The sequence below is a fragment of the Pipra filicauda genome, unplaced genomic scaffold, assembly GCF_003945595.2.
Source record: "Pipra filicauda isolate LSUMZ 115617 unplaced genomic scaffold, ASM394559v2 scaffold43_size3849885_pilon, whole genome shotgun sequence".
Lineage (NCBI taxonomy): Eukaryota > Metazoa > Chordata > Aves > Passeriformes > Pipridae > Pipra > Pipra filicauda.
The window spans coordinates 2,971,365-3,259,722 of record NW_024104576.1 but is presented as its reverse complement, the minus strand read 5'-3'; the positions used below and the strand labels follow the sequence as shown (position 1 = coordinate 3,259,722).

General features: G+C 40.2%; 7 protein-coding genes and 1 long non-coding RNA gene across 11 annotated transcripts in view; 3 read left to right on the top strand and 5 right to left on the bottom strand.

Annotated features, from left to right (window-relative positions):
* SCAMP1 (secretory carrier membrane protein 1) overlaps positions 1-28,694 on the bottom strand; it is a 39,671-nt gene extending 10,977 nt beyond the window's left edge. Inside the window, exons 1-5 of the mRNA XM_027709970.2 lie at positions 28,422-28,694; positions 15,830-15,907; positions 6,906-7,004; positions 6,524-6,635; positions 448-576 (exon numbers count right to left, since the gene is read on the bottom strand). Of these exons, the coding sequence (XP_027565771.1) occupies positions 448-576; positions 6,524-6,635; positions 6,906-7,004; positions 15,830-15,907; positions 28,422-28,478 (475 nt within the window). The 5' untranslated portion in view covers positions 28,479-28,694. The remainder of the gene's footprint in view (positions 1-447; positions 577-6,523; positions 6,636-6,905; positions 7,005-15,829; positions 15,908-28,421) is intronic.
* An 11,102-nt stretch (positions 28,695-39,796) lies between these two features.
* On the top strand, positions 39,797-45,495 carry LOC113982084 (zinc finger protein 541-like). The gene is made up of 9 exons (XM_027709977.2): positions 39,797-39,967; positions 41,191-41,240; positions 41,393-41,532; positions 41,962-42,065; positions 42,638-42,713; positions 43,053-43,141; positions 43,670-43,753; positions 44,599-44,762; positions 45,205-45,495. Exons 2-9 carry the CDS (start codon positions 41,209-41,211, stop codon positions 45,326-45,328), a joined length of 813 nt encoding a protein of 270 aa, XP_027565778.1. The 5' UTR covers positions 39,797-39,967; positions 41,191-41,208; the 3' UTR covers positions 45,329-45,495.
* An 18,240-nt stretch (positions 45,496-63,735) lies between these two features.
* LOC120324155 (AP-3 complex subunit beta-1-like) lies at positions 63,736-90,548 on the top strand. The gene is made up of 5 exons (XM_039385839.1): positions 63,736-63,998; positions 75,874-75,949; positions 83,267-83,341; positions 88,003-88,098; positions 90,384-90,548. Exons 1-5 carry the CDS (start codon positions 63,868-63,870, stop codon positions 90,546-90,548), a joined length of 543 nt encoding a protein of 180 aa, XP_039241773.1. The 5' UTR covers positions 63,736-63,867.
* Positions 90,549-116,981: 26,433 nt separating this feature from the next.
* On the bottom strand, positions 116,982-119,846 carry LOC120324154. The gene is made up of 3 exons (XR_005565209.1): positions 118,512-119,846; positions 118,240-118,421; positions 116,982-117,071 (listed from the first exon to the last, which is right to left on the bottom strand). It is a non-coding gene; the product is annotated as an uncharacterized LOC120324154 (long non-coding RNA).
* Positions 119,847-120,406: 560 nt separating this feature from the next.
* On the top strand, positions 120,407-126,139 carry GRPEL1 (GrpE like 1, mitochondrial). Its single transcript, XM_027736235.2, has 4 exons — positions 120,407-120,514; positions 121,309-121,477; positions 122,393-122,474; positions 124,782-126,139. The coding sequence occupies exons 1-4, from the start codon at positions 120,435-120,437 to the stop codon at positions 125,126-125,128; spliced, it is 678 nt and encodes a 225-aa protein (XP_027592036.1). The 5' UTR covers positions 120,407-120,434; the 3' UTR covers positions 125,129-126,139.
* Positions 126,140-127,467: 1,328 nt separating this feature from the next.
* On the bottom strand, positions 127,468-133,689 carry TADA2B (transcriptional adaptor 2B). The gene is made up of 2 exons (XM_027736234.2): positions 133,388-133,689; positions 127,468-132,097 (listed from the first exon to the last, which is right to left on the bottom strand). The coding sequence occupies exons 1-2, from the start codon at positions 133,655-133,657 to the stop codon at positions 131,105-131,107; spliced, it is 1,263 nt and encodes a 420-aa protein (XP_027592035.1). The 5' UTR covers positions 133,658-133,689; the 3' UTR covers positions 127,468-131,104.
* A 2,428-nt stretch (positions 133,690-136,117) lies between these two features.
* Positions 136,118-205,638, bottom strand: TBC1D14 (TBC1 domain family member 14). Of its 3 annotated transcripts, none has more exons than XM_027736217.2 (14): positions 205,341-205,638; positions 199,262-199,997; positions 183,262-183,382; positions 165,714-165,832; positions 162,999-163,081; positions 160,872-160,989; positions 159,248-159,354; positions 158,262-158,342; positions 156,753-156,847; positions 155,641-155,712; positions 154,174-154,302; positions 151,146-151,255; positions 140,867-141,125; positions 136,118-139,402 (listed from the first exon to the last, which is right to left on the bottom strand). In XM_027736217.2, exons 1-14 carry the CDS (start codon positions 205,381-205,383, stop codon positions 139,337-139,339), a joined length of 2,139 nt encoding a protein of 712 aa, XP_027592018.1. In that variant the 5' UTR covers positions 205,384-205,638; the 3' UTR covers positions 136,118-139,336. The 3 variants fall into 3 exon arrangements, with proteins under 3 accessions (XP_027592018.1, XP_027592021.1, XP_039241763.1); XM_039385829.1 differs by lacking the exon at positions 136,118-139,402 and adding an exon at positions 143,644-143,693 and having other exon boundaries at positions 141,060-141,125; positions 205,341-205,627; XM_027736220.2 differs by lacking the exons at positions 183,262-183,382; positions 199,262-199,997; positions 205,341-205,638 and adding an exon at positions 170,083-170,201.
* Positions 205,639-212,297: 6,659 nt separating this feature from the next.
* On the bottom strand, positions 212,298-280,732 carry KIAA0232 (KIAA0232 ortholog). Of its 2 annotated transcripts, XM_027736275.2 has the most exons (9): positions 280,589-280,729; positions 262,247-262,750; positions 248,491-248,628; positions 234,036-234,102; positions 232,604-232,685; positions 228,028-231,325; positions 217,936-218,017; positions 215,923-216,020; positions 212,298-214,947 (listed from the first exon to the last, which is right to left on the bottom strand). In XM_027736275.2, the coding sequence occupies exons 2-9, from the start codon at positions 262,475-262,477 to the stop codon at positions 214,768-214,770; spliced, it is 4,176 nt and encodes a 1,391-aa protein (XP_027592076.1). In that variant the 5' UTR covers positions 262,478-262,750; positions 280,589-280,729; the 3' UTR covers positions 212,298-214,767. The 2 variants fall into 2 exon arrangements, with proteins under 2 accessions (XP_027592076.1, XP_039241774.1); XM_039385840.1 differs by having other exon boundaries at positions 214,862-216,020; positions 280,589-280,732.
* Between the last annotated feature and the right edge of the window lie 7,626 nt (positions 280,733-288,358).

Below are 288,358 nucleotides of genomic sequence, written 5' to 3'. Positions count from 1 at the left end.
ACTAAGTCTCTGCTATAGATTAAAAACTGTATTAAACTATATAAAACTATGTGTATTAGATTGAATGGATATTACACTTCTTAAACTCAAAAGTCTATTACACTAACTGTGAGTTATAGTTCTTAATATATAAGCTGATTTTAAAAACAGTGAAATTATTTCTAAGTTAATAAATGGTCAAAGCTCAATTTACAACAACAGAGAAACTCAAACTAGAAAATTGCAATAAACTAGAAAAAAATTGCCTTAGGATAATCCTCCTTTTTTTCTGTGGAAGTTTTTAAAAGTTCAATACTTTTAAACCGTAGCAAACCATAAGATTTTGTTTCAACATTTGGCTTCTAGATTTAAAGTAATTTTTCATTACAGATGTTAAAAAAGCCAAAGTAGTATGTATCACCAAGTGTGAACAGGCATTTAGTTTTTTCTTTAAAAGAAAATACTTACACATCCACAAATAGTACATAATCTTTACTGTCTTCTGGAATTCTACAGGAATGTCTACTGAAAAATCCTGGTAAAAACAAGGACCTACTGGAAAATTCTCAGGAAGAGGTGGCCAGTTATTTTTTCTACCTGCAAAACAGAAAATAAAGAAAAAAAATGGTGTTTTTAATATAGTTATACTAGAAAGAGATATACATTTGAACTTGTTCAAACTGTTTTATGCATGAGTTTTTTAAGTGGATGGATAACTTGAGCTACCAAAACCCCTGAGTTTTAAAAGCGATCCTTACATAATACTGAAATTAAGACTACAGAAATAAAATACAATTAAGTATAGACAGGTCAAGGAAAGTTTATCTACATAAACGACTGAGCAAGCATCTGAGAATTCCTATAAAGTAGTAAGAAAAGAGAATTCTTCACAAAAAAACCCAGATATGAGCACAAAAACAAGTTCTCAGAGTTCCTTGACTTTTATATTAATATTTTCCTTAAGTCCCATCATACTCACATACTTTGTTGAATACAAAGACAGGGGACTGAAAAGCATTCTTCATTTTCAGAATTGTGGTATTTTTAACACCAGACTATCTCTAATAATTTGATCTAGTTTCCAATATAGTTTACAGTCAAAACTTACCTAAAAGGCAGAAAATCTCAAGAAAGACAGTTACTGAAATGGTCTGTAATTACCTTTTTCTTACAAGAATATCCCCTACAGCATCAATGTATTTTGGTACAGTTGTGTGGGTATCAGACACATGGATTTCCTGTACTATTATCTAATCACAGCCTCTGTTGAATACAAGTCATACCAAGCACAGACTCAGAGATTCAACTGAGACAATTGCTGCAGCAAACCTTTACCATAGCATTTCAACCTCTGGATTCAAGAGATACATGCCCAAATGAACTAGCTGAAATAGGAAGCAGCACATGCTCAAATGTAATGCTGCTCAGGACCTGAGCAGAGAAGACTGAAGGCATTGAGCTGAGGTGGCCTACCAGCTTGAAGATCTTTCACTGTAGTCAATATGACAACACATGACAACAGTGTCCTAGATACGCAGCCAGCATCTTAAGGCAATTGAATGCAAACAGCTAGAGGTTTACAAAAGACCCTGTCCTCCTATCAAGACAACTCTACAGTATGTTCAAAGGAGTTCAAATGAGTGTGCAGATCAGATGATCACTGTCAGTTAGTGGGGCAGCAGCAGAGGCGATCAAGGTGAGTTCAGGGCTGAGTGTTAGATCGAGCTGTAGAGGGGGGTTCCCAAGCTCATGGACACCTGAGCAGCAGGACAGCATCAGGAACTGTTAGTTCTCACAAGCCAATCAGGTACAGAGGGGGCGCATTGCCAGGAGAACCGTGGGAGATTTAAATGGCTCTAGTGGAGCATGAGTGAATTGGAACAGAGTGAACCGAATGTGGTGCAGCAGTTTGCATAAGCAGGGTAAGCGGGGAGGGTGCTTCGATCTGCAGGTAGGTTCACACCTCAAGTAAGTGCTAAGTGCTGTAGGTCTCTGCCATAATGGTGGGCACTTGTCCACAAAATGAGTGTGTCTACTGAGACAGCCCCTGAGAAGTCTGATGCACCCACCCAGACAGAACTGGTAAGGAAGGAGACATCAGTACAGGTGGTAGCTTGCAATGAATGCCCAGATACTTCTCCTGGAGGAAAGGCTGGTACCTGAACAAGTGTGCAAAGGTTGATGGTCTGTTGCAGCAGGCAGACAAACTGCAATATGCTACACAGTATTAGAGGGGCTGAAACAGAGATAGATGGTCCAGAACCATACATCTACAATGGATACCACTGAGTGTGACACACGTTAGATCCTGGTGACACACAAAAGTAGGGCTCCAATTCAACCTCCACCATCCAACATTCAGATTAAAAATAGGCATAATGCTTTAAAGGCCAAAACGGAGAACCTGCACATGGTGGTTACCATACAAAGAAATGTCGAGTTATTGTAGTGGGCAACTCTCTGTTAAGGGGCATCAAGGCACCCATCTGCCAGCCTGCCATACAGTTGCAGGAGCTGTGCTGCCCACGGGGGGCTACAATCTGTGATGGTGCTGAGAGAGTACCGAAGCTTGTCAAGAGCACAGACTATTGCCCACTGGTACTTTTTCACGCGGGTACAAATGACACCAAAAAATGGGCAGGATCAAGGGAGACTATAAAGCCCTGGCAAGGCAGGTGAAAAACATCAGTGCCATAGTCACCTTCTCATCTATCCCACCAGTTAGAGAAATGGGGACAGCCAGAAACACAAGCTAGTGCAGATCAACGTTTGGCTTTGAGGTTGGTGCCATCCAGAAAATTTTGGCTTTTATGACAACGGATTGTGCTTTAATCATTGATTACCTCCCCAAAATGCCTGTACGCAAATGCGCAGCATGGGGAATAAACAAGACCTGTAAATCTACGTGCGGTCATAGGGCCATGATCTCTTTGCAAATATGGAGACATGGTGGAATAGCTCACATGACTGGAATGTTGTCACGGATGGCTGTGTACTTTTTAGAAAGGACAGGTCAGAGAGGCAAGGTGGTGGAGTTGCTCTTTGTGTCAGAGAGCAACTGGAATGTATTGAGCTCTATCCAGGGACAGACAAACAAGTTGGGCGTTTATGGGTGATAATTAAGGGACAGGCTAATACGGTTGACACTGTTGGGGGTGTTTACTATAAGCCACCTGATCAGGAGGAGGTTAATGAGGCTTTCTATGGGCAGCTGGAAAGAGCCTTGCAGTCACAAGCCCTGGTTCTACAGGGGAACTTCAATCACCCTGGTATTTGTTGGAGGGACAACACGGCTTGGCACACTCAGTTCAGAAAGCTTCAGCAAGTCATTGATAACAATTTTTTGATGCAACTGGTGGAAGAGCCAACAAGGGAAGGTGTGTTGCTGGACCTCGTACTAACAAATCAGGAGGGACTGGCTGAAGATGTGAATGTTGGGAGCAGCCTTGGCTGCAATGACCACGAGATGGTGGAACTCAGGATCCTGTATGGTGGAAGCAAAGCAGTAAGCAGGACTAGAACCCTAAACTTCCAGAGAGCTGCCTTCTGTATCTTCCTACTTAAAGGAATCCCACAGGATAGGGCTCTAGAAGAGGAGTCCAAGAGACTGGTCAATATTCAAGCATCACTTCCTCCAAGTGCAAGACTAGTGTATTCTCATGACAAGAAATCAGGCAAAGAGGGCAGCAGACCTGCATAGATGAGCAGGGAGCTCCTCATAAATCTCAAACACAAGAAAGAAATTCATGGGATGTGAAAAAAGGAACAGGTCATGTGAGAGCACTATAGGAACATCATTAGGGTATGCAGGGATGCAACAAGGAAGGCCACGGCCCACTTGGAATTGAGTCTGTCAAACAATATCAAGGACAACAAGAAGTGCTTCTACAAGTACATCAGCAGCAAAAGGAAAATCAGGAAAAATGTGGAGTCACTGCTGAATCAGATGGGTGTCCTGATGACAGAAGACACAGAGATAAGGTGAACTTACTGAATGCCTTCTTTGCCTCAGTCCTTAGTGCTGAGGTCGGCCCTCAGGAGTCGATACCTCAGAAGTAAGGGAAGGACAGAGAAAGGAACCCTTAACCCCCCAGATCTTGACCCCAAGATCTCCAGTTGGTCACAGAGGGTGGGGTTAGAGATTGGCTACACAAGACTTTGCACCCTCCACATGTCCTGATGGGATGCACCCATGGGTGCTGAGGGAGCTGGCAGATGCTGTAGCTAAGCCACTCTCCATCATCTTTGAACAATCATGGAGAACAGGAGAGGTCCCTGATGACTGGAGGAAAGCCAATGAAGATGGGAATAAGGAGGACCCAGGAAACTACCGGTCAGTCAGCCTCACCTCCATCCCTGGGAAGGTGATGGAACAGATCATTCTGGAGGTTATCACCAAGCATGCAGAAAAAAAGGTCATAAGGAGTAGTCAGCATGGATTCACCAAAGGGAAATCATGCTTGACCAATCTGATAGCCCTCTGTGATGGCATGGCGGGACGGGTTGATGAGGGGAGAGCAGTGCAATAATGTGTACCTCGACTTCAGCAAGGCTGTTGACATTGTCTCCCACAACATCCTCATAGGTAACCTCAAGAAGTGCGCATTAGATGAATGGACAGTGAGGTGGATCACGAACTGGCTGAATGGCAGAGCTCAGAGGGTCACAATCAGCCAAGTGGAATCCAACTGGGGGCCTGCAGTCAATGGTGTTCCCCAGGGATCAAGACTGGGTCTTATTCAACTTTGTATCAATGACCTGGACAAAGGGATCAAGTGCACCCTCAGCAACTTCACTGATAATACAAAATTGGGGGGAGTGGCTGATACACCAGAAGGCTGTGCTGCCATTCAGAGGGACCTTGGAAGCCTGGAGAGCTGGGTGCAGAGAAACCCAATGAAGTTAAACAAGGGCAAATGCAGGATCTTGCACCTGGGGAGAAATAACCCCATATACCAGGTCAGGTTGGGGGCTGACCTATTAGAGAGCAGCTCTGCAGAGAAGGACCTGGGAGTCTTGGTGGATGACAAGTTGACCGTGAACCAGCAGTGAGCCCTTGTGGCCAGGAGGGCCAATGGTATCCTGGGGTGCACTGGAAGAGTGTGGCCAGCAGGTGGAGGGAGGTGATTTGACCCCTCTACTTGGCCCTATGAGGGCACACCTGTAGTGCTGTGTCCAGTTCTGGGGTCCTCAGTACAAGAAAGACAAGGAGCTATTGCAGCGTGCAGCTACAAGGATGGTACAGTGAAGGGCCACAAAGATGATAAGGGGTCTGGAGCATCTCTCTTATAAAAAGAAACTGTGGGAGCTAGGCCTGTTTATCCAGAGAAGACTGAGGGGGGATCTCATCAGTGCATATAAATATCTCAAGGGCGGGTGCCAAGAGGATGGTGCCAGACCCTTTTCAGTGGTGCCCCATGACAGGACAAGGAGCAATGGCCATAAACTAAAACACGAGAAGTTTCATCTCAACACAAGAGAGAAATTCTTTACATTGAGGGTGGTAGAGCACTGGAACAGGCTGCCCAGGGAGGTCATGGAGTCTCCCTCACTGGAAACATTCAAAACCCATCACAATGCGTTCCCATGTAACCTGCTCTACGGGCCCCTGCCTTGGCAGGGAGATTGGATGAAATGATCTCCAGAGGTCCCTTCCAACCCCACACAGTTCTGATTCTGCGATTCATTGTAGGTACCTTCCAACTGAAAATATTCTATAAAATTCCCCAGCAACTTAAATTACTAAGAAATTATGCAAATCAGAATTGTAAAAAAAGACCAGCACATATGAAAATAAAACAGAATTGCAGATACAACTGAAAAGACCAAGTGAAGTCAACCTTGCAGACAGTGTTTTACTTTGTTGGGTTTTGGGGTTTTTTGAACTCCAGTCTGAAGTTCTTCCTTTTGAAAAGGAATATTCCCATAGATCTACTTGTAGCAAATTATCTCCAGTTAAGAGGATGTAAATCTTCTCACTTGTGAAATTGCTATACAAAAACTGATGGTTTTGCACGGCGCAGTTTTGTGGCAAAATGAGATACTGATTTTGACTATGGACTCCAAAGTGTCATAAAAATTAATAAAAGATTAATAATGGAATAGATCTTTCTGCTATTTGTATAGCGTATTATGTTTGTAATACAGAAAAAAAAAAATGTTTCAAAACAGAAAAGTTCTCCTATAGCTATAAATGACAGATGAAAAGTTAAAGAGATGTTACTTAGGAAGTTACTTTCACTTCATCTCAAAATGCTCCATTTCTATTCAATAACATTACTCAGATACTAATCTAGAACAAAAATAGCTGATAGCAAATAATAACATGTAACAGAGACCACATTTAAAAGTTTTTCAGGGAAAATCTGCAAAGGATAAACTAGTTTTTATTCACTACATGGAGTGTCTCAAGGGAGATAAACTTTCTTTTCCTGAAGACATTACAAAAATCCCTCTTTGATTTGCTTCACAACGTCACTGTCAAATTAATACAGTTTCTAAGAAGTGAAATTTCTGATACTTAAAGTATATTTTTCATGCATACCCCCTTGCTGACTGAGACTCTGCATTTCCCTTTCTCTGCGATCTAGTTCCGCTGCTTTTCTTTCCAGTTCTTCCTGACGCTTTAGCAGTTCTGCCTGGGCCAAGGCATGCTCCTGAACAAAACAAGCATCATTAGATACTGTTAAAAAGTATGAACACAGCATAAATATTCCAAGTCTGTTTGCTACAATTAAGCATCTCCAGTTATGGCTGAAGACTGACCCAATATTGCACAAATTCACATAGTAACCAATTACTTAAAAGCAGTATTAACTTTAATTAGGAAAGCAGTGCTTATTTATAAAAGACATAATTCCAGAAGTGTATTTAAATAATTATAACTAAAAAGAACCTAAAAAAGTGCCTACAAGTTGCAGACAAACCTTAGCAATTTGCGTGTAGGCAGGTGGTTCTTCTGTTGGTTTCATTATTGCTGGCTGGGTACTGGGTACATTAGGCATTTTCACATTTCCTGGAGGAGGCTAAGGAAACAAAAGACAATTATTGGAAAACAGTCCCCTTTTCTAATAAATTTCTCTTCATTAAACCTGTAAGAAACAATCAAGTTTTTTTAAAGGAAGTATTACTGATAAACTGAAAATCTGATATGCTGCCTGCAATATTTAAAACCTTCAGGAATAAGATGTTAACTGTACTCTGTGGTGCAGTGTTCTGCTTACTTGGTTTCACATTGCACTACTTCTGATAAATACTCATGGAATTTTATAAATCAGTCAAAAGTAAAGAGAATTTTAATTTTGTTCAGATATGAATATGAATATGGAGTTTCTGTTTCAGAGAATTGCAGCATTTAACAGTGACCTATTCAAATTCTGAAAAACAATGCCATTTATTAATAATGTCTTCCAGAGCCTTCTACTTAACAAAGGCTTGTATCACCTGGCTAACTAGAGAAGCAATGTAGCACATTAAATTTTCAGTTCAAAATCCATAATCTATTGTTTGACTATTTCACCAGCATGTACCGTAGTACCTGGCTGGCAATTCACTCACTTGGTTACCATCTATAAGAAAACAGCTTATAAGGAGTTTTCAGTGGCTCAGGTTTTGATTTTTTGTTTTAATTTCTCCCCTCCTTATTGCCATTTGCCATTTTCTCTGATTTTCTCCACATTTTTTTATCACACACAATATTAACCTGCAGCTATCAAACAAACGAAAAAGACTGAAGTTGCCTAGACTGACGTTATCAACTGAACGTGACCAAAGCAGATCAGTATAGCATTACTACGATGTACTTTATTCTTAAATAGGCTTAGGGGTAAACTACAATTCTTTGTGCAGAGCTTGCAACTTGAAAGACTTCCCTGTTCTGTCATCTTGTGAGACAGAGAACCACTTGTTCCTAATAAGACTGAAATCAAGAACAAAGATACAGTGAGAACTGTCAAGTTTTCAACACAAAAGCACCTTAAAAGACAGCAGGAATCAAATAATATCATTAACTTGGCAAGCTATGACTTGAATCACATTATTGCATCTTTTCTTACCTTCTTTTAAAATATACAGATGCAATACACTGAGGAGAAAATATGATACCTGAGTGAACTTCACCTCTGTGTGTGATACTGCAGCACATTGCAGCAACAGCATTTGATTCCAGCATTTCAAAATTATCTTTTCATCTTATACGTCAGAATATTGAGATATCAGAGCAGTCTCATTTCTCAGAAATAGACAGGATAATGGTCTTCCTTCAGCCCTCAGCCCCTAAAAAACCATAGAACTGTATCTATGTAATAACAGGAAGGAGAATACTGCATTTCAAGCACTGCAGTGCAAGCAAACAGCTGCCCTGAGTCTCATGTTGTTAGATCTGTGTGCTACAGTCCATTATTTAACACAGGAATGAAACAGCAGTCAAGACAACTTTCATGTCTGCTTGAAGATTAAAGCCTCTGTCTGTGTATGGGTCTGCTAAAAAAACCCCAACAAAATAAATCCTGAACAAACAAAAACTCCAACCAACCAACAAAATAACATTTATTATTAGTAGACTTTACTCCCCTGCTCCTAACTGCCCAGCAAAGAACTTGTACCTCCTGACTTCTTAATTTCTTGAATATTTTTAAAACCTTGTTTCTATAGTATAGAAACAAGCTGCCCCTGTTTCTTCCTCTGGTATAAAGTCCATTGACATAAATTCCAGTTCACGCTTTAGCCATTTTCCATCTTAGTTTTTCTTAACAGTCAGCTCACTACGTATTTCCACCAAGCTGTCACTTCTCAAAAGTCTGTTCTATTGAGAAATCAAGTTTAAGACACTTACCCTGCAAAGAAACAATTAATTTAGCTTTTTCTTAGATCATTATTTTCTATTAGTATTCTTAAAATCTTAAAGGATGGCATAAGCCTCCTGATTCCAGGAAAGAAAGTTTTCCAAGTTGTCCAAATTTTAACTCAGAGCTTTGAGCTTGTGTTATGGTTTCACACTTTGGTGAAGTTTAAACTCCTAAGCTTTCTTTGAAAACAGCTTCCACATTTCCAAAGGCTGTCCTTCCCCAGTAGCACACTTGACAAAGCAGCAAAAAGCCAGCATGATAAGTCTCTTTTTATGGTACATCTAAAGAAGCTATTTCTGAGCTACTGTAAGTATGTCCACACTATTCATGAATGTGTAGTATCACTCATGATTTATTTCATATCACTTGATGGAATTCATGCACAAAGTACACAAAGAGCTTATAAGTGAATCAGAAGTAGTACAGAAAGGCAAGAAAAAAATCAGGCATCTGCATCAACATCCACTGTTAATTTTTGCTGGTATCACTCCGGAATTTCTGCTAGGTTGATACATGTATTAAGAATATAATCCCAGCAAAAGTTGCATTCTAGCCATTGTATTCACACGATACAGCCTGTTGCTGAAATACAGTAGTATTTCTTCCATTAAGTACAGAAACAGTCATCCATGTTTTCGTTTACAACGTATTTTTGCACTTACTTAGCTTCATAATGTGTGCACAAGGAAACAAAGTTATCAGTGCTCAAAAATTACCTCCAAATGGTGGAAGTTCAATATTGCTTTAATATGTTTTCCCAGGTTATTATTCAAAGATCAGAACTGAATGCACAACAGGTACATAACACGTATCACAAATAATCTTACAGATAAAGAATCTAGTGAAGAAAGCATTGTGATCATAGAATATCTCAAGCTGAAACAGACCCATAAGGATCATGGAGTCCAACTCCCTGCTTAAATTGGCTAAGTAGGACTTTCCCCTCATGGCCCCATACCAGCTATGACCAGTGACTGCACTGTCTCTCAAGTGTTTTTCATTAGCTCCCAGAATAACCTTCTCCATAATTTTGCCAGGCACTGCAGTGAGACTGATAGGCCTATAATTAATTCAGAGCTGTCCTGAAAACAGGGACAACATTTGCCAGCTTCCAGTACCTTTCCAGACTCCTAAGACCCCTAAAAAATAATGAAGAGAGGACTTATAATAACACTGGCTAGCACTTTCAGTATGCTGGGATGAATTCCATCAGGCCCCATTGACTTAAGTGCATCCAGCTGGAGCAGCTAGTCTTGAACAACTTCAGAGTTGGCTGGGAGTTTAAAATGCCCCCAAGTCACAGGATTGCAGGGGTCCTTTGTTTGTTCTATCTACATCCCTATTTGTGAGGTGATCGACCTACTCAAGTAACGGGCCAATGTTATCTTAAACATCCTTTTGCTATTAAGCTTTTAAATAGCCCTTTTTGTTGTCCATCCACTGCTGGCCAGCTTGAATGCTCATCAAGCTTTGACCCCACAAATCTCCTCCCTGCAGTGGCAAACTCTCTGCAGCCTTTCTGTGTCACCTGTCCTTGCTTCCAAGGTCCATAGACTTTCCTTTTTTACTTACATCCTAGAAAAAAATCCCTGCTCAGCCAAGCTCACCTTCTGCCCCACCTCCTTGAATTCTGATACTTTGAAACTGCCTGCTCTTGAGCTCTTTAAGAAATAACCATCATGATTTTTAAATTTTGGTTGCTCTAAGTCTTCCTGTCAAACTAAAGTACTTCTTTTTATAACCCTAATCAAAGCTGAGAAGCAAAAGAAATGCCACAGCTACTTAAGATGAAACAAACAGAAGTATCTGGCTGCCTTGGAAGTATTCAGCTACTAAAAAATGCCCAACAAAAACCCCTGCAAAACACAGCTATACAGTTTGGGATTTTCCTAGAAGCAAGAAGTAATGAAGTTGTATTAGTACACCTTTAAGCTCTAGCATTGTGCTGAAGTTTTGGAGATCTGTATGGACTTAAATAAAGTTCAGCCAAAATACAAGATTATCTATTATTGGAACGATGTAGTTAGAGTACGGAGTGCAGAAAAAAAGAAGGGAAAAAAATTTATTTGTGAGAACATTTTGTCAGAAGCCACTTAACATGTTCTTTTGTCCTATATAAATATACAGTATACAGCAATCACTGGAAAAACAGACATTCAGTGAAAATGTACACAAGTAAAAACAACCTCAAGAACCAGGGAGAACAGAGGTTATGCACCCCAAGCCTTAATGCAAACAAGATACTCAAAAAAAATTGCTGCTTCACACATGCAATTAAAACCTACTCAATAACAGTCAAATAAATAATAATTTACTAGCTTAGAAGACAAAGCAGTAAGGCAGAGAGTTCTTTATAGAGTTATTAAAAAGGCCATACAAAGCACAGTTCTAGAGGCGAATGTCTTCACCAATTTCCAACAGAGGGTAGGCACAAGTTTGATCTAACTGCCATCTCTGATGCCAGCTCAACTCAGAATTAAGCTAACTTCAAAATGAAAAGCCATAAAACAGTTACAGTAAAAACACTACTGGAAAATTAGCCTGCATAGAGTAGGTTCCTTACATTCTGAAATGGGAGATGTATTTTCAAGCTGTTCTATTGAAAAAGTCTGAAATGGCCCAAGTGCTATTGTGCAAGATGCATGAAGGCTAAAACTGGAGGCATTCTGAAAAACAGTAGCTTAAATTTACGTTTTCAAAACTTGGTAAGTAACACACACAATACAGAGAAAACCTGTACATAGTCAATGTAAATCATACTGAGGAAATACTATTATCAAGCTGTCAGATTATAGGTAGTTATAGGACTAACTGATTTGCTATTTAGACTCAAAGCAAACACCCATTTTCTAAGGGCACCTCAAACGTTTTATCAGCACAAAACACGCAAGTGCAAGAGACACACTTGGTCAATAACCATCAAAATCCTGAAGATGTCAAAGTAGGTGGCTGCAGGAACTAGTTTTGAGAATTAACGGACATTTTATAAAGACACTGAGCTCCATAACTATTAAGTAAGCAGAATAGGAATTCTTATCTGTTTATCTACTTTTGTTTATGTTATTTTTTATTTTTACTGACAGAGGATTTCTAAGAATAAAAATTACTGAGGCATCTTTGAAGGAAACCAGTGAACCTGGCACTTGCCAGGTAACTCCTTGACAAATGTGGTTCAGAGCAAGCATCTCAAAACCTACTGTGCCTTCTTTTGACTCATAAGTAAGATCAGTAGACACAGGCTAAGATTCTTAAGTGGCTTCAGGGCAGCAGAAATCAAGCCTCTTCCTTCCCCTCTCAAACACTGGAGTGAGGGGATGACATCCAGAGGGACCTGGATAGGCTTAAGAGCTGGGCCCATACAAAACTCATGAAGCTGAACACAGCTAAATGCCATGTCCTGCACCTAGGCAGGGGCAATCTCAAGCACAAGTACAGGTTGGGTGGAGGATGGATTGAGAACAGCTCTGACAAGAAGTACTTGGAGGTGGTGTTGGTGGATGAGAAGCTTGACAACGTGCACTTGACAGATCAGAAAGCCAATTGTATCCTGGGCTGCATCAAAAGAAGCTTGACTAGAAGCAGCCCAGGTCAAGGAAAGCAATTCTGCCCCTCCTCTCTGCTCTCAAGAGATCCCAACTGGATTACTGCATCCAGCTCCAGGCCCCCAACATAAGATATAACATGAGAAGAATGAGTCCAGAGGAGGGCCAGGGAGATGACCAGAGGAATGGAGCACTTATCCTGCAAGGACAGGCTGAGAGTTGGGGTTGTTCAGCCTGGAAAACAAAAGGCTCCAGAGTGACCTAACTGCAGCCTTCCAGTACCAGAAGGGAGCCTACAAGTAAGATGGAGAGGAACTTTCTACAAGGGCATGCATGTAGTGACAGGACAAGGGGTAATGGCTTCAAACTACAAGAGGGTAGATTTAGATGAGATCTTAGGAAGAAATTTATCATGAAAGTGGTGAGGACTGCACTAACCTCCATCCATCAGTAAGTAGATAATATATTATGCTATCTCACCCACATTTGGACAGGAAAACTAAGTCAACTGTTTTTACAGGGACTTTCTTCATAGGGGTACATGACCCCTCACTGACACATTATGATAACTTGAATATATCATATCTTGAAATTGAACCAAGCCCACTCTACAACCACCCTATTTGTTCCTACCGCAAAGGTACTTCTGAGATTGATTATTCTATTTCATGCCTTGCTCTCAAAGCAGCACTGAGGGAAGAAGCAAATCATTACAACCACTCTTAAAAAGTCATGTTAAAGAGTCCATATTCGATTCCAGGCAAAAAAAATGTAATAACTGAATGGTATCACAATAGCAAGAGCTTGAGCTGGATGCCTCCAAGAGAGACCTAGAACAAAGAAATCCCTGGGCTTTTATACCCTTAAACCCGATGAATCCATTCTTCACATGCTCTTTATGCACCCCGCACACGCCTTTTGGTCCCATGGTGATTTTTGGTCTGGGGTCTTCTGGTTCTTTTTCCGTAGGTGTTTTTATCTGGACAGGCTGCAGCTTCTGTGACAGTTGCAGCTTCTTAATCCTTCAGTTTGCACTGGTCTCAGAGCCCTCCTTCACAAAACTAAGTAACAGTTCAAGATTAGTTCAGCTTTTCAAGGTGAAAGTTTGCAGTTCTCGGTCTAAGGCTGCAGTAATACTCAAACAAGACAATTAGGTTAAAAAATCCACCTAACTAAACTTGTCCACAACAGTTGACTGGAGACAAATGCTCAAAAGAAGTTCTCTCTTGAACTGATTTCCTCATACGAGTGAAGTAGCTTATTTACTGGGGACACGGGGAAGACTTCCAGAAGAAACCAGGTGTGGATGGTCAATTCGGTTTCCTACAGACTCTTCACTCTGTTTAGATGCAAGACAGAAGGTGGGGAGCTACCCAGGAATTAACTGGGAAAAAATTCCACTGAAATATATCTCCTGGGGAGGAAAAAAAAATCCACTAATGACTTTTTCCAATTTTTTAATGCAGCAATTTGAAATTGATTGCTATATGCATTATTGTGTATAGGTATATATGGCATACCTATATACACAGAGTGCTCAAAGGAGTTAAAAACTTAGAAGCAGCAAAACTTTAACAGAGTTTCATTAAATGATGAAGCAGAAATACTAATTGTCTAATCTCATCTGTTCCTTGTTGATTTCAGATACATGACAAAAGACAGAATGTAATTTCCATGGTGACTGTTAGAGGTGGAGACAAAACCACTGAAAAAGCACTTCTGTTCCCCTTTTTCCAGAGAGCTGCACATTAAAATAAGTGCATAAGTAATAAAAAAAGTCAGAGTAACTCAAGATTATATTTTTTTAAACAACATCTACAGTCTTTATAATAAACGGTCATTACAAAGCAATTTTGAAACTCCTCAAGCTTCCGAAAACTAAATCCAGCATAATTCCTGATATTGTGAGCTAGGAGGAAAAAAATTTGGAGACTTACTTAATATTGTTGCTAGTTGTAAATATTCTGCTTTAAACAGCTGATCCTAGGCATATCCAAAATGAAGCTTCTCCCAGCATAGCATTTTAACACTGTATGAAATCTTACTGTTTCACTGCTGTGATGGCGTGCTCTCCCTGCCCCCACCATTTCCCATAACTCTGCTCAAGGGGTTATAGCCAGCGACAGTTGTAATGGATCCATCTGGCCATGAAGTTTGGAATAAACTAACTCCTGTAATGGGTATGCAAATATGACTACAAGTCAATCATCTTACTCCATAAATAGTGGACAGCCCAGGGCCCCTTGAGCTCTCCCTCACAGCAGTGGGCTGCACACCAGGATCTCCCCTTGGGTAGGGACACCTCTCAAGGTTACTCCTCGGAGCTGAGAGATTCCTTGCAACAACATATTCTCAGTAAGTGATGCTAAACTTTGACATCTTAGCTAAGTGATAGAAGGATTTACTGTGCACATATAATCCTTCAGACATAAACCATTGACTAAGTCTGGATTTATACACACCTAAGCTCCCCTCAGGAAGGAGTTCAGGATGTAATGAGGTCCCTTCTGAAACTCATGACCCTCAATGAGAGGGCCTTTCTGACAGTTTTGTATCCTCTAGGCAGTAATCAAATGTACCTTGGCATCGAATCTTGTTAAACCACTGTTGCATTTATTTTTTTTTTTTATATTTTTAAAAATTATTTTAATTTTTGTTAAATTGCTGGTTTATATCAATTAATATATAGCTGCTTCTCTCTCAAGAGTGAATTCTGTCTCTCTATCCATGACATTGCAAATACTCAAATATGAACATTCCTCAACAGCACTACCAAATTTGCCACAAGAAATAAGACTATATTTTAAACATACAGTATTTGACTGTTTATAAATTATATCGACAGACAGTAAACAGCCCTAAATTTTGCTAATATTGCAAAATATCTTCACTGTCAACAACAGCCACTCAAAAATGCTGTTATCTCATTCCTTGTATTTCTCCCTGCAATGGATAAAAGCAGTGCAAGGTATATTGGAACTATATAAATTAGAGGCAAAAAACTACAGAGTATCTTTAATGTAAACTTTTCCTTTTACTGCTGTACCACAGTTTGTGGACTGTTACTTAAATACAATGTTTTTCTGATTCCAAGCAGCACCTGCATTAAGTAAAATAGAAATCAAAATAAAGACATTAGGGAAGTGTGCCACACTCACAAGCTTTAAAGCCAGTGAAATGCAGAAAAACATAAGGACAGACTATCAGAAATCTTACTAAAGAGGGAAAAAACTCAATTCTATTTTGATCCCTTCTCAGGGAGCCACTCTTCCTTAACAGGTCAAAGCTCACTTAAATCAACCTTGCCACTGAATCCCCCAAATACTTAATGGGACTATTTATTCTTAACACATCTTCCACTACCTGTAGCTAGCCCACTACACATATTACAACGTCAGTCCCAACTGTGAAAACAATACGTCAGAAATCTAAGCATTATTAAGAAATTAATGTACTACTTACTGTTCTTGAATCAGAGAATGGATTATACTCATCTAGCCCTGGAGGAACATTTCTTGTCACTTGTGTAACAGAAGGATCCTAGGAGAGAAAACAGTTGTGTAAATGTATGCACATGTATATAACCAAAAAGTAAACATTTATATATTATAAAAACCTCAGATTTTATTTCAATGTAAATAAAGAGTTTTTTCACTTAAAAAGTCCACCTCTTTGTCTCCAAAATAACATCATTTCGTTATGAGCTTCTTATAAACCTTGATTAACACAGTAAAAAAAAAAAGTTCATTTGTTGTCATTTGTTGATTTAAATGGAGAAGAGCTCTCATGAGAGAACACAAGAAAACTCTATCCTGCTATGTTGATCACTGGACTCCATATCATGGCTAGGCTTCACGAACGAAGATTTAGGACTCCATAACTACACATTCAAAAAGCACACCAGAAGAAAAGACCTTTCTGTAATTCTTGGATGTCCCTACCCAGAAGCACACCTTCAGGAAGAGAAAAACCATTTAATAAAAATGAAGCTGAGGGAACAGGGTCCCATAATGCTAAAAGCACTTCTGGTTCAGCTTCTACCTGAACTATCAAAATTTAGAAAAGAAGTACATTTTTTTTTCCTCAATTAACTATACAGTAAGAAAGACTACTTGAGATATATCTTGAGAAAATTATTTCATTTCTCAGTGCTAGAGATAGTTAGGTTTTTTTGACTCAGTCTTTAATGTCAACCTCTCTTCCCACACCCTTGAGTGGGAGAACAAAGTCCCTCCCACTGTTAATAGAAGATCATGACCACCTAAGGAACCAGAAGGTATGTAAGTCTACAGGACCCAATGAGATGCATCCCTGAGGGAATTGGCTGATGTAGTTGCCAAGCCACTCTCCATGATATTTGAAATGTCATGGCAGTCAGGGGAAGTCCCAGGTGACTGGTAAAACATCATACCCATCTTTAAAAAGGGTAGAAAGGAGGACCCTGGAAACTACCACCCTGTCAGCCTCACCTCTGTGCCTGGGAAGATCATGCAACAGATCCTCCTGGAAGCTGTGCTAGGGCACATGAAGGACAGGGAGGTGATATGAGACAGCCAGCACAGCTTCACCAAGGGCAAGTCCTGCCTGACCAACTTGGTGGCCTTCTAGGTCTTCTAGGATGGAGTGACGACATCAGGAGACAAGGGAAGATGTCATTTGTCTGGACTTCTGTAAAGCCTTTGACACAGTCCCCCACAACATCCTTCTCTCTAAATTGGAGAGATGGATTTGATGAGTGGACTGTTAGATGGATAAGGAAGTGGTTGGTCACATCCAGGGGGTAGTGGCCAATGGCTCAGAGTCCCAACGGGCATCAGTGACAAGTGGTGTCCCTCAGGGGTCCGTACGGGGACCAGTGTTATTTAATATCCTCATGAACGACATAGAGGGATCAAATGCACCCTCAGCAAATTTGAGGATGCACCAAGCTGAGTGGTGCAGCTGACACACCTGAAGGACAGGATGCCATCCACTGGCACCTGGACAAGCTCTGGGAGAGGGATCATGGGAATTTTAGGAGGTTTAGTAAGACCAAGTGCAAGGAGCTGCACCTGGGTCAGAGCAGTCTTGGTATCAATCCAAGCTGGAGGATGAACAGGTGGAGAGCAGCCCCGCCGAGAAGGACTCGGGGGTGCTGGTGGATGAGAGGCTGGACATGACCCAGCAATGTGCACTCACAGCCCAGAAAGCCAATTGTATCCTGGGCTGCATCAAAAGCAGTGTGGGCAGCAGGTCAAGGGAGGGGATTCTGCCCCTCTGCTCTGCTCTGCTGAGACCCCACCTGGAGCACTGCATCCAGCTCTGGGGTCCCCAGAATAGGAAGAACATGAGCCTGCTGGATCAAGTCCAGAAGAACGACACCAATTTGATTAGAGGGACAGAGTACCTCATAGGAAAGGTTGAGAGAATTGGGGTTGTTCAGCCTGGAAAAGAGAAGGCTTAGGGGTGACCTAATTGTGGCCTTCCAGTATTTGAAGGGAGACTATGAGATAGAAAGAGACTTTTTACAAGAGCATGTCACATAACAAGAAAGGGAGGATGGATTCAAACTAAAAGAGAGTAGGTTTGGATTAGATATCAGGAAGAGATTCCTCACTGTGAGGGTGATGAGACACTGGCATAGGCTGTCCAGAGAGGTGGTGAATGCCCCATTCCTGGACATGTTCAAAGCCAGGCTGTTTGGAGCCATGGGCAGTGTGGTGCAGGGGAAGGTGTCCCTACCCATGGTGGAGTGGTTGGAACTAGATGACCTTTAAGATCCCTTCCAACCCAAAACATTCATAATTCTATAGAATATATGTCTAATTTTTTTTAAAAAATACAGTAAGTGACTTAATCTGCAGTTAATATAGAAATTATTAAGCTAAATAAAATAAAAATAAATTTAAAAGTAAAATCTAGTTTCTTAGAATTAGCATCTATTAAGGTATTAGCTTAGTCTTGTCAGCAGTAACTTTATCTTCAGATGCAGGAACAGTATTTTCTTCATGGTTGCTGTCAAGTACAATATCAGTCTCATGAGACATCTACTCAACAGCAGCCATTTTCCAAAAAGCAGGAAAAAGCGGTCAAGTCAAATTCAGAAGAGAAATCTGTATTCAGAAATACAATATGCACACAATAATAAATATCTGACGAAAGAAAGCCTTTTTTACTCCACGTGTTTTAGAGAAAACCAGGGGCAAACAGCTTCTCAGATCTCTTCATACAGCTATTGTGACATTCTAAAACTGACAAATGAGAGGAAACGTGCTGAAACAAACAAGCTGACAGCAGAACTCTTAGTACTCAGAAATAAGTTGTACATTTAAATACACACAGGAAGTAGAGAAGGAAGCCCTCCATCAGAAGTCCATTGCCATTTTGAATTAACAATTGCTATAATTCTATCAAATATTGCTATTGTTTGCTACAGATGAGCAGCTCTGAAAAAACTGAATGACTCAGAGGACATCCAATAACAGCTCTATTCAAGAAAAGTTTCATTACCTAGTAAAAAAAAAAATTACAGTTGTATTGAAATACACACATTGAACCTCACCATGGCAAGTAGCATTCAAATTCCATTCTCAGAAAACTTAAATTAAACATTTTGGACTTCAACACAAGTTTGTGACCTGATTCTTCCACAAGCAGAAAGACTTAAGGAAAGGTAAACCAGAGTTCACAGGAAAAGAGTAATTGCATAGTTGCAGGACGTAAGTACCAACCTGGAGATTCATCCCTCTTCTATACTCCCTCATTGCTATCTTGTTTAATGCTAGAGCTATCCTCAGCTCTTCCCAGACTGGGTGCCCAGGTATAGGTTCCTAGACTAATTGTCTGAGCACCTACACTGCATTAAATGACTGATGACAACAGGAGCTGCACTTCATATTTCAAAACACTGCTTACAATATTTCCAAAGAAATTAGACCTGACATCCCAAGGAACATAAGGAATTGTTTTGAATCATTTGCCCTACACTCATTGCATCTCATTTTAAAAATGGAGCAAATGCCAACTCATGTAAATACAGTGATGAAAACTGTGAATCACTCATACTCACTGCTGCAGAAAAAAAAAACACATTGAATTTAGAAATTGTTCAGGGTTTCAGTAATGAATGTGAATAATAAATGTGCAGGACCACATACTCAGAGAAAAAGTGGCATTTAAATTAATGCCATCAAATTTCTATGTTGCATGACACACATATTCTAGCGGTTAAAAACAGTGAAAACTAATATTCCACAGGAACAAGTGAATCTATGCTGGCACAACTTATTTTCCATATTTTATATTCCACCCAGCCTTATCTGACCCAAACTCCTGCCAGTTCAGCCCCTGAGTTTCTGATCTTTTTATTTAACTATTAATCATTCAACTACAGAACAGATTTAAGAACAGACCATTTTTCATACCTGGCTACTGTAGCTATTGGTGCACTTAAGTCACAGTCATTTCAGATGGCATTTTTAAGACATGAATAAGTTTAGGAGACTGAAGTTTTAAGAAACTAGCATAACTTAATTTAACTGTTTTCCATCTAATCTTTCATTTTACCTGCTTCTTGCAGTCTCTCTCCTATAATGTCAATCTCAAAAGCAAAGATTAGCATCACACATTTTTTTATCTCAATGAGTCGGGTACAAGCAGCAACCTATTCTTTAATATCAAGAATGGAAAAGTCAGGAAAAAAACCCAGAGAACACAAACAAAACAAACCCCAAAAGCGCAACTCATTTGTATCTCACATTGGCAAGAATACCTACAAAACTATTAAAAATATCTCCTGTGTTAACATCTTAAGTTAACAAATTATTATTACATCATTCAGATACAGATAAAATTAACTGAATACCCAGTTATCACAGAGAGCATACAAACACAATTACCTACAAATGAGAATGTTTAAAATGGAGCAGAATAATCCATTCTACATGATTTTTACAGCTTTTTTAAAAACAAATTGAAGGCAATAGACCTCTGTTGTCTAGGAGACCAAAACTAGTCATTAGCTACCAGCTTCACTACTACAGAAGAGACTAGCAAATTAAAAACTGAAGTAGTAAGATACATCTATAACAATTCTTTGCATTACTGTTCACTGGAAATGGGTCCAGAATTGTTCCATTCTCAGTAAAAGGCTTTGATAGCACACATAATCCAGTAATATTCTGAAAAACACTATCAGTTAAGTTTACATTGGTAGTTGTGATTTGGATTTAAGTGAATAGAGTGAACTAGGAAACATCCCCTCCAAACTGTCATTTGGGTTGTCAAAAAAATTTTTCACTGAGTGATACCCATTTTTCTACCAAAAAGACAAAAGCATTTATCATATGCACAAAAAAACTAACATGAGGAAAAAAAACAGGCTTGCGTTGCATTCCTTTTTCTTCCTGAGTGGAATTAAATTAATGACATCAGTGCTTTGCACAGAACATTTAACTGGCCAGTATTTTTCAGTTTGCTCCCAAGGACTAGCAGGGAAGTAAAAGCAGTATCTTATTGCAAAGGTCAAGAAACAGGATTTATAAACACTGATTTGGATAGAGATTATAATGATTTTACAACACATCAGCAACTGAAAACAATTTCAGGTAAAAATCTCTTAAGAAAAAAAAATAGCTGAAAATAGGAACAGGGAAAAATGCATAGGATACGTTTACAAGGAAGAGAACAGGAGGAACAAAGGTAACTACTAAGAAAATGGAATAATTAGGTAAATTTTTAAACCTCATTGACAAAGGCAAGAAGGCAAGACAATTAAGTATCTTCCAAATCCTCGATAAGAGGAGTATTATACATCAAAAGAATACAATAATCACCTTGTTTAGGAAAAAGGCATAAAACTGAAATTATGCAAGATTAAATTATGCTTAAAAGTAACAGAATTCTTCTCTTTTGTTTCTTTTTTCTTTTTTTAAATTTACATGGAATTCATAGGACAGTGCCAAACATCTGAGTAAGCTGACAGAAGTATCCCTGGTTAGTCCTAGGAAAAAAAAGACTAAGGAGAAACAATATACTATGAACATAAAAATGTATTTTAAAAGAAGTAGATTAATTATTTTTAGTGAATGAAATAAAAAGAAGAAAACATGGAAAACACGTTATCAGTTATACATCTCCTTTAGTACAGCCAAAGGAAGAACGAGCTACTGAAGAAGACTGCAGAAATCTTCATTTTTTTAGTTTTAGATTAACAATGATCTCTTAATGACTGGAGTAGTTGCAATCCAAGCCAAGAAAACAGTTCTCCTCATCACAAAAGCTCTTTAAAGAGAGCTTTGTATAATTCACTGTATCAACCCTATCACCTCCCTCATCAGTCACTGGCCACCCTTCAGCTCTGCCACCCTACAATTTTTCTCTTTTACTTCAAGATTCCCACATATATAACCCACATATAAGGTTATCCAATCTAACTGCTTTACCAGTCACTGACAGTGTGACATCACCATCACTTTGCAGCTTCTTTGGCATTTACTGTTCCACAACCCTACCTTCACCTAGCTATGCATTTTCACTGTTGCTTTCTGTGCTTGGAAGGAAGTTCCAAGAAAGCAAGAGGCACAACCCAATCTTATCTTCCCAACTACTCAACACGCTGGAATGAAACCAGACTGGTGAATCCACCCTGTGGAAATCATGAGATCAGTTCCAGAAATCCAGCAAAATCAATCCTGACCAATTAGGATTTCTTATCACTCCTACTGAAGGGCTTTGTTTTGCTACATGAAAAGGATACTCTCTTTCCATTTCAAATTAAATTCTCCATGGATTATGACAACTTATTCCCTATTCCCACTTCATATTAGCCTTTTTTAAAAATGCAAGCAACAGTAACAACACACTTTTCAGTAAGAGTTTAACCTGAGGTTCTGTGGATTTTGATTTGGGGAGGGGCAGAGGGGGAAGGGTGTTACAGTAACAGTTGTACTTCCTGCTCTCTGTGGAGTATTTCCTAAAATGACACCACTGGTTCAGAAAATTAAGTAAAAATGCAACACAAAAATGCCTGAAACTATGTTTGTTGGTCTGAGCTTTTTTACTCCTTGACCAAAGAAAAAACTATCCATCCTAGCTTTCATAAATGAGTTCTGGGGAGCAATCATAGTTGTTGCTGTTTCAGTTGAAACTCTCCATGTGATACACTTTGCTTTCAGTATGCCCTCGAGAGCATTTTTGGGAAGAGTTTTCTGACAAAGCTTGCTTTTGAGAAAAAAAATTATTTGGCCAGTGCTGGATATCAAAGCTTTATTCCTCCTGTGTTAACTGCTGTGTTTCAAGTTTTAAATTAGGACCCAACACTTCAAACAGATGATAAGCCTGCACATGAAGAATGTGTTTCTCAGTCCTGTAACACTCTGCATTCAGCCGGAGTGCATTAAGCCTCTGAAATTGCAATTTTCATATGTTCAATAAACACTTGGTATAAAGCAAAAAGCTGAACTCTCCAGAAACTTCCTCCTTGTTCATGCCAGAACAAGTTGCACATGGAAAAGTTAAGTTTCAAGAAGCTACTAATGTTTTGATGCAGTGTCAAACACTGCTGGTTCTTCATACTTTATTTCTTCCTTCATCATCTCAGGCCCAAGAACAAGTAAAGGTACAGAAGCATCACAAACAACTACTGAATTGAGATTTCATGCTTCACTACCCTAATAGTACATCAGCAGTATAAACAGTTTACATTTAACAGTATAAAGGAAGCTTTAATGCATGGCACCTCAACAATATATTTTAACCTATGATTAAAAACCTCTTAGTACAAGTTGTCCTAAAAGGTTACATATGTAACACCTGGAGGAACTAATGAATTAAGAGGCAAAATAAAGACTATTTCTGTACTTAGAATAATAAAAAATATCTGAGTAGCCACACAACAGTTCTTCCACAATTGCAAGTTTAACATCTCATTCACTGATCATCCATTTTCCATCCCCCTTAAAAAATGACGTTCAATAGATTTTTACTCCCACACTGCCAGAACACTATTATTAAATAGGGTAATGCAAAAGTAGCCAACTCGGGTCTCTTAAACTTGGCTTTCAAGCAGTGCCTGTTATATGCCACATTCATCCTATGGAAGTAGAGCTGTAAAGGGTTCTGAGCTACTGAGCAAGGCAAGTTCCCAACCCCTGAAACATAAAAGAACTTCAGAGGCTGACAAGGTCAAATTTGTCCTAAAGCTTGTACCAGCCTCATCTTGCAATGGAGTACTGGATACCTAACAAAGCATCACCTCCATCTCACAGCTGTTCTCAAATCGTTCTCCAATATGCATGTTATGTTCCCCTTCGAAATGTTAACTCTTAATATGTAGTGGAATAATAATACTAATGCAATATGTGCTATTTACTAAAAATCTGGGGGAAAACTGCAGCTATAAAAGATATTGAATATCTACTAAAAACACTTTTTAAAAACAGTTTTAATAGACTGTAATGCTGTTACAGCACTGATGATGCACACTCTTGAAAGCCAACTATCATGTAGGGCAGCTAAAGGACACTTCCACTATCATGATGCTCAGCATTAAATTATGCAAGACTTAGGGGAATTTATAATTTTTGAAGACATTAAGGGGACCCAGGAAGTAAAACTCAGAAAAAAAAAATCTGTATTTTATGTCCTTTACTAATTTAAAGACAGACAACTTAAATCAGTATATTTTATAGTCCGACAAAAGAATTAAAACTCAGTTATGCATACAGGCACACAACAAAACTTTTTCATTCTAAAGCTGAAATGCTGCAGAAACACTTTAGATATTAAGGGTCCCAATCCTTCAAAAATAATCAAGACTTCTTTCTTCCTGTAAGTTTCTATAACTTTAGCTTCACTTCAGCAATCAAAGTGTAAATTTTATAGATTCTGCTGCCACAGAAGGTAGCAGTCACTTGCACAATTACCTCCAGCATCAAACCTTCAGCTTGTACTCCCTGCCAAACCAGACAGGAGATTAATTTGTGCTCATGTGAGTCAAGATGAAGTGTAATATCCAATTTATAACTGGAATTACTTCTGTAAATTTAAACTCTAACATTAGCTCTAGCAACTCAAATAATCCTGTGACCTCAGTGGGAGTAATTAAGGTGCCTAATACCATTTTTAGACCATTTCAGCCACCCATACAAGAAAGTCAGTCATGACAGAACTACTTGTGTCTTTCTGGAGCAACAACTCAAACCTAACCACAGTTTGGACACCTAATCCCACCCAAAGAAACTACTCCCATACTTTACATACATTTGAGGTTTTCTCTGATTCTGTCATTCCACACTAAAACTGAACAAGATAAAAAAAATCTACATATCACATATTAGTTCGGCCTTTCCTTGAAGGTCATCATTCACATTTGAATAGAAATGTATCTTAGTTTTCAGTCATATCATAATTTCTATAGTGTCAAATACACACATCTGCTCAGAGCTAAACACATCAGATGAACTGACCAGAACTGAACAGAATTCATTACACTACTTGGTCTTTAAAGTTCTGATTCTACAGCCACCCATAAATAACTGTTTCATATTTTTGGGTAATTAACAGTCAGCTCTCAAACCTTTTGCAGTCTGTCAACCAGGACACAAATGCCCGCGACATTCATAGCCCTACTTAAAAAAACTATAGATAATTCAGTTCTAAAAGGAAAAAAAAAATTTGAACCAAGAACATAGAACAAACACATTTTTAGATGAATTGCTGTTTCAGAGTAAACAAAACTTATACTGAACTTTGAGACTGCTATTTCAGAACCTTATTGTATCACCTCCCAAGACAGAAGAGTACAACTATCACCTAGGCTATGATACCAAAAAAAAAAAGGAGACAGCTACATTAGATATGTGCCTTTGTTTTTTCATACAAAATTTATTTCATGATGGTTTAGTCTATTCAAGATAAACTGTCAGATCCTTGAAGATTCCCAAATGCCTCCTAGGTGGTCAGACCCCCCCCTTCATCACTAACAACTTACCTGGTCATCACAGGATTGTTGGCTGACCCTGTTTACTTCCACTGCCTGTGATTCTGATCTTGACTTGGCTTTTTAACTTGGGCTCAGATCTGTCTCCTCTCTATAGAGTTGCCCAGCACTGAATGCAGTTACAATCACCACACCTGCTCTGCTCACCCTGTTTGGGTGCTGTGGGACTGCACTGTTTGTTGGAGAGAACTTCACGAAGTGTGAATTCACACTCACAAGCCACGACAAGTGCCTCTTAGTAAAAGAAATTAAACAAATTTCATTACCAGACTGCTTTCATTTATGATACCTAAGGTTACATCAACTGTGTTATTCTTCACACTGCTGCTATACCAGATTATAGCAGAATTATCACATCTTCATTTGTATGGTACATGAATGCATTTTCTTCTGCATAACTTTAATGAGATCAGAAGTTTTTTAATATTAGAATGTTACTTATCTGTTTGTTTCATTATCTTTTATCTTCCAAACCAAAACATATCTAGGTATAGCACTGCTGGTACAGCATTAAGAGGACAATTATTTACAGATGAATGCTAGGACTTCAAAAGTGTATTTGCCTTTGAGTTCAGTTCAAGTTTGTTGGTTCTTTTAAGAGTAAAAAAATAAAATGCAGAGGATAGGTAGCCAAAATCTCAAAGTCTCAAAATCTACAGTGTTTTATGATCAATCCACGTAAGCTAATACTTGAAAAAAGAAATTCCATTTTACAAACTAAATTTCAGTTTTTCCAGCAGGTAAGGTAATTTTAGACTTCTGAAAGTATCAACTATCCAAAATACTGAGCAAACTAGATGTTTCTGCTTTACCTTTATCTCTCCAGGGAACATTTTTATTTGAATCGACATCAGGCAAGAAGCTCTGCTCTAATCGTTTTATAAAAAGACATAAGAACAGTCACAGGAAACCTCATAAGGAGATCACAGATAATTAGTAAAACCAAAATATTTAAGAAAAAGAATGATCTAACTTTAGACCTTGGCAACAACTCTTCCACGTGATGCCTTCTCCCCTCTTCTCTGCCATACTACTTTGTGATTACATTAGCACAGGAAGCATCTTCCAAAGCAAGGAAAACAACTAATCACATCATACATAAAATTATCAAGTAAAGACAAAAATATGAGTACGTCTGAATACAGCGTTTGAACTATATGACTTAAGATTGTCAGGGTCCATCTGGAAATACCGGTTCTATGTGTAAAGTATTTTAAAACACATAGTCGGGCAAACCTTAAATGCAGACATGTGTGAATACTTACCAATTTTGAAGGTGTTTTGCCAACAACATGGCAATCAAGCTTTGGCTTATGTAAGAGACCTTTTGCCCCTTGAAGTTAAATGCATGGATAAGTAAAGGTATGCACGATTACCTTCTATGAGCAGTAGAAGGTAGCAAAGACTTAAAGAAGTGAAAAAAGCCTCTGAAAAAGGAAAAGTGCCCAGCTTTCCTGAACCACCTTCTGCAAACAGAAGAAATCCAGAAGTGTGTCTAACAGTGAGCTTCAAGTTACAGCAAAGTTGTTATAAAGTCCTTTTATCATGATGCATTGCAGATGAGCAGCAGAGTATGGATTCTGCCCAGCAGCTGCAACAGAAGTGTTTCCTCAAGGAGAAACTGGAATAACTGAAAACTGGAATAAGCTACTGCACTTTAAGGAATGTCTTTAAACTGGAAGTATGGTTCAGGTAGGTCTCAGAATCACTACACAGGACCAGTTAGTCCTGCAATGCAGGGGCAACTATCCTGCTTGCAATACCCCTAACTGCTCTGGGTATCCATACACAATAAATTTTGCTAGATCTTGTTTTATTAACTATTACAAAAAATAAGGAAGGAGGGGGAAAGACACCACATAATTCTGTTGCTGAAGACACATTCTAGAACAAAGATGCCTTTTGGCTTGGTGCCAAAAGATATTTAAAAGAACAGTGCTTACTGATAATGGTACCAGTCCAAACTATTGTTGGGAGCAAACCCAACATCAGGACTCCTGTTCATCTGGAAGGTCACTAATAAGTGAAAACACAGGTTGTAGCCTAAGGAATTCTAGCTTAATGAATACTATCGCCTACGTTTTATGACTATAAGAACTAAACTAATGATTCAGACAGACTCTAATGAACAGATGTCAGGAATGCTATGCTTCCAGCATTTACATGCACAGAAGTATTCTTGAAATGTGACAGATCAATTTTTTAAAAGTTTGATTATTCCAGCGGACATCCTAAACTCACTGCCATATACTATGTGTGTGCTTTAAAGTGTCGGCAAAATTTCAGTGACATTACCGAAGTGAGTAGCTCAATATGCTAGCAGAACTGGATTTAAATAATAAAGGAAGATCAGGAGGGGAAGCATCGAGGGAGGTCAGCTCATTTTCACAGCTGAAGCCAGAACAGTGAGTGAAGAAAGAAGTCGCAACTGTATGACAAGTCAGTAGTGCAAAACCTAAAATCTTTATAATTCATTACAACACACCATTTTGAGATGCAGGTTAGAAATCACGTCCAGCCATCGGTACCCTGATTGCTCCAGAAACAAGGTAAGGCAATAAGTAAGCTTGATAGGGGTGGGAGGAGACTAGAGAGAAAAAAGACGGCAAACTCACTAAGCTTAACTATCTGGGTCAATCAGACGAAAAAAAAAAAAAGACTGTAGTAGCGTTATACACACAAAAAGCTACCGTCAAAATAAAAAAAAGAAACAACCAAGAAAACCCTCCCAGAAAACAAAACAAAACAAAAAAAAAAAAACCACCAAAAAAAACCAAACCAAAACAAACCCAAAACCCCCAAAAAACCAAGCCTTTTTTTTTTCCCTTCAACATATTCTACCTGAAACGCGACTTGTTATTTTAGCTACAGAAGGAGACACGGAAGCCATAACTTGAGAAAACGCTGCTTATCCTCGGCGCCCCGAGCGAGCCGCCCCCTTAGGGCCCGTTCAGGGCAGCGACCCCTGTCCGCACCCCCCACGGGGCCCTCACTCCCCCCTCCAGCGGGGTGCCCGCGGCTCGGCGCAACCCCTCATCGAGGAACCCTCACGGCCGCCCGCCGCCCCGGCCTCACCTTGAAGGGGTTGTTGAGGTCCGGGTCCGCGAAGGGGTTGCTGTCGAAGTCCGACATGGCGCGGGCAGCCGGGCGCTGCGGTCCCCGGGCGGCGGCTCTGACCCTGCGGCGGCGCCCCGACACTGCCCGGCGCGGGTGTCCGCCCCACCGCTGTCGCTCCTGCTGTCCCCGCCGCTGTCACAGCCCTGCGGCCCGGGCCGAGCCCGCCCCGCCGCCGCACCGACCTGCCACGGACCGCCCAAAATGGCCGCCCCGGAAGTGAAGTTACGGGCAGGACGGCCCTGGGAGGGGAGAAGAGAGGGAAGGACGGAGGAGGAGGAAGAGCAGGAGGAGGAGGAGGAGGAAGAGGAAGAGGAAGAAGAGGAGGAGGAGGAGGAGGAGGAGGAGCAGCAGCAGCAGGAGCAGCAGCAGCAGCAGCAGCAGCAGGAGGAGGAGGAGGAGGAGCAACAGCAGCAGCAGGAGGAGGAGGAGGAGGAGCAACAGCAGCAGGAGGAGGAGGAGCAGCAGCAGCAGCAGCAATAGCAATAGCAATAGCAATAGCAATAGCGATAGCAATAACAATAACAGTTCCTGGGGCGGGCAGGAGGCAAAGCAGGAGCAGGGGTTGGTAGAGGCTGTTCTTGGGGCGGGGATGGAGGAGGGCGGGAAGCGCCATTCTCGGGCTGAGGACTCACTATGGTGTGGAGGAGCTGTAGTCGGGCGGCCGTCCAGCCTCGCCGCTCCGGCTGGGGAGGGATGGGGGGCCCTGTCCCGCGCCCTCGTTTGTCAGCGCCAGCCAGGAGCTCCCCGGCTGGCAGCTGGGATGGGCTTGCCAGTGGGAGCGGGACGGGGCTCGGCCGGGGCGTCCCGTTGGGTGCCCCGGGGCCGCTCGGTACCTGCGGACGGTGCCCAGGGCAGGGGGAGCTCGGCCTCCCTAACCCTCCGTCCTGCACCGTCTCAGTGGGCCGGGACAGCCGCTCTGCTCTGCAAAGTGAGGTGGATGTGCGAAAGCCTGCGAGTTTGAGGTTTACTCATGAAACATGAATTTGCTGTCATCCTCTCCTGCTATTGGCATGGTAAATTAGCTTGCCGTGCATGTGGCTGCTCGGGTGTCTTGCACAAAGGTTCAGCAGGGGCTGTAGGTGACCTATGACTTTGAACCACGTGGAAACATCGAAAAGGCCTCTTGGAATTACTCAACCACTTTCAACAGTTCAGAAGACTTTTTAAATACTTCCTCAGTAATAGAGACAGTGCAGTTTGAAGAACCTAGTCCAAATGACACAAATAAATGGGAGGAGCTCCTTTGGTTCAGAGCCGTGGTTGAAATCTGAAATCCAGTATCCTTGATAGCAAGCAGTCTACACTGATGCAACATTTTCAAAACCTGAATTTCTTTATGTACTTTTTAAAGAAGTGATTTGCAATTTCATTTAAATGAAAAAAAAAAGTTTGAGGCAGGTCAGACAAAAAGAAATTGCTATAAAACTGTCCTTTTTTGGTATGTGGGGTTTTCCCCAATGTAATAATCCAGACTCACTGTGGGGCACCCTATTCAGAGTTTTTTGAATGCTGACTATGTTAACACTTTTATGATTTTTAATAGCTCTGTGTATATAATTAATATGATCATGACACTGGCAGTCATTACAATGGTGGTGTCCTGTCAGTAAGTCAGAATAAATCCTACATGTACACAAGAATTGATTTTTTCATGGATCAGTAAGGAAAGCAATAATTACTTCAAGGCTGCTCTGATTTATGCAAAAGTTTCTCATTATATGAAGGATATCTGATTATGTCAGATATATGATTGGGTGGAAATGGGACAAATCATAAAAGCATAGCTTCTAAATAAGACACTTTCAACTTTTTTGTTGCTATGAAGTGTAAAATACTTCAAAAAATACAAATGCAGCTGTTGTACAATCAATGAAAGTACATTACAGTATTAGTCACAATCATTCGTATACCTCAGTTATGATGACAGCAAACTAAATCACGTTTTCCAATATTCACTCATGACTCAGTGACTGGTGAGTCCAGAAGCTGTGTGCACTGGCAACTGCATATATGCTTCTCTATGAGCTGAACATGAATGAATGAATACATGCATGAATGAATGAAGGTTTGGCTGGAAAGAATATATTTTCCTGTATGGTTGCTGGTGCTACTGTACTCCATCTGTTCTGGGACTCTACAAAGAGTAAATCATCGGCAAATCATCCTTCCCTCCATTTTGTTTCCCTGCAGACCAATTGCTTGTCTTCATCCAAGGAGTAGAGCCCTTCTTCCATTATATGGAATGCCTGTATTTTAGAAATGTGCAGGCCCATCATTAGTATCACTAGCAAGGCGTCTTCATTTTTCTCCCAGACTGAACTTGTCTGCCTGTTTCCTATCTCATCAACGGCAAAGGTAGGAATAAGCACACTTACAGAATCCAGCAATCACTGGCCAAGAGAGCAAGATAACATATAAGAAGACTTACTCCTGCTGGAAGAAGACCTATTTATCCATCTAGCTGGGGACGGAACAGTAGCAATTTCCCCCCTCTTGCCTTAAGAGTCGCAACAGCTGTGGCTGAAGCCACACACTGCCTTAAATGCTACCTTTAGGAGAATGGCTAATCTTTCATGGAAATCTGTGCGTGGGAGCAGTGAGTAGTAAGCTACAGTTATGAGGGAAGATGTGGCAAAGCAAACACGTTATTTGGGAGTGGGTAGAACATTCCAAGCACTGTAGAGTGAAGCCAAGCAGCACTAGCAGTCTGCGCGACTTGTAATGTTCCCTACACCAACTTGTGAGTGGGAGGAAGAGCAGAAGCTAAGGCAAGTGATAAAAGAACTGTTTCAGTCAATGAGCAGACCTCAGTCTCACCTGTTTCCCTCTACCACTGTATTATCTCTTGATATATTATACTGCAGATGCTTGTTTTCTGTAGCCCTCTTCTTACACTTCCCCAACCTCTCCTCATACACGTACTCCTCAATAAGAAGTACACATGTAGACTTCAGTGGGAATTGTCTAGACAGTGACAGAATTTGTGCTATGATCCCTTCCAGGCAAATGATCCTGGCAAATAACTTTTCAACGTGTCTCTCATCCTTTCCAATTTAAAATTGTACTTAAATAGTTGAACATAAATAGCTGTCTCTGTTTTGGCTATTTATGTTTTGCAGCGCTTTTTAGTCACTTGTATTTTCCTCATTATGTAATTATTAAGTTGTAATTATTAAGTTATTAAATACCAATTAGCAATTGAATTGCAATTCTGGGATCTGGAAAACAATTCAAAAATGTGGTGTTCAAATGTCTGGAATTCTGAAAAAAAAAGATAAAAGATGGAGAACAAAAGGAATTATGGTGTTTTGCTTTCAATTCAACTATACACAGTTTTGCAAAACGAAGATGGGACTTTGCATAAAATAGCTCAAAGCACATTCTTCACACTTTGATTCTCCTGATTCTGGTGCACAGGTGCAAGTAGATTCTTCACACAAAGCACAACAACTGAGAATTTTTAGATTGGGGTAGCCCACTGTCATTCCATCTCTACATGTGCGTATTCTCCAGTATGTGACCATTAGTGGACAAGAAGCCTCATGCCTGGCGCAGAGGGCCTTAATACAGCTATGTCAGGACATGTACAGCTGTCATCAGGCAAGAATCCATGCCTCTGCTGCTGCAGTCACTACCCCACTAAAAGCAAAATTAATGTATTGCTTTTGCAGTGCTGAATGGTGTCCTGGCAGTGAAGCAGTGCTTTAAGGACAGGGTTTTTTCTGGCCAGTAATGAGAAGTCTGATATTATACACGGGAGGCCAGCTCTTCCAAATAGAACAGTCCGCAGGGAGACCCACAGGGAAAGATGAACAAGTGAACGGTCGCACACAAAGCAGCAGAGTATCAGGCTTCTCACCATCCAAAAACCTTCATCAATAGCTCTTGCTACGTGAACAACAGTGTTGGAAGAGCGCCCTTATGTCTGAACTTACTCAAACTTGTACTCCAAGGCAATATGACAATGCACAACCACGCTCATGCCACCACAGCTTTAGACAACAAGGGAAATTTTAGGCAGTCACCTGTAGTTTGAAGCTAAGTCTTTGCTATTAAAAACATAATTATTAAATCTAAGTATCTACTGGTGAAATTTGCCTTGCAGATTACCATGCTGCTGGAAAGATATGGTGTGGTGCAGTTATTATGAAGGCTCCAATAGCAGACATGAAGTGAAGCTGATAGAAGGATTCATAAATAAACAATTTAAACATTAAATAGGAACGTTGCAGTGTTGAAGGAAAATTAAGCAGATGTTGGTTTAATAAAAGGAGTGATTCCCAGAAATGAGAGCAATTGGAAGGAGTAGAGATGACAGTAAACCATGAGCCAGGTAACCAGATAACCATAAGTTAGGTAGCCACATATCCCAGTTTGGGTAGGACAATTTTTTTTTTAACAGCATACAGTGTTCTTCTTGTTTTTCTCTGCTCAAACATTTTCCTTAGAATTTATTTAGGGCAATGACAGATGTGGTCTATCACATGTAATAGGCACATGACCTAAAGCAGAAGGTATGTATTCTATTACATGGCAACTCTTTATAAAATAAACCATAGGAACTACAGCTTTCAAAAATCCCTACAGTCTTTTTTTTTTGTGAACAAAACAAGCTAACGGCATGTATATAATATGGAGTTTGTGTTCTCCTTTTCAATGGTTTATGTTCTCATGGGAGTTTTCTGTATGGTTTCGTAAAGTACATTCATTTAACAGTTGACTTTTGAAAGATCAATTGTATCTTACTTGCATGCTTAAAAGGTGTGCAGGCACTGAGCAAGCACGGGGACGGACACAGAAAATAGCTCTGGAAGTTTCTGATAGCTACTCATGCCCACAGCTGTAGAGACAGCATAGTTTGAAATGACGGAGATTTATTTCACAAGGGTTCATATAAAAATACCTTTTTTTTTTTTTAATAAATAATTTTTGAATTTGCCCTTTGACATTCATAACAGGTAATTAATCATACCCTTAAAATAAAAAGTCTTGGCAGAACTAAAAAAACCACACATTCATTAATTTCAGAGGCTTCTTTTCAGAAGGGGCAAATTATGGATATGAAAAATGACAGATTTTAGCATGCAGATTAGGCTTTCTCTGAAGTAGAAGAAAAAACATAAACAAAATTTTTATTAAACTTTTGCCTGTTCAGATGTAAAGTCAAATAGAGAAGTAATATATTTAACAGTAAAAATGTAGTAATTGCTTTCTCTTTTCAGTAACAGTAGCTTAGTGCACACTTTTAAGACAAAACGTATTGTTTCCTCAAAGCACTGCAGATCTCTGGAGGAAAGTATTTCAACATTGATTCCATTTTGTGCTGATTCCTTATTGGGACAGATTTGTTTTAAAAAGTGGGGAGTGGGAGAAAGCAAAGGACGCAGGCATATCACTAAATCTAATTGCTGGAAAGAAACAGAACACAGGAACCAGATCAGTCATTTTATTGTGACCCTGGTCTCTTGTTTACAAAAGTCTTGGAATTAAAATCTTTAACATGTTAAGTTACCAAAAGTTAGTTCATTCAGTGGTTGAAACAAACCTCACTGGAAATATACCAAAACTGAGGAAAAATCCTATATATCTTTCTGCCTTTGAAAAAAAAATCTGGCGCTCTGAAGCATTGCATAAAAGGGAAGCAAACCTGCATTATTAGCTCAAAAGCCTAAAGTTATTCAGGTTACATAATAAGAAAACATGCAATTCATGAGGAAGAATTTTCTTAGTAGAGCCACATCCCTTTATCCCCCATTTAAAACAGATAAGTGCTTTTTCTATAGTTTCAAAAGTATGCAAAGTCAGAACAATACTCCCTATGAAATACCCGAGTATAAATGTGCAGCAAGCTCTATGCCACACTTGAAAATTCAAAGCTCAGAATAACTTAGAAGTTGTAAATGTCAAATCGTCATTTTACTAAACAGAGATCTGAAGTGTTAGGGAGAAAACATGCAGGTCCTTGTTGAAATACACTGGTCACTGAGAAACTGAATGTTTTCCCAAGGATATTCTTGTTTCAGTCCTTCCATAAGGATGAAACAGATAATACTGTTAGCATTTATGTGGATAAAGAGTGGTAGACAGAGTTCATACTTAGTGCAGATCTATTAAACTGGGTTGCCAAACAATTTCAAATATCGGATGGTACTATTATTTCCATGTGGTAGAACTGCAGCGCATGCAGAGTGCTCTGCTCCAGCTTCTGTTGTCTTAGAAAGAAAAACATTTAGAAGTATGTGTGTACCACTAAAATACTGTGAATCCATGCAAATCAAGTTTTCCCCTCCTTTAATAAAGACTTATGGATTAAAGATTTATGAACCTAAAATAGAAGCCTGAAATAACTGTAAACTTCTTGAACTACTGAAAGTAGTGCTGGAGTGTAGCTCATAACCAGGTATTACAAAGTGCTAAATATTATCCTTTGATAAGTCTCATGGCATTTTTAGCAGAAATTAAGATTTAATTTTTCATCTGCTAGTGCACTATCAATATCCTAGACTATCAATATCTAGAGACTAGCAGCATAGTTTAAATACTTGAAAGTGGTCACCAAAAGATGGGATAGTAAACTATTATTTTTGTTCACAAAGCACATTTGCCTTGAAAACCCTAAACTCTTTTCCAATGCTTTTATGTCAGCCTTTGGTAGGTGTGACATCTCATTTCACAGATGAGATGTCACTTTCATTAAGCTCAGTAAAACAAAAGTCACCAGAAGCTATGTGATCCAATTGGTGTAAAGAAACTAATTTTGAAACATAGTACCAGGTTGTTAAACATCTTTTAGAAAATGTACAGAGAAGTATATTCTCAGACTCAAATCTTGGTGTTCATATTTTTTGATAAAAGCTCTGCCTGTAACTCCAAATTTCTTATTTTTTTTCATGCTGTATGACTCAAAAGAAAATCCATGTTTACAGTCAGTGAAAATATGAATAATATAGAACCCAAATGTGATACAGAACATAAAGTGCAAAATTTTGAATCAAGCAGACTGATTTTGCAGAATTTCTATTCAAAAGGGTAATTGCATTGTAAAACATTTCTTCTTTGATTTGCAATATACACAGTAACAGGTTAAAGAAGTTGTATGCTTTCTACTTCATGCCCACACCTATGCTGTGAGATGCACTTAACATTTGAGTAATATTTAAAAACCAAACAATACTGTTCCTATTTTTGGAAAAGGATATCTATTGGAGTGTTGCAGAAATACTGAGAAAACACACTCAGCAAAATAATATATTTGGTTTTTAATTCAGATGAAGATTTACGTGAAAAATACAAGAGAGTCAGTATTACATGCACTGAGTAAAAAAAGCACTGCAGTTTCACATAGATGTCCCATCCAAAAGATAAGCTTGTTCAATGATTCTGTCAAGTATTTGCAATGGAACATAAAGTGAAGCAAAAAGTTAGTAATACACAGTCATAGTTGCTCCCTTTCTTATCCACCCTAACAGCTAAAAACCTCAGCAAGGCTTTCATCATCTAGTATCTCATTTATTGTAATAACCGTTCCCTGAATAATCCATTTGTCACTGCTCATATCTTTCCAGAATGCTGTTGCAAAATTCATTTCCATGTCAGTTTTACATGAACTCTCCCTTCTCCAATACATCCTGTATAAAGTAGGGCCTGTGTAATTTTACATTTCACATTGATATCTGGGACAACAGTACTAGCAAACTGTATAAAGATTAAAATGTTCCATGAAACGAGTAGTACTGAACTTGTGCTGTCCGGTTAATTTTGATTGCGATCTGCATTAGCTCCTTCTAATCTTTTGCTGTTGGTTCATGCTTGCAATCCATACTTCATAAATTTAGAGACTTTGAATTTTGTCTTTTAAAAGCATAGCATTGAAATAACACAATGCAAAACAATTTCCATTTCCTTTCCACGTTGCAGATTTCTGTATGAAATTTTATAAGGTAATTAGCTTCATCAGCTTGCTTTCTAAGGGATTTTTAATAAATGACTGCTTTTAAAAATTCCTATCACAGACAGTTATCCTTAAATATAACTATTAAAAATATAATGTTATCTAAGGTTGTATGCCATGAATAAATCCTTACTCTTGTTTCAAGACTTGTGCAATGTTTAATTTGAGCCTGAGTGAAAATATCTTTTTCTTCTATCTCTTTATATGTAAATGTGTGCAAGTATCTATGTATTATATTTATATTGGTTAACTGCATATTGCCCAAAGTGCCCTGTAGTGTGCTTTTAAATTCTACATGTTGTTTTATGCTTGCAAGAGTTGGCAAGTGAATATACTGAATGTTTTGGCCTGAGCTACATTACAGGATTGAGGTCAGTAAGTTCTGTTCTATTAGTGTTTCTGAAGAAACATTTCCTCTAGGAATTCTGTGACACCACTGTCCTGATTTGTCCTGCCACAGCATTCTTTCAGTTCTATTTTGTGTATTAACTTACAATTTAACTTTAAGGAATTGTTTAATTATTCTTCAAGATTCTGTGGATTAAGAGAGATTCATGAAAAAGAGATGCTAAAATCCAACTATACATTTAAAGTTCAGGAATTCACTAGGTCATTTCACTGGTAATAATATTTTCACATTTCCAGAGAGTAAGCAGTTGCTATTCCATATTTCATTAAGATAGGTCCTCCTTCTTTGGAAATTTAATGCCAAAATATCTAAGCTTATTATCTCTACACTTTTGAAGTCATCTGTCATCCTTTACTGTTTAAGCCAAAATGCTATATCTGTGATTTAGAGTATTTTAATTCATACCTTCATTGCTGAAAAAAATCTCAACTTTCCTGTAATCCATCCCAACTGTATTATGTATATCATATGAAGAATGTACCATCCTAAGAATATGACATCCAGTTTCTGCTCCCAGTAGCCAAATCCCTCCACCTTATTCTGTGTCCTCACTCAACTACACAAAATGGCTTTCTAATTAAAAAAAGTGGTAAGTATTAGAAATGTCCATGTCTTTTTCTTCCATATAATGTTATTGTTTCTGGATTTTTTTACTAGTTTTTTGCTGTGAAATATAGGAATGAAAAATATCACTTCTACCTAATAGCAAGTTCAGTTTTGTAAAAACAAAAACAAGGAATTGGTACACTAAGGATTCCTGCCCCGGGCTCTCTCTAAATTACATTATGCTCAGAGAAATTTGGTGTAGTAGCTCATATTATCATTACTATTTTATATAATGAAGAAAAAAATTGCAAGGCCTAAGAATGATTTGCAAAGGACCCGAAGTCCTTGGATGGCTGATCCCCCTTTTTTGTGTTATGGTGCATGACACCAGAAACGTTAACACTCAGCAGCTGTTGCTGGAGGCAGTGGGAGATGGAAAATGCCCCCCCAAACACTGAGTGCCTTTCAAGGATGAAACCATGGCTCCACTAGAGATCTCTATCTCTGTGCTGGTGTCAGTTGCACCCTGGCATGCAGGCAACAAGGTGGGTGGCAATGAAGTTCCTCTGGTATTTTAAAGTACAAAGAGTCTGTGAGTTTCGCTTAGCCCACATCTTAACATTATTACTCTTTTACACCCCAAATAAACTCAGATATGCCAAATATACTTACATAACATGACAGTGATGGACTTGATCCTGCAATAATGGGCCTGGTGAAGGTTCCATGGTCCATAACAAAGTATGGACTGGAATAATAAATGATAAATAATAAAATACATAATTTAGTATTGCAATTATTTATTGGTATAATAATTATATGTAACCTGTAAATTCCATAAAGAAAAGTGACATCAGAAGTACCAACAGCTACAACACCAAGGAAATTATTTTGGATTTTACTCAGTAATTTAGGAGATTACAGGACAATGTCTTAATTTATTATTTTAATTATTTCAGTGCTTTCTGATTAAAAACCCTGCAGTTTTCTTTGGTGGCTCTTGCTCTCACAAACACAGCTCATGGCTTCCCTAGAGCAAAGATGACAGCTGATGGTCTTTTGATTGCACTCCACATGGGGAACTACCCAGCTGGCTTCTCTGAGAGGCTGCCAGAAGTTTCCCCGTGCCTGATGGAGCCAGTGCCACCTGGAGCCGAGATGAACCTGCTGCTGGGCGAGGCTGAACTGCAAATGAAGCTGGAAGTACCTCTGGGATAACATATTTAAGAAGGAGGGGGAAAAATGGTGCAACTGCAGCAAGAGAGAGAGATATTCAGATTTGGTTTTATTTCTCCTTATACTACTCTGGTTTGATTAGCAATAAATTAAAATAATTTCCCCAGGTTTCTTATCAGGTAGAAAATACCAGAGTTTCACGACTAAGTTTTGGGGATATCTCTTGTCCGGAAAAGATAGAAGAGGAAAAAGCCCCTTCATCACTTGGAGGTTCTTCGCCCTTTCTGGAGCTCTGGGCTTGAAGGGATGTTGCTTTTCCAGCCATTGATTTCTGCAAGAAAAAGATGGGACTTGTAGAGTCTACAAAGTATCTGTTTTGCAGTGGGCCTTTTTTAAGAACTCTACCCACTTAGTTTGCTGGTGTGTGTGCAACACGCTCACTGGGAAGATTTGCTTTTGTCTAATATTAGGCAGGAAAGCAGTAAAATGTGCTGGGTTTGGGAATAATTGGAACCTCAGTATTAAAAACAAATTTTAAGGCTATTAATCTAAAAAAATAATTCTCTTAACATTAATCTCTTAGATGAATCCCATAGTGTTTTTAGAGGAACATTAAGCTTCTTCAAAGGAGCTGGCAGAAATAGGAATTCCATATTAAATGTTTCCTATGGAATTACTGGTATTGTATCCATATGTGTGTATGTTTGTGTCCCCATCAATTCCCCTTAAAAATATCCTGTTTCTCCAAGTTTCAAGGAATGAGTGCTGAGGTGAGAGAACAATTTAGTGACCCAAAGTAGGGATAACTTGCAACATTGTTAGGCACCAGAGAACTTAGAAAGGGAGCAGGATGAATGCCTCCACTTAGAGAGAAAGCTTCAGAATTGATTCTCCACTGAATGACTTGCACCATCTCAGAGCCAGAGGAGACCCAGCTGCAAGAGTTCTTCTAGTTCTCCAGTTCAGGTAATGTGGTATCGTCTCTTTGATGGAGTCAGGATCCTGTGCATGCTCAGCTGGAGGCACTTTACAGAGAAGCACAGAGAACACAGATAGCCTTCCCTGCACTGCTTTCCCCTGTCCAGAGGACTCCCAAGGCATGCCCTGATGGGAAGGTCCTCAAAGCAAACTTGCCATAGAAGAAGTAAATGAAGCAAAGGTAGCACAACCGTTATTTATGCCCGTTGGGTTCCCTGGGGTTCTGTATGGAATGCTGGGCTTGTGCCCCAGCAACCGTTGTTGTCCCCTGCTCCTGCAGCAGTTGGTGGAACACAGGTGGATCACTGGTGGAGCAGTAGCTGCAGGATCTGGTCCTGGGCTTTCTCTAAACAGCCAGCTCCTAGCCTCAGCCCCGGATCTGGCTTCTGGGTCAACATTCTCATCTCCTCCTGTGCTCCCAGAATTGCTTCAGGGCTGCCAAAGGTAAGAAAATCCTTGTTTGCCCTTAAACTGGTATCAGAAGTGCAGGAGAGTCCAGCTGGCTGTCCCACCAACCACAACAAACATGGTCTATGGTCGCTTTCCCCAGAAAAGGTTATAAATTAAAGTGGGGTCCACCTTCTCTAGGAATAATTATGCCTCCAGTGGAAATGTGGACATTTCAATAGACGAGATAGGGAGATGTCATGGTGCAGTTTCAGATCCTTGTCCACTGATGATCTGATTATCAGTTCTTGGTACCTCTTTAAGTAGTAAAACTACATTGTGGTTACCCCAGAACAATCCTATCATTACAGAGGAGTTCAGGAGTTGTGTCAGCAAATACCATTAAGCCCTGACTCTGCCCACAGCTTCCCCAAAGCTTTAGAAAACAGAATTATGTGACTTCTCCTCTGCAATTCCTGTTGTGCATGGGATGCAACCATTTTACTGGGCTTGTCCTCCAATACTGGCTTTGACCCCCCCCAAAATGTTCTGGTTTTAATTATTATTATATTTGTATATTTATATAAAATTTAAATTTGTATTTATATTTGTATAAAAATTATAGATACGTTCTATTTTAATATATGTATATAGACTTTTTATTTTTTACATATATCAAATATCTTTTCTAGATAGATATTTGTATAAATTTCTCCATGTTTTTCAATCCCTGTGGGGCTGGTTCTGCCCCATGGTTAGAGGCAGCTGCAAAATCCCATCCTGAATAGTCCCTCTCAGGAACAGAATCACAGAATCTTCTGAGTTGGAAGGGACCCACAAGGATCATTGAGTCACCCCCCAAAATCACGCCAAGTGCCTGAGAGTATTGTCCAAATGCTTCTTGAGCAGGTGAAGTCAGGCTTGCTGATGTGACCACTTCCCTGAGGAGCCTGTTCCAGTGCCCAACCACCCTCTGGTGAAGAACCTTTTTCTAATATCCAGCCTATAGCTCCCCTGACTCAGCTTCCTTCAGGCCTGTTACTGGTCACTAGAGAGAAGAGATCAGTGCCTGCCCCTCCGATTCCCCTCATGGGGAAGCTGCAGACTGCTATAAGGTCTCTCCTCAGAAGTTCCAAGTGAAAAACTCAGCAATTACACCAAACTGAGGGGAATTCAATGAGAATAGATAGTGGTTTGCAACAATGAGGATGAGAAGGAAGTCTACAGGGCAGCGTGGGCAGAATGATTTTTATCTGGAGCATTGTTTTGACCTCTTTCAGGTGGAAAGGAGAGGGAAAATGAAGAGGAAAGCAAGAGTCCGCATTAAGCCGTGAGTTCTGGCATAGTGATTAAAGGACAGCAAATCTGGGGAATGGCAAGGAGGGAACTGCTATTTCACAGTCAAAGTGGGATTGGTTCAAGCCCATGGGTCCATGGGATGTTCTCTTCACCACCTGCCTTTCTCACCTCCACTTCCTTTAGACACATCAATGTTGGCAGCGACTTTCAGGCTGAGCTCCCTGAGCTGCAGGCCAGACCCCCAACTGAGGATGAAGAACATGCATCCCTGGTCTGGAAGCCGTGGGAGGACACTGATTCTGACATGGAAACACATGACAGAGGTATCTGCATGCTTTTTTCCCACCCCTGAGATACTTGGGTTTGAAAACCCCTCATTTTTTGGTAAAAAAGAAGCTTCCTTCATGCTTCGCTGCTCTTCTTGTCTCTCCCATCTTCCCACATTGTAGTATTAGAGGGAAGGAGATTGCTCACTTTTAGTAGACCAGTAAAAAGAACAACTTTTATGCTCAAGGGCATTTGTCACTGGCCAACAACTCTGAAAGAGGGGAGATTTATCCCTACTTACCATTACCAAAGCTGCTTTTAAGAGAGAGACAGCACTTCCTTGGGACATCTCAGCCTTTCTTCCTGGCCCTTTCATGTTCGTCAGCCTATCTTCAGCTCTTCTGCTTTCCTTCTCCCTTGTAATGCAACTTTTCCCCTTTCTTTGCCCAAACCTGACTTTCTGTGCATTTTTAATGTGCTTATAGTGAGAGATCTGCTTGACATGGCCATCTCCAGTGGCATTCCTGGGGCAGCAGCTAACCTGGAGCTTGCCCTACACTGCCTGCATGAGGCGCAGGGCAATGTTCCGGTAAGAAGCAGATATTTGGATGGAATGAATAGGGGAATTAATGGACAGAGAATTAATAAGGACTGGGGACTGGGACAGCCTTTGCTGCCTGCTCTTTGAAGAAGGGATTTAACAAGGAGCACTCGCCATGTGCTGTGTCTCCACGAAGAGGCTCTGCCAGCCCAGGTGCTGCAGCAGGGAAAAGCCCAAAATGGTTCAAGCAGGGGGAAAGCCTCTCCTGGAGGCACTGGTCCCTCAGCTTGCTCCCTTAAAATCTCCTGGGGATCTGTATTCTCTAAGACATTTTGGTGTGGATTGAGGAAAAATTTCCAAAAGCCTCTGTGGGCTGAGGATGCAAGATGAGCAAAATTATTGGGTTGGTGAGCAAAATTATGATATTGGAGAGTAGAACTGAAGGGCTGAGGAGCAAAATGAGGGACTGAGGAGCAAAATCACAAGGTTTTACCAATATAATCAAAATCTTCCTCCAGCAGACTGAATCACTGAAGTGGCAAATTAGCTGAAAGAAAGCATTTACCTTTTTGATTCCTTGTGGTTGGGATGCTAAAGTCTTTTTCTCCTCAATCCTGCAGGAGGCTCTGGAGATGTTCCAGTCAGGGCAGCCTCAGACACCTCAAGGCCATCCCTTGGCTGATTATCATTATGCAGGTAACTGAAGTAGAGCTTGTTCCTTTGCTGACAGATACTGCCATCCACTCAATTGCCATGTCAAGCATTTATTGTTAAAAAAGTAACATGAGAACAAGATCTCGTGTTCCTTGGGGGCAGGGAAAGCAGCAGCATCTACCCTTCAGTTTAAATGGTTTTCTGTGCTTTTTTCCCTGGGGAATGCCTGTTCTTGTCTTCATTGCTTTCCAAAGGAGAGATGTCGATAATTGAATAATGAATGACGCTGATTCCTCTTCGGCTGGAAGTGATCTGTTTTACCAGAGGGATCTGTTTCAAATTGGTAGAGTGATCAATTTACCTGTTGCTTTTTATTGCCAGGCTCTGATACATGGACACCTCATGAGAAGGAGTCATTTCAAATGGCTTTTCACACCTATGGGAAGGATTTTCATCTCATCCAGAAGGAGGTAAAGCCACTGGACATTATTTGCCCTAATGGACAATTACAATGGAATGTTGATTATTTCTGGTACCAAATACCAGAATTCAGTATCTCTCTTCTCGAATACTAGAAGTATTAAAATAATAACAAAATGGTACACTGACTGCCTGTGTGAAAGGTGTGATTCTGCCCTTCCAGTCCTTTTTTCCAAGCTTTTTTGGAACAGGAAGGTTTATTTTCTGTCAGACAGACCTCTCCTGTATGTGTGCTGGCACTTCCATGGCACATTGCAGTGGGATAACCGGAGAGAATGGGGAAAACAAATATCATGCTGGATGGATTTGCTGTTGATCTGGGCCTTAAATGTTTTGCTATATGACATAACACGTTTAACTACATTGCATAATACCTACTTTATTCCCTATGTATTTAATTTTACTTCCTATTCCTCTTGCTTCACTTTTTTACTTGCTATTTTACTCTCTACTCTAATTTTCCTCCAATGCACAGTACAAGATTGCCATTTTAGATTCCTTCTGTTGTCTCACAACAGATTCAAAGTAAGACTGTGGCACAGTGTGTGGAGTACTACTACTCCTGGAAAAAAGAAAGTAGGATTGCTCCCCCTCCTGCTCAGGTGAGTGGGAAAAAAATCAAGAAATGCAAGGAGGGTCAAAAGGTTGGGAAAAGGCGAAAAAACCTGCTGGGAGGGCTTGCGGGATGCTGCTCTGCCAGGAACACATCGCCCCGTGCACTGGGAAAGGCACAGCAGATGCTGCCCAGGGCTTTATTGCATTGCTGCTTTGAAATACTGACTTCTGTTGAATAAGTTTGACCCAACAAAGCCACGCCATCACCAAAATGGGCTTTGACTCCTTACAGACTTCTTTCAAGAAGTGCTGGCACCCTCGCTGATTTCAATCAGATCCTTAATTCCCCACTACTTCCTAACATGAGTAATCCTGGTTGTGTTAAACTAGAGGCTGCAGATTTTCAGGGATCTTTCCTAGCATCCCAGCACGCTCCCTAAAAGGAGCTGCTGGTGCTGTGGCTCTGGTGAAACTTTTCTTGCCAGCAAACAGGAATTTGGTTCACAGAAACAGAGAATATTTTGGGTGGTAGAAACTGGGTAACTCTGTATCTTCAGTAATTCGACTGAATTTTTAACCTGTTCCCTAGACATTTGTGGAGGAAAAAAATACATAAATAGATAATAAACTGAGAGATATAAATGAGAAATGTAGAAGTAGCTATATAGATAATTACATATTTATCCCACCACTTTGGGCAGTAGAAATGAGATGGTTTTTCTTCCAAGCACTGTGTGTGCTCCCCATCCTTGCAGCCCAATCCAGGCATTTTCTCAGCTCTTTAGCGTTTGGAGGAGTTTGCTTGGGCCGATACATTTTTGTACTGGACACTCTAATTTCCAGCTTTCTGAAAAGAAGGAAAAATTCATAAAGACTCTTTGATTTTTTTCAGACTGTGGGTGGATCAAAGAGGAGCATAAACCCTCCCAAGGAGGAGAACGGGGAGATGGAGAAGAGAGTCCGAAGAAGGCCCCGCAGCACTGTATGTCCATGCTGCAAATCGCCACAGCCACCCCGCTCAGCAGGAGGCCTGTTTCCGTGTAGGACATGCAAACGGTGTGAAACTTATTCTTCCTTCTGCTAAAAACCTGCTGCTTTAGACTAAAACAGACTGAACTTTTCTAAGGCAGTTGGAGGATCACCTCTCACAGCTGTGTTCAACATTACAACTCACTTTAACCCCAACCAGCTTATTTAAACCTCAGCATTCAGAACTCTTGCTGTGTCCCAACAAGACAGAGTTCATAGAAGTAGGAACAACAAAACTTGGTTTAATGGAGTTAATCAGATTAAAAATATGATGTCCTGAAAAGAAAGAGAAATTTGAAAGAGTTGAAATAACAAAGCTCAGTTTCATGGTGCTTATCAAATTAAGAATATGTCAAATCCCCAAAAGATGGAAATTCTTAAAAATGGAAATCTTGAAGCTTGGTTTAATGATGTTTACTGAATTAAAAATAAAGGAATTCAAAATGCTGCTTTGTTTCCTAACTTGCAGGGTGTTTGAAACAATGAAGGAAAGGAACAGACATGAGAGAAGGCATTACCCACAGAAGGAAGATGAGCCTCACCCCAAGAAGAAAAGAGCAAATGAGGGGTTGTCTGGGGCTAGCAAGAGTTAGATGTAAATAAGAGTTGATGTAAATTAGATTGGTTTTTAAGGTTTTAGGGTTGAGGTTTTTTCCTGTTTAGTTTATTAGAAAGAGATTTTGGTTAGTTACTGTAAGAGGCTTGGTGTTATGTTCTATATTTTATCTTTTTGCATTTATTAAGTCATTAAAGCAAAGTTAATTCCATTTTGTCTCTTTGTCTTTATGAAAACATTATCCAAAGTTTGTTATGCTTCCTTGGTGTTGTGAACAGAGCATTTGCCACAAAAAAAGAACCTGGGCATGCACATTCTTCTGCAGGCCCAGCCTCTCGCTCAGCAGGCGGGGTACTGCAAAGGGGGGTCCTCATTACTGCCACTGAAACAATGGTGGGATTTTATCCTTTGATTCGTAGAAATATCAAGTGGGAGTGAAAAGGAAGGCTTTGATTAATTCAATGAATTGGATCTAAATTAGTGATCTCATCTCATTGTACTTGGAGGGATAAAATGCTTTTTTTTTGGTCGTTTTTGTTGCCAAGCCACAAGATTTTCATGGCTTTATTTTATTTCAGTAAATGGATGGACTTGACCACCTTCAAGGTCTTTTCCAACCTGTCTGATTCTATAAAATTAATATCCACATTCAGTACAAAGAAATCAGTAGTTCATTTTCATTTTCTCTTTGATAAAAAGACCAGCCTCCAGCTCTGGGCCTCAATAAACCTTACCTAATGCAGAGGGGTGCGAACACCATCCTCTAGCTTCTCATAGCTTGTATTTGCAACAAAAAAAGCATCAAAGTCACTTTTTTATCTAGCACAGTGCATGGGGGGTGCATGGCAAAGTTTTGGTAGCGGAGAGTGGGGGAATGGAGTGCAGGATGAGGGAGGGGGAACTACTAGTCTGGCTCTGACAGGCTTCCAGGAGCTTCCTGGTGTCTGATGGAGCCAAGGCAGGTGGGCATTGCAGAGTCTATAAAGTACTTGCTTTGCAGTGGGCATTTTTTAGGAACTGTACCCACTTAGTTTGCTGTTGTGTGTGCAACAAGCAGGCAGGGAAGGAAGTGGGACTTGCTTTTGTCTAATATTAGGCAAGAAAGCACTAAAACCTGCTGGAGTTTGGCATATTTGGAACCTAAGTATTAAAACAAATTTTAAGGCTATTATTGTGAAAAGGTAATTCTTGTAATGTTAGTCTCTTAGATGAATTCCACAGTGTTTTTAGAGGAACATCTAGCTTCTTCAAGGGAGGTGCCAGAAACACATAGGAATTCTGCATTAGATGTTTAAAGGTACATGATTGCTTTAGAGCAATTGACTTTCCCATAAATTTCTATTCTCCATGTTTTTAAGGGTTTGGGTGGATTAGGTATTGTTTTGATACAATTTTTGTTATCAAGATTGGTATTACTGTGATCTGCTCTTTATATTAATGTGTAACTTCTCTCTGCTCCAAACAAAAGCTTGCCCTAAAACCCAGCTAGATTTAAATAATAGCAAGAGAAGAGTTTTAATATCTTTTCTTATATATTCTTTATATCCTTCAGGTAGCAATTTTATTACATTTTAAAGCTTTTCTGTTGCAACCATGAGAGACAATATTTAAGATAGGTATTTTCATGGGCCTATTTTCATCTGACAGTTGAGATTAATTTAATTCCTATTAAACCCTGATTTCTGTTGCTTCATAACTCTTCCTGTTTTCATATCACTTCTTCAACTAAATAATTGTTTAAATAAAAAAATTCTATATTAGTTATTTACTTAGAACAACAAAAATACAAATCAGATGGCTCCACACACAAAGTGACAAATGAAGCAATGAAAGCCATAGCATCCAACAGTAATTATAATAAGTGGCTTAGCTAAAAATTTGTAAAATGAGTATCTCATCACTCATTTTGACTTGCCTGTCTTATTTAGATGGAGATGTCTCACAGCTTTGCTGTAATTTAGCTTTAATAACATCCCTGTTAAGTAGATGCCTGTTGAACAGACAAGCATTACTTAAATAATGACACTTCAGAAGTGAATTAACTTTCTCCTTTGCAATTAAGTAGCTGTTCATCACCATTCATCAGCTTACTAAATCATCTTTCAGTATCTTCATTATTAAGTATTAGCCACCCACAGTGTAGGCCATACAGTAACTCCTTTCCAGGACTAGGTTTGAGTCCTTTACATACTGATGGTACTGGAAAGGAGAGGATAACTACTCAAAAATCTCAGGATAGATGACTTTTAAGGTTATGAAGAACAAAGGCATTTACTTGGCTGACACAGTAATAAAATGCTAGGTTATTATAATAGTGACTTGTATATAGAACTGCTTTACTCAAATTGCATACACATCTACAAGCTCCATATTCTGCCCCAGATTTGTTAGATTCAGATCACGAGAGAATAGGACAAAAAGTGTATGAGGCTTTCTTCATATCTTCTATGAAGATATTACACTAACAGTAAATGTCTGTTTTCTAAAACATAAAAATCACAGAATCACAGTTGTCAAAGGTCAGCTAATGACTTCAGTGACTTAGATTTCCCATGGGCCATAAATCTTTATCTGGTTAATCCAGTTTTGAGCCAAACAAGTGGAATTTAAACCAAGCAACTGGAGTCTGTTGAAGAAAATAAGCACATAGTCCTCATCTGTAAATATGTTGGCTTTTTTTTTTTTTTTTTTTTTGTTCCAGTAACTAGCCACTTTAATTTTATGGATAGGCAGCTTATTCTGTATTTTATGGCTTTAATTTCAATTCATCACTATTGTGCATACCTTAGGTGACTTCATTCTTTATTAAGTTTTATTTTCCCCCGATGAGATACAGGCACATCCTAAAAAAAGGCACCTTTCATCTCTCTTTTGGTTATCCCAGTAAAATTGAACTGATAAAGTTCTAAGTTTCTGTAACGCTTTCTCTTTTTTTCAAGTTGCGAAAAAGTTGTTTTCAGTCTCTTACGTATCTTTTCTTGTTCACAGAATTACATAGGATAGTAAAGGTTGGATGAGGCCACTGGTAGTTATCTAGTCCGATCTCCTTGCTCAAGCAGGGTCTCCTAGAACAACCGTACTAAGGAATGTGCAGACAGCTTTTGAATATCTCTGGAGAAGGTGTCTCCACAACCTCTCTGGGCAATCTGTTGTAATGCACGGTCACCCAGACAGTAAAGAAATTCTTCCTCAACTTCCTGTGTTCCAGTTTCTGCCCGTTGCCTCTTGTCCCAGTCAGGGACTCAGCATCACTGAGAACAGCCTGGCTATACAAAAAATGTCCTCTTGACAGACTCCTATCAGATACTTGTATACATTGAGGAGTCTCCTCTCAGTCATTTCCTCTTGAGGCTGAACAGGCCCAGTTCCCTCAGCCTTTCCTCATAAAAGAGATGCTCCAGTCCCCTCATCACCTTCACAGCCCTCTATTGGACCCACTCCAGTAGCTCCATGTCTCTCTTGTTCTGAGGAGCCCAGAACTGGATACAGCATGCCAGGTGAAGCCTCACCTGTGATGCCAGCCCAGCTGATGCTAAAGAAAAAACCTCAGGAGCAGCGAGGGTGAGATAAGGAAAGGGTTTGATTTGTGCCAAGGCATAGATGTTACAGGACACGCACACCGGCTGTGCCTGAGATGTTACATTTTATAATACTATCTGTCCAATCCCAAGTGGTTCCACCCCATTACTTTTGCTCTGGTCCGCCCTGGGCCCACCCCCTGGGAATTGGGTCTGGGGACCTTTTGGGACCACCTCTTCATCACCATCACCATCTTCAGAGCACAAAGGGTACACAGTCACCCAGTTCTTGACTGTGTTCTGTTTTCAGGCCAAGATATGAGTGTTCTCCAAACAGCCTAGGCCTTGCCTTGACAAAAGACTAAACATTTCTACGGAATTCAGGGGTAGGATTGATGTGGGGTGCATGGAATGGGGTAAGAGTGTTGAGGAATGTGTAAAGTACTTGTGCTACAGGGTGAGCGATAAGGACTGCTGCTTCTAAAATCTACTTTTACCACTTATAAAACTTATAAAGCTTACAAAATCAGAAAAATAAGAAATTAAAAGGGTCTTAAAGGCATCACCCGGGCTGAGTAGAGGGACAGGATCAGCTCTCTCGACGTGCTAGCAATTCTAAGCTATTACTAATGCTTAAAATAATTAATTAAATAAAAAATACAATAGTTTTATACTGATAGCAGAACTGAAAATGATAGTCCTGTACTACTTCTTTTAACTACTTTCTTGAAATGCAGCCTGACTCCATAGAAATTACAAATTTCAAACTAGTTATGTAACGAATTATTTGACTTCTTTTTTTTTTCCCCTTGGTCATGGGACTAGAACACTTTCCAGTATATTTGCCTGCCTTTCTTCCTCTTGTTTTCAAGGCTTATGAAAGGTACAGTGACTGCATATCCATGACAGATGGTCAAGTAATACATATTGTGAGCGGAAAGTTGACTTACATCTCCAAAACCTTGCCTGGTTTTTGATTTCTTCTTGGACGGGATTCATTTGACTAAATGAACCTGTCTTACCAGTATTTTACAACGTATTTCTCAACATCTGATCTATTTATCAAATACACCATCTACACTTAACAGTAAGCAATAGAAATAGAATTAGACACAGAAATAATAGAAATAGTGTGTGATACAACCGACCAAGCATAGATATCTATTTTAGAACAAAATTCTTTGGTGTCCAGTAATAAATCCTATTCCTTGTGTAGATTCCTGTTCCATCTTGAGTGTCATTGATACCTTTGTTTTCTCTGCCATTTTAACAAGAAGTATTGGGTGATGACTGATAGGCTTCTTCTAGAACAGTTTATGAATCTTCCAGGATAGCAAAGGAAATCTGCAAATATACCTTAATTTTAAAAATTATACCTCTCTTCAATTTTTATGTCTTTTTGCTGGTGGTAAGCTCTGTTTCACATCAATAGAACCAAAATTGCAGCTGTCTCAGGAACAGCTTTTCTTTTTAATATTTGTTATTTGGTAGCTGTCTGTTTTGATGCAAAACTGTTTCCAAAATCATGGTCATTTGGCACACACTTCTGTGCCTTGAGCACCTTTCTGGATTTCAAATCAGTTAGTATATTTCTAAAAGTTTAGCCAGGCTGTGGAAAGAATATCTGTTTGTTAGTTCCTTGCTATTCAAATACAAATATGAAAATTATGTTCATATAATCTAATCAATGAAAATATTTTTTTTTCTGAATCATACAGTGCCTATTGTTTTTCAGGATTTGCGATAGGGAGATACTCAGTTAAGGTGGTAGGAGTAGCAATAGTCTTCTTATTAAATAGAGATATATTTTTCGAAAGCTAGCTTTTGTTCATAAAGAGATTAGTTATTATACGCATTTATATGAAGCAAATTACTACATATCTCTGATAATTTTAAGATAAATGAAAGCAAGAAACAAGGAAACAATTTACTAGGCAATCTGCAAAATAGAATTGTTAACAATTAAGTAAGAAGAGCAAAATATCCTCTATTTCTGATTTTAGGCAACATGTTAAATGGGATCCTGCCACTTACCGAACTGTGCACAATTAGCTATAAAAGCTTGGACAATAGGATTGAAATTCCATCTTTTTGCAAGTAGGACAATGTAATGCTTAAGCATAATTTAGAAGCAGTGCATTGCAGTAGGGCAGTCCTGGAAGAGTAGCAATGAGCTTCATCCTCCAAAAAACACATCTGAAAATTCTAGATTAGTGCAAGTCAAATGGATGGATGGAAGAGACAGGCAGATTTAAATATGTGGCAAAATGGGGCCATTTAAGTTCTTGCAAAACATAACCAGCTCCTCAAATTTTGTGCCTTCTGACAGCAAAGAGAGCAATGTTCATTTCAATCACAGATTTAGAGTTTGTGTAGTAAAATTAATAACCAAAACTTCTGGGTGATTTTTACTGTCCCAGATAAAGTGGCTAAAATAGTTTAGCTAACCGATTCCACCCTTTTGTAATCATGTTTCTAGGATAATCTAAATTTGTGCTATTAACTGTAAGAAGAGGGTTTTTTTACGGCAGGCTCATTAGCTCTAACCTCAATTTAGTTACCATTTTAATACCAAAAAGGGATGTCCAGTAAACATTAAGAAATTTCTAGAAACTTAGCTCTGAACTAAATAACCATCAATATTAGCAGTTGGGCTGTTGCCAAAAATCTTAACAAACCTCATTTTGATAATAGTTTCATTCTCCCTGTGCAAAATGGCCTAAATTATTCTTTTGGTAATTTTCCCATATCCAGGTATCCATCACCTCTCCTCAAATGAAAGCTGCAATTTGAGTACTCCTCTCCAGTTACATATAAAAAGCCTATAGCACTTCCAAGCTGGACCTGGTAAGCACAAACTAGGAGGTTTTCAGGCCCTCAACTAAGTTCAGCTATATTCAGCTTTTTTCCATACATTGTTATTCTAAAACATGAAAAGGTGTAAACTGCATAGCATTAAATTTCACACACCTAGTTTTAAGGTACCAGATGCTGAGTTTGAAATAGCTATCACAGTTTATCATCCCATTATTTTCCACTGTTTCTACAAGCTCCATTTACCTAATCTTGTCTGGTAAATTTTGGGTACTCAAACAGGAAACCCCATTCAGCTCAAACTTACCTGGTTTTGTAACTTCACTGTGCTTCAGTTTCTTGCTGCAACTCATTATTTTTTGTATTTATCATGTAAGTATATTGCAAACTATTTGCTTCACAAACAACAATCGCATATCATAGGCATGCCCATACATTCAAAAGCTAGTTTTTGTGTTCATAAGATGTAGTTTATTTGTTGTTCATATGATGTAGTTTACATTTATTTTATATACCACCATATTATGGTATATATGACTCAGCCTTCCAGTAGGCTGCTCTTGCTTTATGTACTAAAGAACCAGGATGCCAGGTGTGCTCCAGACCTTGTTACTAAGAATGTGTCAAGTGGGTCAGTCAGGATGCAAAGCCAAAAAAAGGGAACCACTGCAAAACTCTTCTGTGGTATCTGATCTGTCTGAAATACACATTGCAGCAGAACTGCAGGCCAGCTGCTTTTGGCTTCTTACTGCCTGGGGCACAGGACAGAGAATCTCTGTGGTTTCCCTGCATGAAACAGCCTGGCTGACATGAGAAGCAGTTCATTCAAAGTCACACTGAGTTCCTGCAGGCAGGACTGGTTTTCCTTAGAATGGACTCTTACCTACCAAATCTGTAATCAGTCTATGCTGAAGGAGGTTTCTGGAAACACCCTGAAGCAAGCAGTGATAGCCCTCTACTTTTTAAGCCCGTCTTGTTCTGGTTTTTTTCCTGCTTAAATTCCAGAAATATTAACACTGCATTAACAGAACCTATTTGGATTGTTCATCCTAAGGGTTTCTTAAGAATGAAGTTAATTTGGAAGTACAAAACTGCATTAGATGGGGTTTTCTTCAGTTATTTTTCCACAACTGGTTTTCTTTGACATGGAAAATGCTATATGTGTATGAAGAAAGTAATTAAATTAACATAACCTAGTGTTATAATGTTCATGCTCTCACTGATGTGAAACAGTAGGATAAAATTTCAGGGATTTCTGAAGTATTGCCAAATACACTGCTTCAAATCAATTATTTTTCACTTTCAACTTTAACAACCTGTTAGAATACAGTGAATGACTGTCAACCAATGAATGTTACAAGGCCCAATAAAAAGCTAATTTTTTTTTTTTGGTTGGTTGGTATTTTGCAGTGCGTGAGATGGCAATTATAAATCATCTGCTGTAGCAGGGATTATGTACTTACAGTATCAAACCTATGAGCAAAAATGAACTGATACAATTTAGCACAAAAACATCTGAAGAAAGTGGGTGTACTGGATAGAAGAATCTGCATTGGTCAGTTTTCACAATGAACACATTATCACAAAATAATTGCATAAGCTCATGATCTAAACACTGGAAAGCTCCACCACAGAAAAGTTAGGATTGTCACAGAAAACAGAACAAACAAACTTCTGCATAGGATAAGAACTAGGGGTAAGTCCACAGGATTTCAGAAAATTAATGGCAAGTAATTACTTAAAATTTCAGTTTTAGTTTTTACATTGGATACTGTGAGTCTGTGTAAGACACAGGCCTGTGAAAAAGTACACTGCTGCCTTTTAGAGAAACAAATATCATATTTAGGTGACTATGAGAAGATTAAAGTACAGGTAATATTTTGAAAATAATGGTTGACTTAGGTCAATATGTAAAGCAATGCTCATGTTTGCATTAATACAAAAATCTTTTAAAATCTAATAATCCTTCTTCTCTGTAGCAGTTAACCAGTGTGTGTGGAACCCTATGGAAAATAAATAAAGGCAGTGCGCTGCTCTTTCTCTATGATATTTAGGAACAGAAAAGTTCTCACAACGTTAAAAATGTAAATATTTTATTGGACTCAAGTAGTTCCTCCCTATGACTTCTTATTAAAAAAAACCCAAACAAACCATATAATGTAAACATAATACTATTTAAAACTTAATAGTGTTGACGATGCAGATACTCTTGGCTTTTAGTCAGGTTGGCTTTTTAATCTGGGCTTTTTAAGGTGCTTAGGTTGCAGTGAGTATGAAATAACTAATGAAACAGTCCCAACCTATGCAGAAAGTTACTAGAGTCAGCACAGGTCAGGTGAATGCCAGTGACACGCACTCTCAGTCTGCCACAAAATCAGCTTCACTGTGTGTAATCTGGTCTCATAATTGCATGTAAGTGCATATAACAATATTTTTGTCCAGAGAGTAAAATATAAACAAGACACTGCATCCCCTCTGAAACCCTAAGATCCCCTGGCAAAAGAAATAACCGTGGTAATCCATTATATTTAAATGCACGGCTACTTCCATTCTCCCCATTACATCTTTGCAATTAATCTCATTTTTTGCAAATGTATTCCTACATAAAAGATAGAAGAGGAAATTAACAGCTCCTGACTATCCTTTATCCTGAAGTATAACAGCTGATTAATAATGTTGAGTCTCTGATGAAAGTTTCATGTGAAAACGTCTACCTCTTGTGCCCAAAGTTGGAACTGCGACAGACAAGACGATTTTCATTAACCATTACAGAACAAAACTTAATATATTCTTATTATCTCCTGTTGGTACTGATTCATAGTATAATATAGTTCTTCATACTGTAAGGATAATGTGGATCTTTGGACAGTCTTTTTCTGTCTTACAAATCAGGGCTCAGTGAGGGGCAGGGTCTCGCAGGGGAGACGGCCAGGCCAGGAAATCAGCTCATGTAAAAAACATTTCAAAAGCACTGATTTCTAATGCTAATAAGTTAAATTAAATGCCAAAGGTAAGTTTACTTCAAAAATCTCAAATTAACTTCATGTGCAAAAATGCCTGATGAATATGAATTTTTATTTTGCTGCTAGGAGGCTTAGAAAATAATTTATATGGGTATGAAAGATGTAAATGACACAAAAATCTTTAGAGAATCAGATTTGGTGTCTTTAGCCTATGTGTTATGGAGATAATGGAAAGGTTTGCTATTGGGTATTCCTCCAACCCTTCTTGTAAAACAGTATTTAGTAGGTAATTTATTTCTGATTTACCATTTTCTGTTCAATGCAGTTTTCATACTATTTTTCCCCTTAATGATTTAGAAAAGATTTTCCTGTACTGCTTCCATGTCATAGTCTCAACTAAAAGAACATCAGAAAGACCAGAGTTGGTCAGAACAAGAGGTCATCTCTTAGTCTCCTGTCTCCAAAGAGGAGACTTTTGAGACTTCCGGAGACTTACTCTGTGTTTGGTATCAAATCTTCTCTGCACTTCTGACATATGGGAAGTTGAGTGCCACTCAGAGAAACTAAAAAAGGGCAAACAATGTACAGAAAGAAATGAAGAGCAGTATTGATAAAAGTTCAAAGTATTGGAGAAGGGATGCACTTAGGCAGCCAAACTATTGAGTTCCTATGTAGCTTAAAACTTAAATCCGTTGCTGTTTCAGAAAGCCTGAAAGTCCATCTCCATTTAGAAGTCTTTTGCTGGTGTACTGTCTTCTGGTGTTTGTAACTGTCTACACCTTAAAATGAGAGTGCCTGAATTTAGACACTTTAATTCATTGGCAAGAACTTGGGTAAAAGTAGCCTGCTTTCATAATTACTAACTCTGCTTAAATTCATTTTTGCTGAAAAATATGTAAGTCCTCATCTTTTTTGAAAATCAAGCACTTATAGAATGATAGAATCATTAAGGCTGGAAAAGACCTCCAAGATCATCAAGTCCAACCTTTAATCAAACACTACCATGCCAAGTAAACCACAGCACTAAGTGCCACATCCAGTCATTTCATGAACACCTCCAGGGATGGTGACTCCACTACATCCCTGGGCAGCCCATTCCAATGCTTAACTACTCTTTCAGTGAAGAAATTCTTCCTAATGTCCAATCTGAACCTCCCTGGTGCAGCTTGAGGCCATTTCCTCTCATCCTGTCACTTGTTGACTGGGAAAAGAGGCCGACACACACTTAGCGTCAACCTCCTTTCACGTAGTTGTAGAGAGTGATAAGGTCTCTCTTGAGCCTTCTTTCCTCCAGGCTAAATAACCCCAGCTCCCTCAGTCATACCTCGTAGGACTTACTCTCTAGACCTTTCACCAGCTCTGTCACCTGTCCCTGGACTTGCTCCAACACCTCCAGCCTTTCTTGAATTGAGAGGCCCGGAACTGAACACAGGATTCGAGGTGTGGCCTCACCAGTGCTGAGCACAGAGGGACAACCACTTCCCTGGTCCTGCTTGCCATGCTATTTCTGATACAGTCCACAGTGCCCTTGGCCTGCTTGGCCACCTGGGCACACTGCTGGCTCTTGTTCAGCCACTGTCAAACAGCACTCCCAGGTCCTTTTTTCCTGAGCAACTTTCCGGCCACTCCTCTCCCTGCCTGTAGCACTGCCTGGGCTTGTTGTGACCCAAGGGCAGGACCCGGCAATTTACCTTGTTGAACCTCATACCATTGGCCTCAGCCCATGGATCCAGCCTGTCCAGATCCCTCTGCAGGGCCTCCGTACCCTACTGCAGATCAGTACTCCCACCCAGCCTGGTGTCACCTGCAAACTGACTGCAGGTACACTCCATCCCCTCATCCAGATCATCAATGAAGATACTAAACAGGACTGGCCCCTATACTGAGCCCTGGGAAACACCACTGGTGACCAGCTTCCAGCTGGATGTAACTCCATTCACCACCACTCTCTGGGCACGACCATCCAGGCAGGTTTCTACTCAGAAAAGAGTGCACCTGCCCAAGCCATGTGCTGCCAGCTTCTGCGTGAGAATACTGGGAGACAGTACCAAAAGCTTTACTGAAGTCCAGGTAGCTACACCCACTGTTTTTCCCTCATGGATGAAGCAGATCTCCTGGTCATAGGCCCCAAACCTGCCAGAGTTCAAGACGTGTTTGGACAATGGTCTCAGGCACATAGTGGAATTTTGGGGTTGTCCTGTGCGGGGACAGGAATTGGACTCAACGATCCTTCTGGGTCCCTTCCGACTCAGAATAAAAGGAGATCAGGTCAAACAGGACCTGCCTTTCGTAAACCCATGGTAAAATGCAGAAAAAAGCCAGAAAGCTTCAAGCCATCAGAATAAGCAAGTGTGAATGGGAATATAGAAAGAGACTGACTGAATATAGAAAGAGAACTTCCAGGGCTGAAAGAGTGGTTTGGAAACTGTGCAGAAGGAAACTGTAATTTGCCGGTCATTGTCTCTCTGTTTTCAGGGAACTGGACTTTGTATACTAAGCTGCATTGAAGAAACGCTTTTCTCAAAATAGAGAATGTCCTGGTACAGTTGCTCCTTTTGTACAACACTGATCATTACTTTGACTTTGCTTATCCAATCCATTTCTTCTTCTAATAGAATAAGCATGACAAGTCTTGACTGCTGTGCAGCAACTCAGACCAGTAACAAGCAACTGTCTTTCTCTGATGACCAACCAGTAAAAGAGGGTAATGGAAATGCAGCTGTCTTCTTTCACTAGCATTTCATGACTCAGTCACTAACAATAAAAAGAAGGAAGAAATGCAGACATTAAAAGCCACAGAAGCAGAATTTTGTGATGAGAATGGTGTCAGGTTTGCATGACATCCTGGCAAATCTTCAAATGCTTTATTAAGGTTTGAAAGGAAGTAGGTCTAGGACCTCTGTTATTCATAGATGTTAATTGCTTGTGTGATGTTTGAATAATATTCCTATCTTCAAAGACACTATTTCATTTTCAATGAACTTTTGTAGAAAAGCTTTTCTCACATGATTTCAGTTATGGAACAAACAGGCATAGAAGGCAAAATGGAATTTTGCCTCTTCAGTGTCATTTTACTTCATATTTCTTCAATAGGAAAATGAATGGCTGAGGTAGCTTGAAGCATACTTGGATTGTAGTTCATTGCTTAAAAAACACGAATTTTTGTGTAAGTTGTATTTGCTGTTTTGACTCAAGTGATTAGAGGGAGTGAACTGCTTTGTGGAGCACTGGGTCTAATAAGCAGGACCAAAGCATTACAATTGAAGGAGTAGACAACTAGCAATCTGGGACTTGGTGTCTCTGAGAGCAAAATAGATGGGTCCTCCTAGCTATATCAGCTCAAGTGCATTTTAAGGATAGCCATAATAGCCCTATAAATATCTAGCATTTTTTAAAGACTCATGACAATGGTTTGGAAGGAGTGAACACAAATTTTCTTTCACAACTTCAAAGGCAGAAATGTCAAGCAAGACCTGGGGGGATAAATAAGATTGAAAAAAAAGGATAGTTTTGTTTTTCTCTCAAATAAAAGAGGAAGCCTCACTAAAGTTTCAACTTTTGTGATCAGAAGAGGATGTGCAGCCGGACTTACCTCATATGTGTCATTCTTCAAATACAGATGGGGTAGGCTGATATGTTCCCTTCTCTTGGAAAACAGAAATAGAAAGGTATCATGACTTTAGTTCCCACTCTAACAGACTAGAAGTCTTTTGCAGAAGTTGAACCATGCCATTAGATAATATATGTGCTAATTTTTTTCATGCTCCACATAGTTTTCCATTTTTCAGCTCCTGAACTCTGTTATAAGATAAGGGGAATATCTACACATTTCTCTAGCTGCAATAGAAATAGTGAACTGAAAGATATCAGATTAATTGTACCTCCAAAGGTCTATCTAGCCCCACGTACTTGTAAGTATTACCAGTATCAGAACAAGGAGCGTACATAATGGTATTTCTCTGTAATGAACTTGTGGTTTAGAAACTTCCCGAGCCAGAGATGTTATTATTGTATTTAATAATATTTTCTTTCATGAATTTGTCTTCTTGTTCTTTGAACTCATGGAAACTTTTGCATCTACAATATTTCATGCAAACCCCCCCATATTCAGTTGTGCTGTAGGAAAAATATCCCTTTATTTCGGACCTACAATCTACCAGTTTCATTTGATGGTGCCTAGCAGATGAGATAATGAGTCATGTTCTCTGTGCAATTCATGACTTTATAGATATAGATCATAAACCAGACCGATCTCTATCAAATGTCTATTTTCTAGGCAACAGAGCTCAAGTCTATTCAGGTCTTTCCTTCTCATATATAAGTAATTCTTTATCTTGACCTTTCTGTAATATTTAAATACATCATGAGATGTGCTGAACAAGGCCAATTATAAATGTTCTATATTTAAATGAAGCCTATGTTATAAAAAAGGGTTGTGAATTCACATTCAAAATAGCTTTAACAACAAGAGTTTATAAATGTGTATTATATTTCCTTTATTTTAGTCCTTAAAATAAGAAGTGAAAAAATTCTACTTTTCTCACATACTTTTAAGGAAGTTCCTTCTTAGAAGTATGAAAAAAATGCATTTTACAGTGACTCAGTGGAACTAAAAAGAATAAATATCAGACATACAGTCTGATATTTTAATAAAAAAGGTTCATGTAAAATTATTTTTTCTTAATTAAGATAGTAATGATTTAAAATGTATTGTAACCATATGAACATAACTATAAATAACATTAATTTTAATATTAAAGATAATTAAAACAAATATAATTATCAATTTAATAATAATTTAGAATCAGAAAGTTTATAAAAATAATTTTAAAATGAGAATTTTCATATAAATTAATATAAATTCTCTTTCCTTTGAATTTCCTACATTTCTTTTGAGAAATAGGACCTCTTATCTGAGAGATACCAGTTAATCTTAGGAAAATCCCTTCAGATTATTTACCTAAATAAGTGAGTTAACATTAGAATCGCACTTGTAGGGTGTTGAGAAACCCTTATCTTATTCCAAGACAAGGCAGAGATATTGTTCAACAAGAACATACATTTCCACGGCCTTCGGAGTTCCAGATTAGGAGAGGTCAATATTCAGATCTGACTGGAAGGGGACTCTCTGGCAAAAAAAGGCTGAGTTGGTTTTTTTTTTTCCCTTGTCTGAAATTATTTTCTGTGTATCCAGTACTATTTCCAAGATCTTATTTCAACTTGCTCATTCTTGGTCTGCCAGGAAAATAATTTATGGACCTTTTCACCCCTTTCATATACAAGTGCACTTGAGTGTAGCAATTGCTTACAGACCATATCCTCAGTCAGTTCATTATGTTCTTTCCAGAAACTATTTATAAATTATCATATATTAAAAAAAATCTGTTAGGATAAGTAATGCAAGTGTTTCACCCTTAGGAGAATGTGAAGAATAATAATTTCTAGGCATTGTGCGTTTAATTTCTCCCTTTGTTTCTCCTCCAGTTAGAGAGTCTCCTACGTTTCTCCCCCAGATCCTATTACATTCTGATTAAGACTTTTATCTTCTGTGATCAATGAAAGAGCCATCATGGTTTTCCGAGACTTCATTTCCCTTTTTTGCTCATTCCGATTTCTAAAAAGAACTTTCTCCTTTTCTTATTTAATTCCACGCTCTATTCATATTTTATTTTCAAATGCATCAATAACAAAATGAATATTAGGAAAAATGTGAGCCTGCTACTGAATGGAACAGGGAACCTGGTGACAGAGGTTGAAGAGAAGGCAGATTTACTGCCTGCCTCCTTTGTTTCAGTCTTCACTTCCAAGGCCATCCCTCAGGAACTCCTGACCCAGCAGACCAGGGAGAAGGTGTGGAGAAAGAAAGACTTTCCTTTGGAGGAGGACTGGGTTAGAGACCATTTAATCAAATTTGACACCCTCAAGTCCATGGGCCCTGACAGGATGTATCCATCCATGAGTGCTGAGAGAGTTGATGAACACCATAGCGAGGCCGCTCACAATTATCTTTGAATGGCTGTAGAGATAGGAGAGGAGCCTGACGACTGGAAGACAGCAAATGTCACTCCAGTCTTCAAAAGAGCAAGAAGAACAACCCAGGGAACCATCATGTCGTCCACCTGGTCATCCATCACTGGTCGTACTAGTCAGCTTCACCTCAGTTGCTGAAAAGTGATGTAACAGCTCATACTGGAGGCCATCTCTAAGCACGTGGAAGACAAGGTGGTGATCAGGAGTAGTCAGCATGGATTCACCAAAGGGAAGTCATGCTTGATCAACCTGATTGCGTTCTACAATGAGACAACTACCTGGACAGACGAGGGGAAAGTAGTGGATATTGTCTATCTGGACTTAAGCAAGGTTTTTGCTTTTGACACTGTGTCCAATGATAGGCATGTGCAGGGTCCTGCATCTGTGGAGGAATTACCCCCTGCACCAGGATGGGGACCAACCTGCTGGAAAGCAGCTCTGTGGAGAAGGACATGGGAGTCCTGGTAGACAACAAGCTGTTCACGAGCCAGCAGTGAGGTCCTGTGGCCAGGAAGGCCAGTGGTGTCCTGGGGTGCATTAGGAAGAGCATTGCCAGCAGGTTGAGGGAGCTGATCCTGCCCCTCTACTCAGCTCTGGTGAGGCTTCACCTGGAGTGCTGTGTCCAGTTCTGGGCTCCTCAGCACAAGAGAGACACGAAGCTGCTGAAGTGAGTGTAGCAAGGGCTAAAAAGATGATGAGGAGACTGGAGCACCTCTCTTATTAGGAAAGGTAGAGGCAGCTGGTTTAGGCTAGCCTGGAGAAGAGGAGACCGAGAGGGGACATCATCAATGTATGTAAGTATCTGAAGGGATGATGCCAGAAGGATGGAGCCAGGCTTTTCTCAGTGGTACTGAGCAATAAATAGGACAAGAGGCAACAGGTGGAAACTGGAATGCAGGAAGTTCCACCTGAACATGAGGAAGAACTTCTTCACTGTGTGGGTGACTGAGCACTGGAAACAGGTTGCCCAGAGACGCTGTGGAGTCTCCTTCTCCAGGGGTATTCAAAAGCTGCCTGCACATATGCCTGAGTACTGCTGGTCTAGAGGACCCTGCCTGAGCAAGGAGATTGGACTAGATGACCTATAGTGGCCTCATCCAACCTTAACCATTCCATGATTCTGTGTGATTCTGTGATCTCCTTGGAGAGGGACTTTGTTGTACATTGGTTTTTTTGCACCATGGGACATGATACATGCTGCATAAGTAAGAAGGTGTATTTTTGAAGGGTGTTGTGCTTCAGATACAGAGAAAAGTAGGATGCTATATTCATTTGAAAGCAGTAAAACCTGTTCCAATATCACTGTGAGCAGCTCCTGTGGATAATACGGTAGCCAGTTCTGCCAAGAAGGAATGGAGAACCAGTACTTCTGAAAAAGCACTCATTTGCTTTCATTACAGTCCCAAATCTTGATTCTCTTGGAGAGAGGCAGATCAAAGTTTTTTTCAGACTCATTAGTTTTCTCATTTGTGTAAGAGTTTCTCGAACTATTCAGGAATAGTAGAAGCTGAGTTCATGCCACGGACTGAAAACTCATTCCAGGTTAGGGAATGAGTTCTTGATGCTTAATTTTAAAGTAACTTATTATACATCAGATTTCTAAATCATTACTGAATGAAAAATTGTATTACTAGAAGTTTGTACTGTATCATTACTTATCCTTTATCAATGACATTTACAAGTCAAAAGTGTTACACATTTGTGCAGGATCTGCAACACCAGCACATTTTGGGTATATCAGAAACTATTAGCGATATAGAAAATATGAGCACAGCTTTTAATAGCTTGACATTTCTGTTATATAGAGCTCAAATTCCATTAAAAAATAATTTCCTTACCAACGCATCTCCTTTTTCATGTCAAATAGCATACTAATAATCGGAGCCAGAAGAGGGCACCCAATAAACATTTGGCAGCACAGCTCAGCTTAAAAAAATCCACACAAAGTGTATATAACTTGGTAAAAAATGCTGCAAAGTATCTTCTGTAATTGTTTTCATAAAGTCTAAGAAAATTAATGTTTGTTGGAATTAAAAAAATTACAGCTTGTTGAGTAACATGAGGTGTCTGCCCCGAGTCACATCACTGGATGAGCATCAACAGTTACTGTGACCGTTTATGGTAGTAACAATGAGATATTTACCTCTACAGGGAAAGAAAACTATGATGGCTGCTACTGTAAACAATGCAAAAGGCAGGACAAAAATGGAAGTCTGAATAACCAACAGGTAAAATGCAGATGGCCAAGAACATTCACACTGAGACTTTTGCACCCTAAATCATGACTTTCAAGAGACAGTGCTACACAGAGAAAAGCCGTGAGAGATCATAAAAGAAAATCAAAATGTTGATATCCATAGAAGGCAACTATTGAGGACAACTACCTTTATAGCAGTCCCACACTCTTAATAAATTCTGTATTGGTAACTCTTTTTGTAAAATTTATTTGCTTGGTAATGACTCAGTTTCAATCAGAAAAGTACAAGCAAGCTGAAAGACAAGCAAGTCAAAAAGCTGCTTCAGAAATATACTATGACAATCCATTTCCTCCCTCCCCCCTTTTTTTTTCGTCTGCAAGATAAAAAGTATTGATTGTGAAGAGATAACCTTTTGGAAATGAGTTTACTTCTAAGGATGAAAAGGTTGCACTCCACTAATATATGTCAGGAGATGGATAGAAGGGCGTTTTAATGAACACAGATCATTCCTCAGAGACTACGGGGAAAGATGAACATAGGAAAACAAGATTGTAAATAGAAATTAGGAGAAACTTTCCTCAGAAGACTTCTAATTATCCTTCTACATTTTTGGCCTCCCATACGTAAACAGCTGCTGTCAGTCAGGGCCGCCCCACTCCTACCGTGAGTGTGGGGATCAGCGTGAGGCGCCGCCATGTGAGCGGACACGAGTATCTGAGAAGCACGGATCACTGCCACAGATCGTACTTCGTACTGTAAAGGGCTGCGCCAAAGGCACAGTGGAGGGAGGGCTGGGAAGCACAACCCGGCAGACGGTACTTGCGCAACCCCCTCACCCGGCCCCAGCGCCGCCGCGCCCGGGCCCGGCCGCTCCCGCCCCGCCCTCCCGGCTGTGCCCGCCCCCCGCCGCGTGACCGGGGAGCTTCCGGGGGGAGCGCCGGAGCTGTCAGCGGTGTGGCTGACTGCGGGGCGCGTTCGTGAGTGAGAGCTGCGCCCGCAACTTTGGCGGGGCGAGGGGCGATAGCGGCGACACCATCACCATCCACCATCACCATGTCCGGCAACGGGCTCGCTTACAGCGAGCAGGGGGGAGAGGCGGCGCCCGAGCTGGCGCAGGAAGCGGCGCCCACCGTGACCCCTTCGGCTCCCGCGGCCTTCGGGCTCTTTAGCAGCGACACCAAGAAGTAAGGGAGGGAGAGGGCTCGGTGCAGGCGCTGGGTGGACGATCCCGTGGGCGCTCGGGCGGTGCTGGGCTGGCCGGCCATCCCACGGGCATGGGCAGCTCCAGGGGCCTCCCACTTCCCCCCCCTCGTGACTCCGCGGAAAAGTTCACTTGCTTACGTTTAAGGTGTGCATAGGGAGTGGGTTAGCTGTAAAGTTTTTCAGTTGGTTTGTTTGAAATACTGTTTATCGTTTTTCCTCTGTTTCGACAGCTAACCACGCTGGAATTATCTTAATTTTGCCTTCAAATGTATTTATATATATTTATATATATAAAAGTGCTTGTAAAAAAAGTATTTGTGGAGGCTGTAGTTGGAAATGTAGTTGTTCAGGGCGAGGTGGCCAGCTCGAAGTGGGTGTTAAGAGTGCTAACAGTATCTTGGTCAGAAGTCAAAATGAGGAAATGGAGAAGGGGAAAAAAAGGCCCCGGCCAAGTGCACTGGCACAGGGAGCTTTCATCTTCTTCAAGAAAAAGTGGATTGGAGAGGAAGAGTGTCCAAATGAAGGGATCAAAAGGTTTGCTAAGCTACAACTGGACAATTGCAACAAATTGGAAATCTATTCCGAGAGCAACCAATAAAAAGCACCATAAACTAAGGTCTCATGTACATTAGAAAATCAATTGCTACTTCTTCAGTTTGATTGTTTTGCACAAAGAGAACATTCATGCTCTAGAAACCTTGACTGATGTATTTATTTGTGTGCCACACCAAAGTAAATCACAACAACGTGAAGCTGCTGTCACTCTGATGCTTAGCTTGTGAATCAGCAGCTGATGGGCCTTCTCGGTTTGCTAGATGAATCGCATTTCTTCTACCCCTTCTATTCCACTAAATTCTTTGCTTTTTCATTCTGTTCCAATTGATATTTTTCAATGCTCTAGCGTAGATGTCCCTCTGTGAATCAGCTGTAGCTTATATATGTTGTTTGCACCTTCCTTTTCTTGTCCCCTTCCACAGAAACAACTTTGCACTTTATTTCTTAATCATCATTTTGCGATGTTCTTTTTTCCACAGAGGGGGGTACGCCAATCATTGGTCATGGCCATAATTCTCTACATAACTCATAAACTTCAGACTGTTTTGCAGATTGTTTTGCAAGTGAAGTATAGCTCCCTGTTTTATTAGATGCGGAAGCTGAAGTGACTAATTCTACCCAAGGCTCCCCAGTGATCATGGGGAAATACAGCTCTGGGGTCCTGAGATATTTTGTACGTGGGTATGATTGTCCTTCAGTATGGAAGAAACAGAATAGCTTGTGATATGTGTGAATGTCTTATTAATTAATTGCTCCCCCAGACTTTCTCTGAAACTTACAGGAACAGGGAGAATGTCTGTCCTCTAAAGGAATTACTTGAGAGGACAGCAGGCATTGATCTCAGTGGTCTTTTGTAGCTGACAAAAAAAATTCTTGCTGAAATAGGAAGTTATCCATGACTCAGACTTGTGTTGTTAAGCTCTGAGTATGGATTGGGTAGCTGAGGAACAGACACTGTGCAGAGAAGATGATGAAATTTGTGTAATGTGAAAAAGCCACTGGACTGCAATTGAGGGTTACTATTAGAAAAGCAGACGATGTTGCACTCTGGAAAATGCAGTAATAATTCATCAAGCATATAGGTTATATTTGTAATAGTTCACTCTAGTAATAGCCCAAAACTTGATGAAAACACAATACAAGCAAGTACAGAGAAGTCCTAGATGTGTCCCTGCCTCTTGCACATGAAAGTGTGGGGATAGTGGAATATTCCAGTGGTGAAAAGAAATTACTGTTAGGGCTTTTCAGAGGTTGTTTGCTGATCTCTCTTGATTGTCATTCATCACTGCTGATATGCTTAAATCTGATGTCATTGTGGTGTTTCAGTGCTTTTTTTGTTGCTGTGGAAGCGGGAATTCTTCCTTAGACCTACTGATGATACAAGTACTCCTTCTCAGCAAAGGGGCACATCTGTAATATATGACCCTGAACATTACTGCAGTGACAGTTGGATCAGACGCTTGCACTTGGCTGTTGGAGTTAATTGTAACAGTATCATGCAGTTAATGTATAAGTATCAAGACACTACTATAAACCCTTTCTTTAAAAAAATTCCAAACTCTTCTGTTTGTGTGTCTGTCTTCTACTGTTTGCCATGAAGAGGAAGTAAGCCACAGTGCTTCTGAAATAAACAAATTGTATATTAGGATAAGTTGCTTTTGATCTTGCAGCAGGGCCTATGACAAGTTGCACAGAGGCACAAATAAGTATTAGTAGACTTAAAGATGAAATCTGAAGTTGACCTAATATACATCATTTGTCCTGTTTTGTTTTTCACATTTCAGTAGAAATACTCAGCTGAAATCCTTATCATATCCCATATGTTTGAAAAAAGGAGAAAAAGGGTCAGATTTTGGCGACCAGAATAATGGAAACAGTCTGCAGACAAGTGCAGACTGTTTTTGCCCATAACAGGAGTTTTCAGCAGAAAATTTGTAAGAGCCAATGGGTAATGTAAATCTTATGGATAAGCTGAATCCAGCTTGTGGGCCTCGAGCTATTTCTCCATGTTCTTGATAGATGGAATCCATGCAATAAGCACTGGAAGACTCTCAAAATAATCTGTATAGTGTAGAGAGGTACCATGTGATGCACATCACCTGAGATAAAAGAATATTGTTATAGTTACAGTATTCATTTTACATTATTATTGCTCTATATGGAGGAGTAAAAACTCTAACTACCTTCCAACTTCTAAGAGTAACTGGAGAGCTAATTAGTACACAGAATCCCTGTTAATTGCTTATATTAGGGTGCAGCTATTCCTACTTACAGTTAATTGCAGGTGGACAGAGGATTTTCATCTATATTAATTGCATTTTAAACAAAATTTACCTGCATATAAAACTGAAGTATAATAATGTTTGGTTCTTGGAAATAGTACAGTTTCAGCAATAAAACTAGCTATTGCTTTTTCCGAATAAAATGTTAAAGCTTAGAGGTGAACCACAGGAGTAACATCATTAGATATCAATTGATAAGTACAGTATTGAAGCAGATGGCAAAATTTATAACACACATTTTCAACTTTACTGATTTGCATCTTTAAACTGTATTCCCGCCAAGCAAAATACATTTGTAATTTATTAGACTTTTTTTTTTGTTGCAAATCTGGCTTATGTGTTTTGTTGAGCCATTCATCAGAAAACTCATCAGAGCTGCAAAGCCTTTTTTTTTTTTTTTTTTTTGCAGAGATTTTGTAAGCATGTTTTGCAGAGAGCTGAAGGTGGTAATTTCATTAAGATACTCATTGCCCAATTCTCTGTGCTGAAGACTTTTCCAGACTCATTGGAGCTAAAAGCTTGTTTTCAACTTTCAGAACTTTTCAACTTTCAACCTGCCAGAGGTGTTCTTGGAGTCTTAAATTGATCTAGTTTTGTCTTGGCATATTCTGTTCAACCAGTCATGGAGAGATTGTACATGGATTGCCATTTGTGAAATTCTTGGAGGACACTCCAGCTCTAATATTCAAACTCGATGCATCCACTATCTCATTGGCACAACTACTTTCTTTTCCCATCTGTTAAAATGGCCCTATGCCCACTGATGTGGCGATATGCCAGTTTCGGTAGGATGTACAACCCAGCAAAGCTGAATGGTTTGGATGAACTCATGAGTCTACAAGATAAAATCTGAACCTTCTAGTCAGTACCAGGATAGGAACTGAGTGCGGTGTACAAACGTGGGCAATACTATTGCAGAACACTTCTCCAGCTGAAATCTGTCAGATCTGATGGGAAGTGACACAGAGTGAATATATGCTTATTGCCATGCACTTGGCACATATGAGGATGCAAGCAATGAACTGTTGATTTGCTATGGTAGTCTGTAATGTAGTCATTACATTTTTGAGGCTTTTTTATTTTCTCAGGCAAGTTTTATAGTTTAAGGTCTTCACTGTGGTTTCTGCATATTTATTGCATTGTCATATATTTGCTTTAGATGCTTGCTTTGATCTGCATCTTGAGTGGTATTAAATACACATTTTTATAACTGTTATAAGGCTGATGCTTGCAAGAAATTCCACTTTTTCTTAGTTCTGCTTTTTGAAGGCTATCCTTGTCTGTGCCACCCTTTGGTAGTTTTGTTTCTGGAAGGAAACCAGAATTCTTTTGGCATCCTGCCAGAAGATGAACAGCATTGTAATGCTCTTTAACAGGGTTTCTGAAATGTCGTGTACTTCTATGTAAATATACTAACACTGGTTCTGTCAGTGACAACACCAGCTTTGTGGTGATATCTTTAAAAGAAACCTTTTCCCACCATTTTTGGGAAAGCTGGAAACACTGAGAGTTGGACTCGATGATCTTGTGGGTCCCTTCCAACTCAGAATATTCTGTGATACTGCTTCTCACTTCCCTGTAATCCCTTTACAACTACCCAATGCTGCAAAGTGATCTACAAATGTCTACAAACACTGATCACTTGCCTCAAGACAGGCTGTAAGTTGACACAACCACTTAAGTGGCAGCACCACCTCAGATTCTCAGCCTTCAGGAAACTGATATCTTCCACCAAGGAAGATTTCTCCCTAGCAGAATTTTCCTTGCAGTGTCGATGGTGTGAGCACTATCAGAAGAGGTCGTAGGCAGTGGAATTACAAGATTGATACTTTTCATCCTTTCAGACAGCCTTTCTTGTTTCTGGGTGAAGTAGTGTCTGTTACTACTCTACTGACAATAGATAATCTTAGATTAAATTGCAGTCAGATCCAGAAAGGATTTCAAACTGCTTTGTCATACTAGCTGCCATTTGGTTAAAGCATTTGAAATGTAGGTAGTTTACATCTCTGCATCGACGGTGGTGATAGCAGCAACTTACAGGTGTTCATGCACTGAGCTGCTGAAGCACTGTTCGAGTACTACAGGATCACAACAGAGAACTGGGAAGATGCTTTACTCAGGTTTTAACTTTACACTTTTCTATCTGTTTCCTCTCTCAGAAAGATGAGACTATACTTAAACCATCCGTATTGCAAGTACTTTGAGCAACTAGTGGCAAAGCAATAATTAAATGAATTAAATTTTGTTGCTGCTCATACCATAATTGGTCTTGTTCTCTGTGACTCTCAGCCTTAGAGGATACTATAGTTATCCTGGTTTTCCTCACATCTCTGCAGGCTATCCTTTAAACTATCAAGTTTGCTTTTTGGGTAGTGTGTTTCTTTTTCAGATTGAAAAATTAGGAGTGGCTGAAAGCAAATAAATTACTTCTTATCTCAATATCTCTTTAAACCATAGAACAGCTACACTCGTAGCTATATGACTTGGGTCTTCCTTGAAGTAATAGTTGAATACTGTGTTGTGAACTAGCAGTAAATACAGTGCTATAATGGAAGAGGATGGCAGTACTTAACAGCACCACAAGATGTCATTCAAACAGTTTGTGGTGTAGACTGAAACTCAGCGAAACTCGGGTTTCTTAATTTCCTGCTAGAAGAAAATTCCCAATGAACAGCAAAAGTAAACTCATATGGTAGCATGTATTTCCTGCCAGTTTAGTTTCCAAGTTTTATGGCTCTGAAATCAATTTGTAGTTCCTCTTTAAATGTTAAATTTAAACTCATTTAGAGTTTACGCAATAGCATGTCCTAAAATAAGCCAATTTATTTTGAGGATTTTGCAGTGGCAGTAAAATGTAAGTAAAAAATATATTTTTTTAAAATTTTGTGGGGAAACATGGGACTTCATTAGTACTACACAGGACTTCATTACTACTCAGGTGCCGGGGCAAAAGGTTAAGCTGCTCTCTCAGTGTGGATTTTCTGCTTCAAACCTGGTAACATTCACAGTATTTTATTTTGAACTTTTCGTTGGAACGTTTTGCTGTGCTGAAGGCAAAAAATCTTAATATGCTTTGGTTAAAAGCATGTCCTCTCAACTGAAGTCTCCTAAAGTCTTTGAACACAAGAACAGTGCAATTGTTACTGTGTAACTTAAAGTATGCAGCGGATGGAAAATGTAAAACAAGAAATGCATTGTTAAAGTTCAACTGAGTGGCACTTCTGTAACTTCTGTTCTATAACAGCTTATGCCATAATACCAAGAAGCTCGCTTCCTCCCCTGTGGTGGATTTGTTTGCCATTTCCTGTATCTTTTCTTCCAGTGCTGTCCTTATATATGAAAACCCTTTGTCTCACCATGGGTTTATTTGTTTAAAATTCATTCTTCTTTCGTAGAGTTGATTAAAACTGTTCCCAAGGTTTCTGTTGCATTACTGGCTGGGCTTCAGTTTCAGTTTTGATACTCATGAACCTTCTACTTATTTACGAAGAAAGCTTTATGATTAGTGGGTGACTTCTTTAAGTGACTGGGTACGTTGGAACTGTAGCAAAACCTTTTATGGGTTTCATCTTACAATGTTCCTAAATGTTCCTAAAAAAGAATAGAAAATAAAACAAATGTATATTTTTCCAGAGTGGAGCAAGTGTTGTCTTAACAAGAATTGTTCAGAATACGTAGATGCAGTGGCAAATGACATGCCACAGGTTATGGATTAATATTTTAGTATGATTAAAAGTTTGTCATAGTTCCTAGGAGAAGACAAAGTAATTGAGGGGCTCAGATTTATTGCTGCCAAATGTGTGTAAACCTCAGTGATGTGTAGTTATGCCTACCCTTTTTTTTTTTGTTGTTGTTGTTGTTTTTCTGTGAAAGTGGGTAATGTTGCTCAATGGAATCTGTAATCCTTGTCTTAACCTGAGCAAGACAGCAGTTTTAATGACCAAGTGTGTGCTGACAATAGTATGGCATATTCAGAGTTCATCTCTAGTTCTGTTTGCCATAATCAACATAGAGAGTTACGTGGTCAAGGTGCTTTCTGGCATAACAGGCTGTTAAAGCTGTTTGGCAGTATAATCTTATGAATTTCAAGATCCAGGGTGGTTTTTTGTTTTTATTTTCTTTTGTTCTGTGCACTCCACACACTTATCACACCACATCTCCACCCCCTGCACCCCCTCTTATTTTGGTGCATTGGAATAAGGCAGTCCTATCATATCCATACCTCTCTTGTATCTACAAGTGGTACAAAGGTATTAAGAAAGCAGCATTTTGAGATAGAAGGAAAAAAGTATTATGTGTCTTAAATGCCGCAATCATAAAATATGAAAACATAGAGGAAAATTAGAAATCATCTTGCTCATGATTCACTGAATTAACATTCAACCAGTGTTTTGAGGAGAACATATTATTCTGGATGTGTTTTGTGATGCCCATCGTGTTGTGTCATTGCAGATCTGCCGTATGGGATGCTCGTTATGAGAGAAAGTTAGGTGATGAATTTGCATTTCTAATTTACACTCCTTTAGCTTTCAAATTCTAGTATTGAGGAATACAAGCCCGTGGTGGTAAAGATTACAAACGCAGCTGGAACTGATTTCTAAATATATTAATAATTTACTCATTACCTTTTGTAGTAGATGCTATACCAATAGTAAAAGATCATATTTCATAGCACTGTTGTATATGAGTATAATATTTCTAATTATAGTCCATAGCAGTGCTTTGAACTTCCAACATTTCAGATGGTGGGGCTGCATGATGTTAAGCACTAGATTATGAGCTGGGAACTCAGGGAAATCTCATTGCATTCTTAGATGTGTCATTGGGCAGACAAGTGAGAGTCTTCTTGTTTATCCCTTTTTTGCTCTTGGAAAGTCATTTTCTTTCTTCTTATTGTTAGGGAAAATGGCTCAGAGACTATTTTTACTATAACAGAGGTGGGGTTTTTTTTGATGTCTTCTGTCTGGAGCCATTAGTTTCCCGCTTTGTATAGCTCTGCATCATTTGTCAACTATCAGATTAGGCTTCTTTAAACCAGGTGATACTCCTGAAGTAATAAAGCTTATACTTCAATCATCTGTAATATGTACCTAATTCTGTAAGGCTAGAATTACCCTCCAAGTTTTAGCAGGGAGGGGCAAAGGTGTTGATGCAGCTGGAGAGTTGCTTGCATTTTCCTGAACTCCTGGCAAGTGGACATAAGTGATAAAGAAATTATTTGTCTAACATTCTGTACTGAAGAATTGTCAGTTCCGAATAATTAATGATATATAAACATGAACCGAAGTGTGGTGCTTACGTTTATGCTTTCGGTTTTGAGGGATCTAACTTAAGGATTGAAGTTCCCTTAAATCTTCTTAATGCTGAAAAGATGGAAATATTTTTATACTGTACGATAAACTGTATTATGAAAGTCTGAAATGCATTTGCTTTTCCCATTGTTCATTGAGGCTGCTGATAAGAGTTGCTTTTGGAGGGAAATGACCTTTGAAATCTGCAAAGGATATTTCTTTCTAGAAGTTGAAACAGCAAGGGAGTGGGTATCCTGTTACATAATAAGATTTTCTTTTTTTTTTTTGAGTAGACTTCACTCTTGGAAGGCAAGCTTGATTGAGCACACTGATTTTTGTGTGTGGTTTTTTTTTTTTGTTTTAATACTGCACTTAAAAGAATGGAACAAAATTCCACAATGTTGGGTAAAATAGTTGAGGTGTCTTGCACTATTAAATCTGCTCTTAAGGGGCGAAACTTTGAGGTTACACTGAAACCGTATCTAACTGTAGAAGAAAAAAGGCTTGCTGCTGCTGCTGATCCATGTGGATGTATGGAGCAATATTTTACTCTGTAAGTACCTAATGTTTGGTAATCCTGGATTATAATTTGTCAGAAAATATTTGAAACAACCCTCACAACCCATCAAATTAAGTAACAATTAATTTCCAAATGGATTCATCAAGAACTTGTAATTTAATTTCTCTTTTTTTTTTTTCTTTTCCCTACCTGCTGCTTTTCTCTTATGGAAGCAAGGCTGGCTGAAAACAGGTCTTCCTATCTTAGTTTCTCTGGTTTATGTCTTTCCAGTTAACATTTCAAAATGTTGTAATTTGAAATGTATGATATTTTCTATAAGCAGTTAGAAGTACATTTTATCATTAAATAGTCCTTTCTTCTGTCTTCACATCTTAAATTCACCTTTTCCGTTTTTCTTCATGTTGTTACATTCTGGGAGAAAATCTTCAGCAGCTACTTGGATCTTGTTTTGTATAACTTCCTCTGTTTTTGCTACTTGATCCTGAAGTTCAAATTATTTTTTCACATTTTCTGCTTTGTTGATGTATTCTTATTTTTTCGTGTTAATTAATATTCTGTCTTCTGTTGGTTAACGATTCTCTTGCTTCTCATGTTAATTACTCCACTTGCTCAGCCTTTCTTTTCCATTGGGTTGGTGGATTTTTTGAGTTGGTGGGCCAAAGTCATAATCTCCCACTGCAGAATTACCTTTTACCGAGTTGGAGCTGATTCAGCACTGTTGCTGAGTTGTCTTTATTAGTTTCTTCTTTATCTTGGGGGTTCTGCCAAATGTCCTTGTGAACCATAAATTCTACATTCTTTGTGTCCACTGTCAGTGGTACATCCTTCTTCCCAAGCTTTGTTAACCTCCTGCTAGGTCTGAGATAATTGAAACATGTCGAGCCCTTAACAAGGCAATTCTACTGACAAGTAATTTGTCTTTTTAACACCTAGATGTAACATAAAGCTGGCTTATTAGTTGCTATCTGTTTCATGGATTAAATCTCCTTTCTTGTTTATTAATCTTGAAAGTATACAGAGATCAAACATCAAAGAACATCCTTTCTTAAGAAAATTTTTATGTATTCCATTGTTTGCAACAGCAGTAGGAAGCTGGAGCATAGGATAAGAAACAACTTTGTAAATCAAGTCCAGACTTTTGCTACATAACTTTGATAACTGTGTCATAGAGATTCTTGCACAGGTAAGGATTAAGACTTAAGCAGAAAGAATTAGGGGTCTCCGAATTTCTGTATCCAGCTACAGCAAAGTCTCAGGCAAGGTACTTCAAGCTAACCTAAAAGAACTGAGACTTACTTGGTATCCTATACCAAGGTGGATAGGATAGCAAAATAAGCTATTTCTGTGGCCAAGAATAAAGAGAGCTTGGTAGGAAATAATGTTGATTGGGGGGGTTTTTCCATCTGGTTGTGGTTCTTAATTTTGTGGATGTATACTGAAACATATGGGCAATGTGGATTTCTCATGGAGGGCACAAAATAGATGCAGTATTGGCTTTGAAAAGATGAGGAGATCTCCACTGGAGTCTGGAGTCACTCTGTTCCTTACAAGTAGGAAAAATGTTCTATAAGGACTTATGAAGGAATGGATGACAACATTTGGTCTCATTGTAACAAACTATGGCTTTGACTTAAACCTCTTTTCTTCGCTGTCTGAAATTCTAAGGGCAGTGATAAATCCGAATATATTTAGGTTTTGCATTCACTTTTGAAATCTTGTCTGGATATATTGGGTTTGGCTGAGTGGAGTTACTTTACCCCATAGCAGCCTTCATGATGCTGTGCTTTCTTTTGGTAGTTGATGACACACCAGTGTTTTGGCTACTGCTGAGCATTGCTCACACAGTAGTCAAGATGTCTCTCCAATATCCCTCTTCACTGGTAGCCTGGAGGTGGGCAAGATCTTGGAAGGATGCATAGCCAGGACTGCTGACCCTGACTGACAAAAGGAATAATCCATACTGTATGGTGAATGTTCATCAATAAAAGCTAAGGAGAAGGGGGTGGGCATTCATTATTATGATTGTCTCCTGAAGCACCTGCTATGTATATTAAAGCCCCACTTCCTGAGAGGTGGCTGGACATTGCTTGTGGATCTGAAAGAGAGAATAAATCTCTTTTTTCCTTTGCTTCTACATGCAGCCTTTTCTTTTGCTTTATTAAACTGTCATTATCTTGACACATGAGTTTTTTTCCATCTTGTTTTCTCACCCTCATCTTGCTTGAGGAGGGTAGTGATGGAGTGGCTTGGTGGACCCCTGGTGTCCAGCCAAGGTCTACCTGACGTGCCAGGCCCTTCAATGTGTGAAAGCTCACAGGGTTTGGAAAGCTTTTGGAGTTCTTTGGAGTATTGCAGGTGTCTCTTCTTGAGCCATTGTTTGCTTCATATTTTTTTAGTACTTAATCCAGACACTACAAAAGGCTGTTTGTTCAAAGAATTCTTTTTGTAAACTTTCGCTGTCTATAAATGCGGTTAGGCTGTGATCTGTTTGCATCTAAAATGCCAAGCAGGGTGAGGTTTCTTAGTAGTGGCAGCTAATGAGGAGATGTATCTACAAGAGAGCATCCTTATTGACTTGATATTTTTCTGTGAGAATTTTATTTCACCTGTAAAACGTGCTTGGACAATATATGTCTGATCATCAGGCTATCTTAATCATATAGCTTGTAGCATAGACGTACTGCAGATCTGAGGCTTTTAATCCTGATGACAGGGAATGGCATTTTACAACCCAGAAAAGTAGATGAAAGGTTATATGTGTGATTTTTAGTGAAATTCAAAGCATACTGAAGTCTGCTATTGGGCTTTACAGTGATTTATGTTAGCTGATACTACATTTTAACACAAACGTGTCAACCTTCAGGTATTGCATCTTGCCCTCACTGGGGAAAGAGGGAGAAGGGAATGAGTTGAGTTGAGTTGGTTTAAACTAAGCTCTTCTGTCTCAAGACCTCAACCGGATTCCAGTCAAGGTTGAGCATACAGCTGATTGAAGTTGTGTGATGTTACATTATTGTTAGAATCTGATAGATTCTTTTGCTAAACACTTCATTGTACTAGGCCAGCATGTTAGTAAATACAATTTAAAAGTGGACAAGAAGGGGCAGTGGTTCAACTTAAGTTGCTGAATTGATGCAAGAATATAAAAATGGTATTCTGGTTTTATTCTTTATTTTTTCTAATTGATGCTTTACTCTTTCTACCGTAGAAATGAAGACCTAAAACAAATGTTGGAAAGCAGTAAAGATTCTGCAAAGCTGGATGCTATGAAGAGGATTGTTGGGGTATGTGATTTTTTTATTATTATTTTTATTTCTTGGATGGGAATAATGTTTTCACTTTACAGATCCTGTACAACATTAGCATTTGAATCTCTAAGTGATGTTTAAAAGTTGTGGTAATGAAATGGTGAAATCCTTAATTTGGAATTTTGTGTAGAAATTCCTATATCAGGATGTATACTGTCATGTACTTTTAAAATAGTCATGTAACAGTGCCAATATGCCTATAAATAATTACTTTCAGTGAGACCTTGAATAGGAAATGGTTCCTTGAGAGAAACTTCAAAATCAACAGGCTGGAATCAGCAGAAATTTGCAGGAAAAATGACAAATTGCATTTACTATTTTTATTTAATTAGATTAAATAAAGATTTTCTTTTTTTAATTGAGCACGATGCTTATATAGTTGACTAAGTATTTCAGGCAAACTGTGCACCTATAGAGGTGATTAAATGACAAGGTAACCCACCTAGCTAATCAAGGGAAGCCACTTGGTGTACTGTTTTTGGATTTCAGTAAAGATTTTGATACTGTCTCTCACAGGATCCTTCTGGACAAAATGTCCAGCTCACAGCTGGATAAACACATCATGTGGTGGGTGAGCAATTGGCTCATGGCTGGAGCACAGAGAGTAATAGTGAATGGGGTGACATCAGACTGCTGACCTGTCACTAGTGGGGTTCCACAGGGCTCCATCTTGGGCCCTGTGCTCTTCAACATCTTCATAAATGACTTGGACACAGGACTGGAAAGGACACTAAGCATGTTTGCAGATGACACAAAACTGGGAGGAGCTGTTGACTCCCTCAAGGGCAGGGAGGCCCTGCAGAGGGGACCTCAATAAATCAAAGAACTGGGCAATCACCATATGAAGTTCAACAAGGGAAAGTGCCACATTCTGCACGTGGGATGGGGCAACCCTGGATGAACATACAGATTGGGGAATGAGATGCTGGAAATCAGTGCCACAGAAAGGGACCTGGGAGTCCTGGTCGATGGCAAGTTGAATATGAGTCAGCAGTGCCCTGGCAGCCAGGAGGGCCAACCGTATCCTGGGGGGCATCAGGCAAAGCATTGCCAACCAGCTGAGGGAGGGGATTGTCTCATTATGCTCTGCACTGGGGCGGCTTCACCTTGAATATTGTGTGCAGTTTTGGGCACCACAATATAAGAAGGATATAAAACTGTTAGAGAGTTATCCAGAGGAGGGCAATGAAGAGTGTGAAAGGCCTTGAGGGGAAGCTGTGTGAGGAGCAGCTGAGGTCACTTGTTCTGTTCAACCTGGAGAAGAGAGACTGAGAGGAGACCTCATCGCAGTCTACAACTTCCTTGTGAGAGGAAGAGGAGGGACAGGCACTGATCTCTTCTCTGTGGTGACCAGTGCCGGGAGTGGCCTGAAGTTGTGTCAGGGAGGTTTAGGTTGGTTATTAGAAAGAGGTTCTTCACCCAGGGGATGACTGGGCACTGAAATGGGCTCCCTCGGGCAGTGGGGGTCACAGCACCAAGCCTGAGTTCAGGAAGCATTTGGACAATACTCTCAGGCACATGGTGCGACTCTTGGGGATGGTCCTGTACAGGGCCAGGAGGGCCCTGTATGATAATTCTTGTAGGTCCCTTCCAACTCAGCATATCCTGTGATTCTGTGAAATAATGTTTAACACCATTGTGTATTTAAACCCTAAAAACTGAACATGAAGTTGATAGTTCCCTTTATTTCTTCTTAAAAGTATTGGACGAATGTGCTATGGAAAACTGTTCAGTGTCCATTTGACTTCGTTTCAGTCTCCTTTGGGCGTGCTTTTTTGTTTTCCTTGGTTTTTACATCCTTAATCTTATCTGAGTACATACCAAAGTGAATAGGTACAGTTTGTATCATGCGATTGTGTTCTTTCCACAGACTCTAGAGCTGGCAGTTTCTCCCTTCGTTACCCTTTAGTGATGAAAGTTTTACTTAAGATGTTTGTCTTTTTTGCCATTGATCCAAGTCCTGCCAGAGACGTTATTACCCATGAGATCTGGGTAACTATCAACTGCTATTTCATGATGTCATTCTTTTTTTGGTGAAAGGTTTGTTAATTCATCTTCTCTGATATGATGTGGGATTACTCAGGTTTTGATCAGTGAGAGTCTGGCATATAGAAGTGCTGTTGCAAAAAAACATTTAGAAGTGTCATGGTTTCAAACTATGGTAACTTACATTCTTTGTGCTTTCCTCAGAAAAGCTATTATTCTGGCTATTACTGTGGGCAGGAGGGTTGGGGAAAGTTGCCTGCTGCTCCCTTGGTTTTCTTTTTCAAAAAGTTGCCAGATCTTTATCTGTTTTTAGAAGCAGTTGCAACTGAATGTATGTATGTATGTATGTATGTGGGGGGAATTAGAAACCATTAAATTGAATCAGATTTAAATTATAAACCAAGGTTTTACTAGATTGATTTTTTTTTTCTGCTACAAACAATCCTATCACTGTAAATAAGTGTGCAATGAGCAAATGCAGTCATTATAAATACCTGCTGCTGCTGCATATTCAAAAGAGTTCTTAACTGTTTATTTAATTTTATGGAAGTGTATGATGCCATGACCTGGAGACATGTGGTTAGCACTGATAGCTGTGGTCCTTGATGGTCTTAGGCTGAAGTGACCAGGCTCAAGAAGTCTTCAGCAAGGGAAGGCAGAACTAATTGGACACATTCTTTCTTCTGCTCCCCTGTTTTCCGATTCTGACAATTCTCCCCAGTTTCCAGTTCTAGATTTTTGTCCTGTTTTAAGTTTGTGATCCTTGGTTTTTATGCCTGTTCTAAGCACTGTGCAATGGAGGAAGAGCACTACTTTCCCAAATGACAGCAGGCACCTTCTGTTTCTTGGATATTTTTCCTCTTCTCAACTGCTGCTTCTTAAAGCAGTAACAGCCTTTTGGCTTGTAAGCTAAACTTGACAGCAAGTGAGTTGTTTGAATTACTGCATTCTTTCTTTTCAGTTCCTTCTGTATCTTCAAAGTGTTTGCTGTTTTCCTGTGCTGTGTTTAAACTATGTTTCATACCACACATCTGGTACCAACCTCTGGTTGACATAACAAACTCAAACAATGAGCTTCACAGGCCAGGACTGGGACGTTGCACAATTACCATGAGGTCTTGTAACAGTGGTGATAATGTTCTTGCAGAGCACAAAGGTGCTTATATGCTTGCATATAGAGAGGGGCTTATATCTCTCAGGAATGAGATGTGTTTTCCAGAAATGCTTCCTCAATTTTTATTATTAGAGGAAAAAAGGAACTTCGTTGTCAGAGTATTGTTTAAAGTGTCTCACTGAAATGCTCTTTTCACTAGTTTTAGATAGGGGAAAAAGCTATGCATACAGCATCCACAACTTCTCTGGGCAACCTGTTCCAGTGCCTCAGCACCCTCACAGTAAAGAATTTTTTCCTAACATCTAATCTAAAGCTACCCTCTGTCAGCTTAAAGGTATTACCCCTTGTCCTATCACTACATGCCCTTGTAGAAGTCCCTCTCCAGCCCTCTCATAGGACCCTTTAGGTACTGGAAGGTGCTATAGGGTTTCCTCAGAACCTTCTCTTCTCCAGGCTGAACAACCCCAACTCTCTCAGCCTGTCCTCATAGGAGGAATGCTTGATAAGCCATCCCTGTCCATGGAAGAGAGGTTAGTCTCTAAGGTCTCTTCCACCTTAAACCGTTCTATGACTCTATAATTCTATGATACCAATAGTTTTCGTAGTCTTTTAGTAGATTTCAAGAGGCTGAACCTTCATATAGGTGTGATAGAGGAGTACAAGGAGAACACTACTTATGGCATCCTTTGCTGCTTCTTCCTACTGTCGGGTGGTTTGTGAACTTTCTCCTAGGATGAAGGAGATTTTTTACAAATAAACTGAAATCTGTCTTCCAGAGTGTGGCTTTTAACAATGTAAATTCAAACATAGGAGTAGTCCATATTTTTCCACTCCCCTCTTATACACGAATGTATCTAAGCCTAGTTCAGGTAAGATACGTATGTGTGACTTTCATGATCAATGATTTTATTTTTTTATATTTACTTTTAGTCAGTATGTAATTTTTTGTTTCTTCCTTAAATGCTTGCTATAAAATAAATACAGTCTTTGAATGAGTACGAGCAATACTGCTGGGTTAGAAATAAATTTGAAGAGTATACATTTTATACTCTATGCATGAAAACACAATAGCTGATATTTGTTTTAAAACATACACTGATATTACAACAACGAAGATGTTCTCAGTACCATATCTTGAAGCCTATCTGAATTTCTCATCTGGGAAAATACTCTGTGGAATTTCACTCCAGAAGATTTCAGAGCATTAATTTAGAAAACAGTCACATGCCTGATTTTCCTCAAAGAGTGTCATCCATATATGTGTGTCTCTCACATAGGAAAAAAAAAAGTTTAATACACTCTGGCATTACATAGCACATTCTAGAATAAAAGTTTTTGTGCAGAAACTCCAGTTATATAAGACAACACAACTGGAGAGTCTCTAGGCATAGCAACCAAAATGACATGATAGACCTTAGTCTTGGAAAGAGCCATTATGTTCTTTCAGGTTAATGATCCATGAGCTAAGGAGGATTTATGCTACTTGTTATACAATAACGAGTCAAAATACACTCTTTTAGAAGACCCTAAATACATATTTACGGGGTATGCTGGAGCTATTATGGTTGATCAGTTAAATAATCCAAGTAATGCATAGAGTCATACTGTTAGAGCCTGTCAGGGAAGTCTAAGGATCATCTCAGTTTTTGAGTAACATAACTTCCGTTGCATCAAGATAAGATGATAGTATTTTATTCTGTCGTACTTCTCTGCAGTGCATCTTGGTGCTGAGTTCTGTGTGGTCATTTTGAATTTGACATTTATTATGAAGACCCCTCAGTCCTAACAGCAGTGGTTTATTTTAGATTCTTAGATAAAAACCCCTTGAAACTCATATAATATTCTTGCTTTTTAGTTTGTCACTTTTTGTGACTTTTAATACAGCTGCAAGAAATAGTTCAAGATGTTAAATTTAAACGTCATGCTGGATAGCTGCTCTTAAACCCTTTTGAAAGACTGACTAATAGCCTGAACTACAGCTGCCTTTTTTCTTCTTCCGTCATCTTTCTTCTAAGCTTCTGTGAATATACAGTTTCTCAGGTATTGCCTGGTTTTGTGTGTTATTGCTTTTGTTGCATGAGATCCTAATTCTTTATGCTTTTGATGTGTTTTATCAACAAAGTACGCAAACAGACCCGAGAGTTAAAAATATGAAGTTTAATCAGCTATATAATGTTGAATAATGATCAAAGTGTGAGATGGTTATGTACAGGAGTAACTGCAGTTGCAGAACTCACGTTTCTTTGTTGGATCCCTGTATATTTGTTGTTGCTTATTTGTGTTGGACCCTAGTGGACATCAGTGACAAGTGTTATCCCTTAGGGGTCCGTACTGGGACCAGTACTGTTTAATGTCTTTATTAGTGATGTAGACAGTGGGATTGAGTGCACCCTCACCGGATTTGCAGACGACACCAGGCTGAGTGGTGTGGTTTACATACCTGAGGGATGGGATGCCATCCAGAGGGACCTGGACAAGCTGGACCCACGGGAAACTTATGTGGACCTCATGGGGTTCAGCAACACCAAGTACAAGGCCCTGCCCTAGGGTTGTGGCAGACCCCAGTATCAATACAGGTTGGAGGATGAAGGGATTGAGAGCAGCTCTACCAAGAAGGGCTTGGGAGTTCTGGTGAGTGAAATGCTGGTTGTGAGCTGACGGTGTTCACTTACAATAGCCCAGAAAACGTGGCCAGTGAGTCAAGGGAGGGGATTCTGCCCTTCTACTCTGCTCTGGTACCAGAGACCTCACCTGAAGAACTGCATCCAACTCTGGGGTTGTTGACACAGGAAAAATGTGTACATGTTGGAGCAGGTCTGGAGGAGGCCACAAGAATGATCTGAGGGTTGGAGTATGTCTCCTGTGAGGACAGGCCAAGAGAGTTGGGGTTGTCAGCCTGGAGAAGAGAAGGCTCCAAGGAGACCTTATAGCACCTTTCAGTACTTAAAAAAGGGCCTATGAGAAAGCTGGAGAGGAACTTTGTAGTAGGACATGTGACTGGACAAGGGGTGATGGTTTAAACTAAAAGGTTGATTTAGATTAGATATAAGGAAAAAGTATTTTACAGCGAGGGTAGTGAAACACTGTAACAGGTTGCCTGGAGAGATGGTGGATGCCCCGTCTCTGGAAACATTCAATATCAGTTTGGACAGGGCTCTGAGCACCCTGATCTAGTTGAAGATGTCCCCGTTCACTGCAGGGAAGTTGGACTAGGTGACTTGAAAGGTCTCTGTTCTATGATTCTGTATTTGCTTAGTGAGCTTTCTGATTTACTTGATGTTTGACTGGCTGAATCTCATCCTTGGGCGAGACACACAGATTCTCAGAGTTATGTTACATCAAGTTACAGTGCTGTTGAATAAATTCCTGAAATCACAGGGTATGCAGTTTGGACTTAAAAGTACTGCCAGACAGCCTACTGCAGTTAGATCTAAGAAGTAAGAACGTTGTGCAACTGCAGTGTTCGTACAAGAACTGAAGCTAAACTGGGGTTTTGTTGTTTATGGTCTTTATTGTGACAATTTTATTGTTTATGACATGTCTGGTTTCAGATTTCTCCAAGATCAAACATGAAAACTTCCTTTCAAAAAAAAAAAGAAAAATAGAAGAAAATTAGTGCATTGATCTTACTTTCACCGTGTGGTTTCTGTTTATCCTTTTTTGTTCTCTATAAACACTTTACAGCCTTTTGTGTTTAACTTGCTATGGAAAACAACCTTGCCTTGTTTTTAAAGTGTGATGTCTATTTTTATTTTTATTCTTGGTGCTGTTGCAAACCAAGATTGTTTCAGGGAAAAGGAGCAGGACTGAAACTTGTATAGCTTCTGATGGGTTTTGTTGTGCTTTTTTTTTTTTTTCCCAGCTCCTAAAAGGTAATTCTGCAAGGCTTTTCAGATTAGCAAGATCCCTGTTTCTAGTTATTTTTAAGGCATTAAAAGTTATGTGTCATCCTATGTGTTAAAGTCCAGTTCATTGATTCCATCGTCCAAACTTGTAACTAGCCAGCACTCAGAGTTTTTGCTGTATGGATTGTATCACGTATATTCTAATAACCAAAAAATGGGTTTTATCCTCAATTTCATAGAATTCATATTTGAAATACAGATCTGAAATGAATCAACAAAACACAAACCATACTCTAATAAATTTTATTATTACATTACTAAGATTTGTCTCTTCCTTCTTTTTTTCAGATGATTGCAAAGGGAAAAAATGCTTCTGAGCTGTTTCCTGCTGTTGTGAAGAATGTTGCCAGTAAAAATATTGAGGTATTCCTATAACTCATTAAACATGCTGTTATGGAAGATCTGATTATGAAAATTTTATCTAATTGTACCAGACTTCAATACAAACCATAAAATCTCTAGCATTTTTAATAGAACTTCTAGGGGTTTATTTCATTATGGTAGAAATTTTATGTGTAAATAAAGGAAACCTATTGGGTGATTTGGAGGGAGGTATAATAACTATTTACATTTTAAAAAAAATTCTTGATTTCAGAAAGTTTGTGAAATATGTTTGTAATTGAGAAGCTGAGAGGTACGGGTTGGGCAAAATAAGTGTGTGTTCTTGCGCCTTCATCAGGTGTTAGGCACACAAAGTAGCTTGCTTCAGTAACTACTCCAGTGAAGAGGTGTCAGAGTTATAGTTGACTTGACAAATGAGATTTGGATAAAAATAGCATCTGTAAATTTGTAGTTTCAGACCTTGTAGTGACTAACAAGCATCGGTTTGATGAAAGCAGACTGAACATGCAACATTGAAAAATGTGGTAAACAGTTGTTTGAGGCACTGGGTTTTAAGTCAACTGAATGCATGCATCATTGTTCCACCCTCTTCTGGAAATGGGAGCTGTAAGTGTGCAAAGATGCTAATTCAGAGTCTTTCAGGAACTTACTGTATTAAAACTATTTTAGAAATGGTAATTGTACTTTTAGTAATAGGCAGTAAAAGGAAGTGAGACAAGGAATCAGACTAGTTAAATATTCTTTTCCTCTTTAATTTGCATTTGTAAGTTATGAGTACTCCAAGTCCAATTTTAAACAGAGAGACCTTACACCAAAGAGGAATACCTTGAACAGTATTATTCATCTTATGTGCTTTTAACTTTAGTGCTGGAACCACTAGGCCAACAGAGGCAAGATTGCCCAAGCTCCAGGCTTTCAGCCCAACAGTAGTGAGCCTGAGAGTGTATTCCTGGTAGGTGTGCACATACATATAAATCTTGTATATATGTATATATACAAAACAAAAATGTATATACAGAAGCAGCCCCATAAATTGTCACAGGGTATCCTGGTGAACATAAACAGCACCAGCAGTTTGCCAGTTCAAGATGAATGTCTGCTATGTGTGGATCCATCCACACTGAGTCTGCAAAGTGGCTGGCCCATGGATCTCAGTCACTCCTGTTGCTGGCACATGGATGTATAAGCCTCTGATGCTGCAGCCCTGTTTCATGCCTGTAAACCAGGACTACCCTGGTTTCTCAGTAGCTGCTCCCTCATGGACCCTCCCTTAGACACACAGCTGTGTGCATGAATGGAGCACAGCTGGACCTGGCCAGAACTTCCCTACTCCTCTGCTGTCCAAACCCCCGTGGTTATGTCCTTAGAGAGGTACACAGAAAAAGCCTAGATCTTGCCCACAGGCCATCTGTTTTCTTGGTAGCTGGTTGGGACTTCAGTGGTCTGTGCCAGTTCCTCCTGTTGTCTCACCCTTAGATGCCCATACCCAGGCTTACCTCCTTCACAGGCCACTTCACCTACCTGCCAGCCACTGCAGCTTGATCCATGTGCACACTTGCATCCGTTCCAGCCACTGGCACCACAGGGACATGGGCTTGTGCTTGGTTTCACAGACTCTGGTCTCTTCAGTTGCTGGCATTTATGGTCATGCGCCCTCTGGCCTGTGGTCCCAGCCGAGGTGTAGGCAACCAGACCCCTCCCTTGTTCCAGGTGCTGGCCACCATGGATTTAGAGGTCCCTATTGTGGGGTGAAGTCACAGCCCCACAACTGAAGTTTGAGGAGTTTGGAATGTTACAAGGTGTTGGGCCGTTTTCCATGGGAGCAGTGAAGCTAACTAGATAGTTCCCATGGACACAGCCTTGAGCTGTGTGGCTGAAGTGCAGGTGCACATTCCTCAGTGTTTTTGTGGAAACATGTTTGTGTTGTGTGTGTGGGAAAGTAGAAGTAAGAGAACCTAATAAAAGGCTGCCTGCTGCGCTAAGCAGACAGACATCTCTTTGTCTCACTCCCTTGTGTGTGTTGTGTGTCTTCCTGCCCCCTTGGACTGAGGCCCTTCGGCAGATACCCAGCAACACCCTATGGCTTGGCATCACATTCCGGTTACTGGGGTCACACTTAAGTCCCCTCACTCTGGTCTCTCCAGCTGCTGGTGCCTATGTACATGTCAGCCCTCTAGCTTGTGGCCTGACTATAGTTGCTGGCACATACATGCACCTTCATGCTGAATAAAGAGTACTTCACCAAGGAAAATAGATAAAAATGTAATTTAACGAGTAAATGTAATGGACTGTACTAATCACGTAGAAGGGTAGATGTACCAACCAGCAAACTGTTCAGATGTGTCCAGCCATCTTATATCTCTGTTTTCCCCAACTTGTTCTTCTCCAGATCAGGTAGATTTCCTCTGCTTCTCTTTTACTTTGGTTCTTCCTCAAAACATCCCATGCTAAGTCTTGTCTAAGATGCTCTTCATCTGTGTCCCATACACCCAGTACGCATATAAGACTTTCAAGTCTGAAAGGTGCTGTGGTGTTTATTGATACTTGGTGGTTTTAACATCTGGGCATGGGAGCTGAGGCTTCCCTGAAGTGGTTCTGGGAGGAGTGTGACAAGGTGTCCTTTCTCCGAGTCCTAAATTTAGTTTCCCTGCTACTGCTGTGTCTCTCTGCACTTCTGAGCTGATGGTTCCTGTCATTGGCTTGGGAGAAACCAGAGCAGGGTGTTGCATGCAAACATCCCTCCTTTGTGGTGTGAAAACAAGGTCTTATCACATAACCTAACACTAATTAGCAGAAGCCTTTCACTGTTGCTATTTTATGGACCTGTTTTCTTATTTTAAAACAAATAGGCAGTTGTATGAAATCACGTATCTTCTTTATACAAGAAGTGACTGTTAAACTGCAAAGAGATCAGGACATTCATTGAAGCCATTTGACTAATTTCTTTATCAAGTTGAGTTAGATGACAAGTTTAGATCATAATGTAGCGCTATTTAGAGCTGTCTTGTGTCTCAGGAACCTTTATCATGATCCATTTTTTAGGATGCTCTTGAAATTATGAGAAATTACTGGGTTAAGTCAGATTCTTAGTACATTGATCATGATACTGTTTTCTGAAACTGTTTTGCCAAATTTCCTAAGAATTCTTACACAAATCTGTACAAATTACTAGGATGTAGTAGCAGACAATACATTGGTTTATCTGAGTGATTTTGTATCCAAGTGACTTTCCTGCCCAGAAATGGCTTCTGTTTTTATTTTAAAATCAGGGCTGAATGCTCTGATGCAGGAAAATGGAGATGAAGGAGTAGTATAACATGTTAATTTGTTTTAAGAGAAGCAAAGGGCATCTTATTGTTTACAGAAGTGCCCTATTTTTTTTTTTTTTTGATAAGTACACGCCAACCTCAGCTTGATTAAGTGCATCATGTCGTGCATGGTAAGGATACAAAAAGTGACCTAATAAACAATTGGTGGTATAGAACAAAAATAAGTCTTCATCAATAATTCATGGAGTTTGATGTGCTTATATTGATAAATTAATTAAACAAATCTGCCTGTGTTCCTCAAGCCTAATGTGCTCCTGTTATGATTAGTTTTATAGAACAGAGCATTTTAACATTGAATGAAGGTAAATGGTAAAAGAATAGTGTAGTCACGAAGCTCTGAGTGCTTTCATTTCTAGTCACAAAGTGGTTTCAAGGAAAGGAGGCTTTCTTTGCACACCTGCAGTCATTCAGTGCACAGGCCTCTTGTGGTCAATGTTGATTGCTACTTCTCTATAGTTGAACAACAAATAATTTAGTATGATGTAACCGTCTGTGATTTAATATTATGTTTTTTTGCCAGAATTGGCACAAAGGTACATCTTCTGATAGTGACAGTAATTATTAGCACAGCTGTAGTTGAGGGTCTTTCAGAATTTTCCATTATAAACCCCAATAGTCAGTTTACAACTCAAATGTAAAAAAAATGTTTTCACTGCTTCCTGGGCATACAGTGGCCATGAGGGGGTAAAGTGAATTAAATTGAACACCCTCCTCCCCAAAATCATACTGAGATTTTCTTAATCATTGAACATTGCATCCTTTGTAATATGCTTATGTTGGCGGCATCTTTTGGATGCTTGTAGTCATGCAAAGGTGAATCTAATATCCTTTGTTTTTTTCCAAAACATAGTCAGAAGTGCTCTTTTAATCACATGTAAATAGTGTAAATTACCACACTTCAGCAGGAAGTTATATTCACTTTCAAATGTGTTAAAGTAATTGATATTGAGTTTCAGAGTAAAATAAAATGAACTTGTTGAAATTCTTGGCTATTTCAGTTCAATCTATTTTCTATAAGAAAAAACCCATAAGAAATGCTCAAGTGATCAGTTGACACATTCAACATCTTAGATTATTCTTTATTTACTAGTTGATAATATAAGGCAGTACTTTGTGTTATTAGCCTTCATCTGACTGTGTCATTAATTAAGCAACATTGCAGCACCTCAGGAGTTTCTATTAAAAGAATTGAAGTAAATTGCAAGACATTGGAGAAGCGTGTGAGTACTTCAGTGATATATTAGCTCTTTCTTCAAAGAATAAAATTTTGTTGAAACTATGCAATCTAGGGCTTAGTTTTACAGAATTCTAAAACTTTCTGACTGTGATGTTCATTGTACTTTTTCTTTTCAGATAAAAAAGCTTGTATATGTTTATCTGATGCGCTACGCAGAGGAGCAGCAAGATTTAGCATTATTGTCCATCAGTACTTTTCAACGTGCTTTAAAAGTGAGTGACTACTGAAAAGTGACTACTAACTAACATTTCATAGGGAATTCTGAGCTAGTGGTGCAAAAATAGAAGTATTTGTGTAAGTGTAGTGTGGTAAACTAAAGCATGTAAATATCTGCATCTGATAAAGTAGTTTCAAGTTATGTGATTGACAAAGTTTCTTGTACTACCTCAAACCTTGTCAAGCAGCTAAGCCTGCAAGATGTAAAATTACTTCACTGAAGAAAGGCAGCAGAACGGTGCTCTCAAATCCACAGTGTAACATTTAATTTCTGGATTGCCTTTTCTCCTTCCATCGTAACTTACGTATATAGCAAAAAGACCCTGTTATTGCCATGAACTACCTGTCTTCCTTTTAGTTTATGTAAAAGAACTTTATTTACAACAGAGGATTGGAAAAAAGATAAGGAAGATAGTAGTACCTAAATTAAAATATTCAGTGTGTTGCACATAGTGCTTTTTCATTAAAAGCACTGAAAAAAAGCATTTTGTAATCTTCTGTTTCAAATCAGATCACAATGAGAAATGGGATTAGAGAGCAAAGATTAGGGTTGCTTTTGAAGTGTGACTGTGGAGAAAAGAAAGATTTATTAAGTCTATGTTCTTAAATTTGGCCAGTTTTTATAATAAGAGAAGATCGCTTTTTTTCTTTTTTCTTTTACCTTTCTTGTAAGGCTGCTCTAGGTTCATAATTAATTTCTGTCATGTCACTTAACCCAGACCTTGCATCTTGTTGGGATATATTGCAATCAGAGCACCACTTGTGCAGCTCTTGGAGCATCCCACACCAACTACAGAATTTTCTGCCCTTTTCCTTTCAACTTTTATCTCAATATCAAACGTACTACCTTTACTATCTGTGACTGCCATGAAAAGCTAAAATTCAAATTACTTTGTGTCCTGTGTTTCTAGTGATATATGTATGCAATGATCACTTCTCATGGCATAACTCTTTTAAAAGCTCTCATAGGTAATGAGAACAGTAGGAAGGGGATAGGTCAAATGTTGTGGCTGAGTAGCAAAAAAAGGAGTGGCGGTGTGGCAAGGAGGTAGACACCAAGCTAGTGAGATTGTCAGCAACTGAGGAAATCTGCTGTAAAAAATAGGCAAACATAATTAATTCTCTCTGTTCATTTTTTGTAATGTTTTGTTTCTCTTTTTGCAATGATTATAATTTGGCTTTATGTGTGGAGATTTTTTTCTCCCTCTGTAGAAAGAACGTTTTAGGGTATTTTCAACTTCTGTGACTGCAGATGAGATTTGCAAACTCTGGTAAGAACAAGTTGTTTTCCCAGAACTGTCAAATGAAGTGCTTTCACCATCCAGATTCTTACTACTCAGAAGCTGCTAAAATGTAAGAATTTTGAGAGCTTAGATGAGCTAATCATTAAGTAATACCAGTCTGAAAATCTGTGTTGCCAGTTTTCAGTCCTTCGGAGAAATGTTCTTTAGGAAGTTCCCTTCTGGCAGGACAGTACACTGAATTAACAATGCTCAATTTCAGTTTGCTGGATTTTGGAGGATTTAGTACCTTATTAAGCAACATTTTTCCCTTGTATCCCAAGCCCATGATTAAAGGACAAAGTTTATCTAACTGTTCTTCCAAATACAGGTGTGTTGGATCTCCAAGCTAACCCTAGTATTGTAAAAGAAGACCAAGAACTGGGACAAAAGAAGGGAGGAAAAGAAATAGAAAAAAGTCTCAAAACATTTAGCGTAGTATTTTGACATGTTGTTTAAAAATTCATTTTGTTACTGGCTTCAGTTTGTATCTCGACATAAAGCATAGAGTGGATTCGTTCTCAAGAACTTGAGTGTGAGTGTCACAACTGAAAACAACATTTTCATTTGACCTTTCTTAAATATAAGTAATAAAGCTGAGCTAGTGTGTCTTTGAGAATATCTGAATTCCACTTGGATTGCAACAAATGTATCAGATAATTAAATAAAATATTAGTCTTTTTTACCCATCATTCCCATATTTTGTTTGTGAAAGTGCATTATGTTAATGTTTCCTTTGTAAAATTTTCATATTTTCATAATGTTTTAATGTTCTCATTCTTGATTTGTTTTACTTTTTTTTTGGTTGTTGAAAATTTCTTTGTGTGAAGTGTGGCACATTTTCTTAGTAGTGTGGCCTTCACTTACAGGCCTGACTTACAGTCAGATAGATTTACATGTTTTAATGTGTTGTTACTAATTAAGTGTAAAGACTGCAGCAAATTTATTATTTGTTTCTGCGTTATCTTATTTTCTTTCTCCCCTTCCCTCCTGTTCTTTAGGATCCTAATCAATTAATCCGTGCAAGTGCTTTAAGAGTTTTATCCAGTATCCGGGTCCCAATTATTGTTCCTATTATGATGCTTGCTATTAAGGAAGCCTCTTCTGATTTATCTCCTTATGTGAGAAAGAATGCAGCCCATGCAATCCAAAAACTGTATAGGTAAGTGATTCTGGCAAATACTGAAAAGCAGTTTTAAGATAGTTGTGGGCTACATTTATAAAAACTACTGGGGGTTTGGCATGTCTCAGATATGAGATCAGTTTCTTAAAACTATAACGTGTGTGTGGACATTCCATCAGTCAAGTGGTTGGTTGGAATTCAAGCAATTCTCTTGCTTGCTAGACTAAAAGAATATAACTGTAAAGAGATACAAAGAGTGACTGATACACTATCTTTTAGTTTTTAATGTAGCAGTTATTTTCATCTGTGTAACAACTGTCCTGGTGGGTATTCTCCAAATCTTAAGATTTCTCTGTTTAAAGTCTGTATCTTTCATCCTGAAGGCATTTGCTGTAGTTTGTAATGCATATGACAAAGGAATGCTAACTTGTAGAAATTTTATCTGTGCAAGTCCAAATCTTCCAGATCTTCCTCTTTTGTCAGAAATTCATGTTGGGGAAGAGTTCTTATCAAGATATTGATACTATTTTGCAGAGGTGGGAGCAGCAGAGCTTGTACCTCTGCAAAACATCATCAGGCATTTATTCTACTATATACTTCACTTTTATTTCATCTATGCTGAAAAGTGGAGTTTGAGAGATGTTAGAGGTTCTGAATCAGGTAACCTCAGGCAGCTGCAGTTCCATGCCCTCTCAAACCACCCAGATGCAAGGCTGAGCATGTGTTCCTGATAGGTACATGCAAGATGCATGTACAACACACATACCCACAAGCATCTGCACAGATCAGCAGAGACAGAAATCAGCAGTCATGCAGACAGTACCAGCACCAACAACATTATCCTGTTGCACTTTCTGGCTGATAAGTGTACAGGTCCATTAGTATGCCTAGATGTGTACAATATGGATCCCCCAGTGATAATCCTAGATGTTCCATGTTTCCAGGAACTAGCTTTGCATCCCGTCTCCCAGTTTCTGCCACACACAAGCACACAGTGCTTGCAAACCCACCACACTTCCTACTACAGACCCCCTCAGTCAGATGCACACACGCCCTACCCTTTCACTCAGACACTGTGAATCCCAGTATCTCGGTTTAGAGACTCAGATTATGCTGTAAGTTGCCCATATACCTCCTCATCTCTGCTTGTCTTGTGGGAGGTGGAGAGGAGGTGAGAGAGATTGAGACATGGTTATCTCAGTCAACCTCCAGACCTTACAGTCTCTCCAATACTTCGCCTGGATACACTGGTCCTACTGGTAGATAAGATCTTCAGTTGTAGCACTCAGAGGCACACACAGGTGTCCAGCTTAGATCAGTGGCCCCACTTCAATACTTGGCTTCCCAAGCCACCCAGTCTGGTTTGATATTCTCAGGCAGTCACACACTGACATACTTGCTCTGGTTGCTGGTGCTACTGTTATACAGGTCCGTATAACCCATGGTTTAACTCCAGCTGCTGGAGCTTAGATCTCCATATCACATATGCACACGGAATAGAGACTGCCTCTGTAGTCAGCAGATGCACAGCATGGGTAGACGAGTGTGCTGAGCAGCAAAGCATTTAGATACACTTGACTCCTTTTGTGCACCTCTCCCTTTATTTTCCTACTCTTGTTCCTCCCAAAGTAATTTAGATCCTTCCATTTCTCCCATAAACATCCCATCTTGTATGATTGCAGGATGCTCTGTCTGGCATTGCGTATTAAGTCTTATAGCCCTATAACTAGAGCTCTTTAGCCTGTTCTTTTATTTCCACTCCAAAAATGCTCCCTTCCTTGTCTAAAACATCAGGAAGGAGGAGAGGGAGGAATGTAAATTCAGTTATTGGAGCCCCTACTGATGATTTGCTTGATCACATAAGAAAAACTTTTGGCTTTTTCTCTGAAGGTTTTAGTCCTTGGCAGAAGATCCAGTAAAACTTCCTTGACCAAAATAGAAGTGGGAATGAAAGGTGATCATAAAAGTACTTATGCAACAACGTACTGTTGCTTTGCTTATGATGATAGTGGCTTCTAACAAAGTTTTGTTATCCATTTTGCATGTTCTAGTATTGCTAGGTCTTAAAGTCTTAGTGAAGTAGTACATAGCTAGATACTCACTTTGTGAATCTGTGACTAGAAGGGATATACTGTACATTAGGGAAGTTCATCACTCAGCATTAAAACTGAAGTGTATCATGGCTAGGCTTCGCGAACGAAGATTTGGGAAGGCTCTATCCACATTTGCTGCAGGCATGCTGGTGGCTTATGAGGCCAATACGTGACAGACAAATCCGATTGCAAAAGGCACAGCAGAAAGACTCCTTAGATGGTGTATTCTGCAATACACGGTTCTTTCTGCGTTGCCTTTTTTCCTCGAGGGTGATCCTGCGTGTGTTCTCAAAGGAAGCAGCTGCGTTATAGATGGTGTGTCTCCAGGCCTCCCGATTTGAGGCCAGAGTGGACCAGTTATGGTGATCGATATGGCCAAGGCTGAGATGTTGTTTCAGGGAGTCCTTGTATCTTTTCTTCGGGGCTCCTCTCATGCGGCAGCCAGTGGCAAGTTCACCGTAAAGCAAGATCTTGGGAAGGCGGTGGTCCTTCATCCTGGAGACGTGCCCTGCCCAACGCAGCTGTGTTCTCATCAGCATAGCCTCGATACTTGTGATAGCTGCTTGCTCTAGAACAGATGTGTTGGTCACATAGTCTGACCAGTGGATGTTAAGGATTGTACGGAGGCAGCGTTGATGGAAGCGTTCTAAGAGACGCAGGTGGTGGCGGTAGATGACCCATGATTCAGATCCATATAAGAGAGTAGACAACACAATGGCTCTGTAAACACTGATCTTGGTGCTTTTCTTCAAGTGTTTATTACGCCATACTCTTTTATGGAGTTTTCCAAAAGCACTATATGCCTTTGATAATCTGTTGTCTATCTCTCCGTCAATCTTACCATCTGAGGAGATGAGGCTACCGAGGTAATTAAACTGTTGGACTGATTTGAGCTCTGATTGACCAATGGTGATGTGGGGATGATGGGGGACATCCTGAGGTGCAGGCTGATGGAGGACCTCTGTCTTCTTTAAGCTGACCTCCAGACCAAAGAGCTCAGCAGCATCTGCAAAGCAGGATGTTAAACGCTGCAGAGCTGCTTCTGTGTGGGCAACAAGGGCGGCGTCATCAGCATAAAGCAGCTCCCGGACAAGATGGTTTAAGGTCTTGGTGTGGGCCTTCAGTCGCCTTAGATTGAATAGACTTCCATCAGTACGGTATCGAATGTAGATACCGTCCTGATCATTGAGGTCTGCTGTGGCCCTTTGGAGCATCATGCTAAAGAAGACGGTGAATAGGGTAGGAGCGAGAACGCAGCCTTGTTTCACACCATTCTTAATTAAAAAGGGCTCAGAAAGTGCATTGCCATATCTGACTTGGCCATGCTGATCCTCATGGAGTGAGATAATCATTTTGAGGAATTTAGGGGGACAACCTAAACGTTCCAAAATCTGCCACAGACCTTTTCTGCTCACAGTGTCAAAAGCCTTGGTGAGGTCGACAAAGGTTACATAGAGACCTTTGTTCTGTTCCCTACACTTCTCTTGCAGTTGTCTGAGGACAAATACCATGTCTGTGGTGCTCCTGTTGGCTCTGAAACCACACTGACTTTCAGGAAGGATACCTTCTGCTATAGTGGGTATTAGTCTGTTCAAGAGTATTCTTGCCAGGATTTTGCCAGCAATGGAGAGCAGAGTAATACCACGATAGTTTGAGCAGTCAGATTTAATTCCTTTCTTCTTATACAAGGTGATGATGACTGCATCACGAAGGTCAGATGGTAGTTCGCCGAGTTCCCAACAGCGCACCACGAACTCATGGAATTTGGTGTGGAGTGCAGGGCCCCCATGTTTCCAGATTTCAGGTGGAATTCCATCAATCCCAGCTGCCTTGCCGATTTTCACCTGCTGTATGGCCTTGAGGGTTTCTCCTAAAGTGGGGGCAGTGTCCAATTCATACTTTACTGGTTGTTGTGTGATGGACTGAATTGCTGAGTCTTGGACTGTGCGGTTGGTACTGAAGAGAGTCTGAAAGTGTTCAGACCATCGATTCAGAATGGAGGTTTTATCTGTCAGAAGTGTTTGACCATCAGCGCTGAGTAGAGGGCTTTGTACCTGGTATGTAGGCCCGTATGCTGTTTTCAAGGCCTCATAGAAACCTCTGTGATCACCTGTGTCTGCACATAATTGAGTTTTTTCAGCTAGATCAATCCACCATTTGTTCTGGATGTCACGGAGTTTCTGTTGGAGTTTGCTGCACGCAAGACGAAAGGCTGTTTTTCTTGCGTGACAGGATGGCAGTGCAAGGTGTGCTTGGTGGGCGGTTCTCTTCTTCCTCAACAAGTCTTGGATTTCTTGGTTGTTTTCGTCAAACCAATCCTTGTTCTTCTTGAGGGAGAACCCTAAGGATTCTTCGGAGGATTGCAGGATGCTGTTTTTAATATGATGCCAGATTGTTTCAGGAGAGGAATCTGCAGAAACTGTGGGAATGTTATCGAGCTTAGTTTGAAGGTTTGCCTGGAAACTGTCTCTTACTGTGGCTGATTGGAGATTGTTAACTTGGAGTTTTCTCCTTGGGATGCTGCCCCTTTTTGGTTTGATTTTGATCTTGAAATTGAGTTTACAGCGCACCAGCCGATGGTCTGTTTGGCATTCTGCGCTGGGCATCACGGCGGGTATGGTGGACATCGCGGACATCTCTCCGTCGCACCAGGACATAATCGATGAGGTGCCAATGCTTAGAACGGGGGTGCATCCAGGTTGTCTTCAGACTATCTTTCTGCTGAAAGATAGTATTAGTGATGGTGAGTTGTTGCTCTGCACAGAATTCTAGCAGAAGTCGACCATTATCATTGCAGTTTCCAACACCATGCTTGCCTAATACACCTTTCCAAACTTCAAAATTCTTGCCTACTCTGGCGTTGAAATCACCAAGGATAATGATCTTATCGTCTGCAGGGACCTTTTGGGTAAGGAGGCGCAGGTCAGTGTAAAATTTATCTTTTTCAGCAGGGTCAGCTTGGAGAGTTGGGGCATATATACTAAAGATGACAACATGTTGTTTGTTGTTTAGTGGAAGGCGTAGGGAGATAATGCGGTCAGAGTGACCTGTTGGCAGATTTTCGAGTTTAGGAACAATAGAGTTTTTGATCATGAAGCCGACTCCTGAGAGGTGTTTTTCGGTTCTGGGCTTGCCTGACCAAAAGAGTGTGTAACCGGCACCATGTTCTCTGAGGCTGCCTTCTTCATGAAGGCGAACTTCACTGAGAGCGGCAATGTCGATGTTGAGACGAGCCAGCTCATGGGCAATTAGGGCAGACCGACGCTCAGGACGTCCGCTATCTGCAGAATCGAGCATGGTTCTGATGTTCCAACATGCTAGAGTTAATTTAGGTACACCTTTGGAGGCAGGTGCGTGCCTTTGACTTTTCTTTGTGCGACCGCATTGGAGGAAGATGCCCGTTGGCCTGCGGTTAACCAACCGGGTGAAAGTGGAGATGAGCTTTGTTTAGGCCACCTTTTCTAGGCCCCTCTCCGAGAGGAGCAAGCAGTGCTGTCCTTGGAAAGGCTGCTTGGTCGTTCAGGGTGCTGCCTCAAGAGACTGTCATCTCCGGTCAGTCTCAAATGACCAATATCCTGAACCGCCTGCATGCAGGGTTGAGTCTGCGGCTCCCAGTGCATCTTTCACCTGCCGTTTCGACCCTCGCCCGTCGCTACAGGACTTTTTGCATGTGGGTAAAGCCTTCAAGCCTGCGCAATGGATTTTTTAGGTGAGATGCAGTATGCGCGGAACTGAACCCACCCTTTAATCCCGAGGTTCATCTGCCAGGGCCGAGCGAGCTTGGACGGTGGCAGTGAGGTCCTCAGGACGTAGGTTTGATTAGAGTGACCTTCTCTTAGATGGATGGCCTTACAGGGCTAAGCGAGCTCCATCTGCCCGGGTTTGGAATTAGAGTTGACCTTCTCCTAGGATGACTGCCAGAAGGCTAATGAGCTCATCCTGCCCACAGATTTATTGTATCCGACCCTGTAGTTTTGACCTGTCTGGCATGGGTGACCCTACTGAAGGCATGTACCATCGCCAGCGTAGCTCGCAACCACATAGGGGTATACAGGTTGCATTCTTACTATTAAAAATGATTAGGCCAAGTCTTACACTACCTAGGTTTCTGCCATCTGTCTATATTCAATCCCAGGGAAGCACCCAGGAACAGCCCTTTGTCCTGACCAACCTTACAGGATGTAACAGATAAATCCAGGACATACCAAACCTGGGCAGTAGCCACGGGTGAACCAAAAACAAACAAACGAGCGAAACTGTTCTGGCCACCGTACCCATCTAGGGCTCGAGGCCCTCTCTAGGCCCCAGTCCGACCAAGAACTCCAAGCCCCAGAGGAAACTATTAACCACTCTGATCTTGTCCTCCCCCCACCGTGTTTCCTCATATCTTCCCACGCACTACTTACCTGACCACCCTCCAGTCCGAGGACCCCCACAGCCTGCCTGGTACCCCACCCCCCTCCCCAAACCAGACCGGCAAACCTCTGTGTATTCCGAGGCTTCAATTCTCCTCTCTCTCCTTTCTCACGAGGGCACAAGGTCACGCCGGCGAAGCTCCCTCTATCCTTTCCCGCTGGGGGGGGAGGGGACCGGGGGCGGCCCCGCGCGGGACGCCGGGGCGGCCCCGCGCGGGACCCCAGGGCAGCCCCGCGCGGGACCCCGGGGCGGCCCCGAGGCCGCGCGAGAACCGCGGGAGCGACCCCCGAGGCCGCGCGAGAACCGCGAGAACCATATGGTAGATGGGGGAATACACAGGAGCAATAAGCCAATATTGATCTGCACAACAAGCAGCATTGCTGCAGGATGGAAAACAAAGACACAAAATATGGGCTACACCTATAATAAGGTTCCATTTACAAGTATTTTATAAAGGTTAAATAACCATAACATGTTACAAAGATGGTATCGATTTCTCTATATAAGATTTACATATTACAGCTGACAAGATCATTAGATTTAATAGTTAGTTAAAGGCAATGATCATAAACAACCTACTGGATTGTAATTGCTGATTTGCCTTTTACTCAACTATCTCTGAAGTCTTTTATTAACCCTCTGTATGATCCTCACTATAAGTCAGGATCACAGCATGGATTTTTGAGGTTTGTTGCATCCTATCCACTTGACAATTTCCATAGGCTAAAAAAACTATTTTAGACAGTGCTTGTAAGTAGGTGTCATCAGTACACTATGTTATGCTATTGGAAAAAACCCCAAAGTTTATTGCAGTTCTTCTCAATAATTTTAAACTCTCTGCCACTGGGGAGGACAACACTGCTTACAGAAGGCATGTTTCAAAGCAGTTTAAAATTAGTTCCTTCTTTCTGCTATTATCGTTAACTGGCACTCTTTCCTTTCTCTTTTCCTTTCTCTATGTTCCCTTGGGATAGATGGAGTGAGTAACAGTGAATAAAATGATACAATTAAATTAAATGCAGCAAGCTTCGGCAAGCACAGTTCCTGATCCTGCAAGATGCCAAGTACTCTCAAGTCAAGATAAGGTACTTAGAGCTCTACTCTGAATGAAACAAGCATAAAAGACTAAGTACAGAACTCATGAATATGGAACAGGCACCAAAGAAGAGCATCTCTTGCCTTACCTACAGGACTTCTACTGAATCACTGAAATGGTCCATTACCCAGGTCATCACTGCAATATCAATTTCCATTTTTGACTCCCACAGCCCTGTGAAAATCAATGACTACACCATTGGTGCATATTGGCTTTCATGCACTTTGATGCTCCCGTTTCCCAAAACTGCTGAAGCCAGTAATTGATATTACAGTATGTTCTTTACAGGTTGCTTAATAACAAAATATGTCTTTAATGAGCCCAGTCATACCCCATTGTTTTATTTATTTTTTCATAAAGCTACTTAATGGTAAGGAAGTGACAGAGGATAACTCCATGGGCCACATTCAAAGCAATACCTGTTGTTTTCCCTATTAGTTAATCAGTCAGTGGAAGACAGAGGAATTGCAAGCCAACACATGGAGTGGTTGGTTAGCAACAGCAGCTGGTTAGCAGCACACCACTACGCTATTGTGTGTCAAAGCTTAGAACAGTACTCATGTCTAACTGCATAGGGAAATTAAATGTATTGGGCTCCTTTAGAATCAATTTAAAAGTCCTAAACCCATCAAAAATCTTGAGTCTTCTGACAAGTTTCACTGAAACTAGTTACACTACTTGTAAAAACACAGGAGTAAGGAGTTATCCTTGTAGAGTGGGCATATGTCAAGGGCACTAAGGTTAGTGTCTGTTCTCAAATCCCATTTTTATCAATACAAATTTCAATCAACTGAAGGACAGGCATGTTGTCCTGGGTTTAGCTAGGGTAGAGTTAATTACTTCTCAATAGTTGTTACAGTGCTGTGTTTTGGATTTGGAATGAGATTGGGGTTGAAAACACACTGATGTTTTTGGTTTTTTGCTAAGTCATGCTTATCCTCAGTCAAGGACTTTTTCCTTGTCTCATGCTCTGCCAGTGAGAAGGTACATAAAAGAAACTGGGAGGGAGCATAGCTGGGACAGGTGACCCGAACTGACCAAAGGGATATTCCACACCTTAGAATGTCATGCCTGGTATATAAACTGGGGGCACTTACCCAGAAGCATGGCTGATCTGGGTTTGGGAAGGGAGATCTGACATTGGTCAGTGGGTGGTGGGCAATTCTGTTGTGCATCTCGTTTTTCCCTTTTTATTCTAATTATTATCGTTATCATTTGCCATTATTACTGTATTTTACTTTATTTTCAATTATTAAACTGCTTTTATCTGAACCTACAAGTTTTACTTTGATTCCCCTCCCCGTTCCACTGGAGTGGAGGGCAGAGAGAGGGGCTGAGTGAGTGGCTGTGTGATGCTTAATTTCCAGATGGGCTTAAACTATGACACATGTAAAGGTACCAGAATCATAAGCTTAAGGAAAAAAATTTACTCAGCCTTTTCTATGCTGCAAGTCAATCCATTAGCCCCACATAACTTTAAGAAAACTACACAATCCTTAAAAATACAGAAACTTGAAAGGCTTATTTGAAAATCATCAGACCAAAAAAAATTTATTCAGGAATCAGAATTATCCATACTGCAGTTAAATGGACTCATGACTCCAGAATACAGTTTGAGATCAGTATAGTTCAACTGATCTTTCTGACTCTCTTACCACCTTATTTGCCTCTCTTCATCACATAAAAATTACTACTAACAAAAGTTCAACTGAAATTTACACAATTATATGCATAGATATTTCTTTTTCAGCCAACATAACAACAAACTACGTTATCACAAATGTATTTCAACAAACGAGGAAAGATGATAGATTATGCTTTAGAATAGTCTCTCTTTACATAGCTATTTGTCAGGTGTCACCACGCACAGCAGTTATCATAGTCTACAACAGAATGAAACAACCAAAAAAAAGCCTTAATCAATAGGGCTGTTCTATTTGATAAAGACATCAGGCTACTGCTGGCCATCAATTAATCTATGTTGTGTGCAGAATTATCCTGTAGATCAGCTTTCCCAGGATTATCACAGGTCAAGAATTTCTTGTCATAAAATTTGCTAGTGAAAGAGACCTTTTCTCAACTATGTATTTAGTCAAGATATTCAAATTATACCCTATTAATTTCAGAAGGATTTAAATTCCTCTTCTGAAGCTACACTGTAATACTGACAATCATACAAGCAGTGTTACTACAGACAGCACATAAAGGCAGAAGCTGCATCGTGCCATGTGTCTTCATAGACTTTAGGCATTGTTGGCTTTCCTCCCTTGCACACATTCTAATCCAGTTTGCAAACAACAGAGCTGAGAATGGCATGGTTTGCACAGAAACATGCTATACCTGGGTGAGGTCTAATTTTTGGGTTGAGATTTACAAAATAGTATCATGAACTTTCACACAACAGTCCATTAAAAGTTCATCACATCTGTATAAATACCAAGTCTCTGTTGTACCTGCCAGGGCTTCTGAGCGCACTGGAGTACACAGGTATGGTGAGACACCAAAATCCAGTGAGTTGCTGGAGGCAACAAAGATAATGAAGAAGAAAAAACCTAAACTCCTGTCATCAAGTCTCATCATTTATCTGCAAGACCAGCATTACCTTTCTCGTTGCATATAATTACAGATGACTTATAGATCACATCCTGGAACTTCACAAGGAACAATGAGTTAAGGAGAGGCAGTAAGAAGGTAAAATTCAAACCTTTTTTCTTTTTTTTTTTTTTATGAAAAGGGTGAATTCTGAGAAATAATTGCTGCGAACAAATATTTTTAAAAGCTTCAGCCCCATCCTGAGCTGTCTCAGATACAGGCTCTCTTTTGGGAAGGGTAAGGAAATCAGCAAACAAGGTTCAGAAATTAGGTTCAGAAATAAGGTTCCCTTATCCAATGGTCAGAAATTAGCTTGGCAGACGTTGTGGGAGCAAAGGGAGCTACTCAGGCATCTCACACTGCTGAAGCACCACATCATGTCCTGGTGGTACCCACAGTTGCACAGACCAGGAGAAAGTAGTAACACAGCACTCTTCCATGAGGGAGTTGATCTGCCCCTGGCCATGGAGTGGTTGTGTGTGTGGTTGTTCTGCTGTTACCTCATGGGTGGTAACACAATCAGAACTGTTCACTGGTTTCTGAACTCTTCATTTCAACACTTGTTCCAGCTGCCTTTGTAAGAAGCTGCAGGGACACGGCATCATCAGACATTTCCTTCCATTCTGGAAACGGAAAGAAAGGAAGCTACAGTACTGCCAAAAACAATTCTAGTGGCAGCAAATTTGGCTACAAGAGAATCTCAACAGACTATGGCAGCAGTCCACATCAGTTATTTTTCTTAATTATGGCTCATAAATCCTGTGAGCACTTGACACCAACATTAATTGGAAGTCAAGGATTCACAGTCCCCTCCAGGAATTAACTACAGAATCCACAGAAAGTCTTCCACCAACTCACATAAGGATTTCAGACCCTGTAGTTTTATTTTTATTTTGGGAGGAGGGAAGAGAAGGGAGCCAAGGTACAAGTAGAGTCTTATGAGCAAATACAGATTCTTGTCTTCTCCCCTGCCTTGCCCCATTAGCTGTAACAAGGCTCTTCAGCCTTTCTCCTCCAGATTACTCTAATTCAATCCCAGTTTCCAGTCACCATTGCTAACGCTTCCATCTACAATATGAGTTTATTTAAGTCTCTCTCTGGGAGCAGTACAGCACTGAGGACTTTTATTTTCTCTCAGTATTACACAGCAAATGTAATCTGACAGAAATTCCAGCTATAACATTTTGCATTTTTACAGTACTGTTCACTTTCAGGAGGTTTTACAAAAAACAGCACTTAAAGGCTTACCCAATATGAGGTCCTGGTGTGCTGTATGCTAAACAGCTAGTTAAAATTCACTTCCTGAGCCAAAAGGTTTGCAGTCTAAATAGGGAAAGAATGGGAGAGGAAAACAAACCAGTGGCTTACACATTATCAAGGCAGCAGCATGGTCAAGTCCAGAAGCCAGCTCAATCTTGCACACTGCACCATGCTGCTATTCTGGCATTACCTGAGATCTGTGACGCTTCTAAGGATCAACACACCCATGAAAATGAAGAGGAAAGTTGACTCAAGGACTAACCTAGGATCTAAAACATCTTCTAGGAAAGTACACGGAATAAATTCCAAACCTCACACTTCTTTCCCATCTCCATGCCACATCTCTCCTACATTTCAGATGGATGTCATCTCCGGAGGTGAAGACTTATTATAGAATGGGATACTTACAGAACAGTTAGATTGGAAAAAACCTCTGAAGATCAACAAGCCAATGTCCTCCTCAAAACATGGTTAGTTTCAAAATAAAACTGGGTTGCTCAAGGACTTAACAAATTACAATATCTGCAAGAATGGAGACTCCACAACCTCTCTGGGCAATCTATATTAGTATTTATTACCCTCCCCTCCCTGTGAAATAAAACTACTTCATATCTAAGAAATTTTTCTTTGAATTCCTTTGAATTTCTATGGAGCAACTTGAGCCCATTGCATCTGGCCCTTTTGCTGTGCATTTCTTGTTCCATCCTCTCTCTCTCTCCTAGAGGCAGTGGAAGACTGCAGTTAGATCCTCCCTTAGCCTTAATTTGTCCAGCATAAATGAGCACAGCTCTCTCAACTTTTCCTTGCACTGCCTTAGTTTTTCTTAATTTTCTGATGCTGCAGTTCCCTAATCATCTTACTCACTCCTTGCTGGACTTGCTCCAGTTTATGTCTCTGGAACAGGAGGTCAAAACTGAACACAGTTCTCTACATGAGGTCTTGCTAGCAATGAATAGAGGAGACTCACCACTTGACCTGCTGGCTACAGCCTTGTCAAGGTTGCCCAGGATGCAACTGGCTTTCCTTGCTCTGAGCATGTTCCTGCTGGCTCACGATCACCTCACTGCCCACTAGGACCCCCCAGGCCTTTCTGCAGAGCTGCTTTCTATCCAGTTGGCCCCCAGCCCACACTGCTGTGTCTTGGCAGAACACTGCATTTGTATTGTGAATGTTATGAGGGCTCTACCAACCTGTTCCTCCCATTTGCTGAGGTCCCTCTGTATGGCAGCTCTGCTCCAACCTATCATATCAACTGCTCTCCTCCCACACAGACAACTTTGCATTATTCATCAACTTGCTGACCATGTTGCCCCTTCCTGCTGATGCATTGGACCAGGCTGCCCAGGGAAGTGGTTAACTCACCATCCCTGGAGATACTTAGAAGACATGTAGAAGTGATGCTTAGGGGCATGGTTTAGCGGTGGACTTGGCAGTGCTGGGGTAGCTGTGGGACATGATGATCTTACAGATCTTCTTCAACCCAAATGATTCTATAATTCTATGATTCTGTGGAGATGCTGAACAGTCTTAGCCCCTATACTGAGGAAGATCACTTACCTGCCATTTCTATTTTAAACCATAGAGGAGTCTCCTTGAGCAAACAGTCCAATTTTTCAACTACTACCCAATTCACGTCTCACCAGTTTAGCTACAAAGGTGGTATGGGAGATCATGTCAGAAGCCTTGCCAAGGTAAACAACATTCACAGCTATTCCTTCAACCACAGAGCATTCATTTAGTTTCATTCTAGAAGGTAATGAATTGGTCATTTGTCCTGGTAAACCAGAGCTGTTCTCAATTATCTTCTCGCTCTTCAAATGTCTGGGAAGTAGATTCCAACATGACTTGCTCCATAATCTCTTCAGGGACTGAGATGCTACCAGAGCTGCAGTTCACATAGTTCTCCTTCTTGCATATTTGTAGAATCTCATTCATTTAATAAACTTGTGGAAGGATTGATAAGAGGCAAAATAGGAGCAATTAGAATGAAAACCAGCACAGTAGAACATGAAACTACAAAATCCTTACAATGTTTCCTCTGTCTTATTTGGCAGCAGAGGGAGTAAGAATTCTGAGTATCCTGAGCTGACACCTGCTGTGCCAATTGTCCGCATGGAATGGTATTTGAAGCCAAAGAACACAATTATTGAAACAGAATTATTAACTGCCAGATTTTTTCCACAGTGTCATACAGGAGAACACTGTAATCAAGCATGTATCTGGTTAGAACAGAAACAAGACAAAAAATACTTCTGTTTCTTCAACTCCTCCTGTAGACTTAAAGATGCTTCTCTAAAATCTCACTCGTTCATAAAAGATATCAGGAAATATATTTAAAATTGTAGAAAGGAAACTGGATGCCAGATTCTTATCTCAGAGGATGCTTTTTTTTTTTTACTTTGAGAATTCCAACTCCTATTAAACAGTAGAATACCTCCTACTGCTTTCAGTATGTATTAGACTGAGCCATTGGTTGCACTGAGCACAAGACTAATACGAAGGAAGAGACCAGCATATTTCAATATGATGCTGTTTGTTCTGACAGAACCAGAAAAAAAACCCCAACCTTGCCTCTAGAAAACGACCTGGAATTCAAAGTTAACAACTATTTGACAATCAAAACCATCTGTATTACTTTGAGGACACTTAAGCACGGGTTAGAGACAGGAAAAACTGGAAAACACTATAGTATTCAGCTCAATGTGAAGTGCATATGAAACCCTCTTTCAGATTCAAACTACACTTCAAGCTGCAAACGTGTCCGCCTCTCTATGCAACATTCCTGTCTCAGAATTCATACAGCATTTGCCATCTTTGATTTCTTTGCCAAAGATCTGTACTATGCATTTGAGTCACGTTTAGTTTATGAGCTGTTTTTTCTCTTAGACCCCTCGCAGGGGTATCATTTAAAGAATCAAAAAATCAGAAATGGATGGCCAGGGAGTGACTGCTCCTTTCACAGGTATTAGTCTAATCTAGATCATTCCCCAAAAAGATTCAGTAATGTACAAAATGAGTCACAATTTAGTACAGTGCATGACATTTAAAACAACATGGGTTACCCAGGAGCCAAGTATTATTGACTTTTCATGACATTTGTTCTTTCCAATGCCCAAGTTGATTTAGAGAGTGGGCCTTAGTAGTTTTTGTAATGTAGTACCCTTTCTTCCCATAAATCTCTTTGTGACTTGGATGAGTCAAATTAATTACATTTTGAAGATTATGCTTGATTATTATTACATTCTTGCACTACATCTAATCCAGTTAACACCTGTGCAGTTTGAGCTTAAGAGAGTTTGTATTTTTATGGTACAAAACTAACAAATATAAACTAGATTTTCAGCAGCTGACTGGAAGAGTTACTGCCCTAACACTGCCTTAGGCCATGTCACTGCCCTAGAGCCACATGTTGCCATGGCTTGGCTGGAAGTTACTCCCATTGCACAAGAGCCAAGATGACAGAGCATGTGAGTCCTCCTCATTTCTTCAGGACAAGGTCAAAGCTTACCTTAAACCATGTCAGCCTTGGCTGGGGCTACAGTGGCTGACTTTGCATCACACTGCACATTTACCAATGAGGTGCTCTGCGTGAGGAGTGCCAGCCTCCAGCTGAAGAGTGTGTCTGTCCCTTCACCCACCTGCTGGACACACTTCAGCAACGCCTACACAGACTCCAGCACAGATTCAAACAGTAGCTCAATAGTGCCCTTACAAGTCAAATCAAAACTGACAAAGCACGTAGAGCAGTTCTCGTGCAGAAGTTAATATTTCAAAAAGCAGAATGATAATTACTTGTAAAATGCTGCCTTGAAAACAAACAAAATTATGCCTGCTACAGAAAACCAGGCTGTGTACATACCATATAACCATTAAGATTTTTACATGTTAGTTATCACACAGTTAGCACAAGTCCCTTTCTCTAATGTGGAAAGATCCTAAAGCCCCCTAGTCCATAGCTCTGCATAATTTTCAGCAATTTAAAGTAAGGCAGAAGTGTTCAGTGTCATTAACTCACAATAAAAGTGTTTTGCATTCCCATTACACTGTTTTAGGCAACCTGAATCACAGCCCTTACTGAAAAGCTGCAGAAAAAATCAGCATATTTGTAATGCTACAAGTTGTTCTTCTATTTCAAAATAAGCCTGAAGTATCATTGAACAAGTGAAATGGAAATTCAGGTAACGGTTCACATCCATGTTTGCAAGCAGCACGTATCAGATATCAATAATTTACAGTGGCTTGTTCCTATCCCTTGCCACAGGGGGGTGCCCCCAAACCTCTCCTAGTAGAAGAAACAGGCAAATGTTTTTCCTTTCCTTCCATGCAAAGCTGGCTGCCTGAGCTGACTTTGCCGGGAGACAGTTCGGGATCACCTGCACAAGGCACAGCACAGGACACAGTGCTGCCATTTCCAGGGCCTGTGGGGATGACTAATTGATGCAGCTTCACCCAAATGACCACACCCAGCCAGCCACAGCACCACATTCTTCTTTACAGGCTGTATCCGACCTGAGAATAAACACAGCATTTTGCCTACAAGGTTGCCAACTTTTTAAATGCAAATTTTGCTAAGGAAAGATTCCTAAATTAAATATGGTAACTAACGCTTCTGTGAAGGAAAGCCCACAAAATATTTAAAATGGTAACAAAGCTTCGAAAGCAATTTCACATTAGAACTCAAGTTAAGTGAAAGAAATAATGAGCTGACTAAGCTTTACCCTTCTCTGTAATGCCTGAATTGCTTTCAAGTGAACTCTTCATGACAGCATTTGACATAATTAGGAAGTTCTGCATTTTAATTCAACATTCAGGACTTGAAAAAATATCAAAAGGTGTCTATCTATTTATTTTATATAATTGCTGAAATTTAAATTAAAGTGGTAGAATGCCAATTTAGGTCCCAGCTTGGTTGCTGCAAAAGTGCTGAGAGACTTTGTTGCCATTGAACACTCAAGAAGTAATTCCATAGGGAGACACTGACAGTGAGCACAATGTTGCTTCTGGATTACATAATGCACTAAGAGAGACCTCAATTTTTATTAAGCAGGTAGGGAATTCTGCTCACTGAAATTTTTCTATTCCATTTCCAAAATGGGACCTATACTGTCTCATTTATATATAAAAATAAGCATTGTCACTAGACAATTCCTAACTTTTATGCTGCTTTATAATTTCTTTATTTAGAAATAGGATGGGGAGAGGAACCTCAATTTTTGCCTATAATTAATGTTTTTAGAATTTAGTTTTTTTAAGTGTCTTTCATGGACTACAAAGCACACAACTCTACTGGGTCCCATATAACATTCTTTCATTGTAAGGAACCATTAACGAAGTCAATTAACACAAAGCCAGATCAGAACCTTGTGAAAACTATGTGGGTCTGTTAGAAGTCAAATCACTCAGGACATAATTTTTATGTACTGATAAAAGAAAAATGCGGAATATTGTTGCTTCTTATAAAATATATTCCACAGAAATAAAAGAAATGTAGTAGGTTTGTGAACATTTTGAGACAATCAGCATCACACAGGCAAAATGAACTTCAATTCTAGATACACCGTAAGTCAGAACACATAAAAGGTGAAACTGCAAAACTGACCATCACAGCTGAGAAGGCAGAGAACCAACAGAAAGACCTGGACTTCTGGGAGCCACCTTAAAAGCACAGGACACTAATAGTAAAGGTTACATTCTGACAGATTACAATATGGCAAAATCTAAGTGGCTTTTCATGAGACCAGCAGCAGGGAAGCATCCTCACCTTCCAAATCACCACTGAAATGTATCAAGGACAGAAGGATACAGTACAGTGAACAGAGTAAGGAGGAGAGAGGCACCAGAACCACTCCCATCCTTGTGAAGGGGTTATCAGATTTCTATCTACAAAAATTCTGAGAGGACTGTGCTTTTTAACATCACAGCTGAAAGAGACATTGAACTATCTGAACTGTTTATCAGTATTAAAAAAAAAAATCCCCAACATGATTCTAACTAACTTAGATTAACAATCTGAAAGTCAAATCTAATGCTGCAGTCACCAAAGTGTGCTGTATGGAAACATCTGTGACACTCTGGGAGTCTTCAGACTCCAAGGTGAAACAGAGTTGAGAGTGCTTTATATTTACAAAAGAATGTAGTGACTAAGTTACGTTTCCTTTTAATATAATGTATTTCAGTCCTTTAAACAGAAGGGATCAGAAAGTCTTCCTTGCCTTACTAGTCTCTTGTCATTCTGCTAGCGGCACTGTTCTAGCAAAGGGTGAACAGAGCTGTTAAATCAGTGTACGTATACATGTGACCTTCAGTATGGAGTGTTTTTTCCAGTAACCACGAAGTGTCTAAAATGGTGACAAGTTATTTTCTGAGTAATCTTGTGTGTATATATATCACAAGATGATATAAGATTTCATGTAGTAATCTTACTCTGCTCAGTGACTCTGAGTTAGGGTGACATATGCTGCTTTGTGATATAGAACAGAGTAAAATTGAGTTTTATAATATAAGTCCTGACAAAAATAGCAAGTGAAGTACCAGTAGTGCCAATGAAGATGGGGCAAATAGAGCCACTATTATGGGCTTTGTAATATCTCAGACACAGTCCTTGATTTTTAGAATTAATTTCACTGGGAAATGGAATGTCTGACAAGACACAGAGGTGATTTTTAAGAGGGCTATTGACAGAAGCGACCTCAATTTAACATATCAGCTGAAAGATAGTACCTCTCACCACGTAGCTTCTTCTAAAATCACTCTTCAGTGACAGCATCAAAAACGAGTCAAAGTCCCAGGGCAATACAACAACCACCTCATAACTTTCTGCTCCAAAAGTGAATCCACAGCAAAAAAATAAACACTGTGTCATAACACCAGGGACTACCTGGATGAATAAATATTCGTCAGGAATCACAGGTTATGCAAAAAAAACCCACCAAACTACTTTCTATCCAAAAATACTTCTCTTTCCTTATCTCCCAAGAAAGAAAGCGGCATCGGACTCATTTCACAACGGCTGAAGGACCTGAGTTTTAAGAGATACAGAAACATGAATTTTCAAGAATGTCCTAGCAAGTAGCTCCCATTGAGCTCAGTGAAATTTGTGTAACTGGAGTGTTCAAAAATCTGCCTAAAATTACTTGTCTAGAGCTGCAAGTTAGACACAAAGTCATAAAGGCACCCCTCCCTGCCTTGAAGCTGACCGTGTCTCTTCACACTCTCTTTTCTATATTGGATTCAGTTGGTCACACTCTGATGCAAAGAACTGACTGCAAATGGTCCAGAAATGTAAAGAAGGAGTTTAAAATTTGAGCCTTGGTTCCATTTCATCAGTTTATGTCTGACCTCCTATTGTCTCTGCTTCACAGTCTAAATATCCTACATTTCTGTGCACTTAGGCTGCTGTATTATCACTACAGGACCTCCCTCCCAAGACATGTTGCTGTTCACATTTTTAACTCCATATATAATTTCTATCACATCAGAAGCAGGAAAACCTCCAAAGCAGTGTTAACATCTCACTTCCCAGCTACTCATGTTTTAAATTAATATTTACAATGTTAATAAAAAATTCATGTTTACCATAGCAACCTGCATCATACATATGCTACTGATGAGAGTGAGAGAATCCATTAAAAATAAATAAAAATAAGCACGCATGGAAATGAACCATATACATTTCTGGAAACATGATACTTCCAAGGAAGGAGAAAAAAATGAATCAGCTCTATTAAAAACCAAGATTTTCATATGAATACAAGGGAGACTGGAATAGGAAATGTTGGGAGTGAATTATGAATCTTCATTTTACAGGGAATTTTCTCAACTTGGGTCTCTACAGTTTAATAGGGAAAAAATAAATAATTTCAAAATAGAAACTGGATGTAAAAATCTCAGTTTGATCCTACTTCTGTCTAAACTTTGAACTCCTTTATTCCTTTCTGACACATTTCTTTTATTAAAATAGAAGCCTTTGAAAAGCTCCCATCAGCCTATTTTTTTTTTGTCCCACCTGTTGGTTTGGTTTTGTTGTTTGGTTGGGTTTTTTTAATAACCACAAAATATTCTGATACAACACTAGAAGCTTATTTTAAAAACCAAAGCTTTACCCTGCCTTGATTTCTGGAAACTCTATAGAAAATACCAAGCCTGGACACCTCATGAGTACTAAACCCAAGTTATTTCTAAAGAAGGTTTCTGCCTATCAGATCTGTGCAAAAGCATTTTAGACGAAATATGTGCCAAGGAACAGCATCCCTCCCCCGAAACAACAAAAGTTCATCTAATCCACCTGAAAGGCACAGATCCAAGTTCCTGTGCTCTCCTGTCTGTGCTGGCTACAACTATACAAGCAAATGCAGAGGTAACACCATTTACCTGTACATGTGTATTCAACCAAAAGGAAAAAACTGCTCGAGTGTAGCCCCCCCTGCCCAGAACAGCAACACAATCAGAGCAGGTCACTCTCGTGCCTGGCAGAAATAACTCTGCTGATTTCAGAAAAATTACGCCAAGGATAAATTTAGCTCTGCACAATAAAAATAAAAACTTTACTGCAGCTGAACAACTGTCTGTACTCTGTCTTTCCTGAGCAGACATAAAACATCAGAGGACGAATACTCAGTATGGTTTATTATTTTTTGTTGTTGTTCTTGATGCCAGTTACCGTCAAAAAAAGAAATATTTTCAGAGCAGTAAAAAAAAAAAAAATCATTCCTATACTTCCTACTCTTCTTTAACTATGGGAAAAATATATTAAAACATCATGAATTACTATTTTTAATATAGGATTTTTATGTGCAATGACTTGTTTCCAACCATTAATAAATCAGGTGGAAAGGCTTGGTCTCCTTGCAAAACACAGAATACATTAGGTATAATTTGTTTTTACTGATTTTCAGGGGCATTTACAGAACACAAAGTACAGTATAAGAAGAATATATTACTTAAATATTTTCACAGGCACATTCTTTTCACTTCAGAACTTTAGAAAAATAATAGAAGACCTTTCCAATCTGGTGTATGCTGGCTGCCACTTCTGTGTGGTACATGGGGCAGCATTTCCTGTGAAATGCAATTGGGTTTATTTTCAATATGGTCCAAGCATCAAACATTTGATTTCCCTTCCTTATTCACTTAGAAGGAACTAGTTATCCAAAGCCACAGAAGGAGGTTTTTAAGGAGCATCCCAAGCCTTAGGCCAATGGTTTGGTTTAAAAGCCTGTGTCCTGATGTTATCTTAAGGTTCAAAGCAAGCAGGACATGCAGGTAAAAACTTAGGAATTCAACATGAGACATAGGGATGCACTCAGGTGACTCAAATCCAGGTTATGGTGACCCTCACATTTCTGGTCAGCTCACAAGACAGAGCACAAAATGGAAGAGTCAAAATGCAGAATATCTCCTGAAGCAACTGAGTAAACCACTGACAAGAGTCAGAGTCACAAGAAATACTGTGAAGCAGATGAGAGCAGAGCCAGGGAAAACAGACTGAAGACCAGAAGCCTGAGCCAGACAAAGGCCTCAGGATGATTCTGCAAGGCAGACTGGAAAGGGCATAAACAACTTTGCCAAAAGCCAAGGAGACACACTAACACAGGGGATGCACAGGCAGACCCAAATGAAGTAAAGCTGCATACCGACTGCAAGACTGAGAGCAACTTTCTGGGTCTTAAATATCTTTGAGCTGCTCTTCTTTTGACATGCACGGAGGAGCTTGTACACCAGCTGCAGTGATATGGCTGATATAGTACATGTACAACTGTGGCTTACAGGATTTGTGTAGACTTCTTTGCTAGAACTGTTGTTTGAAGTGACTCAGGTGCCTAAAAATAGATATCGAAAACCATTAGTATGGGGCTGGTGGAAATAAAAGAAGACTTATTAAGGCTTGTGCACTTCTGGAACAGCTGCTGGAGGCCAGGTGGGATATGTGAGGTGTCTACAACAGGACTGCACAGATTTAGCACCTGGATCGCTTTGTAACTTACATAGTGGAAAAGACAGAAAACTGTTGTCAGCCCAAATGACAGACACAGAAGTTCCACAGTGGTCTCACTGGCCAAAAAAAAAATGAACCCTGATGCTCAACTTATCCTTTGACCCTTTGTAGGTCAAAACACGGCTTGGTTTTAATAATGTATTACTGTTTCCAGCATAACACCACCTTCATCTCATATCACATGTCATCTCAGCTCCTCTGCTCCAAGTGATCTTCCACTCCAGAAATAAATGTAACAAATTTCACATAAAAACCTGAGTTCATGTAAAGTAGGAGTACTTACGGGGCAAATGGAGGAATGCTAGAAACGTCAGTATGCTAGAAATGTCAGTCCAGAAAGTCCCTAAACAGAGTGAGATTTCACCACAGGGTGGCACAGGCTTTTCTGGAAGAAAACTTATTCCTGTAGAACAAGTTTCTCTAAACCAGAGGTTTATATTTATCTGAATTTACAGATTTATCCAAACTAGAATTTCACTTAAATATACCAGGAAAATATGTAATGAAAAGCAAACAAAAATTCATGAATACACAATCCCTGTAAAATGAAGCCAATTACAAATTTTCTGGAACTACAAGTGAAGAACACGTCTGAAGACCAAAATATTTATGTGCACAAGTAGAGCTCAGATACACAACTTGAGCCATTCCACTTGAAAATTTTGCTTATAGCTTTCATAAAATTTATCAGTAGTTTAAGATACTGGTTTTTTCTCTGTCTCAACTGGATACATGTCACTAACATGAACTACAGAAAATAAGAGAAGAGACAACTACAGTAGGGTCATATTTAGAGTTAGCAGAGTGTTGATCTCATTGGAGGGTCAGACCTATCTATTACATTATGCACTGGCTGTGGCTGGGATGGACTTAATTTTCTTCACAGCAACCTGTAAGATGCTGTGTCTTCAATTTAGGATTTAAAAAGTGTTGATAACACACTGATTTTTAGCTAACACTGAGCAGTGCTTACAGTGTGCCAAGGCCACTTCTGGTTCCCCCCTTGCCCCCCTCAGCAAACAGGTTGGGGGCAGACAGGAGGCTGGGAGGAGACATGGCTGGGACAGCTGACCCAAATTGTCCAAAGAGTTATTCCATGCCATATGCCATGCTCAGCAGTAAAATTAGGGAGGAAGTCTTTCCAAGGCAGTCATTGCTCAGACGCTCTCTGTCTGTAGGTGAGCAGTAAACTGTCTTTATCTCGATCCACAAGATTTTCTTGCTTTTGCCCTTCCAATTCTCTCCCCCATTCCTGCTGTGGGAGGACTGATGTGCTGGTGGGTGCTTTGCTGCTGTCAACCCATCCCATTGTGTCACCCGAGGAAGACAAATGTATCCCGTCTCTCCCATTCACTGGCTCTGCCTGAGAAGCTGAGACTGCCTTAAGTCATCACCTGACCGGATCAGCAGTTAGCATGCACTTAGTGATCTGCAGAGCCCTTACAAAGGCAGGCAATAGCTGAAAAGTAAAAATATGGGTAAATTTATTTGCTGCCTCAAATTGCCCCCAAATGGGAAATTATTCCTTACAAACCATGAGCTGTAACAAGGAAATTGTCATTAATGCAGAAATGTTTCCTGTGCTATGCTCTTGCCTGACCTTGCTTGTAGCTGTGCTGGCCAAATGCTAACACAGCCTATATAGTTTAGCTGGACTTTATGGAAAACTTGGCTCTGAAAAACATTTGCAATGCAGAGAACCACGAGAACAGACCTTCTGAGTCTGTCATGCTGTCTCCTGGCAGAGGAGTACAGCATCTACAGTTCTCAGAGTTATCTCTGAATCCTCCACTTCTTGTTTAAACACCTTTTATTCACTTGGGTTTGTACCAAGGTATTAAAAATTGTTATTGAAAAACAACAACCAGCAGTCCAAAATAGCTCCTTCTGTTCCAAATAACAGAAAAACTGTCAAATCAATGTGTGGATAGTCACTAATTTATCTGCAGAGCATTACAGAGCTGCCTGAGAAAGAAGGTGCCTCAGATACTTGTAGCTTTCCAAAAACACAACCAGCTCGGAGTTAATTAGCATGACAATGTACAAGGACACTTAAGCAGGTTTTCCAGCACATACAGAATTCTTTGGTACTTCCTGACTACTGTCAGCTTTCAACTTTTACAAAGTTAGCCTGGATGGATCTATCCTACGGAGCAAACAGCACTGTAATAATAGCACTGATGCACCATTCAGTATATGTGCATAATGCAAAATTAGGAAGACCAATGCTTCAACAGTTCATACCTGCAAAATAATATTACAAATATTTTTCCTTTGTATTCCTATTTTACTTTAAATAACTTCAAGATACCTACATTCTATGATTCTATAATTCTCATTTTCCTCAGCTTCTACAAACTTATATGTGCCATTCCAAGGAGGGAGTGTATTTTTATAGCTATAAAATGACAGTAATTTTATTCATTAAGACTTTGCCAGCCAAAGCACTTGGGGAGTAGTAGAAAAGTAATAAACACATTTCAAAAGACATGATAGAAATATCTTTTTAAAAACAGAGTTAGAATACAAATGAAGCAAGCAAGGAAAGGTGGTCTAATAAAGTACAGACAGCATTAGTCATAAAAAAAGCTGGAAGTTCTCTGAAATGGAAGAGTCTGCTTTGTTCGGTAATAATGATGACCTAAAAGAGAAGCCACGGTGGGGCAGGGATTCTCCACCTCAGTGCTTTACCACAGCACAGGCATAATTCTCAACCAACACTGATATCATGGACCAGAGCAGGAGGTGCCAGTCACACCATCTCTAGCAGTGAACGCAGTGCTGTTGAAGCAGTGCTCAGGATCAAAAAGGAGAAGGTGCTCTTATCACAATGAGGTCTTAGGCAAGGACAGCTTGGCAAAACCTAGGAATGAGTAAGCAGAGATGGAAGCACTGTGTTAAAGAGGCTCTCCCACTCTGAACACAACAGACATGGCAATGGCTTGTAAAGGTGATGAGAAACAGCTTGTCTGGTCAGACTGGAGAACAGTGCAGAGACTAGGAGCTGGTAATGGAGTCAGAGACAAAGACTGTGTGGTTTCAGCTACAGCAGCAGAATTCCTAAACTAATTTAACACATCTCATGGAAGTACAGATTCCCTTCCTGGTATTTCATTTTATAAGCATCTAGAATAAGAGAATTCACAGTGCTGAACCAATAATTTTCAGCCAGTTTCTGATTGATTAATAACACATTAACCTGAGGTGATTCATAAATCTGAGGCAACCTTTAGAACAGCAGTGACAGCACTGTGGGTGACAACTATTAGAAAACTTAAAACAGCCACGTTCTTGCTTTCTGAATAAGGTGAAAGCACTGTGTATGTAAAGCAAGTGCTTTCTTTCAGTTCTGTCTGTACCTGCCTGGCACAGGCTTTCTATTCAAATTTTATATCCAAAAAACAGAGATACACCATAGTAACAGAACCCAACTGACCTGGAAGACACATATTCCCCTTAGATTTCATTGTCTAGCTTTATGGATGATATAAGCTCCTAGAACAGGGTTGAAGTTGTGCCCTCAGAGATGCTTGTGGAAAGCAAAGTGTGAAGCCATCATTTAAGGGACAGGTTTAAGTCCAGGTTCAGAGACTGTGACCTTCACACAAAGCACCAAAAACATGTTAGCGTCATTTATATGGCAATCAGACTTTTGGAAGCATTTTATTCCCTCCCACTCCAGCTATTTTTAGCTGAACTCTATGTCCCCATTCTGGTCAGACTCATCTAGCCAGATTAGGACTAAATGGAGCACAGCAGTGGTCCCACAGGAGTGTTCACCCACTCCTTTATTATGCATAGAAACACAATTAAAAGCTCTTGCTGCTCTCTAGAGTTGAATAAAAGCAGAAGATAACCTTCTTAAGTTTTGCTTCATGCTTCTTTCATTCGTAGCTTTTCAAAATCTTGGCACAACATCAGCGGAAGGAGCACTCCTTCTTTGTCATCCAGCTGGGAGCATGGAGAGCAGCCTTCCGATAGGACTGCACTGTCAATGAAAGCCCTCAAACATCCCACTGTAACAGAGCTCTGTGCACTGGCCCAACCAACCTGCCATTCAACATCCTGCCAGTCATCACAAAAAATGTGTCAAATCAAGGGAGAAACATTAGCACAAGTCAGACTTGAGCAATGAACAGCCACCTCAGGCTTTTAGGGTGCTCCTGGCAGCCTGTTTGCCAGCATCTGGCCTGGCAGTCCTTCACTGTACAAGGTTCCCTTTGACTAATACAAATCACTTGTACACAGTGGCAGGAGAAATAGGTCCACAGCAACTAATTTATCAAATCTTAAAGAAATATTAATAAAGAAAAATGTAGATCTGAATGAATGTCAAAGTACCATTGCAGTAACAGCACTTCCATTGTTAGCCTGTGTGCAGAAACAGATACCAACAACTGCTGCCTTCTTGGCAAATGTGAACGTGACCACAAAGCTGATCTCCTCTTCTGTCCAATTCTTCTGGTAAATCAAGGGGCAACAACTGATTTTTACAAAAAATATTAATAAAATCCATGACACCACACTAAGAGAATCACAATGATTTGACAATTCTTCTCCAAATGCTCAGTAAATTTGTCTCAAGGTGGAAAGCCACATCAGTGTGACAGCAGGTTGTTTCTGTGCATTTGAACAGCTTGGTTCTGACTGGTAACTAGACTAAAGATAGACAATGTTTGATTGAGAGAGTTTTTCCATTTTTATATCTCCAGGAATGTTACAAGGCATACACAAGTACCCCTGATAACATGAGAGCTAAGAGAACAAACTGTAATAGATACCCAGGTTTGCACATCCTTGGGATACCAGATGACTTATGTGAGAATATTACAATAAATTGCCTCTGAAATTGTGGCATGCTGCTCTGGGGAAGGATCTCTTCAGTGTCCTCCCAGGAACAAAACTTTTGTTATTCTAAATTGCTCTAATTAGCTCTCTTCAGAGCCCTGTGGCTATAGCTATTAGATTTCCAACACAGCGACAACACTCTCCAGGCAACAAGATGGTTACAAAACGTACCTTTCAAACTAGTCAGCACAAAGCTATGGGAACTCAAAAATGCTCCTTATAATCACAGCAAGACGTATGATTCTGTATTTTCAGCCTAAGGAGAAACTAGGCAGAAAGTGGGTATTAGACATTCACTCTTGGGAGTTTTCTTAAAATGTCTGCATTAAAAATTATCAATTCTGAATGTACAGATCAACCATTTAAGTACTGCTCTAACTAAATAAGGTTATCTCCCTACCCCAACCTGCATTACAGGACGTAAAGCTTCTAGATTCAAGTAACTATTTAATCTTTATTGTCCTCTGTCTAAAATGGACCTAGGGTGTAGCTGATAATAATAACTCTTGCCTCAATAACCCTTGTAGAAGAAAAATTGTTATTATTTTATACAAAAGGATCAGTCCCTTAATTTTCCCCTACACATCTTCCCACAGTGGACTATGGAATACTATGGCCATGCGGTCTGATCTGAAACCTTTTCTAAAGGGCACAGATATGAATGTTTGTCTTCACTGCTATATAGTTCAGTAACAGTCTTACAGCTAAATTAACATTTTTAAAATTTGGTTTAAGTATTTCCTGGTAACTGGCCTGCTAGGTCACTGCTAGAATATTTACAAAGATATTTTTGGTATTTTTTTTCCCCACACAGTTGCACCCACCACAGCTCAATATTTGGTTCTGCTTGGGAGGACATATAACATGTCTGATCAGAGACGATATGATACCCTTTTCCTTTACCCTCAAAACATTAATAATAAAGTTCATATTTGAAACACAAATGTAATGGCATTCTGTCGGCTGGTTGAATATCAATAGATTACATCTAGGAGACAGAACTAGGTTTGGGGTTTTTTTTAGAGAAACAAAAATGCCTTAATTTTTTATTTAAGCACAAATCTTACAGTTGTGGCATTTTTCATCTTGAAGGATTACAAGTCTCTTTACTACAAGTGCAATATTAATAATAAAAAAGAGACATTCATTTGGAGCTTTGAATTTTCAAAATATCACAGGAATTCCCTCATGCTCACTAAACAACCTTCTTGTAAGGTACTGAAAGTTTACTGACCTTAATTGTAGTCGTGGAAATGTGGAAATGAGGTTAAGTAACAAGACTACAAAGTTAATCACTGGAGAAACAGGGAATGATATCCAGACTACTTGATTCTATCACTAGCCCACAGAAATTAGCAGTTAGAGTTACTTTTAAGCACAAGTTGAAAAGCAGCAGCTGGCTGACGGTTTAGAATTGAGGATAAGCATTACTTACCACCAAATCATATTCAAACCTGGTATTTATGTGAGCAGCCAAAGCTTGCTTGATATGGAGAGAAGTGTTGGAAAACAAAACTGTTCTGTGTTACTGAACACCTGTGACTGCCAACCAGGTCCAGCAACAGATGCTCAATGCTCCGTGTTTCAGTTTAAAAACACCCAACCCACGAGGTGGCACTGCAATGAAACCAGAACAGCCTTCAACAGTTTGAATCAGAACAAGGCATGAAAAAGTCGGGGTTTTTTTTGGTCAAAGTGGGACGGTACCTAGAGCCAACACCAGCCATGATGCAAACAAGCTCCAATAAACTTGCATGCTTTTCTTCTGTGCTGCACATGTTGTTTGGTCTTGACTCACCAGCACCTGTGCTAGCTGCAGATTTTTCTTGAGAGCTGTTCCACTTGCACAGATCACAACAAAATGGATTTTCACTGCGGGGTGTCTGGAAAGTTTGCATGCAGAAGGCCTATGAACTGTCATTTGGGGTAAATGTGTTCTAATACAAGAAGGATACATTGAGTCCAATATATTTCTTTAGTTATTAATGGAGACATGCTGGCAATGGGCTCTTCTCAACCTTTGGTTATCAGTTCTGTGATTTTGTGATCAATCATTAATCAAGCACAACTTCCAAAAATGGTAGGCAGTGCAGAATGATGAAAAGCTGGAACAGGTAGGTACATGCTAAGAGTGTCAGGGAAAAACAACCGACAATAAAGATGAGACAGACAGACTTGCTTGTCTAGGTTTTGTATGGAACCAATAATCTTTTCAGGAAACATTTTAAAAACATCAGACCTAAAGATCCAATTGTTTTCTCCATCTCATTTCATCGTGGCCTTCTGTGAATACTGTCCTTTATGGCTATTGGTTTTCTCCTTGTATTCTCTGATCCTTCCTCAGCATTATCAGCATCTGAAGAGATTTCCTCAACTACTTCTAGTGTTTCTGAGGATGAAGCTTGGAATTTGTGGCTCATCTACTTTTTGGAAAGTGAATACTGACAGCACTACAGCCTCTCGGTGTACAGACAGCACATCCACACACCCTTTCTCTTGCTGTACAGGCTATGGAACTGGACTAGTGTCACATCACAGAGCAGCCACTGCCAAAATAAGACTCCTTGGGATCAAACACTTGTCATTGTATGAGGCCACTGGCTTCATAAACCATTTATCCTGCTTTCTGCAGAGGCAATGGCACAGCTCACCCCAAACAAACAAATCTGCCCAACAAAGGCTGGTTCACTCTGCTGAAGTTTGACCAAAACAAGCAAGGTCCTGCAGGGTTCTCATGCGGCAAGCCAGAAATGTCTTCTACAGCTCCTCTTTTAGCAAATCCTTGAAGACATTCCCTCGACTAGTACATTTACTGAATCCGCAGTGTGGAATTTATCCCTCAGACTGTCTGGAGAGGGCACAAACACATGAGGAATCAGGTGAACAGCTGGTGTTCAGACATCTGTGTATCATCTAACAACCACTTCGGGGCTGTATGATAAATACATGACCTTGATTTTTTTTCTCCCTTTTAACAGGATAATGACAAACCAATTGACAACACTGCCAAAGTTCAGCCATCCCAGCACAACCGAGCAGGGCTCCTGCAGCCTCCGGTCACACGGGACACTTGCGCCAACAGCTGGCACAAGCAGGTGGCCAAATCTGGAAGTAGTGGATTAGCAATGTTATCCTATTTAATGGAAGCTCAAGACTTCATTAAATCGAATTATTATCCAGCAAGAGCACACATGGCAGATACACGATGAAAATCTTTGCACGAAGGTTTGCAAACTGCTGACCAGTGCTACTGGTAACAGGGTTATCCAGCACTTAAAAAGAGCGGAAATCTCCCAATTTTCGCAGGTACAGCTCGCACAGGACGCGGATCAGCGAGAAACACCGAAACCACAACAAACCCCTCCCGGAGCCTCGCGCCCCTTCGCCCGACAAAATGGCGTCGTCGCGCGCACCCCGCCCGCGGCTCCACCCCCCGCGCGTGACGGCGGGGGCCGAGCAGCGCGCGCCCCGGAAGGGCCGAGGGCTCCGCCCCCCGCCCCGCCTGTTCGGCGCGAGGCCGCGCGCCCGCCCCGTCGATTGGCTCCTGGGCGCGTCACTCCCGGCTCGCCCGCCCGCTGATTGGCGGCGGCGCGGGGGGGCGGGCGCAGGCCCGGCGGGCAGGAGGGCGCCATGGCGGCCGTGGCCCAGTGCGTGCGGGGCGCGCTGCGCCCGCGGCTCCCGCTGCACCCGCTGCTCAGCGCCGCCATCAGGTGAGGGGCGATCGCGCCGCAGCGCCCGCCCGGCACCGGGCACCTGGGACGGGGACTGGGCCGCGCTCAGCGCCGGGCCGCGAGGAAAGCGAGGCCCGGCCTTGCCGCGCGGCCGCTGGGGCCGCCCCACATTCCCCGCCGCTTTCGCTGCCTTCTTAAGCTCTCCACCGGGAGGGCGGCCCGGCCCTGCCCTGCGGGGAGTATGAGGGGCTGCAGGCCCGGGGTCGCGGGGCGGGTATCCGAGCCCGTGTGTCAGTGCAGGCTGATCCGGGGCCGCTTTGCTCGGGCGGCTGAGCTCGCAAAGCCTGAGAAACGTCACGAGGGGATAAACAGTCATTATTTATGCGGCCAGGCCCGGGATGTTTGCGGCAGGGCAGGCACCGCTCCGCTGCTCCGCAGCGATCCGCGGCCCAGCCCTGCTCTTCTCTCCGTTTGTTTTCTGGGAAGCTGTTGCAGGCGATTGCATCACGGAACTTCTTCCTGATAGAGCACTGCGCTGAAAACGAGATCATATTCCCCTTAAAAGTGTTGTGACTCTATAAACTGAATGTAATGGACATTTACAAGCTTGCAGCAGTTATTTTTTCCTATAGTTTAAATGGCCAGAGGTCTGTTGCTTTTTATGGAGGATTCTGCACAGTTTTCACAGGCCTAGGGTTGTCGTGTTAATTTGTGCTCTGGTGTGAGAATTTTGTAGACACTGATGTGTCAGATGAAACGGGCAGTGTGTCTAGAAAATGCTAATATATTACAAAATAAGCAGCTGATTAACGTTGTCCATGTTTTTGCCTTAGAACTTCTCCACGACTCCTTTGTGCAGCAACACAACAGAAAAATACTGGCCAGAACTTGGAGGAGGACCAGAGTCAGAACCAAAATGAGCAGAAGGCTGAAACCAGCTCTGCTGAAAAACTGTTAGCTGAAGAAAAGGCTAAACTGGAAGAACAACTAAAGGAAGTCACTGTAAGTGTCTCTGGGTTATCAGTTGCACACCTTACAAATTGTGTGCCCAGATGCCTTCACTGTGGGTTCTCAGTGCACAGTCTGGATACAGTTGTGTGACTCCTGTTTAGTTGTTGAATAAAACCTACAATTTCACCATTTCTTTATACCTAAGAGTAGACGTACTGCAAGACTTGAGGTGCATCCCTGGTCCAAAATTAAAGTTTTGGATGGTTTCTTTCCAGTTTCTAAATGGAATTGGACCCTCTCCAGCCTTGAAATTTATTACTGAGTTTCGCATAGGTTTTGCTCAGTGGAGAAGTAGTTTTTAGAGGTCATGAAAGGGTTTGAGTGTGTCTCTGGTATGTGCATTTGTGTGTGCTAAGAGATGGTTTTCTGGAAACAGCTGCTGGCTTTTCAAAGGTCAGAATTAATGATGCTTATACAATATTTTTATACAGTAGTGTACTTATGCCATACTTAGGAAGTTTTAAACCCATCTGTTGGAGACAGACATGAGGCTGAAGGGTCACATCCCTTGTCTGGCCTCATTTGCTGTAGTGTCAAAGTACCTGATGACTCAGGAAGGCTTTCTGTGAGCACACAGCAGAAATCTTGGGTTTATAAAACTTGATAGATGCATAGAGTGAAAAATGTCTTCCAACTACTCTGTTGTCAAATACTGAAAGTCTGGAAAACCATCTTATTTCCTTTCCCTCGTTTCTTTCTGCTCTAAAGTGAAGCAAACATCTGTCCTGGTCGGAAGGATGCTGTGATAATTGGCATGTGTTGTCTTCAGATTACTCTAGATGGTGGGTTTAGGCTATGAAACTGTTTAAAATGCTGCTTTATTCTGAATATGCTGGGTTGAGTTATTGTCACCTACCCAATTAGCAGGAATAAAATCTCTTCTGTCACTGTTTTTTATTTCTGTAGGACAAGTACAAGCGTGCCTTGGCAGATGCGGAAAACGTGAGGCAAAGAAGCCAGAAACTAGTAGAAGAGGCAAAGTTATACGGTCAGTGGAGGCTTCTGTTGTGTTTTCTCAATAAGACCTGGGAAATGCAAAGCCTGGAAAAATTAATCTGAGTGGTCTGCAGTACTGACAGGTTGTACTTCCCAGTGATTCTGAGTACTTGGTTAAAAGTTGCATTTGAGGGAGAGAGGTTTGAACAGTTCCTCACTTTGCATCAGAATTGTGACCATCTCCCCGGCCAGAGGCAAGATTTAAACTGCTGGAGTCCACAGCTTTTGGGTACATTTGCTTTAAATTTGGTATCTGCTTTCCTACAGTGTGTACTGCACTAGTAGATTTTTTTTTAGTAAGGTTTGCAGCTTGAAGTTTGCTGTTTTCACTCACTTTGGTTTCAGATCTGAACAGGAGCATGGAATACTGCCTTTTCTTCTGGTTTGGGTTTTTTTTCATTCTTGGTGTTTATTTTGGATTTGTTTTTTTTTTTTAGCCTTTTTTATTTGAATAACTGTTGTGTTGAAGGCCATAGCTTTCAAATAGAAGTAATATATTTAGATGGGTGGATTCATTCCTGTAGTAGGGATGCACAGTCAGACTATGGAGTGCTAGAAGCACGTCTTCTTTTAAGAGCCAGGCTACTAATATCTGGTTTAGCTTTTTGACATTTCAAACACAAATCTGTAAAACAGAAATTGTATGCAAATGCTGCAGCAGAATAATGCTGTTTCATCCTGGTGTTTGACTGCCACTCTGACTTGAAAATGAGTTGGTCTTTTTCGCCACACACTGTACCACAGCTGTGTAGTTTAATTCTGAATACAAAAGTTCCAATTTCTGAATAACAGGGTCTTCAGTTAGTGTGTACTGTAACAAAGAGTATGTATTATTTTTGTACCCTTTTCATGGATGTTTGAATGCTTTGTCCTGAAGCTGATTTGCAATAAGTATAGTTTCACTAATGTACTACTTAGTGCAGAAGGACTTTGAGTCAGGTCTGAGCTCCAAGATGCTACAATATAAATAAATATTGAAATAAAATTTATCTTGAAAACTAAATTACATATCATCTGTAAATTTTACTGTTTGTACATGAGTGATTCTTCTGTTGAAGTAAGAGAAACTCATTTCTGAGACTTGCATAAATTCAGAGTTGCAGTGACAGGTATTTGCAAATACAACTTAGGCAATAAAAAACCCCAGCCAAACCACCCTCTGAAGAGTTTGGTTATTTGGTTTGATCCAGACCACTAGGCAGCTGGTTTATCTGTGTTTGGGGTACTTCAGCCCTAACCACAGCTTTAGTTTTTAGTTTAAAACTGTGGTTGTTTTCTCCATATTTTTGGAACTGCTTGGACACTTAGTTACTGTTCTTTCGAGAGCTCGAGTCTCTATGGAGTTGTGCAGTTATTAAAGTGACCCTTTCCTGAGAACTAGCAGATCTCTATAGAACTTGCAAGGTACTTCCACAGTTCTGGGGTTTTTTTGTTTAAATCAAAGACTTGTCCTTTGGTAATGCTCATATCACTTCTTGGCAAGGAAAAAAACCATCCAAAATGTGAACTAGAATTAAAAAGACTGTATGGGTTAAAAAAGGGTAACTAAAAACCAAACCACAATCCAGTTCCGTTTGTTCTTTGTTTAACTCTATGTAGAAATGTGTTATTGAATTGTGTTGATTGTTCTTGATTACTAGATACACTTTGTCTTAAGTGAAATCAGTCCACATTCTCTTAGTGTGAGCCAGAGAACATTTTCAGAACAGGGACTGTTATTAGCTTTGGAATTGCTCAGTCTTTGCAAAGCACAGCTGCTGACTCTGTAAAATTGGTTTATAGTGGGAGGGAGAGGTGGGAGTTCTTTTCATTCAAGGAGGAATCCCTGTTCATCTCTTGAACTCCTCATCAGTCTGACCACATGCTTTGTCTTCTGCAAATATTTTTGTCACATCAGGTTAAAGGGTAGGAATAAGGCAACATAATGCTTTAAACTTCAGGTGAATCCCAAGATGAGAAAGACTTGAGGAAATTACATGAAGCCATCCTTTGGTAACTTTGGTTGGAGTTTTAACTGTTCATGTTAGGTCATTAGCATAGCTTTAGCTCTTTTGGAATAACTTTTTTTTCCCATAGACGTAGAGGAGATGATGTGGATATCAAAGTATCTGTAACAGTTGTATATAGACATCCAAAATTGGAAAGGATGTTTTACCCCAAATAGTTACAGTATCACATATCATCTTAAAAATCTAAAGGAGTACAGATTATTGCTGTAGGTTTTGGGGTTGTGGGGTTTTTTAACTCTTCTTTCTGTCAGTGGACTAATCCCATTCCCTTCTCTTTTACATATTTTTAGGGATCCAGAGCTTCTGTAAGGACTTACTAGAAGTTGCAGACATATTGGAGAAAGCAACAGAAAGTGTTCCAAAGGAAGAAATTAAGGATGATAATCCTCACTTGAAGAGCTTATATGAAGGTCTTGTTATGACAGAAGTACAGATTCAGAAAGTCTTTAAAAAACATGGCCTGCTCAGACTGGATCCTGTCGGAGCCAAGTTCGATCCCTATGAACACGAAGCGTTGTTCCATACTCCCATGGAAGGGAAGGAGCCTGGCACTATTGCATTAGTATCCAAGATTGGCTATAAGCTGCACGGGCGTACTCTGCGGCCTGCCTTGGTGGGTGTTGTGAAAGACCCTTAGCTGCTCAATCTGAGAATTTAAAATGCCATACAACTATTAAACAACTGGATGGTTTTTGTCTCACACCATGCTTTCCTTGTTCCTCTGCTCCCAGAGAGGTTTAAATGAGTTGGTTGAGGTCTCCCAGTGAAAATGAAACAACTGATGGAATTCTGCTTAGTGGCCTTCAACATCACTGTTCCATAAGCTCTTCTTTGGTGTAAAAGAGCCATTAAGCCCTCTAATGCTTTAGATTAGCTTTTTACAACCATTGCTCCTGAAGGTGCATTAAATTGAAAAGAATGAAACACGAGAATTTTGCAGTCTCACATTTATCACTGTGTGTAGATTGAAAATCCAGATAGTGGTTCAGACATTTCCTTTGGTTTTGTACAATCTCTCATTGCAGAAGTGGGTGAAGTAGTACCAATAACCTGCTTTCTGCAAGCACCCATCAGCTACACACTGATGTGATAAATGCCATGTTTTCCCTATTCAGAAATAATCTCTCTCAACAACTGAAATTGAAACCTTTGTGAATTCTGACCTGTAAATAAATGACAATGGAGATTAGTTACCTTTTGTAATTGTTCAACCCTTTTGTCCTCTACTAACATTGACTCAAGAAAACCATCTAATACTTGTATGGCATTGAAGAACCAATAGAATTTATCCTATCTCTGGATTTTTAATTTAATATTGTATAAATTGGTTTAAACAATTTTGATAGTCTTGTAACTTCTAGCTTTGCAGTCAGTTTGTTATGCAAACTGTAGTTACAACCCTGCTGAGAGCCAGAACACTCAAAGGAGCTGAGATGGGTATATGATTTCTTTCACACATAAATTGCATGTGAGTGGCTCAAACAAAAATGTGAACTCAGTTTCATTTTCGTTATTTCCTGCATTTACTCAGCTTGGATCTTAGGTTGCACCAGAACTTTTCCCATATGCAGTTCTTGCCACGTCTAACTCCACCTGCTGCTCCCAGTCCTGCAGAATCAGGCTAAAATACAATACGTGATTAACTGAATGTTTTGTTCTACATCTGTCTGGTCACCTGGATAGGAGTGGGTAGAACTTGGCAAATTACACAACTGACAAAGCAGAGCCCATATGTTTCACACACAAGACAGACACTTCAAACTTAGGGAAGTTATTAGGACCTGGTAAACAGTAAGTACTTCTGAATTTTTTACCATGTTTCTGGTTATCTTGGATATAAGGAGCTTCTTACCTTAAGGTCAAGTATTGATTACTTTTTTTTGGTTCAGATGCAGAGTTGCCAACAGCTTTTTGAACTCTAGACCTGCTCACAGTGAGAAGTGATTACTTGTTCCTTAAGACTTTTTTTTGCAGTATTGGTTTGCTTCATGGGAATCAGACAATTAACTAGGAACAACCCAAGTGCATACAACTGTTTGGAAGGTGGTAGTCGTGTTTAAGGATTCATTCTTTCTTTCTCAGCTCTAAGAAAGAAAATCCATGCTTTGACTGGGCAGAGGAGGGAGAGTAATACTTTGGGATGTGTGCAGACAACTACAATGTTAATTTCTTAGAACTAATCAAGTACAGGGATAAAAATGCAAAAATTGAATGTAAAAATTCAGGGGAAAAAAGGGGATTCCAGACACTTAAGTTGAATTTGGAAGGAACTTCCCTCCTTCTGGGTTTTAAGAGTGCACTGTAGCTGTGTGAAGTAGGATTGTGTACTTTGATCAGGACCCATTCTAAACTGATGCCATAAAGGGACCAGGATCAATTTTATATACCTTTTAAGAACTGTCATGTGTTGTTTTGTCCCCTCCCAACCCCTCTGGATCTAAACTAAATGTAATAATAACTTCCTTAGTATAGAACTTTTTCAATAGGGCATTAAAACAAAGGGACAGCTCCTTCCCTAGTGAAGATTTTTTTTTTTTAATGAGCTTCCCAGTGCATCAACAAACTCATTTTTGGACTACATTACTTCATTCAAGGTGTTCTTAAGCACGAATTCCTGTTAAATGTTCAGCCCAAGATTCATCTTTGAAGCTGATAACTGAGTATCTTATTTAAGTGATATCTTCCCTGGCCTGCCCTCAGGCTTCAGCACAGAGCGTGTCAGTCTGTACAGAGAGCTCCAACCACCTGTGCACTCTGCCATACCACAGGAAGGAGCACTGAAGAAATCAAAGAACAGAGGGAAGTGTTCTGAAATTTCAGCAGCCAACAAAGCTACCACCAGTACTAGCTATTTCATAAATACCACTTTTCCACCCATCCCTGTTTAGCTACACTGCATCTCCATTTGTCACTGCAAAGACTTAAGCCATTTTCCTCACTGCAAAAGCTGCGTTACTGTTAAATCAGTCATGGGAAGAAATTTTAATACAAGTTTATTTAGCAATACACAATGCAAAAATGTAGTAAAATGCTGTGTGCACAACATCAGTTGGGCTTGACGTGATTTCAGCACAGGCATTTGTGTCTGTCACAGCTACACCAGCACACAGTTCCAGTGAGTGCAACATTCCCTTTAAGGAAGAAAGAAGCTGATGAGCTGAACATGCTCACTGGGTGCCTTCCTTCACAGTATTTAATGTGTCATCACATGAGCCACTGGGGCACATGCAAAAACATTCTGTGAGAAGAGAGTAAACAGAAAGGCTCCTCAAGAAGTCTGTTTCAGTTAGAGAAATGGGATGCAGTGGCTGCACAAGAGAATAATGGCAGAGTGCTTAGTCTGTGTGATTTACAAAGCAGTTTGTGGTCAAAGACTCGTGCAAACCCACTGACGCTTGTTAAGCTTGCTGGGCCTGCCATGGAACACGGGGCAGGAGTGGCTGCAGCCAGAACGGGGCAGCAAGGCAAGCACTGTGCTGGGCAGTGCACCCAGGATGGAGTCAGGGCTCCTCCAACACATCCCTGGGACTGCACAGACTTATTGTGGCCTCTGACTAGAGCAGAAGGTCAGTATTTTGAACAGCTTAGAGAGTGTTGCTTTTTCACAGGTTTACATCAATGCTGTTAAGACAGATACTATTCATTAGTAATAACTTTAATTAGAAAAGTCAAGAGCATTAAGCATATAAAACACCTTGTCATTAGCAACATGAAGGCTGGGTTATTTGTACAGTACAGGAAGCACTTCCAGATCAACACAAGATAGAAGAGCTCTAACATATTTTTCCTCAGCCCCTTCACCATAGAAGAGAAGCAGCATAGCTCTAGTAAATTGCTGGATTAACATTAACTGCATCTCAACTTAAAAACAATCAAACAGAAAACCAGCAGCTCATAACAAAGGAATGCTTAGACTAAATCAGTTCCATGTGAAATATGGAACAGCAGCATCCTCTAGTGCAAGTCACCTTTAAAACTAAAAGCATAGCTGACAATGAGACACTGCTTCTATGGAAGCCCTTTCCAAGGGACTAGTATTTGCTAAAGCAAACATTTACCACCTTGAATTTGCTTGCAAGTACAAAATAAATATTGATATCCATATTTCATACATTAAAAATACTTTATTTTACATTCATTTTGATGTTCAATAAGTTATATCTAGCACCAAAGAAACATTTTGAAGGGGTTGAGGAATTAAGCTACCAAGTGTAAATGCAGAATTCATTTCAACATTTAAATGACTCATTGGTGCCTAGATTTTTTTCCTAAGTTATTGTTCAGGTGGGCTTGACGCTATTGCTTCAGTTAGATGTGCCAAAACAGTGTAGAAATATGAAAATCACAGATCTGAAGAAAAAAAATCCCAGAAGAACCAACAACAAAACAATTCTTCTAAATTCCCAGCTACATGCAGAGTTGAGGCTTCAAAACACCATGTTATGGCAGTTAGGTAACAAGTTGAGGAAGAACCAAATTGCATAACTAGAATAATGGAAAGAAAGACTGAGCTTCCTTCCCACAGGAGTAGGGCAGACAAAATAACCAGGGGTTTACACCTCATGAACTTGTGTGCTGCTTGTATGAGCATTTAGGGTGGAAGTGGTTCCTAAAGCTGCTCAGCACCCTGTAGTTAGCTCCACTGCTGCCAAGGAGAGACAGTTTGGTCTCAAGGAGGCCACAACAAACCACTTACGGAGAAGCCAAACGAAGTATTACGTCCAAGAGGACATAGCCCTTAACTTTTTTTGAAGGGACATAATATCATAAGCTCAAAAGAAAAGGCACTAGAGTTTTGGTTTTTTTCTTCCTTAGAAATGCTGGCTTTGTAATTGTACCCCTTTTATTCTAAACTCACTGGTAACACTATTTTGGTAATGCTGGATGTATTAACTGAAATCCAGTTCCGATCAGAATACCTCTGCCAAACTGCAGAATTAATACTGTTTCAAGATTTTGTGATATCCTCACTGACTACAGCCCAAAGCATCAAAGCAAGATGACCTTTCCAGTGCTTGCACTCATTTTGAAGCCAGTCAGATTCCAAGTTTTGGCACACCTACACTCCAGAAGATCAGCCCAGCTGGTCTCCAGTCACAGCTTCCAGCTCCAGACACGACCAGCAGAGAGGCTCAGGCACAAGTAACACTGTGCCATCTTCCACATGTGGCAACCACCAGTTTTTATTCATTTGGTTAAATACCAGCACAGGAATTTAAGGATGAAATGAGCACAAAAATCCTCTCATAGTCCTCCTTCAACATCTTTCCCTTAATCAGTAGATCTTACTAGAACAGTATTGTGGATCTGGCATTTCTGTCACCTGCTGTGTTACACCCCAGCTGGTGCCCAGCTCCAGCAGGGCTCCAGGCTGTAGCTGTCAGAGCTGGGATGAGTTCCCTCTCGAGGTGCACTGTCCTGCCTGTCAGTAATTTCAGTTTCAACGTGTGTAGGCCTGTACGTTTCAAGGTACGTGCAACTAGAACCCTGTACTAGCTGGATTGACCACTCCATACTTTAAGAACACAGCTGTGCATTTTGACATGATCTGCATCACTTCTTTCTTTTGTTTTTAAAGACCAACCTCAGTGATCATGCCCCATTTGAGAATCTCTCTCCCTTTCCCTGACCTTCCCAGCTAAAGTCAGGAGGCAACTACACCTCCTCAGCCCATATCAGCTCAGCAGTTACAGGTCCCAAAGGAGAAGCAGGCTCCCCCAACAAGAGAAAACAGTGCTTTTGCTGCCTGAGGCTCCCAACTGCTGCAGGACAACTGGCTGCTTATTGGCCTCAGCCCCATTTCTGGCCCAAATCAGGGACCCCCACCATAGCACTGACTCCTCCTCTGGAACACAGCCCCACAGCTCCTGGGTATTCCTGAAACTACAGTATCAATCAGGTCACATCAAAGCTTCAGAGGGGTCTATTTCAGGAAAAACTCAAGCCAAAACGATGCCCAGATTAGCTGGGTGTGAAGGGAGCTCCTCAAGAACCTCCTCCACAAGTCTCTGAAGCCTCTCACCTGCCACATTTCCTTCCACTCCCTGCTGTACTCTCGACAGGAACTCTCACCCTGCTGCCCCTGTGCCTTGGCTATAGTTGCCAAGGAGAATGTTCCAAAAGCTTAGCAATGGTCACAAAAGTCCCTTCTCACCCTGCTCCCGAGCTCAGGACTTTTGCAAGCTTCACTTTGCTGCCAGCACTATGCCAAAAAAACAAAACAAAGGATGAAGGAAGTTCCCAGCAAATGAAACTATCTCCTACCTTCAAAGAAAAGCAAGGATTACACTGATACTCATTTATCCAACAGTATGGACTAAAGCAACTACTCTGGGACTACTGGACTTGAGTAAGTTCACATGAAAAAATCTGTTCTAAGAATGTACCAAAAGCAGTGAAATCCAATGTAGAAGTTTCACAACTGAGTGTTTTCCATGATCCAAAGAAAAGTCTATTTGAACCACCATGGATCGTGATGAGTGGGGGGTTTATGTATTTGCTTTTTCTGGTTTTAAGTGACATGTTTCCTGTATCTTTGAGGAGGGAAGGAAAAAATAACGGAGTCCTTGAGGCTGTAATGGGCCTCTGCTGTGTTTTCTCAGATAGCTGAGTTTCATGAAGCATCCCTGGATATCCAACCACTTTCTGTGAGAAAGTTTAAAATCCTTTTCTTCAGTACCTTATCTAAGTAACTGGGAAGGCGACTCTTTGAAGGAATTCCTTGTCTTTTTTGGAGATGGTCTTTAATGATAATAGTTTTTACAGTCAGATAACGTGCAGGACTCAAGTTCAGAGAGCTGCAGAGCACCTTTTCCCTGTCCGATAAGAGTTCAAAGCCAGGCAGGTTTTCAATGGCAGCAAATTCACCTTCTTTACCCTCCTCCTTCCCTCTCTTGGAACTAGCTATGTTTTTGTTCTCCTTCCTCTTTTCCCGTTTGTGCCTGGCTGCCTCGTACTCTGCCGACTCTTCCATTTTGGTGATCCCATTCCGCCGATACCGCTGCAGCTCCCGAATCTTGGCTCGGAGTATCCTCTCCTTGTGCATGTTCTCAAAGAAGTCTTCAAACTCCTTACAAGACATGAACTGGTACAACGGCCTCAGTTTCAGCCTCAACTCCTTCTCTTCCTTTGTGATCTTCCGTTTGGGAGTTTTCTCCTTGTCCTTTTTGTCCTTCCCCAGGAAGGCCGGCACCAAGTTATAGTCCCGCGCGATGTTCTTCCGCCGCTGCCTCTCCTTGAGTTTCCTGACGTACATGTCCACGTGAGCCCTTTTTAGCTCTATCTCCACATCGTCGTCGTCGTAGTTCACCGAGAGGCCGCTGATCAGAGTCTCGGCGTCCTGGTCGTACTCGATCTCGTAGTCGTCCCGGAGCGGCATGTACCCCAACTGCTGCTGCTCCGCCACCGAGATGTCCAGCGGCGGCAGCGGCGTGGTCAGGCTGGGGGACAGCGGGCCGCCACTGGGACACGTGTGGTCCGTCACTCTGTTTGGAATGGTGTCAGGGATGCAGGCTTTCCCCAGGTTGCCGTGGATATACATGCTCACATAGTGTTCCATCACCTCCTGAGGCGTCCGGGATGCTCCCACGTGAGCAGCCATGTCCTCCTAAACGGAAAGAAAGGAGGAGTGATAAAACGATTCCCATCACATCTCCAGCATAATGAGCACTCAGGTAGGAACACAACTTTCTCCCTGCTCCTCCAAAGACAAGTGCCAGTGCCTAAACTTCTCTAGTGACACTCTGACACTGGCCGTGTTTCCATCGGATCCGCGTTTTCAGGTCCAGGTGAGCATTTGCAAGTGCCTGGGGGCGGATAAGCCATAAAAACAGCACCAGGAACACAAGACACTGGATCCACACAGTGACTCCTGAGCATCCACCACACTCTCAGAAAGCAGCTTACCGTCAGCAGGAAGCTTCCCAAGTCCCAAGGAGCACCAACAGCACTACACGGCTTGGGGTTTGTTCATTTATATCACAGTGCTGAGGTGCTTTTAGAGCAATGTGGAAATAAAGACAGACAATGTTTACAAGTGAGAACGACAGTATTTACTCTTTTCTAGTTATTTAGGAAATAACTAGCTGCAATGATCGTACACTTTAAGGTTTTAAAAAAGTCTTTATATTTCATGAAGCAAAACATAATCAAGTAACAATTAATGAATCAAACAGTCAGTGGAGGACAATGAGAGTGACTGGGGCACTGGAGCATCTCTCTTTGGAGGAAAGGCTGAGGGAGCTGGGCCTGTTAAGCCTCAAGAAGACACGACTGAGAGGGGATCTCATCAATGTCTACAAATATCTGAAGGGAGGGTGTCAAGAGGATGGTCCAGGCTCTGCTCAGTGGTGCCGAGCAATAGGACAAGAGGCAACGGACAGAAACTGATGCACAGGAAGTTCCACCTGAGCACGAGGAAGAACTTCCTCACTGTGCAGTGACTGGAACAGATTGCCCAGAGAGGGTGTGAAGTCTCCCTCGCTGGAGGTATTCAGGAACTGTCTGGATGGAATCCTGTGCTATGTCCTCTGGGATGAGGTTGGACCAGATGGCCCTCTGTGGTCCCTTCCAGGCTCACCCATTCTGTTACTCTGAAATGATGATGCTTCCTCACTGCTGGTGTTTGCAGCCCGGGCTGAGCGCAGGTGACAGGGCAGGTGCGCAGCCCGTCCGCAGCCGGGACACCCTGACGGCACAAGCCGAGCAGCGACCAGAGGCGGCTCCAAGGTCTGTGACACGGGCGGGCCGGGGGAGGCAAACGGACCTTGGGGCAGCGGCAGGTCCGAGCCGGGTGCGCCTCGGGGACCGCCCGGAGCCACCGACAGAGGGGCTGCCCGGGGTCCTGTCAGTGCCGCCCGCCCGCAGGGGCCCTCGCCCCGCACCCTTCGCCCCTTACCCAGTTCCCGAAGCCGAACTGCTCGATGGCGTCCAGCAGCAGCTGCTCCTCGCGGCTGCTCCAGCCGCCCTCGGCCTCGGCGCCCCAGAGGGTGAAGCGGCCGCCGTCCACCAGCTGGTATCCGTGCCATCGGCGGTGCGGGCCGATCTCGGCGCCCGCCGAGAAGCAGTCGGGGCAGAGCTCGATGTCGGCGCACTCGGTGCAGCGGAAGCGCAGCGGGCTCACCTCGGCCAGGCAGTACACGCAGTACTTCTTCCCCAGCTCCGCCATCTTACCCCGCCCGCGCGCGCGCGCAGCCCCGCCCCCCGCGGCACGACGGCCAATGGCAGCGCACCCGGAAGGAGGTGCCACGCTGAACTTCGGCCAATGGGGACAGAGGGCCCCGGCGCGGGGCGTGTCAGAGCGAGTGAGGGGCCGCGATTGGCCGATCGGGGCCGGTGCGCCTTCCCTGCGGCCAATGGGAGAGGCGACCCCGAGCGAACCCGCCGCGGATTGGTCGCCCGGGGAGAGGGGGCGGCGTTGCCCGGCAACAGGGGAAGCGGCGGGGGCGGGGCCGCTCCGGTTCCCTCGGAGAAAGCGGAGACCTTTAGTCCCGTTTGCGTGCCCGGGGCTGGGATCAAAGGCACAGATTTACGGGTTCAACGGCTGCGGAACTCACAGGAGAGAAGCCACAGCCCAGGGGTAAAGAAGGATTGGAGTCCTTTCATTTTCCAGCACAGGCTGGAATTGCACCCATGTGGGACCAGGACTGCTGAGCTGTGTTTGAGCTGCTGGTTCCGCCTTCAAAATGAGGTGTGTGCATTTAAACCAAGCACACAAATCTCCGACTGCACATATATAGGGATAAAGGGCAGATAAACTGACATAAAGACAGGTGGGAATGGCTCACACCTTCCTCTCTTAAATCGCCTCTGAATTAGGTCTTCTGAATTGCCTGAAAATTTGAGTGACAAAACAAAGTTGTTATTACCCTCTTGAACGTTTAAAACTTGTTCTTTTCTCATAGTGAAAGAGAGACTATATCAGTAATTTCATACTCCTCCTGTAGTAGTGCCTGATGTTCTCCTGAGGTCGTGCAGCTCTGCAGAACTATTGCACAAGCACAGAGGAGCAGTGCAGGCTCTTGTTCTGCAGATAACTGAGATAGTTTATATCTTTGGCAGCTCAAACACTCAGCTCATGAAAGGACATGACACAACTAATATTCAAAAACTTTTCACAAAGGACCAGTAGATCTGTCTCTGTGGTGGTTGCTGGACAGTAAAAGGAGAGAAGTGTAACTCAAACCACCTCTCTTTGAAAAAAAAACAACAAACAATAACATGAAAATCTGTACCTTTTATCATAAGTCCTGTTAAAGTGAGCTCCTCTGCTGACAGACTGTTGCACAAGCTGAGAAGCCCTCCTGGTGCTCCATGATGTTTTCATAAATCACTATAGATGATCAGTGGCCATCTCTCCTTTTTTACAGATTCCTGCCAGGAAAATTCTTACACTTCTTGTTGCTTTTGGGTTAAGACACACAAACCTTCCTTTACCTTGGTAAATACTATTAAGCAATAAAGGTAAATAGATAAAGGGAGGGGAAGCAGGGGAAATGAATCTCAGGTGCTTTTCACTGCTGCATGTTTGACATTTGGAGAAGGCAAGAAGGGTGCAGGCAAGGTTGATGGTGTAATTCTCTGAACTGAGTGTTTCTACTGAAACAAATACTCCCAAGACATTGTTTAACTTCACACAGTGCCTCCAGGACTTTTTTTCTCAGCCCTGAGCTGCAATAACCCTCTGCTACCCTAGCCTTCCAAAGCACCCTGAGGATGAAGATCAAAGATTCCTTCATTTTCCTCCTGTAAATACAGGAAGACATTCCATTAGAATGCAGTAGAGACATGTCTTTTTAGTTCCTAATCTCATGTGCTGGCATGGAGGAAAATACTTCCCTTCAAACAGACTGGAATTTCTATTGGGAAAACAGGTAAGGAAAAGTAAATCTAGTTTTGAACAGATTTGTGCAACTCCTGTAAAAGATACAATGTAAACCTCTATTGGTATTGGCTTATGGAGAGCAATTCTGATTTTACATCCTAATTCAGTAAATCAAACAGGAAGATACTTCAGCAAAAGGAAGTGGGACATGTGCTCACTGGAGAAACCAGAACCACGGCAGTCAAGGCCTACTTGTTGCCCAGGTACTGCCTTCTCTCCACTCTTTAATCCATCTTTTATTTGGTGCTTCAGCCTCTTTTCAGTTAAGCAACAGGAAGCCTCTCCACTTCAGGCTCTGAAGTTATGCCTATGTAAGAAGTAAAACAATACCACCTTAGGCACAGAAACGCTTTGTGATTATAAAACCTGCAATAAACCAAGATTTCTTCTTTTCAAAAAAAAAGACAGGATAATGTATTCAGGCATTTCTGAGTTTTGCACATCACAGAAATATATTTACAACTATTTTTCATAATATATTTATCAACTCTCAGACCTAGTCCAGAGAAAGGTGTATGAAATGGGACTAAAGCATGGGCACCATAAAGTATTAAATCTTCTAACTGTCTCATATAATTTAACAGGTATTTTAACTTGGAAAGCATCAGCAAAAAGTCCTCCACCTGCAATACATAAATGGTCTGAAGTCCTCTTTTTGGACAGACAAAAACTGCTGGAGAAGCTTGTGAAGAAACAGAGAGGTACTGGGATTTTGGGTTCTGAATTACACTGACAACAGGTGACTAAGATAAGTTTACATGACTTTATTTAACAAAACCATATATTTACAGTTGAAAAAAGTTTCAGTTTGATACACATATCTAAACAAAACAAACGTGGTAACTACAGAAACCCAATTTAAACATGATGTACGGGGATGTATGAATAGTTCTCTATATGTCATTCTACTTTTTAAAACATTCAAAAATAACCTGTTACAAGGTACCATTTTTTCCGATTGAAATTGTTTACTAAGTGAAATAATGTTAATGATTGACTGCAGATCAAAGTTGCAAAACTGCTTTATTATAAAGTGCAGATTGTACAGAATCTCAAAGCCGGTTGAAGTTTTCTGGTTTCTCTGATCTGCTGCATGTACAGTGGTACTTCTGTGCATTGCAGCAGTTTTACTTTTCCTTAAACCCATGAAGAAAAGAAAGTTTGCTTGATGGGGACATTTGCTCAATGAAAGAAAATCTCATGCATCTTGTTACAGATACTCTCAAGCACCTGAACAATAAAATTGTCAAATTCTTTAATCCAATTCCCTGAATTCCTTAAGGACGGTTTCTGTAATAGCTAATTAAGAGATTTGGTATGCTGCAAGACACTTAAAAAGCTCACTGGCAAGTAATTCTATGCCCTTACTACTCATCTCTAGTTTTTATCAAAATTCAAGCATTACCTTCAAATCAAGTTACTGAGAAGTTGAAACAATTGCATGTTTAGGCAGGTGATTATTTTTTTCACATGTATTTTGTCTGAAAACAAACTGTGCAAAGCTCCTTATTGCATTGCTGTTTCTTCATTAAAGAACATACCTTATATACACAAAGAAATCATTTAGAAAATATATACAACTTCTAAGAACAGAAAGATCAAATCACAAAAGCAAAATAATTACATTTGCAAGTAACAAACAGTGCACAAGTGTTGCAGCAGGCCTTTTTCCCCACAGCTGTGCCCACTGTCACTGTTACATTCAACATCTTATTGAGAAGAGAAAAAGAACAGGCTGTCGATGGCTGCCAACATACCTAAGTAGCTAAAAAATGCATTTTTAACCAGACAAATGAGCCACACTTGTAGACTTGTTTCAAAAGGAAATACAAATGTGGTTGCAATGAAAACTTAAATCGCAAAGCCAGTTACAGTACTACCTAAAAATGTATACTGAGGAAGAAGTTCTCTCCGTGTTCAATAAACCATTTAAAAGCATAGTGCAAATGTTTTGGATGGTAGGCCTCTCGTATCCTTCATGGAAAGGCATATTTATTGTCGCAATAGAAAAAGTAACATTAAAAAACACTTACTGACCTTCCTGCTTTCTACTGCACTTCAAAGCAACATAGCATACAAGTACCAGTCACTGGAGGACCTAAGCTGCACAAATTCTGGGAGAATTAACACATTTCCTATCAACGTCTTAATGTCTATTTTCAGTAAGTGATGACCTAAAAGAAGTCTTGTGGAGCAATTAAGATGACCAACAAAAAATCCACATCCATTACACCAGGTACACGAAGTGAACAGGAAAAGAGGTCAATGAGGTATCAGACTTGCAGGCTGTATTTGCATTACACATCTTTCAAAGTGATTACGAGTCCTCACTTACCAGCAAATCTTGTTCTCACTCTTCTTAACATTACAATCAAATTATCCCTCACAGTAACGCTGTCTGTACCAGAAGACAGTATTTTGATTATGTCCCACAGTATATTAAATATTGAGTTGAGCAGTGTACAACTATTCTTCTCATTGTTTCATTCAGACTATGCCAAAATAATCAGCATAAACCAGACTGAAGAGCATTGGGAAACTGCTGACCACACAGCTGGAGGATTTAGCAACCCCTGTTTACAGTTAACACAAATATTGCTTTAGTTACATTTCCCTTTTCAATGATCATGATTATAAAATAGATTTTATACTACACACTACAAGATAAACATTCTTGTAAAGCAGAGGCACTCGTGATTTGCCCTTCAACATTCTTCTGGAGGCAGAGGGGATCTGAGATGTGTAAGGGGTTTATGTAACTGCGGTTTGCTGCCGCTGTAATTTGCTCTCATGTATTAGAGGCCAGATAAAACACTCGGAATGACAGCTTGTACTTATCCTGATGGTGTTTGTCTGGTACATTTCCAATAAACTTCTTTCACTTGTCACTGTATGATTAGCTCCACATAACGCTTTTCCCCTGGAGCAGCAGCAGCAGATCCAGGAGATCCCACAGAACCTTTTCTTTCCAGCAGCAGCATTGTGGAACCTGACTGCTCCCCTCACCCTTCCTCCTCACCTTTGCCAAGGAGCAGAGCTGGATTTAAAGTAACTAGCAAAATTGCTTTTAACCACTTCTCAGTTTATCTGCTCAGCCCACAGTTTTATCAGTGTGACTGGAGACACAGAAACACGCCTCTAGTAGTATGTGACCCTGGCTTTAACCAGAGGAAAGAGAGTACAATTGGGAAATGATGCCAGCTTAATACTAGAACCCTCCGGGTGAGTTTAGAATCTAGTCTGATTAATGGAATTTCCTCCATATGCATCCAGATTTCCAAGGCATCTTGAAGAATAATTGGTTTTGCACTGCTAGTGTGACTTCTCTTCCAAGGTTACTTTCTACTTAACTTTTTCTTATTAAAGAAAGGAATGTAATTCTACGTCTACATGATTTCTTTGGTAAATGGGACCCACAGCCTATAAAATAGAAGCATTTCTAAAGAAATGGTCCTCACATCATTTAACTATAAATTCCAGCACCAGTTATTTAAAATCCAGATCCAGTGACTTTTATAGGCATTGGAAATATATCCTGCCTAAGAATGAAACAGGGGAATAGCTTTTACAGCAACCAACATTGCTGAACGTCCAGTCTTTTAAAACATCACAGGAAAGAAATTTAGAAAAATCTAAACCCTTGATATTATTTTGTTTCACTGCTCTCATCAGAAGTACAGAATGTGTAATGCTCTCCACAGCATATGCTCATACCACTAAAAGTTTAAGGCTAAGCCTAGGTTTAATTTATAAGGGGTTTATCCCCTGATTTCCTTCCTTTTTATTTTTATTTATTTCCTCTTCCTCCTCCTTATTTTTCTTCTCTCCCCTTTAAGGCTATCCTACTACTAAACAAAACTCTGAAATAACACTTTGATTTGCAGGCTCATACATGTCAAACAGTACTCAACAGTTTTGCCACTTTAGCTCTTTTCCTTTGAGTCACAGGAGGCAAACCCAACGTTAACGTTTGAGTGAAGGGCTTCCTTTTTCCATTTCCCGATTATCTTTCTGCAGAGCAGCCAGTATCTAGACATTTCAAGGAATGAGAGAGAAGAAAAAGATTTTAAAAATGACTCAATAATTCATTGTCTGAAGAGTTTCCAATTTAATTGTTATTTAATTATGTATTAATACTATTTTAACTACTAAATATAATCAAATTTACAGAACCTCTCCACTGACAGAGACCTCTGCCATACATAAGCCCTTGTGGCGTGGTAGATAGAAATGAATTTAACAAAGGTTTAAAGTCCACTTTTGAAGCCTGTTATTTGGGGTACTTGGCAGAACAGGACCCCTATCTCTCCTTCCCTGCAAGGGAAGCAGCAGTAGGCTGAGAATTTATTTGGAATGCAATCCTCACGCACACATGACACATTTAAAGAAGGTGAGTGAGGTCAACTGAATGAGGAATGAGACTGGGAGGATACTTGCAGAGACTGGCTGAAAAATGTTCTTGAGGAAAGAAACAAAGCTGGATCTGTGCTTATGACTTAGGACCAAGGCCAGAGGTCAAATGCCAACTACTCTGTGAGGAAGGTGGTGTCAGGGAGGACACGCTGTCCCTGTGCTGCTCTGGGGTGGGCAGTGCAGGTCGTGCTCCCTCTCACACACCACATAAGGCTCAGGGGGCTAAAAGCTACTCCTGCTGTGAAGGTGAGAAATCCTCACCTCAAAGAGCAAGCTGGCAATCCCCAGCACCTACAGGCAGATTTCTACCCTAGGAAAGGACCATAAACACCCAGTTGCAGCCAAATTGCCCCAACCACTACATTTAACATCATCTTTCTGCTTCACTGCAAAAAGATAACTGGGTAGGATGGGCAGAGCTCTGTTACAGAACGACTAGTGAAGTGGGCTGTATTACTGCTTTGAACAAAGAAAAAACAAAAATAAAAAAGGGGGTTCCACTCTCCAGCATGAATGGCTCTTACAGCCACTTAACCATTTCCACATTCAGATGACATATCCTTTTTCTTTAAACTGGAATTTAGCTGAAATTACAGTGATGAGACTGTTTCTGAAATCACATGACAAATCTCAGTAAAGAAGTCAGAGATGCAATCACTTTTGTACAGCCCTAAATCAGGCAGAAGAGATCCTCAAGAAAATTAAGATGACAACTGTATGATAATGTGTCCTGATAAATTGTCATCTCCCAAAGAGTGAATTTCTGCTTACAAATATCAACTTGTAATGTTGCCAGCAGCCTTTGTAACTGATAAATTTTAAAAGCTGCATGACACTTCATCAATTGCACTCAACATTTCAATTTTGAATGTTGGCTGAGCTCTCCCTTTCCAGAGGAGAGTAAGCTCAGGGAATCCACTCACCTCAACCTATGCTAAAAGCATGGAGTGAGCTACACAGTCCCACCTACCTCTAAAATGAAACACTAGCTCTGCTAAAACATTCTTCCAGATGTTGCCAAACCCCATTTTCATGAGTACAGTACAATCATCAGTTATCAAATATTGGCATCCTCTTTACCTGAGCCCATTTTTTGTTTCTACTTTGCATCTGAATGGCAGCAATTGATGTGAAGAACTCTTCTGAAGGCAAGTCCTCAGGTAGCTTTGTTAAAAACTGGGCTATATGAATGAAGTCCATTTTAGTCAAAATATCTTCAAAAAGTTTTAATATTCCCAGCGCTGTACGGAATAAGAACTCTTCTCCATCACGGCAGAACACATCCCAGACACGACATGCCAAGTCTAGTGGCAAAGATTTGCTGTACAATGTGAATATCCTGAAAAATGGAACAAAATTTTCAGAGTTACTGGACAAGAAAAATGTCTTGGGTAGTCGCAGAAGGACACAGACCGACCACCAGTAAGTTTGAGGCTTCTCAAATATTTATAACTGAATATGCCTTCCTGGTTTTCAGAAGTACTTCTCTTACTTGCAGCATACCAACCCACAAAACAATATCAAATTGTACAACCAGTAAGGCATCTTGCTATCAGCCTGGGTCTCCAAGTTTGATTTTCTTGGATCACACCAAGGACACAACATATACGGTTTTACGATGAGCATGCACTGATCACAGGTATAATCAAAGGCCTATTTAATCATCAATTCAGAGCTGAGGATTGATGAAGTTTCAGCTGTGAAAATACAAAAAGATGAACCTTAAGACAAACTGCAAAGGGAATTTTGTGGATCAGATAAGAGAGATGTGTAAAATAAACTCTTGTGGTCTAGGCTTGATTGACTGGCAAAATAATAACAGCATAACTTTTGGAGGAAAGATCAGCTTAACCTCTCACAAGCTGAGAGAAACAGCAGGATGTCCAGAGAGAAGGTTCAGAGATAGCTGTGATAAGATGGTGGCTCAGTGTGGCTGAAGGGGTGTGATCCCCAAAGAAAAAGGGTAATGGCAGAAGCAAGAATCTCCTCCCGGTTGCTAAAACTGTATTTTCATTAACTAGCAAGAGCGCATTTCTTCCTTCACCAAAATGCTGACAGCCTTGCAGGCAGGAACACGAAACTGCTCCCCCCTCTCTCTCTATCCAACACTGGCTACACAGCAGAGCACAAGCTCTCATTGCCCCCAACAATGACCCAACAGCAAGTGATGAGAATTGAGTTTCCTGGAATCACTTTACAGTATATAAGGGAAAAGAATTACAGGGTTTTTTCCTTCAGTATTCAGAGAGAACCTTTCTCCCCAAATGCACTGCACAAAAATCTCTGTCAAACTGCAAAGAATTCTCTCCCCGGCAGAGGTCAGCAAAGGCTCAAATTTAAATCAAACCTTTCCATGGCTTTTCACAAAAAAGTCCCTTTTGAGTATGTTGAATCCAACAGCAGCTATCCTGTGTTTAAGACTATCCTCTATCCCCTCCAAGTTTTTCATTTAAGAACCTCGGATTTACATTAAAAAATAAAATTGAACAGATACATACACACACATATATAGGTATGGAACATGAATTAATGTATTTTCACAGCAAATCCTAATAATCAAAGGTTTTCTGCAGTATCTGCTTTTTACCATATAAGATTATTTGAATGATGCATCATCAAGTATCCGGCTTCTGTATAAATCAGCACATGACAGAAAAAAGGGAAAATATATTCATTTTAGAAACATCAAGACAAAACTAACATTTGCACAAGCTCAGGTGACAAGTGGATTGCAGGTTTATGATCCTTAGGATTTTACTTTTTAAAATTTTTTTCATCTCATTGCAATCTTTTTATAACAAGCGGAAATGATTTAAATTCTGTTCTCCAAAGAGCTAAATTAGAACTATAAAAATAAACAAACAAGAGTCTGGGATGAAAAAAACCCCACAAAACTGCTCATGTATGTATTTTACACACATACACAAATGCAAAAGAACAGCACAATACAAGCTCTTTCTTTGGGTTACTGGCTGATGGTGCACTGCAGACTTTATAATCTTTCAATATTTTTGTACAGCCACATGCCATGTAAAACTGTCTTGCTACAGAATATCTACACAGCACAGTTAAAACTTGTGTCTATACACACACATGCACAGGAAACAGCTTTTCAATTTAAAAGGAACGGTGTAATAGGAAGCAATTCAACTGAGTCCTTTCCTGGTCACCAAGCAGCAGACAAACACCCAGCCAGAAATGAGTCCTGGTTAAAGATAAATAACAATGCCAATTTTTTGGAACTGTTTTTATTCTCAAAAGGTATTATTCTGTCATGATTCAGACCTAACCTGAATAACCCATGTGTATTAAATCTCCAACTATGTGGGAAATTAACTGTCAGAAGAAAGAACTATTTATTAGAACACTACTTTTGTATGAGAAGATTTGCTCACATCAAAAAAGCTGTCACATCAAATAAGGTATTTGCCATTGAGCTCTTCATAATTTGGAAGGAAGGGCCATTTGCAGGAACTTCACAAGGCAATTAACTTTCATTAATCCTTGGATGGAATTGAGGCATCAAGCCCTAAGAACAGAGACTGGGCCCCCTAGAACAAGCAATGAAACATCAGTAGGAATCACTGCTAAGAATGGATACAGCATTTGCTCCCTTCAAAGATTTCCCATTAAAAGACGTTTTTTATTAGACATCTGAGCTACTGGTCCGAAACCCAGCTGAAATTATCACAGCAATAAAGCAGCTGCCTGACTGAACCAGTTAGAGCAGTGGCTCTCAGCAGCACTGGCACACTCCCTGCACATGATCTGCTCCCTCTGTACTGTGGATGATTTTCTGTCTGCAGGTCTCTTCCAACCACTGTAAGTCCCAGGTGCAGACAGCACAGCCAACTCACACAGAGGTGTCAGGGTCACAGGAACACAGGTGCAGTCTACTGGCCTCTCTCTGTTTGGAAGAGGGAAAAAAGTATCAGAAGCTCCTGTTCCTCCCCAGATCTGCTTACGATGAGAGTGTTCTTTGAGGTAGATGCATGAAGTCCTGGTTGGTTTGCTGCTCACGGGAAAAGCAACAGCATAATGTTATCAAGAAAGCAAAGCACAGCTACCATGATAATCACAGGCTCTGTGCTTTCATTCCTTTGTTCTTTCTTCCATCCTACCCTTTTTTCTCTTTCTTTTCTGCTTAAAAACTCTTCATAAGATATTGTTACCAAGAGCAATGCAGACAGGTATCCCATATTTCAGATTGGCAAGTCACGCACAACACTGATGCAAATCAGATCTTGTGTATTTCTTGCACTACACATTCTTTTCTCAGGTCTGTAAATTTTAAAATCATTACAGTTTAAAATAAAAAGTGGAAGTATTTACTTTGTTCCTTACAAGGAAAAAAAAAAAAGAAGTAAATATTGTGTAATATAAAATACTGACTGCAACAGAGCAACTTCTTAGCACTCAGCAAAGCAGATTGCGTTGTAAAATGTATCAATCTAATATAAATACTGTGCATGTTTCTAAGCAATTTCCAACCAGTCAAAAGTAACCAAAAAGCCTTGCTCGTTCACCTTGCAATATTTCTCTTGATTCCACTCCAATCTGTAGTGACATAAGGATAAGCACACTGTAAACTGGGCTGAAGACTGGGATCTTTTGGAGTCTGGTAACAATTCCAATTCAAAAAATCAGGATGTCCCCAAAAAACTTTAGACAGAATTACAGTCCATTTTTTCTTTGATGAGGAGGCATGCACTTAAAATATCATCCTAAGTGGATTTTTTGGCAGCAGTGTGGACTGTGCTTTTCTTAAAGTAACACAGAGCAAGCTTATAAATATTTTAGTGGAAGCACCCATTGAAAATGGCCACACAAAGTGACTTGGACCTTTATCATAACAAGCACATGGTGTCAATAGAAAGTTCGTGTTCACAGAGCACAATCACAGTCCATGTAATACCACAGAATCACTGATCAATCCATCAGTACAAACACAGCCTTTGGCTATAATTATTGCCAAAATCATTTTTCTGAGTAGGGATAAAGAGGTGTTTGTATAGCAGCAGCAGGCCATAAATAGACAGCATGTGTCCTTGGCAGATCCACATTATGCTCTGCTCACAAGAGCCTGCAGAACATCATCTGACAGAGCGAGAGGCCAAAACTGGGCTATTCAGACACACTATTTCCCTCTGTTCTCTGTGAACCTGACTGCACATTGCTCTTTACAGTTCTTTCACACCTGATCCCCTTTATATTCTCAAAAAAAAGTCGAAACCTGTATAGCCTTTGAATTCTTTCTGTGAGATTTATCAGAGTTTGGGTTTGAAGCACATGGGTCCTTTTGTAAAAAAGATAGCTTACTTGTGGCAGGTATCCTCTGATAATCATGCCACTGTATCTTTTAATAAAGCTACTCAGTCCTTGGAGTTTTCCCATCATGGAAGGCAGTGGGGGAACTAAACTGGCAGGGGGGCTCCCCTTCCTAAATCCTCTACCCAAGAAAGCCCAGAGCAGCAGTTCATCACCTGCACAGCTGGGCCCACGCACAGCATTTCTTTTCCTTGGATCACATCCCTTCAAAAATTATTTAAGCACACCAATTTTACTGCCATTCCCTGCAGCACTGGTTACAGGAAGAAGCACAAAGGAGACTAGTTGATTCCACTGTAATTGTGGCAGGAACAGGAGGGTTTCCCAGCAACTGATCTGTGCAGTACTGGCTCCTAGAGCCCTCCCCGAGCTGGCACCAGCTGAGCTTTGCTGCACACATGCCTGCACAGTAACCACACCAGTCACAGGAATAGCAGCAGGCATCCCTCTGGGGCTCAGAACAAATGTTCATTTAAATAAAAGTAATGCTGTTAGAGCAAGGCTGTTTCACAAAGATTCCTACCTACAAGCAAAAGGTCTACCTACTCAATGTGACACTGTACCTTATTCTTCCCTGACTTTAAACTCCAGCCACACTCAGTGGTGATTTAAAAAAAAAAAATCTAAATCTGCTTCCTACAGGATCAAAGTATTTTGAAGTATAAAGTATGCATGTGTATGCACACACACATATACATCACTTACACACATATACACGTATACATTTAAATGAAATATGCAAGTTTTACATAGATAAATACAACCTGCTCTGCCTAACAAAATTAAGGACAGAGTGGTACAAGCTGTCTAGCTCAAGACAAGTGTAAAAAAAGTTTAATACAAGATTGGGCAGGTCCATCTGGAACAGCCTACATCCCTGTGCAAGATCACAGTGTTGTGACTCTCTAGGGACAGGAGTAACACAGTAAATTGTCCTTGGAATTAAAATAAACAGCTTGAATATGGATGCAGGTAATCAGCAAGAAATGCTAAGGGTTGTCAGTCCACTGATACAAAGACTTTGAGAAGTGCCATCCACAGTCACTCCTGACTGAAGTTTCTTTCAAGTGCTCTTAACAACACCCACAGAGGGAACAAAAAGGGGACCTGATGTGCTTCAACACGTCAACAACACTTCAACACAGACTTCATCACTTCAGTTCTTTGCTCACAAGTCTGTAATTTTTTCTTCTTTTGGTGGTTTTTGTTTTGGTTTTGTGTTTGGTTTTTTTTACCCTATATATGTGCTAAGAGAGAACAGCTGATCACATAAAGGTTTGCTCAAGAAAAGACAATAGTCTATCTACTGAAACTGCTGAAAGGAACATAAACCTTCAACCTTTTGTCAAAAGAGTCTGTTTTTCTACATCTCTGATTTCTGCTGTTGTTCCTTATATATGTTTCTCCTCATATGGCTTCCCCTCAAGGCCCTTCACCATCTTTGTTGCCCTCCTTTGGACACTCTCTAAAAGCTTCATATCTTTCTTATTTTGTGGTGCCCAAAGCTGCCGTAATATTCAAGGTGAGGCCACCCCAGTGCAGAGCAGAGTGGGACAATCCCCTCCCTCGACCAGCTGGCAAAGCTTTGCCTGATGCCCCCAGCACACAATTGGCCCTCCTGACTGCCAGGGCACTGCTGACTCATATTCAATTTGTGATTGACCAGGACATCCAGGTCCCTTTCCTGGCACTGCTTTCCAGCATCTCATTCCCCATGCCTGTACTGGGTTGGCCCATCCCAAGTGCAGAATCCAGCACTTTCTCTTGTTGAACTTCCTATGGTTGGTGATTGCCCAGTCCTCTCATTTGTTGAGGTCTCTCTGTGGGGCCTCCCTGCCTTCCAGGAAGTCAGCAGATTTTTCCACTTTAGTGTCATCTGTGAACTTGCTTCATATCCCTTCTAATCCTGCATCCAAGTCATTCATGACAATGTTGAAAAGCACAGGGTCCAAGATGGAGCCCTGTGGAACCCCATTGTGATGTTACCCCATTCACTATTACTCTCTGTGCTTGACCTGTGAGCCAATTGCTCACCCAGCCCATGATGTGTTTATTCATTTTGTTCAGAAGGATCCTGTAAGAGAGGGTATCGAAAGCTTTACTGAAATCTAAAAACATTACATCATCTAGGAGGGTACCTGGGTCATAACAGGAAATTAAGTTGGTGAAGCAGGACTTATGCTTTGTGAACCTGTGCTGGCTGTGACCAATTACTGCATTGTCCTTCAGATGTTTTTCAGTATCTCCCAGAATAATCCTCTCCATAATTTGACCAGTTGCTGTAGTGAGAATGACAGGCTGGTAGTTTCCCCTTGTGCCTGTCTTGAAAACTGGGACAGCGGTTAGCCAGCTTCCAGGCAACTGGGACCTCTCCAGATTCCCAAGATCATTCAAAAATCATTGAGAGAGGCCTCACAGTGACATCAGCCAGTTCTTTTGAGTACTCTTGGATGAATCCCATCAGGCCCCACAGACCATCCAGCTGGAGCAGCAAGTCCCACAGAAGCTCAGGGTCAAATGGGAGTTTATCATTCTCACGGCCATGGTCTTCCAGCTCAGGGCTCCCCAAAACCTATTACTGGTGCTGAAGCCCAAAGCAAAGGCATTAAACACCTCTGCCTTGTCTATGTTCTGTTTGTGAAATGTCCACCCCCATCAAGTAACAGGCCAATGTTATTTCTGGACTGCCTTTTGCTATTGACATTATTACCCATTAAAAATACAATAACCTGGTGATTTCAATGTTGTTTATCCAGTTACTCTCCCACATGTTTTACAGTCATCTTATTCTGATATCCCTTTTATTCAATTGCTTCCTCCACACACTGGCTTTTCACAACATTGTCTGAGGCAATACAATTTCAACACCTTTCCTCTTATCACTGAACACACCAGCCTCTGCTCTCTTTCTTCCCTTCTATCTTATCCTAGTATTTTTTCCATACTCTGGGCATAGATCTAAGTTCAGTTTAATATTCTCAGCCTTCAGTCAAAAAATCCTTCTAGTGGTATTTCTCCCATTAAATGTTGGGAGAAATGAGCCTGTACATTACACACCCTCTCATTGCCCTACTCATAGTGCATTAATATTTAATCCCAGTGTAAAAGCCAAGTCACACAAAACCCATAGTACACCACCCTCTGTACAAAAGGCACATGCAAATCAAGGAACTCAGGCAAAGGCAGCAGGAAGCCTGTAGGGATAAACAAGGACCTCCTGACAAAACTCAGATATAAAGAGGAAGCATAAAAGAGGCTGAATGAAGAGCAGGTGACCCTGGAGAAATACAGACATTGCCTGAGTATACAGAGAAGGGGCTAGGAAATAAAAAGTCCATTTGTAGTTGAATCCATCAATGGATGTTAACAACAAGAAGGATTTTCCTGCACCAGCAGGTAAAAAGATCAAGGAAAACACAAGCCCACTGCTGAACAGGGCAAGGAACCTGGTGACAAAGGTCATTCAGAAGGCTGTTGTACTCACTGCCTTCACTGAGACTTGTCTTCAGGAAGCCCACGTCCAGACCAGCGGGAAAGCCAAGTGCAAGGAAACCTACCCTAGCTGGAGGAGGATCACATTAGGGAATATTTAAACGAATGGGGGATATACAAGTATGTGGGGAAACTGTCTGGTGTCATTGTGAGGCCACTCTCTATCTTTGAAAGACCCCAGTTATCAGGACAGGTTCCTCAGGACTTGAAGGAAACAAAGGTCACTCCTATATTCAAGAGGCAGGATCCAGCAAACTACAGGCTGGTTGGTTTCACTCCCATCCCTGAGAAAGTAACGGAAGAAAAGGTCCTGGAGATCATTTCAAAAATATGATGGTCAAAAAGGTGATTGGGAGATGCCAATATGGATTTATCAAGGCAAAATCATGCCTGATCAAACTTCATTGTGTTATTCAATGATATGACTGGCTTGGTGGAAGAGGGGAAAGCAATGGAGGTTGTGTATCTGGACGTTAGCAAGGTTTTCAATGCTGTATCCCATAAAATCCTTGTTGATAAACTGATGAAGTATGGATTAGATAAATGGACAGTGAGGTGGACTGAAAACCAGGTGGCACTGCCAAGCTCAGAATGTTGTCATTAGTGGTATGAAGTATAGCTTCAAGTCAATTCACTGGCAGTGTACACCAGGGTTTGATATTCATCCAACACTTTTAAATGTCTTCATTAAGGACCCAGATGATGGGTCAGACCGTACCCTCAGCACATCTGCAGGTGATAAAAACTGGGAGGGGTGGCTGATACACCACTCCACTGCAACCATCATGAATTCCATGACATCCTGCAAAGGGAAATGCCAAGTCCTGCACCTGGGTAGGAAATAAGCCCAGGTACCAGTACATTTGGGAAACCAAGTTGCTGTAAAGCAGCTTTTCAGAAAAGGACATGGAGGTCCTGGTGGACACCACACTGAATTTAAGCCAGCAACTGCAGCAAAGACCACCACAAATCCTGGGCTGCAGCAGGAGCAGCACTGCCAGCATGCCACGGCAGCTCACCCACCTACTCAGCACTGGGCTTCTCAGTACAAGAGAGACATGGATATACTGGAGCAAGTCCAGCTCACCATGAATGTGACTAAAGGCTTGGGGCACCTGATACACAGGGAGAGGCTGAGCAGGCTGGTACTCTTCAGCTGGGAGAAGAGATGGCTCAGACCTAAATGTCTAAAAACACTTGGCAGGAGGATGTAAAGAAGACAGAGCCAGACTCTTCCCAGTTGTATCCAGTGAAAGGACAAGAGCCAATGAGCACAAAATGAAATACAGGAAATTCCATTTAAACCTAAGAAAATAAAAAGCTTGTTGACTGTAAGGGTGGCTGAACACTGGAACAGACTGAAGAGACTGTGGAATCTCCTTCCTTGGAGATATTCAAGACCCAGCTGGACAAGGTCCCAAGCAGCCTGCTCCTAGCTTTGAGCAGGGGTTTAGACTGGATGATCTCCAGAGGACTGTTCCAATGCCCCAGCAATTCTATGATTCTATGAAAAGTCATGTATTCAAACTTTGAGCTGTTGGATTGGACTGATTTACTTTAAATCTATTTCTGTCTAACAGATGAGCAACGTGTTCAGTGCTACCGACTAGATCCTTAAGATCAGGATACTGCCAGTGTGGTTCAGCTAGAACTGCATTAACAGCACAAATGTTTTCCAAAATAATAACTTATTAATCTCAGAGGAAAAAAAAAAAGCTGTTACCACTGGGCTCTTAATTCTTTTACTGAAGGTATTCGTCAGATACCCAAGAACAGAAAAATTTGTCAACAATTTAAGGGCAAACCAATTTTTCACAAAAAAGCTTTCATGTAATCCCAATATTAACAACAAAGTCTTGCTGAAAAGAGACATTTTAACTGCCCCAAACCAAAGTTTGGTAGGCACAAATGCAAACACTCAGTTTGGAGTGCCTAATACCACAGTGAAATTTGGCAGAAGTGCAATTAAGATCCTTGTCTTTTTTCCTCTCTAAGGAAAAAGGTTCTGAGTATACTAGAACTAAAAGGGAAAGCAGTTTCAACTTATAAAAAGACTGTAATTGCTTGTCTGCTAAGCGGAATAGCTTTTCTGTGGTTTTATGTCATATGGACAAATGTTTTAACTACGCTTTTCCTGTTATGTGCAGGACAAACTGTACATTTCAAATGCAAGACTAGCAATACTTTCTGAATACACAACCCTGGTACACACCAGCACATGCAATAGAAAGACTAACAGATTTTCTCACAAGATATTCCAAATAGGCACTAAATATGGATAAACACTGCTATACAGCAGTATTTCCAGATAAGCTTCCAACTCAACGCAAGTACAATAATAAAGGTTAGACAGATGTTAAACATCATAGAAGTATGTGGGAATGATTTGGATTGACAACTCAAGAACTTAACAAAAAAATTATGCCTTTATCTTGAAAGAACATTAAGCCAGGTAAGAACATCCCAATTTCTGTCATGAATACTGACACGGAGCTATATGTTAGTATGCACATTAGTAATTACACTTTCAATGCCTTACCAATCAATTAGATAGATGTCTGGAGTTAAGTTATTTTTTTTGAAATGAGCAAATAACTTTGGCAGATTTTCTTCAAAGAATACCTCAAATGCGGCAAAGTAAGTCAACATCTGGGAAAATACAATGGGGAGAAAAAAAGCAGTTAGCTGTGTTATTAACAGGCTTAAATGCATTATTTACTGTAAAGAGCTAAACATTTACATAAAAGACAGCATCTATAAGCACGAAAAGTTTAAGATCCACTCTGTATACCATTCTCATACTAAACAATATAATGATTGGTTTGGGTCTTGACCAGCTTCCTTTGGAAAGAAAAATACCAGCAGGAGACAAGTTTTTTGCAGATTTCTTAAAATAAATATAACAGAGTGGTTTTTTTATGCTTGTGGCAGTAATTTAATATTATACTGAACAAAATCCGAGACCCAATGGAACATAATGAAATACAAAACTAAAATAATGTTGATACTCCACAGCAACAGGGAAGAGTCCAGTAGATTCCAATCATAAATCATATTCTAACATCAAAGCTATTTTAATATTCTAATCATATTCTAATACCAACGTAACACCATACATTTTAAAATTAGATAATAATTTATATTCCAAAGAGGAAGAGATGAAGTTCACACAGAAAACTCAAAGACTGCGACAAAACACCTGTGCAAGAGAAACAGATTGTAACTCTGTCTGACATCATAACCCCCAGAACTGCACTGCTTTTAACACAAAGACTTTTATGCTATTTTAAAATTCGAGTATTTAGTAAAATTCCATAACAGATGGCATAGAAAAAACAAATCTTCCAATTCAACTAGGGTTAAAAACAAAAGGTTATTTAGCCACCCTCCTTAATACTATAGAGAGAAAAGTTAGGCAAAGTCCTTGAATGATGCAGTAACTACAGTATCCCAATAAAAGCAATAAGAAAAGGCTGTGATATCCTCAAAGTATGAGTTGCAGCAGCATACTTCTCCCCAGAACAACATGGCAGTAAAGGGAAAAGAGAATCCTTTTGGAGACTCTTGTCTGAAATCCTGACAGATTTATGTCCTGGGGTTTTTTTCCCAGTTTTTTTAATTGTCCTCATAGAAATTTTTCCCATTTCCTCTAAATGAAGCAACAGATGGTGGACTACCTTCATTAACATGGCAAATAAAAAACTGAGCCTGGTAGTCAGTATAAGGCTTTAAGCCAATCAGAGATGGGTGTATGCTACAGAAATAACTGAAGTTACATAAAATCTCTGAACCATCAGTTACTGAGAAACAGCTTCATGTCAAACATGACAGCAGAAATCCAGGAACCCACTTAGAGAACTGTGCACCTGAAACAGCTTCCCAGCGGGGATTTTTAAACGCATGAAATCCAAACACCCATGAGATCTGTGAGTATAAACAAGGAAGCAGGTAATGCATCAGAAAGTTCTGCTTTCACAGTGACTTGCTAACATGCTGGCACCACTGTGAGACAGTTCCACTGGAGCTCTTCCTTTCAGAAGCATTTTAGAGATGGGACCTTACACATAAGTGCCACAATCACATCTGCTGATAGTAATGTGGGCAGTAGTACAGGTATCTGTATGATCAAATCAACAGTCAACATGACATTTATTCAGTGATAATTGAAAAATAATGTCGTTTAATGAAACTAACCAAAAAAAGAAGTCAAGTTAAATTGGTATAAATTACTACAATTTACACAACTAACTTACACTGGTTTCATTTTTTCATTTATTATACAACAAATCAGCGTTTGTTTATTAAGCTGTAAAACTGACACAAAAAGATGAGTGTTGACAGCAGGTCACTATACTAACAGGAAGCCAAAACTGTCTCACTTTAGTGTCACTACTCCCTTTCAAATGTTAGGTACAACATTTTCCTTGGGATGTTAAATCATGGCTTTTGCTTTCATGATATATTAATAATATTTCATCTATCACCATCTCTGCCCTTCTGTAAGCACACATTTATCATGTAGTCTCTGTTTGGACAGGCTAATAGAACTAAACAGCACTATCCAAGAGCACACCAAACCCCAATTCTCTCAGCTAAAAAAAAATATTTCTTATTCTATTCAATTCAAGTCCAAAATCAACTTCCCAAGAACCACATTTACACAGTGAATGCATGAGCATGTCCTCTTCTTACACATGCTATAATGGAGACAGCTGATACTGCCACTAGTGCTGTCTGCACTGTGGTGCATCTCCCCATGGCATTTACAACTCATGAGAATCAGGGACTGCAACAGGAATTACACACTGCTTTTCCAGCAGGAGATACTGATAGGATCTCTAGTGTCCTACTGTTTAAGCAATGAAAGTTACTACTGTTGATGTTATGCATTCCCTTGCTTTATTTCTCCCACTTGAACTCTTGAGAAGCAGATCCTATTTCATAGCATTAAAAGGTGAGAAAGAAATAAAGAATGCCATAAAAACACCTTTAAAGTAAAATAGAGATGTGTCTTATTTTGCTATAACAGACCAGTAGCTCAGTGTACATGCCAACATAGAATTTTAGATGCTCCAGAAACAGGCAATCAGCTCCCACTGAACACTGGAAGGGCCTATTCCTCTGAAAAGAAGCCAGATGGACTCAAACACAGCTGCTACAGTAAGATATGGGAAACCTGGTTCTCCTTGCAACAGTCTGTTTTTAGCAACCCACTAGACTATAATAAAAAGCACCTTCAAGACACTTCCGACACTAAGGTGTTTTCAGCTTCCAATTGCTGGAATAATATTCTCATAAATATTCTCTGAGCATCATAAAATAGCTGCTCAAAAATTTCATTCACCTGCCCATTCAAAAAGGTAAATGGGGTGATCTTTGGTTTAGTCTGACTTTTTTGAGGGAGTCTGCATGTGTGTGTTGGGGTTTCTTAGTTTATCAAGCATGTTGCTTTAAAATAAGTTCTGACTTATTTTCCAAGCTACTGATCCAATCATTTTTTATTTCTTTTTAAACTTTCCCTACACATTATCCACAACACATCAATTACAGTTTTCTTGCATACTCACAAGGCCATGGTCCACACGGAAAAACGCCATCTGACAGGGTTTATTTAAAAGGTTAGAAAAAGCAATGAAGGCATCTGCAGTATCCAAGTTCAAGATCAATACTGCTGCTATGAATGACATGCCCTGTACCTGAAGAAAGGAGAAGTGTTACCATTCAGCAATGACTGTATTCTTCCAAGACTTCTTCATTTTGTCCTCCTGATCACTAGTGTTTAATGCACTCACTGAGCTGCTGAATTCTGAGAAACATTCATAAAAGCAGGATTTTTTTAACCCATGTGACCTTTGGTATCACACATTCAGAGCATGGGAGCTAACAATCCCCATGATGCCTTCTTTCAAAGTATCCAAGTAAAATTCGTAAGACAGGTTAGGATGACAGCACTTTCAGAGACAAAGAATAAAGATTTTTTTTTTAAGAATAAGGTGTTTCTAAGTAATCCCTCTTCTCCTAGGGATGGGTCACATATAGCCTTATTTGTGGAAAGCTGGACTTGGACCCTAGAGACAAAGCCTGTACTTTCCTTTTTCCATCAATTACCAGCAGTTACAGACAACTGCAGTGACTCATTTGACAAACAATACTGTTTTAAGATTTAAACTCTTGTTTCATTTACCATAAGCTCATGACATTGTTCTCTTTTTCTACAAAGCCTGTTATGGAATCCAGGTAAAGCTCTCTCACTCTGAGGGTGCAGTGCTGCCATTGCAGAGTCACATGGACTAAGGTGTGACAGCCATTCCTGCAAACCTGAGGAACCAGCTCCTTTCCAACACAACAGGTTGTTGCTGCCCCAAAGGAAGCACATCAGCTGACCTGCCCTTTGTTTCCTTTCCTGGCAGTCATGTTCAGCAGCTCTTGCCAAGCATTACATGCTACCTACAGAATAGAAACATCACCTTTCTACATCTGCCTTGTCTAAAACACTGCTCCTGAACAAAGAACAAGCCTCCATACATAAGCCTGCTCTGGGAAAAGAGACTAAACGAAGCATCTGAAACCCACTCAGTGCTCTCATAATCACTACTTCAAACACTATGAGGGAGCTCATGCAGCTTCAATGGGCATTGCTTTAGAGACTGGTCCAGAAGCACTCAGTGCTAAGGCACAGAAAAGCCTATCATTTCACCTCAACAGCAGAGTCTCAGACGGATATTAACAATAAGTACTTCAAACAATCAATTTAACTACACCTCTTTGACTTCAATTTTCAAAGTATGTATTTTTGAGTACAAATATGTCCCTTTGAGTTTTCCACTTAACCTGTTAAAAAGCTTAAATTTAGCAAGAGAACTGTTACACACACTTTTCAAGCATGTATTGAAATAGAGGAAAGCGCACACAGACCCCAACAAGCTTTCATAAAATCATTTAATATATGCCCTACAAAGGACTGATTAACGCAATCCTCCCTCCCCGTAATCCTCCCCCTCCACCCCTGAAAAAAAAAAAAATTCTTCACTTACATAGCCTACATCAGGTCTGTAACAAGTATAGGCTCCTAAAATACTGTGCAACGTGTCATGGTAAGGACCACCCTGTAATTAAACAAAAACAAGACAATACATCTGATTATACAACAAACATGTTAAAGACTCTTCAGTGCTAAAGATGGTCTCTATTAGTGCTGATGAAGGACATGTTCTTTCCCAATGCAGCTTAGAACAGCCCAAAGTATTCCAAATAATTTTGGCTTTAAGAGCATGAAACAGTCCTTCAAACCCCATGTATTAGATATAGGTACAGTTCATCCAATACATCGATTACCTATTAAATACTTATACAAGAGGAATGCAAGCCTAAGAGATTCCTTATAGCTCAGCAGCACTTTGACAACAGTGCCAAGAAAGCAGAACAACAATGCAAACCACTTAATTGTCCTTAAGACTGGAGGCAGAATTCAACCATGAAGGAAACAGTCAAAACAACAATCTGCCACAACACACATAGAATGTATCAAGAATGACACGTGCAGCTAAGAAGAATTTCACATTTTGACTATTAACAGCTGCCATATCTTGCACTGAGTACTGTGACTGAGAATTTCAAAAGGGAAATTTTCACCCAAAAATGGTGATTTAACACAATCTAAACTTTTTACAGGGCTGCTGAAATCTGTGCAGAGAAGGACAAAATCCGATTAAAGTGAGTCACTAAAGCACACCAAAACCACCCAAGCTAAATTAGTCTTGCACTGAACCAAAAAAAGGCCAACAAATGTTGTTTGCTTGAGCTATGCTCTCTCTCTCAGCATCTATTTGCAACCCAGTGATGCTGATTCACTGACTTGGAAACACTCACCTGCATCACTTCACCAGACAGAAACCAGAACTAAGTTAAATGAATCACAACGATTAACCAACACATTGTTTTTTTGTCTCTTCCAAATGTATAAGACAGTACCTTGAGGTTACTCTTTTCTAGATTTACAGTTTTCCAAAATCTTTAGGAACTTTATCCTCTCAAGATGCTTACTGCTTCAGATTTGAACTCAATGGGCTGTTTCAACCAAGGGACAGGCAAAGTTATGTAAACTTCGTTTCTCTGAGAAGTCAAGACAAAAGTTAACATTGCTTACCTGCTGGAATATACAAAGACTAGGAAATGTTCTTGAGATATCCAGTTTTATTAACTCCAAGCTTGCTTCTCTGTCAGCTGCAGAAAATCCAGCATCTGCAAAAGCCAAAGTTACTGCATTTATTAGATGGATCAGTGTACACTCTTTGGTTTTTTTTATTTTCCAGTAAGGGTTAGCTTTTGCACAGCTCATTTATTTTGATGTGAATGCTAGGGAATAAGGTTACAGACAGAACAATTCCATGAATTCAGCACACAGGCTAAGCAGCAAGTCTGGCCTGACCTAGAGCAACCCTACAGTGCACAGTGACCCTTAATTTGTTTTGAAGTGATGTGGGGAAAGACACAGGGCAAGGCAGGTCAGGCACTTCACTGTTATCTGCTGAAAATCATTAGACAGACACAAGCCTGTTAACCTGTGATCCCCTCACCTCCAACAAGGCTTCTCAGTGGCTCCTGAAGTAGCTGCCTCTGTGGAAAGGCTGTGGTGGGAGAGAGAAGTCCTAAAGCAGCAGCATTTGATGGATACCACCCATCTCTACTACCATCAGCTCTCCTTTCAAATTCATAGATTTTGGTCTTCGTGTGTGTCGTTAAAGATAACAGACACTATAATTCACTCTCCATAACTGAAACAGATCTCATACAAAATATATTTCTATAGCATTAGTTTTGTTTCTGATATCGAGGGTTTATTGGTATTCTGTCTGTTCTGGTAAGTACAGATGGGAATTACCTACTGCTGCTTACTGAGCAATTAAAAAACAAGAGCTGTCACTAGCCAATGTTTGTACCAATCACATGAGCATCTACACTCCAGAAAATAAAGAGGAAGTTGGAAACGTACTAGATGCCATCTTACTTACGATGTAGACAATCTTAAGAGAACAAAGTAGGGGATTTCCAATCCAAAACATTTTTCTGCTTATAAATGACAGTATGTGTGTTCTCCTTTTTCTGCTCTGCTCAGCATAATTACTTACCAAAGGCAATTTCATTTGCATGTAGTTTTATACTCTCTTGACACCAGACAACCCTTCCAATCAATTAGTAAATCTCAAACCACTTTGTCTGCAAAAATAAATTGCTGCTCTCTGAAACACACCCCAGAGGTTGGCTCAAAGCTGCAGTAAGGGACTAAAATACAACTTTCTGCTATAATTTGAGTTTCAATTCTAAAACTACAGATGCAGAAAAATATTTTAGTGTTGCAGTTCAAACGATAATCCCCAAACTTCCCCAGTTTTCCTACAAATTTATATGAAAATAAGAGCTGTACCTAGAGATTGTTTATAAAGAAAAATTAATAAGTGTGCTTTATAAGAGACCATCATTTCAGTGAGAATGATACAGCTATTCCTTGCTTCCACAAAAAGACATTTCCTTTTTACCAGAACAAATCTTCATAGACAAAATTTTTTGTTTAAAATAAGTGATTTTCATTTTAAGGAACGATTTTACAAAATCTCTTATTCTTCAACACAGCATAAATCATTTGCAAAGAGCATACCTTCACATTCTACTTCAGCCCCTCCTGTGCTAAGTGATCGCCACTTCTCTTTGGCACGAGCCAGGCAAATATCATACAGTTCTGGACAAAGTAAAACAGAAAACCAAGTCTATTATTTGAACATGCTCATGTCCACTAGCTATCATGTGGGCAGTGCTGCACTAATCCTAACAAGTAACATTCCTCTCTAACATAGTAGCTGAACTTCTGACTAGGTTATGGTTTTGAAAGATTTGTTCCACTGACCTCTAAATTCAGATTAAGTGAAAAGGAAAGGCAATCCAGGCATAAGCTGCATTTTATGTTCAAGTATTTACTTTTTCTTCCAGAGCATGGATATTCAAAATTATAGTCTGAATGGATAATTAGGCAAGTCTAGCAAATTCCATGTAAGAACTACACCCAAGGTAACTAAGCCAAAAAAGCACAGAAAAGCAGCACCATAGAGCAGGAGTACAGGCAGTCTACCCCATTTCCATGTTGGAATTAATTACATATATTAGTCTTTCAGACCTGTATTTTTCTGCACTTGGAAGTAGAACATTATTTCTATTTTCACAAACACACAAACAAAAGTACAAATCTTCCCAGGGGTCTTTTAATCTCTTACAAACCTCTTGTCTTGCTTCAAATCAAAGAGAGCACACTACATGCATATTTATAGGCATTACAAAAATTAACAACAGTTCTAAGTTTCAAAAAGAAAAAAAAAAGCTTGAGTCATTAATTCTGACCACGTCCACCTAACACCAAAGCAAGAAACAGTGACAGCAATTATCAGGAACAATTCACAGCAGCAGTCCTAGAACAGCTACAAGATTAAAAGACACTGTATTTTTGAACAAAACACATCAAAGCACCATGAAAAGGCATAACTAGATAACATTTCCTCACACCCACACCTCGGGTTCTGATACACCACAGCAGACACATGACTGTCCCTTTACTATTTGTTGCTTTGTATGTCAACAAAACAACAGTCTCACCATGGGTGATGTTTAACTCGTTGCCAATTGCCAAGCTCCAGACTTTGCCTCTCACACTCGGGGGAATGCCCTGCCACCACAGCTCTCGAACTTTACGGGAACAACACCTGTTTAAAGAAAAACGGATCAGTCTAAGAAATATTTCATTGCCTGATGAATCGCAAATGTGTCCTCCCACCACTGCTGAAGGGATCCCAACCAAAATCAACAGGCCAAGAATGCAATTTGCACACACCCATTCTTTTGTATTATTTTGCTTTGAACTGCGAAGGAAATCTTACTTCCTTCCAAGGTAATGGCTTATTTTGACAGAGGCACTGCAATCACAGCACCCACAATCTGCAAGCACACTTGACCAGCAAAAACCATAGGGAACAACTGAAAAGAAGTCCATACCTATGCCCACTACCTATGCTAAAGACTGGACAGCTCCATGCAAGACTTAATACAGGGACAAGTTAGGAAGTCTCCCCTCTGCCCTCTGTCACCACCCTGCTGTGCAAACAGATGTGCAGCTTCCCACCCATCTTTGCAGCTCTAACCCCCTGGAAAAGTGCATGAGGATGTGACAAGGAGTAACTTTTAGGGGGGAGCACGAAAGACATTTTAACAGAACACAAGCTCTGAAATGGCTGCAGCTGATGTTCATCAATCTGAGAGCCCAGCAGGAAGAACTGAATAGCACCTAAGCACCAATGAAAGTGGTAAAACCACAGCAATCTGTTTATATAAGAGCAGACTCTGAACTAAAATGTAAAATACTGAACGCATTGGGGAACTTCTGGATTTTTAAACCAATAAAGGAAAAGGTGACCTTATTTTTATGGCAGACATAACAGATGCATCCTCAAATACTAAAGACAAATGTGTACAGACAAATATACAATTTGCTTAGGCTTGATTTGTTATACTTCAGTTCTCCAGAAATTTCCAACAAATTCTGTCCATATTTTTAACATATATTCTCAGGAAACCGAATTCCACGGTTAAGGAAATTGCAGTTTTGAGTGCCATTGGTTTATGCTGAACAGATAAATGGTGGTTGTATTTGGGGGGAGTAAAGGGGTGGCTCTTTTGAGATGACTAGCAAAGACCATAAAGGCAGCTTATCAACTGCCTATGCTGTCTTTGTACAAAATCTTTTAGCACTTAATATAAATAACTTTTCCCCTATTCCTCTTTTCCATCATTTGATTATCCCAGCAGGTATAACACACTGTAATTAAAGAGGCTTCATAAACCCTACAGGTACTTCAATCTACACTGATAATACAAAATGAACAGCTTAAGTAGTCAAGGAAAGCTCATTTCTGATAAATGCATAGTGTTCAAGTATGATGCTTCATGCTTTTACATTCTGTACCACAGATCACTTCTCAGTGCTTCAGTTTCTGATTATCCTGAGCCTTCAATAAAGACAAGTAATAAGATTTAGCACTGTATCACTTCCAGTCACCTTTCAGAAAGACATGTGTTGTTTATTTTCTTCGTACCTGTCCAAGAGTGACTTTCAAAGAAAAGCTTCCAAGACCATTTAAAATTATGCTTCCTAACTTTGTAACTTCTCTTCAGGATAAAGACTCCGCAATTTTTAATTAAAACTCAGTATAACATACTGTCTTACATAGTTTCCCAGTTGGGCAGGATTTCATTGTTCCATGTTAAAACAGCATTCCCAATGCTGTCTTCCAGTTTACAGCGTTCTTCCAGTTGTTTCTTTCTCTTCTGAGCTTCTTTCAACTCTGCAGAAAAGAAATTTTCTTTTTAAGTTAATGAAACCAGAAAATAAATATTCAGAGTTAGCCATGGCTATACGACCATGTAAAAGCACACCATTTTCACCTAAAATTACTGCTTGAATTCTAAAAATTTCCCAGGCACACAGTTAACTAAGCAGTGATGTCAAATGTGAACAAAGAACAAAGTGGAGCTATGCACAAGGCTCATTTTCAATGGATGGGACAAAGGGAGTTGGATAATATATGGTTTCTTTGACCCTCCAAATCTAACCACACTAGTAATTTTGAATTAGCACCTCTGACAGCCAACAGCCTCACCTACTAGGACAGGTCAGAGTATTTCCTAAGAAAGCCCCACCCTTTTAGTTATGTCAGATTCAAAAACACATGCCAAATGGATAAAAGTTTTGTATTTCATTTTCATATGTATATTACAATTTAGATATTCTGTCAAAAAATCACATTTTTGATGTTACTTGGCACATGGATCATCTAAATATCATCCATCACAAATGGGAACCTTCAGTTCATTGAAAAGAAAACACTTTTCATGTCTAGTTTAGATATATTTTACATTTTGCATTCTCACTCAATGCATCTTCCTGCATCACCAGCTACTACTTTTTCCACTGGCAAAGATGTTGGACATGGATTTACCAAACGCAGGCAGACACAGCAGCACAGTGGAAACACAGGACACACATGTGCACACACACACTGTCTACAGCGTGGGAAGGTACTGACCTGGCAAGTAAAACCAACTTCAGAACAGCAGTACCGTGAACAAGGTCTTTGGAATGAACACATTCTGCCTGACAGGTCCACTTTAAAGCCCAAGAGAAGCTGTGCCTGAGCAGAACAATCCCAGCTGTCTCCAAGATTTTCAGCTTTGATACAAGCTTTCAATTTTTCTCTTAACAAAAAGAGGGTATTTACACTCTTTGACCTCCTGACCTCTAAACAACATATCCCTCTGTAAATCTGTTCATCTGGAGTGGCTTTAGAGAAAATGGGTCTGTCACGGTATTTATCTGGACAGAATGACACACTCCAGGTCCAGTGAAGACAGCACAAGGACCTGGCCCATTGCCTAATCATCCTCTCAGTTCTCTCAAGCCACCTACCCCTACATGCAAAGAAAGAACAGAGAAACTCCTTTGGACTACTAAAGTGGATATACTAAAACAGGAGTCACATGAAGTTAAAACTTCACTGGTAGGTGTATGATGTTCAAAATCACAAAAGGACACTTCTGTTAGTATGTCAGCTGTAGAAAGCAAGGAAGTCCTGTGTTCATATCACTTTTCCACTGTTCCATACTGTTCAAAGGTCTGGTTGGCTGGAAAAAAATATTTCCAGCAGCTCCCACTGAATGCAAAACCGCTGTGAGTCCAAATTTCCTATTACTGCAAAGCATGTTTTTAATTAGAAAACCCAGATGGTCAAAAATACCAGCAGAAGGAAACCACCACTACTGTCACCTCTGCCTCAAATGCATGGTATAGTGTTATTAAGACACTTGTGTGAACAATGTCAGACAAGAAATTACGAGCAAAACTCTGGGAAAGCTGTGAGAGATATCAAATGAACATAATTGCATACATTTTCCTATGTGAAAAATTATATGTTTATGTACTGCAGCCTGAACAGGTTGTTCCCAACATGACACTGACAAATACCCTGAAGTTTTAAATCTAGTCTTCACTAATTTGACTGACAACCTACTTCACTATATTAGTAAGGTTTTAAAGCCACAAATAGATGCCACTCATTTATTTAAGAGTTACAGATTAAAAATTCTTTCCTGCTGGATTCTAGGATTTTTATTTTTCAGCTTAGGGTGGGGCTTTTCAATGAAACTACCTTGTTCCTCTCTCTTTGGATCGATACTTCTTTAAAGGGAGGTACAGATTCCCCACATTACAGAGCAACAGACTGTCACAAGTGTTAATTCAGGTTTAGAAATGCCCTTAACTTTACTTTTCTCCTCTGAAGACAAGAAATTCCATCACCTCTTTTTTTTGCTTGAACTACCATTTCTTCGTACTGCTGTCTGTGTTTCTGAGCTTCTTCTGCTGGTTTTGCAGGGAGGTTCCTTAAATTAAAAAAAAAAATTAAAAAATCAGTATGTAGAGTTGGCATGCCTGTCTAAGGAAAATTCTAGGCTCTTCTAAAAGAAAAGCATACACTGCTTCTTGTCAAAATATGCAATCAGTGAGCAGAACAACAGATCCTTGGAAAGAATCTTTTTTTGCCAGAGTCAGCAGAAGGGAAGAACACTGACCAGCTATGACTACTTTTATACACAAAATATGCTGAGTAATTTCCTTATGTTTGGTAATTCCAGCATTTTTATTATTAAACCAACTGAACCCACAGGCTGATCTTCATAAAGGGTATATACCAAGCTGGTAGTTTTGATTTAAACCGGTAAGATACAGGACCATACTCTCTCTTACTGTGCACCTCATTCACGGGTTACATGCACAACTTTCTTTACCCACATGTACTGACTCCCCACCCCAGCTTCCCTTTCCCTCCGCTCTCTGAGACTTCGTTTCTATTTTAAAGGCTTGACTCTTCCCCCTCACTCCTAGAGCGACAAGTGGCACTGGAGTCATCCTTGATATTGTCCACTCATCGATACCAACACAACATTTTGATTTCTGATTAAGGCTCTGCCATACAAATACAGGTGTTCATATGTCAAAACACATTACCTTTAAGCTACTCATATTTGTAATTAACATAACCATAAGTATCTCTTTACAAATACAGGATCACCAAAACATCAAAACAGGAAATGACTAACTATTTTGTTATTCTGTATTGTAGAACACCGTATTTTATTCCTAGGACAGTTTGTATCTTTGGTTAATAGAAAAGCTATGCAAAAATTCACTTTCCTGTTCCTGTAAGGTGTCACACATCAGGCAGCTGCTTTCCATCAACACAGTCACCATTGAGTGGGTGTCACTATTTACGCAGTCACAGCCATGAAATACAGGCCTATGACAAATCCAGATTTGTTCACACCTTTCTGTTTTTTCAAATCAAGATTGTTACTAGAACAAGGAAAGTAAATTTTCACATTTGTGTCTTTGTTAAGCACAGAAAACAATCCACTCTTTATCCAGTTTCACTTTTGTAAATTGATCATCATCTTTTTTAAATCCAAGTCTTTAGAAATGGTTCAAGTTAGGGAAAGTTTGGAAAGGAAAATCAGAAGAAATAATACAGTTCTGCTAACTTAAATTCCACCATTCAAATTATCTGCCCTATCTCTTAACATCACCACCATACATGTGAGATGTTGTTTAGTATCTATTAAGATTCAATTAACACTGTTTGGAGTTGAAGTCAGAGGAACTATGGAATATTTACTGATTTTTTTACTATAAAGTTTTACCTAAATCCTACAATTGAGTGTGAAATCAAGAGCAGCCAGTCTGAAAAAAAAAAATCTGACTGCATTTTTCTTCCAGAAGTCTTAAAGCTTTTCGTCATAGGAAATCAAAAAGAAATTACTTAAAGCCTGATAGAAAAAAAAATAGTATGTAAACTGCAAGCAAACAATTAAAAAAAAGATTCTTTAGAAAGAGTCAGAGGACAGCACTGCTGCCCAGAGCAGTTTTCCCTACTAGACAAAAGAAATGATGATTCACTTGTCTAGAATCCTAAAAATACCTATTCTGTAGAAGTTCCTCAGTCCATCAACAGTAGGAAAGAAAGCAAAACCTAAACATTCTCCTGTAATACATCACTGATTCCATCTGTGTGAACAATGTTCTCAGATTCTCCCACAAGAAGAAAGATTTTTAGCAGACAGGTTTAGAATACAACAGATAAGCTAGCATGCTTTGTTTCCAGCTGTACACAATAAAGCCTGCTATAACAAATAATCACTCATGTTGTTCTAGACATCCCGAGGTCTTGCCACATAGTCCATCAGACAAGCCAAAAAGTTATTTAAATAACCCTACAACTAGACTACTTTGACATGGGCATTTTTCACACTGTGTTGATGAAAACACAGATCTGTGTTATGCCAGTTCTTCACACCAATGCACAGCTATACTAAAAATGCAGACATCATCCCCATAAAGCCAGATAACATTCACAATCATAGACTAAACATGACATAATTTGTGTAATTTAGAAGCAAAACATGGCAAAGCAACTGCCAGTAAACAGCTTTGGAGTCAGTTTGCATATGGAAGAATCTCCTTGCAGTAAAAGAGGTATGAAACAACTTATCAAGTACTTGACAACCTTTAAAATGTGATGCTGAACTGGATGCAGAGCAATCACTATTCATGTTTCATTATTTATGGAAGTGTTTTCTTTCCCTGTGTAAACAGGACACTGTATTCGTGCTTCTCAATCTCTTTAGCACGTACCAGCTTCATTTTTATGCTTATGTGCTCTCATGGAAAATAAAAATCTCTTATTCATGTTTAAAAGGCAGAATTACTCAAAACTAGAGCTCTGCTCTCTTACTTACCTCCTTTCATAAAGCCATTGCTTTTATTATTAAATAAGGTTCCTTCTGTTTGAATAATTTTTCTCATAATCAACCCACTTCCATATTCACTACTCTGAAAAAAATTCTACTTTAGATTTTAAGTCATTTGTTTAAGTTAGGGTAAGCAATTACACTGAGTTAGAAAAATCTTTGCTAGGTTAATTTTATAGAGACTCTCGCTGTGGCACTTTCCAGAACTTACGCTGGTCTGTCCTCTAAAATAAGTGCTGTAGTGGAGAGTGGTTCAAAGTCAAGATTCTTCCTCACATTCTGTTTAGGAGAGAGAGGTTTGTGAGCTCGTCCAGTTTTTTCTTCATATTCCTAGAGAAGAAAAAGACAGGGCAACTTACAAGAGTGGAGAACATCAAGATGATGCACATGAGAATTTAAAATGGGTCTACAAAAGTCTTCAAGACAATGCTTTCACATCCCTATCCTGCTGCAGTCCCTTTAGAGCTTTTCAACTAGAGCAATCTCAGAACTGAAAACAACGGCAAATTTATGTTCAAGAGTGAGTTTTGATGTTTTTTTTCATTCTTCTTATTTGTAAAAACATCTTAAGTTCCTCTGGCTGACAGTCTGCTTTTACACAGTACTACTCAGGAGTTTACAAACAGCAGATACTATCTGAGGTATAAAAATAAGACCTATTTAAAATATTTTTCTTTTAATTTACATGGTTTTGAAATTGAAGCCAAAAATGACCACAAGCTGCTTGTCTTAAAATCTCATAGTAAGATTTCTCCCCACGCAAGCTGTTTTCACATGCAACAGTTCAACACTGGAAAAAAAAAAAGGTTAAAATCACAGAAAGCCCATCCTTGGTATGATGCCTTACACAACCCTACATTATACAGCATAACATGTTAACTTGTGTCTGTAATCAGACACTGACACACAAGAGCAAGACCAGCAAAGAGGCACCAAGGTGATGGGGGTCTGAGGCAGTGCCATACAGAGAGAGGCCGAGAGGCTTGCTCAGCCTCCAGAGGAAAAGCTTTGCAGGGATCTTTGGCAGACAGCAATAACGGGATGTGGTGAAGGCCGAATACAAGTCTCTGAGGCACTTGTATGAAGAACACAAAGACAATAGGCACAAACTTTACCAGGGGAATTCTAGACAAGCACTGGGACAAGTCTCCCGAGACACAGTAGAACTTCCAGCCTCAAGGGCATTCAAGCTCAGGTGAACGAGCCCCCAGAACCTGGTGTAAGCAGACTGTTCTAAGAGGGGTGTTAGTCCCTCAGAGGTCCCTCCACTCAATTACTGCCTCACCATGATCTACAGGAGAGGGCTTGGCATTACACATACAATTTTATTTTTATTTTTCCTACAAACACTCGTTTGGAAAAAAAAACATACTAAAACCATGACCTAATAGGATAAACCAACCTTTACACAGCTTCCATCTACTCCACTGCTTGAAGTACTATAGCAAACATTAGGTATGCAAAGTATCAGTGATATACAAATAACAAATACAGTCAAACAGTCCTATGGAAAAACTACATCTACATAATAGTTACGTCTACATTTGACTTTATAATGATTTTTGCCGCTTCCAAAGCTCAAGGGCTTTCATGCACAGCTTTTTTCTATAATTTCTACTGAAATTAAAAAAAAAAAAAAAGGTAAATGAGCACTATGAATGTGTTATGAATAGGGTTCCAGCCGCAGACTTCTCCCTGTCAGCACAAAGACCTTCTCAGATGCTACTGCTTGCTTACTCTCAACCTGTCAGTTACATCAAAGCCTCCTTGGGCAATAGATCCAACCTTTCCAACACAATCCGAACAGCCTGGATCATTCAGCAACTAAAATGGGATCCCTATCACTTCTAGAAAGGCCTTCTCCTCCAACCCTACCTTAAAAAAAAAGGATGGATGAAAACCAGACATAAGTGAAGAACAACACAACCTTAATATTCTACTTTATGTTGTACAGTTCAATTCTAGCTCAAGTTAGTTCTGTGGGACTCATGGGTGCAGGTCTGTGCAGCCCTTGGGACACAAAAATCCCACCTTTTCCTTGTGTGTTCACCAGGCACTGCCTCAGCAATCAATGCTATGATGCCAGCATTGCTGTGATGGGAAACATGGTCACGAATTTGGAATGTCTGGCTCATTAATACCAGCTAATACTGCTATGCATGACATCAGTTTGCAAACCAGGAAAAGAACCAAGAAAAATGTATTTAAACTTAGCTTTGTCAAGTAAAGGGACAGTGCTCATGCTGACAAAGCTGTTCACTAAAAAAACCCTCCAGAGAGAAAATAAGCAAAGAAATATTGTAACAGAGGTATTGTGATCAAGAGCATATTCAGAAAGCACAGGCACTGGTCTTAAACTACTCATCAGCAAGCAGCTGATAGTGACCAGCGTGTGAGAGCACCACCATAATGTGCTTCAGCTGCACCAGCTGTGGGGTAAATCCGCTGTGCTGACAGCAATGAAGCAAACGGCTATTCTTTCTCTCAATTTCTATTAGGTGACTGAGTTTTTTTATGAGCCCTTTCTCACAAATTAACACAGTCAAACATTAATCTCTATTACTGCTTCCACAGACAAGGTGAACCTTGTGCCTAAATCTAACATCTTTACTCTTTTGAGACACTGCTAGTGAAAGAAAAACCATTCCGCATCCACAAGGAACCGTTAATATGCAGAAATCATCATATATAGATCTCCCTAAAGCATCTCAGAACTTGACATTAAAATATATGCACCAATGCTTATTCCAGTACAAGTTCCAGAAAAGCTGCTTAATTTTGGCTTAGGAAAATTATTTTCAGGGTCTCCTTTACTGAAAGCCAACTGGAAAGCAAAATTGCTTTTGGAAGGTGAGAAACAATGCCCACACTGGGGATTTTCTTCTGTACAGCAGAATTAATTTGGAAATCTCTTTCAGCTAAGCACAAAGTTTCCCAGACCAGCACTACACTGCATATAATTCAAGAATTTCTTAGTTAAGAAGACGTTTTATTTTTGAATGTGGGTGGCTAGTTACAGTATTAGCACATCAGTACAGCTACTCAAAGCACTCCTGCATACTCCTGCATTTCAGCAAGTATTCACTGATGTGTTCCACTCAGCACTATCCTACAGTAAAGAAGCCAGACCAGCACAAAAATGGGAGTGGCACATTTTATGAGATTACAAGTATGATTCCTTTGTAGTAATTTCATCCTTTTCAGTGGTAGCCAAACATGAATAAAAATGTCTGAGGATGATATTATCTACAAGACTGTTTTTTAATTAGGTAAAATAATAAAAAACCCAACCAAACAAAAAACTCTTCCCCACTTCCCCCCAAAAAACAAGCACACAAAACCCAAAACCCCCAAAATTCACAGAAGATAAAAGCTCATGAAAATTATATTTTATTCTAGTGAGAAGAGAATGCAATTTCAAACAGAGCACAACATATGATAGAGTAATGAAACACACTGAAGCCTTCACAAACTCATATTAAGACTATCTGCTGACTGAGCAAGTAGAAGTATTTGCACATACAGGCATACTGCAATAGGCTGAACCACACAATAGCTCATTTTAAGCTTTGGGTTTTGTTTTTTTTTTGTGTGTTGTTTTTTTTTTTTTTAAGCCAGACTCAAATTTCTCACAGGTACAAATAATTCAGCATCTGTTTAAATCCTATACTATAATTAGGGGTTACTAACCTGACACGGTTGCAAGCTAATTTTAGGACCAACTCTGGATAAGCTGACCGTTTACAATTTAGAATATATCCTTATCGCTGAGATCACTTAGGCTTTCTTCCAGGTTTCGTCTTTACCTGTTTACAAGAGCTGAACTAGGGTTTGAAGATGTTCTGTAAGAGCGTGTTGTCGATTAAAGCACTGATTTAAATAATCGAAATCAAACAAAGAAAACCCACAGAAACACCCCTCCCGAAAGCAAGTTTAATTCCCGGTGGAACCCGGCAGCTTTGCAGTTCAGATGCAAGAAGCTCCAGTCGTGATGATCCCCCGTGAGTCTTCAAGAAAGAGAACCCAACCTACAAAGGGATCCTCAACCATCCCTACGGAGGCGCAAATAACCCACCAGAACACAGGGCAAGTGCTGAACGACCAACTGCGCTACCCGGGAGAGCGCCGTAGGACTTCCCGCACGCCCTGAGCCTCCCCAGGCACCAAAGCACGGCAGAACTGAACCTACAATAACACAGCCTGCTCTATCAAGGTCATCTTGTTTTGGCCCTGCGTGTTTAAAGGCAGCCACTCTCCGACAGAGCCGAGTATGAAATATTTATGCCGGGCGCCGGAGCGGCAGACACCGCGCTGCCGGGCTGGGGCTGGCGGGCAGGGGGATGGCTGCTACCCCGGGGCGCTCCCAGGGGTGGCTCCCAGCCCGCAGCAACCACGCTCCGGCACCCCGAGCCCCCGGCGGGGTCTCGCCTCGCACAAAGGGGATTCCTCTTTCCCGGGAAGTTGATTCTCTCCCGAACCCGGCGAGGCGACTGAAAAGCGGGCAAGGCCGGGTCCCCCGACCCGCGTTCGAGTCCGCGCCCGCCCCGATCCCCGAGTCCCGCCCGGCCGGCCCCGCTCACCATGAACGCTGCGGTCCCTCAGAGGCGGCGGTGCCGGAGCCCCATTGCCCGCCGCTCTCCGCGGGCCTGGCTGCTCCCGCCGCCCGGGCCCGCACGGCCTCGCGGGCCGCCCGCCCCGGGCCGCCCTCCGCGGGTGGGTCCGGCCGGGCCGGCCCGCCCCGCCAGCCGCGCTAATCACCCGCGGGGCCGCCGCACACCGTCACCATCGCTGCTCCCGCCCCGCCCAGCGCTGCCTGGGCACGCTCGGCCCCGCCCGGCACACGCCGCCCGCCTCCCGCGCCGCCCCGGCACCGCTGCCCTGCCCGCCCGGGATCTGGGCCCGAGACGGATAACCCGAACCTCGCACAGGCTCCTGAGCATCAGCCGCAGCCTTTGTCTGCCCAGAATTACATGTGCTGGGTTAGGATGCAGCTGCATTCCTGATACACTGGCATCTCTCTCGATTCCTCCCACCCAAGCGCTTCCCATCCCCGCGTCCCTGGTCCCTGGCTCCAGCCAGGCGTTTGCTGGTACCGAGTCCGATACTGCGCCTTGCTGAGACAGCCTCGGAAACAGTCCTAAGTGCAAGAGCAGCTAAAACTCACCAGTCCTTAAACCACTGCCGAAGGAAAAGCAGCAGCTTTATGCTGAAATACTTCTTACAGCATAAATATCTTTTCAGTACCACTCATGCTCTCTCCACTTGAAACAGCCCTAAAAGATACAATATATAAACCCATTCCACAGTTCTGACAACTTTCACATCACATCTTAATAAATATTTTGCCTCAATCTAGATTAATTAAGATTGCTACTATTCCTTTGTCGAAAAGCTCTTTTACTTAACTTAGGGGAGAGACCCAAGTAGTGTAGACTTGTGTAGACTTTGGTAACTTGCCTTTTATAGTATTACCTATTCACCTGCAACTGTTGTCCTTTTCTCAGTCCTGTACTAAGGATTTCATTTTCCTGAATTTCACTATGGTTTGCATCTGCCAGGCTGAATTGTTCACGGCCTTTATCAAGGCCTGATCCTGAATGCCAAAATGAGCAGCAAGGACTGACCTGAAAACAACCAGTCACTTGTGTATTCTGCTTTCAAAGGGTGGCTTTGCAAAAGTTGAGATAATTTATTTTCTCAGAATTGCCAGGTGTTATATCCCTATTGTTTTCAACCTGTGACTTCACATCTATTTCATGGATGCAGTGATACCTCACCAAATGTGGAACAGCTTACTGTTTAAAAGTATCTAGGCTTCATTTCCACCCCCCCCACAATTAGTTACAGACATTTAACATCCAAGTGTCCAGTGTCAGAGCACAAATTATCACAGTGGCAAGTCACCACAGCTCATGGAAAGCACTACAGCCTCCAGGGCTAATGCTTTATCTCATGAACTATCTGAAGCAGTAAGTTATCATGCATATTAAAAAACATTCATGTAAAGATACAGATATTAACACAGAAAAAAAAGCAGATCACGAGAAAAAGCACCCTCGGGTGGTATATCCTGTGGTAGATCTCTGTGCTGTCACAGGCTGAAAACAGAATGATATTGCAGCTCTTCTGTAAAGCACTGAGTGGGAGAGAGGGACACCTGGTGACATGGGAAAATACCTGTGTGGGGTGAAGAGCAAAGTACCCCTGCAACTCAGACCACAGCTGGCCACGTGTTACACACGTGGTTTGTAGCAGCCACTATTTTTAGGCTGCCACAATATAACAGTACCTGAGGCTACTCAAACAAGTTATGTGCAAGCTTTAATTACATTTTTTTATTTACTGGAATTCTCACCTCACTCAGCATATGAGACAGGATTGCACAAGCAAACAGAAAATTATTTTTTCCCTGGTTAGAGTCTGACCGCTACCTAAATAGTGCTTCAGTGTTCCCTTCCACTGCTTTGTAGCTGCCTACTGCATGTCTACCTGCAATCTCTTACCTTTTATAAATAGTTTACCAGACAAATTTCAACTGGTGCACACCCAACACTACACTGCCCTCCTCCCCTAAGCCCTCATGCTACTTTTTGTGCCACCATTAAGCAACTGTGTGATGATTCCAGGCTCACTAGATTGGGGAAATGATACTGCCGAAAACAAACGCTCTGTTCTGTTGAATTAGTCTGGTTACTCTAATGCTGTGGGGCGATGTAAATGTCAAAGGAAAAGGAAGGAAAGGGAGCATGCAACATGACTGTTTCTTTCAGTGGTTTAACTGAAATCAGATCATGAAACTTGTAGATGACCTTTGGGGCTGGGAAAATAAGATCTGATTCTTGATGTGGCACTGGGCCATAAATAAGCCATTTTAATGGAGACTCTTATGTATAGAATAATCAAAGAGACTTTAAGGAGACTGACACCTCAGGTAAAAATCAGATTATGAGAATATCACTCAAAACTTGACAAACAGAATACAAACTGCTAATCTCAGATATTAACTTTCAAAACAACTCCTTAGGAAGCTTTTTATATAACTTCAAAACCAGTACAGAACTATTCTGAAATGCAGTTAATTTATTAGTTACTGATCTAACAACCTGAGAAATCTGAATTGCCCACTCAACCTGGACACTTTGCCAGAGCGATCTGGCAAGCTCTACGATTCAAGAACCATCACCCCTACTTGCTTTACCCAGCTTTCTGTCTCTATACATATTTAATCCTCCCATGTTATAGAAGGATAACTGAGCAGAAGATAGCAATGAGGTGACAGAATTTGATGGAAATAACATGTGTGAAGTTTTATCTTCCACCAGGATATCCTTCTCCTTTTCAGTACCACAGTATTCTTCTGTTCCATACTTAACAAATTAGGAATGCTTAAGCAATGTAAGGAGAAGATACTATGGCCAGTTCATGAGGAAAACCTCACACTATTTTTAGGCATCATTCAAGTGCTCTGAAATTTCCCTCTTTTCCCCTGAGAAGTGTCTTCTTCTCCCTTCCAATTATGGTTGATATGGAGCTTGGGCTGGCAACTGTCATCCCACACAATCACACTGAAGTTAAGTGAATAAAATAATCCATGCATCTTCCAGAAAGCTGAGAGAGAATGAGAAGCCACATACTCAGTCCTGTGCTTCAGCCACTGGACTAATTTAACAATTAATCCATATACATATTTTTATAACATGGCATTTTGAGCAACAGAGGCATCAAATTACGGAACATTTATAACCTAAGCATAGATAAGGCCAAGTTAGGTCTTCCAAGAAAGAATAACAGTTTGTTCCAAGAAAGAACAACAGTTTGCTGTTTTGAAGTCTGTTGCCTCTAATCATTCATTGTGCTCGTATCAGATGTTTCTCACCCTCAGGGCTCACATTTCATTTGCACTGTACGTAAATAATTTAAGTGTTTTTTAGTTCACAGAGAGTGACATGTTTCATTAAAAAAAAAAAAAAAGGAAGGAACAGAAAATAGATCCCTCTATTTGAAGTACTCAGAGACAAACCCGACCTATGAACCATGAGAGACACACCTATGAACCCTGTAGCTTAAGAACAGCTATTTAACGTCAAATATAGGATCTTCAATCAGACTGAGCAGCCTCTGTTTCCAAGTGATTCCAATGTGAGTCACAGTAACAACAAAAAAAAACCAACACCCTACTGGTTAGAACACTGCAAAGGACACAATTTAATCTGCATATACAAACATGGGCACAGTTTCCCTATATACTGACACTATCTGGTACACTGCAGCATCAATCAAATGGAAACATCTGCAAGAAAGGCCTCCAGCAGGGCAAGCATCTGCTAAATGCTTGAGAAAGAGAATACATGCTAGACGGTTATTTTACTTTTATTTTTTGTGAACATCTGCCAGAATAAAATGCTATCAACACCTGCTTTCAGCATATTCCTTAAATGTCACTTCCAGGGACTGGGATTCCAATGGATACAGACTTCATGTAAAAACATGATTTTACATAATCTGTACACACACTCACTGATCTTTCCACCTTAATTATCCACACAGCCTCGGCAACATCCCCTTCCAAAAAGTCTCTCAGCAACTTTTTCTTCTGACATTTCACATTAGTGCTGATGTTGCAGGGGAAAACTTACCTTTCCTATCTAGTATCAAATAACACACTCTTCAGTCTGGCTGAAGATCATGTTGGAACTGTCCCCCTCATTCTGAGTGAGATGCAGAAATAAAAAGTTTCTCTATGCCACATCAGCTTGATGCTGATGCCATTCTGAAATGGCCACAGAACCAGGTTAACTCTGGTATACAGGAAAAGAGTCACAGGAACACGGCATTTCATCTTGCAAGTTCTCAAATCAGTTGCAAATACAACCTCAAATACTTGTAAACTTCAACACAGCCTAGAATTCACCCAGGAATGCCACCAGCTTTGCAATGCACAACAACTTGCATCATTATGCTGTTCAGATGCCCACCACAGCACACAGTCACTATTCTTGTTTGCAAACCCCTGTCTGTGTAGGTAAGTATGGGCACACTAGTACTTAGCCCCATGACTTCAGTACACATAACAGACTAGTGTAGGGAAAGGTACTTCGCTTGATACTTTTAACCATATTCTATTTCTCCTGTTTTCAAATCCCTCTGCTAGTTTCTATTCTGCTTTATCATCAAGACTTGGCCATCTCTAAGGATCTCTGACTTCTTCAAGTTTGATACTTGTCTGCTCTTCGAAATTATAGAAAGGCAAGGCAATGAGTCTACTGCACTAAGGCCTCTGAGTGGATTTTTGCATCTCTGTTTGCTTCTCTAATCCCTGAAATTACTCTTGAAGACGTTACTGGTGCCAATTTCTTACCTGTCTAATAAAAGCTTATTTTATACTCATATTGATGGTGTGCTCCATATTCTCTCTCATCACCTGCCCAGTCTTGTAGACCCTTGTGCATTCTGTTTAATTTTACAAAAAAACTATATCAAAATGTAAATTTTCCTGAATATAATCTTCTTTACAACTTAAGGTTCAGTCTTGAGAAGAAGACACTGTAGCTTTTCAAAGCTACACACAAACATAAATACAATATTTAAAGGAATGCAACATACTTTCATAGTGTGCCTTAAAGCAATGACTATTTTCAGGTTTTAATATTCATGAAACTGTTTCCACTAAACTTTGTCATGCTCAAGTGACAACTTCTCAATAGAGCACAAGAAAATTACGTGGAAATTACTATAGGCACAGAAAAATTGTAACAAAATCAAGTAAAAAAATCAGATCAAGAGTCCCCTGAGGGAGAAAAGAAGAACACAAAATTTGCTAGTCTTTCTTCAGAAAGACACTTAGGGAAAAAGCACCAGTCTGGCTTTTTAAAATCCTTATACCTGTATCTTCATGGTTTCCAGTAACACACATACAATAACTCCATTCATTTTGTAGAGCCAAAGAACATCAGTTTTGTTTGTTGTTGCTAGTGAGCATGGTAAGAGTTAGCCTTTCAAAACCTCTACCTAGCCCCATTCTTTAATTTTAGATGAAGTTTGAGATGTATAAACTGAAAGACAGACAAAGAAAACCTTTGGGTCGGGTTTCTTGGAAACTTGCTTCTGCTTAACACAAAAATAGCACACTGAAGTCTCACAAAGCTTTCTCAATTTTACATGTCAGCAATGGAAGGTTCCAGTCTCCTGTTAGAACAGGCAGTTCCATCACAATATTTAGGGGCCAACGCACCTGCCTTTAAGGATTTGCTTTGCTTCACAGAAAGGCTTTGCCAAGTGTTTGTGCAATGCAACAGTCAAAGGCACGTGCTGTTATTTCCAGGCTTGCTCTCTACAGGCATCTATTTTCATTCAAAAACCCATGGGGGGGAAGTCTGAAGGCCTCCTGTGTGTTGCCAGGGGAAGGTTACTACATGGAAAAGACTTACTGACTGTACAAAGATATAGGTGTCTAAGTATCTATCTCTCAGCACTGGCAGACACACAAATGCCAGTTGCATGTTGGATGTCATTTAACACAAATGAGAGCAAGTTTCCACTGATGTATCAGCTCTCCTGAAAAGTTGTATCCCCTGGCCTTGAAATTTTGGGGTTAGAAAGAGCTGTGTACTTCATACTCAAAAGTCAATAATTTTCCCATGAATTTGTGTCTTCCTGCATTTAAAAATAGTCTTGTGCTATGAGAATTCATATTCCATCTAGCGCTAAGTATCAACCTGGGCTACAAAGTAACAATCTGAATTGAGCCAGACAAACTGGACAACTTCAAACCTACTGCACTTCCCCCCAAAACCTCCCGCTGGCATTGAAACAGATCCTTCAGTAGAGACCACCAGCTGACATTGTAACTGCAATAACAACTGACAAAGTTCATACTTCTTTCTATGTAGTATCTTTATTCCTGAAAGCAGATACCTATCCTTAAACACCCCCTGTTAGGATCCCTCCAGCTTCTAGGGTTTTTGACTCACAATTTACAAGTAGTTTTAAAGAACGATAAAGTGAAAATAATAGCTTTAAAACTGGAAAATGGGGGAAAAAACCTCTCACTTCCTTTCTAAAATACTTTGTAGCCTGTCACAGCTATTTAAACTGGTACTCAAAGCTTATTATTTTCTATTAGTGTGATGCTTGAAACATATTCTGTGCTTTCACATGTTCTTAACATAAGGGGGAAAGTTCCAATAGCATCAAAAGCTGCACTTTGGCAGCTAGACTCTGCTAGATTATGATACCTGGCTGGGTCATATTACATTCTTTTATTATTAAAATACTCCTGAACAACCCTTCTGCCATAGTATTAAATTACCCCTCCATTTACTGTGGATGGAAGATAGTACTCTTGCTTTATCCGTTTAAATATGATAGTAGATTTGTTTGAGGCAGGTAATTTTCAAGACAGGACAAGGGCAACCCCCTCTTTGTAGAGTAATACAGTCTACTGGAATTACTAAATAATCTATTTAGTACAGTTCTTGCTGGGGAAAAAGAAAAGGCTTCTCAGGACTTCATCAGTGACAAAACAGGTTTCCTCTCCTATTTTTATTTATTTTCACACAAATTAGATGCCCTTTACATATGGTTACAATACAATAAAAACATTTGTGACTGGATCAGAAGGAAAGACATGAAAGAGCAATGCATTAAGGCAACTTTCAAGTTTTGGGTTGTAATTATTAAGTGGGGAAATCAGTTACATCTTTATTTCCAGAGACTGTAACAATAATAGGCATAGGTTAGTTTTAAACTAAGCACAGTAACTATGCCTTCTTACACTGCACTTGCTTCTTCTTAAAAACAGAAACGAACTCTGGCACACCGTGCAAGATTTAAATCCTGCCTTTTTGAAGGCTGACAAGTAGAAATGAACCCAGCAGAGGAGAACAGAGGAAGTGAATCACTCACACCCTCAGACTCTTTGTGCTGAACAGAAAAAACGCACTCCACAGTTTATAGCCAGAATGCTTCAAAGTGGCAATGAAGTCTACATGCAAATGCTCACCCTATTAATAGCTATAGCCATCAGTCACAATGATTTATCCAGGGATCTATCCAAAGACAAACAGGATAAGCAGAAGACAGTGCTTTATCCAAAACTGGAGGTCTAGCTCCTGCCAGAGCCAGCAGCCAGCTTGAACCAGGCACTTCCCCTTCAAGAGGCCCCGCGTGGCCCCTGTGAACAGAGCGCAAAGCAAGGCCCAGGCAAACGCTCAGAACAGCTCCGGAGTTTTATCAACTGCGCCCCGTCAGCAGAGGCTGCGGATGTGCAGCCGCGGAACAGGAGGCAGCAGCTGGACACGCTGCACAGCTCCCACCCGGAGTGCTCCTGCTTCCGGAGCTGCACAAGAAGTCCACACATCAGCAGTCTGTGGACTTTTCTCTGGTTTGGGTTTTTCTGTACTTGGAAAAACCACACTACTTTCAACGGGAGCTTTTATCACTGGCTGCCTAAAGCATGGGTGGTAGTAAATTCTTTCTGTATTTCTTACTGGGTGCTGTTGCTCTGAAACTCTTTTCCATCTAAGAGGTTCAAGCCAGAAAAAAGAGTAAGTAAAGTGATTTTATCAGTCAGCTAGGTTTCTAGCTTGAAAGAAAAATCAAGTGAAGATTGACTTGAATGACAACTAACCCAGTTCAACCTACAAAGGTTTTTCCTAGAGTACTGTTATAAGCTTAACTGTTCAACCCATAACAAAGCATCATCTGAGCCGAGCAATGTATTTTGCTGTTTCAATAACTCATTTGCACTTTATCACATGCTGCAGAGTAAGCCTCTTCAGTACAATTGATTTTAATTGACTGGAATGTTGACCCCAAGCATATCCATCATCTAATTATTACTGAAAAATATAATTGGTAAATGATGTTGATTTATTTCTTGTTACTGCATCACTCCAAAAAGAAGAACTGTTTTGCCTCCAGCTGAAGACAGTCCACTTGGGAAATTTTACAGTTGACACTAAGAAAGAATTCGACTTTTCCACCTCCCCCTCTTCTCCAAAGAAACAAATACAGGAATGATTTTTTTAAAAAAATCAAAACAGTTTGGTAGGAAGGGATGGGAACACTGCTGGCAGCTTGTATGACAGAAGCAATATTGTATTAACGGGATTACCAAGTCTGAACAATCTGACTCACAGAATCACAGAACATGCTGAGTTGGAAGGGACCCACAAGGATCACCGAGTCCAACTCCTGGACCTGCACAGGACCATTCCCTAGAGTCACACCATGTGCCCAAGAGTATCATCCAAATGCTTCTTGAACTCTGTCAGGCTTGGTGCTGTGACCGCTTCCCTGGGGAGCCTGTTCCAGTGCCCAACCACCTTCTGGATGAAGAACTTTTCCTGATATCCAACCTAAACCTCCCCTGACAGAACTTCAGGCCATTCCATCCAGTCCTGTCAGTGGTCACCACAGAGAAGCTGCAGTGGCAAGGGCAGAACAAGCCAGGTGTCCAGAAAAGCCTGGCTCTGAGCTCTTCTGCCACCACTGCGCCTGCAGTCTGCTCCAGGGGCCTCGCACAGAGAAGTTTGTTACCCACAGCTGCACAGAAACCCCTGCAGCTTTCCCCTGCACCTGAGATGGGCAGGCTGTTTCCATCAGCGGTGACTTCAGGGCAGGAATCCAACTCCCCAGCAATTGATTTATTTAAATCCTTACTCCTGGATGGAGGGGGAAGAGTCATCCACTCTCATTTCCTCCAAGAGCACATTATGACTTCTTTCAGAACATAAATCCTCATAAATTTGAATATATGACAATCCCTAAGTTAAAAATAATAGCTAATTTTTTATTATTAAGGAACTGCCATTAGAAATTTTAATTATTACTATATGGAGTGTCAGCAAATGACATCATAAAATATTTAGACCTGAATTTATGAGTAAAGATTGTTATTGAAAAGCCTCAAGTGTTATACGTGCTGAATTTTACTGATATTGAAACTCAAAGATAATGAAGATATTCTATTGAGCTCTTATTGGAATTCATATAGTGGAAGTTAAATTGAACAGCCCTCAGGGTCACAGAACATTTGGAAGGGAAAAAAATATGCATTGATTAAAAATGGATTTTTCTATTGCAGAAAAAAATGAAAATAAATACACTACAGAAAAAAAGTAATTTCATTTTTTTGGGGAAGAAAGCTAATAACGCGTCCCTAGGATATAGCCAAAATCTGACTTTCCTGTATACCTTAGTCTTAACACAAAATCTTGACTAACCAGTTGCAAACAAGTTCTGTGAAGACAGATCACATGAGAGGAGACAACCAAATTATATGCTGGTTGCCTCATCTTGAGGTTTTTAAAGGAATTTCTTTTTAAGAGAATTCACTAACAAAAGGGGGGGAGGAGAAGTTGCAAACATGCAATATTCAAACCTTCTGTGCTTGCCAATCTTGAAGTGTTTCTAAAAGAAACAGTGGTTGCACAGCCCACCTCAGTCTACTGGAAGGGAAGAAAATTCCACTTTGGTCGTGATTCTCAGTGAGGTACCGTCATCTGACTTTTAGTGCATTTTCACAGTTGCAAAAGCAACTGGTGTAACCAGTCCTGCTCAAGCAGAATTCCTGAAGATAACTAATATAAAAAATTGATCATGTAAACCTCCACTGCAAGCACACTTCCAGCTCCTCCAAGACTACTCGTTCTGACTGCTTTTAAGCTTTAAAACATTTAACCGGATAAAAACTATAAGAAAGCTCTTGGTGACCAGTAAAACAACTCAACCTGAGCATACACCAATATTGATTTTTCATCAGAAGACTACTAGTCACGTATACTACCAGCATTAAAAGTAGGATAAGTGACAGCTTAGCTGCAGTGATTTTAATTCCTACATTGTTAAAATAGAGTACTGATGCTGTGCTCTATATACACTTGCTGAACAACAGTTTCTACAGGACTTAAGAAAAGGCTTATGTGCTCAAAAACCTGTCTGACTACTCTTCTGGTGCGAGGTCAAAGGGGAAAAAAATGCTTCTTCTCCTTCCATACCGTGCCTGGCTCAGTTGTACATGTACAGCCATCTCCAGCCATGGTTTAACGATATGCAACTTGCAAATGGCAACTGACGTTTGAGGGTCTGGAGGTTTCATCATTCATTCATTTATTTATTTAGCAAGAAGGCAGGAAGGAAAAAAGAACTGGTCTTCCTAAGATCAATTTTTAACTACTTCACAATTCCATTACCTTTTTTAACTCCGTTGTACTTCACGTAAGCACTTATCTTAAAACCGCATTTTTCCTTGGAAATGGTTTTCAATCCCAGATGAGCTTATTATGGGGAAATTATAAGAACAATGTACAATAATAACGTATTTTAAAGATTGTTCCCCTCACATAAGTTTTAAAAATATGCACAAAAGCACATCAATCCTTATCATTCAGAAGACCATTTAAGTTTGCAGTCAACTTTGCTCATCTCATTCTGGAAAACAAATAATCTTTCATTGATACAAAAAAAGGTATGAGAAGATGGAACCACAAACATAACAATGAACTCCGTTACAGGAGCACAGAGCCAAATGAATGGGATAGTCACAGGGTCTGATTAGTGAGCTGGTACAAAGGGGGTTTTTTGATGTCTGTACAGAAGCAAATGCAAAAGCAGACTTGAGAAAGGATCACTTGGTGGACCAGTCATCTTAGTTCTTGTGCATGAAGAGCTCATGCCAAGGAAGTAAGATCAAATGGGTTTCCCCAGATACCTGGTTATCAATTCCTGACCTCAAGGGTGAAACAGAGCTGCAGCATTAATTCCTCTGGCCTACTACTCTTTTTTCTAGAGAGGTGAAGAAACTGCTGTTGGCCAACAGGCATCATCCCAATAGCCCTATACTGTCACCTCCTTCACTTAGACACCCACCACTCCTTTAGGCACAAACCAAAGGGCTAAAATTGTGCCTCTAAATGGGCAAAAACTCCACAACACAAGTGCTACTCTGTCATTGTTAAAGCAACTGGGAGGGGTAACCTGGACTGTGCTTTTAGATGTTGGTGAGGTTCAGATCAGTGATTTACAGCACGACTCCTGTCTCAGAAAGTCTGCATGTCAGAAATAACTTCAGGAAAGTACCAAATCAATTAGGAAGGATTAGTTATTGTTATCCAAGAGACACTGGAGACAATTGTTTTTTAGACTTGCAGTCTTGCCAGAAACTCAATAATGTTTGGATGCCATACCACATAAATCTTTAATAGCTACTTTTTTCTAACACATTTAATACAACCATTCAAAGCTGTAATGCTCTTGGAACACTGAACACTCACTATTTAAGACAGTTTGGATGTATAGGAAAAATATTCACAGTACCAGCAACAACCAAAAAACATTAATAAATTATTTATCCACTTACTAAAGAACAGGTGGTACAATAAAATATACTGCTAAGTGTCAGAGTATTGTGATTATTAGGCCTCTTCAATTCTGTCATGAGAAATCTTTGGTGAACACTTCAGAACTGTTAATTGTATCAAGACAAGCTGTAGATAAAGTCTGAATGGTTGAGCACAGTAACAAGTTCAAAAAGCTGCCTGAATTTCATTTCTATGAACAGCCCAACTACAGCTAAGCCCAGTGACATGACACATGGATTTCCAGAGTACTTTACCCTAAATTAAGCAGCACAGTCCTTCAAATGAGCATTTTTATTTCACACACTGCTGCTGGTTTTGAAGTTCTTACATGTTCTCTCTTTCCATGCAAACCTTCCCATTCCCACAGTGGTTTGAACAAGGAAGCGACGAGTAAAATACGACAAAAGCCCAAACCCATGACATGCCTATATGAAATCCCAAAGCCCCAGATCGAGTCAGGCTGATTGAAAGAGGCTGTTTTCTTGTCACTGAAAGAGCAGCTCATGAACTGCTGCCCACATAGCTGGATTTCACAAGATTTTCCCCATTGGAAAGGCAGGTCATTTGATTCACTAGCCAAATGCTTGGGTTTATCTGTACTAGAACCAGTTCTCTGAAATGTTGTTTTCAACAATGTTATAACGCCACAGCTTGAGAAGTGATGCGCAAAGAAGGAACCATTTCAATAAATAATTTCAATACACACTCCATTTTGAGCGTGTATTGAAATCCAGCTATTTGGACAAGGAAAAAATATTTATTCCACTCACTTATCCTGAACTGTATTGTATTGATCCAACATTTCAAGTCAATAACCAAATTTTCATCAAGGCCAACACATGAAAAATTTCAACTCCAAACAGCAAGTACTTCAGAAAACAAGGAATGGGCAAAACAAGCATTCTAACACAAGTTTCTGGCACTCTATCACGTTCACTTTATCTTGAATTTATGTACTTTTAATTACTATTAAAGCAAAAATAAGCCAAGGCCAGAAGACTACAATTTCCCTTCAAATGGCCTGTTATAGATGGATCTTTGACACAAAGGCCACAAACCAGTGAAAGCCAGAACAAGAATAAGATACTAGAAAGATTTTCAAACTAGGTAAACTTGATTATTAAAAAAAAAAAAAATCATATACTTTGAATCTTCACAAGAAATGCTTTATACCCAAGTGGTATGTGTTTTCATGGAGTAGTCAATATAATGACCACATTCTTTTGAATGGCACTGTTATAATGGAAGTAAAATTTCAACTAAGAACCTTCTTTGCTACTGCCCAAGAAATTGTGCACAACTCATCAAACAAATAGGCTGCTTAGTCATATATACAGATCATAAACTTAACTGGCTTCTACATTCACCATTAATCTTAACACAGAACAAAACAAATACCTTTTGCATTTTCTTGGGATCTTTCTGTGAGTTTTCTCTGAGAGGTACTTTTCCAAAAAACTTCCATCCCACATCATTTTGTTTTTCAAATCTTGCACTTTGCTTTCTGGTAAACAAATTCCTAAAAAAAAAAAAAAAAAGTTTGATTAAAAAAAAGGGGTTATTAATTATAACAAGCAGAAGGACAGACAATCTGCTGACATTATGTATCCCAATCAAATATTCCAACTCCTCTTGTGGTTGAGCTGACAGACACTGTTTCCCATTCTCAAAAGATAAATCATGCAGTATTATCACCATACCAGGCAATGGACTTTGTTAAATAATAACTTCTAGTAGATGAAAAAAAAGTTCATTTTCCAACTTTCTATAGGTGGCCTTCCTTTTTAGCCTCCTTCTAGACCATTCAGCCTCACTCCTTTAAAAAACCACTAAGACACAGTCTCTTGCTGAGTAAACATTCTCTACCTGCCTGTTACAACACACTTCTACCAAAAATCACAAAAAAGTTGGAGACATAGTAGCCTTTTACTGTATTTGATCTGCTTTCATAAAAGATTATTTTTCCTGAATAAGCTTAAAAGCTGCTATCAAAACACATTAATTCTGAAGACATTTTATTAACTCTGAAATGTCTCAACCAGCTTAAACACTGCAGGAACAGTCAAAGCCAGGCACAAAGCCACTAAAAACTGAATTAGTTTTATTGACGTTGCTAGTTTTTAATCATAAAGCGATAGGCCAGGCTTCCATTTTTACACCACAGCTACACTTTTTCAAAACTGGACATGCAGTACAGACCAGACCTCATGCACTCAGCTCCTTCAGCAGCACAATAGATATTCTACACCCACAGCATGTCTGCATTATTAATGTAACAAATTTTCTTTTGTCCTATTGTCTAGTTTAGCAAGTATTCAAATATATACAGGTTGGGTCAGTTATTTACTCACCTCGTGGTAGGTTTTTCTGGAAACCTGACTATAGATTTTTGCTCCTTCATTTAAAAGAAAAAAAAATAATCCAGAGACAAAAGTATTTTTGCTGCTGCAATCAGCAGGCAGCTCTAGCACCTTCAAACCACGGATGCTTCCAGTCTGCCATTACTTCTTTTTCTTACAGTTACTACCCTAATGCCCAGTGTGTTGGCCCATTGAGTACAGACTGTTTCATACACATCAAGTGTGGAAGTTTGGTAAATAGAAGTATATTGAGCTGCATGTTCTAAAAGGGCTGAATCCATAATAAGAACAGCCTAATTCCTAAATCTGTAATAGGAACAACCTAGACACTAAAAAGTCGTATTTCCTGGCCACTTTGTATCAGCTGACACGAAAAATATCACAGCTATACCAACAGAGAGAACATTGCTGCAATACAGGAGAAATGTTTGATATGAGGAAGACAATTGAGGTAAAAACGTCAGCGTGTTAAAGTGTACTATAAAGTTAATAGGGTGCACTGCCATCCTTAAATATGCACATATTTATACAAATTATCACATGATTCTGTATCACAAGGATACAGTTACCTTGAAGTTCAAACCAGGGACAGATTATCATATTAAAAGATAAGAACAGAGTGTTTAGGTACAGAAATCACGCAAGTCCATTACAAGTGATGTCAAAGCTAAGCAGCAACTGTACTTCTACAAACCCCTTTCAGCTTTCTCCTACCCTACCCCACACAAAATAAGAAACACTATAAAGATACAGAGTAAACACTTGTAGGGAAAGCACTAAAGAGTAACAACATGAAAAACATAGAAACATGCTGCCATTTTTCCCCCCTTTCACCTTTTTTCAAAGCATGACATTATAATCCTACAGGTAAACTACCGGATCAAACCCAAAGTTTTGCTTTTTTTCTCTCTAACTAGCATACTCCTATTTCAGTGATGAGACTTTCCTGTGGCTCATCATTACAGCTGTGAGACTACTTACAGATTTATAAGCTAACTAAAGCATTCATCAACTGCTGGGAAACAGAGAATATCACAAAAATAATTTCCAAGAAAGGTATCTCAGTTGAATTTAATTTCTTTCCACCAGCAATTCCTTCACCTTGTCAATACACAGATTCCATTCTGATTGGCCTGAAGGGCTTCTGCATGTCATTTTCTCATCCTTGCCCGTTTCATAATATCTAAGACCAGAGAGGATGGATTTATATTATCATTTGAGACAGCTACCAGGGAAATAATATATAAAGAGAGACAGAAAAGAGATTAATTTTTACATATATGTTCAGTTAATTTAAAACGGAGAAATATCAATCAAGTTCTAAAATATATATAAGAGTAAAAACAAAAGTATGACAGGAATAACATCATAAAAATCACAGCATGTAAACAGGATAAACAATGCTAGGCAGGCTGGCTGTTCTTGCTAGAAGTTTTCTTTCAGGTTGTTACTGCTTCAAAAGCGAATTCCAGACTGTCTTAAGAGAAAACAAGAACTTGTAGCACCAGGGACAGTGAAAGAGCCCCCTAAGGAGCACACCTGTGTGACAGTTCTGTGCACATTCAAATCCTCTTCTGCAAGTAAAAGGCTTTCACCACACTTCATTAGCACTGCGATAACATGAAAATTAAAAGCAATTTTCTCTCCCTATCTATCCACATTAGAAGTTGCTAGCACAAGGGTATATACAAGCAACAATCCCCCCAATCTCCTCTGAGGGATTTTAAGAGCAGCAGTAGATCTTTATCCTCAGAGCAAAATAAAGATGAATTGGAATGATAAAATAGAACAGCTCTCTGCTGCAAGGGCCTGCACAAGATGAACTAAACTGGAAAGGTCAATCTCACTCACTTGTTTTCAATTCAATTCCACAATCCTAACTATCCACTTTCCCTTTAGAGGGACCATCATAATAAATAATCTGTTCCACAGCTTATCTAGCAGATGGCAAAGCACTTGCTTAGCTCACTCTTCTCTATCCCTACATTCTAGGGCACCAGGCATCTCTTCCCCTTTTTGTACTGTGTCAGTTCACTTTTAATTTAAAATATATATATACTGAACTGAAAGCACCAGGCATGGTCAACATACAACTCCCATTCTGCACTCTCCTTTTCCCCTGCTCTCTGTCTGGGCCTGAGTTCTAGTGTTTTGCTGGTGTCCACATTCCTTACGAACTCCAAAAAGTCTCAAAACTCCCAAAAGGCATAATATTATCAGAGGCCACATATCAGCACAATCAGATGTAGAACAGCAAACTACAACCTGTTCTTGCTTTGACTGAGGACATTAAACCATGATCTGCCCCGACTGGAACAGGCCAAAGTAAACCACAAGATAGTCAGGATGGCATGGAAGGAGCAGAAGAGATGCCACCTAATTTGCAGCTGATCTTAGAAGACTGAACGGGAAAAATAACCCCAACAAACAAACTATGGCATGTTCTCCAGTTCAATTTCTGCAGAGCTTTGCAAAAAATCAGGACACCACCACAGGGTCCTGACAAAAACACTACTTGAGATTTCTGGACTGAAAGCAAACCCTTAAAATATGATCAAACTTCCATAATTACCACAGAATCAGAGGTCCCATAAATAAAAATCAAGAATTTAATTTATAAATTAGTTGTAGCTCCAGGCTACAATTAAACCTAAGTAATCCTAACAGGAAAGGTTGTGCATGGACCCAGTTTCTACCACACCACTAAGTGCCCTTTTTAAGGTCTAAATGGGTTTCAAAAAACATCCTGCCGAAATAGGGTATCTTTATGAAGGGAATTTCTCCCAGGCTCGTGGTTATTTAGCCTACTTAATACCTACTGCAACTGCCTTAGAAGGAAGTAAGGATTTCTGCCATATATATAGTAAAACCCTCAATTTTTCTGCTGCCACAGCACAAAATGGAATTACTTTCTTCCCATGCTAACACAGCTCCCTCGGATTTCCAAGAAAAGTACTAAGCAGTCTCACTTCTGAAAAAATTCACTAAGAAAAATTCCACTCTAAAGGTAACTTAAGGAGACCTTACCTAACTGAAAATACAGGTTAATAATAAGCAAAACTTCTCTACTTGGGGGGAAAAAAACAAAACAAACAAACAAACAAACAAAAAAAAACACAAAAAACCCACAAACTTAAACAGACCTTTACTCCAAAGACGAGCTCAGAAATGCTAGGCTAAAAGATACCAAACTTTCATTACAAGTGCTTTAGGATAACAAAATTAATTTGAGATCTTGAATGTAGAAAAGGGTTGACGCGCCTGGAAAGAAAAGATCACATGCTGATCGTTATCTCGGTCTCATTGTCCTCTTCACAACCATTAGAGCACATCAGGCTGATTTACAATAGGGACATTAACAGGAATTTCTGACATGACACATCGTGTCTGCAGTATCATTAGCGTGGAGCCATTAAAGTGTCACGGGTTACATCTGCATTCCCATTGTACGTGCTAACTATTTTACACTAAGTGTCTGCAGCTTCTTATTTTAGAAAAGCCAAGCACAGAAGTTAAATTGAGGTCACTTTTCAAATAGAAAATTGCTTTTTGCACAGTTCCCTAAAAACGGTATTTGGCACCGAACAGCTGTTTAACCTTGTTATTTTAATTGAGCTAAGAAGAAGAAATACCTGCCTGAAGAGAACTTAATTCTAACTCCAGAGTTAATTTTTACATACATACAAATACCATCCTGTGATACGGGACAGAGATGGAACAATCTTTTGCTTGAACATACAGATACTGCATCACCACTGTATCTTAACCTGCCCAGCTGCCTTTTCTGTGGGGAAAAGAGGAAGTCAATACCAAGAGACAAGTTCAGCAGTGTCAGGAAATTCTTATTTTTTAATAAAACTTAAGAACCATTTCATTCTGGTTCTATAAGCACTGCTAAGATAAACTTACTGAATAGTTGCCATATATGTACTGCACATTTACGTCTTGCCCGTACTTATGTAGCTTTGTGTGCTGTCATGGACAGGCTTTAAGCCTCAATCAAATTAAAATAAAATAATTATAACCACATCAATAACAAGTAATCAAGTCAAACCTACCCATATGGCACCTGTTACAGCTTTTTCAAGCTTGTGTTTTTAAACAAGGTCCTGCATCACCACTGAAGCAGCAAGTTTATCTAGTTCTTTCCAACCCTCTTTGCAAACAGACAGGAAGTCTGTAACACAACTGCCAGCAACTACTGCCCTGTGACAAGTTGATAGCAGCCTCTATCAATGAGCATGGGAGGAGTTGTGCACAGCAGCTCCACAAAAATTCAACTCTTCACTTTTTCCACGTTTCAGCTGTGCTTTGTCCCAAGCAAGGTTAGTCTCTTATGTCAAGTCACCTCTCAAGAGGTCACCACCTCCCACCAAGCCCTCCAGTTCTGTACATAAACCTATCCACTAAAAGCAGCAGACAGCGCTGCCATGGTTTCTGTTGCCAATTTATTCCAGGTCTTGAAGTCAGCTGTAAATCTCCTCCCTGAAAAGTCTCAAAGTCTCCTCTAGCCAGGCAGGTTCAATATTGTGCCCATCCTGAAGTTGGTACCACCAGAGTCAAGGAATAATTTCTCTGGTACAAACAACAGGAAAAAAAGGATGGGCTCCAACACAGTAGCTGTCAGAGGGTGGAGCTGAGCAAGGTGGACACATATACACCCACTGACACCTGTTGGTGCACACACACATCCCTACACCTGGACTTGCAGGACACACACAGGGTGTTTTTTTCCCCAGAATTTCCAAGGTATACCAGTTTCCTGAAACAAAAGGGTAGAGGAGCTTGGGATTTAGGAGTTTTCATGACTAGAGTATTTGAGTTCTTCAGAAAATCTGAATTTTAACTGTGTTGCTGTGACTATTTTGCCATGGCTCCTTAGACAAAGTTCTGCAGTACCTGAATTCCCGGCATGCGGCACAGAAGGACAATTGTAAGCAAAAGAAAAGTGAGATGGCACATGTTGCTCTATGGTAGATTAACACTGATCTAGCACAGATTACATTTGCAAGTAAATGGGTTCCTTACTCTTAAAAAGACAGTTGGAGAATAGAAACAAAAAAAAAAGTATGAAAATTATCTAGAAACTGACCCCGCTCATGCAGACTGATGCAATTTCTGATGTGTTTACTCGACACTAATTTGCAATTGCAAGAGATTTTTGTTACAAGTTTTAAAAACACACCAACATTTCCTGCTCTCAAGATGCACGCTCACATTCAAATTTTAATTAGTCTTTCGATTGAGAAGGTTATTTTCAGAAGACAAAACAAGTGGAATAGTCATGCACATTAACTATTGGAAGGACTTACCAGTCTCATGAGCAGAGCAGATGAAAAATAAGGATAGTGGAGAGAGTTCAAAAGGTTCATATTTTGTAGAGCAAATTTATCTTGAAAGACTTTTTTCAAATGAGTATCAGACTTGCACGTATTCTTAAGAAGCAAGAAAGAAACACAGGCAAGTCAAAGTTCATTTCAGCTGTTGCTGGGAAGACCCTGACAATCCCTGTTAAACTACACAAGGAGAGAGCACTAAGGTCTTGAGCCCCTCGGCCTACCCAAGGCAGACAAATTCCATGTGTAATGGACTTTAGACAAAGTAAGCAGATACTAATCCTCAGAACTAGGTAAACCCACACTGAGCACATAAGCAGTGTAAGAGATGTCTCCACAGGCATTATTCCACAAGGCATCCAGAAAACTACACTGAAACAAAACATTTTAAGTAAACATAGAGCATCTATTAGGCAAAACACATAAGATAAATTTTATTAAATATTTGCTGCATTGGGAGCAAAAGTGTCCAGTCACCTTATCTGACATAGTATTAATTCAATTAACACTACCTAGGAAACGTTCTATTATGGAATTTAGGCAAAAGGTATAATAATATTGTTTTCTTCTCATCCTCCAATGACCGTTTGCATTTTGTACCAATCATAACTCTCCTAACTTACCCTCAATAAACAGAATAAAGAGTTCTCACCTCTAGATATTCCAAATTAAACAATTTCCAGAGGCTGAGAAAATAAACCCTGAAGCAACGTATTCTATCAAAGGAATTTTTGTTACCTGATTAGTGGAGGAACAAGATGGACACATAAATCACGACGACTGGAGAACTGACGGACTTGAGAAGGCACTTTTGTTGGAAGACACACCAAAGTCTCCTGAAAGGCCCTAAATCTACATCCTCCACAGGTAAAAGCCAGCACTTGGTACTCATGACCAGGTAACACTGGTTCCTAGAAATAATTCACTAGACACAGTGACTGCCAGTTCTTACATTCCCTGCTCCCAACTTCAGATCACCTCTAGGTCAACTCACACTTTGGAAAAAAACCCAAACCCAAACACATAGCAAAAAATCCGCAAAACAAAACAAAAAATCCCCAACCAACAGAACATCAGAAAAAGTTCAAGTATTTTGACTATGGCAAAGAACCTGCATAAACAAGTCAAAAGTTATGCTTCGAAAAAGATTCCAAAAATACATACAAAAGCAGGGGTTGCAGAATTTTATCTCTGGGAGATTGCCAAAGGTCAGACTAAACGAAGAACAATGCTTGGTTTATGGATAAACAAATCTAACAGAAACAGAGCCAGACAGCCTACATGTTGACCTACCTATGGAAAAGGTAACTAATAACAGCACCATATTTTATAAATTCCTATCACATTTTATAAATACAGTTTTCCAGCCACTGACATTCCAGTATGCTCAGTAAGAATCAAAGACAACGACGCTTTATGGTGTAACAGATACCTGCAGGTTTGGGGGTAAAAAAAAAAAAGACTTCCCCAGCTAGAGAAACAGGAATACAATACAAGTTAGCAGTACAGGACACTTGATAGCTTGCAATAGGGTAACTTGGAAATTTCTCTAGAATTCTGGCAAAAAAGAGCAGAGTTTAATAAAATACTTATCAAAACCACAATATTCTGCATTTCCCTTTTTTCTTAGCAGGTAGCCCTCATTTCACAGGAGAACAAAGCGGAGTTGCCTGCACTGAAGTGTCCGAGACATGCAAAATAAATCAGACAAAGCAGCAAGTTGCTGCAAGGTAAATTCCAACTGGATAAAAGGGGAGAGAAAAAAAAAAATCACAGTGGTAGCAGATAAATCCTGGACCATGCAGTCTAGAGAGGCTGTGGTAACTCCAGGCTTGGATGAACTCACAATAACTGGACGAGGTCCTGAGGAACACCCTCCAGGGCTGAAGCCCTGCACTGAGCAGGGGCTCACACCACCGGGCCCCAGAAGTCCCTTCTGACCTGAACTGCTCATTGATTCCGTATTTGTGGAAGGCTGCTGCTCACAAAGGGGAGTCCAAGCACTAAGCAAATACCTTGTCTTACCTCACGATTGTTGCCAAGTTCTTTTGTTTATTTTGTCAGTTGTCAAAGTAAGGTGTGAATGACCCTACTATTTACTGAAGGGATTTTTCTTTGTTATTCTTATGGTAGGGGTCGACAATTTTTGAGGCACTTAATGACTACAAAGAGAGGCTTAACATAAATAAGGAATGGTTAGTTCACTAAAACAGCAATGTCACTAATGCTCAAATTGAAAGTAACAGTTCATATAAATGAACTTGCAGATTTTTTTTTCTGCCCGCAAATTCAGCATTTAACAGGACGTTAAATATCAAAAGTAAGGCATAAAAACATATATTCCTGCTTCAGAAAATACATGGGAGAGTAAAAGGTGAATGCTGCAAGTAACACAGAACACTCATCTATGCTACAGATCTCATTCACCACCCAGTGTGAGACTTCTGTAACGCTTCCTACCAGCCACTAGAAAAGAAACATACACATTTTACTTGCTTTTAAATAATAACTAGACCACATTAAGTCAGTTTTGTACCATTACTAAAAAAACAACGCTAAAGCTCAAAGTACCACTGAGCAGATTTTCATTTAACTTCCATAATGAACAAATAACTTCAACAAGCCTCTTTGTTTAAAGTCTCGTTTGTGCAAAACTGTTTCCATTATTCAACAGCAAAACTAAGATTTTAATCTATTAAAGTAACTTTCCTTAAGAATAAAGAGCCACATATCAAGTAAGATTTAGTGCAAAGTTTAAGGCAGAACTAACAGAACAGTAATTATTCCACAGTACGTTATTCCGCACATAAGGGAAAATAAGGACTACAATTAATGTGGACAGTTTCAGTTCAACACCTAGTGGAGAACAGGCCACATGACAAAATTCAAAACTTCATGCTCTGAATTAGGGGATAGCAATTTTGGAAACTGTATCATACGAATTTCTAACCTTCATCAAAAGCAAAGGCTGTCGTCTTTGTAGAACTCCAGCTTTGCACCTGTGGAAGATTTGCTTTGAGAGAGAATGTTTATTTCAGAAAAATTCTGCAGCTTTTCTTTTGTTTTACACAGAGCTGTGAAAATAAGTACAGACGAGGGGAGGACCACTAGTCTGTCAGTTCAAGTAGACAGCACGGCTTTCAAATAAGTACTATCCAAAACCACACTGTAAAGACTGAAGCACCTTTCAGATGAGTACACCTGAATGCCTCACGGGCTGCTGAAATACTGTTGCCAGGATCATCTGTTAAAACAGATCCTCAGTGCCTGTGCTGCTTCCTACACTGCTGAAATATGAGCTTGTTTGCCTTCTTGAATGAGGCCTGTTAGTCTCACTCCAGCGCCTGGTAAACTTACAGAAAAGATTATTCTGACAGGTATCAAAAAACACCTGAAAGACAACACAGCCATTGGTCACATCGTGGTTTCATTAGAGGAAAGTCCTGCTTATCAAACCTGATTTCCTTTTATGACGAGGTAACACACCCAGCTGATCAAGGGAAGCCAGCTGATACAATCTTCTTTGATTTCAGCAAAGCTTTCGATACTGTCTCTCACAGGATCCTTCTGAACAAAATGTCCAGCACAGTTGGATAAACACAACATGTGGTGGGTGAGCAATTGGTTCATGGGTCGAGCACAGAGGGCAACAGTGAGTGGGGTAACATCAGACTGGTGACCTGTCACTAGTGGGGTTCTCCAGGGCTCCATCTTGGGCCCTGTGCTCTTCAACATCCTCATAAATGACTTGGATGCAGGACTAGAAGGGATACGAAGCAAGTTTGCAGATGACACTAAAGTGGAAAAATCTGCTGACTTCCTGGAAGGCAGGGAGGCCCCACAGAGAGACCTCGACAAATGAGAGGACTGGGCAATCACCAACCATAGGAAGTTCAACAAGGGAAAGTGCTGGATTCTGCACCTGGGATGGGGCAACCCTGGGTGCATGTACAGACATGGGGAATGAGATGCTGGAAAGCAGTGTCGGGAAAGGGACCTGGGAGTCCTCTCCAATGCCAAGGTGAATGAGTCAGCAGTGCCCTGGCAGCCAGGAGGGCCAACTGTGTGCTGGGGGGCATCAGGCAAAGCATCGCCAGCCAGTCAAGGGAGGGGATTGTCCTGCTCTGCTCTGCACTGGGGCGGCCTCACCTTGAATATTATGGCAGCTTTGGGCACCACAAAATAAGAAAGATATTAAGCCATTAGAGAGTGTCCGAAGGAGGGGGCAACGAGGATGGTGAAGAGTCTTGTGGGGAAGCCATATGAGGGGTAGCAGAAGGCACTTGGTCTGTTCAGCCTGGAGAAGAGGAGACTGAGGGGAGACATTGCAGTTAAAACTTCCTTGTGAGGGGAAGAGGAGGGGCAGGCACTGTGGTGACCAGTGGCAAGACCTGAGGGATGACCTGAATTTGTGTCAGGGGAGGTTTAGGCTGGATATTAGAAAAAGGTTCTTTACCCAGAGGGTGGCTAGGCACTGGAACAGGCTCCCCAGGGAAGTGTCACAACATCAAGCCTGACAGAGTTCAAGAAGTGTTTGGATGATATTCTCAGGCACATGGTGTGACTCTTGGAGATGGTCCTGTGCAGGGCTAAGAGCTGGACTTGATGATCCTCATGGGTCCCTTCCAACTCAGTACATTCTGTGATTCTTCTCTTTCCAGCCCTTTCAGATGCCCATTATTGACAACAATCAGCTAAAAATGCACAAAGATACAGCAGCAGGGAGAGACAAACCTGGCACCAAATTCCTCTCTTGCCTCCAACAGGCCAGTGAATCCCACGGGATCAGACAACTACAGCACTGGAGAGCCCAGCCCTGCCACAGGGCAAAGCAGCCTGTGCTGGGTGTCCATGTGGGTTCCCTCCATCAGAGGCTGGGTTTCTGGAGCCCTTCCTCCCTGCTTCTGGACAACACCTGCAGCTCAGCTAGTTTTTGTTCATTTGTGGTTAAAAGCAGTGTACTCATATCCTCCCCCACAGTGCATCCAGCTCTTTCTGTCCCTCCTCCTACACACTTCATTCCTGTTCTCAGCCTGTCTCCTCCTGAACAGCCAATACTCTAAGAGGCCTCATTTAACAGAAAGGCATGAAAGAGGAGACATCATCATATCTAATATCTCAGATTACTCAATCACAATTATTTTCATCCTTTTTCTTCCCTTCTGTGGTCAGTGAATTCCCATTTTTGGAGACATGAAAAGTGAGAAATCAACAGTACAATGCTCCTTCACATTCTGCCTTCTTTTAACACCAAAACTAGAGAAGTACACAATAAGCTGTCCTCTCATTAAAAGCAACAAACAGCATTATGAAAGGGTCCTATTCATTAACACAGGTGATTTATCTATGCCATTGATGGACCTAATTCCCTAAGTTCAGAACTCCAAATTACGTGTGACCAGTGATCTCAAAACATGTGTGTGTTTGTGTGATATAAACATATCAGATTCACATGATTTAAGACTTAATGCTGAAACCAGCAGCTACTATTTTGAAAGTTAAGCCCTTTTTCTTATTAGATTACAAGTAAGGTCACAGCCTGGACTAGGCGTGTGCTTCTATGTATGGTATAGGATGCCAATCCTGCTTCAGCTGCTTTCTCTCAGAAATACAGAGATTCTTTGCAAACAGTAAAAGATAATGTTCTTCTTAAAGCCCTTTATTAAATGTGTAGTCCCTATTCTCTGTAAAAGTTTCCTAAGATCCTCCTATTTAGAACATTTGGATCAAAAAAATTCTAGGAGTAGCCTGAAAAGAAAGATGATCCAGATTCCTGGAAAAATAGACAATATCCATGGCAGTGCACTAAGTAAAGACTTAGGATTCCTGTAATCCAGTGAAACGAAGGGAATTGCATGGCTTATTATTTAACTGAACATAGTCCTAGTCGTTTTTATGATCACTCTGTGTGTAAACATAAAAATCCTTATCCTCAGCCTCCAAAACAATAAATGAAAATGATAAATGAGAGGTACAACTTCCGCAATGGTCCTGATTCAGCAGAGCTGTTTAAAACCCGTGCATTTAAAAAGTTTCAGCAGTACTGTACAGAAGCGAAGTCCAAAGGTAAAACTCATTAACCCACACTGCTCTGGGTCAGCAGGGCAAAGGGGCAGACAAGTCAGTGACTCTTTAGTCTCCCAGCCAATTATTTCCTCACACTATTTTTCAAGCCAAGTTCCTGCATATATTCAAATGAAGGAAATTAACTCCAACTGATGCTTTATGTGAAAGACCTCTGGGCTTTGAAAGATGATACAAGTGACACTTGAAAACAACCAACATGTCAGGTTTCTTTGTCAACAGTCAGCGTTACAACTGCTTTTCAGAAGCAATAATCCATTTTCATGTGCTAACCTGGAGCCTAATGAGAGCACTGTACCTGTGAAGCCTTAAGCTCTTCCAAGAGGAAAGCTATGCACAAGCAAGCCTCTTTTTCTCACTTTTGATATTCCTGCCACACCCAGATGCATCAAACAGACAGAGGAAAGAACCAGACCTTTCAGAGCCTCGAACTGCTGAAGAGACAGCAACTGAGCCAGAGGAGCAGTCCAGGAAGCTTTCTTCACCACAGTGCTCAAGAAGGCGGGACAGGAGCACCCCATTCACAAGTGATCTTGAAAGTGCCAGGACTGATTTCTTCTACAACTCAGTTTGCAAACACAGCCTCAAACCAACACTTCATAAAACACCACAGATATTCCAAAATTGATATGTAACACACAACCTCATGCACAGTGCACATGCACATATGCAAGGAAAAACAAATCTACAGAGTGCTAAGAAATAATTTTACATTCCGAAGCAAGTACTTCTCTAAGCATTTTCTTGATACTACAGAAGATTTACCCTTAATTGATTATGTAAGTAGCTTAGGCACAGGTAACCAAGCACTGGAGGCATCTAATTACTGTCAGCATTATCTCTACAGGTAGCCACAAATCTTAACTGACACATCAAGACTGAGTTTGCTCCGGATAAGTTCGAACAAACTAACACATTCTCAGATGCCAGATGAGGTTCAGTACAAGCACAGGTACCATTTCAAGAAGAAAGGTTTCTCCCTTTTACCAAATATCAGCAACTTGTGCAAAAACTTAAGCTGACTCATCTTTGCTCTCAGTGGTTCAAATCAAATCAGAGAAGACCTCCAAGAGCTAAACCTGCAGATTAAGGCTGAGTTCCTGCACTGCAGCCTTACCCCATGACCATCAGGCTCCTGGAAGGTAGAAAGGCTGTGTACAAACCACTCAGGTGCTTGTTCTTCCACATGTACATGTGTGGCAGCCACTCACCAAAGCCAAAGTTCTCCTGTTACAGTTCACCCCTGGTTCTCCAAAGTGAAGATTTATGCACTTAACCTGCAAGAGCGTGAATCTCAGCTGAAAGTCCTTTCGGCAGAGAGTGCAATGCTAAGAACACACTCCTCTCTAGGACTTGGTTTATACCTACCACTGCAGCACTTCTAACAAACTGCTTTAAGAAGCTTCCTCTCAGCAAGCTGGTCTTCAACAATACTACTCGAAATGCCTCCTCCTCATGTCACAGTGCACACAAACCCTGATGCACAGCGCAGGGGTGAGCTGGGCAGGGAGGCCTCTAGAAAGCAGCTACTTTCAAACAAAACAGTGCAAGACCCAGGTTCATTTACTTCAGTACTCACTGAAGTCCTTGGAATCCAAGGGGCCCATAGGAACTCCAGGGAACAGGGAGTACATGGGATCGCTAGAGGAAGCTATTTCAACCTTGTGGATAGCAGATTATACAAACCAACAAAAACTAGCTACAGTATGTTTTGAACCTTAACAATGCTGACAGCATAAACACAAATAGTAGTCCCTGTGGCACAGAAGGACCTCAAAAGCTCTCTGTTTGTTCAATACCTCTGAACCTCACCACCAGGTCACATGGTATAAGAGAACAGATGCACAAAATATGGGGGTGTGGTGTGCAAGCACGGACAAAGAGTGAGCAACTCTTGTTTTCAAAACAGAGCAGAGGGTGGATAGTAAAGGGAAGGATATTCAAGGTCAGGTTACAGATGGAGCACCTGGAACTTCAAAGCCGATCACCTAGTTTGAACTTAATCTTCATATTATCATGATGACATCACCCAGTGACCAAGATTATCTGTTCTCCATTTAAAAGGCACTCATGACAGCCTTTATTTCCTGGCATTCAAGGTAGCCGAAAAGATTCAGGTTAAAAAGCTCAGTCTAGTGAGTATCACAGTTCCTGTAACACTGATAAAACCACTACAGACTACACTAGAGCAGGATTTGGACAGATGGCTTTACTTTGTTGGATGAGAAAAGTTGAGAAGCGGTTAAACATCCCACTCTGAGCAAGGTCTAAATAGCCCGTTCCACTGTGCTCCCTCCAGGCTGAAGGACAGCATTTGTTTGAGTTAGCAGTTGTGCTACTAGAATGGGTAACAAAAGTTCATGCTTTGAAGTGCTGAGAAGCCTCCTGCTTCAGAATTAAGTCTGGTTCCATGGCAACGAACAGACAAGGGTCCACAAAAGCTTCAGCACCTGAAACATGACTGATGACTGGAGTTCTGCTGCACAGTACTTCAACCCAAGAATAAAAATCAACAAAGGCTTCAGCCAGTTTAATAGGTCTAAAGAAACTGCTTCTCTTAAGCTTTGCACATAAGGTAGCCTTTCAAGGAACCATGTTTGCCAATTCTCTACGTATTTTATCAGCCCATTCATATTAGCCTATTTGTCTTATGCAAAAAAACCCACAAACACAAATATGAGGAAAAAGAGATTAGCTGAAGCAATCCCATGTGCAAAACAGGTTAGATGCAGCCAACTCTGCCTGATGCCTAAAGTTTATTTCTACAATGGTTTCTCTAAAATATATCATACTTCAGACATCATATCCTAAAAATAATAGACATCATGAAGGCCTTACATAAACAAAACAAAAACCCAAACTTACCAGCAAACAACCAAACCCCCCAAAAGCAGACAGTCCTTTTCCACATTCGCCACTTCCCCTGGGCATCTGCATTTAGAACACCTGCTCGTTTACACAAGGGCCACGTTTATAAAGGGGTCACGTAACTGCTTTGAGTGGACAGTGCTGTCATTTCAACAAGCGAGTGACGCAATGTCAGAGGATTTCATGCCATACATAAATGAAGGAAAAAGGTATTAAAAAAACTGTAGCTGAGATTTGGAAAGACCACAGCGGTCACACAAGTGTTTGGCAAGTATTTGTATTTTAAGCTTCATATACTTAGAATGATCAATAAAATATTCCATCACTGCTAAACCGCTTACGAATCCTCAGATGCCAAAGCTCTTTAATACATGTATGGATCCTACCTGTATTTATCTATTTATGTGCCATCAGATTAAGGACCTTGGCCAAAACCACAAAAGATATTACTGGAGAAGCCACTGCCCAGAGGAAAAAAGACCTCGTTCAGAACTTCTTTTACTGTAATGCAGAAGGAATCTTCCAAGATTTAAGATGCTTCCATAAAACATAAAGATAGGATGCAGAGCCTTAGTCCCTAGCAGTATCTGCCTACTTACTCGTAACACAAAAAACATGTTGTTAATACCAATCTAAATTAAAAGAGCAAGCTATTATATCTTTAAAAGTAAAATATCACACAAGACCATTCTCCTACAATCTTATGTAATCTCACTTTTAAACTACAACCATATTTCACAGAAGCGTTACCTGGCAAAGAAGTTCGTAAAAGGTCCCAATATTTTCCGTTTACTATCCACGTCTGCCTCCGGACAACACTCCTGCTGGCTCTGGTCATTGGTCTCTTTAGTGGAATTCAGGGTAACGTCCGAGAAGTGTGCCTCGTCAGTCTCAAGATTCACAATTGCACTTGAACTGCTTGTGACCACAAAGTCCAAAATGTCTTCATTGCTAACCGATAAAGTTGTTGACAGTTCCGTGCTAAGACTAGACACACTACAAACAGAGATATCATCGCTTCGATTCAGAGTTTTGGAGGTTGGACTATAAAGTTTGACAGTGTCATACCCAGTCCTTGGGAAAGTGGAGGATTTTCGCACAGCATGGTCATGCTCAGCAGCCAGAGAAGGTGGAGGCACATACGGTGGCAGTGTGCACGCGCTCTGAAACGCCCTGTCAGGCACAATTTCAGGTTCTGACTGCTTTCTCTTCACATTTAACACACTGCAGTGAACAGGCTCTGGATTTCCTATTTCTAGAGTTGGAATACCAGAATCTACTGATTTAAGGCTATGACAATCTTCTAAAGCACTGGACAGCTGGCCAGGCCCAAACTGAGGCAATGAGAGATCTCTCGGGGTCCCAGAGTTCAAGTTTGGAAGGCCCTGGACACCACTGCCCACTCTTGCATCCAGAATTCCCATGAAGGTCAAACCATTTAAGGAGTTGGACAAATTTGCATCTGTTGTCTTGGCCCAACTAGTACCTGGTTAAAAAGAAAGAAAACATAAGTGATTATTTGCAGGAAGGTTGTAGTTTGTTCTTGACTGTTTGGGTTTGTTCAGTGGATATTTTTTGGTTGCTTCTTTAGTCTGTTTCTTTTTTTTTTTTTTTTTTTAATACACTCAATCCTGTCCTAATTTAGGCTTTCAATTAAAAATTGTTTTTCTCTTGCACATGATTACTATCCCTTCCCCCTGCTTGAACAACCGGACAATGGCAACTTAAATTAGGCTTCCAGAAAATGTCAAGCACGAAAAGCTTTTCATAAGCAGTTTGTGTGCCAGTGTTTGCTTCTTACACATCTCCTGAAAGCAAAATGACATACTATAAAACCTGCAGTATTTTAATATTCCATTATAATACTGAGACAAATATTTGAAATTTACTTCTATACAGTCATATATGCACATTCACTAATTCCAGGGGTCTACAAAACTTGTTTACATACACTTAGACCAAATTCTGAAGTGTTCATTTAAACAGAATTTCTTAGCATTCTTCTGGAAATCAAATAACTGATAATAAATTTGTCACCAAAATAGAATGCATAATGTATCAGTTTTGCATTAAGCAAGAGATGCGAAATCTGAACAGCTACAAAGCTATCCACACAGTTAATGCTTTGACAATACACATGATGCACTTCATCAGTGCATGTACAGTAACATTGACACTTGCAAGTACATTGTAATTACTGCAGTCAGGGACTGCAGTCCTTCATCTGTGCAATATCCATTCACAGTGTCTCCCTGGGGGCTGCCAGTAGGTCAGTTAATCCGAATCCACTGCAAATCTGAGTAACCCTCAAGTGAGGGCTGTCAATAGGAGCTACAGGTTGGATGCACCATCCTTGTGAGCAACTGTGGCCTTCTATAAACCTGGAACCCCGTCAGGACTGCTGCCCTGGCTTCCAGAACTACTACAGAACCTTGAAACACTACATGATTATTAGAGTGACATTGCATACATCTTCTCTTCCTATATGAATAGTTAAACTACCTACAGCTCTGCTGAAGTTTGCAACGTAATTACTCTGCAGCAGTTGGCAGAACAAATATGCACATATTGCTTCAGTTTCTTCACTCTGAAACACTCTGGGCTGAGTGTGAAGGAGTGAAGAACACTCCTTCCATCTTGCCAACAGATTGCTTTCTAGACAGATTTTTCTCTAGCTCCTGAAGCCTCATCTCCTGCTTATGGTCTCCTATTCTCTCTCTAGTGTAGCACTAGAGGTGCTACTAAAGGTGACAGTTGTTCTCCAAGAGGTCCTCCCCACATCCTGCTTTTAAAAAACAAATGCGCATATCCCCCAAAACAAAACCCAATTTGTGAAAATCGGTATCTCACAGCAGTTCTAAACCACTGGTTAATGTCACCTAAGCCCTGCCAAACATCAGGGTTTGACACACAGTCCGTTCTTGGATCTGAGCTCATCAATACACTTCGGCATCGTGATACGTACAGGCAGGAGGTGAGAGAAAACACACTTCAAACATATTTAGCTAGTCCAAACCAAAACATCTTTTTCCACAAGTTTTCAGTCATGTGGGACATTCATGAATCCAACCGTACTTCATATGCTATACTAAATCTTGAACTTCTTACCCAAATGCTAGCTGATATGGCACTCCAGTTCAATCCACTCCTAAACACAGAGAAAAGTCAAGGAAAAATAATCCTGGATATTTCCTCTTTTAGACTTTTCCAGAACTTTGTAGCAGCCAACTATATGCTACCCATACAAATCAATTAACACATCAATTGCCTAATCCTCTGCATAAGCAAGGTTTCAAATGTATTGTTTTGACTAAAAAGCTTGTGAAGATGTACACTTTACTTAAAGAGTTGCTATAGCAACTTTTTTTTTTCCCCACATTACCATGGTTTGAAAAGTTTACATCCCCTGCAATTTAAAGTGATGTCTTGAGATAGCTAGCACACAACCGGGTACATTATGAACTCCCTGTTCACTAAACTAAAATTGCAAGGGCCAGTAAAAAACCAAACAACCCTAAACAGCGAACCCTGAATACAGGCAACAAACTATACTCAAGAAATCAACCGTGATAGTTGAAGTGTACACATAAAATATAAAATGGAGCACAAGTTAAATTACTGTTGCATATACTTGGATCTCCTGCTTTCAGACCTTCTTGCTTGGATTCACTTGTTCTTCCAATGCAAGTCTGACTGTTTTCTCTTCCTTGTGCTCACCTTACCCCTTCATACACACTTTATTGCTCTTCAAATCCACAGCCCACCCAGACCCAACATTATTCAAAGTATATGTACACACACTATGGAACAACATAACCAAGAGTGTAGGTGCTTTATTTATAAGAATGTGCACATATAAATGCACCTAAAAAACGCAGTCCAGAAAACAAAGGACAGAAATGTAATCAGTCAGGACCAGCTTTGAAGATGTTTGAGTAAACAGCACAAGCATGTTCCCATAATGAATTCCTCCCCTGACTGCCTTCACTTCTGCTCAATGATTTTCCCAAGTAGCAGCCAGTCCTCAGTTTAATTGCATGGCTCTTGTCGACCAAGCTTACAAATGGTAAGCATTCAAGCAGCCTTGGCAGAGGCAGTAACTACAGCAACTCAAGAGACCAAACAATCCTGCAAACAAGAGTTCAAAAAGAAGTGAAAATAAATTTTCATGTCAGGTACTGAAGGTATTTTAACTTGGATTGGTATTTTTTCAAGCAATAAATTTAATGGGAAGAGATCCTTTAAACAGGGAACCAGCAAACCAGCAGAAGTGTGCAACAGCTACAGCTTGCTGGAGCAAATTATGCAACATCAAGCTACCAAGGTTTTACACAGTTCAGCGAAACTGTGGGAAGCTTTGAAGTGTACCCATCAAGGGCTTTAAATGAAAACCTGAGATGCAATCAGCTGTCAAGAACATACATGAGAACTCCTTGATTCATTTTGCTTTAGGTTGTTGTAGGATTGTTTTTAAGGATGTAGCGAAGTGCTATTTATACTCTTTGTTTTAGCTGCCTCACTGGTAAGTGCAAAATCTGACAATTGATGTCAAATATTCTGTCACGTGCTCCAATGATAAATGATTTATGGAAAGAAGTTATTAATGTAACAATATTGTAGCATTATTATCTGAATAAATACGGCATTATTAAAATATTAGTATAGTAGACTATTGAGAAATAATAAGCAATTTTGTCTGCACAACATTCATAATCCCCATGGTTTATTTCAATATATATTAATCTAAATAAAATTGATATTTGTAAGAGTGAATATTCCACAAGCGAGAAAACAGGGGAAAGGGAGTTAGGGAAATACACACGTTGCAATGAGAGGGCAGGTAGAGATTATTTGCTCATTAACACTTCCAACGTAAGTGCTAAGGGGTACCTGATAAAGACAGTTTTGTAGCCAGGTTTAAAATTAACATCGTGACATAAGGGACAGCTGAACTGCATAAATCCTAGCCACAGAACACCCAAATGTTTATGTGTAAGCTCGGGAAGAAAAAAATCACTGACGATTCCTAAACTAAAAGAAATTCATTACTTCCTTGAACTGCAAGTGTCAGAACTTCATGGAAACATCAACATACATTAGTCCTGCTTGCAGGCCCTCCCTCCCCCAGGTAAATTCTTCCCTCTGACAGGTGGAGTTTTGATCCTTCTCAGTGCGGCTGTCCATACAGCCTTACATTCCCCAAATTCTGATCACAGCATGCAAGAAGGCATGTTCTGACAATAACCAGAAGCTTTAAAACAGATCTTGGCTCTGCATATTGCTCAATCAAACAGAGGGAACAAGTCATATTTGATTACAATTCTTAGATCCACAATAAAATGGCTTTTAACCCATGTTGATATAATATTTAAAGAAAGTTAACAGCAATGCCAATCATTAGAGTAAAACAAAACTAGAAAGATGCCAACTCAAGCCCCATTCTTCCAAGTTCGCTGTGAGCTGCAATGCAATTTAGGCAACCAACAAGAGTGAGACGAATATCTGCAAAATAGGCTTTGTATCTTCTTGCCTCACAGGAATGGGAAGAGGAATGATTCATATAAACTGCTCAGTTCTGAAAGAGTTAACATTGCCATTTTTATCACACACCTTGTCTCTTCAACAGTTATCTCTGCCAGCAAAAAAGTTTTTAAGAACGAGGAATTTCTTCAATTACATAGCTGCAACTTTTTTTCCTTCTTAAAGTGAAAATATTTTTTTGTTAAATCAAAGGTTTATATTCTCCATGCATTTAACAATATTTTTGTTGCATGTACCAAGCAACAAAATGCTATCAAAATGCAGCTGCAGATGACCTCGGTGCACAGGGCCATCAAACCCAGTTTTGTTTATTAAATATTTCTTGGTTCATATTGTTTGTGTTCACGTTCTAACAGTCACGGCATTGCCAAGAGTGACGAACTCCTGAAGCTAGAAAAGTCTGACTTTCAACAAGGTGCGAGATAGAGCGATTAAGGCTACATATGTAAGCACTGCCGAAACTTTAAGGGCAAAAAGAAAAGAAACACACTGAGATGTTTTTTTCCTTAGGAGGTCTTTATCTAACTCTCAGCTGATGCTCTTCCGCGAAGCCTGAGCTTTACAAATCTGGCTTCTGAGCGGAGTCCTCGGAAAGCGATCATAAGTAAACCCTTCACTGCTTTTCCACTGATTTGCTACGTCAGGCCGGCAATACAAACGAGCCACAGTGTTTTTCTAAAGCCTCCGCTCCTGAAGCAGTTTACAGGGTTTTCCTCCCCACACCATTATTACTGAAAACTCTGAGACCACATTAAATTATCAGCAGCGTCAGGAGAACTTTTGCTCCTGTGAGCTGTAGTTTTGTTTGGTCTGTGGGAATTGCCTGGGAGACTTCAACTAGAAGAGAGGCAGGGAGATGAAAGTTTCTTCCTTCTCACGGGTTCAGCCTGACTCGCGCTGCGAAGGTTCCCGAGCTGGCGGCCTTCGCTTACAAAACAACCCAAAGAAACTGAAACAAAAAAACAAACAAAAAAAAAACACCCCACGACCAAAGCCTAGAGGAAGCAGCGCTCACCTCCCTCTGCGGTCTGTAACCCACTCGGTGAAGACTCCGAAGGCTCAGCTTTCCTGCTCCTCTTAACTTTTGCTCCTCTTGGCCACGGCTGGGCAAGGCAGCCGCCCGAGTCCCAGCCCCGCCGAGCCCCTCGCAGCCGGGGCTGCCCCCGCCCGCCCCGCTCGCCCCCCGGGCTCTGCCCTCGCACCAACAGGTGCCACCGACACCCTCGGCCCCAGCCGGGCTGAGCCGCCGCCCGCGCACGCAGAGCCCCGCGAAGCCCGATCGCCTCACCGGGGTAGCGCTGCCCTCCGCCGTTCTCCTCCCGCTGGGCCATGCCCGGACCGCCCCGCAGCCGCCGCTGCGGGACTAGGAGGCGGCCGGCGGCTGCGGCGGGCGGTCCATGTCGCTGCCCTCCAGTCCCCGCGGAGCAGCGCCGGGCTCAGCGCGGCTGAGGCGGAGCAGCCGCCGCTCGCCGGGCGCCCCCTCGGCCCGGCGCGGGGCCTCCCATGGCGACCGCCCCCGCGGCGGGAGCGGCGCACACCTGGCTGCGGGACAGGTGCCGGGCTGCTCCGGGGACGCTCCAACCCCCGCGGCTCGGGCTCCTCCCGCCCCGCCGCCGCTCCCCCTGCCCGGCACGGCGGGGGAAGCACCGCCCGCCGGGGGAGGGAACGCCTGCGCGGAGGGGGGCGGGGGGCGGCCGCCGGGCGCCATTTTGGATCGTCTCAGCACCCGCCGAGGGGGCGGCGGTGTCGAGGGTGTCCGCACGGACCCCCCGCGGAGCCGGCCCGGGAGCGGAGCAGGACTGCGGCTGAGGGCGCTCCGAGGAGCCCCGCGCCCGGGCGGAGCCACTGTTACTCTGCCCGGCGGCTGCAGCCCGTCCTGTGTCACTGCCGGGGGCGGGGGGTGGCCCTGGCGATCCCCGGGGGGAGCAACACTGCGGCCGGGCTCCGCTTGTGTTCCCGCCTGCGTTTAGAAGGAAAACAAACTTTGGGTTTGCAGGTTTGGGCTGCGGAAGGTCTGGGGGCATCCAGTGCAGGTGTGTCTTTAGCCCTGTGGGACTTTGGCTTTACGCTCTGTAATGCTAAAAGTGGAGGCTTTAGGGTGGTAATTGGCGATTTTTGCATGTGTATCTTTCTTTGCCTTCCGCCTCAAGTGCTCCCCTCACCTCGCCCCGCGGGGCTGTGGTGCGCAGCCCGCTCTACGCCCACACTGAAGTCACAGGGGTCAGGAGCAGTCAGCACCTGGCAGGGGCAGAGCTGTCGTGTGTTCCTTATCATCTGTGAAACTCGGGGCTGGGTTTTTTCTGCACACGTCGCATGTTTCGCACCTAGACTTGGTGATGTGTCTCTACAATGGTGGTAAGATAAAACGGACACCTGAACCGCCACCTCACGCTTCAAGTCTTCAAATGCAGAAATATCTAACCTTTTGTTAGTGTAATTAGTTTGATACCAAGCAGCGGCAAACCCATGATTATTCAGGCTTTGATGTGGGCAAGTTACATCTGAATGAATTGCGAGAGGCAGAGGGAAACCAAGAAGTACTTGCCACCATGGCCCTATTGCAACCAGTTCCATCCTATCAAGATTACTACACTGAAAACTTATCAATCAAAAATTATATCTCTGCAGATAGTTTCTGTTGTTTGGATCTGAGACCAGTACTTATTCTGATGTATTTCAAAGATGAGTATCAATGTAAAACAATTTAGGATTGGCGTTAATTACTCCATATCTTTTTTTGAAAGTCACTATCTCTGAAAGATAGCTCTCATGTTACTGTTAAAAGTAGGTAAATAGAACCAAAACAGTTTTGAGGCACTAAAAACTTGTTTATGTGCAAAAGTCTTTTGGACCATGTACTGTCACTAATTCGTTTTTCAGTATTAATATTTTTCTTCTGTTTTTGAGAGTGGGAATCAATATTTCTATTGGAGCAACCAGAATAATGTATTGTCATCGTGGTATCATTGAACTTGGGTCAGAATTGTTTGGTTTCCAGGGTAAAAAAGAGAATGGAAATACACAGTCATGAATTCTGTAAGTCTGTAGAATGTCTGCATAGGAAATAATGATACTTCCAACTTCCTAATATAATTTAGGCTGAAGAAACTATTAGAAAAACCTGCTACTGCAAAAAAAAAGCAGTAGCAGAGCGTACAGAAACTCACAGAAAATCACAGCCTAGTCAATATAGAAAAATACTCTTTGCATGTGAGTTTGATGGGAAAGGGTAAATAGTGTTTCTGGTTGTCATGAGATATTCCAAAAGCTGAGGTGTTTTGCATTATCTATTAGCATCAGTTCTGTTCATGCTACCTCCAAGGTAAGGTAGTTTCTGTCTGCAAATATTGTGTATTCCTCTGTATGGGTAAAAGCTGACACTGTGACTAAATACAGTGTCACACCACTAGTTCTGATGGAAGTGTGGCATGTGCTAATTATTAAAAGGAAACAGCACAGGTACTGCCAGGTACAGGAAGTATAAATGCGTAGCAGTGCAAAGGGGACCTTTAGCACCTTTCTTTTGCAGCTGTGCAAAATTTAAAGTCCATCCAGAAGGGCACACTGAGAAATCAAGTAAATCCTCAGAAGTGTGATAAGAAGTTAGTTATGGTGCTTAAGTGTGAATGTCATCAGTCCTCTACCACTGATTCAGGGTTGGGTAAACCTGCAGAACACTTAACTGTGTAAAAATTCTTGGGATGAAATCCTCATGTTTTGTTCAAGAGTGTCTTACCTGTGGCTATTGTGTAGAAATGAAGCACTACATAGAGCAGCCTCAAACTGGCTACTGATGTTCACCTACTGGGCAAAAAAAATCTACATGGTCTAATAATAGACTGGTGCTACAGAATTTAATTTTTTTTAAAACATGCAATTCCAAAGCTCTGTCATACAGACTCTCATCCGTGCCAGCAGAGTTCAATATGCCAGCTTTATGGTTACTCTGCAAGAAAGCATGAAGAGTTTCTGCTCTGTTCTGTCTCAGTGATTTCTCTGGAACATACTACATATGATAAAAGTACCCAAAATAACAGTCCTTCTTCTGTTTCATTAGAGCTGAGGAACAGAAACACAATTTTCCATCATATTTCTTATGCCTGTAGATGTGAGAAATCATTCTCTGCCTAGGCTTTCAGTTCTGTTTTCAAGCTTCAGCAATTTTGCAATTGATACAACTTCAAAGTTATTTTTTTAAGAACTAGATGAGAACATCTAGATTGACTTTTCATTCATCACAAGCCAAGTATGATGCAAGCAGCTTTCAGAGCCAGCCAAACTGAGCTTCATTTGAATCTGCTGTGCAGCTCCTGATCCATCTTGAAGACAGTAATTTTCTCTCATAAACTAGAAGACATTTTTTTCTCCAGTTAGCCAAAGATTTGCATATTGTGAAGGTACAAGAGTTGTGCCTCACTGAACACGAGCTGAGCTACGGGTCCTGCCTCCACCTCCCGTCACTGTCACTTAAGGCAGTTTTAGCTCCCCCAAGCCAGAGTGCAGGTGTTGCAGTGCTGGATACCGTTACCCTCCGTGCTTTACAGAATTACTGCAGGCACGGTGAAGTACCTAATGCATGTTCTATGGTACAGGAAAAGGGATCAATGAATAAATTCAGCTTTCCACTGTCTTGTAGCAATAAAAACGATAACGATTCTATGAAAAGTATCAGTACCTCAGAAGCAAATGGTGATGCTTTTGACAAATGAATTCTTCTCTATCAGATTCATCACAAATTAATTTTGTTCACATAAAACTAATTTTGTCTGTGTTTGATAGCAGTCCATTTCCTGCACAGCCACCATCTGCACAGGCATTCCTACTAGCAATGGAATGTCTGTGCACCAAGCCATTTTAATAGGTTTGGGATGAATCAGGAACAGGAGAACGTGCCATTTCATTATCCCAAAACACTGCCTCGTCCTATAGGAACTTAGACCTGATAAAGGCTGAGAAAGCCAGGTCTGTAGCTACCATTACTGTTAATGCTTCTGTTACCACTGGTTTTAAGTTTGCCTCCGTAAGACAGCAAGAAAATGAAGAGCAGGAAAGGCAGGAAAAGCGTGTGAAGCTTTCCAGCATGTTTGAATTGATATTACTGAAACATGATGCGTGACAGGATTGTTTCTATCACTGTCTACAAGCTGTTTAGGAAGGACAAAATGAGTGTGAAGAAGTAATAAGGTGTGAAGAAGTAAAACTATACAAACTAAAAATATTACTTCTTGTCTAATATCTCAGCATTGCAGAATCCTAAGTGGCCATAAACAATTGCTGACAAAGCCTCCGTGGTACCTCTGTTACAGATCTTCACTCATCACTAAATCACACCAGAGAAGGAAACAGGGCTGTTATTATGCACAGCTGCATAATGAAAAGTTGGAGTGCTATAGCAGATTTATTCTCTTAAGTAAGCACAATTTAAATTACATTTCCCAAAGCAAATAGATCTATATCAGAAAAGGCACTGGACTCAACATGTGGCAGTTTTCTATTGGAATTCACTAGGGAGAAAAAAAGAAGTACTGAACTAAAAATGAGTTGTTGTCTAGAACTAGTAGCGATGAATGAAACTAAGTAACATTTGTTTGGGGCAGGTAACAGATGCCATTAATGTATCTCCATGGATCTTCAGTGCTTAAAAGAATCTAATATTTTTGTATTGAATAAAATTACAGGAAAAATGGCAGAAAAATATTTAAAAACCATGAATGACAACTGCGACTTCTTGAAGACTTTTTGTCAAATAGATAAGAGTTCCAGAGTCTAACAACTGAGGGCTCAAATCCCATTACAAAGGACAATTAGAAGCCAAACAACAATGCAAAAATTACAAGTTATGTAAAAAAAAAATGAAAAAGGCAAAATCCTACTGAAAGGGTATTGGGAATATAAAGGATGCTAACAGTCCTTAACATTCATTACTGCATGAACATATGAACTGTGCAAAAATTAAAAATTCAATACCAATTTCTTTCCATATCAGGAAGGGATCAGGGTGGCCCATCATAGCAGGTAGGAATTAATGAGGCAAATTTACTCTTTGGACAAGAGGCTTAACACGTAAGTTGTACTTTTTTCAAACACAAGTTGGGGATCAAACTCTATGAGTTTGTGTGGGTCATTGCATCATTCCTGACACATTTGTCTAATCTGTCCCTAAAAATCTTCAGCAGTGGAAGTGGCATCCCTTTTTAGGCAGTGCTTATGTATTTGCTTTCAGTACTGCTAATGTACTGTACTGCTCTCTGCTCAAACATTTCTGTGGCTACGAACAAGCAAAGCACTGAAATGATTCTGAAAATATGCTCATCTATACTTTTTAACAGGCTTGATTGCCTACAATGGTTTTAGAAGAAATTCAAGAACTTGAGAGTGCTCAATTCTGTGAGGCAAGGAGAGTTGCTACTTCCTGCTGTGTCTGTTTCCTTGTAGTGAGTAAAAGGTCTATGCAGAAATGATGGGCAGATAACCCTTCATTAGCAACTCCCGAAGTCTTCGTGACAAGCAATTGTAGCAACATTGAACGCCGGTTACTGCTGTTAATAGAAGGAACCCTGCCTTGTACTGAGAGGGAGGTAGAGACTTCCTACTGCTTTTGCACTCTTGGATTAGCTGGGTCCTATGGCTGCAGATACACAACAGTACCAGACACGGTCGTTCCAGCAGCACCTGCCCTGCGGGAAGGCTGCCAGGCGGGAGGAGGCAGCACCCGCGGCAGCCTCTCAGCACAGCCTCTGTCCTCGGTGTGTTTATAGTGAAGCTGTTACGGATGAAGGAGGGCAGGGAGGCCAGTGTTTTGTGTCACCCAGTGGCTTTTTCCCATCAGTGTGCTGACCCACTGCCAGCTCTGTGAGCTGTTTTCCCCTTTCATCCCATTATCATCCCCTTGGAGCATAGAGGTACCTCATAAAATTTATAAGCACTTGCACATAATAACACATTTTAGGAGAACCTTGAACAACAGAACAGGAGGCTTACTGTAGGAAGCTAAAATATGTCAGTAAAGTCTCATTTGTCCTGGAGTCTTGTTGCTACTAGTTCCATGGATCATAAAAGAAAATTATATGAGATGCTGTACATGAAACCTAATGACTAATTAATTGGGGATAATACTTAACTATGCTGGTCCTGGCAGGGAAATAATGAGTTACTGTCAAGGAATCCTGGCTTTCCAGAAGGTGCACTCCCTTCCCATGTATTTTCACATCGGACAGCACCCCTGTGAAGTCCCAGTGTGACGTGCATTTACAGCTGCCCCACAGGTGCACTTGCTCCCTAGGACTATGCAGTGGGGTTTGCACGGCAGAAGCATTGTTTACATGGGAAACTAATTCTTTAAGATATATGGAGTTAATTCAGATACAGCAACTGAAAAGTCTGGCTGATTCTTTTATCAAGCATGTTCTATAAGCACAATGAAAATATATTCCTTCTGCTGTATTTAAGAAATAATTGAAAATAATTTATGCCTTTAAAAGTTTCAACTACCAAGTTTGAAGCATGCTAGATACTAATGAACAAAAGTATTCACCCAAGGGCCTTACAGAGCAACTCTTTTCCATTATTTCCAATTGTGTATTTGTGGTGTTTTCACTGCACTTCCAATTCAGCAGAGTCTGAATCATTCTGCACAGAATCCCAGGTCCCTTTGGCTGCAGACCTACAGCACCAGAGTGCACCCAGCTCCACCAAGTGGAATGTGAGCTGTTGGGAGGTTTTTCCTTTCTATGAAAAGAGGTGCATCTGTGGAATGAGGAGAGTGCACTTTCGTGGAATTTACTGACCATTTAATGGCTGAACGCAAGTTGAAAGCAGAAATAAAAGTCTACTGGTTTAGATCCCCTGCTATATACAAGTTCTTAAACTGTTATGTGTGAAAGGGTCTGGGTTTGTGTGGGTTTAATTTCTTTCTTAAAGAGATTTTGTGTTTTCTAAATGTGAAGTTGTCCTTACAAATTTTTGGAATGAGATTATGATATTTTATGCAGAAATAAGGTGGGGACTAAGCTTATTTTGTCTTTTTTTGTTTTGTTTTGTTTTGTTTTTTTAAGAACAGATGCAGTGTATTTAATTTTCCTACCTTGTATTGAAAAAGAATAAAAAATAGTTTTAAAAATTACAGCAATGAAAAGGACTCCTGAACTTGGTATCTCATGCTATTTCTCCAGAATGTTTAATGCTTAACTGCCATGTTGTATTTAAGCTATACAATTAGCCAAAGAAAATAGACACACACACACCATCCAATTGTCCTTTTATATTTTTATTCGGTGTTAAGTAACTCCACAAGAAAACAAAATCAGTTACTCTGGTGTACGTGAAATCAGAACAATACAACCACTTGAAGCAAAAAGTAGAAACAAATTTCAGCCCAGGAATGGAAAACTGATACTTCAGTGCTATGGATATGCAATGCGCTTCATCCCACAGTGCGGTTCAGCGTACGCCAACCTTTAATGCTTTTGTTGTTGTTGTTGTTGTTGTTGTTGTTGTGTGTTTCTATCCATACAGAAAAACTAAAAACCACACTTCAACTCTCACTGAAAGCCTTAGAGCTTTAGCCATTAAACTATGAAAACAAGTAAAGACAATTTGTTATTGCCCAAGCTCAGTATAGGATTTTATTTTCCCCAAAGGTGCTGGAATCATTACACACCACAATGTAACTACGAGCAACACCTTTGATATTTTGAGCCCTTTCTTACCAAAGAAGCAGCTCAAGCCAGTATTAACTGAGCTGAAGTTTGTGTTTGAAATATGTCCATTTGGTCATTTCCTGTTCTCAAATGAAGTTCTATTCCATTCTTCACTGTAGTGATTTGAAGAATTTGTGTGTAAAGTTCTTTTTTTACTTTCATGTTACAGTTAACTAGTTCTCAGTGCAGGTGCTAAACAACCTCTCAAGGAAGCTCCAGAAGAAAGTAAAATATATAAAAATCTATTCAAAGTCTGCAAATAAATTAAGAAAAGAAACTGTAAAGTGTCAAAAGATTTGTTGTATGAATACAAACCCTAAAACATAGTCTAAGAGGAGGACCAAAAGAAAGTCCCCGGGTAAGGGCAACCAAGCCAATTTTAGTAAGGATCTCACCAAAAGCGTTGCACAAAGACTGGCATGGTTCCCCAACCACATATTTAAATTCTTACACTGTCAACTGAATAAAGGCAACAAAACCCAGTTACTCAGAAAGCATTTCTAGCGCAGAACATATTTCAAAGGCAGTTCAGCTCACATTTCAAACAGCTACGTTTCTTGTGAGGTTTATTGCCTGTCAAAATTAATGGTGAAGCTTTTCAAGTCAGTGTTGGACTCTCTGCACTTCCTGGTGTTCTAGACATGCTGCAATCGTGTAGACTAGTTAGTTGTTGTCATTTTTTAAACTAGGAGTTGGTAAAAACTTAGAATGTTTAGTTTTGCAAATATTGCTCCTCCTGGCTTATACATTTTGCATAATGTGTTAAAAGCACAAGGAGTTGATAGTCTTGTACAGATGCAACTTGACAATGTATTGACTTTCTAAGTTAACAAAATAAAATTTAAAAGCAAGTCACATAAAGCAACAATCACTACTGCAATCACACATGTATGTTGTAAGTCATCACCTTCCCTACCCCCACCCACCACACACAGAACTTGCCCCACACATTCTCTCAGGAACACAAAATGAACTACGAGATTTACTAAATTACAGCCACAACAGCAGCTAACTGCAGCAGCCACAGGATTTCTTTCAAGTGAAGCACTGACCCTTTGCATTTAGAACATTGAACACTCTGAGCATTTTAGAGAGTTTCAGTCATTCAGGCTCAAGTTCAGTTACAGGATGCTTTTGCAGGTTACATGAATGCCTTCATCTGCAACAAGACAACATTCTCATTACTCGTTAACAAAATTCACAACAATCCACACATCACCCCAGTGGTTTATTATTTTTGGTGTTACTTTTTAAACTTCTGCCCCACATTGGCAAGTTGCTAAAAAGGACAAAAAAAAGAAAAAAAGGAAAAAAACCCCACATTGCCTCCATACCTACAAAAAATCCTTGGCTTCTCCAGTTAGCAAAAATACAAACCATGGTATCCTCAGTGTTGGTTTGCGGGAGGGGGGGAATCATAGGATAGAAAACACAGTTTCTGTAAGTCTCTAAAGCACAACCCTGTTGTTCCTACTTCAAAGTTATGAGATTTACTGAATGAAGACTGGACAAGTCATTCATGCTTTTCTCCTGCATTCAGAAAGGCACTGATAGATTACAGTGTTAAGTATTTATCTCCCAGTTCTTAGAGAACAAAGCCTAATGTGCAGAAAGCTGAAGTCTCTGAATAGCAGAAGTAGTTGTAGACACTGCGATGCTAAGAAGATAGTAATAGTGGTAGGGCTACAGTTACGAATGAAAATAACTGCAATTAAGATGCAAAAAAGCAGTGGTACTACTAAGACAAGCACATGCACATCCATTCTTGATTTGACAACACAATCTAGTCTAGTTCAAATAGCCAAGAATTTAACAGTATTTTTTGGGGAAAAAAAATCTTCAACAGGACAGCTGTGTCCTCATCTATAAAATAAGCAAGAAGAGAAAGATAAATACACATCTGAATCCATTAACTGAAGAGGAAACTCAAGTTGTTGTTTTAGAGCTACAGACCCTCAAGAAGGATAGTTTTCCATCTCATGTTACTTTTCAACCATCTTTTCTACTCTGCAGTTTTTACAGTTGAGTTCGAGAAAAAAGCTCCTCCTCACACGGATCAGCCCATTCACTTCCACCTTCTGAAGCTGTGTCTTCAGAGCTGGAGCTATCACTGGAGTAGATCTTCTTCCTGAAGCCATTTGGTTTTGCCTCAGCATTTATATCATCTGCACATCTTGCTTCATAAACAGAAGAAACCTAAGGATTTAAACTGACAGTGTTGATGGGGAACAAAAAAGAACACGCTTGCTTTTCTCTGGGTGGGGAGGTTACATGGTTTTGCAGTTGTCCAAGAGAGATGCCAAGATTACAGGGCAAGTCCTTCTCTTTCCTAAATTAATCCACTATGCAGAAAGGACTGCAGAACAGCAGGATAAAAAGGTGGGGTTTTTATTATTTTTTCCTATTCCTTAATTTTAGGATTTGCACAAAAAAAGCAAGAGAATCAAAAGCAAACTCAGTTAGGATGTATCTTTATCACAGTTTATGTTAGAAAAATTACTGTAAAAGGTATCTTCCAAACTTGGTAGTAAGTATTAAATAGCAAGAAAACACAGCACAGATCTGACTAAACTTCAAGCAAATGTATTTTCAATATATGTTCAGCTGAATCAGTAAAGCCACAGCAAGCATGTCATAGTGTAAATGTAGTGCTATCATCACTATGAAGTTTAAAGGTGTATCAGTAAATACATGTGAACGTGACATTTTTTCCCTACAGAAAAAAAAATGGGTTTTTTTGCTTGTAATGAGGACAGAACTCAGCAAAAATTATCTTTATGCCTTCAGTTACTGGTCCTTTCTGCCCTCACAATGCATATCAGCCCACTCTAGGCTTACTTAGTTGAGGAAAAGAAGACTCATGTTTAACACTCATGACAAGCAAATGCCAAGCATTCCCAAAGGAAACTGGCTTTGCTTATCTACTAGAAGTACAACTATTTCTACAAAGGGTTGTACTCCCCAAAGTACAACACCTTGAGGAATTTTCAGAAGAATGCCCAAGATGCAGAGGAGATTAAAAAACAAAGTAAGGAAAGAAAAGCTTTTGAAGGTTTTTGCAGGAATTTCATTTGAGGTCAGACTGAGAACTGTGATGAAAGAAAAGATGCAGTAGCCCGCCCTTATAAAATAAGCAAAAAACTTCCTCCCCCAAACCAATGACAAACTTACCATATTAAAATCTAAAAGATGTTCATCATCATTGGATATTTCCTTTACATCTGCAAGTTCTCCTACACCATTCTCTCCCTTGGCATTTGTATAGCACTCTTACATTGTGTTTGTGGGGGTGTTTCAGAGGAAAAGGAAGAAAAAACAGAATTGAGGAACACTGTTATTTACATTTAGCCAAAATGAAAGCATCCAGAGACGTATTCTTGAAATTCATACTCTAGCCCTCTGTGCTTGTGGGGGATTTTATGGTCTGACACCCTTACAGAGATAAGCATAATACCTTATGGAAGCTTCATCAAATCCTACCTGGATAACGAAATAATAAAAGAGGAAGCTACCTAGTTAATGAAAACATCTAAAATACTAAAGTATAAAGAGCAAGAATTACTTTCTTATCATAAATGCTTCATTGCATTTTTCAATTCTGATGCTGCACGGTGTTCCAGATCATTCCTATTTCTAACCCCATACAGTACAGTCTGCGACTGCAGCCTGATCCTCACTGAAGCTCAAAAACCCCCCAGTTGATGTGAATGGCTGTGGTTTCTACTTACCAGAGTAAACTATATAGAATATCAACACATCATATAGATATACATGGATCACATGCATCAATATCCACTTATAAAAAATACCCATACGGAAAAACTGGATACAGTTTGCGAAAAACAAATAACATCAGCTCTGAGGATAAAGTTCCTCGTTTAAAAAGTCTCGTTTAAAAGCCGAGCCCGGAAGAGCGAACCTCGGGACTGTCGTACCTCACGGACACTCCGCCCCGCCCCAGCAGGTTCTGCCCGCGGCCGCGCTCCCCCCCCGCAGTTACGGGCCTTCACCGCCAGGGGTCAGCACGAGCCGCTCCCGGCGCCGGGAGCCGCGGGTGTCACCGGGAACAACCCCCGGCTCTGCCGCAGGACAGCGAACACCCCCGCTTTGTAAAGACAGGGCTGTTTCGAACATGGGAGGTTCTGTGACCAGTCCTGCACGCATCAATCTCTTGTCTTTCGTTGTGCACATTTCTATAGTTGGGAGCAAAGTAAGTTAAGATGTTCTTGAAAGTAACCCAACCTGTCCTGAACACCCAAGTAAGGGCGTTTTGGCACCAAGAATACGGTTCAGTTGCACTCCTAAAGTAGTTCAGTATCAACCACTGGCTAATCTATTTCCAGATTATTAAGGAACCAGGTCTCAGATCAAAACTTTCTTGCCCTGAACCTCTACCAACAGAAAGCACCAGAGAGCCTATCAATTCAGGATACAAAATATTCTGGTTTAGCTTCTTGCCGTCTCCCAGAAAAGGTGAACTGGTATGCAGGCAAAAAACCCCGCTTGGATTCTTGCCTGTCCACTGAAAACCTGGGCTGAGTCAGTTGTCAGATACTCCAGATTCCTGGGGGTTCTGGAAGCACACCTGCTTCTGCTCACGAGCAGCCTGCCTACCAGGAGTGGACTTGCTCTCGTATGGCACAGAAAAATTCCCAGCCTGTCAGTGCAAATGAAGGGAGTGGCCAAGTGGCAAATCCCTCTCCTTCCCAGTCTGAGAGAGATTCCACACATTCACTGAACAACTGGCATGTTATTTATGCAAACCCATAAAAGGTAATCATCATGTTTTCACATTCTTATAAAATTACCTACCAAGTAAGGATTTTCTCAGGATGAAACATTAAGAAACGTAATAAAGTATTTTCAGAGTTAGAGATTCATTTTCTGTTTACTTAATTGCAGGCTCTGGAATTAAGTAAACTTGCATAAATATTAAGACTACTTTAAAACCACTTTCTTTTGAAACCAATTTAGAATCATGCTAGAGATCTACTACAAGTGCAATTGAAGCATCCCAGTTCTCTCTCCGATAAGAGAACTGATTGTGGAAGCTTACTGGTGTGGGTTTTTTATATCTAGACATTAGTTCCAATTCATCTCCAGCAATTCCAGTCCATAACAAGGAGTATTTTGCTCTAACACAGGTGCAACAGCGAGTTAGTTCTAAGAGGCAGAGGTGCTTACCTTCACACTGTGATGCAGGAAAAAGGGGAGAATAGAGCGCCTTTTCCCACCAGCATTGCTTTTCCTGGCTGCCACTCATTCTCTGCAGATTAGTATTCAATATAGGAAAGTGTTTAGACAATAATCACACTTCATTATGCCATAAATAATATACTTACATGTAAAGGAGGAAACCCTGATATTACAACTAATTTGCTAGATCTTATAGGTCACACTGCTCAATTTCTAATCCTAATGGGAAATGACTGTCCAACTACAGCGGAACATCCATTCTCTGAACTCTTACAGCCAATATGAACCATGCTGGGGCTCAGACTTTGCCTGATACAGAGTTGTACAAATCCAGAAAAAAAATTAATTCCAGCCCTACATTTTACAATCTACAGAGAGATGGAGGCATAGTGAAACATTAGTCAACATGGTGAATAGTTAGTGTAAAACGAAACAGAAAAGAAAGAAAAAAGAGCGGCAAAATTTCTAATGTTAAAAGTCTGGAAGGGTGAATCAGCAGTACCAATACCCAATGGGAAAACAGAAAATTAAACCAGAGAATTATGTGCCAACATGAGGAAAAAAAGTGGTTATAAGGATGTTCAATAATTTGTCTTTATGCTAGAAACAATCAATTCACTAAGAATGCCAAAATACTTCCTCTCTCCTCTATATTTTAATGCTAATTGAAGTTTACCAGAGCCCTTTCCTTATGACATTAATGGACACGGCTAAAATACCAAGGGTTTGTCACAACAGACATGTCCCCAGTTTTATGGCTGCACTGAGGTAACCCCGTTAACCTGCAAAAGATGATGCCAGCTTGTAACATCCTCTATAGATATTAGGCAGAATGATTAAAAAACCAAACTACAGTGAAATTACCTACAACAAACATTAACAAATGAGCTTCAACACTGACTTTCTATCCAGCTTCCTCCTCTGTAAGCCTGAGAACATTTAAGCATGGAAAATTAATGAACCTCCTTTTGTTCCTCCTTACACTACTGTAGACTAAACACCTGTAGAACTTACACACACTTATTCTTTAATAAAGAGAAGTTCCTCTCACACCAAAGGAGCAACTCAAGAGCGCTGTATCCACACACATGTACCAGATTCAACTTATTTTTTCTCATGAAATTGTGCTGGTTTCCTCTCATAAGACTGAGGAACAGTCCTTTTGGAACCACTCTCCAAAAATTCAAACTCCAATTCTAGAAAAGGGAGTTCTTAGAAAGTTAAACCACAGGTTGGTGTCTTTTTCAACATTACCCCTCCCCCAAAAAAAAGGAGAGGAAAAAAAAGAAAGCTCAAGGGTATTTGAAGCAGGGCTTAATAAGAAATATGTGCATTTACAAATAAATTCAATCATGGAAGCCTCACTCTGTGCTGACTGTAGATAGAGGTGTCTAAACTCCATGGGCACAATGCTTTATTAACTTCAAAGCCTCTTCCATCGCTGCTGTCACACCTGCACAGGGGATAAGCTGGATGAACCACAGCAGGTTACAAGCAAAGCCAGCTGGAGTCTGGCAGGGGACAACGAGCTGCAGTGGGCTCCCTTCCTGGGCTAAGGCACCTTTGGAACCCATGCATGTGCTGCAGGATGGCTCGGGGAGTGAGCTGACACTTCTGTGCTTCCCTCAGAGCCTCAGTGCCTGGAGAGCAGGAGGAGGTCAGACAGGTCCCAGCTTGGAGTAGAAGCAGCCTGGCAGGACTTCACTCTGAGCTCAGACCCAGCCCTCTGCCCTCACATCGGCCCTCATGCTGGGTGTTATTTCTAAACCAGCATTACTGTCAGGTGTGTGAAGCAAAAGGACAGATGTGTAAAGACCCGCTCCACACTAAAGCCATTTGGGGGTTTAGTTTGGGAGTGGATGAAGGGCAGGAGCTGATGTCCATTTTATACGTTTACTGAAGAAAACAATTTTTTTCCTATGGATGTTTAAATGTTTACTATAACTGCCCAGTCTGTCATCATAACAATTTTTGTGAATTAAAGAAATACTCCCAATCAGTAAATACAAAACACCAACTCTAGAATAGTACCATGAGTCTAACCTCCTTTGTTGGCAATCTTTCTCTTTTGAAACAGCATTTTCAATTTTATATCTCCTCCTCCTCCCTCACACACATACTCACATACACTTCCAGTGTTTTATGAAAAGTTTTACTGAATTGGTCAGATACATATCTAAATAGCTATTATTCACAATGGTTCTGGCATTAGAAATTGCAACTAGAAGTCTCTCCTCTCTGAAACTATTCGTATTTATTTTACTTTATTCTTAAGCAGAACTCAAAGACAGCAAGGCAAACCAACTGCAATGCTGTTCCACTCCAGCCTTGCTGCAGGTGAGAGAGAACACTGATAGGTTTCCCTTCTTGTTTTACAGGTAGGCATAGGGTAACTGAGGCTTCTCCTAGAGACTCTGGTTGAGGCAATGTAAAATCACTTCAGGACCTCAGCATTCACAAGCACAAACACTACTGTAATGTTACAGCAATGCAAGATTCTCCTGCCCCAAGTCTTGGCTGATTTAAACCACTATCTGTGAGCTTGCTGTAGATTTGAGTCTGAACTGTGCAGTTACATGCAGAAACTAAAACTCCAGTTCTGCTTCTGGTCCTATCACCTTTCCCACCCCAAAAGCTAAGCTAACCTAACAGCAGAAAAAACAAATGTAATGTTTGCTATTGTCTAAAGTTTGAAAGGGTAAAATAGTTTCAAAACTTTAAATAGTAAATACTAAATAGTATGTCTTTCATTGGCCTCTACTGCACATTTGTTCCTCGTAACATTACTCTATGTCTGCTTTCTCAAATGAGCCTTCCCAAGAACTTCATACAACAGCAGGGCTGTCCACTTAAGTCTTTCATCCAAAACTTCATGTGAAACCTCTGGTATACAAGAGAACAATTATTCCTTGCAAACACCAGTACAAATATTTTCTAAAGGAACAAAAGCAAATATTATGGTTTTTTTCAACTAAAAAAGGAAATTTTAGTGCAGCTAATGCGAAGGAGGGAGTTTGTGAGCTTAAGTGGCTAACGACCATTTTAAAAAGTGTATTGGATCTCCAGCATAACGATGGAAAAGCAATTCACTACCTTAAGGATACATCTGAATAAAATGGAAAACCAATGGAGAAGTGAAAGATGTTTCCTGCACTGTGAATGCCATTTCCTACAGCTGATGACATTTTTCCTCACTTCGTCCATTCACACACACAATTGAAATAAGGGAGCCCAGGAAAATTCCTGTTCTACACACTTTTATTGTATTGCTGCTTTCTTGGCAAGACTGCTATGGACAGCATCATGAGACTGATTAACTGATGAAGCAGCATTGCAAGAATGCAGCAGGATATCACAGCATATTGATCTGGGCACAAGGACAAGCACTTTGGTGAACACACCTCAGCCTGGGAGCTGGGCTGGCCAGAACACCCAGTTAGGTGCATTTTTCTCTTTTGCTCATTTCGTTTGTGTAAAGTGTTCCATGCTCACTACAGCCAGGGGTGTATCCAACACCATTGTGTTTAACTGGGAACAGCAGGCAGCCTGATAAACAGCACATTTCAGTGGAACTGTGTGTTTGCTGGCAGAGCTGAAATGTAACCGAAGTTTCTGTATGACAGGACACTAAGACAACTCTTAGGAATATCTTTGACAAGGGCATTTGGGCAGGTGAGGAAACTGTGACGACTAAAGTTGGGAAAGATCAGATCTAGGAGTATGAAAGCAGTTACTCACAGGAAAAGTCCCAGCCATAAGGTAAAATAATAAAGCTGGTACTGCCCTGTAGGAGGTTTGGTTACCTGAATGCTAAATGCACAGATGGAAAAGCTACAGAAAAAAGGTAGGAGAAATTTGGAGGGGGGCAGGAGGTTGAGTTTTTTCCCCTCTCTCCTTATGATTACAGACGTATTTGATAAAAAAGAAAAACACCCCTTATTTTATTTATATTTTGTCATATATATATATATTTTTTTTAAAATATTTTTCCTCAGATAAGAGCTTGATTGCTCATACTTTATTAGCAATTTACTTTATTATTTTTTCTTGGCAGAAAATAATAGTTTTATTTTGCAACATCACAAATTTCTAAGGGAGCATTTATGAATATGCAATATGGTTTTTTCTCCACCAAGAACCGGTACAGCTTGTGCTTAACAATTTAAATCTTATTTCATCAACAATCTGCATAGGGAGAAATATTAGTATTTTTTTAACTATTCCTTAACTAACAATTTTGTATGAGGCAGGAATAATTTTTTTTTATTTCCTTGATTCCATCAGAAGTTTTCCCCTACAGTTACAGACAAACATCCAGAGCAAGTTCATACAGCAGCTTAGTCATTTGCCAGTCAGAAAAGTTACACTGGTCAGAACTTTGTTCTTCAAGCAAAATTTATGCAAAGCATCTTCTCAGAGCTGGGATCTAGAGCTGTAAAGACCATCTGCTGAAGGTCTTGAAAAAAGGGCACTTTCATTATTTCACAGAAAAGTTTAATTAAATTTTACATCTACCCATGTAAATAGCTGTTATTTTTGATCTAAATTGGTATGCCTTTCAGGATAGGCTATTTGTGCTTTAGATACTAATTTGGAAACACCATCACAAAGTATTTGTACTCCTTCAGGATGCATGCTGACAAGAGTCATGGCCGTGACAAGAGGTTTGCAGAACGTGAACACAATAAGCACTAAAGCCTCAGTATGGTCTGAATGAATATTATCAGAAGTGTTACAATTGACAGTTTCATAACCAAGCACAGAGAAAGTCATATTAATCTGGAAGTACAGATTTCTTGTTGCTCTGCAACCCTTTACTATCAGGAAGAATACAAGAAACACGTAATTTAGAAGTCAAAGCAGCAATGAACCCATTGAATCCCATTCCAAAAGATCAGATGCTAATTTTAGTTCAGCCACTCAGTGAAGATACACTTGGCTCAAGTAGCTGATCACAAATAAAGAAGGGGACCTGAGTCTGGATTTTATGTTCTTAAAACCTATTTGGCAGTAACCTAATTGCTGAATTTCACTGAAAATACACGAGCAAGGGACCCTATGAGATAATCTAGTCTCTGTTCCTGCAGAAAGCTGGAGTCAACTACAATGCACTATTTCTCTACTCAATCTCTTCAAGGCAGAATTTCCACTGCTTCCCTAAAAATAATTGACCCTTACAGTAATGCTCGTTGTCTGGTTAGAATTCTTATTCTTCAATTTCCCTTACTGTGACTTAAGGTCATGACATCCACTTCTTCTGTGTTTACCAGAGCCTACAAAGCAACACAGCTTCTCCCTTATCTCTTCTAACTATGAACATGGCTTCTGCAAAACTGCTGCCTCTGCTTCAAGTCTCTTACTTGAGATAAAACACCCCCAGTTCCTTCACTATGTTTTCATAAATGGTGATCTTTGTGTTGCTCTCCTCAAGATATCTGTCTTGATAGACAGAACCAGAGCTCAGCCCAGTACTCCAGCAGAGCAACTCCATCCCCTCTTACAGAAGGGCATTCCTGTTTCTGTATCTCAGTGTTGCTTTTGCAGTGTGTCATTCCTGATTTACACTCAGTTATGATCTACTTAGAGATGCTTTTCTATTTCATATCATTTCCTCCCCTGTCACTCTCACACTGTGTTTGTAAAGAGGATTATTATTTTCTTTAAAATTTTAGTTGTCCCTGCAGGATTGCCATTTTATGTTTTAGGCCACTGCTCCTATTTAACAACCTTTGGATTCTAATCCTGTCTTCCACTGCAGACTTTCCCAGTTTGTTATTATCAGGGATTTTCATAAACATGCCCCACACCAGAAAAAATTATCAACTTTCTTGTCCTCCAGTAAACCACTGACTTATTTTGAGAGCACAATCTTTTCGCTAAACCAGTACTTTAAAACTTTTTCAGTTTCTCATGCATTGGGCCATTTACAGCTTAAAATATTTCTTTAGGGAATTTAAAAGAGTCCTTGGTAACACCCCAAGTTCCATTTTCCTCCCTTAAAAAATATATTTGCTTTTTACACATTTTCTATCATCCATGTGTTCTCAAACAAGTATACTACTATATATTCAGCTGAATATTGCTATGACTAGCTGAAACAGGTGTAGTTTATCTGTACTACTCCTTTACTTAATTTCTTTTCAGTAACAATGACAACAAATGCACTAATCAATACCTTGGACATTACCTTTTCACAGCTACCCAAGCCTGTTAGTTCTGTCTCTCAAATATCTTTCAGTCAGTTTTCTGTTTCTGATCCACTTCTGGGACTTTAAAGTGTACCATATCTTTATTTTATTGGCTTACTTTAAACCTTGGGGTTTTTTCTCATGATTTTGATACTGTTGTTGTGAACTCTCTTTTTTAGGTCCTCTCATACAGACTAGTACCACCCTTTAATACCCCAGCAAATTAATGTTTTCTTAATTAGAATGTTAGAGCTTAAGAGTATTTGTAGGTGTTTTCATCATCTGCCATGATCAGCACTTACCAAGAACTATCTGGACCAGTCCTTTCTTAGATAGCCCCAAATTACTCTCTCTTACAATGAAGTCCTTTGCTTCATAAGTGGATGACTCTACATGCTCTTTTTCCACTTGATTCCCCTGATTTTAAGGCACACAGCAGACCCCTCTGAATTTTGTGTCCCTCTTACCGCTACCTGGATTTATGGCAGCTTATCTGCTACACTGCTGACCTCAGAACCACCATAAGACACCCCTCCTTCCCTTCCTCTCTTCACAGCCCTCCCTAGAGGGGGGTTGCACACTTACATTACTCCAGTGAACGCAGTCCCTCACCAAATCTCATGGCCAATTCAGTCATGAGATCCACAAACAAACTGTTTTTGCGAGTAGAATTCCCTCATCCCCAAAACCATTGTCTTAGGCACGTTCAGACCTGAACAGTATGGTACCAATCCCAACCAAACCCACAGGTCCTTTTATCTAACTCAAGGACTCATCAGCATGGGCATTCTTGGAGCACACCTACTAGACTGGGGCCCATATAACATCGGTTGACAAGAGAATCAGTGTTGGTATATTCATGGTATATATTCAGAGACCATTAACTGGTCCAGACTGGGTACTTACCCACGATTCCACAGCTAAATGGTCAGAGCATTTACTGGGAAAAAAAGGACTGTATTTTTGGAGGGTCAAGGGGGTGTGTTTGTGAGGTTTTATGTAGTTTTTTGGGTGGCATGAGCTTGTGGCTTTTTGCAGGGGTAGCTTGGTTTGGATTTTTTTTTTGTGTTTTGTTGTTTGGTTGGGTTTGATTTTTTTTTAATCTTGAGGCTAGGTATATAATTATCATTCATGTTTGGAGAACTTCTGCAGGAGCTATTAGCAAATTCCTCCTGCAAAATACACTGTGATTCTAAAAGAAGTGTTCTAATATAGAAGGTAAGAGGGAGGAAACTGAACCAGATTTCCCCACAGTCTTATAAATAGGAGGCATTCAGAGACGTGTGTTTGCACAGCACATATATTACTCAAGTTTAACTGATGCAAAACAGAATGTGTTACTATTACACTGTGGTCTATATTAGTATCTTCACAACCATTATTTATGCAAAAATATTGCAGGTACCTCAGAACATAACTCGAACTTCATGTTAAATGACAGTGAGTTAAACGATAACTTTAATTTCTGTCATAAGTCAAGCAGAGAAACACAGAAGTTTCATTTAAAAAAAATCTTTACAAATATTGATCTATACTAATCGGTCAATACCACAGCTTCTGCTCAAGTTTTCTTTCCCATGCATGTATGTGTGGGGTGTCCACAAAAAATGTTTCTCCTAGACTGTCCTAATTCTAGGCATTTCCTATTGATTTTCTTTAATGCTCATGAAAATAAATAATACCACTCTTAAAAAGAAAAAAAGTTCACACACATCTTTTATAGACACTTAAGTAAAACAAGAAATTTAGATAAATGTTCTTGAGCCAAGAAGTCAATTATTTTCAGACTCAAACTACTGGTGCTTAGGAAAGCCCAGAGTGTGCACACACCTCTCGAGACATGGTAGATGCAGCCAGGTAAGTTAAGCCAGGCTGTCTCATTTTAGGATGCAATCAGGCTCCTCAAGGCCCCCAGGAAGAGCTTAATTGCAAACCAAACTGGAGTCTAGACTGCTGAGAGGGTTGTTGGCCCTTTGAACTTCTCAGTGGTTTATCAATTTGTAGCTATGAAAATGCCTACAAAATCGTGAGACCTGAGCAAGGGAAGCAGTTTTCCTCTTGCACTAAGGAACTTAAAGAAAATAAAATACCAGAGCTTTTTGAGCACTATTCACTACCAAAGACTCAGAGCTACCATAGACTATCAAACCACTGTTAACTTATACCAGCCACTTACTACTTTCCAGAATGGATAAGTGGTTGAAGGGAAGATGAGAATAAACATTCTCATGGAGCACTGCACATCCAGAAAGGAGATCTGGAAAGGGCTGAAAGGAAGTGTAGGCTCTTGCTGTCACAAGTAACTGTATTACACCATTTGTTCACTCATTAGGCCCTAATGCATAATGAAATCAAATTGCACTTACTCCTGGTAGAAGGCAATTCCAGAATCTGTTCTGACTTACAGTCTAAGTCTATTAATTTTTTCAGTGACTCTTTCTGCAAGGCCTGGCACAAACACAGAAACTTCCTGGACTCAGTAGAGATTTCTGAAGACACTTCATCTCTGTCAGCTTAACAGAGCAGCAGGAACCAAGATGTCTAGAAAAGGTCTGGAAAGTTACAGATTTGATCCCCTCGTGCAAGCAGCTGACACCAACTTATTGACACAGGGAGGAGAAGCAATTAACTTAAAGGAGGATGAGAGCAGAAACAAATAGGAAAGAAGGAAAATAAGGAAGTCTGATTTCGTTCAACAAAAAGGTGAACTTTAGTTTTAACAAGAGGAAGGTTAGCTTTCCATATATGAGTTAGTGTTTCAAACTTATAACTGAGGAGTGTACCATTGCACAACATAAGCTGGGTGCAACTCTTCAGCTGAAAATGAAAAAAAATTCCCTCCTAATGTAAATAAGATAACTGCTGAATGTGTGAAGAGGAGGCTGAAGAGGAAAAGAAAATGTAAGATGTAAGGAAAAGAAAATGTAAGATGCAACTTACACTTGTCCAGACAGTATCTCTGGGCTGGCCACACAAGTAATTATTTTAATAGTTAAATATTTCTTCTCAAGAGCAGAGAGAGCTCACAGAAAGAAAAACCTGGGATATTTTTGGCTGGAAAGAATTTTTGCTCTTGATTATTACTTAACTTATGCTATGATTACCTAAAAGAAAACTCTGAGCTTAACCCATAGTTATACCGAGGCTTTCTTACAGTACTGTAGCAGTGATGGATATTTTGAATTCATGTTTTATTTCTTTTTGTGTCTATGCTGACAAGAGAATTTCCAGAGGATATATCCTTTCTACAAGTCTTTCTTTGCTCAAGTTTACAACTCCAAATTCTTCCATTTGGAAGTAACTATATTGAAAAGACTGGCTTCAGATCTTTCCCTTCAGAATTTTAAAATATGTTTGAATCAAAAGTAGCAATATTTCATGACTCAAACTTTATGCACATTTTAACACTTTATATGTAAATCAGATAACCTAAAGACCTAAGGTAAACAGATTTAAAAGTCACATGAGTGTACACATGCATATATTTCTAAAGGTATGCAAGATGACACCAAAATGTCTGAAGATGGCTAATTTTTCACAGAATCACTGAATGACTGAGGTTTAAGGGGCACTCTGGAGGTCATCATGTCCAACTCCCCCTGCTCAAGCTGGGCCATGTAGAGCAGGCTGCCCAGGACCTTGTCCAGACATCATTTGAGATCTCCCAAGGATGGAGACTCTACAACCTTCCTGGGCAACCTGTGCCAGCACTCGGTCACCCTTACAATAAGAAAGTTTATTCTTATGTTCAGATGGAACCTCCAGTGCTTCTACAATGCTGTATTTTCTAGAGATCTATACAATCACAAACATTTAAATTGAACTGTCACATGAGAAACTGCTGGTTACCAGCTGCCAGCTGCAAATTCTGTAATTTTATATATCCACATACCTCTTCATGCTCTCCTGAAGAAACAGGATTATCCTCATACGTGGGGAAATGACACCCTGCTTTACAACTGCAAAACCTGCCAGTCTCCTCACGTGGCTCCACTATTCTGCAGTTTACTTTAGAGCTCTCCACCGCTCTCCCTTCTAGAGATTCTTTCATACTGCATTCTAAACAGGGATCTTGGTTTCCTACTGGCAACATCCCGGCCGACTCTTCTTGGGAATCCAATGATGTTTGTGCACTCTTCTCCATTCCAGACTTTTTTAATCTGGGAAGGAATTTTCCAGATTCGAGCTCTGATTTTCCGTAATAATGCCCTTCTTTTTCTGCATCTTCTTCCAGAGGTTTGAGATCTGCTTGCGGATCCTCAAATACATCTACTTGAGGAGGGACAGCAATACCTCCCTCATCTTTTTCTGACTCAAATTCTGACTCGCTTCCACCCCCTGGAGAAAGTTCAGATGCAGAAATTGGGCGAAAGTGAGTCCTCGGAGAAATCCGTATAGCCCTGTATTGAGTTCGATCAACACCACATATCCTGGGGTGTAAAACCTCACTGTCTGAATCAGAGCACAGAATTGACTTAGGTTTAAAACTAGGGCTGAAAGATGCAATTCCTTCTGGCTCAAACGAACACTCTACATGAAGAACTTGTGAAAATGGATTGTTCAGGTCAAAGGAAGAGAATGAGTATTCAAGCCCTGGTTCTTCGACTTGAAAGTTACCACAAGTTCCCAGTAAGTCTTCATGGAAGATAAAAGAAAAACCCTTATTTAATCCGTTATCTCCACTCTTTGATTGCTCGTTCTGTTCAAATGATACAAACGGCCTCCACAATTGCCTATGGCCAGGGGCAAAGCTATTACCTGGAGTCATGAAAACATCTGTACCAGCAATTGTCACCACATCGGAGGCTGCACATTGCAATAAGCTCCCCTTTGAGTGACTAGGTGGCACCACTGCCCATTCTCCATCACTGTTAAAAGTTTTGAGCTCCCCATACACGCCACCAAGTATAAATGAGTTTTCTTTATCCTGGTTAACATCCCAAGGTTTTGATGGTGTGGTATAGTCACCACCATCTACTTTTGATAAATCATTTGAGACAAAGGCTCTCTTCTCTACATTCTCCTTTTGACCTTCCCAAAGGTGATACTCTGATCTCTGCACTGCTTTATTGGGTTCCTGGAGGGTTTCAACTTTTGCTTCTGTATCCAAACAGCAGCAATAGTTATTTACATCAGCTGAAAACAATTCATCTTCTATTCCTTCTATTTCTACCATTGCTGCAGAATTTCTGTCTGTCATATTTGTCCAAATATCTTTAATAACCCCTGAGCTGTAGCCATCTCCATGTGGACTGCCTTCACTACACCCCTGTGTAGTTTCATAGTCTTTACTTTCTGCTTTTTGTTCTAGCTGAATACCACAGACAGATTCTAGCTTAGATTTCTTTTTGAAAATCAAAGTGGGCATTTCTCCTAAAGTTCTAGCTTGTTGCTGGCAGGTTTCTTCTGGCAAAAAATCTAGAATTTCTTCATCTACATAATTCGAAGATACTCTAGGAACTACATAATTCATATCTTCAGCATTAAATTGCGTGGATTCTTCATATGGAATATTTAAAGTCTCATTGTCTGAACGTGTTTCTTCCGAGTGTGACCATGGACTACAGGTTCTTGTTGAAAGATTGGAACAGTGTTCATTTTCATCAAAGGCACTATTTTTGGTCCATATTAGCAATCTAGACTGTGTTTTCCCAAGAATATTAGCAGTGCTACTAGAATCTGCATTTTCATTTCCCAAGTTGAGTGTTTCAAAAGAAAATGGTAAAACAGAGTTACTGCATTGCACTTCAAACACTGAAAAACAAGAGTTTATACCAGACCCTTCATTAATATCTGAAAAGAGCTCTTGATTGCCAGCAAGCATGTGTGAATTAAGCATTGTGCTGTCTAGGATGGGGGAGAATCTGATCGGAGAATCTCCTCCAAAACTTTCCCCATCTGCATCACCAGAACTAGAAGATGAACAGCACTCCCAAAATTGAGCTAAATTACTAAGGTCTTGCAAGAACCACCCTTCAGCACCAACAGAGCTGGTCGAATCAGTCCATATTGCACTTTCCCCTTGCAACTCCATTCCATCTAACACTATGCAACATTCTGCCTCAAAATCAGTTTTTTCTTTACTCTTCTGTCGAATCATATTTAAAATCCGACTCTCCCCTTGCATCGTATCTGAGGCACCAGGATCCAACATGGATTGATCAATATCCACTTCATAGAAGTGCGTTAGTTCTGACAGATGAACATCATCTAAATATTTGTCGTCCTCTGGTTGAGAACATATTGAGGTCCCAGCGAGGTCAATATCCTCATTTAGAACTGCAGGCATTTCTACAAAGTGACCATCGATGAAAGTACCTGCTGCGAGGTATGTTTTATGAATATTATTGTTGCTAATACAAAGACCATGCACTGATTCAGACAACTCTTCCACAGCCTCTGATGTTACACCACATATATCTTCTCTGTTGCGGTACGTAGTCTCCAGCTTGCTTTTTCTGCTGAGAGGAACGAAGTACTCCGTGATCGGCTCAGTATACCACAAGGGCTCTTCTTTATATTCCTTCTCATTTCTGCTGTCTAAATACAAATCTTTTCCATCGCTACCGCCAGCTTCTTTTCTTCCTATTTCTTTTAATGGCCTTTTACCTCTTTTGCACAGTTGTTTGATGGACCCGCTGCTGCTGCTGCTGCTGCTCCCGCTGTGGACTTTTCTGTCAGCCTTTTCACCAGCTTTCACTGACAGCCTGCTCTGCCCATTACGCCCCTTTTTGTTCCGAACCTCTCTTGTTTTGTGTCTTACTTTAATACATTTCATTGATGCCTTGTATTCACCTTGATTACCACTAGAACTTGAGCCAGCCTCACTGGATCCAGACGACCAGGAGCGGGGACGCATCTTTCCCTCAGACTTATGTCGGACTTGCTTTTTGTACAGACCGGGCTTCTCTTCAACAGTGTTGCTACTAAATTTGTTTTCTTTCTCGTTTTTACTTTTCTTCTGCTGGGTTCTCTCCTGTACAGTGGCCGATACTTTATTACTTCTGTCTTTAGTTACTTCACTTTCACTGTGGCAGTCCTTTGGAGAAGATGTATCCGTGCTAGTTGGTGGAACAGTGGATGAAGATGAGGAGCTAGAGTAAGAGCATACTTTGGATTTATTCCATACAGTCATAATTTCCTGCAGGCAAACTGGCTTTTCAGAAAGAGGAGGAAATGCTTCATAGTACCTAAAAGCAAAACAAAAGGGACATTTGGATCATAGAGCTTCAGATGGGCATTAAGATTAGAAAGTATTACTAAAAACACACCAAAACACCAACAACCTAAAAAATTTAGTTTGCTCTATATATGCACAAGCCACTCATTGCACTATCTGAATGATATCAAAGGGGAAATAAGATAAGCTTTAAAAGTGCTTAGAAATATACTGTCTACAAGTAAAACAATTCCCTTTTCAGACTAAATGTCACTGTATAGAGAAATTGTGGATGCTTACAACAGTGACGGCCTCTCTCTAGGTTTATTAGATAATGTAGCAATTCACTAGTCTTCTTAAACATGTTTGATTTAGATTATAAATGAAGAAGTCCTGAATTTCAGTTAGTTGAGTCCTGAATTCCAGTTTTTAAAACTCTCCTTTATGAAATGAGTCACTACCTGTTAAGTTCTACATAGTTTGATCATCCAGTTATTAAGAAAAAGCTATTAAAAAAAAGATTAGTTCTTGAGTACTTTAAGATGCTTAACAGCTTTATGCAACAGGGACAAGATTAAAATATAGTTTTCTGCAATGTTTAAAGTAGTACATGTTTGACAGCAGAGAGATTTATACTGAATCACATATATTTTATGAAAACCTATTAAAAACTTCTATAAGTCAGTTACATGCACATTAGCACAATCAGTTCCCTGAAAAAGTATCATCCATTTAGTAACAATTCTACTAGACTGTTGCTACCAAAGGTTATTATTAAGAGATACAGAAGCAGTTGTATCTCCAAGAGAGGTCAATGATAGAATTCCTGGGTACTTCAGTAACACTGGACTCGGGTACTCGGTAACTAGGAGATCACTTCGGTTATCAAGAGTTTAAAGGCTGTAAAAAGGTTTGTTTGCCTTTTCTGCAACAGAAGACAGCGAGTTCTGAATCCAGGAAACTGATTCTCTCCCTGGAAGTCCAACATGTCAATTAATGCTGTTTTAAAGGCTTTTAATTTGGCTGATTGACTTAGTCTTAAGGAAACTAAAACACAGTATGGTTTGAGTTCTGCATACAGTCAAACAAAAGTAGTCAGGACTATGACAGAAATTAAACTAGCCCATGGTACCAAGTGCTCATATTTAAATATTTAAGATTAACAAAAGAAGATGGCAGGAAAAAATGTATTTCTTAATATCCACAGAAACAGATTCCCCACTAAGTTAATTTTACTGTGTTAAAGTATGGGAGTAAAGGGAGAAAAAAGAAAAGTGTCTCAGATAATAATAAGAAAAAAAATGCATACATTTCTACTTGATCCTTTGCTGTGGGAGATAAATCAGTCTCAGGAGTCAAAGAGCCTTCTAACTTTTTGTGAATCTTCTCCTCTGTTTTGGAAGAAAATTCCAAATGCTTAACAGAAAAATTCAAAAAGCCAGTGTATTTTACAACAGCATTTAACAAAAAGCATCAGGATGTATACCTGTAATAGTAGTAAAATTTCCATAAATCACTGTAAATAATATAAAGAAATTACAAGTTACCACCCAAGATTCAAGTTTTCCACAGCTGTTTTGTTAAGTCCTGCAAATTTGACCTCATACAACTGGCCAGAAGCTACATGCAACCTTATGGCTAGCAATGTTCCCCCAGGAGACTTCCTACTGAATTTTTAGTTGTTTCCCATCCAAATCCCTACCTCGTTCCTGCATTGCCACAAGACACAAAAAATATTTTAAAAATTCAGTTATCTGACTAAATATTTTTGTGTTGGTCACATCTAACTTCTCACATATTTCACTAAAAGGAAATATTCCTGCAGTAATTGCTGTACTTTGAGTGGATGTAAAGTCATAATTCCTATGTGAGAAGTGATTCTCAGAATTTCTAGTTCTTTCTATTAAAACCTTTAAAATAATAAAAAAAATGCTGTGAGACATAGTATTTTTTTTTTCCAAGTAAATGCTCAACATCACCTTCGCTCAGGAAGAAACTGTCACATCACAGCACTATGAAATACTAAGAGCTGAGTTCAAATACAGAAAAAGGGAATGGAAACAGCTAAAATCATGCTTTAAGCAGGTAAATGTCTATCCCTTATTTACAGCTATTTATACTACATGATAAGCATATTAATTTTACTCTAAGTGTCCAAGGCTGCTGCTATGTGTCTGAACAAACACGTGCAATGAACTTGCACTGGAGACACCACAACTTCACATTATGCTCTCTGCCCTAAGCTTGACAACATAAAGTCCCCATGACCATTCCCCTAAAGCCTGGGAATTTTAAGTACACCTCTCTGTGAGAGCTACTTGGATGCTTTTCACAAGAATAGTTAGTACATAACTACTTTGAGGCAAATCTACTCCTTGCAAGTACCAATACACAAATGGAACAGAATCATGCCCACTTTATTTTCGTTACTTTTGGTAGGGAGGGGGATGCTGAATTTGGAGTATTTATTAAAAAAGCAGGCATAATGGATACAAACAGTTACAGCTTTTCATGAGGAAAACTCCATTTGTGACTGGCTATTTCTGAGGTAAATAAAGCATACCAGTACAGATTTGCTTAAACTATTTGAATGAAATTATTCAAATGTATTTTAAAATTACATGGTTTGTACTAAAAGCTACTGAAATAAAAGCCTAGTCCCCCACTCCCAAGTCTCAGAATGTTGCACAGTCGATAAATACAACACACGGCCTCAGAAGGTTAAATATTTTTTTCCTCACCTTGCTTACTCTGAAGGTCTTTCAGTTTGGAGCAAAGCTCCTCCACTAATGTTTCAATGCCAGAGCTCTGCACAACAAAACCACAGGGGAGAAAAAAAAGAAAAAAGAAAATGCAACTTACTAAAAAGAATATTCATTTTGTAGAAACATATCAACACAGTAAACATAACTCAGCAGACACGCATTTTTCTGTTTGCATGGTAACTACATATTAAAATCAACAGAATTTATTAGTATGTATAAAACCATTCCTATAAATATGTGAATTAGAGGTCAAAATGAATCCAGGAAACACGAAGATACATTCTCACAGAGGTTTCAAACTACAACTCACATTGTTGCACTATTGGATATCCAAGGTTTGCAAACACTCTGCTGTCACCTTTACTGCACTGTGTCACTGAGGATTTAGCCAGGAGTCTCAGGATAAAAGTTCAAACACCCACTAAACACTAAGATGCATTTCAAAAAGCTAAGCCTGATCCTTTAGGTTGCACAGTTTATACCTGTGGGAAAGGAACTGTTAAAAGGATACAGAAAAATCAGGCATGATTTTCTGCCTGGAGAATAGTAGGAAGAACAGTAGGAAGGAGAACAGTAGGAAGAACGCACGCCTCAGCAGCAGAGAGGGAGAGGAAATGCTTTCACAATATCTTCATGCAAAACTCATCCCACAGTTTTGCCAGTTTACAATACCCATGTATTTTTTCTTTTTAAACATTGTGTTATCAGCTCACGAGAGCAGAGGGAAAAATAAGCACCTTCTTCATCTTCCCTATAAGCCTCTATTCTCCTCTGTTCCTCTACATAAATACTGAAATACTGAAAATAAGCACACACACAAAACAGTCCAATATATTTATTACCTATCTGGGAAAACCCCATGCTATTCCAATGGAATAAAAGTTGAATTCCAGACAGTGAAATACTAAACACCAACCTCCAGCCTGAAATGGCCATCCCTATTGGAAGGAAAACTAGGTAAGATGGGTACTGTGTTGATTCCTAAGGCATCAGTGTAGATATTCATGTTCTCATGAATTCCATGCTTGGGAATCATGCTTGGAGATTGCACTTCCCACTCTCCGTAACTGCAAACAGAGCTGGAATCACACCTAAACACAACAATCCAAAACTGTGAGGAGGATACAAGAGATCCCCTGCACATCACCAAACAGCCAGGAGTGGTAATGAGGGAGAACCACGCAGCTTCTTGTATCCTATGTACAGTTTCCTCAATATCAACTCCATCATCACTGGAATTCCAGTTCCAATCACACTTGGAGAAACTTATACAAACTCCCTAGAAAATCATCTCACCTTCTGAAGTTAACATGATCTTCTGTGCATATAATTATGGAACATGTATTCTCTCCAAAAGCAACACCGATCAAATATCGACTTACAGAAATGCATTAAAAAAAAAGTTTGATTTGCTGTGGTACCATGGTGGTAAAATGATTTCATTTTTCCAAGATCTAAGAGTTTCTCCTCTCTCATAATTACTGGCCAAAAATTGATGAGAAATACGAATATATGTTCCTAAAGCACAAGAAAATATCATGGAAAAGAGAATGCTAATTCATACAGTGAAACTAGCTTGTTTAATTCGCTGTCAGAAACACACACTCGAAAAATTATATACTGAAGCAATGACTTATATGCTAACTTCTGAACTTTAATTATTTGCAGCCAAGTGAGAAAGAAAGCAATTTGCTATTCCTAACTGCATTGCTGCACCGAAGTGCTAAATATAAACCTTTATGCCACATACTTAACTGAGGATGACTTAGCAATATCAAACTTTAGAAGGCAGCTTCTACATCAGGAAATTTAACAACACAAATTAAATTATTTAGAAAGAATCAAGCAGGACAGTAATATGGATGAAGCCATGTAGTTGTAATAATTTGTCACTTTATGCCTATATCACTCCTGACTTCCCCCTCCTCCCCCCAAAAGGTCAACAGAGGAGGAGCTGGCCTTGGTTTTCCTCAGCTCCCCGAACTGTCTAATCGAACAGACACCTGTAGCAAACACTCCAAAAAATACAGATTTACTTTCTTAGCTTAATTATAATATCAAGTAAAAAAAAATGCCCCAAACCAGCAACAATATGCTCACCATTACACCGAAGGAGTGAAAACTTTTGGAAACAAATGCTTCATTTCCCCCTGTACCATGAAACTAATACTCGAGTCAGCTGATGCCGCTCGCTGTCCTGCACTGCGCTGAAGGAGACAGCGCTCGCTTTGAAAGAGGGGGGGTGGGAACCCACTGTGCAGAACACCAAGAGTCTGGAGACCCCTTGCTCAGCTCCTTACTGCAGTATATAAAAATAAGCTGCCGACTTAATGCAACGAATGCCATGGCAATTATTTCCTATATGACAATGGTGTTCTCGGAAAATGAATTTGCTTGATGTACTTTTTTATTGTTTAAGTTAAGGCACTGTAGGCTGTAACAACCCCACTGCCAGAAAGTAAGACGTTCCAGGCACCAGCTTGGTGCAATAGGACACAATTAGTTAACAAACCCACGTGATCTGCTTGAAGTACTTTGCTTATGTTCAAATTTAAAGACAGTCCCCAAACAGTACATTTTTCAACATGGAAGTCTTAGTGCCCAATTATGATTGCTTTTGTAATTCCATCACAAAAGGCTTAAACCTCAAAATTGTTTGTCCCAGATTTCTATTAACCTGTTTCTCTCATTCGAACTACAAAGAGCAGCATGTAATTTTTTAATTCATGTTTTTTATTTTGCTTAACAATATTTCCTGCACACCAAACACATTTTATTCCGTTCTACTGTTTTCAACATATTTCTTTTTCCTTCCCCTGATTTAATGTACATCCAGTTCTACCAAAAGTTGTTCTTTTTGGCTTTTCATCAGCTGGCTGAAGCAATGGAAGGATTACATAAAGGATAGGTGTTATGTTACTGGGATAGGAGTGACTGTGCTAACAGATAAATTAAGCTTCTGAACTCACCCACCATGAACAAGAACAGTCAATCTGACTGCTGGAGTTACAGGACTCCAATAGCCAGTGTCTTCCTCACTGACCAACATGACTCTATTGAGAGCTAAATTAATGCAGTTCTACATAATGAAGAATGAAACCAATTAAAGAAAAAACCAGAAAAGTTCACACAAGTTTTTATATATATTTGTAAATATGTTTGTTGGTTTTGAGGTTTTTTGGGTTAGGATTTTTTTTTTTAACACAAGAGTGCACACACACACACATATAATGTCAAATATTAAATCAAAGACCTTTTGAATACGCTGTAGTTTGGAAGTAGAGCAGTCAGAGATGACAAGTGGCAACTCATTAGTCTAAAGCAATCCAACTGCTTCCGTAAGTACATTCACACCTCTGTAAAGCTGCAAAAAATGTTCTCAGAAGATACTGAATCTATAAGTGCAGCTACTTCTGAAATATTTTTACGAATTTAAAACATTCAGTCAAATTGTGAACCTTGGAAAAACCCAATATTATGTACACCAAATTCAAATCCACTAAAAACTGTTGCCAATGTTAACAGTGGGCAATGGCTTCTGCATTCTGAGAGTTTGGAGTAAGAAACTGTCAAATATTAGATCCCCTCAGATTCTTGACACATCAATTCAGGTTGACATTCGTCTCTGCTAGCAGGTTAGTTCTGAATGTTGCAAACAAGCAGAGCCCAGCCACCGACGGGAAATTTAATAGGCTTTTCCTGAATTTGATCACAAATAGCACCACTATCATTTCACATAGTTACAGTAAGGAACTGTGGAGAGCATTGCTCAGCAAATTTTCCATTTGCACTGAGCTTTCATCTCTTCCCATCATCCAGTAATGATGTCTAGTTACAGGTCTCATACTTCCGTGCAAGAAATGCCACGAAAATGTATACTGTGTCCTGCAGATTTGCATACATGGAATAGCCAAAAATTCTAGACAGAGAAAAGGGAAACAAAATTCTGATAGCCTCTACTTAGAATGAGATTTCCACATCTGATGTACTGTAAATATATACAGAGAAACTGAAAAATTCCATCACATTGTACAACTCAAAGGGCTTTGGTTTGGGGGGTTTTGTTTGAGTTTGGGTTTTTGTGGGGCTTGGTTTTTCACTTCCAGCCTAAGTTAATAGCTTCCTCCAGAAGCTTTGAACTGTGCAATGTAAATATTTACTAAATATGTCTTGTCACTTCAGGCCCCAAAGGTCCTTGCTCTCTTTAAGCTTTTTGAAAAGCAAAAGCATTACACTTCATCTCTCTTGAACAATTAAGGTAATCACTCATTTGCTTTTAGGGTTTGGAGAGCTTTCTAGCATACACTTTCAAAACAAATCCTCATTTCCCTTTCCCAAACATACAAAATTATTTAGGTTGGAAAGGACCTCCTGAGATCCAAACCTCTGCTGAAACAGGGTAAGCTAAAGCAGAATACTGATGCTCCTTTCACAGAATACAAGTTCAAACAGTCTAGAAATTAAAGGAAATCAATATATTAATAGTTTCAAATAATTCGCTTAACAGGCCATAGGACTCTTCAGAGGAGATGGTTCTCTGACTGTACCAGGACAGTTTTCTTGGCATGTGGCCTGTCACCAAGTGCAGGATTACATAGCTGTTCTACATGGATCAGCTGTTAAGCCACGTGAACTGAATAAGGCACAAAATGTGATTCATTGCAGCCACACATCTATTTCTATATTTTGTGGGATGATGAAAGCTAGATAAAAGTCTAGGTTTTCATTTTTTAACATTCTGACACAGTATAATTCCTTTGATTACAAGTAGTCTCACAGGAGGTGCTCAAGAAAGACTAAAAAAGGACTAAAAAAAATATCAGCCCAAGATCACCACTATGTGAATAAATGAATGAATAAATAAATCCATCAAAAGAGCAGCCTGCCTGGGGTGTTAAATCCAGGTGGAGTTCAAAGGAATAAAATAGGGTTCCAGTTTGCATGCTGGAATTTTCCTCCGTCATCATAAGGGGGGTGACACAAGGAAACATTTAAGAGTGTATACTTACATGTACAACCTTTTTGATCCTTTAGTAGTGAGAACACAATTAAATATTTATTTTTTTCACTTGAATACATGATGATTTACGACAAAGATATTAAACCAGTCAGAAAAACAAATTCTACTTATTAACTTCTGTTTCAAGGCTCATGAATACTTGATGGAAGTAATCTTCAATAAATGTGTGACTTTAGAATATCAATTTCCAAGCAAACTGACTTAGTATCACAAAAATCAAAGCCCTCCAACAAGGAAATAAAAATACTTGCTTACAACTCTCTTAGTCCTGTCTTTTGTATTAAAACAGCATTAGGAAAGGTAAATTACATATCTGGCACATAACTAGAATCAGACTCAGATTTTCAGAGCTGTAATTCATCACTTCATACAACACCTTCTACTAATTCTAGATAAAAGAGATCAACTGCCAGCTCAAATTAACTTCAAATGAACATGTTATCCCTAAATGTAGGTTACTAGAGCAGCTAATCTGACTTCTGTTATTTAAAACTTAATTCTGGTAGCTCCCTCCCATAGCAGGCTACATTGAAATAAAAGTTATCCCTTCAAGAAATGATAATTCCTCACTACAAACTATTCTTCTCGATTATTATTAACAGCTTATAAACATGCTGACTTCGAAGCCAAAAAGGACGTACTATCCTTGTAAGTAGTGTTACTGTGAGATTTCACTTAATCACAGTACTTCAACTTGCAGATGCTGAAATGTTCTTATCGGTATTATCAATGCAACAGGAGTAACTTTTAAAGTGTGTTCCCCTCAGTTACGCAAGAGCTCTTTTCTGCACCAAGTGAAATGCAGAAAGGACACTTGAACTTTCCTCAGCAGGTACTCTGCCACATTCATTCAAGTTTGCTTGTGTGTATGATAGGAATTCAGAATGGACCTCAACTCAAATTTTTGGTGAAAATGATTGTTCTAAATTAAGGAAAATTATAATCTAATGACACTGCTCTGTGATGGAACACAAGGCATTATTCAGGAGAGCTCTGTAACACACTCCTCTGGCATTTTCATGGCCACACCTGTGTGCCTGAAGGACTGTGCTGCCTCCTTCCTCCACGAGGTGCAGTTGCCAACTTTCTGTCCCGGACTTACCAGAGAAGCTTCTGTGAGGGGAGAACTGCCTTGCCCTGGTTTGCTCCCATTATCACTGCGAGTACATACAAGGTGAAATAACTTTCAATCATATTGAACACATACTTTCAGCCTCCAAGACAGTCATCTATACTATGGATGCAGCTTTTGTGTAGACAAAGCTCTCACAAAGAACTTCTCCAGTTCTATAGATACCTTTTCTATATCAAGAAAACACATACAAAAATTGGAATAATTAAAACTTTTGTCAGCTTCCATTAAAGTTACTATTATAGTTGGCAGAGCAGCTTCAATAACATGACAAATCATATGTGGTACTAGGAATATCTGTTAAAATGCCAAAGTCATAAGGAAAAAGGAATTGATTTATTGCAATTAATTTATTCTGTGATGGTTACCTTGGCAAGACAAATTCATTTCAATTTCCTATATGGTATCTGAAGTTATTTTTAAAATCCCTTTCTAGAAACAGCTAGTACATCCCTTTCCAGAAGCCCAACTGGATACAACCCAAAAGGAATATGATATTCACTAGTTTTGTGAAGCGTTTTGGCATTTCCTGGAAAAGGACTGAACAATCATCCTCAGACACATACAAATGCTTACTACTGAGCTAGTCAGGATAGGTGCTTCAAAGAAGCATTATGGCTCTTTTGGAACCTCAACTTCATTTTTTTGCTTTACTAAATTCAAACTTCTCAACATGCACTTCACCTTTCTGATTTGTTAAGATGGCTTTTACACAACTTGCTTTGTTCTTGTCTGTCCTGTATCTTTACATTAACACTCTTGTTCACGTCACTTCTAATTATACAAAGATGTGTAAATTCAATCACCTAAGAAACCATTTAATGTTTACTATCCTATTCCCAGTGTACTGGCCCTGTGTATTACCTAATTAATACTGGCTTACCTCAGAGAAGCAGGGAACAACAGTAATTAAAATTAATTCTAAATCACCTAGTTAATGTGGCATCCTACATAAAAAGAAAAGAAACAGAGTCCCTGTGCTACAGACTCCATAAGTCCTTTTTCCGCAGTTCTTGCACATCACTATTGTAAAGTGCAAGGTAGATTATGCAACGGTGCCTTGGTCTACCTGGCACACAGATACCATAATCTTTGGAGACCACAACAGTTAGCCAGAGTAACCCAATAAAAAACACACTCAGATGTGGAATCATAATCAGTTGATTCATTAGGAGATTATTTCTTCAAATAAGGTGTTACGACCCGCCCCAGAAAAAGGGAGGGGGGTAACCCAGGTTTTTATCAATAATTCCCTTGGGGTGGATTAGAGTGAAGCGACACTGAATAATTAGTGCCTGAAAACATATACTGGCAAGGTTTATTTTAACAATTCTGTATCAACAGGCATGCTACCAGTTTGGGTGTTGTCATATAACAATGTGGCATAGAGATAACCTTTGGCGGGGGGGGGGAGAAAATGCATAGGGGACAATTTTGCATCAACAGGTATGCTAGAATATTGGGTGCTGTCATATAACAATGAGACATAGAGATAACCTTTGGGGGGGTGGAAGAAAATGCATAGGGGAGAGAAAGGCAGGATAAGAGCAAGGCAGAGTAAGGGAAAGAAAAGCTGAGAGTGGACAGATGTCTATAGTCACCACCCACGGGGTCCAGCGATGAAACTTAGTAGTTGCAGCTTCCATGTCTGTCAGTTGAAGTGGTGGCCTTGATCTGCTGGGGGTGAAGGAGGGAAGCCCCCACACTCCAAGAAGTTATGAGTTACTATATCCATGGTCAGTGTCACGGGCCATGCCTCAAGCCTCCAATCTCTCCCTGGGCCCTGCGCAAGAGTTTCTGTGTCTGGCCTGGTTCCCACCTGTTACGACCCGCCCCAGGAAAAGGGGAGAGGGGGTAACTCAGGTTTTTATCAATAATTCTCTTGGGGTGGATTAAAGTGAAACGACACTAAATAATCGGTGTCTAAAAACATACTAGCAAGGTTTATTTTAACAATTTTGAATCAATAGGTAAGTTAACATTTTTGGGTGCTGTCATAACCTTTCTGGGGAGGAGAAAAATGCATAGGGGAGAGAAAGGCAGGATAAGAGCAAGGGAGAGTAAGAGAAAGAAAAGCTGAGAGTGGACAGATGTATATAGTCACCGCCCACGGGGTCCAGCGATGCTTCCATGTCTGTCAGTTGAAGTGGCTTTGATCTGCTGGGGGTGAAGGAGGGAAGCCCCCATACTCCAAGAAGTTATGAGTTATATCCATGGTTAGTGCCACGGGCCGTGCCTCGAGCCTCCAACATCTCCTAGGTCTGTGTGCTGAGTTTTTTGTGTCTCGCCTGGTTCCCGCCTTTCAAGATTAGCAGAGGGAGGGAGGGGCCTGATTGCTCGTCAGATGTATCAACAGTCAAAAGCCTGCAAGCTCAGCTCTTATCTTTCCAGGACTTCACACCTTCAGCACTGGAGGGAGGGAGGGGCCCGACTGCTCATCAGAGGTATCGTGCAAGTCAAAAGCCTGCAAAAGTCTCCTAAAATGCATAAATCATTAACCATTTCAGTCTCTGACACCACCTTTTTCCAGACTGGCAGAGGGGGGATGGGCTCCTATGGGCCATCAGAGGTCCTGCCCCTTCAGGGCCCGACACCTTCGATTGCCCACCAGAGGTAGAGTGCAACAGTCAAAAGCCTGCAAGCTCGGCTCTTCACTGGAGGGAGGGACAGGCCCAACTGTCCATCCGAAATGCAAGTCAAAAGCCTGCAAAAGTCTCCTAGAATGCATAAATCATTAACCATTTCAGTCTCTGAGATAAGGTTTATGTGAAGAACTGTAGTAACTGCATGGATGCCCCATCCCTGAAGTGTTCAAGGCCGGGCTGGATGGGGCTCTGAGCAATTTGGTCTACTGAAAGGTGACTCTACCCATGGCAGGGGGGTTGGAATGAGATCATCTTTAAGGTCCCCTCCAACCCAAACCATTCTAGGATTCTATTAAAGTTTTACAGTTCTGCACTTTGTGTAAGAAAGATGACAAATGTTAAGAAAATTTCAACAAAATCTTATTTTAGACACATCTCAAGTCTGTGCTGAAAGCAAGGCACATTTGAGAATAAGATTACCAGGCAAAATTTTTAAAACTGTTCAGTAGAGCCACACTTGTTCCTCTATGCTCCCATATGAGTACATAGATACACAGGTATCAGAAGTCATATTCCCCCTTCATAACTCAAAGCAAGCAAATGCTCTATTGCTGTTAGCATGCCCACACCTAACGACATTTAAAAGAAATCACTGTTAAGAAGTTTCACCAATTATGTTTCCATGTTACCCCCAGGCAGTAATTTCTTAGAACAGTGGGATGGAAGGCACTGTGTGTTCTTGTCAAATATATCAGAGCAGTTCTTTTTCAAAATTCATTATTTTCATTAGATAGATATTCGCTAATATATATCAACCAAGAGTAACTCTTACTTTGACACGTACATGGTTTCATGTGGCAGTTAGAAGATTTTGAATGCTTGGATAGTTCAGAAATGGACCACATTGCCTGACACCCATTCCAACATGCCCTGGGAGATCAGCAGCATTAGACACCGGGAACGTCTCACGATGTGCTGTGGAACAGCTTAGGTGAAGTGGCCACCTACACTCAAAGAAGCTCTGGTTTCATCTGCGCAGAAAGTAAGATCCACAGGAAGTTGCTTCCTTTGCTCATCCTTAAACTGTCCTCAAACATTTCAGCAAGGGACACGGCGGCTGCTTTAACTGAAACTGGCACTATCTTGGGGGGCAGCCTCACATGTCACACTGGAAGTGTTCAGTGAATTAACTATATCCTTGAAGAACTGCAACCGCACAGCTGAAGACCTGCTCTGTCTATTGAGTAATGCAAATTTCAGCAGAAAACTAGTCAGGTAAAAGCTAATTAAGCTCTTGGATTTATGATCAATGGACAGGCACATAAATAATTTCAGTATTATTACTAGGAAATATACCTACTGAAAAGCCTTATACATAGACTCAACAAGTAACCTCTAATTCCAATCCTGCTCACAGTATCCACCTTGCAAAAAATAATACAGGTGAATTTCTAAATTTTTTTCCTAAAGGTATGAGTTTCAAAGACGTTGCTTTCTGCCTTGCTACTGACAAGTTTCATTATTCAAATCCAAAATAATTAAAACTTTCAGAATTAGGAGGCTTAAAAAAATCCCAGCATTTCAAACATGAAACAAATGGAACTCAGTTTTAGGTGTACCAAACCGGAATTAAAAAAAACAACAGCAACAAAACTAAACAAAAAAGTTATTTATAATTGACAGATCAACTGGTTTTACTTAAAATTTGAGGCAGTAATTTCAGGGTAAAATTTCTTACTTTTCTCAAGGACTTTCATATAAATATTCCCCACTCCTACACATTAATTTTTTTTACCCAACATTTCATTAGAATGGATATCCCTCTTTTGCCAGTTAATTGCAAACCAACATTTGTAAATTTCTTCTACACTTCAGCAGGATAAAAATTAAGATAAAATCTCTACTCAAGGTCAATATTAATAAGCTTTACAAAATTTGAGCAATTCTTCAGCATGTATTTTAACTGCTATTTATATTCTACTCAAGTGTTTTGGAAAAAATAAACTTTAGAACTGCAGTAAGAATAGCAATTGATTGCTACATTAAAGTACTTGTCTTAGAAGTTCTTCTCACCATCATTCAGTCTTCATTTTCTGGCAAGCTGCAATGTACTTACATTTCTCCTGCTGCTGACTGCACCAAGAGCATCTGCAGCCAAGGATTCATTCACACGAATATAGACAATTTGAGACACCAAAATGCTTGTCACACAAATAATACTGCCCTCAGAACATACACACATGAACAATTTGCATTCTTACATATGCCAAGTAGTATCTGTCAAAGTCAGGCCTCCTCTCACAAAAGCACTTAGTCCACAATGCACTTTGCCACTGCAAGACACAGTGAGGCAGAGCAGCTTCTCTCACTTGTCATACTCATAACTTAGGAAATGTTTTAGAAATAAACACCAAACTGTAGTCTTCTTGAAGTCAAATGTTTCTTTTCTGCAGCATAAAATTATAAGTAGAACCTTGGACTTCTGTCTCAGACTAGTGTTTTACAGCATTACTCTTTTTAATGAGAGGAAAAACTGAATTCAAGCAAAACTAAGCTACCAAATAAAGTACACCCTAAGAGTGAATAGTATGTAAATGAAAATGCACAAGGCAAGATTTCAAAATATTTGCTTCAACCATTAAATGAAAGTCTGACAAAGCAGTGCTTACTGCTATCAAGCCAATTTTCATCGAATCCATTTTATGACTTCCTCTCTCCATCAAGCATCTTTCTGAAGCGATCACCCAATTTAAAGGCCTTTGATTACCGGTAAGAAGAGGGAGGCAGACTGTCTGCAATTTCTCAACACATTACTGGTTTAAATAATTAAATGCAAAAATCAAAATTACATTACCCAGATCCCTGTAATTTCCTACGAGACTCAGAAAAGTTATTATTGACCCTCATCACCTTTTCATTCTCTGCACACTTTTCCCTCTAAACCATCAGGCTGCAAAATCCTAAAGTTTTCATTGAATTGTGTTCCTATTTTGTTTTTTCTGTTTGTTTGTGTATATATACTCTGTCTACAGACATATGCAGGGTAAACACCGTAATAATTTCACTTAAATAAAATTTTATTTAAATACATTTAGGTTGAAATACATTAAGATCTTTTTTAATTACTCCCAATAATGGGGCTACCCCAACCTTGCTTACTTTGCTCCAATGCTAAGGTCACAAGAAGAGGTTAGGCTGGAGGAACAAGTGCTCCATATCCATGTGAGTATATTGGTATTTCCATATCCAACTACTTTGAAAAAAGGATCACAGAAGGACAGCAGAACTATAAGCAAGCTCCAGAACTGCCCAGGTGGACTATTATCAGACCACTTACAAAAAGAGAATATCCTAATGAACACATCTACCTAATTTGACAACAACAACAAAAAAACTCTACTGGTAAACGTTTTCTGATGATTCAGAAAACTATTTTAAAAAATTCAAGTGACAGTGGGAAAAAAAGTATTTATTTGTATCTCAACAATTTATAATTTATAAACACTCCTCACATACCACTAATTAACAATTTCAACTACAATTCACAGAGTGTTTTCATCTTTTTGCAGAGACAAAATCATGAATATTGTGTGGAGCAGCTTGAATGCCTCAGCAAAAATAGTATTTTAACATTATGTTTCACAATCCAAAATCTACTGATTATTCCCAGTAGAACAGCACACAAACTTAAATACAAAAACATGACAACATGAGAAATGTGTTTGTAAAAGCAGAAAAGATATCTTACAAGGTACTTTAAAGTATCGCTGGTATCAAAGCAACTAGTATCCCCCCAACTCTAGAGTAAAAATAAAAGCAGTCTGTATTTCTCTCACGAAATGCATGTGATAAACCTACAGAACAGCTTTAAGTAACAATTTTTTTTAAAGTTAAAAGGTTCAATTCTGTTTGAAAATACATTAAAAAATTATGACCTACAACTTCACTAATGACAACAAATGTGCAAGCTTAATTGTCTGAGCATGCAACAGAAGTCAAAATAGCTCTGAAATAACACAAGTCTACAGGTTGCAGATTATAGGTTAATGTTGAACACTATAAATCTGACAAGGGGACAAGAGTCAAAGGTGGAAGTTACTTGTTCAACCTTTCAGATCACACATTCTTTTTTTCTTTCAAAAGTCTAGTTGACTGGTTTCTTCCCTTTTGCTTTTGTTTTAGGTTATTGATAAATTCACCTTCTTCCTTTTTCTCTGCAACTAGATTTCTCTAGACAATATAAATTTAACTCTAAGTGATGCTGCTTGATTTTCAGCTACGGGGAGATGCATAGTATTTTCTAAAGCTAAAAATCAATCATCAGTATTCCTGTGGTCTATGTATGCAAGCTACTTTTTGTTGTTCATAAAATAAGTACATAAAGACAGTCATATCCTCAAGAAAGACATTACTTCTTGCAATTATTTCTTCATATTTGCTTCATATTTAAATTAACTGTTACAGTAGTCAGAGTGCTTACCTCAGTATTCTGTAACAATGAGAGTAGAGCAAATTACCAACAAAATTATACTTGCATCACTTTGTTAGCATAATAAGTAATGGGAAAATGGGAGTTCAGAAATCTCCCAATTAGTCAATGAGGAATTTAGTAACTGAACAAATACTCAAGTAGCTTCACAAACAGTAAGTCAGTACGTGATACCAATGCTGCTGAAAGGTGCTGGGAGTAACCAAATCATCCCCACCTTCTTGATTGTTCTTGGCCACATACCTTCCACAGCCTTGTGGCACAAGTGTCTGTGCCACAAATCTGACCAGGAAACATCTCTGGGTTAACATTTCCTCCACCCCAACCAGGTTAATCTCAGGAAACTGATTCACTTTCCCAATCCAGTTCGCCACATAACCACCCAAATGCTTGTGCAAGCACAAACTATGACTAGGAAGATGTATGGAGCGATAACGCAACCAGGCTACATGGGTGGGGTAGTTTCGTCCTGCAGTAGGAAGAGATCAGAGTATTTGTAGTTCTGTAAACTAAAAGACAGACTTTCTCATTTTTGTTGTCTCAAAAATCTCCCTGGGGAGCTTTTATCGACTTGTGCTACATATTTTTTCTTTTTAAACATTTCCTTCAACAGTCCTTTGTCCACTTTTCCATTGAGCTACATGGTATCTGCTGCCTCTGCTACCTTCCTTCAACCTGTTGCCTTCACCTCTCCTCACCTTCTCCAGTCAGTGCACTTCAATTCCACTTCCACTCACTCCTGTAATCTGGGAAGCGAACACTTGCTACCATACGTGGTGTTTTATTTAGCATTCTGGATGACACATGTAGCATGCACAAAGCAAGATGGCTTTCTGCCCAAACATTCCAGTCCTTTCTATTCAAACACAACACAAAGTCAATTTAGAATCTTGGGAATTACCTTTATGCAAAGCTTTGTTGTAATTTCAACACACACTGGTGCATTGCAACTGTCCCTGACAAGAACAGACAAGGGTTTACAGGAAGGAAAGCATGACACTACACAGTACAGAATCTTTTGTGAAATCATGCTGCCATACACAGATCTCATAATTTCCTGAAGAAAAATAAAGAATTCTTGGAGAACTTTTAGTGAACTTGCATTTTAAGAAAGCACAAATTAGAAGACAAGCATCACGAGCTAAATATATCTAACACAAAGAGAGACATAAAACCTTAAGAATCTATTAATAGTCCAAACTTACTTCATCAGAAGCAGAGCGAAGACACTGGACAGCAGCCTGTTTTTTCATTTCCTCTAGTGTTAGATCAGAGCACTTCTTCTTACTCTTTCCCCATTTCTTGTAAGCTCCCTTTTCCCAGCCCAGGAAGATGTCATTCTCCTAAAATCAAAATAAAGAAATTACATTATTTGAAATACATTAATATCTCAGTACTACAGCAGAACAGGACTACAAGTAACATACTGTTCAAAATAAAACTAACCCTTTTCTATCTGCTAAAAACTACTTTTTGCCCAATTAAAGATCAGTTTGATTACATAAAACTTGCCCTTACTATTCAGAAAAGCACATGTACTTTTCACAGGACATGGAGGTTACTCACACTTCACTGCAATATTTTCCATTTGCAAAGCATATTCATAAAGGTAACTTTATGGCCAAGTTATGGTTGAATGTATTACCATAATTTACACAAAATATGTTAGAGTTTCCCTGATCTCTGAAGTAATAAGGATGAAAAGCAAGTTGTTCAGAGTTAGGATAAAACTTGAGAGAAAGCTAAACTAGCCAAAAGAAAATGCAATGTTAGATCCCAAAGCCTTCAACTCAGTCTCACAATGAGCATCATTACGGCCACAGAAAGCAGTGCCTATCGTAAAATAATCCTGAACTAATTTCAGAAGAAAATTCAGATACTGGGAGGTGGGGGTGAATGGATGGGGTTGGCTTCTCACACATGTAAGAACAATGAAGAACAATAAAATCAAAGCAGAATGCTATTGTATTACATGCGATCATGTGAAGATATGTAGCATCCGTTTTATATGGCTTCTTGGAATTTACAAAATTTATTATCAGACTTGCTTATTCTTCACTGCCTGTCCACATATATATATATATATATACATGATTTCCCGCATTCATACCATGAAGGAAATGTTTTGGCTACCAGGAAAATAGTCTTTAACATCTTATAATGGATGCTGATCTAAATCATCTTCTTCAGAGAGACCCACAAACACCTGATGCTTTTCAGCCTACCTGTTTCAACTCTTTCAACATATCTGCTACTGCTTCTAAAGAAATCCAGGCTAAGGCCCACTCTCATTTAAAAGAACTTCCAATTCCCCGTGGTTTCAAAACAAAGTAAAAACATGTTGTCAGTGAAACTAATTGAAAAAACAAGTTGAAACTGATTGTCTCTGTGCAATCAAGGAAAACGATGGAAAAAAAAGGGGGCAGAGAGAGACCAATCATCTTCAGAATCAGCCACTGAAGGGCTCTCCTTCGTGACTTCACGTGACTGAGTCCTCCAGGAAGGAGTAGAGCAATTTGCTGAATTTACTTCTTAAAGTCTTATTTGAGCACCAAAACTGGAGAACTGCACTTGGTGCTGAAAGAACAAAAAGCTAACAGTCACTCTGTTTTTCCTTATACTTGTGCAAGGTGCCAGTGATTCATTTAAAACAAGAAATTTGAATAGTCTACTGTTCTGTTATTAGAAGGACTAACAAAAAGGAATGATAGAAAAAATAAAAAAAATTATCAGAAAACAGGTTCAAGAGACTCTCTGCACATCTACACTTCACTTTTAAAAAATAAATTTATATATGTCTTTTCCAAAATTGTAATTTATGTATTTCTTTATAGACCATGAGGCTGTAGAGCACTCTAACTCTTTCCAGTATTCATGTGAAAGCAAACAAACTGATGAGAACCACCTATCCTCCACCAGCTCCCAAAGCCTGTCCTGCTTATCCAAATGGACCCATTTGGAATATGCTACTCAAAATGAAAATCCAGGCAAACCAGCAAATGTGTGCAAGCAATTTATTCCGGTTTTAAGCGGAAAGTTCATTAAGACAACATCTACAGCAGGAAAACATTCTCGGAATGCTATATATTAAAGTACTTTCTTTTCTCTATGCCAAGAAAGCTTTCCTTTGTACTGGTACATTACAGATCCCCTCTGCAGAGCAGCTTTACCAGCTGTCTGTCAGCAGAGCAGCAAGAACTTTCATGCTTACAGAAATTTATGTCATACACCCTAGAGAGTGAGTTTGTAGAACTGAGACACAGAGTGAAACTCTGCTTTCATGATGACTAAATTGACCAAAGGAAAAAAAAAAAAAAAGACTGACAAGCCAGTAGTTTCAAGTGGTTGAAATTAGCCTCTTGACTTTTCTCCCTTCTTTTTTTTCCCATCTCTTTGTCTCCAGTGGTCAGGAGCCCATGAGTAGCTTTACCCTTAAGACTGGAAAGTATTAAGTCCATGACAAACAGGCAAGAAAGCAGTTTGACAAAACATTCTGTATGCATGAAAGCAAGTAAACCAGTTCCTCCACGTGGAAAGAATCACTACAGAATTCTGCTCTCTTCATCTACTAGATACCTTCATTTGCCTTGTTTCCTAACAGAACTAGAGACCATAAGATAATGCTCATTTTAATGCAAGAGCTCCACCATAACTTTGAATTTTCGCAACTCTGTTCAGTGGTCACTGAACACTTCACAAAAGCAATGCTACTCCAAACTTACAGATTTAAAGACTGTGCATACACACAAAAGAAAAACTAAAATTTGGCTTATAAAATTCTAATATTCAAACCAGACAACCACTACCTCAATTTTTAGGGGATGACCACCCAATTAAATAAATATCAACTAAAAGCCAATGCCACCTGGATACTGAAAAAACCAAGTTTTTGAGTGTTTAATTCAACCCTGAATTAAGATACAGGCACTAATTTTAGAAAGAGATTTTGAAACTGTTTATCCTATTCAACTATGCAAAAGCAGCAATTCTACCACTTCCCTCTACATTGCCAAGAAACTGGAGAAGCAAAAGAAAAGCAAATTTGGTAGTGATTCTTCTTTCATTTGCTGTAATAAGAAATATCTACCTTCTGTAGGAAAAAATGTGCTATCTTGCAATAAGACTGACATAAAATCATTATGCAGCTCATACTCTACATAAATGGCAAATCAGCTCATAGTTCACATAAATGGCAACATTAGAAAGGGAAACATAACCCCTACTTTTAAAAAAAGAAGAAAAAGAAGACTCTCTGAACTACAGGTCAGTCAGTCTCACCCCTGTGTCTGGCGAGATCATGGAGCAGATCCTCCTGGAAACTGTATTAAGGCACCTGGGAAAAAAGGAGGTGACTGGTGACAGCCAACATGGCTGCACTAAGAGCAGATCATGCCTGACAAATTTGGTGGCCTTCTACAACAGGGTAAAAACACTGATGGGTAATGGAAGAACAAATGGCATCATCTACCTGGACTTGTACAGCGCAACATCTTTGTCTCTAAACTGGAAAGACATGGATTTGACAGAAGGACCACTCAGTGGATAAGGAACTGGCTGGACGGTCACACTCAAAGAGCTGCAGTCAATGGCTTGATGTCCAAGGGGAGAACAGTGACAGATGCCATTGCCCTGGGTCTGTATTGGTACCAGTGCTGTTTAACATCTTCATTGGCAACATGGACAGTGGCATTGAGCATTCCCTCAGCAAGTCTGCCAAGCTGTGTGGTGCGGTCAGCATGCTGGAGAGAAGGGATGCCATCATGCAGAGGGACCTTGACAGGCCTGGGAGATGAGCCTGTGCAAACTTGCAAAACTCATGAAGGTCAACAAGGCCAAGTGCAAAGTGCTGTACCGGGTTGGGGCAATTCCAAACAGAAACACAGGCTGGGCAGAGAAGGGATTTGGAGTAGCCCCAAGAAGAAGGACTCAGGGACGTTGCTTGACGAGAAGCTCAGCATGAGCCAGCAATGTGCTCTCACAGCACAGAAAGCCAGCTGTGCCCTGGGCTGCATCAAAAGCAGTGTGGCCAGCAGGTCCAGGGAGGTGATTCTACCCCTTGCACCACTCTCATGAGACTCCACCTGGAGTGCTGTGTCCAGCTTTGGGGCCCCCAACACGAGAAGGACATGGACACACAGAAGTGACTCCACAGGAGGGCCAGAGGAGGGCTAGAAGACCGGCTTTCCTATGAAGACAGGCTGATAGAGTTGGGGTTGTTCAGTCTGGAGAAGACTCTGGAGAGACCTTACAGCACTATCCAGTATCTAAAGGGCCTATAAGAGAGCTGGAGAGGGACTTTTGACAAGGGCATGTAGTGGAAAGGGTTGCACAGAAAAACTGTGGATACCCCATCCCTGGAAGTGTTCAAGGCCAGGTTGGATGGGGCTCTGAGCAACCTGGTCTAGTGGAAGGTGTCCCCGCCCATGGCAGGGGGGTTGGAACTAGATGATCTTTAAGGTCCCTTCCAAACCAAACCATTCAATGGTTCCATGACAAAGTATATCCAAAATGGAATAAGTCCTCACTGTGCCTAGGATGTCACAATTGAGAATCTGGGGAAAACTGCAACAGATCACAAGCATATTCCACCTTTAGGATTATTCAACAAGCGGAACACATAAATACATTCAGTGATCTCCCCTGAAAAAATGCTTCTGCTAAACTGAGATTCAGGAAGAACTCTCATACATTGCTTAAAACCACAGGGATGGACACTTTTTTATAAGGAAATTTGCTATAATTATTGCAAAAGGTCTGATGGGCCAGGATCAGCTTAAACATTCCTTACAGGCTGCCTCAGACTGAGACAAAGATAAAGAGAACACATGGGCAAGATAGGTCAGAAGAAAAGACAAGAAACAGTAGCTCAAACTCAGCTTATATTCCCCCCAAAAATGCAACAAGAGGTTCTGCAGACAACGAGCAGGTTCTTCAGAGAGCAGCACAAGTTTTCTCCATGACAAAAACCATGCTACCACAGAATAGAGAGGACTGGGAAACATTCTTTAATGTTAGATAATTACTCCAAATCTAGGTATTACCAGGGAAAGAATTAGTCTCAGACTTTTAGTGAAAAGCCAGGGAACTGTCTATTCTGGTCTCCAATCAGGAGGCCTGGAGACACACTATCTTTAACGCTGCTGATGCTTTTGAGAAAGCACACAGGATCACCCTTGAGAAGAAAAGATGACACAGAAAGAATCGTGTCTTGCAGAATATACCACCTAAGGAGTCCTTCTGCTGTGCCTTTTGCAACAGGACGTGTCTATCTCAGATTGGCCTTTTTAGCCACCAGCGCGCTCGTAACAAACATGGGTAGAGCCCTCCCCAAATCTTCGTCTGCGAAGCCCAGCCATGATGTCTAGCCAGTACAACCACCTCTTTCCCAGTTGCTGCAACTGGAACTTTACCATCCTTTGCAGCTGGACTGTAACAGACCAGCTGATACTGTATCAGATCACATCATGAACTACTGCGACCTCAAGGTCATCACGGTATTTGGGAATGATGGCAGGCAGGGAAGAACTCCACCTATCAAAATTAATCAACCTAAGTATAAAATCCTGTAATCCGAGTTTCCGTCAATTAAAAACTCTTGCTTATAATCCTACCAACTTGAAAGGGCAGTCTATGTGATATTCACTAATTAGAAGTAACTCTAGGTTAAAACTAAGCAGAAGAAATTTGTCACACCCACTCACAAGAATGAGAGAACATGCAAATGCTGCATCTGCTGAAATCTTATGTTTATTGAGCAGGCTGCCTTTTCCCACTGAAGCAGAAAAGAAGCAAATTTAGCAAGGCTATAGCTACAGCTATAAAGACATCATTTTACTTACAGGTCTGACCTACATAGCAGAAAAGACAAAAACTCAAGAGAAACTGTCACTAGAGAGTCAAGGTGTCTGAAAGGGACATGTTTATGGCTGCTCTCTTGGATTTAGAACTAAAGTTGTGTGACACGCATCACAGACCACTGTAATCATCTCATCTCAGAGAATATAGGCAGCATACATCCATGCTTGGAGAAAAGTGGCAAGTGAACTGTCACAATGGTCTATACACCAAGGACACTAAGGAGGTTCTCAGCTCACCCCAGAATCCCAAACAGTACAATTGTATCAGCACAGAGATGGCTGCAAATAAACCCTGACTGTTCGGAGGACTCACCAGTCTGGCAATTGAGCTCGTATTTCTGCTTTGCACTATGTAAGCCTTTGTGAGAATACATCAGTAGTCATCTTTTAACAATAAAGGAAGGAACAGTTCAACATGATCACTCCCACCAATACAAACACAGAAGAGAGCTTGAAAATAAAGTTTCTCAGATAACCACAGTCCTTGAGAACAAATGCTTCTCTTCTGCACTAACAAATAAGCTGAAGCTGACTACCCTGAAACCTGTACAGTCTGTGCAAATACAATGCCCCTGAGAGCCTACTGCTCAGCTCCAATCCCTGCTACAACAATTCCCACCCACAATACAGGATAAGAATACAAATGCATAGCCTATGACACTCCAAATCTGTCTCTGACCTATCTGTCAATCACCAGAGAAATACAGAACAGATCAGTTATCACATAATTAACCAGTCAAATGCCAACTAAAAATTAATAAGTAAGTTTTCTGAGGAACATGCTTTTATAGTAAAGCCCTTTCAGTCATTCTCCTCTGCTTAACTGATGAGGAATACCCATCCAATCAATTTTTCTCACTAAATTAATACTGCACACAAAAAAAATTACTTCTCAGAGTTTTAATTACACAGTCCCCAGTCAGAGTACCTCGTTCCTGGAAAGGGATGGAGGGCAGGACCACAGCTAAGTTTTCCTCTATAAACTTTTTAGCTACCTGAGCTTTTAGAAAATAGTTTAGCTTTTGTATTAATAAGCAGTAACACAAACTAAAGTGAAAACACTTTGCATTCAAGACATTTACTGCTACATGTTGCTGGTGAACTTTGAAATTTGCTGACACGCGTGTGCAGCAGTCACACAGCACTTCCCTCCTGTCACTGAACTCACTCTGCACACTGTAATGCGTGAAGAAAATTTGTGTTTGAATGACCTAAAGCTATTTCTTCAGGATGATAAAAGAACAGGTGTAATTATACTAGAAGCAGCACTGTCAGTTTTTTCTTACATAGGCATACCAGCCAGACTGACATTTAATAACGAGGTTAGTGTAGTACAGAGGAACAAATCCTCATTTCACCTCCTATCTTTAGGTTATGGATGCGATTTTCACTTCAGAACGCACACAAAACCCCACACCCTCTTCCCCTAAAAATATACATGTGTAAAACTGATATCTTTTACTAGCATTTAAATCCAGACATTAGGTCCCTCTACTGGGTTAATATGGGATAACAGGAGAACAAACATCCCACATTTGACTGGATCTGGGAACCTACAAGTGCATCACAAGTATGGTCACCAAAGTGTCCTGTGTCATCAGCACATGCCAGCCAAATGCAGAACAAAAGCTGGCAATGACATCCTCATCCCAGCTCAGAGGGATGGGCCAAAAGAATTTATGGAGATAAAACCACAGGGTAAAGCCCTAACATGTATCATGCATGGGCTGAGGTCTCTCTTCCACTGCTCTGTTATTCTCTTAATATAAGAAAGAAAACTACACTTTGGACTACAAATATTTAAGTACTAATGATGAAAAAACAAGAACAAAAACTGTGACCAGAGTCAGCAGAAGAGTAGCTATGATTCTGAAGACTTTTTATGCCTTCATGTAAAAGATTACCTGAATGGAACTACTTTGAATCAGTCTTCAAATAATTAGTCTTTCAGAATAAAAGCCTCCCTGTTAAAAACTGAAAAATCAAAAGCAAAAATCTCATCCTGGTCATAAAAGAACATGGTTTGCAGTATAACAGCTACTTAGGTTTTTTTTTTATTATTAATTTTTTTTTAGGATTTTTATTTTTGAGGGTCAGAAAAAAAAGTGAACTTCCAAAAATGAGTTGAAAGAAGTAGATCAAAAGCAACAGAAGACACTTGATATGGAAAGTATGCATAACAAATGCATTTAGACCTTCCTGCTGCATGACCAAAGGCTTACAAACAAAGCCTTTATCTCACAAAGTGTCTAGCTTTTGGGTTTGGTTTTGGTTTTGTTCTTTAAATAAAGGCTCTATCCCTTCAAAAGGGAGAAGAATCTACAGGCATATGTCAACAAGTCTAAACCATAAATTTGTTATAGTCAAGATCAGCTAGGCTTACAAATAGTTTATGAAAGATACAACACAGAACACTGATTTTAATACTGTACAAATAAAATTCAATGAAATAATGTTTCACACAATATATTTTAAGGCAATGCCTTCTGCTTCACACAGATTATATTAACTTAATGTAATATTTACTGTATCACAAAACTGTTTTGAGAACACATGCATCTACAAATATACTTTTAATTAGCATTTAAACAATAATCAGAAATCTTCCACTAGGAAAGTAAGAGTAAGGTATTCTGATTAAAAATCAATCTAGTGTGAAGTCAAAAGGTTGTCTCACAATGTTGAGATGTCCACCCACAGCAATTCTGTGGGTCCCCAAAAGATAAAAATTTGTCAGTAATTTCATGATTTTTTCCTTAATTTATCCTTTATTCCGAAGTAAGAAAATTCAGTCATAAAACGAAAATATGAAAGCATATATACTTAACAGAAACATCATGCACTTTACTTACATTAAACAGTCTGTAAATACATATTAATTTTATGAGGTTTTTTCTTAATGGACCAAAAGCAACTAAAAGGTCATCTACCTCAGAACAAAATACCAGTGCTTTGTAAGCATTTTGGACAGACACCATTGATAGGCCTCAAATCATATAAAACAAACAAAAAGCCCTAACACACCTAAATAATGAATGTTATATAACATGGTTCAACAGATTTCTTTAGTAAATTCTACCATGTAGACATCAAATATATGTGTAAATCAATTTGAGAATCATGTTCTCTAGAAATTTTGTAAGCAAGCACATATTTAAGTTGGATATCAGGAGAAAATTCTTTACAGAGAGAGTAATCAGGCATTGGAATGGGCTGCCCAGAGAGGTGGTGGATTCACCATCCCTGGAGATTTTTAAACGCAGATTGGACGTGGCACTGAGTGCCATGATCTAGTAAATGGACTGGATTTGGACCAAGGGTTGGACTCGATGATCTCGGAGGTCTTTTCCAACCCAATCGATTCTATGATTCTATGATTCTATGATATTTGTTTACAGTAAAAAAAAGGGCAAAACTATGACTGAAGTCCTTACTTGTCTTCTGATATGACAAACCTAAACTAACTAGCCACAAAATGTCCCAAACTATTTCTATGAACTGTATCACAAAAATCAAGGAAAATATGCAAACCCAATTCATACTGTTCTTGCATACTCTAATCCATCTGTCAACACTGAGGAAAAAAAAAATCTCAAAGAGCCTCCTCCTTCTGCCTTCTTAAACCCTCCCACAGCAATATCATTGCTGCTAACAAAAAGCAGGAGCGAAAAAAAAAAAGGAAAAAAGGGTACACACTAAGAATGAAGGACTCTTTAAGAATTTTCACATTGTAAGCTTTTAGACTCATTCCCAAAAGTAGCAAGTCTGGCTTGAATAAGAATTGTGCTCTAAATGCCAAGGATGACTAAGTTACCTTCAGTCCTTGAGTATTTAAAAACAAAGCAAAACAAAAACCCCAACAAATATTAAAAGTGTGTGTATTTAGAGGAAGTTACAGTAATTCTTCACAGGTATGTAGAACATATGTATAACCATAGCAGACCTGAAGATCTTGGTACCATAGTGCAATTTACCATTAACAAGTTTCTTTTCTTGAAAACTCTCTAGTCCTGGGCAAAACATACTTGCTTATAAATTTTACCAATATATTAATAAATATTACAGTTTAAGCCAATGAATCAGAATAGAAATTGCAAACCTTCCAGTAAGATCTGGTTGCAGTGAATTAGGGTTTTACTTTCATTTATGTTTCCTGTACTTGCAAAAACTCTCTGGAAATTTGTGACTTACTGATCTAACATTTTGTGATGTTGAGCCTGAATCCATGTAATGATACCCAACACAGATATTTCTAATTGGGCTAGGCATGGAATTAACACTACTAATAAAACCAAACAAAACACAAGCAAAACCCAAAACCAAAACCAACCAAACAAACAAAAAAAAACCCAACAAAAAACCAAACCAAAAAAACCCAACAAAACAAAAACAACAAGAAAAAACCAAACCAAAAAACCAGACTCACACACATACAAAAAAAAAGGGGGGGGGAGAAAAAAACCCACACAACACAACCTCCCCCTCCTTCCTTAATCTTATCTTCTATCCACACATCAAACTAGCACACTGTCCAGAGACAGATAATACTGGAGGAAGCCACAGAAGTCTGCATCAGAATCAAGACCAAAACCCACATATTAAATATTACTAACAAACCAGAAAGGAACACCCTGCTTATTCTCAAAAATAACCCTGAAGACCTAGTTAATCAAGACTCCCATATTCTTTTGAAATTCTTACTTTAAATGTAAACAGAAGTGACTCATGGCACAACACTGATATCTTAAACACCTGGGTATGCCTAGTAAGGCTGGGAATTGTTTTTTCACTTATTTTTTTTATATTAAATCTTTTTGTACTTACCTGACAGAACCTCAGTTCAGGACTTCAGAGTTCCACTTGTCTGCTACAGTTGATGACACCAGAACACCACAAAAAAAGCACTGAAGGAGGCTCCCTGAAGCAACTAACATAGTGCTAATGATGTCATCAACATTCTGAGGTGGAAAGATTGTAATGACCATCTTAACTTGAGTTTTCAACATTTCTAATGAAGATGACAGTATCCATAAGACTTCCTAAATCTGCCCTCTTCACCACTAGCACCCCCAAAAAAAGCAAATTGCAATGGATTGCTCATATGCGTAATCCCATTGTGAGAACACACATTCCTTCTAACCTGCTCAAAATAGAAGTCATTGCTGTACTTTGAGGAAAAAGGGATGGCTACTCACTCCCTACAAAAACAGAGTTCTAAAAGCAAAGATTCACAGAATCACAGAACAGCCCAGGCTGGAAGGGACCTCAAAAAATCATGTGGTCTATCCTTTCAAGGGGAAGAGCCTACACAAGACTGTCCAGCACACTGTCCTACTGCCTCTCAAAAACCTCCAGCAATGGGGACTCTACCACGTTCCTGAGGAAGTTGTTCCAGTGAATGATTGTTCTCACTATAAAAGAAACAACAAAAAGAAAAACATTTTCATATCAAGATGAAACTGCACCCACTGCAACCTATACCCATTTTTCCCTTGCCTTCTCCATGTGACTCCATGTGAAGAGAGTGCCTCTTTGTAGCTGTCCTCTAAGCTGGAGAGAAATCATTGCAATAAGCACACTATCGAAAACAGTTCTTTCCCTGGAAATTCTTTCTAAAGAATTAAAGGAATTGTATGGGAGAAAAAAAATCCTGAGATGCCAAGAACCAAATTTATGATGAGCAACTCTAAATACTTTACTCCTAAATTATTCTAGTTTAGGTATTTAACTGCTGCTCTATTCCCTGATTTCTATTTGTAAACAACACTAGTATTTGTTTTTCCCCTTTGTCCTAAAATTGTACTCATCATCAAAATTGGATTGAAATTGCTTAGATGTAAACATGTTTTACAGTATAAATTTTCTTGTTTCTGAATGACTTAAATAAACCAAAACTAATTTTAAAATGTCAGATCATACAAAGAACCAGTAAAAAATAAGTAAAATAAAAATAAATTTTAAAATAAATAATAAAATAAGTAACAGAACAACAGTGTGTTTTAAGATTCCTCAATTTTCTCTATAAGATATTTGTACTTGCAGGCTTTAAGGACTAAGCTGTTTGAGAAAGAAATTAGGTAGCAGTATGTTTCACAACAGATGCATCCAATCATTACTGCAGAATATCATCCCAAAACTAAAATGATATTAGGTCTCAAAACTTAGAAAGTAGTAACTTGAAGTAGGGTGAACAAATGCAGTAAAACTATGTTATAAACAGGATCAAATTGGAGAAGATGGAAAAGAAACTACCAGGTTCAAAGCTCGATGTTGTTCAGAAGACATCCTGTACACGGGTACCACAGCACCCACTCAGCAGCACGGGTTTTGGCTACCCTGCCAGCATGTGGTATTCTTCTCCCTTTGGCTCATTAAGTTCAGATAACCAACTTGGAAAAAGAACAGACACATTCCTTAAAGCTCTGTTATCAAACCCACAAAGGATCCAGTTAAGGTATCGAAAGGAGAAATAAACAGAATGAGGTTCTCATAATACAGTTACCCTGCTTCTTGCAAAGCCTGATAAAAAGAAAACTAATTTTGGCACTTCAGTAATTTGAAATTATCACAGTAGCAACTTCACAGTTATGACTGTGGTCCAAAATGGACTGAAAAGAAACACGTCTTCATTTTTCCCCAAGGCCACAGGGCTATCTGTTAAAGCTCCTCAAGTTCTGATGCGGTTTCACTTGGTTTCTTTTTTTCTGTCCTCATCCCACACACTCCTTTCAAACAGATTTTGTAACCTTTTTCTGTGACCTTCTAAAATACAGCTATTCATGTCTGACCAAGACCTAAATGTTAAGGTACATTCTAAAAAGTGCTTGCACTGTTTTGTTTTTTTTTACATTATTATTATTAATCATGGGGTTGTTCCTGGTGACATCCACTGCTGCCAGATAAACTTCTGAACCAAAAAAACTTTTACACATAAAGTTTTCTGGTTTGCACAATGGAGGCATGAAGGCTTTTATGCACAGTAATGGTTGCTAAGAGTTCAAAAACCGGCAGTATGAAGCTTCTTCTGCTTCACTTACATTTACATCTATTTCATAATACCCTGCCCTACTTTTGCTGGATTTTTAAAAAGATAAACTAAAAGACAATGAAAGTTCTGAAGCAGTTTGGTAGCAATGCATGAGGTATAACCAAAACAACAGCAACAAAAAAGAACTAATATTTAAGCCACCAAATAACAGGTATTTGCTCTCCCTCCTTCCCACTGTCATCACAGCCACCTTCCAAGACAAAGCCTATGAAAACAGCATCATCACCCCTTCTTACAAACACCATAATTGCCCTGAGCCCTGTGTCTACAAAACTCCACTATTAAAAGTATTTGAAACAGGTTCATGATCTGGAGAAATTAAAATACATTTAAAAAAAAAAAAGGAGAGAAATAAAAAAAGTGGTGAAATCAGGACTGAAGAGTATGTTGTAGGGTCATACAAAATCCACAGCAATAAATGCAGAAGGAAGCACTGTGAGCTGTGCCCATCTGATACACACCTTTACTTTTCTCTGCCCTTTCTGAATTACAGAACAACTCTCTTGCATGCCTTTTATCAGCATTAACATGATTTAGAAGAGATGAATAATGCATGTACAATAATGTATTTTAAATACCTGAATACTAAAAAAAAAAGTGATTTTTTTTTTTTAATTCTTTACTGAAAATAGCACAAGATGAAATCCAGGAGAAGTGATGAGGGGCGGGTCTACCAACTACTGTGGAGCAGAGCAATTTGACACACACTTCACAAGAATCACATTAGTTTACTGATGTTCCAATATTAAATTAACCTTATAATCACGAGCAGTGAAGGTCTTCCTTTACGATACAGAACATTCCAGTGTTAATAATTCTGGTATAAATTGTAACAATGTGAAAACTTTGTTCCATGTAATTGCTCATACAGCAACCTTACTACCTTAATCTCAGTTCACCCATCGAATTTGACTCCCGTGTGGTTTATACCCCCCTTCCACCCACACACTTAAAGACAACCGCCCCCCCATCTGAGGCATACCAAGGTATAATACACAAAACATAACTGATACAAAAACTCACTTTCACTGGACAACATCTAAAATATGTAAATACCTGTTCCTGCAGGTCGTAGTCATAGCTATCATGCAGCAGAAGACTGAGGACATACCGAGTATAAATCATGGCATCAATGCCACACTTCTCTAGCTCTTGTCCCAGCCAGGTCTGCACTGGACCCAAAGCATGTAGCAGAGACATTTCAGAAACAGATACAGGGCCTGGATAAGAGCTTGAGGAGCTTTCAGATGGCAAACCATCCACAACAACTGTACAGATAGGGCGCATGAATCTAGGTGGTTGGCATCCTTATAACGTGAAGCATTTTCTGCAGTTGATTTTCCGACGATATCTGGAGGTGATTTTCACTCCAGTAAATAGGAGAGAGGCTTGACTTCTAGGACAATCATTTATATTTCCTGGCAGTTAGCCGTCTAGAGACGAACATCACTCTTCAGGCATGACCAGTGAATAAACTAAATCCTAATAGCAAACACATATGTAGATGTGTTTTTCTACCTTAATTTCACATTGAGGCCAGATGCAAGTCCCCAGCAGGACCTATAAAGAGGAAAAAATGATAAGTTGTGATAATATGTATCCATACATGAATAATATTAAACAGTGAAAAAAACCACCCGAAGTAGAAAGCAGTCATTCACATACTGCTTACTCCAAATATAAAATACATCTATTCAGAGTCATTTTGAAGAGTGACAGGTATTATTTCAAGTTTAAAAGTGACTTTTAGAAAATGTACTTTCTAATGCAGGAAGAGAGACTCTTTCATCAAAGACTTCACAACTAATCTGCTGATTGAAATATATATTTGACCCAGCTTTATGGGAAAGTTGAGATTTTATCACTTTATCAGCTGAAAAACCTACTTTGATTAAAAAAAAAAAAAATCTATGTAAGTTTGAATAAAGAGTGTCTGCATATTTTGCATCACTAGAAGACAATATAATCCTACTGTTTTGCAGTGATTCTCACTTCCAGAATAGAAAAAAGTGTCATGTTTATAAAACACTGAGTTTATGAAATTCATCTGGCCAGGAGTTTCATAAATCCTACCACTAAATACCTTCAGGTTCAGGTTTTTTCATGGTTTGTTTCTTGTGGTTTTTTTTTTAGTTTTGATTATTTGCCTTGAATCAGAGCACCAAAACATTTTATCATCCAAAATCTGTCCTTATAAAAACATAAATCCCTGGAATAACTTTAAAAATTTGAGCAGAACATAATTTACCCATGCCAGAATTAACATTTAACACTCTTTACACAAAGCATACACCTGTCTTACCTGAGAGCTTACACTCCATACCATATCCTAAAATAGACATACTAAGACTTACACCACCCACAGTCCCAAATTAATCTCGATAAGTAAGGGGCAGAAGGTGCAAGCACCACACACGTCAGCACATTCTGCTCTCTAACGCAGAAGACAACAGTCCAAAAAAGGCATTTCTGGATTGGTCTGCACATCAACCACATGCCAATCTGGCATTTGTGTAGGCCTTCTCTCTCCTCTCCAGCTTCGCTCAGCAAGAGAAAACAAGGCTCGAATCCTAGCAGGAAATATCCCTCCTCCAAAAGGAAAGAAAAAAGACTGTTGTATCTAAGCAAAATCTACTATTTTGTTTCAACCCCACTGCAAGATAACCAACACACTCAAAGCAGACATCACCTAATATAACCATATAAACTACATACTGTGGGAAACATTTCATGTGGACAGCATGTGTTTCGTGGCAAAAGAAAATTGAAAGTTGATAAATGTCGACACAACAAATGATGGCAGTTTTTAGGAGCTGACTTTGCACCACCAGCCAGGTACAACTGTATATTCCAGATCTTTACTGACTCAATTGCAACATCACCAAAAAGAAATCCATTAGGATCAGTTGCTACAGAGTTCACAAACCCCTACACTCTGCTGAAGTGACCTTTCTTCTCTGGTGGCAGTGTGTACTTTGAGAAGGGGTATTCAATCTTTGTCAGCAACGCGTCTGCATTAGTCACAGTCTCGTAAGCAAGCGCAAATAACAGTAAAGAGAAACATCCTGCAAGGTCCAGGAGGTTACTGCTTCACCACAAAATTAAAGAACAGAAAGTATGAGAAAAGTCTAATATTGTGACCAAGATAGTCCAAATCCAAAACCCACAAGTCCAAACTCTTAAGAAGTCCTTACTATCCTAACTATTGAAGGACAGCATTCCACTCTAAGACCTATCTTGTCCTTTGAGCTCTCCACATCACAGCACGTCATGAACACTCTCCCTGAGTCAATGTCACAGTCAGAGTCAGCCCCCCAAGCCCTGCATTTCATACATATGGGAAAACTGACACATTTCATTTGTCTTTTTTGAGATATCAAGCAGAACTACCTTAATGTTCAAGAAATCAACAACTTTCTGCCACAAAGTTCCACTGGAAAAGCGAATTATGAAAGGACAGGGAAGAAAATCCAACTAAAAAAAAAAGTGAGAAAGCGACTGAATAAGAAATTAGTTTGTTCTAATTCAGCAGGTCTCCCTGGTCTACTGGGGACTGGTAGAAAAAGGGAAGAGCATCTTCAGTCACAGGCTGGTTGAGCTGGAGAAGACGGCTTTAAACTGAAGTTGCTGGGGAAGGGGAGCCTCAATCCATCCCACTGCTACTAGTTTGATGCCAGAGCCAGCAAGAGATGCTCAGAGCCTGGAGAAGGATCGTAGGTCAGCAGGAGAGCATCTGAAGAACACACAAAGGAATTCCTGCCACTCCAGCCACTAAGTTGGCTTCATTGGGAGCCCAACCTAAATGCCTCTACTGCACAGGCAATGAAAAAGAAGTTAGAGGGACGTGCACATGCACACAGGGCTGTCATCTTCCCAGCATCACTAAGATGTGGTGGGACAATTCCTATGACTGGAGTGTTGGAATGGAAGGATACAGGGTCTTTAGGAAGGACAGGCAGGGGAGACAAGGAGGGAATGTTACCCTTTATGTCAGTGATTCACTGCAGTGCACAGCGCCAACTAAGGCTATGGGTCAGGATTAATGGGAGGGCAGGGACAGGTGACATTACAGCAGGGTCTGCTACAGGAAGATGGAGTGCATGAGGCCCTCTATAGACAGACAGGAACAATCTCCTGTTCACAAGCCCTGGTCCTCATGGGGGACTTCAACCACCCCAAAATCTCTTAGGGGGACAACACAGTAGGGCATAAGCAATCCAGGACCAGGAGGTTCCTGGAAGGTGATAACAACTTCCTTTCCCGAGCTACACAGGAGCCAACAAGGAGAGGTGCTATGCTGGGTCTTGTTCTCCCCAAAAAGTAGGGGCTCGTGGAGAACATGAAGTTCAAGGGCAGCCTGGACTGCAGTGACCACGAAACAGTGGAGTTCAAGATCCTTGGGGCAGCAAGGAGGGAGCACAGCAAGCTCATTACCCTGGACTTAAGGAGAGCAGAGTTTGGCTTCTTCAGGGATCTGCTTGGTAGAATCCCTGGAGGAAAGAGGGGCCCAAGAAAACCCCTTAATACTCAAGGATCACCTCCTCCAAGTTCAGGAGCAACACATGCCTACCAAAGGAAGTCAGGGAAAAACACCAGGCACCTGTGTGGATGAACAAGAAGCTGTTGGACAAACACAAACAGAAAAAGGAAGCCTACAGAGGGTGGAAACAAGGACAGGTAGCTTGAGAGGAATACAGAGAAATTGTCCAAGCAGCCAGCAATTGTCCAAGCAGTTAGGAAAGCTAAAGCCCTGACAGAATTAAATCTGACCACAGACATCATGGGCAACAAGAAAAGTTTCTATAGGTACATCAGTGATAAAAGGGACCTTCTCTGGAAGGAAATGGGAAACCTGGTTACCCAGGACGTGGAGAAGGCTGAAGTATTCAATGATTTTTTTTTGTCTTGCCCTTCACCAGCAAGTGCTCCAGACACACTGCCCCGGGCAAAGGAGGGAAAGGCAGGGACCGGGAGAATGAAGAACCATCTACTGCAGGAAAAGGTCAGGTTTGAGACTACTTAAGGAACCTAAAGGTTCAGATAAGACGTGATGACATACATCCACAGGTCCTGAGGGAACTTAAAGGGGGCTTGTAACAAAACTGGGGACAGACTTTTTATGAGGGTCTCTAGTGACAGGGTTTTAAACTGAAAACTGGTAGATTTAGACTGGACACAAGGAAGACATTTTCAACAGTGAAGGTGGTGAGACACTGAACAACTTGTCCAGAGAAGCTGCAGATAATCTACTTCAACTATTCAAGGTCAGGCTGGGCAGGGCTTTGTGCAACCTCATCTAGTGAAAGATGTCCCTGCCCACAGAAGCGAGAATTGATGATCTTTAAGGATTCCTTTCAACCCAAACCATTCTGATGCTACAATATCACAAAGCTTCTGGATACTATGTCACTTCAATCAAAACTTTGACACATTGTTTAGCTCTAACACCTAGTAAGGACTGAGTTTATGCTTCAGCTTTTCCGTGAATGAGATGATAATGTGGCCTCTCTTTTCTATCTTAACACTTATTTACGTGAGCCATTTGAAAAACTCAGTTGTTGAGATCTAAGCTAACAAAATCTGATTGACTTCAGTTAAAGTGTGTCTTGCTTTTATTAGAAGGAGGAGAGGGAAGAGACACCAACAAAGAGACAGGTTATAAGAGGAATTAAGAAATTAGACAACAAAATTTTTAGAATGTTCAAATATTATAGTCCAGCTTTTTTAAATATCATATTCAATCACCTATTTTAACATTCATTTACAAAATATATACATGACATAAAAACTGAAAGTCTAAACAAATTTCCTAAATAATACCTGTGTGTTCTCATTTTACATCTCTCAAGTACTTTGTTTTAGAGAAAGCCTTAAATATTTCCATTCTGTTTTATAATTAACAAAATTTTATACAAACTGAGTATTTTCCCATGCCAGTACTAGAGAGAGACTTTTCATATCAAATTAATATAAGTCACTCAAGGAGCAAACATTTCTACTGATAGATGTGAAGCTTGATTTTAGAGATAACATTTTCTGACAAATGAGTTATTATCCCTTTTAAATCTTTTTCACTGTCTCATTATAAATAACTTTCTCCATCCCAAACAATGGCCAGGGCTAATCTGAACAGGGGGAGCACTTTACAGCCTAAAAAATTAGTGCAAGGCTAGTTATTTTAACTCCTAAGTTAGAAAGAATTCTTAATTTCCAGCTATAAAATATGATAGAGGGACATGCCTTATAATGAGAATCACCAAATAAAAATGTACAAGTTTCTATGAAAAGTTTGCAAAAACTACTTTTTATTTACAAGCACAAAGTAAAAAGTACATTATTATATCAAAATAATTTCTACTATATTTTTTCCTTTTAAGTAACCTTCAGTTTTTGCAATACTAATCAATGACCTTACAAGGTCACAGTAGATAAACTGTCAACAGCTTAACCACTAGAGGCACAAGAGCCAATTTATGAAGTGTTTTGTAAAGGAATGAGAATACAATATTGTGTAAACACTTGGATTTTTCAACTTAGATTATCTTAGAATAGATGTATTTCTCAAAATTCTATTCAGTGTGATAGTCACTAAACATTCTTTTGATCTACAACAGACAGCAGAAGACAACAACAAAGCTTTAGTCTCCTGAGATCTAGGTACAGTAAAACAGCAATTTTAAATAACCTACAGCAAGCAACAGAAAGGAGGATCAATGGCACAGAAACTGAAGCTGGAACACTCCAGGTTTGTCCTCTACAACAGACTTGCTCTTGCATGGTAAATAACCTTTCATGAAGACTAAATAATCCTAGTCTTCCTCCTAAATAAAATGAAATAGGGGTATTGTCATAGCAAATGCATAGAATGGGTTTTTTTAAAAAAAATGTCTTGGTACCACAATAACTAGAGCAACACAAACAGCTTCTTGTGACAGTTGTGTCTGTGGAACACAGCATGGCAGTATAAAATCACAGAGATTAACAAGAAGCACAGTAGAAGAAAGGTGCAAGGAAATCACTCTTCAATGAAGCTTGATACAAGCACACCAAGAAAGTGCTAGGGTATGGAACTATCCATGTCAGACTATCAAAAGAAAGATTGACTAAAAGCTGATGCCAAGCAAGTTAATTCCATATCTTGAACAGCTTTTCATCCCCATATTCCCTTTCATTTAAAAAAAAAAAAAAAGTTATTTTAAGGTGTTTAAAAGTAACTTCTTTCCCCCCCCTCAATTATTTCTAATCTTAGAAAACAGTAACCAAAGCCAAACCACAAAATCCACTGAATTAATCTAAGGTAACCTCATCTGTATTTTATCAGCACCAAGAGGCCTCTGAAAATTGTGTATCCACACAGCAAGGTCCTAAACAAACATGTTTTGTAAATGAAAAAAGAATTAATGTTTTAACAAGCTTTCAAGTTTTCTTAAAGATATACCTACTATCAACTTTTAAAGTAATAGAAAATATTGGAATAAGAGAGTAAAAACTATACCCCTTAAAAATGTCCTTTCAGGTGCACTAAAGGTCCACAAATGATGTCTTGGAGATCATCAAAGGTAACTTAAAAAGGAAGCAAATTGTCTGCAGGCTTAAATTCACTACACTGGGATCCACACTCTCAGTAGAAAAAAGAAATCTTACTGGATTACATATTGAAGGGAGTTGAAAACTAATATACTGCTAATTTGCATAATCTGCAAATAATTCTCTGTAGACTCAAACTTACTCTTATACATTTTGATACATTACTACAGAGAAGCTGATCTCTTGGATAATGCTATAGACGGTACCTTTTTCCTTCCTTCCATTCCCAAAAGGGAATCTGTGTTTCCAGTGCTTCATTCTGCCTACTGCTACATGTTAACAATTAGACCAAACACATTCTCACACAATAGTTAAGTCGAAACTGCTGTTTTATACAAAGTTTCCTTTATTATTCTTTGAAATATACCAGTATGTTACATAGTTTACAATTAACAGCTCTCATTTCAAAAGTTTTTGACCTCCACTATGGTGTTTGACTATGTATGACAATTATTCACTGAACAGAGAAAAAAAATTATATACTTTTTTTTAAAATGTGGATGTAAGTGTCCATGTATTTAAATCAGGAAAGTTTTTTCGAAGTAGTATTTTTACCAAGAATGGTTGTAATAAAAGCAAACAATCCTTCCTCTCCCTGACAACTGACGGTAGGAATAAATATGCAAATCCTAATTAGTATAAACCTAAGTAAAATGTTATCAAGTTTGCCCAACAACATCCTAAAATCACATACACACCTGAGTAAATTTCAGTCCCCTTTAGAAGACTGATAATCAAAAGTATGACCACATCATATGATGGCAACATAAGTCCAAACTGTTCTTCTGTATTATGGGAGACTCTGCAATTTTACCATAATTTCTTTTGTTTCTTTCTGTGAAAAAAAAAATCAACAAATCCTTAACATACAAACCAAGTGGCCACACACTGGGGAGGCACTGTCAAAGCCCAGAAACAAAGCCTATTTAAAGTCTAGCAAACAATAGAATCTGTGTCCTTAATAAATTTCACATGGCATTTAAAAGACATGTGAATTCAGAAGTAAGAGAAGGTTATTTTTTAACCACATTCCTTGATAATCTAAGAAATTTGGCTGTATAGTCTTCAGAGCAAGGACAACTTTTTTATGCACTGGTAAAGTTTGATGTTATTGCACAATAAACAGTGGAGCACGGGCTTGATTCGTGACCAAGGTACTGAAGCACTACTCTAAACTAAAAAAAATATGATAATGTTTATGGCTCTCTCTCCATCTCAGTTCAGACAAGTCCTACCACAAAGCTTCAGGAGCACTGCCCTGCTATGAGAAACACAGATTAAACAGCTGGCAGGAATCAAAGAACTAAAAGTGGTCTAAAGCATAAAAGCAGCTCTGTAAATTTACTTTTAGATATATAGAGAGCCACCTTTTTCAAGAAGCATTACCAAGAAGTGCAAGAGTGATAGAGTCTTATTTGTAATGGATATGTGTTTTGTAGTGGACTGACGTCTAACAAGGCTGGGCTTACAGTTCTAGCATAACTTAAGTCAGAGAAGCCACAGGGCAGACAGAAACCAGTGTGTGGCTGTTACTGCAGCATTTTTTTTTCCTTGCAAATCTGCAAGCTTATTTTCATAACACTTATCCAAATGAAAATCTGAAGCTGTTAATCCTGTATAAAAGCTTAATGGAATTACTCCAAGGATTCAAGAGCTACCATATAAGCCTCAGTTACTTAGGTTAGCAAAGGAAAAAAACAGAGACATAATCAAGATGACACTGGGGGAGTCACCAGCACAGTTCTGAAGGATTCTGCACTGGGACTGCATTACCTGATAAATTCCTGGAAGATGAGATGGGTGACACAGTTAGCAAGGTGGCAAAGGGTGACAAAGGACAGCAAGCGATCAGGGATAGTGAGCACAAAATAACTGAAAAAATGCAGAAGGACCTTTTGAAACTGGATTGGGCAATAAAAAGGCAAATGGAGGGAATAACCACCTGATGCTATTAATGCATAAATCAGTGTGTTGTGAGCTGACTATTAATCCCAGGATCTATTTCCTAAGTAGTATGTTAGATATTTTGTGGCACTATAAGCTCAAACTCAGCAGTAGTTAAAAGAAAAATCACAGAACAAAACTGAAGTCATTTTTGTGTCAGTGAATTAATGTTTTGCATGCATACTGTACAGAACATGTAAACCTGGTCCTGTAATATCAAAGATAACATGTCTCTCCACGGAGAGAAACTGACTGTTAAATGTCTGGTCTTTATTAATAAAAAGTACCAATGAGTTAATAAGAGCTACGTACAAAACTTTGCACAACAACTACTAGAATAACTTGTCAAGAGATACTGAAGACTCAAATAAAAAAAATTAGATGGGCTTCAGTGGAAATTGAATAAGAGAGATCCCTCGAGAGTTTCCAACTAGACAAACCACATCAGGGTCAGGAAATCCCCTGGAATGAAAATAGTGTGAGGCTGAGGGAGTATTTAGGAGAGGTATCACACACATGCACTCTCCCTGTTCTTTTTTGTCCCTAACTGCTCCCTTACAGATGCTGTTGAAGACAAGTGCTGGATTTGTCAAAGCCTTTGTCTGAACCAGTACAGCTGTTCTTATAAAACATTCATGTTCACCATCATACAAGAACAACGCTTCAAAAACCAGTAGCTGGAGGAGTTCAATTAGCTGATCCACTCACAGGGCTGCACATCATTAACATCTATGAACTTTGTTACAAGATGTCAAAACATCAATCCTGTCAGAGAGCAAAACCTGAGCCGTGGGAAACCATTGTTAATGGACTGCAGGATTAGCAGGTGAGACACCTGCACTGAGGGTTCAGTTGTATATCAAAGACCTCAAATTCTCAGTAAACTGTTTATTCTTCACTTTTGCAAAACAAATAAATTATATAAGTTGGATAATGCAAAACTTGTAAGAAAAAATATTAAGACGGAAAGGGGAAAAAGCATGACCTAGCAGCAAAACCTACACCCGCTGTGAAGAACAGTCACAGCATACTATGTCCACTACATCTCAAAATTTCATCACTTCATAGAATTATAAGGTTTGAAAGGGGCTTCATAAACAGACTCTTTTGGAAGGGTTCTTACTACATATAGCAGACCTGTGAAAAAGCATCTCTGCATAGTGGTCCTATGCATATGAGGTGGTCCTTCAGTACACATGATATAACTTAAAAAAAATAATTAATAAGCCTAATAGTTGGCAAGTTTCACAGCTCACTCAAGAAACTGTTTCAGGAGGTCAAGACTCAATATTAAAGATGCATTAAAAAAACCCTTTGTTATGCAGCATGTAGCCACCAGTTCTATTTCAATAAACATAATGGAGCTCAGAGCATTTCTGACAAAATAACACACGACAAATAAACTACAGTGGTAGCACAGTTTGTTGTGCAACTGTACCAGATTAAGTACTGCACATCTGTAACCTGCAACACCCCAACCCAAGGAATTTTATCTCAAAGAATTTTGCTAATTAATTTAAGAAGGATTTAAAATTGTTAAAAACATCTTTACTGATCAGATTTAAGAAATGGAAAGATATCTGTCAATTGTCTGAATCTAGAGGAGTGAAATACTGCTTCACTATTTTCAAATGCCCAACTGCCATTAACAATGGTAACAATGACATTATTTTAGTAAAAATTTATCCAAAAGGTTATCCAGCTACCAATACAGTCCTAATAATTCTATTCTATTCTTAAAAACCAACAAACATAAACTGACATGAGAAACCTTTTTTCCAGTTTAGTTTGTTACTGTCCATACAAGTGTTTGAACTAAATTTTACTTTGTTTAAACATGACTACATTTTATTTAAACATGATCACAATTTTTAAATTCTATCTGAAAAAATAAAGTTTAAAAATACAAATCAGTATCTAATGAAAAGGAATGTAAGTAAATATTCCTCACATTAAAAATTAACTTAAAACAAATGCTGCACATAACTGACAAAATTTGAAGGAATTACTACTACTGCCAGCACAAATACCAGTTTGCACAAACCAGAAGTGATGGTTTTTATACCAGCAATAACTAACTTCAAGAGAACAGCAGCAGCATCTTGACAGAGAAACCTGTGTGGCTGACTCAAAGGCGAGTTGGTGTAAGACGAACGGCACCGCCGCTGCCACCACGAGAGGACAAGACGTTCTACTGTTTCTCTCATCCTCCCTTCCGTGTTCTCACCCTTTTGTCCTTGTACTTAACACACCCACTGTGTGGTTGCAGGGACGAACTGCATCAGTTTGTTCCAAATGGAAAAAAATTCATTTTTGGTGGACCAGTCTTCAAAAAGCACACACAGAATTCCACTGTAACAGTAGCCTGGAGACGACAAAGAAATTACTGGTTGCTTCAGTTTTGCTGAGAGAGGCAGGCGTTGCACTGGAACTGGCCTAGAATGGGATGGATCACCCAAGTGTGGAGAACCCAAGGGAAAGAGTGTTACTGAAGAAGGTGACACGTGTGCACCTCAAAAACTCACCTCATACTCTACAGCCCTCCCAACCATCAGTGTAATTTCAGTACCACTGACATCAGGTTTCAGACTGTCCTGTTAAATTTCTTTTTACCATTGAAGACAGTGGTATAAGTTGGTCAATTTAAAACCACAGATTTTATCGGCATACCAGAGCAAGGGAAGTGACAAACATCTTGCTCTCCCCTGCTTCCCTCAAGCCTATTACACACAGAGATCACCTGGATGGACTGACTGCTACTGGGCCTGAGAGATCCTGGGGAGAAATATTTGTCTAGATCATACTTCAAGGAGGAGATAGTTACAGTCTTTTCTGTTCAGTCCCATGAGAATCTTCACAGGGACACTATTTATCAAAAGCTATATCTCTCCTTCCTGCCCTCCTGATGTCTTTTATTTACTCAACTTTTAGAGCAATTCAAACTACCTGTTACCAACAGCTATCTGCCTGTGTTTGAACTCCCCTCCCAAGTGGGATGCCAATGGTTTGGAGGCCCAAGCACCAAGGTTCTTGTGCATGCATTAAAACAGATCTGCCTCCAGTTTTGAACACCTCAGTGTACAGATACAGCACCACTGTGCCACAGCAGTGTTGGGGACTCTTCCAAGGCTCAGGCGGCCACCAGATGGAATCATCCCCCAGGCCACCAGTGGGGCCACCCTGATAAAATATTCAGTGCTATTCACATCAGCTGGAACGCTTCTGCAGCACCAAGTAGCCCAGTGCCCACTCTTGTAGTACAGCCACACAGGATTTATTTCAGTTAATATACAATTTACTTTTAGGTATACATTGCATCTTTCAGTCAGGAAAGGAAAAGCAGAATGAATTGTGAATGCCAAAGATCCAACCACCAGTGCTCATTTAAAGGCTACGGTATTTGTCCTGCTATTTATACTTCCAAAGTTAATAACCCAGCTGTATATAAACATCTAACTAGATAATGACCACACTATACATTTTGCTTTGGTTTATTAGTTTCTTTAATTTCTCTGAAGATCTTTTCTGAATACTTACTATTAAAGTTTTCTATACTTTCTCTGTAATTCAGGGAGTTAATTACTATCTTTTTGAAAAGCTTAAAATAGCCTCATGAAGGGTTTAAAAACAAATGTATCTTTGCCTAACCATATAGTCTTTTCAACAGTTCTTTCAATAAAAAACAGGTTACCATAACTCAGTTGGAAGTCACATATAGACAGTGTTTTCATTAATAACTGTGTAAAAACATACAGGATGTGTCAGCCACAAGAGGCTCAGTACATGCAAAGAGTTCTGACAAGCTGAATTTGCAAGCTCTATAACTTAACCAGCAGAGAAGATACTGACTTTACAGTACAGAAAATATGGCAGGCCAACAAAGGAAATGGTTTCAAGTGCTTTTCTCCCGCACTTCTATCACCTCTAATTTTTTATTCCCAAATATTAGTAAATGGAATTCTATATATTTATGAAATTGAGATCTGAAGTAAGATACTCTGCTATTTTGAACAGAATAGCAAGTCACATGAAATAATTTATATTTTAGCATTTGAATGCATTTGCATAGGCATTGTTCGTTCAGTTTGTGTTGTAAAGCAACCAGGATGTCTTTTTCCATAACAACAGTGGTGATATTTGTTGTCATCTTATATCTCTACTTCTGTGACGAAGTATATTGCCTAAAAATGCTACTTTCTAAAAAAAACCTGAATAGGTAAGACAGTTTAATACTGTTCTTAAAATAATACATTTGCTGTTTGCTACTTCCAACGAGAGCTGGAAAGCTGTCATTTGCCTAAAATGCAAAATATTAAGCTATCACAACCAGAAAACTTCTTACAAAAACAGCAGGTCAGCATTACATTACTTCTCTTCAAGGAAGTTACTGTATTGTTAACTAAGGCATTTCTTTCACAAATCAAGAACAAAGTTACTAAAAAATGGAACTCTGAGGTTTCTCCAAAGCTGGTAAGATATTCTGTTCAGAGAGGCTGGCGAAAAAATGAACGACATGTGACAATTAAACTCATATTTGAACTTACGGAGACATTTTAAAACTTTTGCCACCTCACACAGTTCGACATGCCTTCCATCAAAACAGCTATAAAAACATTAATAGAACAAAATTACTAAAGGTAACTCAGTTTCATTGTCAAGTGCAAGAGTTGAATATGCAGCAGAGTGAACTTCTACCCCAGAAGACAGAACCAGGAGAACAGGAATTCACTCAAGAGCAATCTTTAGCTAATTAGTAATGGTCATTAGCTCAAAATCTTCAGACAGCAGAATTAAAATATCATGAAACAGTTAAAATTTTTCCAGAAGTTTTAAAAATAAAGCTATCAACCAGACAAATCACTGGAAGCTGGCTCCATTTCTTTCAGGATACCCCAGTGTCCTAAATACAATGCAATGTTTTAAAGTTGTACTTCCATTCGGCCACAGTCTTCAAATTTGTTTCAAGTTTATAATAACAAATTACAGGGTCGCAAGGACCTGGTGAGGATTAATTACTCATCCAATAGCAGTGATACGCATTACTGATTTCTTTCTTAGTGATGCTTCAAGCAGACTTTTTTCTTTAGACTAATAAAACACTTTCTTTTCTGAAAAAGTACATATGCCACATGCTAAATGACCAAACTAATTTCTTGAATCAATCTGCGTATGTTTTCCCACTTTACTGTTGAAGATTACTATCTCAATCCAAGTCCTGACTAGGTAACACTACCTGGAATAACCCTGCACAGTTTACGCATCTTGCAACTCCGCTCTGCTGCTCTGATGTTAAGACTATACCATCTTATGACAGGTTGCTTTATTTTTTCTGGCCTTCAGGTACCCCTAGTCTCTTATTCCCTTATCTCTCTCTCTGTACCTTTTTCCACAGTCTATATATGCAAAATCTCATCTGCAATGTAACTGAGTCTCCCTTCAGAATTCTTCTACAACCAAGCTAGTCCATCTATTCAAACCATAAAAACAACAGAAAACCCATACTCACACAATTTAATAACATACTGAAGGCATAACAGCTACTCCTTTCCATATAACACTTCAAACACAGGCACAATAAAATGAAACTATTCACTTGACTTCGCTCAGTGATAGAAAACTGCGGGTTCTTTCCTCAGTCCTAGCCCAGCACTCTATCCAGCAGACCTTGTTCCTTTGACAAATTTATTACTAACTACAGGAAGACTTTTAAAAGCTATAAAAAGAACACAAAACTATTCAGATTTCAGCCCTGTTAGAATTTATTTTTATTTATTAACAAGGTTTTTTGCAGAATATAACTTTTCATATGCAATCCTTTCTAGAATAAGGCCTAGAAAGTTACAGACACAAGTGACATTAGCATGGACTGCATATTTGAAACTTCTTCCTCAATACAGTAAAAACCAGAAATTTAAACATTCCCCAAATTATATTAAAAATGAAAATCGTTACAGCAAGCCTGAGCACAAATCACTTAGAAGGATATAACTAAACAATTACATGCAATATCAAAACAGTAAAATACATATTTAAATACTTCACAGTTTAAATTTCCACATCACTGCCTTAGAAATAAATGTCTTGGAAACACAGATAACACAGTGGACATATGGAAGCTAAGTTATGAACAGAATACAGGTGATGCAGAAACAAACAACATATAGTTTTATGCAGGTAGATCCAAACACCTTGCACATGAAATTATAAAGGAAGTAGATGAATAAAAATTCAAAGTATTCAGTAGCTTCCAGTAAAGCTACAGAAATAACTTCTAGTAAGAAATCTGTGAAAGAATAACCTTTGTACTGAACGTTCAAGCTACTCAACCCTTACCCCCACACCCCCTAACCATCACTGTGGGCCAATAAAACACACATTCAATCTCTCAACATCCATTAAAAATGTACCAACCAAATTTCAGGTAAGTAGAACAAGATGCTTTTCAGGAAAAATATTATAACTAGCTCATCTAGATCTTTTTCTACTAAAACACTCTGGCAGTCCCACAGTTAAATGGTACTTCTGCCTTGAAAAGTCTGGTAAACTATTTCCAGATTAAGAAAAAACCCACACTTTTCCTTCCGATCATACAATTTCCTTTTTGCCTGTGTACTGAAATGCAACTGAACATTCATATATTCATTTGAACATTTTTATTTTGTATCATGAAATTGACCTTACTCGGAAAAAATTCTTGGGGTGGGGCTGAGGGGGTGGACACAACACAACAACTCGTTTCTACAATTATATTTACAAATTATCTAACCAGCCAGTCACTGGTTGGACTGAAAGGAAGGATTCCAATTTCTGTTCCACAAGACAGAAGAAACTATCCCAATAAACAGAACATATTAAATAGCTTCTAGAAGATCATTTGTATTCCAAGCTCCACTGGCAGTGCAGAAAACTGGAATAGTTCCTGCTACCTCTTAGCCTACAGGAATTCTAAGTCATGCTGCCTTCACCACATTCTGCTTTAGCAGGCATTGTTGCCTATCTTAGCATAGTACTAAGTTGTTAACTTTTAGTTATTAGCTACTGCTTAAAGAAGTAGCAAACTGAGATATGATTTTCCTAGGATTGTAGCTAAGTAGACAAAAAGTCTATTCTGACTCTACAACACTATGTCTAAAACCCAGTAAAATCCCACAAGAAAATTCACCCATGCTAAGTATAAAACCAACCTCTTGGTTGCTTCACTCCCCTATTCACCTAGAAAAAAGATGCTCAAGAAGGACAAACGATGAAGTTTTGAACAGTATCTAGATCTTTCACGATCCCTATTCCTGCTAGAATGCACAGCAAATGAGCAAATGAAAATGCTGACGTCATTTTACCCCTATGGAATTTCTCTTACTTGGAAGAATAACAAATCGCAACAACAACAAAAGCGGTGGGGAATACAGACTATGAAATCAGCATATTAAGATAACATAAGAAGTTCAAGGCCTCCGTTTTTCCCTCCTGGGTCACATATAGACCTGTTTGATCCTTATTTTCCTTCTGATTCCTTCTGACTCCACCAGCAGAAAAGCTGGATGGTAACATACTAAACTCAAATTTGCAGAATCTCTGGTCTCAAATGCACAGTGCACCAAATGAATCGATAAAGTTCTGTGACTGCACATGTGGGAATATCTGTCAAGTAGAATATGGTGGGGATATAAACTGCTGATGCCTTCAATGGACTGTACAAATCAGGATTTCCCCTATAATTCTCAAGTCTTTGAAAATCAGTAACATTAAAAATATACAGTGTGCTACTCATTTTATTCAAGTTTACCTACATCCCCTCTTACATCTCAATGATCAAAAGAGAAGATTTTGATACCTATACAATATGCTTTATCAATTGAAAGGGAAGGTTTGTACACTACCATTTTAGCATATCCATACTGACAAGAAACGGCAGATGGAGGATTAGTACAAAATAAAATCTGTACAGTTTCATGTCAAGTAACAATCAAGTTCCATGTCATTTACTATTACAAGGCATATTTTTGTCTTAAATAATAAAGAAAAATGTCAATTACAGACTCCCATGGATTGTGAGGAGCCTGCAATACTTGGGGTTTAAGCACAGCAGTGAAGTAGTTTGTTTTAAACAATTATCTACTGAATCATCACGAGCTCAATTTTGACAGCTAAGAAACCAAAGTCGATCTGCAATTCCCACTTCATCCCAGGAACACAGAATTGATATATGGTGTGCAACAGAAGGGCAAAAATCTAAACATTTAAAAGGGTTTGAATGAGGAAAATCAACTACCCATACCAGTGTCCTCTGATCCCAGGCTTATAAGCCGCAATCCAAATTACTTATACACAGAAGACAGCAGAACACAGGAATGCCTTTTATTTAAGGGAAGGACAAGCAAATCACACTATTTTCACCCTTCAGATCAGCATCAGGTACTGCAATGAGTAATTAAAACAAAGACAAGACAGGGGGAAAAAAAGCACCGCACTTTGGCTTTTCCCAAAGTTTCATAACACGACTCCATACGTGTATACTTTTAATCGTAGGCTACACGAGGAGAAGATGGAAACGAGTTAGCCGGAGCGAAGTGTCAGTTCGTGTCACTTCTGCATTCAGCTGTAACCTTCGCCAAACCTTGTCCCCCACCCCGCCCATCGCCCGCGAGAGGCCGCGGCCGCGGGCCCGCCCCGGCGGCGCCGGCTGCCCGCGCCCATAGGATGCGGCTCCCGTCAGTCCGCCATCAGCCCAGCTCCGCCTCCTCAGCAGCAGCCCGAGCCTCCCTATCCGCCTTTTGCCTTCAATAGGCCCTAAAGGACAATGCTGCTGGAAAGGGGAAAAAAAAAAAAAAAAAGATAGGAGGGGAGCGAGTCCCGCCAGATCGGCCCCCGGGGCAGCGCTGCAGCACCGCGGCTCGGCCGGGGCGGTTTCCATCTGCCCGGCCCGGCTCCGGCTCCCCCTCGCCGGTGCGCGGCCGCTGCTGCGCTCTGTGCGATCGCACAGGATGAAAGGTCACGGCGTGAGCGCCGGCCGGGCCCGGCACGGCCCCGTCACCTCAGCCCCGGGGTCAGGCGGGGCAGGGGAGGCGCTGCCCGGCTCGGGCTCTCGCTACCCCGACCCGAACCGCCGCATCCTCCGCTCTCCCGTCCGCTGGCGCCGACTGACACCGGCGCGGGCCGGCACCCGCGGCGGGCGGGCGCTGCTGCCGCCTTCGCCTCCCTCCTCCTCCTCCTCTGCTCCCGGGCGTGACCCGGCCCGAGAGCACCAAGCCCCGGCTCTCCCGCTCCAGGTCGGCACCTCCCCCCCGGCCCCGGCCAAGCCGCTCAGCTGGCGCCGGGTCCCGCCGTGATGGAGGAGCGCGGGGCCGGGGGTAGCCGGGGAGGGCTGCGCTCCCCTCCCGGGCAGCGCTCGGACCGGGGCACCCCGGCCGGGCCCCCGGCCCCGCCCCCGAGCCCTGCCCGCCGCGGGCCGGCAGCCGCCCCCCGCCCGGCCCCCGGCGCTCCTGTCACCCCCTCCCCGGCCCCTTCCTCCCGCTCCCCCGGCACGTTCCCGCCGCGCTGCGCCAGCCGCAGCCCAGGAGCAGGACGCGCCGTCCCGGGAAACCATCCTCCCGGAGGGGCCAGGCCCGGCCCGGCAACTCCTCCTCTTCCCGGGCAGTTAGCGGAGAGGGCAGGGATGCGCGGGCCTGCCCGGCCGGGCCCCGGCGCTCCCGGGGGTCCAGCCCGCCCGTCCCAGCGCAACGGCGGGAAGGAGGCGGGGGAGGGGAAGGGCGCCCGCCGCCGCCTCCCGGCTCAGTCCTCCCGTTCCACGGGGAGGGCGGCTGCCGCTCCCCCTCCCTCCCTCCAGCCCTGCCCCTCCCTCTGCTCCCCGGGCCCGCGGCGGGCATTTACCTGCCGTGGCGGCGCAGAGCGGGGCCCTGGGGCCTCTGGCAGCCGGAGGAGGCGGCGGACTCCGTCCCGCTGCTGCCGTCCCCGAGTGAGGCGGGCGGGACGGAGCCGGGACCTGCCCCGGGAGGCGTTACGTAAACCGGCGGCAGCGGCGGCTCCAGCGCCACGGGGAGGGAGGGGGAGAGGGCGGGAGGGGGCCGGGCCGCCCGCGCCGTCACCCGGCAACGGGACTCAGCGCCCCGGCGGACCGCGCCGCCGGCTCCGCCCCGTATCCCTCCGCCCAGAGGGCGGCCCGGATCGCTGATCCCGGATCCGTGGGGCCGCGTCGGGCGGGCCAGATGTGGGGGAGCCGTGATATGGGACAGCCGTGCTGCTGTGTCCGGTCCTACCCCATCCCATCCCTTGCCATTCCCATCCCCGTCCGTAGGGCCCGAGCGCCGGCGAGCCGCCTCCGTGGCGGGGCCGCGGCGCAGGAAGAGCGGGGGGAGGGAGGAGGGGAAGTGTCCCTTTGCCCTGGTTGTCCAGCCTCTCGCCCGCCGGGACAGCGCCGCGCGCTCCGCCGGGCGCCTGAGGGGAGAAGGGAAGGGGCGGGCGAGGCCCTGGGAAGGCACCGCCCGGGCGGGCGGCGGGAGCGGCGCCGGCCTGGGGCGGCCGTGAGGCGGGAGAGCCGCCCGCGCCCCCTCGGGAGCGCTGGGGACGGGAACACCTAGGGCCCGGGCGGGAATGCGAGGGAGGAAGCGGGGGATAATGACGGAGCGTAGCGGTGGTGTTTGACATGTGAGGTCCTTTTGAAATCCTCCGAGCGACTCCGAGGAGGGCAAGGTTAACAAATAAAAAAGTTTATTTTGCTGCGGAATGAAAGCCCGTCTGGGAGGGGAAGTCGTCTGTCAGGAGGTTGGTGCCATTGAAAGTCGTGTTTAGTAGGTGAGCTCCTCGGGAGCCGCGGAGAGATCTTATTCCAATTGATTAAATGCCAGCTTAATCAGAACTGTTTACACAACCGTGGAGTAATGAAAGGGCAACATTTTTAGCATAGTAGATGGGTGAAAATGGGCCACTGCGAGACTGAAAATATGACAAGACACACCAAAGTACTAATTAACCTTCTTAATTGGGAAAATAATGATGCCCTTTTCAGGTGTACACTACCACCCCACATTTCTCAAATACATGAACACATACGGGCCTAAGGAAAGTCAATATTATGTAAGATGTCAAAGTAAGTCTTCTGTCTGTGTAATCCTGAGGTTTCCTTCCTTTTGTTCACTGCTCAATATGTGGCTCCTGGAGTTCCAAAATGCAGTGTGTCATCCACATTGGCTCACACTGTTTCTTTTGTGCACGACACCTTCAGTCATTGGAACCAAGCTTGTCTTTGACAAGATGATCCCCCCGCCCCGGATGTAGTCCTGTATAGGCTTTTCAACAAGTGAAGTCTGTATATAAAAATACATCTCATAAGAAATGTGAACACAAGCCAAGGTAGTAACCACTGCCTCTTAGCCTATATACTCATTTCCTGATAGAGGAGCAGCACTAATCTTAGTTTTGTTCTAGCTAGGGTTTGCCTATTTTGAACATCCTTAGCGCTTAATTTAGTCATAAATCTGATTTAGGCTAGCCAAAAGTTAAGTGTGCAGGATTGTGTAGCTACATGAGCTACTAACGTTCTCTTAAACGCCGCTGAGGCTGTAATTCATGTGTGTGAATGGGCAGTTAATCAGTTACTTTCTCCAAACCTTGCAGGAGTATTTTGGGAGAGATCTAAAAAGAAACTAGTGCCTTAAACCCTGCAATAGGAGGACAGAGTTGTTCTCAGAACCATTTAAGTACCGTTCAAGTTATTTTCTTGTTATGAAAAGCTCAAACTGAAAAGCTTTGGGGGAAAAATCCTGCTGACTGTTTTCTGCTGAGTCATTCCCCTGGTTTATCAGAAGCATTTCATCACCACTGTAACACTACTCGCGCCAATCGCAATCAAATCTCCTTTTGTTCACGAGCTTAGACTCTGAATTCCCTTTTCAAGGTAGAAATAAAATACAGTAAAGTGTGGAGCACCTGGGATGTGTCTGTAGTAACAATTGGCACCAATTTAAATCTTCTGCACATATTCTCAATGTGTGAGTAATGTATATCAATTCGAATCCACTTACCTTATTTCACCCTTTCTATACTTTTTTTTTAAATGAAAGCTCTATAGAATGGGCAGATGCTCAGAACATTGGTGTTCTCCTAATGGAGCAAGTCAGAGCATGTAGGCCGGTGACAGATTATTCTGAATATCCACGTAATTTCTGTGTGACATTTCAAATTGACATTTCTGGTTTTGTGGTCAGATCTCAGGAATCCCGACAGTAGCATTTTTTGTTTGCTGGTTGGTTTTTGCTGGCTTTTATTTTCGTAACAACCCACCCAATTCTGATCTCCGTTTGGCAAGCATTTCAGAAACAGCTGGTACATGACCATATGCTGCTCTGGCACTGCTGTGAGCTTATTTCCCACTTGTCCTCCTGGTCAATCAGAGCTGCTCCATGTGCTGAAGGACAGCTGGTCCCTTGGCATGCAAAGCAGCTAATGAACTTTTCCTCTAAAAAGCCATAGGGATAGAGCATGTGAGCCACAATCAGTGGCTTTTCCTTTCTGAAGTGCTATCAAAGATGGAAGTTCTCTATGGGAACCCTGTTTGTTGCCTCTGTGTGACAACCTGCACACATTGAGAACAACTATGTGGGTGTGCATTATAGGTGACAGCACTTGTTTGGAAAATCTAAGTGATCTATGTTGAAAAGAATGCTAAACCACAACTGAGTGACTGATGGACTCGTGCTTCTAGCTGTCAGCCTCAGCAAGTAGCACTGTTTCCCTTTTTCATTGTGTCCCCTGCCAGAAAGAGTCTCCAATAAATTTCTAAAAATGTATCCATATCATCATACAATATTTTTTCCTTTAAGGAACATACTTATATAACGTAAGGAACATAAGGAGAAATTGCACAGAAGTTCAGTGTTATATAGCCACAGCTTGTAGGCATTTTACTGTCAGCCATTCCTCTTCCTTCCTTAAAATCTGTCAGTATATAATATTCCCTAAGATTTCCTTGTAGGTGCAATAAAAACCCCCTAATTTTCCTAAGCGGGGATTCTGTATCAGTTAACTTTGAAAGTCATGATAACCAATCAGTCCTCTTGTTCACACTTCATAAACTGTTCATAAGAAATGCTTGATAAAAACAATCTGCACATTCGGCATTTTAGAAATGGAGATAGAGTAACATTCATGAGGGAATAAATGTAGTTTAAGAACAAAAAAGATCATTTAATTGTGCATGATCTACATCTATACATAAATTCATATATCTTTTTAAAATTCAAAAAATGGATGGACCTTAATGTAAGGTGAAACAAGTAATATCCAACAGAGCCATGATGAGTTTTATTTGGCATCTTGATATACAGCTTCAGAAGTATATAATTATCTCTTTGCTTAATTCCATGAAAGCTTGCCTAACTTTTTTACTACTTTTCAGAGTCCATTTCAAGTTTTGAGCAAAGACATTCACACCTCCCAGAAGTAATAACTCGGTTCAAATGACACATTCGAAAGGCATTCCTCAGCACTAGATCAGGTTTCAGATTCCTTTTTACTGATCCCTCTTTCCTAATAATATCCCTATGCAGTGAAAAAGCAAGCTGTAGATACCCACAGGATCAGAGGGCCACTTTGTTGTCAGCATCAAGAGCCTCATCTACTGCAGTGAAAGGAATGTGACATTAAATTTTAGTAGAATCTGCGTTAGGCCACAGTTAGAACTTTTTCCTCTCAAACTTTTCTCTAAGAGATTTCAATATCTTTAATAGGAACACACTAGCATGGTGGGTTTGGAATATCTGAGTCACTTGAAAAATCAATTACATAATTCAAAGTGAATTTATTTTCTGTTTAAAGCAACTCGATCACTATAACCTCAAAATGTATTTTTGCTTTCTTTGAATCCAAACTGCATGTAGAGAACTCACAGAAAGTGCACGTCAGGCCGTGCTGTTCTGTAACAAGAGTGTCTGGGCTTGGTGTTGGTATTTCTTTGGGACTCTTTTTTTTTTTCATTATTATTTTGCTTCAGTGTGCTCTTACCCTTTTTCATCCTGGAGCACTAACAATTGGGAAACCCTCATAATGCCTTGAGAAACCTTTGGGCAGTCCAAAATAATACATGAACAGGACTCTGTCTCAACATGGTGCTGTGTGCATAAAACAGACCACCTGAGGTCTACTGTGAAAAATACGCAGAGAAGATGATAAAGAACCACAATAATTGCCTACAGCAGTTTGGACAAACAGCCAAGCAGTACAAAAGATAAAGAAAATGAAAGCTTTATACTACGTAATGAGTGTAAAATTCCAAGTACCTACATATAGCATTTGAAACAATACACCAAGGAACAACTTCCACTGGTGGTGTAATGAAAAGACTACAGGAAGTACAGTATTACAAAAATGAAATAATTTCCACAAGTGGTGAAATACAAAGCAAGTATTACATTGATTGCATTTTAAGGAGATTTAGTGACCATTAAATATACCAGTGTCTCAAAATCTGATCTTTTTTTGTCTGCATATATAGAAGAATTTGATGTCATAATAAGGTACAAATTTAATTGTATTATATTTGTTGCTACATCAGCTATTGTCAAGCTATTAAGTTAATTACATGCTAAGTTTTAAACTAAATGAGACACATTATGACATCTGTTTTTTCCTATATACCATAGCCATTCCAGAATTACCATGTTGGAAATGTCTGAGGTTTTGGCAGCTTGCTGTCTTACAAATAGTTCATGAATACAATTAACCGTCCTTGAGTAGCCTGCAGCATTATCCAATCCTTGCCTTGCTCGTCAGAAATACAATTATTGTTGCACACTAATTCCACCATTTTTTTTTAATTTTTTGTTTTTCCAGATATTGGCCACGTTCTCAGTCAATGAAAATGCTGAAAACGGAGTTGATTGCATTGTACTAGCTGACGATCTGGCCACAGATTTTGGAATGAGTGTACTACAAGAGTCATACCGTCTTTATTAATGAGCTGTATAAAACAAGAGGTGAAAGAAACACATGAAATTGTATTGAGTTCTTAAAATAATTGAATTGAAGGTATTATTCTTTTCCTTGGCATTTTCTGAACAAGATACTCTGTTGCAGACCCTGCTAATAGAGAAGATCCTTTGGGTATTAATGTCTTATTGTCCTGGAACTTTGACATTATGTTTTGACTGATCAGAAAAGCTTTCTTATCTGATCCTATGGTAAAAAACTGCAAAGCAAAGAGATTGCATGTTCTCAGACGCTTAAAAAAGCCCCCAAAAACAAACCAACCAAAAAACCAAACTTTGTTTGAAAGCTGTGGCAGGTAACGGAATCTGTATACATGACTTATAGGCTGTAATAAGATTATTATTATTATTTTTATTGTTGTTGTTGTTATTAATAATCATTATGTTGATATTTTTGTGTGTGTGAACTGTTTTTGTGGGAGCAAAACAAAAAATGGCCATTGCTACTTTCTGATAGAACTGATAGGCTGAGAAGTGCTGCCATTAAAAATAACTAATTCCATAGATATCAAAGAACCATTAAGAGTGGTTGATAATACCAGCAGCTGAAAAAGTCAAGTTTGACAAAAGCAGCGTTTAAGAATGGTATTGAATCCAATCAAAAATATTAACTATTTTGATATTACAAAAAACATAAATTTGGAAATACATGTGGATCTCTAGTACCTGCCTTTCCAAAGCTGTAACTGCTCTAAGGAGAGATTTCTAGCTAGCGTGATTGACTACAGGGCTGTCAGCCTGAAATAGAAAACACTTGAGCAGCATGAGAGAAAGAAAGGGTATTTTTCTGTCAAGAAGTAGCTAATATTTCGATATTTTGCAGCTACACTGATATGCTCTCTAAAGTATCTTTCGTGATATTTTGGCTTCTAATTCTGACTAAATTAGATTTAGATGCTCATTTGAAGAGTTACTCATTGGAACTTGTTAATGGGAAGAAAACTATCTCACTTTCCAAGGCCAGTTTCATTAGGATTTTTTTGTTGAAATAGAAGTGTCTTTTGAGTTTGATACTATTTGAATATCATCTGCCAAGAAACAAAAAAGCAGGCATACTTCAACTGGCTGGACAAAAATTGCTGTCTTGATGTTATAAAAAACGCACACACATTTTGGCAGTTGAAGAGGTCATGAAATAAAGGAGCAGTTAAATGTCTAGACCCAGCCAGCTTTTCCAGGTGTACAGAATTCATTTGTAGGGGTCAGTTCCCTGTAAGAAAGCACCATGGTTTTTTCCCCTTAGGCTGACTGTAGGCCCTACTGTGGTCACATAACACAAGGAGGAGCCACTAAAGACCAAACTAATCACACTATGTAAGGTGATGTATCCAAGTGGAATATTAGATGCCGGGATTGGGCTGCAACTACAGACCACCGATGGGAGTATAATCCTACAAGATGGATCGCTCGAATGGAATTTGTCAAAGGGGTAAAATGAATGCAGTAGCATTAAATAAGAGAATAGTTTATCTCTCAGAATAAATATTTTCTTCCTAAATGTCAATGTCAGTATTCACTGCAGTGAATAAGAATTGGCAGCCAAAGACATCACTTTCTGGCTAGTTGCAATATTTTGATTTTGTAGACTTTTATTCCTGGGAGCACCCTTTCACAGATGCACGTGCTTCTATACGTTGAACAGTACTTCACTGCAAAGTCTTTCAGGTAGGAAATTATATCCTTAAGAAACAAGCTGAAAATTCCATGCTTCACTATTGTGCCTAAAAGTGATTTCCGTATCTGGAACTGAAGCATTGCAGTGCCAAAAAATATTATGGTAACATTTATTCCACAGTTGATGAAAAACTATAAGCCCCTGTAAAGATGGCACCTGTATGAGGCACTGGCTTCTCTGCCCTAACTGCCTGGATCTGCCAGCTGATCCAGGACTCCCACATGCTGAAACAGAGAACTACTTAGAGCTCATCAGTGGAAAACACTGTTGAAAATTATCTGAGGAGTCAGCAGGATTGGCTCGGACAGAAATAATTCTGGACACCAAGACATTTTTAAAAGTAAGTAGAAGTGAGGCACGCCCACTTCACATCCACATGACTGCTCTTTCTTCTCACTCCTCAAAACCAGTGTGGCTGTATCCAGGTATCCTATCAGGGATGGTTCTTGGCATTTGCTGTCTCCAGATGATGCTAGGCAGTTGTTGGCCAGCTGTGCTAACAGCTACATACTGTGTAGTCCTGTGCAAAGTTACCTGTTGATTTGGGCATTTGTCCTGGAAGACAGAAATGTTTTCTCCAGGACCTTTGCAGTCTTGATTAAGCTGAACCGTCTGATCCTGATTCTCCCAAGGAATCACCAAATGGTAGAAAGTCCAAGGATACAGGCTACTCTCCATCCTTCTTGTTGCAGCTAGGTTATTGTTCAGAAAGGAAAGGCAGAACCAATAAGAATATAAAACCAAACCCAAACTCCCTTGTTGCTGAAGATACTCTTTTGAAATGAAAGTTCTGAAAGTCTGGGGATTCAAACTCTATTTCCATTTACATGTGTGCAGTTTACCCAACTCTGCAATGCAAACTGTAAATACTGTGTCTCATGAGCGAGTTACTGGGAGCTAAGAAGAGGAAGGGTATGGACTTCATCCTAAGCTGTTCTCCACACTGCTGGTTAGAGCAACCGTCTGGAAGAGCTCACTCCACAG

Excerpts from the sequence above, each read along its gene's own strand:
- TADA2B (XM_027736234.2), bottom strand. The coding sequence starts at position 133,657 with ATGGCGGAGCTGGGGAAGAAGTACTGCGTGTACTGCCTGGCCGAGGTG. Across the intron at positions 132,098-133,387 it reads AGTTCGGCTTCGGGAACTGG|GAGGACATGGCTGCTCACGT; the intron begins GTAAGGGGCGAA and ends CTTTCCGTTTAG.
- LOC120324155 (XM_039385839.1), top strand. The coding sequence starts at position 63,868 with ATGTCCGGCAACGGGCTCGCTTACAGCGAGCAGGGGGGAGAGGCGGCG. Across the intron at positions 75,950-83,266 it reads CTATGAAGAGGATTGTTGGG|ATGATTGCAAAGGGAAAAAA; the intron begins GTATGTGATTTT and ends TCTTTTTTTCAG. Across the intron at positions 88,099-90,383 it reads CTTTTCAACGTGCTTTAAAA|GATCCTAATCAATTAATCCG; the intron begins GTGAGTGACTAC and ends CCTGTTCTTTAG.
- LOC113982084 (XM_027709977.2), top strand. The coding sequence starts at position 41,209 with ATGAAGAGGAAAGCAAGAGTCCGCATTAAGCC. Across the intron at positions 42,066-42,637 it reads AGGCGCAGGGCAATGTTCCG|GAGGCTCTGGAGATGTTCCA; the intron begins GTAAGAAGCAGA and ends TCAATCCTGCAG. Across the intron at positions 43,754-44,598 it reads TTGCTCCCCCTCCTGCTCAG|ACTGTGGGTGGATCAAAGAG; the intron begins GTGAGTGGGAAA and ends GATTTTTTTCAG.
- KIAA0232 (XM_039385840.1), bottom strand. The coding sequence starts at position 262,477 with ATGCGCCCTATCTGTACAGTTGTTGTGGATGGTTTGCCATCTGAAAGC. Across the intron at positions 231,326-232,603 it reads GCAAAGGATCAAGTAGAAAT|GTACTATGAAGCATTTCCTC; the intron begins GTATGCATTTTT and ends TTTTGCTTTTAG. Across the intron at positions 218,018-228,027 it reads CTTCAGGAGAGCATGAAGAG|AGAATGAGTGGCAGCCAGGA; the intron begins GTATGTGGATAT and ends ACTAATCTGCAG.
- TBC1D14 (XM_027736217.2), bottom strand. The coding sequence starts at position 205,383 with ATGGCCCAGCGGGAGGAGAACGGCGGAGGGCAGCGCTACCCCG. Across the intron at positions 199,998-205,340 it reads CGGAGGGCAGCGCTACCCCG|GTACTAGTTGGGCCAAGACA; the intron begins GTGAGGCGATCG and ends CTTTTTAACCAG. Across the intron at positions 156,848-158,261 it reads GGCTGAAGTAGAATGTGAAG|ATGCTGGATTTTCTGCAGCT; the intron begins GTATGCTCTTTG and ends TGGCTTTTGCAG.
- GRPEL1 (XM_027736235.2), top strand. The coding sequence starts at position 120,435 with ATGGCGGCCGTGGCCCAGTGCGTGCGGGGCGCGCTGCGCCCGCGGCTC. Across the intron at positions 121,478-122,392 it reads AACAACTAAAGGAAGTCACT|GACAAGTACAAGCGTGCCTT; the intron begins GTAAGTGTCTCT and ends TTATTTCTGTAG. Across the intron at positions 122,475-124,781 it reads AGAAGAGGCAAAGTTATACG|GGATCCAGAGCTTCTGTAAG; the intron begins GTCAGTGGAGGC and ends ACATATTTTTAG.